This window comes from Bicyclus anynana, chromosome 16 (genome assembly GCF_947172395.1).
Source record: "Bicyclus anynana chromosome 16, ilBicAnyn1.1, whole genome shotgun sequence".
In the NCBI taxonomy this organism is placed as follows: Eukaryota; Metazoa; Arthropoda; class Insecta; order Lepidoptera; family Nymphalidae; genus Bicyclus; species Bicyclus anynana.
The window spans coordinates 3,966,541-4,198,501 of NC_069098.1; the positions used below are offsets into that span (position 1 = coordinate 3,966,541).

At 37.0% G+C, this 231,961-nt stretch overlaps 7 protein-coding genes and 1 long non-coding RNA gene across 16 annotated transcripts; 4 read left to right on the forward strand and 4 right to left on the reverse strand.

Moving 5' to 3' along the window:
• Nucleotides 1-41,312: 41,312 nt before the first annotated feature.
• On the reverse strand, nt 41,313-114,432 carry LOC112056122 (interference hedgehog). Of its 3 annotated transcripts, none has more exons than XM_052885990.1 (16): nt 114,246-114,432; nt 79,338-79,403; nt 63,936-64,171; nt 63,177-63,371; nt 62,708-62,880; nt 60,813-61,017; nt 58,670-58,886; nt 55,934-56,064; nt 55,730-55,814; nt 55,348-55,454; nt 54,134-54,252; nt 52,892-53,048; nt 51,859-52,059; nt 48,081-48,264; nt 43,974-44,068; nt 41,313-43,290 (listed from the first exon to the last, which is right to left on the reverse strand). In XM_052885990.1, exons 2-16 carry the CDS (start codon nt 79,393-79,395, stop codon nt 43,171-43,173), a joined length of 2,283 nt encoding a protein of 760 aa, XP_052741950.1. In that variant the 5' UTR covers nt 79,396-79,403; nt 114,246-114,432; the 3' UTR covers nt 41,313-43,170. The 3 variants fall into 3 exon arrangements, 2 of the variants coding, with proteins under 2 accessions (XP_052741950.1, XP_052741951.1); XR_008251529.1 differs by having other exon boundaries at nt 43,244-43,290; nt 47,953-48,264; XM_052885991.1 differs by lacking the exons at nt 79,338-79,403; nt 114,246-114,432 and having other exon boundaries at nt 63,936-64,229.
• A 5,131-nt stretch (nt 114,433-119,563) lies between these two features.
• On the reverse strand, nt 119,564-129,880 carry LOC112056128 (hypoxia up-regulated protein 1). Its single transcript, XM_024096484.2, has 9 exons — nt 129,706-129,880; nt 129,283-129,599; nt 128,423-128,565; nt 127,078-127,238; nt 126,424-126,578; nt 125,583-125,793; nt 124,819-125,051; nt 123,844-123,955; nt 119,564-122,716 (listed from the first exon to the last, which is right to left on the reverse strand). Exons 1-9 carry the CDS (start codon nt 129,718-129,720, stop codon nt 121,292-121,294), a joined length of 2,772 nt encoding a protein of 923 aa, XP_023952252.2. The 5' UTR covers nt 129,721-129,880; the 3' UTR covers nt 119,564-121,291.
• A 583-nt stretch (nt 129,881-130,463) lies between these two features.
• On the forward strand, nt 130,464-158,758 carry LOC112056130 (forkhead box protein N3-like). 2 transcript variants are annotated; one of them, XM_052885994.1, is made up of 9 exons: nt 130,464-130,618; nt 140,201-140,415; nt 142,864-142,961; nt 145,029-145,093; nt 148,949-149,227; nt 149,809-149,883; nt 150,228-150,425; nt 151,457-151,596; nt 152,640-158,758. In XM_052885994.1, the coding sequence occupies exons 2-8, from the start codon at nt 140,201-140,203 to the stop codon at nt 151,592-151,594; spliced, it is 1,068 nt and encodes a 355-aa protein (XP_052741954.1). In that variant the 5' UTR covers nt 130,464-130,618; the 3' UTR covers nt 151,595-151,596; nt 152,640-158,758. The 2 variants fall into 2 exon arrangements, with proteins under 2 accessions (XP_052741954.1, XP_052741953.1); XM_052885993.1 differs by lacking the exon at nt 130,464-130,618 and adding an exon at nt 130,774-131,141.
• A 1,924-nt stretch (nt 158,759-160,682) lies between these two features.
• LOC112056134 (E3 ubiquitin-protein transferase RMND5B) lies at nt 160,683-167,419 on the reverse strand. Its single transcript, XM_052885992.1, has 8 exons — nt 167,091-167,419; nt 166,077-166,169; nt 165,212-165,372; nt 163,311-163,517; nt 162,733-162,916; nt 161,980-162,164; nt 161,315-161,466; nt 160,683-160,818 (listed from the first exon to the last, which is right to left on the reverse strand). The coding sequence occupies exons 1-8, from the start codon at nt 167,224-167,226 to the stop codon at nt 160,752-160,754; spliced, it is 1,185 nt and encodes a 394-aa protein (XP_052741952.1). The 5' UTR covers nt 167,227-167,419; the 3' UTR covers nt 160,683-160,751.
• Nucleotides 167,420-175,327: 7,908 nt separating this feature from the next.
• On the forward strand, nt 175,328-186,466 carry LOC112050525 (uncharacterized). 3 transcript variants are annotated; one of them, XR_008251531.1, is made up of 7 exons: nt 175,330-176,400; nt 180,062-180,346; nt 180,896-180,980; nt 181,171-181,255; nt 181,787-181,871; nt 183,352-183,481; nt 184,106-186,466. It is a non-coding gene; the product is annotated as an uncharacterized LOC112050525 (long non-coding RNA). The 3 variants fall into 3 exon arrangements; XR_008251532.1 differs by having other exon boundaries at nt 175,335-176,400; nt 180,179-180,346; XR_008251533.1 differs by lacking the exon at nt 181,787-181,871 and having other exon boundaries at nt 175,328-176,400.
• A 2,644-nt stretch (nt 186,467-189,110) lies between these two features.
• Nucleotides 189,111-190,384, forward strand: LOC112056132 (prohibitin-2). The gene has a single exon (XM_024096488.2). The coding sequence runs from the start codon at nt 189,214-189,216 to the stop codon at nt 190,111-190,113; it is 900 nt and encodes a 299-aa protein (XP_023952256.1). The 5' UTR covers nt 189,111-189,213; the 3' UTR covers nt 190,114-190,384.
• An 834-nt stretch (nt 190,385-191,218) lies between these two features.
• Nucleotides 191,219-191,733, reverse strand: LOC112056133 (uncharacterized). The gene has a single exon (XM_024096490.2). It carries the CDS (start codon nt 191,613-191,615, stop codon nt 191,301-191,303), a length of 315 nt encoding a protein of 104 aa, XP_023952258.2. The 5' UTR covers nt 191,616-191,733; the 3' UTR covers nt 191,219-191,300.
• A 1,677-nt stretch (nt 191,734-193,410) lies between these two features.
• Nucleotides 193,411-231,696, forward strand: LOC112044654 (transcriptional regulator ATRX homolog). Of its 4 annotated transcripts, none has more exons than XM_052885988.1 (27): nt 193,411-193,627; nt 197,085-197,278; nt 197,924-198,039; nt 198,363-198,397; nt 198,632-198,832; nt 199,358-199,463; nt 199,854-199,946; nt 200,199-200,339; nt 200,445-200,561; nt 201,802-201,968; nt 202,940-203,103; nt 204,247-204,384; nt 204,460-204,635; nt 205,516-205,637; nt 206,328-206,451; nt 206,652-206,720; nt 207,005-207,140; nt 207,584-207,761; nt 209,084-209,196; nt 209,978-210,086; nt 215,210-215,594; nt 215,733-215,886; nt 216,974-217,107; nt 219,392-219,476; nt 220,508-220,629; nt 221,161-221,361; nt 222,561-231,696. In XM_052885988.1, the coding sequence occupies exons 2-26, from the start codon at nt 197,182-197,184 to the stop codon at nt 221,350-221,352; spliced, it is 3,474 nt and encodes a 1,157-aa protein (XP_052741948.1). In that variant the 5' UTR covers nt 193,411-193,627; nt 197,085-197,181; the 3' UTR covers nt 221,353-221,361; nt 222,561-231,696. The 4 variants fall into 4 exon arrangements, with proteins under 4 accessions (XP_052741948.1, XP_052741949.1, XP_052741947.1 ...); XM_052885989.1 differs by lacking the exon at nt 193,411-193,627 and adding an exon at nt 193,976-194,097; XM_052885987.1 differs by lacking the exon at nt 193,411-193,627 and adding an exon at nt 194,788-195,073 and having other exon boundaries at nt 221,173-221,361.
• Nucleotides 231,697-231,961: the final 265 nt, after the last annotated feature.

Sequence of the window (231,961 nt, forward strand, 5' to 3'; positions counted from 1 at the left end):
CAATCTAAGTAGTCGCATTTGCAAATTCATCCTTAAACTCAAACCTTAAGGTTGAATTTACTCTGGATTTAGGATTTTGGGAAAACCAGGGAGTGGGTACAATTAAGATTCCAAGATTTTCTTAGGTACATACATAGTTACAAGTGATTGGGGAGGCCGTCATATTGGATTTGTAATGACGTTTCTTAGCTAGTCATGTTGTCATCAGAACTCCAGAGCGTGTGCAAAATTTCCTCCTAATCGAAGACCGGGAGTTGGGTCAAATTAAGATTCCAAGATTTTCTTACATACATAGTTACAAGTGAAGCTTAAGCGTGTTAAAAATACATAACGAACGGAGCAAGGTATCAGTAAAGTATTATGGACGTCATAAAAACTAGTGTGTATTTTAGCGTATTAAATTGTAAATGTCAAAGAGAAATCGTTGCCCAAACCACGCATACTCTGAAACTGCAAATGGCCTGTTAATTTTCCATTAATATTATATCTTTGATGTGTCCAGCCTTTGAAGGATAAGCCTGTTATTATTTTGCATATTATAATTGTGCAAAGTAATTATTTTAAAACTGACACCGTATTAAAATAATTTATATAGTAAATGTGCACGGGCTGGCTGTTTTGGTCCTAAGTTTGATTCGAGTGGGTCTTATAAAAAAAAAAAAGAATATTAATATTTTCTTAGTAATGCACAATTAAATATCAAACCAGTATTCGAAATTTGGTATGATATTGTTACGAACGTTCGAGGATTTGGAATTAAACACCTGGTGACTCGTATAAGACTTCAAAATCGTAGTCGAGTTCACTATAGCTCACTTGTATCGCTTGTATCACTTAATGTTCACTTCATTCCGTTTCGAAGTAAACTGCCCCGATCGTCCGCTCTGATGCGTATTTTCATTCTGAAAACGTCCACTCGCTTGTTGTTGATTCCAAGAAATTCGACGTAAACAAGGCAATAAAACTTCTTATCTCAAAACAACCTGAAATGGGCGAGCGATTATATGTACCCAATAGTAGTTGGTCACAATTGAAACGAAAATTACCTAGGTGTAGTCTGCATCATTATTACACTCAAGTCAACTAGCGTACTTTGTCTGCGTAGAACTTAATTCTTAACAACGGCATAATCTTATGAACTACAAAGTGTCCAAATGAATCAATGTGTCATAAACACAACTGATATAACGTAACATATTATTGAATTGATAAACCTTCTCATTTTTTTTTAATATGCTTAACTGACTTTTATTTTGCCAATCATTAAAAAAATCTCAAAAACAATATTTTTCCACCAACATCCGCCGTTGTTATTGCTATTTGTTTTAAAAGCATTTTTCCATAAAGGAATTTCCAGTTCCATTTCCTCTTAACAAACAAAGACAAAATAGAATCAATTAACTCAAAGATGGAATTAATTTAGGAAGTTTAATTAAGGAGGTACGCTAAGGAAAGTATTGGCCATTTTTGTCAAAAGAAAACCAATTAGGTAGATAATATTTATTTATAAACACAATAGCTTCATGGTAATTAGAATAAATTGGATCATAAAACCTACGAAAATAATATATAACTGACGAACGCCCGTGGTTTTATCCACGTGGGATTTCTAGACTAGAACTAGGCAACGGTTGTGTAATGAAATTGAACGATTATTAAGTGTGTAAACCGGGTTGTGTTTTTCAGGAATTTCACTATATTGTTCATCCTTCCCCTTTCTACCACAGAACAGCAAGACGCCGCGAAAGGTAGTGTTCAGCTTCATAGGACGCATGGGAGAAGACGGCCGGGGAGGGCCGGGCGACCATGCTTGGTGCTTGGTGCATGACGTATGCACTCAGCACTCGCATATGTCAGCGCAAGTGCTGAGTGCGTTCGATAGGTCGGCTCGTGTCGTCATAGTACACCGCCACAACCGACTTAGTACGAAATGTTCCTTGAGTTAAGTTGGAAGTAGTGGGGGACCGCTCGGGTGGCCTAGCTCTCTCTTATTGTGACGTTTGATCCATCCACACCTCTTGTTGGATTGGATAGGCGGGAAAAATTACTTAAGTGGAGAAGAGGAGTGTTAACATAGTTTTAAAAGACGTCTTTAACCCTACATCGTTCGGTCACAAGTTCGGGACTTTACGCAAGGTTATTTGAGGGTTTAATGGTAACAATACCCAACAAAAGGTGTGGACGGATCGAACGCCACGACAAGAATGCGCTACAACGCCCGAGTGGCCGCCTACATCGCAAGCACACGTCACTACTCCCCACCTATCTCACGGAAGACTTTGCACTATTTCAGCTCATAACGACACGATCTAACGGATCAAATAACTCACTCGCGCCGATATATATAAATAAAGATTCTTTCTTACAATTACATAGCAGCAATAATCATTTACTAAGATACTCCTTCCTCGATAAAGAATGCCCAATATTATGACAGTCAGAGCGCATCCGGGTATACATATTTAAACCAGAAAGGATTAACAGTACTCCGGAGACTGGGGAGTGTTTTTATTCCGCTCATTGTGTACCGCGTGCCGACCGAGACATCAAATATGTATATGCACGCGTTACATTCGCATGACATACAGACGTACGACTCTACACGGACTCTATATGTAGAGACAACGATATGTTTACTATTAGACATGTTACGTACAATAATTATCATTCTTTTGTTTGCCATTGGTATAAAAAGTAGGAGTAGACCTGTGACTACTTGGGTGACTACGGTTCAAAAAGATTTGAAAGTACTCTATGATAAAGACGCCAACATACCAATGTTCGAAGTGTCGCCGATTTATAGGGAAAGCAGACTCCGCGTTACTGGAATCATCATCATCATATCAGACGATGAACTTCCACTGCAGGACATAGGCCTTTTGTGGGAACTTCCAAACATCACGATACTGAGCGACCTGCATCCAGCGAATCCCTGCGACTCGCGTGATGTCGTCAGTCCACCTGGTGGGGGGTCGACCAACACTGCGCTTACTAGTGCGGGCTCGTCCATTTCAGCACTCTGGGGACCCCAACGTCCATCGATTTTTCGAACTATGTACCCGTCCAATGCCACTTCAGCTTCGCAACTCGTTGAGCTATGTCGATGACTTTGGTTCTTCTGCAGATCTAAAATATGCGAGGTGAAAGAGGAAGAGTTAGTGTCATCAGAAGCGGCGCTTCTTTCACCTCCAACTTTTCAGTTGTGTGCATTTTAAGAAATTAAATATCACGTGTCTCAATCGGTGAAGGAAAACATAGTGAGGAAACCTGCATACCAGAGAATTATCTTAATTCTCTGCGTGTGTGAAGTCTGCCAATCCGCATTGGGCCAGCGTGGTGGAGTATTGGCCTAACCCCTCTCATTCTGAGAGGAGACTCGAGCTCAGCAGTGAGCCGAATATGGGTTGATGACGATGACACCTTTGCCGATAACTAGCCACGCTCGAAACCTACCAGCCAGACCTGGCCAAATTAAGAAATCCTCAATCGGCCCAGCCGGGGATCAAACCCAGGACCTCCGTTATAAATCCACCACGCATACCACTGCACCATGGAGACCGTCAAACTGTCCTGAAACAGTAGCGCATACCTGTTACATACATAGCATACATATTTATTTTTAACTTAAAAGGGATAAACAGTACGTCGGATAATTATTTTTATTTCATTAATTGTGTTTCCTGTACTGAGCGTGCTCTTAATTATATACACGAAAACGTTACATGCGTAGCATGATTAATTTAAATACGGTTTTAAATGTATCTGGGATAAGAGCTGAATTCTTTACAAGCAGATCATCTCTTGAATAGCTCTTGCCTAAATATGCGTGCTCTTTAAAACCAGATAATATCCGGAGATTATGTTTATCCATTAGGTATATAGACGAAATATTCAAATATCATATAGTATGTTCCGAGCCGTGGTAGCCTAGTGGATATAACCTCTGCCTTCGATTCCGGAGGGTGTGGGTTCGAATCCAATCCGGGGCGTGCACCTCCAACTTTTCAGTTGTGTGCATTTTAAGAAATAAAATACCACGTGTCTCAATCGGTGAAGGAAAAACATTGTGAGGGAACCTGCATACCAGAGAATTTCCTTAATTCTCCTCGTGTGTGAAGTCTGCCAATTCGCATTGGGCCAGCGTGGCGGACTATTGGCCTCATTCCGCGAGGAGACTCGAGCTCAACAGTGAGCCGAATATGGGTTGCAAATGATGATGTTTATGTACTACATCCGCGATATAAGGATAACTTGAAATGTTCTAACGTTGGTTCCGTGTGTAGATCTTTAGAAGAATAGCCTCTTCAAACTTCTACTCGTATATACAGCGTGTCCCGTAATTAATGGATAAAACGCAACTGGTAGATACACCTAATTATCTTAAACTTATTTGAATAGTTTTCAAAAAATCCCTAGTCACCACGTTATATTTTTTTTGCATTTTTCAATTTTTTCTATCTTGAATCAGTTTTTCAATACTGTGCGTTTTATCCATTAATTAAGGGACACACTGTATGTACTAGAATTTAATATCTTTTTCACGAAAGCTTTTGCATATATGTTTAATTGAAAATAGTTCAATGTATATTGCGTTCTTTGATACATTTACACAAGTATTTTTTAAAAGAAAAGAACTTCATTCCAATGTAAGAGTTACAGACCTAGCCTACCCACCTTACCCTACCTACCCTAATGACAGCATGCCTATGTGTAAACCTGAAAAAGCAAAAGGGTACAGCTCAGCATCTGTTGTGCATTACTTACAAAGAAATCTTGTCGTCTTCACTCTTCAATCTAGAGTCTAGAGTCTTCGTCTAGAGGTTGGTGTGTAAGATTGAAATTAAATTAAATTAATTTATGCGTGTCTTCTGTCAGGGAATTTAATGAAAGGCCCAGCCGGGGATCGAACCCAGGACCTCCGGCTTGTAAATCCACCGCGCTTAGCACTGCGCCACGGAGGCTGTCAAAAACGTCGATGGCGGACGTGGTACATAAACTTGCTTACTAAGCGTTGTGCGTTAATAATAAAGGCTTGCTACAACATAGCCTTATGAAGCTACACAATCTCCAGCACAGCACCATCGTCGTCATCAACCCATATTCGGCTTACTGCTGAGCTCGAGACTCCTATGAGAGGGATAAGGCCAATAGTCCACCACGCTGGCCCAATGCGGATTGGCAGACTTCACACACGCAGAGAAAAAAGATAATTCTCTGGTATGCAGGTTTCCTCACGATGTTTTCCTTCACCGACTGAGACACGTGATATTTAATTTCTTAAAATGCACACAACTGAAAAGTTGGAGGTGCATGCCCCGGACCGGATTCGAACCCACACCCTCCGGAATCGGAGGCAGAGGTTATATCCACTGGGTTATCATGCCACAGCACCATGACAAACGTTAATCTAAATAAAAGCATGTTACGTAATCAGGTAGGTAACATCAATGTATTCTCAATCTAAGCGAGCAAGTTAGGTTCGGAAGTTACATAGCTTTTAACAGCACATTATTCATAGATTTTAACAGCACATTATTCATAGATAGCAATCAATAGCGTTTAGAACTCAAATTGATGTTGAAGCGATGCATATTCATGAGCCAGTTAGGAACTACTTCGGTCGCCCGACCCCCTCTCGACGTCTGTACCAATAGTAGGTACATTACTGAACACCTAAAGGTGTTTAAGACGTTCGCTGCAGCACTGATTTCTCTGTACTTTCCCCTGATGCGGTACGAGGTTTTTAAATTAACACGTTCGCTGCGGTACGAGGTCAATTGACCTCGTAAGTCTAGCGTCTTCAAGAGACACGAGGTCGATTGACCTCGTATCACACAACGTTTTAGTATGAGGTCAAAAAACCTCGTAAAAGTACAGAAAAATCAGTGCCGCAGCGAACGTGTTAAGGGCCGGTACCCTTAATTTAAAAACCTCGTACCGCATACGATGTCGTGTAGAAAGCGAAAGGGATGTGGATTTTCATCCTCCTCCAAACAAGCTAGCCCACTTCCCAGGGGCGTAACTACCGCGGTATCAGCTGTATCAATGATACGGGGCCTCGGACTACAGGGGCCCTTATGTGTAAAGGAAAATTTTGTAAAATTTAATCTACAATCTCACTTAAATTCCTTGCTAATTAAGTGTGCGCCTAAAAGTTGGAAACATCCTACATCGTAGGTTAAATCATTGATTGGGCCCCCCAACTAATTTTGATACGGGGCCCCTTCAAGGCACACTACGCCGCCACTTCCATTAACATTGCAATAACACTTACCATCAGGTGAGATTGTAGTCAAGGGCTAACTTGTAGAGAAAAAAAAGAAAAAGCACAGTCCACAAGTAACATATCAAAAAGTTATAAGAGGCTATATTTGCATAGTCTTAAAATGCAAACCGAGAGCTCAGGTACAGCTCGTAAGTCACATCTCAGTCGTGACAAAGTGCCTTTACTTGCAAACTAGGGAATGTAACTATAATGTATCACTTAAGTGTTCTATGTTTCACTATTTCGTTTTAGAACTTGGGCCAGTTTAGTATTCGTTACTTTGCCGGAACATTCGCTTTGCATGTCAATTACAATTCAGAATTGCTCGTGATTTTATTCACAGGATATTTTAATCATAATACCTATATATATAGGTATATATAATTACTAGGGAATTTAACACTATAATGTATCACTTATATTATGTGTTATATGTTTTGCTATTTCGTTTTAGAACTTGGGCCAATTTAGTATTGGTTACTTAGCCAGAACATAATTTGCGTTGCACGTCAATTACAATTCAAACTATGGGACGGTTTTATCCGTATGAAATTTTTATCATAATAATCATAATCTAAATAATAAAGAGGAATTGATTGTTTGCATTGAATATTGCTCTGAAAGTACTGAACCGATTTTAAAAATTCTGTTGGCAAGATACGTTCCCCGGTATATAAGTTCTATTTTATCCCCGTATTCCTACGGAGAAGGTTACTTCGCGAGTGAAACCGCGTAGCGACTGGTAGTATATAATAATATCTTTTAACGTTGTCTGACGTTGATCTAGAGGTTAGTGTGGGCTTGGATCACAAGGTCCTGGGTTCGTATCCTGGGACAAACTGTGAAATTCCAAGCTTTCCCTCATAAGAAGTTTTCTTATGCCCGGAATGAGGTTACTGGTGGTATTACACAACCGTGCCTCAAAAAACACAAAGCTATCGATCCCAGTAATAAAGGTTTTCAAAGAATATTTACCATATTTTTAAATATGACCACCATTCCTCACCAGTCAAGAAAACTATAATAGCGGGGCGGGGATTGAACCATAACCCTTCGGTGATGAGTCCGACCGTTCATACCGTTGAGCTATTGAGGCTATTTTCATTGTCATTATCATCTTAATAGTGATCGTAAAATAGCTATCATTGTCATCCTGAGCCCGCCATCTCACATTGGAGCAGCGAGGTGGATCTTATTCATATACTCTTTCGTAAAAAATCTCGTAGAGATTATCATTCGAAAAAATATTCAAATCATTATTTTTATTTAAATTGATTCGATAGTGCTTTTGAAGAGACATCACATTTCTTTTTACATTTCGCAGAGACGCTAAATATTTTTATTTTAATATAATTGTAGAATAGACAAAGTGTTTCGAAAAGTCGTTCAGTGACTTTTCTCTATGACTTTTAAAAATGTCCCGCTTCCATTTGTGCAATTAAAACTATTCTCCGGCTGCGTGCACTAGTTTTATCGTCGCTTAAAAAGTCACCATTGTACTTAGTTAGTCTTCGGGGAGTCCATTATTTACGACGTAATGATTCTAAAAAACTCTTTTATTTTCATCAACTTTGCTTTTAAACTTTCGAAATAAGAACTGAAAGTCTAACTGGAATTGTTAGACTAGCTAATGAAGCTCTGGAAGTTGTTCGTATTGGATGACCTAACTGAATTTTAATCGAATTATTTGTAGTTCTAGTAAAGTCACTGCAAATAGACTCTAACTGGGTGTGGATTCGAAACATTCTGCGAGTGCTGGTTATTTCAACGAAATTGTATTAAGACTAGCTGACGCCGCGCAGTTTTAGTCGCGTGGTTCCCGTTCCCGTAGAAAAACGGGGATCATATATACCTATGGCCTTTCTCGATAAATGGGCTATCTAACACTGAAAGAATTTTTCAACTCGGACCAGTAGTTCCTGAGATTAGTTCAATCAAACAAACAAACTCTTCGGCTTTATATATTAGTGAGTATAGAAGTATATATAAGGCCTAGTATCCACTATGGAACATTAATTGACACGTAACATATTGTACAACATTGTTGTTCACTGCAACAACGCGCAACTATGTTTAGCAATGTTGACTGTCCGCGTACTACCATTGATTTATTTGATCACTTTCAACGTTTCCTTCCCCGTTAGAGACACGTGATATTTAATTTCTTAAAATGCACACAACTGAAAAGTTGGAGGTGCACGCCCCGGACCAGATTCGAACCCACACTCTCCGGGACCGGAGGCAGAGGTCGTATCCACTGGGCTATCACGGCGTAGTACCATACTAAAGTATTTTTCAGATAGCATGGTATGGTGACAGTTGCCAGATGTTCATAATACGTACTATTATCGTGAATGGTGGCAAATTTTCAAGAGTGAAACGAACTGTCACTACCCATGCTATCTGAAAAACAGTTTACGTATGACAGTACGGATATGTTTACTGAAGATCGATTCTTGTTCTTTATACTCGTCGATGTAATATTGGCCTATAACAAGTTACAATACAATTTGAACTTTATCTATATGGGATGCCAAAAATAAAATGTCAATAACAACGACGTTGCCATGGAAACGAGCGATGTCCCATCGTTGTAACTATACAGAATGCAGGGGCAGGTCATGTATCCACTTGTCAACACTTGATGTTTGATGAAAACATGCCGCTTTGTTGGGCGCCAATTCAAATCAAAATTATTCTTTGTTGTGAATACGGGTTATACAAACGTTTCAGCTAGCTAATAAGCCAACTAGCAACGTTGCGGATCTTACGTCAATAGTTGTTACTTAGTGGATCTAACGTCATTTCCTTGAACCAACTGTTTTTTTTCATCACCATCATATCAGCATCATATCAGCCGATGGACGTCCACTGCAGGACATAGGCCTTTTGCAGGGACTTCCAAACATCACGATACTAAGCCACCTGCATCCAGCGAATCCCTGCGACTCGCTTGATGTCGTCAGTCTACCTGGTGGGGGGGTCGGCCAACACTGCGCTTACTAGTGCGGGGTCGCCATTCCAGCACTTTGGGATCCCAACGGCCATTGGCTCTACGTACTATGTGCCCCGCCCATTGCCACTTCAGCTTCGCAACTCGTTGAGCTATGTCGGTGACTTTGGTTCTTCTGCGGATCTCCTCATTTCTGATTCGATCACGCAGAGATACACCTAACATAGCTCGTTCCATCGCCCGCTGTGTGACTCTGAGCCTTCTTATGAGGCACATAGTTAGCGACCGAGTTTGTTGTTGACCAAGTTTATTTTTTACGGTTGCTTAATCAATAGTTATATAACTTAACAGCCACAATGTCCTACAAATATCGTTGCGACGCTCAGATATTTCCTGGTAACTCATGTACCAGAATCGAGAATTTTCGTAAATAAAAAAGTTGATCGTCATCGAGATGAAGCTACTCACGAAAAATTAACTTGTTAGTAATCAGTTGTAAAAATGTTCTACAGATCCCGGACCATTTTATACCTATATATAGTTCGCAAAATAGAAAAATCACTAACACTTGAACTAGTGGCTGTTTGAATTGAAAGTTTGGAATTAGTCTGCGAATCAAGTTAGTATATTCAAATGTTCTAACAGTGGAATTCATAGACGTTGTAGGGGCACCCCCAAGGAATCATTCACACGCAGTGTCAAATTCTCAAACAAATAGAGATTAAATTCAACACTTAGCGGATGAATGATCCCCTGGGGGTGCCCCTACAACGTCTATGAATTCCACTGTAAGTGGGCTTAAGTATGGCGGTAGACTTACGTCAATGGTGGCTTTTTAGTTACTACCCTACCGGCATATACGTACCACTAGTCGATTTATGGTAGGCATCCACTGATCGGCATCGTATCGGATCGGATCATATCGGACGCACCGCATCAAACGGATTTTTATATTTTACGGTAGATAAAATCCGCTTGATGCAATCCATACGATTCGGATCAGTGGACTTCGATGACTTTCCACACAAAAAAATATAAAAACCTGTTTGATGCGATGCCTCCGATGCCTACGATGCGGATTTGCCAATTCGATCCTAGGTATTGACTTCTACAAAAGAATGTGATGGATTAACGTGCCAAATGGAAGGGGGTACTCTAATAAAAGTCTATATTCTTTGTTGAGGATGGCAACCGAGAAGTTGTTAAAAAGAATTTGATATAGACTATTTAAGTAATTCTTCAAATTGAATTTGAAGAACGCGTAAATTGTAGTAAGATTAATAGCTATAATTAAGCCAATAAAGTCACAATGCGGGCCTGAATAAACGCCATGCTTTAAATATTAATCTTAAACTTAAACGTGGCCACGGAATACAAAATGGCCTGAAGTTAATTAATATTTAGTGAGTTTGGTACAAACATCTTGGTATTACAGGGAATTTATTTATGATCATCCTGTTGATGTAAGAAGTTTCTTCATAAGTCCCTTTGTCATTGTTTTGAACAAAAAAATTTATGCACGTCTCTTAAGCTAAGTGTAAAACTTTTGTTTAAAATACCTAGTAAAGTAATTTATACTAATAATATAAATCTGAAGAGTTTGTTTGTTTGGTTTAACGCACTATTCTCAGGAACTGCCGGTCCGATTTAAAAAATTCTTTCAATGTTAGATAGCCCATTTTTCAAGGAAGGTTATAGGTTACATATTATTCCCGTATTCTTACGGGAACGGGAACTACGCGGGTAAAACCACGCGGCGTCGGCGGATTATATAGACGTATATATAAACTAAGCGGTACCACAAAACGTCGGTGTTGGTACATTTTGAAGCATGATTGCCGCACTTTGCCAAATTATATCTATAAAAAGGCTCTTCCTAAATTAATTACCGTCCCATCTTTGCTTTATTGCTTTCCTAATTGATATGAAATGAAATATTTTTCCTTCCACTGGAAAAATGTTTATTTCTTCAAATAGATTATTTAGGACCAATAAAAATTCTATAAGTTTACTAATTATTAAAATATGTCTAGTAAGTAGTATTTAAATAAATATTCATATGGTTAAACTTGAGAAATTATTTAAAACTTTCATTTGAGTTTCGCACCGAAAATGTGATCTTTGTCCTTCTTGAAACTATCTATTTCTAATGCAAAATTTAATAAAGTTACCTACTTAACGATACATTTTCAATTATACCATTAACTCTAATTGTCTAATTAAAATAGTTTGTCCACTTTTGGAATGTGTGTATGCTTTGGATGTGTGTGTGCTTTGAAGTGATTTGACTTTTGTGTGTGCTTTGGATGCAGTGGTAAAGTGTACAGGCAATAATTTATCAATAAACGGTTGACAGAATATATCGCGTGCTTCTTATTAACTTTTTTGTGGTTAAAAAAATTGGATATTCTTAATCATCATCATCATCATCATCTTACCTTAAGTAAAAAAATAATATTAACAAAGATGGTCAATATTACCCACATAATACTATATAAACTTTCGAAAAGCACACGAAAAATCAAAAACACATACAAACACTCATGGGATAGTACCTAACTGTTATTTATGAGCTACAAAACCTGTTCTAAGAAAACTCGGCTATAAAACTTAATATCGCAAGCACGTATTGAATTAACTGTTAACAAGAAATTCCGCGAAAAATCCTCGCAAAAATAAATGGACACTCACACTAAAGCTGCTGTATTTTACATTTTGTATTCTACAAATTACAAAACTTGACATATAAGCCTAGATACATGATGGAGTAACCCTACAAACTGGCGTGGCATTGGAAGTAGCGAGGGAAGTAAGCAGAGACGTTGTGTGGTCACGTTAGGATCCGGTCACACAGACCGACTCAGTAGCGCAAATATAGCGTTTAAAATAGACTATTGGATAGTTAGAATGAGGTTTTTTTCCATCTCGCAATCACTTTCTGTATACAGAGTGCTCGAGAGTATTTCCCATATCTCTAGGGTAATAATCCTTAAGGAAAATTAATAATTATGTCTAAGTCTAAGGAACATATTGTGTTCTAAAATGAATATTTTCGGAGTAAAAAATATTTCTTTTGTAAACAGATCTTAAATTGTGACCCATCGCATCCATATATTATGACCTAGCAAAACTTATCTATACTAATATTATAAAGCTGAAGAGTTTGTTTGTTTGTTTGATTGATTGAACGCGCTGATCTCAAGAACTACTGGTCCGATTTGAAAAATTCTTTCAGTGTTAGATAGCCCATTTATCGAGGAAGGCTATATATTTTCCCCGTATGCCTACGGGAACTAGAACCACGCGGGTGAAACCGCGCGGCGTCAGCTAGTTCATTGATAAATATCATGAAGTAGCTTACTAGTGAGGTGCGGAGCGCCAGTTGCAATATCTCGTCGATATCGACAGACTTACCACTAGTATTACGTATTTTAAAATGCAAGGATAGATAAAGGCGTGTGTTAAGTACATGGATAGTCGAAATTATTTGAATAATTACTTTGTATGAAAACATAAAAAGCTTATTTAATTTAATTAAAAAAAATAGTTATGTAGTTCGGCTCCTATAAGTAGACTTGCAACAGCCTGTATAACAACGGACTATTTGGTTTGACCCTGGTTTAATAAACCCTGGTTCTTTATATCATGACATCAAGTCAATTAACTTAAGTAATAAATAGAATTATCATTGAAGTTGAATATCAACATACGTATTCGTAAAATTATCGAATTATCTCCCTTAGAGAATTGATAATTGTCTGGATAATACTAATACAATAGAGGTGATGTTACTAACTATACATAGCAAATATTGATGGTATAAGTTAGTTCAAAAAATGACACTTTATTTTGACCGCAACTACTAAACCAATTAAACTGAAATTTGGAATGGTTTATTCTTTATTCCTTCTATTAACACTTTTTATCCAGGAAATAACTGTGGTTCGCGAGAACGGTTCTAATAATAAGATTACCTATGGTTAGAAACAGCAGTTTTCTAAATTAAAAAAAAAACAAAATTCATGTATTTCAAGTAGGCCCTAACTACTAGACCGATTTGAAAAAAAGGAAAGATTTGTATTTTTGTATGTAACGAATAAACTAAAAAACTACTAGACCGATTTGAAAAAATCTTTCATCTGTAAACTATAGCTATTTATAGCGAAAGCTACATTATCCCCGTATTCCCAATGGAATGGAAACCACGCGGGTTAAACCACGTGGTTATGCTAGTTATTTGTTTATGTTCACGGCTGTCGTAAAATAATATTCCGTTTTGCGCGTTATGCCTTTGTCATCAAATCACGCCTCAAGAGCAGCCGCTGGCTGGAGTCTGCGAGACTCAGACACCTAATTTACGAGAGAAAACTTTCTTCGTGCGTAAATAACACTACGCAGAGTACAAGTAAGTTATACATGCAGCGAGAAGACATAATAACACAATGCCAACAACCAACTGTCCAAGAGAAAAAATGTTTGATTAACTGAAAAGTTCAAATAATGAAAAATTCATTACGATTTGAAAATATAAGGATTTTTTTTTAAAGAGCTTTAAGGGAAGCTCTTCTGTGTACAGATCTAAAAAGGTATAAAGTCTCTTATATTTGTTTCTACTGACTAACTGAATATTTATTTATCGATGACACAGTGTAAAACCGTTTTGAATGTTTTTCATACAAATAAACATGAGAATTAAATTGATGTATCAAAACTATAGAATAGAAACATAGATGTGTCTCAAAGCGTCTACTGCAATCCGTAATTACAGTATGATGAGTTGACTATTGAATCGTCCAAATATAGTCGTTTGTTTATATGTAGTGCCGTTTGGAAGTCGGTTAATAAAAAAAAGAATTAGTCATTTCAAATGTTTTCATACGAGTTCATTTATAGACCCCGTGGTCTTATACATTTGTACATACACGATTCAAATCATACCGCGCCTCCCCCTCGTAAAGAGATAAGGCTTGCTATTCCCACTGAGTGAATTATTAAATACAGAGCTTTTCTATACGATAAACTCGCTTTGACTTTACTTAATTAAATAAACGCGTCGCCCAATGATTATTATCTGTCGAGTAATCATCTAATTAGGCGAGAGCGTGATTACTTGCGTCAGATTATGGTTATTACGATCTCGTATGATAAACACGTGTTAGTAATTCAAATCTTAATCTGTTTATTCAAAAGGAAACTAATTAATTATTATTAATACTAGCGGACGCCCGCGACTTAATAATATAATATTATAAAGCTGAAGAGTTTGTTTATTTGATTGAACGCGCTAATCTCAGGAACTACTGGTTCGATATGAAAAATTCTTTTTGTGTTTTTATTTTTATTTATTTATTTATTATTCAACAAAAAACACATTTCAATTAAGCCTAACCATAGTGCAACACAAACCACAGTTGGTTTTACTGTGCACTGGTTATTATTACATAATACAATATTTAAGAACAAAAATAATTAACAAACAAAAGTAAAGAAATACCAAGAATAATTATTATAGGGTAGTTAAATAAATAAATAAATAGTTAGATAGCCCATATATCGGGGAAGGCTATATATAATCCCCGTATTTCTACGGGAACGGGAACGGGAAACCGCGCGGCGTCAGCTAGTTGTATATAAATTAATTAATTAGCCTTGCTTGGTTTCTCTGTGTGAGCAATTCAGGAATGAGGAGATCTGCAGACGAACGAAAGTCACTGACGTAGCTCAGCGAGTCGCGAAGCTGAAGTGGCCACATAGTTCGAAGAGCCGATGGACGTTGGGGTCCCAAGGTGCTGGAATGACGACCCCGCACCGGAAAGCGCAATGTTGGTCGACCCCCCACTAGGTGAACCGAGGATATCAAGCGGGTTGCAGGGAGCTGCTGGATGCTTGTACCGTTGTGCTTGGAGGTTCGTGCAAGAGGCCCATGTCCAGCAGTGGACGTCTTTCAGCTAATAAGGTAAGGTAAGGTATATAAATTAAGAGTATGCTATTAGTAAAGCAATTTTCTAAAAGTAACAGCATATCTGCGATGATTCTTTCGGAGCTACTGGGATTTAAAAGGTCATATTGGCGGCATGTCACGGAACCCTGAAAAACGCCCCATACAAAATGGTACGAATTAATGACATCGCTGATCATAATGATTGTTAGATTTGTATGAGCGTTCAAACAAAATGTATGAATTTTCACCTAATTACGATAAAAAATTTTACTAGATTTTTAGAAGATTTTTAGAAATTTTATAATCTTATTTCTTTTGCTAACAATCTTTGTTTTTTTACATATTAATTAGTTAAAATTGACCTTGTTTACCCGAATATCTCATAAAAATCGATATATTTAAACCTAGTCGTCATCCGCACTTATAGATTCTTCCGTGAAGACTCTACTTCTCTACCAATTAGTCGTAAATGTTTTATATAAATTACATTAACCCTAGTGTTGACCAGTGTAACACGTGATTATACCTAACGATTGTGACCACAATACCTACTCCACAGTGAGCATATTGTAATTATGTATTATGCGCAACCGATCCTATTAACATACATATCAGAAACATACAAAACCTCATTACGCTAGTACAATGCTATTACTAAACCATTGCATTAGGCTGATCGCATATCTAAACGCGCTTTTCAAATTATATTGTTGCTGTAGCAGCAGTTATAAAGCTCTGCCAGAGTCTTGGTGTAAGAAGAAAGGCGGGAAACAAATATACTCTCGCGACATCTCCTGTGAAACTACAGGTCAGGTTTTGTAGAAAATACGCATGCTGGATACATTTTACCAACATCAAATAGGCAAACAGTTATAAACCTAATAACCAATAACCATTGCAATAATGTTAGCTGGTTTTCAATTACAAACCTGAAAAAATGATAATGGTATTTTAATATTAGGTATATATGAGATCATTCATATTGGGCCCTTTCTCAAATCTGGCTAACTCCACACATATAAGCAAATTGTATAAATATGTGTTTTTAAAGAGTTCTAAAGTGGGCTTCTAAGGGGCTAATTAGCAAAGCACGCTAATAACGATCATAGGTTTTTCAGAACAATACACAAATGAAAAATGTACTAAAAATCTTGTATATTTTACAAGACTACTCCATAAGAATCTTAGCCAAAATAATATTCGCCAACAGGGAAAATAAGCTAATTTCATTATTCTTACACCGATTGCAGTGTGTTGATTTGTGTAATTTGACGCGTGTAGTGTCTTTACAAACGCAAGCTGTCAATGTCAAAGTCAATCAATGAATGAGATGTCATTGACGAATATCATTAATAATGTAATTTGATTAGATGTGTTAAGTTAGTTTCAAATCATTATTAAACTGTCGCCTGGCAGTTGGAAACAGATAATGAAATAAATTTTATATCAAAAGAATACGAATTATTACCCACCTGTAACAAGTAATTTAACTGCTTAGGCAAAATATAGATTTCTTTGAAAATTGGCCTCATGAGTTCTAATTTATGGCCAATTTTCAGCTCCGTATCATTTGTTTAATTTGGGCCCAAGTTTGTATTAGAGATTGGGTTTCTCCTTGCTAGCTGTATCACGTAACATTATTTGAACCCCGTGTTTATCTGATAATGGAAAAAGAACGAAGTGCGAAATCACTAACTAACAATCACTAAAATATTATCCCGTTTCTCAATCACCTGTTGTCATATGTGCAATCAGCTTTACAGTTAGTTTTATTCTAAGCAAATAATCATAATTTAAATTTGCAAACATTTGGATAATTCATATTTCGATTAAAACTTAATTAGGTACCAGTGCATCATCATTATCAACTCATATTCGGCTTACTGCTGAGCTCGAGTCTCCTCTCCTCTGTTTTTATTTTAAAAAATTTGTTATGCAGTTTGGCTCCTTTATGTGGTCTTGTCAAGACCTCGAAGTAATGGGAAATACTTCGTATCACCCTGTATATAAATACTTATAAGTAAATAAACCACCCTTACTCAGGAAATCACCCAAACTCAACACCCAAATGTTTCCATTTGTGGGAATCGAACCGGATGCAGAAAGCAGGGTAGGCCATCATATGCAATCTAAGATGGAAGCGGACTAACTTCTTAGTAGGAGGATGAAAATCCACGCCTCTTTCATGGCTTGGCGGTACGTCTTTGCCGGTACGATGTTAACTAGCCACGACCGAAGCCTCCCACCAGACAGATCTGGACCAATTAAGAAAACCTCAATCGGCCAACCGGGGATCCAACCCAGGACCTTTATTACTAATAATGATAATTGGCCCTCATAAAAAGGCTCAAAGCGGGCTATGGAACGAGCTAAGCTTGGAGTTTTTCTGCGTGATCAAATCAAAAATGAGGAGATCCGCAGAAGAGCCGATGGACGTTGGGTTTCCAAGATGTTAGAATGGCGACCCCGCACTGGAAAGTACAGTGTTGGTCGGCCCCCCACAAGGTGGACCGAGGACTTCAAGCGAGTGCAGGGAGCCGCTGGATGCTCGCGGCTCAAGACCGTTTTGTTTGGAAGTCCAAGCAAGAGGCCTATGTCCAGCAGTGGAAGTCCATCAAGATAATGACGATGATGTGTGATGTGTATGTATGTAAGTCATTATCATTATCAAGCAATTTAAGAGTCCATTACAAGGCCAATAAGGATTATTATAGGAGAGAGGATAAAGTTTACGACCCGCCATGCTGCTCGAATTTAGACATTCGGGCGGACGTATGAACAAAATAAATATTAATTCAAAACGACCTAAAAGCAAATGTTTACCAGCGTTCGGCGTAATCTTCTCATTTGTTTACCAGTGGCCAGCTCTCTGTAGATTGGAATAAATAAAATTCACGTTTTCACTCGAACGTAGACAAAGGATTGTTTAAAAATTACTTTCCGTATTGGTGTTTTGTATTTTCGTTTTAATTACTCGAGTAATTGGTACGTGTTCTGAGTGCCGGTGTGGCTGTACTGAGGACTCGAACTCGAACTTGCTTAAGTCACACATTTCTTTTTTGAGATTTGTGGTAAATACCTTTTTTTTTAATTCTTTACATGTTAGCCCTTGATGATGGTAAGTGATGATGCAATCTAAGATGGAAGCGGACTAACTTAGGAGGAGGATGAAGATCCACGCTCCTTTCAGTTTCTACACGACATCGTACCGGAACGCTAAATCGCTTGGCGGTACGTCTTTGTCGGTAGGGTGGTAACTAGCCACGGCCAAAGCCTCCCACCAGCCAGACCTGGACCAATTAAGAAAACATTAATCGGCCCAGCCGGGGATCGAACCCAGGACCTCCGTCTTGTAAATCCACTGCGCTTACCACTGCGCCACGGAGGCCGTCATATTGTAAGCGATGATGCAGCCTATGGTGGAACGCGCTTGCCTAGAAGATAATTCACTCTTGACTTGAAGATACCCATATTGTAGGTGGTGGGGAAAACGGAAGCTGGGAGAGCATTCCACATCTTTGCAGTGCGTATATGGAAAGAGGAACTGAACCGCTTAGTACGCGTCCGAGGAATTTCGACGACGCGACGTAGCGATGCAGATCTCTGCGATGTCTAGCAGTCCTGTGGTTAAACGGCAAAGGTGGCACGATCAAATAGTTTATGAGCGCACTCTCTGAAATGTATTCTGTAGAACACCGATAGACAGGCAACCTTTCGGCGATGAAGTATCTAACTGGATAGGTTCAATTGCAGTATCTAACTGGATAGATACTTATTTCTAAATAATACTTATGTAAAATGGCGATCTATACAAGTATTATAGAGGTAATGTTTGTGGTGTTGTAGGGGGGTATTATGTATCTAGATCTACACTGAACCGATTTTGGAAATTCTTTAATCACTAGAAACACGTTATTTGTAAGTATTCTATGCTATGTATTGTCATGGGAGCGGAAACTACGCGAACTAGCCATCAAAATGATAAATCAAAATTCATTTAGGTATTTTTATTAGGCTTAGTTTACAAGGACTTTTGAAACCTCAGGACTATTTGTAGTCACTAGTGCATCTACCACCACTTTGGAAGGCAAGATTTGCTGCTTTTTAAAACAAAACATACATTATTACAGTTTTCAATGTTTAAAATCATCACAATTTCTTTTACTTTCTGTATGAAGGTGGAAGCCGATCCAATAGTCTCCAAACATCTTTGTCATTCCTTCATCAGTGTGTAGTAAGTAAGTAACTCCTCATCATCATCATCATCATCATATCAGCCGATGGACGTCCACTGCAGGACATAGTCCTTTTGTAGGGACTTCCAAACATCGCGATACTGAGCCACCTGCATCCGGCGAATCCCTACGACTCGCTTGATGTTGTCAGTCCACCTGGTGGGGGATCGACCAACACTGCGCTTTCTAGTGCGGGGTTGCCATTCCAGCACCTTGGGACCCCAACATCCATCGGCTCTTCGAACTATGCGCCCCGCCCATTGCCACTTCAGCTTGGCAACTCGTTGAGCTATGTCGGTGACTTTGGTTCTTCTGCGGATCTCCTCATTTCTGTTATAGTAGGTACATAATAATTATCCATCATAGAATAACGTGTGTCAGGTTTCGCTACATGATGAAGTTCTGGCTACATCAGACTCTGGCCTCATTCGCACGAGAGTTAAAAAACGATGCGTTAAAACCCGTTGCGGGCGTAGCGTATAGTGTGAAGGTCTATTTCTAACGCACAAAATTGAAAATGCAACACTGCTCGATAAAAAAGCGTCGTGTTTAAAAAACGTTATCGTGTGAACATAGATTTGCGAATTAATTTGTTGTATTTGAACGCTTTTTTAACGTCCGGCAAAAAAATCTCTTGTGCGATTGAGGACTAACTCTCTGAAATAAAATAAAATCTAAAAAGCATTATTTTCATTAACATCCCTAACTTCCCAGAGATTTTCGATTAAACGTTTTTTAAAAACAAAACTCGTTTTTTGCACTTATCTGTGTTCGTGTTTACGGAAGCACCACAGAGCAACTGTTGGGTAAGCAGCAGAGAGCGCATTATGCTTATTAAAATTTTAATGTGGCAATTGCTCTCAGGATGAATTGTATTTTCAAGTTAATAAGCAGCAATGCCTCTTGAATATTAAATGTTTTAATACCTACTTCACTATATTCGAATTTTAATTAATCCCATCGATCGATGTTTGGACGACCATTAAAATGGAGACAATAGAGTTTCATATTTATCGAAACGTAATGTTATTATTGTTACATGATTTTTATCTCATCATCAAAACATCCTCAGTATTTCATAGCCTGACCCAGGACTTGAATCCAAGATCTCATGATTAGAAGCTACATAGGGTTAAGCGTTAAGTAACGCAATCCTAGATTATAGGTAGTTTGTACGTAACTGTGACATATTCAGTGCCATGCCCCAATGTTATTTATTTCTTAAATTCGTTACTCTGTACCTCCAAACTAATTGACCGGGCCGCCAGAAGAATTCCATTATTCGAAACAACAAGAGCTCCTAATGGAAATTAGTTTCCCTAGCTAATTGCCATGAATACGCTTAGCATAAATCAACGGTGTTTTAAAAAACATGACTTACCAGAAGTGTGGAACATTCTACTGAAACCGCCCGAAGAGAAATACAGCGAGCGTAGGTTAACAATCATACAGTAGTGGGTTTTTTCCTACAAAATGATACCTTTTTGCAATAGGTAAGCAAGCTACAACTGATAGTAAAATGCTTTCTAAAGAAATTACAGCTTTCTTCTTTCTTCTGGGCCGTTGCCGCACTTGGCCATGCGATTGGCCGTTGTACGCTGGATTCACTCCATACAGCCGAGCTCGCTCCAGAAGCTTAGCAGGCCGCCCAGATCGCCGATAGCCTCATGGAGTGTCGCTGAGGAACCAATGTAGGTTGCTCGTTGTTCCGTTACGCCTCTGCAACTGAGCATAACGTGTAGCGGTGTCTCGTTTTCCTTCATGCAGGTTCTGCACAGAGGACTGTCAGTCATACCTAGAAATTACAGCTATTAATACTTTTAAAATAATGTTTTTAACAACGATGATCGAAAAATTATCAACTGACAATTATTGCAAGATTAATTTTATCTATTTGTTAATCATCACAACTATAGTACACCACGCAAAAGATCTAATACATCACTAGCACATACTAGGTCCATTACTCAACTGTATGGTTATTAATCTAGGTAAACTTTATACGCGGTGTAATAAATTTGAATATCATTTACTTATTTAACACAACCTCGTAAACGCTAGCCAAAGTTAAATTACTCACGAATATTAGCTCTCACACTATTTTTCGAGTTTACCGTAATATAAATTACAGTTTGATGGAAAACATCAGGAGCACGTATAAAGGATGACAAACTGACTGACTGTCTGACTTTAGATCAGTAGCGTAGCGTGCTGGACATAAGCCTCTTGCATGGACTACGTTGCGCTTTCCCGTGCGGGGTCGCCATTGCAGCACCTTTGTACTTCAACGTCCATCGGCTCTTCGAACTATGTGGCCTGCCCATAAATAATCTAAATTTATTTATTTCAATTAAGCTTATTTACAAGCACTTTCGAAACGTTAAGTAAGTAATGATGATAATAATTAGTCGAAAACTTAAAATTAAAGTCGAGGGTTACAAACAGGATGTAAAACCACTAATTTTCCAACTCTGGGAAGTACTTGTACAAATAAATTGTACAAGTACTTCCCAGTAAATTACTGTCTCAGACTCTTCTCATAAGAGTTGTGTGATACACCTAACACGCTACGCCAATGCTGGTTTGCGGGCTTAAGATATGGCTAACATAGTAGGTACCGAAACTAGGCAATTTATCATGCCAGAGACTATATTTAAGTTAAGAAGTTAAGTAACATACATAATTCGACTATAACATTATAATATTATGACAATGTGTAAGCAGTTACAAATGGACACATGAGGGAAGCGGTATTACCACACTAATCCGAGATATTCGTGTAGCTTATACCGGTAGCTATGACATATTAGTGCCTAACTTAGTCCGGACTAGACGAACGATAGACAAGAGCAATCCAAATTGAGTATTATGTGTTATGATAGAACTAAGAAGGACTATTAGGTTTTTATGTGCCGGTGAGCTAGACATCACACTAATAATATTAAGGCGAAAGTTTGTGTGTGTAAGTATGTTTGTTCCTCTTTTACGCTGCGAAATTGGAATGGAAATAGATTTTACTCTGGATTTACACATAGGCTACTTTTCATCCCGGAAAAATCCATGGTTCCCGCGGGATTTGTGAAAAATGAATTCCACGCGGATGAAGTAGCGGGCGTCCGTTAGTAATTAATAATTTCATGACATTGAGGGTTTTTCAACATTTTCAATTCTATGTTATTCCAATAGTTCTTAGTTTACAAGCGCATTTGAAATGACAGGTAATTAAATAATAGAGATAATTAGTCGAAAACTTCAAATTAAAGCCACAAGTTCCAAACGTGCCCTGGTCCGTGAAGAGCCCACAACAAACTCAGCCATGGTTTTTTGTGTTGTTTTATAGTGTTGTACGAACACTCAATCAGTCCGTTAACAAGTCAGTCAACTAGTCTTCTACTGATTAGTTGACCGTTTACTCTTCCTCTGCCTCTAATCTCAACTTGTAAGTAGTTGACTTGTAAACTTACTCTGGTTGTGATTAAACAATATTTCACGTAAACGTCCCAGTCACCATATTTAGCGTTGGTAATGGGATCAACAGGAGATTAAGTGCGCCGCCGCAGTGTACCGCGGTTTTATTTGCTAATTAGTTTTTACGAGCGACGCCGCGCGCTCGGCTTATGCCCTTAGGCGGCGGGCGTTTTATTTTATTTTATCATTCGCGCTTGACAATAATGAATTTTCATAATTTTTTATGGTGTGCATGCAAATTTTTTGAGCCCTTGTTAAGTCATATTTTTAATTACTGACATATCTACAGCTCCTGTGTATTATTATCGAAGCTCATGGAAAGGTCAAATCACGAGGTCCTGGGTTCGATTTCTGGGTCAGGCTATGTAATACCTACTGTGATTTTCTATCTTCTATGAAATTTTTAGTAAAATTCTCAGCCCGGACTTGGGAACTTGGTTCCTAATTTTGGAGTTCTGACCACCGGTAGGTTCAACTTTCAAATACTGCCAATCCGCATTGGGCCAATGAGTGGACTATTACCCTAACCCCTCTCATTCTGACAGTAGTGAGTCGAATATGGATTGTTAATGATGACGATGATGATAAAATGAGAGATACTCCTATAAAAAAACGAGTGTAAAAATATCGTATGGTCTATACGATAGACCCCCTTCAACGTTCGTTGGCCTCAACCAGTCTAGATACCGTCTCCTGAACTAAACAGTGACACACCCAATGACGCCAGTTCGCACATAAGTATACGTAGGTAACGTAGGTATAGGCCAACATGCAAACAGATGCAGCTATGAAGACAGACTGTCATAATTTTTTTATATCTGGCAATACGGTCTGACAGTAAGGTTTTTCGGTTATTTGACAGCGAGATACCGTCTGCATATTTTATAAGTCTATGTTCTAAGGCTTAACAAACAATAACAATTCGTTGAAGGTAAACACGACGCTGGCACTGTTGTTGAGTATATCTGAGTCAATAGTGCATGAGAGGTTTATTCGGTAGTTTCCTTTGCGCAATACAGTAAATATTGAATTTCAAAACTTCTCTTTGAAGTCAACGAGCAAACCAACTGAAGTAGCAGTTGATTGATGACAGCGATGCAGCGCACAGGGTTTCATCGGACAGCTATGTACTTCGACATTAGACTAGCTTTTTGCTCGCGTATTTTGGGACACTACATCTCTGTCCGATTCTATTTTTTTTTTTTAATAAATCAACACCTATGACGTAGCTTTACAGAAGTTCATTGTTATCAGCCTCAGATCAGGCCTCCCTCCTTATACGAGAGATAAGGGTAATTTATTTTTCTACTATATAAAAATAAGTCGGGTTTTCCTTCCTGACGCTATAACTACAGAACGCACGAACCAATTTCCACGGTTTTGCATTCGTTGGAAAGGTTTCGGCCTCCGTGAGGTTTATAGCAAAGAAAATTCAGAAAAAGGTAGGGTAGGGTAGGGGTAGGTGTAGGGTAGTGGTAGAGTTGGGTAGGGGTAGTCGGAAGTTTACATCGAGTTTCACGCGGACGCTAGTCCACTATAGTTAATAGGCGTCTTCTGTGGACCTTGTAGGGTGGAGAAATAAGAGTCCTTATGTTCACTTCACCATCGACCCATATTCGCCTCACTGCAGAGCTCGAGTCTCCTTTCAGAATGAGAGGGGATAGGCCAGTAGTCCACCACGCTGGCACAATGCGGATTGGCAGACTTCACACACGCAGAGAATTAAGAAAATTCTCTAGTGTGCAGGTTTCTTCACGATGTTTTCCTTAACCGTTTTAAGACACGTAATATTTAATTTTTTAAAATGCACACAACTGAAAAGTTGGAGGTGCATGCCCCGGACCAGATTCGAACCCACATCCTCTGGAATTGGAAGTAGAGGTCATCCACCCACCTCACCTGTGCCTCACCACCTGTGCCTATGCCATTTTAATTAAAACTACTTTACAAGCACTTTTAATACTAAGTTATGTCATTATCGAATGGTAATAATATTTAATTTAATAATTAAAGTCGAAAATTTAAAATTAAAGTCACATACTTAAAATAATAGCAATAATAATAGTCATAGTAATGAAAGAGAAAAATAATACCTTTAATGTTATCAACTTTCTTAATTAATATTACATTTACATTATAATGAATATTAGAAAAATAATTTTCCATTTCTGCAATTCGTACCTATAGTGCTTACCCCAGTTAATGATTTTGAGCACGCCACTGGTTAAAATCTACACGCGGTTTCTTAACATAGAAGCTTGAGCGTCCAAGTTCCTTGTGTTTAAAGAACAAACGCGATTGCCAAGAAGGTAGCTCGACTCGAACTGCAAGAGCAATATCCTCACATATAGCCAGGCGTCCGGATAAATAAGCCGGACATAGTTAGGTTTTTGATTGCGTGTCCGGCCAAAACAAACGTCGTCCGACTTTTGTTTGGCTTTTTACATTTCTACAACGTAAATTTTTACTAATGACTTTATTTGAAGGATTAATAACTATTAATAGAAAATTACTAAAACTGACTCGTTTTTATTTTAATTTAACATTATCCTACTTAATATTATAAATGCGAAAGTTTGTATGGATGTTTGGATGTTTGTTACTCTTTAACGCCGCTACTACTGAAGCGATTTGGCTGAAATTTGAAATGGAAATAGATTTTATTCTGGATTAACAGATAGGCTAATTTTTATCCCAAAAAATCCATGGTTTCCCGATAACTTTGCGAAACTGATGATTTTGATTATACAAATGTTTCCTCGACGCCTCGACTACTGAACCGAATTAGTTGAAATTTGGTATTAAGATATATTATAGCCTGGATTAACACATAAGCTACTTTTTATTCCGGAAAAATCCATAGTTCCCGAGGGATTTGTGAAAAACTAAATTCCACGCGGACGAAAGGCGTCCGCTAGTTTATAATAATAGTCAAAAACGCTTTAACATACATTTTTTGTCGTACTATACGTACAGAGACTCAAAATCCTCAATAATGTGTCCGTAAGAGTGTCCGGCTTTTTTACCCTAATGTCCGGCCAAACTGACTACTCTGTCCGGCTATTGGGCTTGGCGACCTGGCGACCTTAGTCACATACAACAACAGCAAGAATAGAACCAGTGTTCTTATTATCGCAGTACACGAGTTCTATTCAGTGCGAACTGTTAACTGCGAGAGGAAACTTGTCGACTCGAGCACGGCTATCATGATCTTGTTTGTAAGACTTTAATGGGTAAATCCGGGCGATCTTTTGCCTTTGTTACTTGCTACTAAAAATAATAAAAATAAATAAAAATAGCTTTATTCGATTACAATTACAGACATTTTTTTGATAATTATTATAAAGGTTTACAAGTTTTATAGATTGTTAGTTAGTTGATATTATCTAATTTTTATATTATACTAGCGAACCCGGTCAAGCTTCGCTTTGACTTTTGTGCACTTCTTCACTATCCCTACTCTACACTACTCAGCTAATCTACCCCTAACCTACCGCTTGACTCTTAAACGTTTGTATGGGAAATAGAAAACGGTTGTTTTTATGGTTTTTCCGGCAATTATTTTAATTTTACACGGACACTTCAAGACCAAGATAAGATAAATTCGTTCAGCCGTTCTCGAGTTTTAGTGAGACTAACGAACAGCTATTCATTTTTATATATATAGATTAGTAGTGTTAATTTTCATTCTATTATTCTTTTTTGTAAGGACTGCATATATCAGTGAAAGCCTCCTCCAATTGTAGCCATTGTATTCTGCCTCTGGCTGTTCGTTGCTATATCGTCACTCCACCTTCTTAATGGTCTACCTCGTTTGCGTTTTGAGTCTCGTGGGTACCAGTTTGTAACAATTTGAGACCATCTACCGCCACATACAAAGAACATACAAACATACATACTTGCTACTGGGTGACTGTAACTAGCAAAGATTTTATAGTATAGATATGTCACTAGCACGGTGAAACTGAGGCGGACAAAAGTGGCTAATTGTCTTAATTTCATTTAGTCGCATTGTAAACAACGAAAGTTATTTAAACAAATAATAGTTACTTAAATATTGTCGACAACGTCGAGCTGTATGTGTAAAAAATATACATACACCAATTCATATAATTATAATGTAGGTAAACACAAAATTGTGCATGTTTGTGTGTGTTCGCTCAGTGGAGTAGCTCAATTTGGTTTACACTTTGGTCAAATAATTTTTCATATAAAATCAGTCAAGTTATTTCGGAGCGTATCCGCTACAAATAATAAATATTTCCTCTTTATAATAATAGTGTACCTACATAGATAAAAAAACTATATTCTTATCGCCGCGTAGCAACGACTTACGGTACGGACGGCTTCAGTGTGCTCGTGGCGTTCGAGCCTTCCACATCTCTTGTTGTGTAATTCTTATATTATGGGTTACTTGGGATAGGCGGGGAGAGTAACTTGAGTGGAAAAGGGGAGTGTTAGATATCTGTCAAAGGATCGTTTAACCCTACACACATCGTTCACAAGTGCGTGACTCCACTGAAGGTGATTCTCTGCCATTCTAGGGTCTTATTTTAGTTACAGTTTGATTTGTTCAATAGCCTCATCATAGCCTTTGTTCGAGATTAGTTTTCTTATTTTTGTAATCACTTTTGAGTCTGATAATAATATCGAAAATTAAAGCCGGATTTAAATAATATTTTACGATTAAAATCACATCGCCAATTGTTTCATAAAGGTTTAATCCACTTTTGTATGACATGAAATTATTAATGAAACCACAACAATTCAATACAATAAATAATTGTGGTCAATTAATAGATTAAATTTGATCTGAAAGCGTTAATTATAATATGAAAATTAGTTCCCACAGTTTAATCTATTGGAAGATATTGTAATACAATTGCGAATTGTTTGTGTAATTTTTAACCCTCCGTTAAACAAGGGTTATTATAAGCATATTTACATTCTGAGGCCGCGCGGTTTCACCTACGTAGTTCCCGTTCCCGTAAGAATATTGGATAATATATAGCCTATAGCCTTCCTTGATAAATGGGCTATCTAACACTGAAAGAATTTTTCAAATCGGACTAGTAGTTCCTGAGATTAGCGCGTTCAATCAAACAAACAAACTCTTCAGCTTTATAATATTAGTATAGATAAACATGTTGTATATTCTAAGATCCGTATTAGAAGGGACCTTCACCCATCTGTTTAATAGATTAAAAGTATTTTATATCAAATACAGTACGTTGAAAAATTTGTTGCGAGTAGGTTTCCTTAAAAACTCCTGGCTAAACTATCATTGGTGATAGTTAATTTGACCAGGAAAAAATAGGCAATCTACTCGCAATATATTTTTAACGTACTTATGAAGTCACTGGCATATCTCTCAATAAGTTTTATTAAACGCAATAAACAAATAAATAAATTGTTAACCCGGTGTTGGGTAGATGTGCCTCAGATTGAGGTATTCTCGTAAGTCCACAAACGCAATAACGCTCTATGGTAGGTGTCCACATATCCGCATATAAAGTATGGGGTGCACCGCATCAAACGGATCGTATTTGTATAGAAAGTCATACAAGTGCGTCCACTGACACTGATCGTACGGATCGCACAAATCTACCATAATTTTTTTTTTTATTATCAACTAGCTGACGCCGCGCGGTTTCACCCGCGTGGTTTCCGTTCCCGCAGGAATACAGGGATAATATATAGCCTTCCTCGATAAATGGGTTATCTAACACTGAAAGAATTTTTCAAATCGTACTAGTAGTTCCAGAGATTAGCGCGTTCAATCAAACAAACAAACAAACAAACTCTTCAGCTTTATTATATTAGTATAGATATATTCGATTTATGCGATGCTTCCTATACGCACGATGCGGATATGTGGACGCCTAAAGTTAAAGCTCTATCCGGTCATTCTAATAAAAATAATATGAATTGGAATTTAAATTCTGATTATAATAATAACGCTCAGTCGAATGGTTCTGTCACCGCGCTAGCCGCGAGTCAATTTGCTCGCTAATCCCCGCCACAATGGAATAACCGGTCGTTGTAATTGCAATTATCGACGCAATGCCCAAGTCTAGAGCGTGCTCGGTGCGTGTGTTCTGGATAATGCTCTTCTAATACAGTTATTAACAGACGCCTATGACTTCATCCGCAATAAAATCCGTAAAAAAATCTGCGTAATGTTAAAAAAAGCTCGACGGGCTTATTCTTTTTATAACATAAGTTCTTATGACCGTCTTCGGACCAAATGACCACCTTCATCGTGATGAATTGTCACCAGAAATAAGAAAGGAAGTATACTTTTAGACCACTTGAACGTCAGAAAGTAATATCATTTTAGCTTGATAAATTGGGACAAACATGCTCTATAAGCTGTAAAAAATATGCTTATAGTTTTATAACATTCCACTACAATTGGATTTGCCGAAGGAACAAAAAGCTTTCGTCCATATTTTGGACACAGTAAACGGTTTTTCAATGATATCAATATTGCTTATTATTTACCTTCCTTACTAACTTTTGACTAGTCTATAACAGAGCATGTAAAACAAGCTACTAAAACTGTAAAGTAGGAGCTATAGCTGCCAAAATGTAAACGGAATATGAGCTCTTTTAGTAAGCCGCTAAAATAATTAACATTATTTTTTTTTAATAATCGGGCCTCGAAGTTTAGACCTCACAATCACAACCCCTAGACAACTACAGAGCTGAAGCGGCAACTCATATATCGTAACTTAATTAGAGTTTGAATTGGATCCCCTACATACGGTTTAATCCATCCATAACTCTGCCGTTTTAAGCCAGTAAATCACTTTAACACGCCTATACCTTTTGTGTCCATTATTAATTTATCTTCGCCCATATTCGAATTTCATAACCGGTGAAACGAGGAACGAATGAATGAATAAAGTTACCGCCAAAGATGTTTAAAATATAGTAAGGCTATTAAAAGGGACACAATTTTCATGAAACTGGAATGATTGTACGAGTATATTCAATTTCATCACAGCTGATGGACTTCCACTGCAGTAGATACATATACGTCTTTTGTAGGATCTTCCAAACACTGAGCCGCTGGCATCTAGCAACTCCCTGCAACTCGCTACTACTCTGCTAGTGAACTATGTCAAGTAAATTTCTCTACCAAAATGACCGCGTTAGCATACTGTTACTATTTAATAGTTGTGCGTACCACATCCACCAATCAAAATCAATTATATTTATTTATAAGTATAATATTTATTTATAATTCTATTTTATTCATTCAACATGCTTTAAATTTTCGTACAACTCGTAACAAATAACAAAATATACCTCTGGTTTGAAATGGATCTATGTTAAACTCACACTATGTTTACTTAATCGTGCTCATACATACGATGTTGTGTACATACTCTACTGGAACCGTAGCCACTATACAACTAAGTAATTGAACATAAAAAGTAGCCAAACGCCTCCGCTGCTTTATCCTGTCTATTACATATTTAAAGTTTAAACCTCCTTGTACAGGACCGAACGCGAGCGGTATAAACGTCCGGAAGAACGAATGTGTATCGATAAACGAACGATTGAACGGCAAAATAAACAATCGAGTTCCGTTAGGGATGTGCTCAATATCACGTTGCATTGCAACTTGTTCATTTACTTGCACATTGCACATTATCATATTGCAACTTGTTCATTTACTTGCACTTTGCACATAATCACGTTGCAACTTACTAGTTTACTTAATTATTGCAACTTGTTCATTTACTTGCACATTGCACATAATCACGTTGCAACTTACTAGTTTACTTAATTATTGCAACTTGTTCATTTACTTGCACATTGCACATCATCATATTGCAACTTGTTCATTTACTTGCACATTGCACATAATCACGTTGCAACTTACTAGTTTACTTAATTATTGCAACTTGTTTATTTACTTGCACATTGCACATGATCATATTGCAACTTGTTCATTTACTTGCACATTGCACATGATCATATTGCAACTTGTTCATTTACTTGCACATTGCACATGATCACATTGCACCTTGTTTATTTACATTTAGGTACCTACCTAATGGGTACTGTAAAATAAAAGCCTCACAGAATACAGCTCTGTTTTTCTATTACGATGTTTTAATTATTATTATTATTTTTATTTCTGTTTATCTCTATCATTCTATATTATTTGCTCTACTGTCTTGCTTGCTTGGCGGCAAAATAAATACGACGGTAAGAATTTCCCCAAACGAGGTCCCTTACAAAGATCTCTACTAACTAAAAAAGTACCAGTTATTGAACCATCGAGGCTTCCAAAATTTAAACAATTTTCACTTATTGACGCTTATTTATTAATTCTTGCAGCTATGCTCAAATAGAGCGCCTCTTTAGCACGGTTTTTAACCTATGTGATTTCGGACCATAGGTACTGAGTGTGAGTCCTGGATCGTGATATAAAATACTAGAGTCCAGACCATAGATACTGAGTCCTGGTTCGTGATATAAAATTCTGGAATCTTCTTTTTTCGGTTCAGTACCTATCCGAAATTGGGAAGTTTATGGTGTTACCCTCATCTGGTAGTGAGTTACTAGAGTAAACATTATTATATTAAGCCTTCATTGAAGCAAAGCGGCGATTCCAAGCTTCATATCCGTTTAGGGGAAGGCCTGGTGGTCTATACACTAATTTGTTCTTTATAAACAACCTATTAAAATAAAAACCAAATCAAATGAGAAATATCATCTACGGTACATTGAATAAGTACATAGAGTAGGTAGATAGAGTAGGTACATATAATAGGTACATAGAGTAGGTACATCGAGTAGCTGGTGCGTAGTGTAGGTACATCGTGAGGATTAATTAAAATGATCACACTCACGCCAACTACCCTGCTAGAGTTGGTAATTGAGAGACTATTGATGCAAAGTGATGCTAATTGCAGCTATCTCCGTCCGAACATCCCGGGAGACAATTACATGGGGCGACAAACGACGTTTTTAATTGCCAAGTCGTATCAGTTGTTACAGCCGAAGTGGTTTTTTACCCCACTATACCGTTAAGTATTCAGGCGAATCAAAGACACTGACATAACTCAGGAAGTCGCGAAGCTGAAGTGGCAATGGGCAGGCCACATAGTCCAAAGAGCCGTGGACGTTGGGCACCCAAGGTGTCCCAAGCTGGAATGGCGACCCCCCACTAGGTGGACCGAAGATATCAAGCGGGTTGCAGGGAGCCGCTGGATGCTGGTTGCTCGAGACCGTTTTATTTGAAAGTCCATGGAAGAGGCCTATGTCCAGCATTGGACGTCCGTCGGCTGATAACGTCCAATGATGACGATGATGATGATGATGATACCGTTAAGCCAAATAGGTTGTGATTTTAGCAGTCTGTATTTATGTATGTCCCTTTGTAGCGCCTAAACTATTGATCCGATTTCAATGGATGAGATGTCAATCGATTTGTTGCTATGACTGGACTCTGGGTAATACCTATACCTAGGCTCCATTCAAACCAAATTCTACAAATTATTGGAGGCAGGTCAAGTCTATTTTACACTCGAATAAACCCCGATTTAAACCGATTTTTCCGCAGTCGGGCTACCTACAGCTTTTTAATTTGCTCATTTAACAACAAATTGCCTCATACACTCGTATTCCACCTGAAGTGACGATGCAGCTTAAAGTTTCAGGTTATGTTAAAAGAGGTACCTAAGTACATTATTTTCTTACAAAACACAAAACACCTTGTGTACTTTCTACAAAACATACATTTTCATCTATGCCAATATGGACTTACAAGCTGTTTGATGCTTACCAACCGACTTCAAAAAAGGAGGAGGTTCTCAAGTTTGAGTGTATGTTTTTTTGCCAGCTTAAATTCGGCCTCAACGCATCAGTGTAACCTAGGATAAACTTTAAAACTAATTTCAAGAAAATTGTAAATATTGCAGCGAACTTGCTTACATACCAACAGTAATATTCTCCGTTCCGCATATAGTTTTCCCTGGACAGGAAAAATCAAGCCAGCTGGCGATTTTTTCAGCAAATAATATAAAAAGAACTTTTATGAACATGTGAAATTTTGTAGCAAAACATTTATTTTTTAAATTAACTTTGGTAACCCCGTCGCATAATTTCTTTAAATAGTTTTTAAAACATACTTTTTTAGTTGTGCTAAACTAATACTTAAATACTGGAGACATAATATAAGGAGTTAGAATCACAAGGGGGAATATATTGTTTAAGCGCTAGTAATTAAATTCAAGAAATCAAATATCTCGTGTCTCAAACGGTGAAGGAAAAATATCTTGAGGAATATTTAAGAATTTTCTTAATTCTCTACGTATGTGAAGTCTGCCAATCCGCATTGGACAGCGTGGTGGACTTTTAGCCTGTCATTCTTGAGAGGAGGAGACTTGAGCTCAACAGTGAGCCGATGGGTTGTTAATGATTATAATTTAAATTAAAGTTCAGTCAAGTCCTCAGAAATGTAGACTTGACTGGCGCATTTGGCATTGTTTTATAATTAACAGGTCCTTGAGGTAATAAAACAATTTTTACAGTCGTCTAAAAGGTTTTTTCAACGAATTTTTAAATAAATAAATACAACAATAGTTTTTACAAAGATGATATTATTGTTCTTCAAAATAAAGTTATCATGTTAAAATTAATTGACATGTGATTTGAACTATAATTATTATTAGGACAGTAAATAAAATCTACGATTAATTATTCAATCAATTCAATAATTCATCAATTTTATCTTCAATATTATCCTAAGAATTTCAATTAGTTCTTGTCATGACACTGCAGGTCATTGTAAACTGATCCTAGAATTTGTATCAATTGATCGTATCGATGTCAATATCGTGATGCAAACTTGAAAGTAATTGATTAAGCAATTAATATGATCTCAATGACATTAACAGGACACGGAGTGTTGGTAATTGAGAGCTATTGATGCATCGGGTGTCAATTACCCCTATCCGTTGCCTTGATGGCCTGGATCGACCCCGAACCTATTATCTATACACTCTATGCCTATGTTATGTCGCTTTAGGTAGATATCTATAGGTAGGCTAATCGAGGACAGTAACTTGTATGTTTCTCTACTTTGTACCACGTGTCTTTTGGTGTCTTAAAGCCGATGCCCCGCAGTGTTACCCACGTAGTAGTTCTCGTTCCTGTGAGAATACGGGGATAAATGTAGCCTATGATACTCACATAAAACGTGGCTTTCGAGTGGTAAAATAATGTTCAAAATCGGTTTCGTAGATCCATAGATAACAATAACACAGTATTGTAACTATACCTTGTAACTGTGCCTTTTTAAAATATTCATCATTAGCAACCCATTTTCATGTTGAGCACGAGTCTCATCTCAGAAAGAGAGGGGTTAGGCCAATAGTCCAACACGCTAGCCCAATGCGGATTGGCAGACTTCACATACGTAGAGAATGGTTTCCTTCACCGATTGAGACACGTGATATTTAATTTATTAAAATGGACATCACTGAAAATTTGGAGGTGCATGCCCCGGACCGGGAGATGTCATATCACGGCTTTAAGTAGTTTTAATGTCATATAGATATTTTATGTAATGTTAATAAATAAAGCTATAATAATATAGTATCACTAAGCTCAACAAATCAAATACCTAAAGCAGAAATTATAAATTTAACGTTCGCCATAATATATTGGCTGTCACAGAGAATTCTTCTCCAAAGGATTGGTTTGTCGGCTGGATTAAGGAGTGCGGGCGTCAAGCCAAATTGGCTTTTGTTCAGGTGTCGAAACCTGATGTGGAGGGGAGAAATACTGCTGTATTAGACTCCAATTTGGCTTTTATTTAAACCATCTTTAGATGTTCCACCATATAATGAATAAAAATAACCCATCTGCTTATCCATATATCTATTTTTAATGTAATCATACAGGAATTATATAATCAACATCACCTTCCGCCAGTGGATATAAACTGCTAGAGGTTTTTTTTATTTTTTTTAAAATACAAGAAGTATATTATTTTTTTTAAATATAAACACTTTATTGCACACAATATAAAACAAATAAAAATCAAAAAAGAAAATTTGCCATATCTATCTTTTAAATATGAACAATATTCCCGTTCCTCTCCAACTAGTCGGAAAAGTGTCGTTACGACAATAGCCTAGCAGGCGAGGATACCTACCACCTCTCGGTGATGAGTCCGGTCCCTTTAGCTATTGAGGCTATATTTGTTTTCTTGTAAAGAAAACACCAAACACCACGGTCTTGTACAGCCAGTAAGTCTACTTTAACAAGACAGTAACAGATACTTTGAATAAAATACCAAAAAAAATGGTTTTGGGGCGATTACATGAGCATTATGCAAAAAACTTGCACTTATTTATGTTTGTTCGCACTAATCTCTGGTCTACCTCTAGTAAGTAATCTGTAAAACTACTTTACAGATTTTTATGAGGTTTTCATAGGTAGCTGAAGATACACTCTATCTCTCATATCTTTGAGAAGAAAACAACTTGAATAATAAAGTCACTTTCACCTTTGTTTCCTCGAAATATCGTTACATAGACAAAGATATTACATTACCATTTTGAAGTATACTTACCTACTCGTAAACATTACATCATGACTTTTTCGAATCATATCATCAATCATGAATTTTTAAGTTCGTCACGAGTCAGTCGGATACTAATTGAGATCTGCACATCTGAAGACGGCTTAAATGTGAGCAGGGAGAGTATCTACGGGACACTGTGTATTGAACAATTTATTACCCGAGACAGATGTTCATAATTGATTTAGATATTCCATGTCGCTAATTACAATGTATTAGCATCCTAATGTAATTTTAAATTGAATGTAATAATTACCGGACTATATCGTAGCTTCAATTCATCCAAGCATGAATTATTTTAGGATCCTTTTTTTAATTAGAGTCGGTCTGGTCTGGTTTTAGATTGGTACTCGTAGGTACTCGTAGGCATATTCTGCCTTTACCGGTATGGTACAATAATAATTAGTTGAATAAATTCATTGTATTGTAATGCAATTATTCTCTACAAGTTAGCCCTTGACAACAATCTTGTTTATAAGTGTAAGTGGTAAGTGATGATGCAATCTAAGATAGAAGCGGGCTAACTTGTTAGGAGTAAAATGAAATCCACACCCCTTTCGGTCACACACGACATCGTACCGGAACGCGAAATCGCTTGGCGGTACTTTGTCGTTAGGGTTGTACCACTGCGCTACGGAGGCCGTCAAAAAAGCAAACAACATTTCTCAAAACACCGAAGCCTCATGAAATATAAAAGAAACTAGTAGCGACCGCGAAACAAAAGCAGCGAAGTATACATGATGGGGTCAAAAGCCGAAGCGATACGCTCGCCAGAGAAACTGTTGACCTCTTTACTTGCTCTGAGTTGACGTTTTATGGCACCTATTTTGGCTTTACGACCGCGGTAAGTACATAGTAAAATCTATTCTTTTATAATAACCAGCGCTCGTCATAATTTACTACCGTTTTAGGGCATGAGCTCAAATAGAACCCATGTCCTACTATCCCTCAATTTCAGTCTATCTCATCATTATCAACCCATATTCGGCTCACTGCTGAGCTCGAGTCTCCTCTCAGAATGAGAGGAGTTAGGCCAATAGTAGGTATACCACGCTGGCCCAATGTGCATTGGCAGACTTCACACACGCAGAGAATTAAGAAAATTCTCTGGTATGCAGGTTTCCTCACAATGTTTCCCTTCACCGTTTGAGACACGTGATATTTAAATTCTTAAAATGCACACAACTGAAAAGTTGGAGGTGCATGCTCTGGACTGGATTCGAACCCACACCCTCCGGAATCGAAAGTAGAGGTCGTCTCCACTAGGCTATTACGGCTCTATCTGTAACCATACATATAATAAAACTGTAACAGGTCAAATTCTGTACATTGAAGTCTGAAGATATTTGGAAAATTTTTGTTGGAGGGCATTATACAATCGATACTTTAGCCAAAAATATATTATTTTTATTTTTTGTCTGTCTGTCTGTCCGTAATTATTGACCGTTTTTTTGACGGCCAAGAATTTGACGGCTTCTATGTAGAAATAAGACGAAGGTCGATCCCCGGCTGGGCCGATTGAGGTTTTTTTTAATGGTCCAGATTTAGCTGGTGGCTGTGAAGTGTCGGTGAAATCTACGGCTTCAGCCGTAGCTAGTTACCACCCAAAGACAAGCGTTCTGGTACGATGTCGTGTAGAAACCGAAATGGGTGTGGATTTTCATCATATGCCTAACAAATGAGCCCGCTTCCATCTTAGATTCCATCATCACAACATACAAACTTTCGCATTTATACCATAGATAAATAGATAGATTCGAATTCGATCATCCAAACAAACTTGTCTATAATGTTTGACTTAGTTATAGCCAAGTAATGACGTGGATTGATTTACATTAAGCAATTTGCTTTGAGCAATTTGGCGGAATAGCAGATGTAAATAATTGACAGGATATTACTGGTCTCCATTAGGTACATATCATATGTTAAGCTACTTATGATCGTATAGGTATATTTGTGAATTATTTATTAGATTATATATAATATGAGAAGACGCCCATTACCTAATGACATGTGTTGTTTAGGGGGAAGGCAGTCAAGTTAAATCTCACGCTTGAATAAAACTCCATGAGATTTTTTCCTAGAAAAATCGAAAAAATTGTGTAAAATGAAACTAGGACAGCCTCCGTGGCGCAGTGGAATGTGCGGTGGATATACAAGACGGAGGTCTTAGGTTCGTTCGATTAAGGTTGAGCCACGGCCGAAGCCTTCCACCAACTAGACCTGGACCAATTAAGAAAATCTCAATCTGCCCAGCCGGGGATCGAACCCAGGACCTCCGTTTTGTAAATCCACCGCGCATACCACTGCGCCACGGAGGCCGTCGACTATTTTACCTAACTAATTAGTTAAAAAACTAATCTCTTGCTAATCATTGCATTACTGCATTATTACAAGCAGTTAGTTGTGATTAAAAGAGTTCTGGCGCCGCTCCAAACTGCTTCTTGTTCAGTCGTGGAGCGACGCAGGTGGGTTAGATACCGCTGTAAATTGGTGCAGCACGGTTTTGTGATTACTGCAGTTAACAGGAATATGTTGTAGAGGGTAATATTATACTGTGGTATTACGAGATAAGAACATTTTTATTGTGGACATAAGACACCTAATATATAACCATTATATTAACTTACTTGGTACGAGTATTTTTCTATTCCAAAATAGATTTGGTTATAAGACTTAGAGATGGTTATATAAAGGTATGTAACCATTATATTAAATTACTTGGTACATTGTACAGAGTACTTGGTACAGAGTAGGTTCGAAGCCGATCGGGGCATGGACCTCCAAATTATTATCAGATAAATATGTGCATTTTATGAAATTAAATATCACGTGTCTCTAACGATGAAGGAAAATCGTCCTGAGGAAAACTGCATACCTGGGAATTTTCTTGTGTGTGAAGTCCAATCCGCATTGATGGTGGACTTTTAGCCAAACCCCTAACATTCTGAGAGGAGACTCGTGCTCAAAAGTGAGTTGATAATGATGATAATTAATGCTTATCCAGATGCAAATTTTCCCGGTCTGGTTAAATAAAATATATATATAATTAAATAGAACATAAAGAACTTAAGCTTTGCTTACCCTGGTCAACAACCTTATGCACGCCACTGCGTAGGTATACTATATTGTTAATATGTAGGTATGAGTTGTTAATGATGATTTTATGCTATATATCCTAAAAATTAATTACTGGGAGTTTATCATTTTAATAACAACAGTGCAGTGGTATGCGCGGTGGATTTACAAGACGGAGGTCCTGAGTTCGATCCCCGGTTGGGCAGATTGAGATTTTCTTAATCTGTCCAGGGTCGGGCTGGTGGGAGGCTTCGGCCGTGGCTAGTTACCACCCTACCGGCAAAGACGCACCGCCAAGCGATTTAGCGTTCCGGTACGATGCCGTGTAGAAACCGAAAGGGGTGTGGATTTTCATCCTCCTCCTAACAAGTTAGCCCGATTCCATCTTATATTGCATCATCACTTACCATCAGGTGAGATTGTAGTCAAGGGCTAACTTGTAAAAAATAAAAAAAGCCTTATAAATTTCAGTATCATGATCAATAAAACAATCACATCAAAAAGTCTCAGTTTTATCATTTATAACAGGCCAACAAGAAGTCAACACAATCACATTAACAATAAGAAAAGAAATCGCAGTCAAGTTAATTAACTAACTAACAAGATTACGTATTCTTTTATCAATCAATAAAAGAATACGTAATCTTGTATCTCATCACTTGAAACGCTCATGTATATTCATTAGGTGATGAGTTATGATCAACGCAGACACGCGTCGCCATGTATCAAGTCCCCGAAATGCCTAAATAATGATACAGTCGCAAGCCGAGTGAGCACACGTCCCTAATAAAGTTGCCGACGAGACGTTAAAAGATCGCGTAAGTGATGTGACGCCTTGTCTAAATAATAGATGGACTACGTAGACATAAAACCTTAGATGTACATAGTCTTGGCTGCCTTGTTGATCCAGTTGATTGTCCGTTGCTTCGAAATACGACGTCCTGGGTGAGAGACGATCGGTCTATGAAATACAGCTTTTCTTTTAATAGCCAGCAACCGCCAGACCTTCGTCATTTTATAAAAGCTGAAAGTTTGTCAGCTCATGCTCCTACCATAGATAAGTACCGTAACCAACTATGGAGTTTGGACAGTAGTGACTTTGGGAGATAGCAGGTTTCAAGAATACAGACCCTCAACCGCCCGAGTATGAAGTATAATTTTTTATCGGCGTAATATAAGAAATTATATCCCCATTCGCCAGACACTTGCATTCATGGCAACCCCTCGCTAAACATCTTTGAAGTTTCAAATTAAGTAGTGTTTTTCGAAGGGTTACCGCGTAGCTAAGTGACTAGCGACTGGGGATAATTTCTCATATTATGCCGAGGAAAACATGAAAAAATTACACTTTATACATAGACGGTTGAGGGTCTGGATCCTTAAAACCTGCTACCTCCCAAAGCCACCACGGTAGGTATATACTTACTAAGTGGCTACCGTACTACTTATGGTAGGAGCATGAGCTGACAAACTTACAGCTTTTATAAAATGACGAAAGTCTGGGGTTCACGGGTCTTAGTCTATAAGAAATTTACCGTAAAAATTCCAAGCCCGTATTAGGGAAGTTGCTACGATTCCACATTAAGCCGGTTGTCCTGGTTATTGTCATTAACATCTGTAAAAAATCGTTAAAGAAATTTAACATTATCACACTAAGCCTAGTGGATATGAACGCTCCCTTTGATTAGGCGTAGGTTCGGAGAGGAGAACCGCTGAATCCAACTCGACTGGGCAGCATTCGGGAAACTTCGCGATATTTTCTCGTCTGCGATTCCTCATCCTCAGTGCCTGATGACAAAAGTCTTCGACCAGTGCATGTTGCCAGTGATGACCTATGGGTCCGAGACTTGGTCGCTAACTATGTTCCTCATAAGAGGGCTCAGAGTCACACAGTGGGCGATGGAACGAGCTATGTTAGGAGTATCTCTGCGTGATCGAATCATAAATAAGGAGATCCGCAGAAGAACCAAAGTCACCGACAATCCGACATAGCTCGACGAGTCGTGAAGCTGAAGTGGCAATGGGCGGGGCACATAGTTCGAAGAGCCGATGGACATTGGGGTTTCAAGGTGCTGGAATAGCGACCCCCCACCAGGTGGACTGACGACATTAAGCGAGTCGCTGGATGCTGATGTTTGGAAGTCCCTACAAATGGCCTACGTCCTGCAATGGTCTTCCATCGGCTGATATGATGATGATGAATTTCGAATCTGGTCCAGGGCATACACCTTCAAATTTTTGGTTGTGTGTGCATTTTAAGAAATTAAATATCACGTGTCTCAAACTATTAAGGAAAAATATAGTGATGAAACCTGCATACCTGAGTTTTCTCAATTCTTTACGTGTGTTAAGTCTGTGTGGTGGACTATTACCATAACACCTTTATTTTTGCCTCAATCTATCTCTTTTTAACACTATGCTACAGATAAAAAAGTTAGAATCTTTTTTACAGTTCTGCTGTCTTCCAAAAACGTAACCTATTCTGTTGTAAAACCATTAAATAAAATAAAAAGTAATCGGTAAAAGTAGAGCATAAAATCTTAGTTTTTTTAATCTACTGAAGCCTGAATCGAGCTAAAAGCATAATATACTAGTACTTGTATGCAAGTAAAAAGGAACACTTTCAGATGTTAAATTTTTAATCAGCTTTGTATGTCCGTTTCGGGTTTTATATATCAACGGCTCTGCCCCGCCCGTGGCGTTAATAAATGTTGTACGAGTCAAACCAAATATATCGCAGGAACGAAGGGAAACATTTCAACGTTAAATTAGCACTTTATTTATATTACCTTTACACAAGTTCAGTCTGTCGTTTGCAATACTCTCTGACATCAGTTAATTTTTTTTTTAATTAAAAAAAAACACAAATAAGTATAATCGGATGACATTTACAATCTATATGATGTTCCCGAACTTCGTGCATTAAGCAGCGCAATACAAGATTTTAGGTATCATCGGTTTCGTAGGGGCGCGGCGGCAGGACTTCACCCCCGCATTTTAGCGTAAGGACACCTGCATCATTTCGGCGACGTCATAAAGATTGCATCCGACTATAACTACAAATGTTGTAAAAACAGAAAATAAATAAAAACGTAAACAAGCAACATTGTACTACACACAACGAAAATTTCACTCAAGTACCTAAGCAAATGAAATGATATGTTCAATTTATTTTCGATTCTAATCCATGCCCTCGTGATCAGATCTAAATAATATCGCGTTTGATAGGAGAGATTACGAAAAAAAATCTTTAATACCTTAGTATAAAACAAGTTAGGCACTTTCAATTATTTAAAGTAAGCAAATTACCTAAACTTACTAGTTAAATTGAACCTAAAACAGAAATATGTATTGTATTTAAAAATGATAGTTCTGCTTTAATTAAATTATTCAAGTACAATATCTTATAGTTAAACATAAAGATAATTTTATTAAGTACATTGCCCAATTAATTACATGATATCAAACAAGTTAAATAATACAAAATATTAGTAGTTAAATGTTTTTTTAAATGGCAACATTTTGAGTATAGTGAACAGATCTATTATGTCTTATTTTATTAAATATCGATACTTAAGTATAGCTTAAGTTATTTAAGTTTAATTCACTCATTATTCAACTGGGAATGGAACTTAGAATTAAGTCAAATATTTACATTAAATAAGCGTTAAAAATATAATAAAAAAGTGTCCTGCTTTATTCTATATAACATTACCTACTATCTTATAGTCTTTGCGCCCAAAACGAAATATTTATTCATGACTATCTGCTCAAACTTTGTGTATGTGATATTTGGATTATGTGGAGCGCGCTTACCTAGAATATGCCTACCCACTTTTGCTTTGAAGGTGTTTGAATTGTAAATGTCAGGAAACAAACCCCGGAAGGTCATTCCAAGTTTTTGCGTTAGCTCGAGTTGCCTGGATATCAACAACATAATGATGTACAGAACATATCAGAACAGCAAGACGCCGCGAACTTAGCAACTCTCTTGTTGTTCTGTGATAGGAAGAAGAAAGAGGAACAAGATCTTTTTTCTAAAGAGGATTTTTTTTCTTCTTTCTTTTTCTTTAAAATTGGCAAGTTCCTGCGCGCACTCACCGAAGGCAACAATCCAATTCAATTTATTTATTTGCAAATTGTATGGTAATATTAGCTGGTAGTGACAATAAATGTATGTTTAGTGATAACAAACATTGAAACGGTGTCGTCTTCGAAGCCGTCTCCGAAACTTTGGAGTATCCGACATCACATACATAAAGTTTTATGGTTATGAATAAATATTTTGTTCTTAGGCCCAAGAACTATATGCTTATATCAAAAAATCCTTATTTATATAGATAGATCTTATTTTAAATACGTCTAATAAACGCACATAAATGCATAGTCATTAGTCACCCAACCCACACTCGAACAATATTTCTAAAATATAAATAAATATCCTTTTGTACTCTCAAAAGTCCATGCACTTCGGCCGGTAAAGTTATCACAATTGCATTTTAAAATTTATTTTAATACTACCGTAATGGTAGAAAATTATTCACACTGGCAACACTGAGCTGCATATTTAAAAATGAACTTTATCATCTACGCAATACAGTTCATATTGAGCATCTTTGTTCACACATATTGTCGTGATGGTCCGTTCTTCCTTGAATGTGGTAATGTGTCGTCGCTATTGGCATTGTTTCCACAATTGTTGTTATGAAGGAAGGACATTTCCACACTACTGTCACCGCCCTGTAAAATTACACACACACTTAAAATTACTTTGTAATCTAGTAGGTACAGTAATTCCTAAAAAATACGAACTTTATTCGTTCGGATAACGCCAGTTATTTGGTAGGTAATTGGACTGTCTTCTCTATCTGAATTTTTTGCTAAAATGGATACAAACATTATTGTACGTGGAAAACAATTTAAAAATAAAAGATTTGGAACCCTCGTAACTATTCTTTTAATTTTAAGTTTTCGACCATCACCATTAATGTATTATTAACATAACACGACGTTTCAAAAATGCTTGTAAACTAAGCCTGATTTACTTAAATGTATTTTGACTTTTAAATTTGCCTACATGTTGCTCAATAACCTTTCTCTATCTACCAATGATTTGGTCGACCAGGTGGACTGACGACATCAAGCGAGTAGCAGGGATTCGCTGGATGCAGGCGGCTCAGAATCGGGATGTTTGGAAGTCTCTACAAAAGGCCTATGTCCTGCAGTGGACGTTCTTCGGCTTATATGATGATGATAATATGATGATCTTCTAATGAAAGTCCCAATAAAATTATTTCCAGCCTTCCAGAGATAAGCCCGGACAAACAGACAGACGAAAATTTTTAAAGTTTGTTGAGACAACACAGTAATTTATAAATCACAATGAGACACTTGAATTTTATTTATATGTAGTGATTACGCACCTCTCCATGCATAGGATTCGCCGTGATGGTGATCGGCACTTTAGCGGGCAGGTATCCGTTATTAGTGCCACCTTCCGGTCCGGGCCCTTTCTCTTCTGCATAGGGAAAATAAAAAAAAAACCTTTTAATATTCTCAGACTTTCAGACATAATTTTAGTAACATTTTGTATCAGAGCTTGTCCAGGTAAAATCTTCACACGACTAAGCGGAGTTATCGTGTTTGAATTTAAAGGAAAATTAATAGGCATACTAACAGACCCAGCAAATATTCTGCCATATATTTACAAAAATACTAAAAACACTATCTTCAAAACAAGAGTGAATACTCACCTTCTAGGCAAGCGTGTCCCAACTTAGACTGTATCTACACATACCATCAGGCTAGATCATGGTCAAACGCGAGCCTATTTGCATTTTAAAAAAAAATAAAAAATGGGAGCGGGGATTTAGGAGGCTAAAAATACTCTAGAGTTTAGTTTTAGTTTATTTTTCATATAAACTTGAAATACGAGTAAATTATGACGAACCTTAAACTTTTAACTTTTATAAAGTGTGAATCGACCTTAATAAATAGGTGACATTTGTAAAGCCATACATACCAACGCGCAATGATACGATCAGAAATACCAAAACATGACCGTTTGTCAATTGGCGGTAGTTGACAGTAAAAGTCCGATTCTCAATATCGTGGACGGAGCGGGATTGTTTTTTTATTAGTTATTCGTTCAATCGTTCGTTTATCGGTACACATTCGTTCTTCCGGACGTTTATTGCTTACGATTCCGCCGCCGTTGCTCTTTTTCATTTCAATCAATATTTTTTTACGACTCCAGTTATGGAACTGCGATATGGGTAACCTTACCAATATCGTAGTACCTTACAATTAATAGAGATTCATTCCGAAAAATACGATTGTGTGTTGCATTTACAGGAACATGAAATCGTTTTTTGTTGGAAATTTTGTCGTGGAAAATATTGCTACGAGTAATGTTTTGAAAAGCTTGCCTTCCAGCGTTAGTTCATCGTTGTTTTATTTAACCTCCTCATAGGAGACGGGATATTGAGCTTATACCCACCATGCTGCTCGCTATTGAGCACTTTATTATGTTTTTAACGACCACTTCATTTAATTTTTGGTTGGTAGTTTCGGCCGTGGCTAGTTACCACCCTAACGGCAAAGATGTACCGCCAACGATGTCGTGTAGAAACCGAAAGGGGTGTGGATTTTCATCCGACTCCTAACAAGTTAACCCGCTTCCATCTTAGATTGCATCATTGCTTGCTATCAGGTGAGATTGTAGTTAAGGGCTAAAGTGTAAGGAATAAAAAAAACTATAAAATGTTAATGACCAATAACTGAGAACAATAAGTAGCACCAATAGCTTCCCAACTCAAGTCTGATTCAACCGAAAATTTGTTACGCAAAAGAATATCATAACCCGATCCAGGACTCGAACCTAAAACCTCGTGATCCGACGCTTAACACGCGACAATATTTGTCACAAGTATTTAATGTAGAACAAAATAGCCCTTAACATCATTTACTTTTAATAAACATCTCGGGAGATATCACAATTTTAAAATAACCCCGAAACAAAATGCAAAGAATATACGACAAAGAGACGCTGACATTTTCCGGAAGCATTTTTCCATGCAATGAAGCCAACAGCCTTTCAAAGGTAATTGACACAAAATAAAACGAATGCTTTCCCAAGGATACATTAAACAACAGTTCAATTCTAGTAACGTTCAGAAAACAGGATTGTTTGTCGTACGTTCTATCGTTCATTCATGATACAAACGTTCCGTTCGCTCCAATATTTACTTTAAAACGTTTTTACCGAATTGCACCAGGAAGGAAGTAAATATATTGTTTAGTTCGTTCGTGTGAATTTATAGAAAACTAGCAACCCCACGGTTTCAGCTGTGTAGTTCCCGTTTCTATGAAAATATGGGGATAAAGCCACTCACAAATAACGTGAAACTTTATATCGTTGAAAGAATAAAAATCGTTTTTTTAATTCTTTACAAGTTAGCCTTTGACTACAATCTCATCTGATGGTGAATGATGATGCAGTTTGATATGAAAGCGGGCAAACTTGTTAAGAGGAGGATGAAAATCCACACCTCTTTCGTTTTCTACACGACATCGCACCGGAACGCTAAATCGCTTAGCGGTACGTCTTTCCGGTAGGGTGGTAACTAGCCACGGCCGAAGCCTGCCACCAGCCAGATCGGTTCAGTAGATCCCGAAATTATCCGCTACAACCTCGCAAAATTTACCTCTATAGACCTTTATATTAATAAGGGGATAAAGAGATGTTACTCGATGATACTGCTTTCCATTTGTAAACGAATCGGTTTACGTATGTCCAGTAATTTTGAAGCATATTCTCATACAGAAATGTGAGAAAAAAGAAACCCCATTAACAGAGTTGCTATTTCAAAAAATGTAAATTGAAACAAACGAATTCTCCCGGCAAAAGTTCTCAAAGATTAAAACAAAATATAACGTTAAAGTTTTGCAAAACTTTGGCGGGTCCTTTCTTGCACGCATATACAAGTAGAACTTTGGCGAGCGTCGAAAAAACTTCATACCACGATCAAAGATTTGATACTATTAGATATGTTACTGACACTTCGAAAGTGGGGCGTAAAAAGGTCGCTAATTGCCTTAACTTAATTTAGTCACATAGCAAACAACGAAAGTTATTTAAACAAATATTGCCTAAACATTGTCTAAAATTTCGAGTTGTGTGTTTAGGAAAAAATGTATATTATTCATAAATATGTAACCACAAAATCGTCCGTGTGTGCGCTCAATGGATAAGAGGAGAGGAAGGCCAAAGAAGAGATGGTTGGATTGTGTGAGAGAGGACATGTCTGTAAAAGGAGTGGATGATGAGTTGACGAGTAATAGAGAGAGATTGACATATTTTTCCGATTGATGATGGTATGATTTTTTTTTTTTTAAAAGAGCAACGTTGAGTTCCTTGCCGGTTTCTTCTCAGCAGAACCTGCCTTCCGAACCGGTGGTAGAATCTTTACAAATAGTCAACTGACGAATCAAAAGTGCTTGTAACCTTAGCCTACTTAAAATAAATTGAATTTTGATTTTTTTTTAATTTAAGTGATTTTTTGCCACGTAACATATCTATAGTATAAAATATCATTGACCACGATAATCTTATCTGTAGAAACAATCTCCTGGTACAATAGTATCCAAAACAATAGCCCACTAAAACGACAGCACTTGTGAAAATGTTTTGCAGAATCACAGCGAAACTTTCCAGCGAATATCGCGCTAATGAAAATTTGTTTATCTTAAGGTTCTCTGTATGTTTTCGTTGGGAAATTTTGCATATGCAAAGAGTAGTTGCGGTCGACGATAGTCCAGAGAGCTTTTTATCTAGTCACTTAGTTGGATATGTTTAAACATGCTTTATTAACGTTGGCAACAAGTTACAGTGGCTTTAAGTCCGCAAGGCGTACGATTATGTAATTTAGGTAAGTTAAACTTGCCTCACATTCGTTATTCTGATTAAAAATACTTACTATGTTATTGTAAAAGTAAGACAGTATTTCTCCGAACAGGTCAGGTTAGGTCAGGTTGTCATAAAAAGCCCTAGTACTACTAAAAGACGATGGCTTAGAAGAGCCCCAATCCATTATTTACTTGAAGGTTCTCAAAAACAAAATGCAGGATGAGACTTTCAAGGTCATTCCACACTTCAGTTACTTTTGAATTCGAAACGTCACCTACTAATTGAATTTAATTGAATTGAATTTATAATTGAAGTAAAATAATTATTTTATTAAAAAAAAAACAATTTCGTATCCTCCTAACTTCTAGAAGTAGGTCAAGAGATAAAACAAGTTGATGTCCAAGACAACACAGAAGAAACAAAGGAAGACAGTGCTATAGATGGAAGGACGATGTCAAAAAAATCCCTCTCCTCGTCATCATGTCAGTACTCACTGTCAGCGTGCGGTCTCTTAGCGCGCCGGCACAGCAGGAAGGTGCCGGCCAGTATGAGCAGCAGAGCAGCCGCGCCCGCCGTCACCAGCGTGCCGGCCCGCTCTCCTCGTCATCATCTCAGTACTCACTGTCAGCGTGCGGTCTCTTAGCGCGCCGGCACAGCAGGAAGGTGCCGGCCAGTATGAGCAGCAGAGCAGCCGCGCCCGCCGCGCCGCCCGCCGTCACCAGAGTGCCGGGCGCGCTCTCCTCCTCTTTAGCTGGTGCCTCGGTACTTGTACTTGGAGCGTTCAACGCGCGTTGAGTCTTCGCGATCTAAATGAATCATTTAAAAAACACATAAAAGTATGAAACAAAATATTTCGTAATGATTTTAAACTTATTTCGTGGTTGTTCATTATGAATGTTATTTAAACGGGTACATACCACGATAAAACGACGAGATTTTTATTGTCGATATTTCGACCCAGTTGCATGGATCGTGGTCACGACGGGACTGAAGTTGCGAGATGAGAAGTGAAGTCAGCTGTTAGGGGCAAAATCGATCTACCCTCTTTCTTGTTTTTTTTCTTTTTTCAACGACCTCGCGTTTTTGGCTGTTTAGGCAAACCACACTCACGACATCGCTTTTGTTATTATGCGTGTCGCGGCGCCCTCTTGGTTTGCACAATTCTACCACCGGGTTCCACTCGCTGGCTAGTTTGAAGCCATCTTCCCGATTGAAATTTTTGTATTTTCGAATTTCAATGGCTTCTCGAACTACTCGGGGTATATAGTGGCGGTCCGTGGAAATAATGTGTGGATTATGGATCTCAATCCAATGTTTAGTTCCCGGTTGTAGAATGTGATCAGCTATCGCAGACTTTTGCGGGTCGTTGTTTTTTATCGCTCGTATATGTTCTGTTACACGGGTTGCTATGGGCCTCTTCGTTTGTCCAATATAAGAGCTACCACAGCTGCAGTCGATTTTAAAGCAATTTTTAAGGCAACTCATACGTTCTAATCGTTATGTTCTGGATAAAGTGCAGTGTCAGTTATTACGGTTACATTTGGAATGCAGTGCAGTGTTTGATCGGGATGTTTTCGATGTTATTGATAGAGTAACATATCTTCAAGCTCAACGAACTGCTGAGTTATGTGAATTAAAACACGAACATAAATTGAAGGGTTTATTACAAAAACACAAGCCTACTATCAATATTTCGGACTTCGAAAGCGAACAGAATTTAAATGTAGTGAACCTTTCAAACCAAGTCTTATCTAGCGCTGCTCTAAATGCCCTAGACAAAGGGTTGAATTTTGCCATCTCGCCTTCACGAATTCCTTATGAAAAAATCATCGGTGGTATCGAAGAAGTGATAAGTCGTAATAAAGTGCCTCAGAGAGACGCCGAAATACTAAGACAGGACGTTGCGGTAATGCTCCGGAAATCCAAACCCCCCAGACAGAATATCTCGTCTCAGGAACGGGCGGCCATTTTGACATTACGTCATGATAATGATGTTTTAGTTTTAAAAGCAGACAAGGGGAATGCAACTGTCTTATTGAACGTCTCAGAGTATGAGAAAAAGATAGACGACTTATTAAAGGACACCACAACTTATAAGAAGGTAAATTATAACCCAACTGCGCGAGTGACTAGAAAAACTACCAAGCTGATCAGGGATTATCGTAATGTTATCGGAGATGATGTAAGTAATAACCTTTTGAGACCTCGAAATATACAACCACCTAAACTATACGGCCTGCCAAAAATTCATAAGTGTGATGTTCCTCTTCGCCCTATAGTGAGTCAAATAGATTCACCTACTTATGAATTGGCGAAGCATGTCTCAAGTGTTCTACAACCACTAGTGGGCCACACGTCATCTTACGTCAAAGACTCCCGCCATTTTGTACGTTTATTACAAGACACTAACATTGAAGGGCATGAGTGCATGATAAGCTTTGATGTCGAATCCCTATTTACCAACGTACCAATTCACGACTTTATGGAGGTACTTAAAATAAAGTTACAAGAAAACAACATCCCGGAGGAGTATGTCACCTTAACAGGGCATTGTTTGGAATCTAGCTTTTTCCTTTATAAAGGTGAATACTACCTTCAGATTGATGGGGTGGCAATGGGTAGCCCAGTTGCCCCAGTAGTTGCCAACTTATGGATGGAGTATTTTGAAGAGCTCGCCACCTCATCTATACCCATACAAGTTAGGTTTTGGAAAAGGTACGTGGATGACGTTTTTGCTGTCATGCAGGGCGGTGAAAAAGAGGTGCAACAATATCTGGCACTTTTGAATGGTATTCACCGGAAAATGACCTTCACATACGAAATGGAAAAAGATCGGTCGCTTCCATTCTTGGATGTCCTAGTCAAGGTCCGACTAGATGGTAGTTTTAGTCACACTGTTTACCGGAAGCAGACACACACGGACAGATATTTACATGGCTCTTCGCATCACCATCCACGACACCTTGCGTCAGTGGCTACCACCCTCTTCAATCGCGCTCAGGACCTGTGTGATGATGTTCACATCCAGGCTGAGCTGGAACATATAAGCAAGGTGTTACGTCGAAATGGTCATAAGCCCCTTGTATTAAAAAATAGTTCACATCAACGGAGAGAACGACCTTTGGAAGTCGAAAGAAGAATGGCCTACTTACCTTTTGTTAAAGGGGTAACTGATAAAATTGGATCGTTCCTAAGGAAAAAATACAACATAAAGACTGTGTTTACTCCTTTACAAAAGATCGCCCACATGATGCGTTCTCCAAAGGATCGTTTGCCATACCAGTGTCCGGGTGTGTATAAAATCGACTGCAGCTGTGGTAGCTCTTATATTGGACAAACGAAGAGGCCCATAGCAACCCGTGTAACAGAACATATACGAGCGATAAAAAACAACGACCCGCAAAAGTCTGCGATAGCTGATCACATTCTACAACCGGGAACTAAACATTGGATTGAGATCCATAATCCACACATTATTTCCACGGACCGCCACTATATACCCCGAGTAGTTCGAGAAGCCATTGAAATTCGAAAATACAAAAATTTCAATCGGGAAGATGGCTTCAAACTAGCCAGCGAGTGGAACCCGGTGGTAGAATTGTGCAAACCAAGAGGGCGCCGCGACACGCATAATAACAAAAGCGATGTCGTGAGTGTGGTTTGCCTAAACAGCCAAAAACGCGAGGTCGTTGAAAAAAGAAAAAGAACAAGAAAGAGGGTAGATCGATTTTGCCCCTAACAGCTGACTTCACTTCTCATCTCGCAACTTCAGTCCCGTCGTGACCACGATCCATGCAACTGGGTCGAAATATCGACAATAAAAATCTCGTCGTTTTATCGTGGTATGTACCCGTTTAAATAACATTCATAAAATATTTCGTCTTCTTAATAAAGCTTAAAAACCCAAGCAACCGGTAGATTTCAAAGAGAAAGGAATCTCATTACAATATACTTTTTTGTTTTTTTTTTGTTTTGTTTAGTTAAGTCCATCAGTGATCAGTCAGTCGACTATAAACTGATTTTTTGATAGAAGAGAATGATTTTTTAGGTTGGAGGTCGCTACATTAAGCGCCTCTTCGTGTTATGGTCATACATTGGTTGGTCCACCACACAACTCTTCCACGGTGGATCGCTTTAGCCTTTTCGTCTTACCAGACGTTATTAGCAATTTGGCAAGACTGTTTGTGTGCTCTAGTAGTCTGCTTTTGTGTTTTATGTTATTTCTTCCTTGACTGTCGGCATTTCGAGATATTCATGCATGTCCGCTGTTTTAGTGAACCAAGGAGCATTTAATATTGTGCGGAATACTAGGTTCTGATATCTCTGAAACAATATACTAAATATCTTATTTATCATATCTTAATTACAATATACTAAATAACTTATTTATCAAGACCTACCAGTATGGCGCTGAAGTCCGAGGGCGCCTGCGCAGTGTAGGCCTGTATCTTGAGCTCGTAGGCCGTGTCGGGCGCCAGGTGCGCCATGACCATGCTGCGCTGGTGGCCGGCAGCCGTCACCTTCTCGTAGGCGCCCGCCCACGACACGGCGCGGTAGTACACGTAGAAACCCTCCGCCTCTACGCCGCCGTGGGCCGACCACTGGACATGGTCAAACATTTTACTATCAGAATGTCCTACCGGGTGTACTTCTGCTACTGCAAACATCTTTAAAGTCAGCAGCCCATGAGTTCGCTCTATTACATATTGCTTTCTATCTTTCTATTAAAGCGATATTTATAAGAGAGGCGCATCTTAGGCCTACTGAAGGCACTAAAGTATTCTAGTCGCTCGCTTTTGTAGTCAATTAAAAAGGCACACAACTCCAACTCCGCTCGAAATAGCTTTAGAAACTGAGCCTTGTCGAGTGAGAAAACTGTGGGAACCGCTGCGCTTTAGAAAGAAAGCTTGTCACTGCTAGCCAAAGATTTACCCAATTTGTTCATTCAATAGAACATTCATTCATTCCTTCTAGATCCTACACTACATTGTATCATCTATCTATTCATACCATCGATCTCCTATTAAAAAGTGAATGCACTATCAGCGACCAAAAAACGTCCCCACTCAATGAGTGCCAAACACAACTTCTTGACACTCAATTCAAGTAGTCTTATTTGCAAATTCAACCTTAAAATCAATACGTAAGGTCGAATTTGCTCTGAATTTGGAATTTTATTGAATATTGGACTATATTTAAAGGCATTAAGGTATAATTTTCTTTACCAATAATTCTAAAACTGTCAAAGCAAAATTGGCCATTTTGTAAATGAAATTTTCTACATGATTGTGTCCGTTTGTTGTCAATGATTCATACCGAATACCAACAATAACTAATTAATTTATTAAATTCTTATTTACCCATTCATTCACTCATCCATTCATTCACTTATCCATTCCCTAACTCATCTATTCATTCAAATAAAGTACTTACCGTCCAGTTAAGTTGTATGCTGTGCGGCGACAAAGACGTAGCCTTGTCCAGCGTGGGCGCTCTCGGACTCTGTGTGCCGCCACGTTGCAGGAAGAACTTTCCGCTACTACGTCCCAACTTGTTGTCCTGATTCGAGTACACCGCTGCTATACGAAACCTATTAAAACAAACAAAACAAATAACAATTCGTTTTTGTTTTATAATTCTTCGTAACAAACTGACAAATCCAAGTAACACCTTGGAGGATGGAGGATGCATCAATAAATCTGCCTGGGTCTTGATAGGGACGTTGTGCCTTAGATTCGGTGGTTGTTTGCGTATTTACACGCGTATTGCACAGCAATTCATGCTGAACTGTACACCCTTTGTGTTTAAGGTTACAGATATGCAGATATGCTGTCTCTGGTGTAGGATTTACTTCACGTAGAAACATTTCATCATTATCAACCCATATTCGGCTCACTGATGAGCTTGAGTCTCCTTTCAGAATGAGAGAAAGAAAGAAAGAAAATACGTTTATTCATTTTTTTCAATGTCACAAACAGTACATCCTATCTTAGATATTATATGACTGTCACCAAACAGAAGGCGTTTACAGCTCAGCATTAACCACACTAGCCCAATGCAGATTGGCAGACTTAACTCACTTAGAGAATTAAGAAAATTCTCTGGTAAGCTGGTTTCCTCGCGATATTTTTCCTTCACCGTATGAGACGCATGATATTTAATTTCTAAAACAGTAACACTTCAAAATTCTTTTTCTATCTATTTATCTAGATTATCTAATAAAATTGTGACACATGAATCGTATGCCACAGACCAACAAATCCATTTCTAAAACCACAAACCTAAACAAATATATTTTGTGCTCAAACACCGAATAGTAAACGCATTGCGAGCACTGTTTGCTCTAAATTTATATTAATCAAATTTCCGTTCTGTTATATTACACAAAAATAAATAACGAACGGGGAATTATGAAATAATTGGATTTGGTTCCGGGCACAATCCAATTATACCGTTTTAGTTTCAAATCTCCAATTTAGAGTTTTGAAGTGTATTATTTATGTGTTGAAAGTATGTAGATGGACTTTTTAATTATCCGAAAGTTAAATTACTGAAACTTTTTTTAAAATATATTTAGCGGTTATACGCACTGCTATCAAAACGTGCTACTGCGTCGATGAATCAGTACGTTAGTCAGGACAAGTCATTATCATCAAGTAAAGATCATTCACTTACTTGTAGTACTTGTCGGGGTAGAGTCCGTCTATTTCAAAGGAATGTATATGCGTCGGTATGTCGGTGCTCTCAGTGTGCCACTGGATGTTGGACGAGTTGGTCACTTCCCTGTACTGCACCTACGAATCGAAACGATTAAAAGTTATTAACCGACTTCATAATTCTACAGATTTTGATCGCTGTAGCGTAGTTGTTTAAGTATACTCTTAATTTTGACGGCCTACGTGGCGCAGTGGTATGCGCGGTGGATTTACAAGACGGAGGTCCTGGGTTCGATCCCCGGCTGGGCAGATTGAGATTTTCTTAATTTGTCCAGGTCTGGCTGGTGGGAGGCTTCGGCCGTGGCTAGTTACCACCCTACCACCAAAGACGTACCGCCAAGCGATTTAGCGTTCCGGTACGATGCCATGTAGAAACCGAAAGGGGTGTGGATTTTCATCCTCCTCCTAACAAGTTAGCCCGCTTCCATCTTAGACTGCATCATCACTTACCATCAGGTGAGATTGTAGTCAAGGGCTAACTTGTAAAAAAAAAAATCAGTTTAGGTTTGATCTGATACTTTGGAAGAATTTCAACTGTTTTATTGGTAATGACTAATAAGTGACTCTATTATCCGTGAAAACCCGACGAATAAATGTACGGCGCCACCCAGTGGTGATATCATGTGAGTTGTGACCAAGGAGATAATCTCGTGAAGAGAAATAAATAATTCAACCATCAACCAATGGCGTTGCAAATGAAAATACCGCTATCTCCTTCATTGCGTTAGGACGAAAGTGATGGGACTGGGACAACTCCGCCGCCATTGGACGACATTTTGTCTATTTCTCTTCACTTGGTCGCATGTACGCACCACTGGCCAGACATGAAATGTTCTACGCAAAGAATTTGCATCAGAACTTTGTGGAGTCAACATACTGAGGATGCTCCGGTTTCAGGCTGAGAGGAATTTCTGACGAAATACGAATCTGGGTAGCGTTGTCGCTTGGGTTTGTCGATTTATCGCGGATAATAACAAAATAATTAATTAGATCTCTCGTTTGCTAATGTCATCACGAAATCTCGAAAACCGCTAGAGGTACAAAGTTAAAATTAGGCAGGGAGGTCGTCTAAAGTTAGTAGACGTCCATTAAAAACAGACTGCGAGAGGGCCTGATTAAGGAGGTCTAAAGGACGAAGTTCCGGGAAGTATTTGATAAATTAAGGGCACTTACTTTGAAGAACTGTATCGGCAGGCCGTGGTTGTCATGGGACCACGACACCATCACACTCTTGTCCGACAGTCTCGTCACATTGGGCCGCGACGGTGGTATCAAAACCGCTGCAATTTGTATATAAATAATTATTCTTTATATTGGTAAAATTATAGTAAGAAAGTTCTCCTTTAATTTTTTTTTTAAAGAATACTAACCGTATTTTTTAAATATAACCAAAATTCCCATTTCCTTCCAACTATCGGGAAAGACTTTATTAGAGTGGGTACTACAATACACCAACGGGGCGGGGATCGAACCATCCCTCTCGGTGATGAGTCTGACCGCTCTTACCTTTAAGCTATTGAGGCTTCTTATCTTTCTATCTAATTTTCGTTATTACCTTTATGTTTCCTGGGATTTTTCTTATTGTGCCGTTTGGGAGACTGCGAAGGTATGTGAATCTTCGGCGTTTCCGCGGAATAGTCCTGCGAATGTCAATAAACTTTTAGATTCGGTACATATTATACAGGATGAAGTGTCAACATTTATATATGATTTCTCTTGTACAGATCCGAGTGTAGGTACATATAAATGAATCTCTCACCTGATCAGATATCTGCACCGGCACGACAGTGAGCATGGCGGCGTCGTAGGCGCAGCCGAGCGAGTTGCACGCGAAGCACTGCACCACGCCCGCGTGCCGCTTCTCCACGCGCTCGATGTACATGTCCGAGTCTACACATCATATCATACAATCAGCAACTTCAATCTTCATCAATACAATAACAACCGATGCACGTTCCACTGCCTTTTTAGGGACTTCCTAACCGTCAAATCCGTGAAACCTGGTTAATGACATCGGTCTACCTAGTGGTGGATATACCTTGAGTGATCAATGTCTATGAGATCATAGAAATAGGTCGCGCGCCCATTGCCACTTCAGATTTACGACTCGGTAACCTACATTTATAATTTTAGTTCTTCTGCGGATCTCTTCATTTCTAATTCTATCATTCAGAGATAGATACTTTGAACATAGCTCACTCCATCTCCCGTTGAATCAGATCCGTAAGTCAAAACTGTCAATGACAATAGAAACTTTTTCTGCATAACCTTCATAAGTCTTCGAAGGTTATGCAGATAAAGTTCTTCCAGCAAGGACTTCCTGCGAGGTATTCACGAGCACCTTGAACAATGCAGTTGTATAGATTTTGTCAAACCGTCAAAGCCAAAACTAATTTGACCATGTTTAAAATAAAAATGTATAGGCATCTTCTAGCCAAATGCGTTCCATAGACCTCATCACTTCTTTCATCTGGCAAGTCTAAGCATAGAAGTACGCCAATAATCCAACAAGAAGGCATCGAATTCTAGATCTCTCCGCCCGTGTTAAACATGCCTTTTAATCGTCTAGCTATTGAGGCATAAAATGTTTAGACAAAACGTTTCCACAAAGTTAACTTGACATGCACCACTGTCTATAAAAGTGACGTTATATTCTCACAGAGAACTGAAGAAACTGAGAAACAACAGGCAAGTTGTGAAAACTGTACACCGATCGGAATGGATCGGAACAAGTCGGCAACTCGGATAAATTACGTTCAAACTTATCCGCTATTGCTGAAAAGGGAAAAGAAGGTGTAGTCGCGAGTTTAGTAACAGGTAAGTTATTTATTACAGGGTGATGTTCGAGCCTACTTTATCCTGTGATTTAATTAAATCTATGTTCTATTTTATTGGACAATCTTGAACCACAGATAAGAATAACTTGGGCCGCTCAAAAAAATTACTTACCTGTCTATACGTGGAACTTTCTTGTTCATGTAGCGTGAAATATGTGTACCTAAATACAGAACTACAGAGAATATTTGATGTTTTTTAGCACCTGTCAAACAAAGCCAGAAAGGGCTTGATTCCCTGATTTCAGCTCAGAAACCGGAAACAAATAATTTATAGGGAGCCGCTGGCCGCAGACAACTCGAAACCGTTTCAAACACCACGCAGCTATTTCAGCAGCTATAGCAGTAGACGTCTATTGACAATGTTACCAGAGGTCAGCCCTGGTTGTCGATCTGGCTGGCTACCTCTTTTCACAGAATTTTTGAAAAGTAGTCACAGTATAATGAAACATTCCCGACAAAAAAAAGCGAGATTTTCTAGTGCCTAAAAATTTACAGAGCAAGCCTGGTGATAAGTAGGGAACCTATAAACAAAGCAACAATTCACAAGGCATACAAGGAACGCGTCCTAGAAAGTGCCGTAAACCGTAAAACGACGTCGTTAGAAGGCACAAGTGCTCACACAGGGAACCAAACCCTTTAAACAGAGTCATGTTGCTTAGTGGCAGAAATAACCAGGGTTCCCCAGACGAGCTCTGTTACAAAACTCTACAGCTACTAAAATACATACAGCAATAACCACTACCAAAATTACAACGCTTTTACTCGTACTTAACAATCGATGTAGCCGCCTTTGTCCTAGATAAACCAATACACGACAATAAAGCACTCACGCCTCCCCTTTCCGAAATCAATAGAGCGAATAAGTTTAAAGAAGTAATTTAGTGTACACTAAGAAGAGTTCCCTTTCTACCCGCTCTCCCCGATCGTTTTTTGAAACTTGTTATCCACTTTCGCGTAGTGTATAAAGGAAACTACTAATTAATATAATTTACAGAGACTTTCAAGGAACAATCTTTTTGTACTTAACAAACTTTCAGAGAAAATGTTCTAGATAAAAGCTAAGTAATTATCTACCTGTCATTTACAAAGCTCTTTGCGACAGTGTCTGTTTAAAGCGTCTTCGGCGATGACAAGATGGCCGGATAGTTACATCATTCAGAAGTGGATTCAAACTACGTTCCAGGAGGAATCAAATGAGTCACTAAGCCCAAAAAAACCCTATTGGTCGCAACGTCTCTAAGCTGAAGTCCGAGACTTGTAGAGACGCCTTTGAGAATCAATCTATCCCCTTCTATTACCTATACCACAGATTTTTCTGGTATAAACCACGTGCCAGCGTTCTGCTACAACATCTAATTTATATCTACACAAAATTTCAGTCAAATCAGCTCACCGGATCAGTCATGAAAAAGTAACAGACAGACTTACTTACGTACTTATAATATAAACTAGCGAACACCCGCGACTTCGTCCACCCTTAGACCTCCGGTCCTCTCGCAAAATCCGTTCTTAACGGACCTCTACCATTTATAATTTACCTCCCTGCCAAATTTCATCTTTGTACGTCAAGCGGTTTTCGAAATTTCGTAATGAGTGACCTTACGCATTTATATGTATATTAAGATAGTCGGAGAACATAAACTTTAATAATTTCTAACCTGTAGCCTTTATGCCCTTTCCAGTTTTGACCAGTTCAGCATTAAACATCCAATGCACCACCGGCGCTGGTTGTCCATGTGGCACGCCGCAGGAGATGCGGGCGCTCAGGCCTTCGCTGGCGTTGACGCTGTTGGCCGAGCCTTCCCAGTGCGGAGGCTGCAGCGCTACAACCTTCCACGATCGACGCAGAGCGTTGGCCGAGCAGGAGTATACGCCCTGAGAAAGGTTAGATTGGTTAAGCTTCGCTTTGACTCATTCCCTACCCCTTCTTCTTCTTCTTCTTGATGTCGCGGCTCTGCAGGTCTTCTTGAAGTCCCTGTATCACGTTGACCGTTACCTATCTATTGTGATCGCCACTGACTAGATTTCCCCTCCAATACTGGTTGCTGCCAGGTATAGCAGCAGTTTTCCCTACCCCTATCCTATTTTACTCCCACCCTACACCTGTACTCTACCGTACTTTACTCCCAACCCTACCCATACCCTAATGTATCAGGACTATAATAGTTAGGCATATGCTGTCGCGACACTTTTTGCAAATATGTGGTCTGCAAAGTTGTAGTTCATTATTTTATAACTACAAATGGTCTTATAGCGAAAAGCTTCGACCAACACAGACTTAAACAACTATCGGAACAATAATAGTTGACTCAACATTTTCTATACTTATTTTAAAGAATATTATACTCGTTGGTACCTATTCTTAAGAAAACCTCTGCAAGTAATTTCATCCGTTTTCACATGGCAATTTGTGAAAATTGTACCTACACAAAATACGCCTGTCGGCAATCTTAATAGATCGTAACTTACGATTTAGTTAGAAATGGAGACATCATAACTTCCACTATTTCCGTATGTATGTAGAAAGCTCTCTCTGTCGTACGAAAAGCCATAACTAAAATTTAAATGATTTAAACTAGAACCGAGAACGCGTTTCAGTTGCAGTTCATTCTGAGACTTATTTTAAAACTAGTTAACAAACAGATATTAAATCCAAAAAGTCCTAAATAAAGAAAATACTGAGTTCAATTTTAAATGGCACACAAGACATGGATTTTAGTATAAGAAGCTTAGACCCGTATTGAAGGCTTATAATATAACATACCTACTGAGGGAAAATCACATCCACAACATACCTACTGAGGGAACCAAGAACGGTTCAAACGAGTATGTAAAAGTTTCTTATAAATATTTGTTTATTTTGTTTACTTGTTTAAGCGGCCTAATCTCTGTAACCAGTTAGATTGTAAAAAAAGTAGCATCTGATGGCCAGGCTGATGAATATTAACTTTGTTTGACAACATGTTCTATAAAACTCGTATGGTAAGGATTAAGGGCGTCGTCTAGTGAATATTGTTTCGTTTATAAAATACTAGTCGACGCCCTGCGGTTCCACCCGCGTAGTTCACGTTCCCGTGAGAATATGGGGATAAAATATAGTCTATGACAAATAATGTGACTTTCAAGTTGTAAAAGAATTTTCAAAACCGGTATAGTAGATCCAGAGATTACTTACTATTACTCCCTAGTCCCTACAATACACAAACTTTAGCTCTTTGTAATATTAGTATAGTATATGCATCATTGATCCCGTGGTTAGCTGGTTTAGCTACGGACAATTAGGTCCAGGGTTCGAAGCTCGGCTCAGGGCAAAAACAAAAAGTTAAATTGGGATTTTTCTTACAAAAAAAATCTTAATAGCAGCCTGGAGTTGGGAAGTTGGCGGTGTTGGTACGGAGAGCACGTAAAGACGTCGGTCTTGCGCCTGATCTTTCAACGGTCGTGTCAGTCTGCCGTCCCATCGGTCTATGAGAGTGAGGGAAAAGAGAGTGCACCTGTGCTTGCGCACACACTTGTGCACTATAAACATGGCTAATCTCACCATGAGATTGGCGGTCGTGGCCGAAAACAGAAAAACATTTAAATCAGGTGCATATTATTAAAGGCTATAGACAATCTCAATTAAATATCACGTTTCTCAAACGGTGAAAAAAAACATCGTGAGGATACCTGCATACCTGGAATTTTTAATTCTCTACGTGTGTGAAGTCTGCCAATCCACATTGAGCCAGCGTGATGATAACCTAAGCCTAACCGCTCTCATTCTTAGAGAGATATGGGTTGTTAACGATGATAGATTACCTCATGTTCTCCAGTAAAGTTCTCTATAACCAGGCTGTTGGTGTGACCAGGTAGATTGGTGTCCGTGCCTTTGCTCCACACGACTCTTGGCTGAGGAGTGCCCACCGCGCCGCACCAGAGCCTCAAAGAGTTGTCCGGCATTACAGGCATAGTCAATACTCGATCTTTGTCAATTGTTCCCACGTAATCTTCCGTTTCCAAGAATCTGTTGAAAGGATGTTTTATTAAAATTGTTGTTTTTACCTATTATAGATTTAATTAATGAGCAAAAATGAGCCCTTCTGTCAAAAGTCGTGGCAATTAACCGCAGTGAAATAATTCGGAATTTTTTTTGTTACAGTAACTTCACGGCAAAAGAACAAATATGTAACATTCAGTAAGAGAGGCATACTTGTGCCACATACCGGTTTAAGCTTTTTCTGCTACGGCTCCTGGTTTATATCTGTCTCCCTAATACGACACGGAGCCAACGCAAGTAACGTCCCACATTAGGGATCCATCAGGTCTCTTTGCATTATTCCGACTTAGGTATTACTAAGTAGGTATCCCTAGATTTTGATATCAGTTTGAATTACAATTTGGTGAACCGTGTTAGCCCAGTGGATATGACCTCTGCCTCCGATTCCGGAGGGTGTGGGTTCTGGCGCATGCACCTCCAATTTTTCAGTGGTGTGCATTTTAAGAAATTAAATATCACGTGTCTCAATCGGTGAAGGAAATCATCGTGAGGAAACCTGCATACCAGAGAATTTTCTTAATTATCTGCGTGTGTGAAGTCTGCCAATCCGCGTTAGGCCAGCGTGATGGACTATTGGCCTAACCCCTCTCATTCTGACTCGAGCTCAGTAGTGAGAAGAATATGGGTTGATAACGAACGAAGAAGTACACATGACGCTCAAAATTTGACCGGATCGCAAATATTGTAGCGTATCATGCTGTCATATATTTTAAAATACAACGATTCCATAAGGCATTAAAAGTTATGTACTATTTTAAAAATTACATATTTAAATATCAAACAAGCTTCGAGTAATCCAAAGAGCCGTTAGTTCTTTTTAAAAGCGCACTTAAATTTTAAATTACTATTCGGTATTCATAGATGATGGATAACCTATAACCTTCATTTACATTTTTTGAAAGTCACGGCAATTTGTAAATGTTAAAATTTTGTAGTTAATTGTTGCATCGTAAAGTTGACTGATGATAATGGACTGAAGGTACGTAGTTTTATAGAACCAGTTATATAAAGGGCCATCTATGATAGACATAACCTAAAAACTCATTCCGTCTTACTAAAACTTGATTTGATGCTCTTGTACATACTTCTGACTGGTACTTTGGCGGCATCTTAACGGAACGCTAAATCGTTTACCGATATTTTATTTTCTTCGTTACCCAGCCTTTAACTTTATGATAGACCTGAATTGTAGCATTGTAGAAAGAGAGATGCAAAGGAAGAAGACACATGTTGGGGTTTTTCTTCTAAATTATGGAAAACACCCAGAGTCATGAGGTACTGACTGGGGAAAGAGAAAGAGACAGACCCGAATCTCCCCATGTTGCACCTTCAAGTAAGTCCTCTCTTCCAAGTCTGCGGTCTAGTCCCTCAAGACATTGATCAGTTATTGAGTTATATTCCCCTTAAATTCTACTGTCTTCCATTGTCACGTTGTTATTGACGAGGATTACATTTTTTTTTATTCAATGCCAAGTCCCTTGACTGATGCTAAATGACGATGCAGTCTAAAATGGAAGCGGACTTACTTGGAAGAGCTACAATATTATTCTACCCATACCACAGACGGTTTCTACGCTACATCGTACCAGAACGCTAAATCAAATGGCGGTACCTTCAGAACAAACTTAATAAATAAACTTCGACTTTGATTACACACCTGAACCCTCCGTGTCCCTCATGCTGCACCTTCAAGTAAGTCCTCTCAGGCAAGTCAGCGGTCTGCTCGCTGATGTCATTGATGGCGGTGCAGCCGTAAGTTCCGCTGTCTTCTACTGTCGCGTTGTTAATGACGAGGACTCCGTGAGATGTGTCGAGCTGTTTTCTTGAACCCTGTAGTTTGTCAAAATGCAATTCTAATCTACTTTGTTATGTCGAGTGACTAGTGGACCGATGGCATAACCGGTAACAGGGAATCGCCGGAAGCATACGGCCAGGGACTGTTTGGAAGTCTTTACAGGAGGTATATGTCCAGCAGTGTACCACAACTCCGACTTCGTCAAAGAGTTTTTTGAACCGATATAAAGATTCTTTTACTGTCAGAAGGCTCGCTCTTGACTATAATCATGCCTGATGGTAAGCAATGTGGACGCTTTTGCCAAGAATCTACCAGTAGTAAAGTATCATACCTTTGTTGTTTCCTTCCACCAGCTCAGTTTCGCAGGCGGTTCTGACCTCGGCTCTTTACAGTGTAGGACCACAGAGTTATGCAGAGGCGCTAAGATGACCCGCCTCTCCGGGGAGTTCCTGCTGAGATCGATCTTGGCGATGGTGAGGCGCGCCGGGATCGATACAAGAATTATCGAGCCATACCAAGCCATACACTGTGGACAAAGTCATTTTCTATATTAATATCTATACAAATATTATAAAGCTGAAGAGTTTGTGTGTTTGTTTGAACGCGCTTATCTCAGGAACTACTGGTTTGATTTGAAAAATTTAAAATAATTATTTTTATTTTATGAACTCATAGTCAATATAACCAAGTATAATAATAATTGAAAAACACATTTATTTTAAGGCATAAGGCCTAAGCCTAAAACATATAATCGACAGGTGATACATTTAACTGATCACAACTTTTACTGATAAAGGTGAATGCGACAATATCTTAACCTAAAAAATGGAGACCATGAAACCTCAATAACTCCACGGAAAAGTAACTGGTCTAATCACCGAGAGCTCTCGATTCGATCCCCGCCCGCCGGTTTATTGTCTTACCCACTTCTAACAGCCATTAACTAAACTAACATGGACTCCGCGCCACAAAAGAAGTCCCACGAAAAACCTGAACTAAAACTGACAGCGCCTTACACAAATGACAAAGAGCGCTATTAAGACTTTAGCACCGCGTCTACGAGACTTGTTTCGTTTAGTCAATATCTCACCTGATACAAAGAAGTGGGAGTGTTCTCTCTCACTTGCACCACCAGCCGCGTGGTAACGCCGTCCTTGTCATTGATGCCGTCCACATTGTTCCAGTCCCTCCACTCTTGGTCATCATCAGCCCGCCAGCGCCACGTAAGCCTCTCCCCCGGAACTCGGACCGCACACTCGAAGGTCACCTCGTCTCCGACCGGCGCTGTCACTGACTCGGGATACTTGGTGAACTCCATTTCGATTTCTGTAATCATCATCATCATCATCATCATCATCATCACCATCATCATCATCATCATCATCATCATCATCATCATCATCATCATCATCATCACCATCATCATCATCATCATCACCATCATCATCATCACCATCATCATTATCAACCCATATTCGGCTCACTGATGAGCTCGAGTCTCTTCTCAGAATGAGAGGGGTTAGGCCAATGATCCACCAAGAAAATACCAAGAGAATTAAGAAAATTCTCTGGTTCCTCACGATGTTTTTCCTTCACCGTTTGAGACACGTGATATTTAATTTCTTAAAATGCACACAACTGAAAAATTGGAGGTGCATGCCCCGGACCGGATTCGAACTTACACTCTCCGAATCGAAGGCAGAGGTCATATCCACTGGTCTAACACAGCTCATATTACCTCTTTGAAAAATCATCGCTCCGTGAAAATAACCAGTTAGGTCACTGTTTTAAAAGTCGCTTCAAAGAAGTGGAACGAACGTAGAGGTTTTGTCGGATGTTGTCGCTTGGATTTGTCGGTATTTCGTAGAGAATATAAAATATTATAAAGAGGTAAAGTTTGTGGTATTGTAGGGGGTAATTTTTATTTTTAAATCTCTCTTACGCTGCGTCTATTCGCGATAAACTCGAAACTACTGAATGTATTTTCATGCGGTTATCACCAATAGAATAGATGAGAAAGATTTAATTAACTGGGTGTATAATTTGACCGATACTGGATATATAGAGAACCATGATAGCCGGACGTCTGGTAGTTCACAATACTTTTTTTTAATTTACAAAGAAAACTCGACTTATGCTAGCTCACCATCCGATAAGCCCACGTGCTTGCAGCGCTAGCGGTTAGACGTCCGACAAAACTGATCGTGTTGAGGCATGTAGGCTTATTTGATCATCAGTGGCTGACTTTACTCTTCACTACACTCGTACTTCCAGTTGAGTAGATTCAAGTACATTTTTCAAGCTTTTTGGAAAGTCACGATTCATTATTACATCGACGCTTGACCAACGCTATCAAAAGTCAACAGTAAGCAGTCCAGCGTCTATTGAAACCCAAAATGAAGTCAGTTAAGTTTTTTATTTTCATTCTTCGTCTCGTGATACATAAGTAACGAATGAGAGAAACCTCAACTCGACGTCCTTGGAATATTGTTAACTACATAAACCGAGAGCCTGCCGTAGCCAGACCTTCTTCATTTTATAAAAGCTTAAAAATTATTTATGCCCTTACCATAAGTACCTACTAAGGGCAATTATAGAGTTCACTCCGTGGTCGCTTTGGGAGATAGCAAGTTTGAAAGGTCCAGATTCACAACCATCTACTGTAGACTCAGCCTAATTATTTATAGGGATTAGCATCGCACCCAAATTCACGCACAAAATTGTCTGTAAGGAAAACGAGCTTAGATTAGGTTTATTATACTAAACTAGAAGTTCTTGATCGTTTTTTACACTATTCAACTACACAAAAAGATATTTTTACGGATCTCTTTAATCGACGAACACGATTACAACTATGAAACATCGATTCTATAGACAGTTTTTATAATCGCATTTGATCGTTGATCAAATTCTTTGACATAAAAGTAGGCCGATCCTTATGTTATTAGTCTGAGACTGAAGAAAATACAAAGAAATCACGTTTTACACTTGGACACATGAGCTTATGACCTATACCCTTGAAACCTTCTATCTCCCAAAGCCACCACGGTCGATACTCTATAGTTGCCTATAGTACTTACCTTTGACTTACAGCTTTCATAACATGAGGAAGGTCTAGCCACCGCAATATTAGTTTAACGCATTTTGATCTTGAAACGTGAATGACTCATCCAATCTCGTGATTAATATTTTATTGCACATCTCAAAGCAAATTGTGCCCTATTTTAAATATATTTAGATGAATAATCGTTCGTTATTTACATTTGACATGGGACCTATCGGTTTGAGCGAGGCGAAATTATCAGATTCTTCTTACGAAGCAATGACCGCTTCAAGAATTTAAAACAACTTTATCTGCATGTTGAATCATGACATTGAGATACATTCGTCTGATGTTTTTTTTTTTATTAAACGACAAGTTAGCCCTCTCTGTGATATCAACTGATGCAAAGTGACAATGCAGTCTAACAGTGAAATTTATAGACGTTGTAGGGGCTCCCCCAAGGGATCATTCAGCCATTGAGTGTTGAATTTAACCTCTATTTGTTTGAAAATTTGAAACTCAGTGAGTGAATGATATCTAGGAGTGCCTCTAAAACGTCTATGAATTCCACTATAAGATAGTAGGTACTGAACTAAGTTAGAAGAGATTGCTTACGACTGAGTCAGGAGATCAGAGACTTAGACCCACCACGCTGTTCCGATGCGAGTTGACGGGTAATATTATACACTTTAACGATCACTATTAAATTTCCTATTAATGATCGAGACCGACGACTTAACGTGCTTTCTTAGGTGTAACACTACAAATTCCCGATTTCGGGTTGAGAATTATTACTGAAGATTTTTAACAAAACCCAGGATTCGAACCAAGGATCTCGTGATCCTAAGCCACATTGGCTAACTACTAGACCAACAAAGCTGAAAGGGTAAAGTCATCTATACAAAGTATAAGAAACGTTGCTCTTTTGTTGATGTTGGTTTTCCACCTAACACCAATCTGCCAGTGTTCATCCATTTAATTGTAGCAACTAGCCGACGCACCGCGGTTTCACCCGAGTGGTTCCCTTTCCTGTGAGAATACGGGGGTAAAATATAGCCTAAACACACACATAAAGTGACTTTATACAGGTAAACAAATTTTCTAAATCGGTTCAGTACATTCAGAGATTACCCTTATAACACCACAAATTTTACCTGTTTATAATATTAGTACAGTAAAAGCTCCTTATTCACGCTTCCTTTATTCACGTTTTCACTATTCGCGGATTAAAATTCCTATATTAGCGGCTAAATATTTCGTTTTTCGCGGATCTGATTGACGAAACTGACGTAAAATCTGCAAATTTCAACTTTAACTTGCCTACCATTTTACATTTAAAATTCTTCAAACCATTGTCTAAGACTGAAGATAATAGTTAATCAATAACTACAATTAATTGTTTTTTCTTTATATATTTGTTTTTTATTTTGTCACCCAAGAACGTATCCCTTTTAATCCCATATAAAATACCATTCCATATTCACGGTTTCTGTATTCGGGACACATTTAGAAAACGTATCCACCGCGAATAATGAGCTTTTACTGTATAGATGGATAGAAAACCATCAACTATTACAATAAAAAAAATGCAACAAAATTTTACAGTATGCCCCAGAGAACCACATTCCGTAACTAGTAGATGAAACTCATAGTTTTAATTACACTCTTTTCCTTTTAATCGCTATATTAAAACGGAACCGACTGGAGCATTATTAGAAAGAATTTCCATTCCACATTTACTATTCATCCATAGAGATCTAAAGATGTTAGATAGGCCATTTGTAATAAGCTTTATGCAAAGTGAAAATTAAAGCATTACCCGTGAATCCTAATTTGAAAATCACGATACGCCAATTTGAACAATGACTTATTTATAAGAAAACAATAATAACTTTTTGCTTTTTTAAAGTAGGTAATTGAAAAACATCAAAAAATCAAAACAAACGAACGCGTCACAATTAAGTAAATCATTTTTATAAAATGCGTACAAAGCATATTAATTAATCATTTATAAGAAAACTAGATCAGGTTCAATAATATACAAATCAATTTATTAGTACGAACTTTGTAAGAAAAAAAAAATTTTCTTGCTTCGCAACTTTTGCAGCTTTGTCCTACCTATCCTACATAAACATTTTAATATCTCAGTACTTACCCAATTAAGCTACATGGATGTTCGTTTTTCAATTTGGAAATAATACGACGCAATAACATTAAATGGATTGAATTGTAATTGAAAAAAAATCGAGCACTTAGCCGTACGCCATTTGCAATAAAACAGACGTTAAAGAAAACAGAAGGCGCTCATCCACTTTAAAGCTTTGTTTATTTTGTGTAATATTTTTTATTGCGTGTTTTACATTCAATATCCTAAATGGTGTCTCTATAGTATGGGTTTAGTGTACTACTATAACCTACTGTAGTCAGCGCGGTATCAAGTTTATTACATCGCGAAGTCATAAATGTCAATATAATAAGCCTGAATAAAAGCGTTATGTATATTATTTTTGTATAAACATGCGTGTCGAAAACTATAGTCATATTCACCTTAATATGCTCTAGCACTTCGAGAAAGGATGGAAAGCAGCACAGTCATTTCGATCTCAACAAACTTTTGGCAAAAGAACAATCAGCAAATATCAGTGTAGGGAGTGAAATAAAAAAAATAGTGATACCTTCTGTTACCAATCAGGGCAGCTAGCCGCGACTGGTGACAGAAAGTCTGAGTCATTCAAAGGATCAGCCTGGCTGTCCAGCGCGGAAATGCAGCCAGTATTCTTGCTACCATTCCACGTGGGCATGATTTGTATAACGATTGAGAAAGAATACAATAAGGAACAGGAAAAGTTCCTTATTGTATTCTTTCTCAATAAAAAAAATAATAAATAAATAGGATTTAAAACTATTTTGATGACTTGGTGGCCGATATCAAACCGTGGATCGCTTCTAAGAATCGTGTCATATTCGCTCGTGGGATGTCTGCAAACAAATTCAAAGCAGTAGGTAATTGAAGTAGACGGTGACTACGTACCCGATTTGTCAATTATTCTTATCAATTTTATTTGTTCGTGCATCAACTGCAGTTGTAGCGTGGTGCGGGCGACAGTTCGTTTCACTCTTGAATGTTATCCACGATTCACGATAATGGTACTTGAACGTCATATAAGTAATTGCTTACAAAGCACCATGCTAGAGTGCAGGAACTGTAGTCCTAAGATGCTGGGACTACAGTTCCAGATAATGGCACCACGCATCGGAAAGCGCAGTGTTGGTCGACCCCCCACTAGATGGACTGAGATGTCCTCAGTCCATCTAGTGGGGGGTCGAGCGAGTCAAGCGAGTTACAGGGAGCCGCTGGATTAGAACGGCTCGAGACCGTATTGTTTGGAAGTCCAATCCAGCTGTGGACGTCCATCGGCTGTTAATGATATATAACCATAACTTTGACTTGCTACTTATCATCATCATTATCAACCCATATTCGGCTCACTGCTGAGCTCGAGTCTCCTCTCAGAATGAGAGGGGTTAGGCCAATAGTCCACCACGCTGGCCCAATGCGGATTGGCAGACTTCACACACTCAGATAATTAAGAAAATTATCTGATGTGCAGGTTTCCTCACGATGTTTTCCTTTACCGTTTGAGAAACGTGATATTTAATTTCTTAAAATGCACACAACTGAAAAGTAGGAGGTGCATGCCCCGGGCCGGATTCGAACCTACGCCCTCCGGAGTCGGAGGCAGATGTCATATCCACTGGGCTATCACGTCTCTCGGCTACTTATACTTATTGTTAAATGGTGATAAACTAAAAAAGAGAAAACCTGACTGAATTTGTTGTGGGCACTTCTCGGACCAATTCGGAACCCTTTAGTTTTAAGTTTTCGACTAATTACTATCACCATTATCTTATAATACCTGACGTTTCAAAATTGCTTTTAAACTAAGCTTAATTGAATATTGACACTAACCTATACCGGCTATGCTTAGCGTGTCTCGCTCTCATAAACGTTACGCTCGTATGCGAAATGAAATAGCATGCTTTTTCGCCACGCAATATCATCCTACTAATTAATCTGGCGTTAACTCAGCACAACATCAAACACCATAAACGAACTTCTTAAACCGTTTATGGTGTTTTCGAAGTCGGCAGTTACCATATTAATGACGTAACTCTAATAGAAGAGACAACATTGTGAGTGGTTACCGTGAAATTGCTGAGTACACACACACATACATTAGTAGAAGGGCCCCGGCTGCATTGACCGGTTTTTTTCGAGTTCCGTAAGTAGCTTAGCAGATAATGACCTTATGGTGTAATGGGCGGTATACAATATTTTGGGATAATAATGACGTATTCTACAAAATGACTTCCTGTAACACGATTGAGAGCTTGTGATACCCAGACCTTCGTGATAAAGCTTGTAAGTTTGTAAGCCATTTCAGCCGTGGCTAGTTACCACCCTACCGGCAAAAGACGTACCGCCAAGCGATTTTGCGTTCCGGTACGATGCCGTGTGTAGAAACCGAAAGGGGTTGGATTTTCATCCTCCTCCTAACAAGTTAGCCCGCTTCTATCTTAGACTGCATCATCACTTACCATCAGGTGAGATTGTAGTCAAGGGCTAACTTGTAAAGAATATTAAAAAAAAAAAGCCATTGGTAAGTACAGTAGGGAAGTACGGCGTTTGTCGCCATTTTCCTACCGTAAATGCTTGGAAATAAAATGCATTATGACTGGCTACTTATTCGTACATATTGTTAAATGCTTTAAGAAAATTTAGTATTTTACGGAATAAACCTTAAGAAATGTTGGCAACCCAATATCTGGGTTATGTAATAAATCAGTTACCTAATATCAAAAACCTACCTGTAGCGCTATTCTGTATTCAAACCTGTGTTAATCTCGAGTTTATCTAACTTAATCTCTCTCTATCTAACACGATACTAAAGACAGAGAGATATAGACGAATTTGTATTTTACATTGTCGAATTATTAAAACATCGTTACAGAAAAACACGTCACTACCTACTGCTACATAAAGCCGTGAATTGTAACAATGGTTATTTCGATTTATCATGTTTTCGAGGAAAATAGCAATACAAATTTGTCATTCTCCGTACATTACGGGTGGAAACTAACCCTTCCGGTGAAAAGTTACCGACGACGATACCTGGCCTTCCGGTACGTCGCTTTTGAGTTCATTAGGGGATGCCGTGTACAGCGCCGGAAGTGAAGCGATCCACAAGTGCATAATACCTATACCTATACACCATAGGTTCCCAACCTTTTGGCCCACTTTACCTTCAATATACCTTCAAAGGTGGGCAAAAGGCCTATTTATGGACGTTGGGATCCCATGCTGAAATTGCGACCCCGCACTAGAAAGTGCAGTGTTAGTCGACCCCTCACCAGGTGTACTGACGGCATGAAGCATGACGAGTCGCAGGGATCCGCTGGATGCAGGCAACTCAGGTTCTTGTTGTTTGGAAGTCGCTACAAAAGGTATATGTCCTGTCTTAAATAGACGTTGGGGTCCCAAAGTGCTGGAATGGCGACCCCGCACTAGTAAGCGCAGTGTTGGTCGACCCCCCGCCAGGTGGACTGACGACATCAAGCGAGTCGCAGGGATTCGCTGTATCGTGATGTTTGGAAGTCCTTACTGTGATGTACTGTTCTAATAAAAGTGTACGTATTGACGTCAGCTCCCCACTCCCGCCCGGACACTTCGCATCTGTCAGCGGTGGCGTGCGGTGGTCACCGTCGATGCGTGCACAGTAACTGCTTACTGATTTGTTTATATTAAAGCCCTGTTCCCTACAAAGTAGTGGACATCACATTGGCGACGAGCAAAAGCGCAGTAAGTAAAATCAAACATTGTTGCAATTGTTGTATTTAAATACCTATTTACCTATGTGGTCAGCATAAAGAAAAGGAAGAGATAAGATAGGTATAGTGAATTCAAAAAACAAATATTGTCTTAACCCTATCAAGCGATAGGGTTACATACGATACAATTAATTTTAGTGTTATCAAATATCTAAACTACGGGTTCTCTTGATCGAATCGAGACTTGGCCACGATTATCCACCTACCTTCTATTGCAGATTATTCTTTGATATGTTTAAAATAAATTGTAAACAAGCAAACTTAGCAAAAATACGTATTGCTAAGTTAGTAGAAGATATTCCTTTAACACTTAATTGTATTAAGTCGATCTAAGTAAAGTAAAAGAAAAACAACGATTGTTAGAAGTACCTACCTATACGATATTGTTGATCACATCTATATATCAAATAAAACGAAGCAACTACAACAATTTACAATTGAAATTTCTAGCGAACTTATCACTTAGTAACTGATTTAACAAAATACCCACATGTTAAACATATTTCAATATGTGCCATTGTTAAATCCAACTAAAAGCTGTTGGCGATAGTGTCAACTTACTCGATTTGCCAACGAAGTGATCGTTAATTACCCGTTATAACAAACAAGCATCTCATAAAATAGTTTTTACTTATTTGTAGAATGTGCTATGGCATGACGCATTTGTTATAACTAAAGAAGAAACCTGAGTCGTCTATCATTAATTAATTTAAAAACAATAAAAAAGGAGTTCCTCCGTGCACCCAATTTACGCGATAAACATTATTGTTTGGGGTTATGCGCAATGATGTTAAATACTGTTAGAAGTGTTACTAGGTAATGGAAAATGAGGCGCTCAAAAGAAGAAATTTCCACATCTCAATGTTAGTTGTGGTCCACAACGAACGTTATTTAAACAAATAATATCTAAATATCGTCTACATTGTAGACGATACATGTGTGTTCCGGAGGTGTAAAAACTAAATAAACATAAATATATTATGGAATTAAAGACAAAATTGTGCTTGTGTGAGCCCAGTTTTGTAGCCTATTATTAGGATCACATTTTGCAATGATTTTGTAGGAACGTAACCGATCTATACCATAAAATTATCATTGGTTATGCTTCAATAACTGTCTCGTAGATTTTCAAACGCCGTGGCACCACTGATTCATTTTAATGATCGTTGTGCGAGTAAATTAATACTAACAGTTATACCACAATACAATATGTATCATTTTAATATAATTACCACTTGAAAAAAATTAAAGTTAAAAAAAAAAATAATAATTACTAGGTATATATTTAAAATATACCCATATAAATTCATTTTGATTATATTTCATGTATTTGTTCATTATAGAATAAATATTTTCCTTTTCGAGACGTTATAAAATCATTTTGACTGTGAATTTGCTGATCGTTCAATATTCACAAGTCCTAATAATAGAATCCTTCTACTGTGAAGGTGACCCTACTTCTAGAAGTTCCCGTTGGCAAAAATGGAAACGGGCCCTAGAAATTCAAACCACTAACATTTCCGAACAAAATAAAAAACGTTCTAGGTTATTACATTCGGAGGTATAGCAATGTAATTATATATTTCAATATACCAGTAGCACATGTTACTGATTTTAACTGACGTTTATAACGTTGCTATTAAAAAATAAGATGTATACCTTTTCCCAAAACAAAGTCACTTATTTAAATGACATATTTTTGTGCAAAATGTAAATTTTCTAATGAAGATGAAAATCGCATTGACCAACAAATTGGAAAATGCCATTCAAATAAATTAAGGAGGAATATTTTGTTATTGGGTGACACGGCAACCGTTGAAATAATTATTGTAGAATTCCATTATAGTTTCCAATTCTTTGGTATTGCTATAAACAATTCCATGATAGACAAAGCAAAAATCTTAGTACCAGCATTAATAAAATTGATGCTAAAACTGTAAAAAAGTTTACTAGTAAAAGAGAGGTTGATTCCTGCAGCCGATGTGGCAGCAAAATCCACAAACCTGACAGTAGTTCCTGCCCTGCAATCAACGCTTCTTGTGTGAAGTGCGGCTTCAGAGGCCTTTTCCAAAAGCATTGCAAAACAAGGGCCAATAAAAGAAAAAGTACTAACCTCATCTCAAAGCAGAAACCACAATAAAAAAAAATAAAGAGCCTACGTCTTTGGGCTACATTTTCTACATTGATGATGCCTCAACGATTGATTGTCAGGTGTTATTATTAAAATGCTCCTCGATTATGGCAGTATTTCTAATATTAGCGATAAAACGTGTTTGAAAATGAAATAATCAAAAGTTCACAACCAACAAATTAATACAAATAAAACGTTCCTAGCATATGGTGCTATACATCCATTAAAATATTAGGCTCATTTGATGCTAATATAAAAGTTTGAATCAATACGTTATGCACAGAATTTTGTCATAGAAGATGGGTCAAGTGAAAGTCTTTTCAGTAAAAACTGCCATTTCGCTTGAGGTTTTAAAATTGGGCATCAATGTGATATTTCCAAAAGAAGGAAAATTCCTTAAGTTCAAAGACGTTCAACTAGATATCGTTATTGATAATACGGTTCCTCCAGTATAGTCAACTATACAGGCGAGTCCCAATTCCTCTGGAATCAAAGATAGATAAGAAAGTAAATGAACTGGTAAAAATGGATATAATCGAACCAGTAAATAAACCGTCTTCTTGGAATTCTCCAATGGTACTGATTCCTAAACCTACCGATAATATTCATATTTGTCTAGATATACGTGCCCCTAGTAAAACTATCATTTAAGAAAATCATCCGCTGCCTACTATGGAGCAACTTATTCCAAGATTCAGAAAAGCAAAGTATTTTTCTAAATTGGATATAAATCTTACAAGCGATGTCGTTGTCTTTGCACGAGATGAAAAAGAACATGACTCTAGGCTGCAACAACTATTTGTTATCAGTACTCAAAGAAATAACGTGTTATTAAGCACAAATAAATTTTCTGGGTCATGAACTTACTCCATCAGGCATTAAACCGCCTGATGAATATATCAAATCAATTAATACACTTAGGGTACCGGAGACCATTGAAGAAATTCAAAAGTTCTTAGAGCTTATTAATTTTGTAGGAAAATGGGCTCCTAACTTATCTACTTAAACATAATACATTTGAAAGTTACTCAGACAAAAACTACTCAAAAATACCACGTGATGTATATCACGTAATGTTGGCAAAAAGATCGAGCTACTGCTTTCAATTATTTAAAACACTGTCTGGGTAACATTCCGGCTCTTGGATACTACGATCCAAAATATCGCACCCAAGTTATCACTGACGCAAGCCCTGTGGGGTTAGGAGCCGAATTAATTCAATGCAATAATAGATAATACGAGGACCCCGTATTATTTCTTTGTTTTGTGTGTTAAAGTTTGAGCTCGTTACCGACCATTAGGTTCTTAGATTGCAAGCAAATTATCATAAGGTTATTTATACGCCCGGTAAAACAAATATAGCAGACCCATTGTCCCGTTGTGCATATGTGACAACACACAACTAACTCCTTTCAAGTACAAGCATCATGTTAACCAGAGAGTTCAATATGCTACACCTGCAGCATTATGCCTGCTATTAAATGTATTAAAGCACTAGTTAATGATGATGAATTTAAATTAATCAAAAACGTATTGATAAAAAGTAATTAGGATCCCTCAATATAAACTACAAATTATTTCGACGATATATGAACTCTGGTTACATGATGGTGATTTATTAAGGGGAAACAAAATTGTTATTTCCATTAGCTTAAAGAAAACCTATCAAACCCTAGTAGCAGTCCATGAAGGACATTCTGGTGTAGTCCATATGAAGACTCCCAAGATGTGATGGACCTGCCAATGCATAGCTTTAAGCAATATGTTGAAGGACATTTACTTGTCGAAGTTACTACACCATTGATGAGTTCTTTAATGATAAAGGTACTTGAAGGCCATTGAATCAGCTTCCGCCTTCACCCAAGAGTAAAACTATAACAACAAACAAGAGTATAACTAAGTAAAACTATTAGAAATTTTAATGTTGTCATCAATTGTAAATTATAATACTGTATGATTAAAAAAAAAAAGAGCAACTGTTGAGTTTTTAGGCGGTTTCTTCTCAGCAGAACCTTCCTTCCAAACCGGTGGTAGAATCTTTACAAATGGTCAACTGACGTATCAAAAGTGCTTGTAAACTGAGCTTACTTGAAATAAATGAATTTTGATATTGATTTTGAAGGCTATGCTCAAAGGTCTGGTGGCCAAAAATAGATAAAGACGCCGAACAAACTGAAAAAGTTGCAGAGGATGTACTTTAGTCTTGGCTCCTGATCCACCAGTACCAATGAAAAGACGTGAACTCCCTTCTAAACCTTGGGTTGTCAAAGCTATTGTTTTTTGGGTCCCTCACCAAGTGGAGATTACCTTCTCGTAATTATAGATTATTACAGTAGGTATAAATACATTCAAATTATTAAAATTATAACTACAGAAAAAAAAGGTATTAAAAAATATTCATTTGGAAATCCAGCCAACGTAACAGCTGTTAATGCAAAACAATTCTTAAGTCTAGAATTCAAAACGTTTTGTAGCAAAATGGTATAACTCTGTTCTATACGATCCTCTATTGGCCTCAACAAAACGGTGAAATCGAGTGACAAAATAAGGATATTTTAAATCGACTTAGTCAATGCGAAAGTCAGATTGGAAAGAGGATTTGCTAAAGTATTATTGATTATGTATAGCAGTACGCCTCATCAATCCACAGGAAAATTCAAAATGAGCTGTTCTATCGGAGAAAGTTCAGAGATAAGACTACCTTTTTTAGCAGACATCGAAAACAACTATTATGACGATTCAAAAGTAAGAGATTGAGATACAGAAAAAAAAACAAATTAAATGAAGATAGAACGTGAAGAGCAAAACATAATAAACTAGAAGTTGGAGAGAAAATGTGCATAATGATGAAACTGGGCAAGTGTATAGACGAAACAATGTCCATTTAAAAAAGTAGAAAGACAGTGGAAAGTTATAGATGATGAAGAAACGGAAGATAACCTAAATAGTAATAGTTAGCTTGGGTTTCATTAAATCATTATAACTTTAATATTGTAATTTAAATATCATAAGAATTGTATAGAAGCAGTAGATCAGTTTTAGTTCTGGGTATTATTATAATATTTGATTATTATGGACGTGTAATTAAAATATTAAATTATATTGAAAAGGAAGAGAATGTGATGTACTGTTCTAATAAAAGTGTACGTATTGACGTCAGCTCCCCACTCCCGCCCGGACACTCCGCATCTGTCAGCGGTGGCGTGCGGTGGTCACCGTCGATGCGTGCACAGTAACTGCTTACTGATTTGTTTATATTAAAGCCCTGTTCCCTACAAAGTAGTGGACATCACACTTACAAAAGGCCTATGTCCTGCAGTGGACGTCTATCGGCTGATATGATGATGATAATGATGAATTCGAAGCGCACAATTTCTTATACTAACCTAACCTAACCTAACCATTAGGTTTTTGAACTACTCAAGTTCCGGTTCTCTGGAATATGTTGCGGTTCACAATATTTCGACAGTTCACAATCTCGCGAGATAGATTATAATCTAACAGTATTTAAAATTTAACGGCGTCACTATTATCTGAATTATTTTGAAAATAATTGCCGAGTCGATCGAAAACAAACTCGCCCATTCTGGCTTGCGCAATTTGAGATGTTCTAACTACTTGCCCATGGTACCATTAGCGACGGCGACGAAATTATGCATAATATTATTAAGTACTTACTTAAAATGTGGGTAACACATAAAATATGTAATATCAGTAAAAAACTACAAAATAAATAAATGCCGACGACCGACAAAGTTAACATTATTTCTTAGTGTACAGTTTGCTTGGACATCATAACTACCGGTTAGGAAACTCAAACGAGTTTTTATTATTAGAACCGCACAGTAAGACATATCACCTCATATTTATCTACGGAACCCGCTTCTGGATTAGTGTTTTTTTTAACTCGGCGTCAATACACGAACTGTCAATGTGTGAGTAGCTACCTGCCGCATCCGCCGGGACTCGGGAGCGACACGGACCAATTCAAAAGAGAAAAAAAACACAAAGTACACGAGACTTGCCACTTTCGAGCCAAACATCGATGGTTTTCTTACTAACAAGCTGGAATGCAGCTTACACACGCGACAATGGACTGCGTATAATTTAAAAGTCACGCCTCTCAAAGATATTTATCTGGATGGGTAAACGGGCCGCCTCGAACGAAACAGACGGGCTCCATCAATTTGTTCTGGATTAAAAACGTAGATAATTGCGCTGGCAATTAATTTTAATTAGTAAACAAATAGAGTTGCCGCTATATTGCAGGTGAAGCGTTTTTTTGACGTGAAAATCTCTTTAAAATTGCTCCCAAGGCATACGAATAGCGTATTTAATTATATATCATCATCATTATTAGTCTATTCACTTAATTGATCCATTAATTAAATTGCTTACGGTATAACACTACTAAAGTCCCAACTCCGGGCTGCTAGTGGATTGGATGGAATTTCTAGGAAGAAATAAAAGCTTAATAGTTTATAGCCTGCCCCAGGAATATAACTTAGTCTTACCATTGGACCTACAGTCTAAGAGACAATAAAGCTGCATGATGACAAAAATAAACATACTTACTTTCACCATGTTTATTTTTGTCAGCATATTATGTTTTCTAGTACAGTTTCTAAGAAAGCCCTTAAAACAAGCCCATAGAACTCTAACTAAACTAAATCTATACCTTAATAGGATATTTAAACAAAATGTATGTAAAAATAATATAATATAATTAAAAATCGTATCGTCTCGGAACTCGAAGAATGTAATCCAAAGATTAATAAGCTGAGAGAACTAATTACAACGCCTTTGTTACGAATTCCAAACAGAACGGAAAATTTCGAATGATTACAAGCTTCGGTCCTTTGCTCCCCGCTGAATATAATTGAGCTGAAATTACATGTTCACGAATAAATCAGTTGGTGGTGCCCCTAGCAGACTTATTTAAAATTGTACTGGAGTAGTACCGAATCAATGGCAAATTATAGACCAAATAGTCTCCTTTCTTGCATATACAAAGTATTTACTAGCATTCTCGTAAATAGAATAGGACCTAAAATTGATAAGTTTCAACAACTCAAACAAGCTGAATTCCGTGTCGGCTTTAGCGTAATGAACCACACATATTAAATCATCGAAAAATACAAAGATTATAGTAGAACCCTGTATATTGCATTTACTGAATACACTAAAGCATTCGATAATATATTTCATGATTTCCTTCCATTTCCTTCTGGAAAGCACCAATGAAATATCAACAAAGCATACATAAAAATTCTCAGGTATATCTATAACTTAAAAATAGGGGAGATATTATAAACATAGTTAGAGGAGTCAGTCAGGGAGATCATCTATCTCCAAAACTGTTTATCGCAGTACTCGAAAGTATTTTTAAGAAATTGATTTGAAATACTTAAAGCAAACGAAGTACTCACCGGCTATAACGGGGACGGAGACGCCAAGTATCACATATAGAAGCGACGGCAACGCCATCGTGGTGCCTGAAACAAGAAAATGAACATTATTTTCGTAAAATGAGTAGGCATAATAATGAAAATTAACATAACCCAATTGCATACAGTTGCAAGCGCGGTTTTAATTTTAAAATCAACATTTTTTCAATGGAATTATAACCAAACACTCAGGTTAGTAAGGATTGTCATGACACACCCAAATATGTTGAAACATTTAGAAGTGTTTTTGTAAAATTGTGGAATATTGCTGGTAAAATGACAATACCATTTTTGGACAATCGTGTACAAACCATACATTATCAATATTGCCAACATATCGACGGATTACAAATAGACATTTTATTGAAATATTATTACTATTCGTCATAATTACTAGATACATTAGCAATATATAAAAGTAATAACCCTATTCTATTATGCAAATGGCCGGCTAATACAAACAAAGCCATCATTGTAAGCGTATCAACATAAACAAGTGAAGACTAACGTTTTGATATTCCGATTATCGTTAAGCTGATTTTCGATGCTAATTCGTTATTAACATCCCACTAGGCAAGTATAGTTTTGCTAGTTTCCCGGTATTTATGGCCACTAAGCTGGTTTCCATTTTAAATTTTAACCTACCTTTCTACGTTAATTGATTCCGAGAGTAAAGAGGTCGAATGTGCCTAATAAATTAGTTATTTATGTTGCTCTCTAAGGTTGGTTGGCTTTAACGTTATTGGAATTTCACGTATGTTTAAATTATTTTTAACTAGCAACACATTCAACAGTTGGATACTTTGTGCTTTGTTTATTGTTTTATGAATGAACACAATATGCTACTCTGTACTCTAATAATCTAATCTATATATTTCTTTTATTATTTGCCAAATTAGCCCTTGACAGCGATCACACTTGATGTTAAGTGATGATGCAGTCTAACAGTGCAATTCATAGACGTTGTGGGGGTGCTCCCAGGGGATCGTTCATCCGCTGAGTGTCGAATTTAAACTCAGTGCGTTTGAGATTTCGACACTCAGTGGGTGAATGGACCCCTGGGGGACCCCCACAACGTCTATGAATTGCACTGCAAGATGTAAGCGGGCTTACTTGGTAGAGGTACAAGTTTATTCTATCCATACCTCCGACGCTTTCTACGCGACATCGTACCGGAACGCGAAATCATTTGGCGGTACGTGTTTGCCGATGGTAGCTAGCCATGGCCTAATAACTACCACCATAACAGATTTGACCAGAAATTAGAAAATCCTAAACTGGCCTATGCTGGGAATCGAACTGAGGACCTCTCCGTTGAGAAAACTAAATAAGCCTGCGTAGCCGAACTTATTTTATGAAAGCTCAAAGTTAGTTAATTTTCTAACCAAGTAAGTTAGGCAGCCAATTATAAGTTTTAACCAAGATGGCCTTTGAAAGTACATAGATAGATAGATATTCTTTATTTGCACACCACAAAGACAAATACGAGTGAAATAAAAACATATTAAGAAGAGATTAGCATACAAAAGGCGGCCCTATCGCTAAGTAGCGATTTCTTCCAGGCAACCTTCGGTTTAGGAAAACTTAAGGACATCAGCAGGTGGCTTAAAAAGAAATAACCATAGTATTAGTAATACACATACATACAAATAATTTACATCCTAAGGTAGGTAGTAGGTTTCAAGGGAGAGCCGTGATAGCCCATTGGATATGACCTCTGCCTCCGATTCTGAAGGGCGTAGGATGGAATCCGGTCTGGGGCATGCGCCTCCATCATTTCAGTTGTGTGCATTTTAAGAAATTAAATTTCACGAGTCTCAAACGAAAGAAAAATATTGTGAGGATAACTGCATACCTGAGAATTTTCTTAATTCTCTATTATGTTCACCGCCGAGCATAAGTCTCCTCTCAAAATGAGAGAGGTTAGGCCAATTAGTCCACCACACTGGCCCAATGCGGATCGCCAGGCTTCACACACGTAGAGAATTAAGAAAATTCACAGGTATGCAGGTTTCCTCATGATGTTTTTCCTTCACCGTGAGACACGTGATATTTAATTTCTTAAAATACACATAACTGAAAAGTTTTAGGTGCATGCCCCGAACCGGATACGAACCTACGCCCTCTAGAATCAGGGTCAAAGGTCATATCCACTGGGCTATCTTGGCTCTCCATAAACTTTCAACTTACTTGCCACAAAAACTCTAACTTATATCCTGCTTAACCCAGGGTTTGAACCCTTTATTCATAACCCACAATCAAAGCAGCTTTTGGTACAAATATTACTCGTGATATTATGTTCCTCGTTTAATGCAAATAAAATACGAATTAATTATGTGTTCAAATATAATTCCGCGTTATTAAACAACATACGTTGTTGATACAAGGTAGCTATCTATTTGATCCTACGCAAATCTATACTTGAATTAGTAATGTAATGTATGTTCATTATTTTAGTATTTCTAAAGGGCAACGCAAAAAATATTTTGAGTTAGCCGATGAATTATTCTAAAGATTGTAAAACTTTTTCTCTTAAAGTATTTTCTCTTTTTTACCGGATATAGAATCCGGTAAAAAATCAATAAATCTATACTAATATTATAAATCTGAAAAGTTTTTTTTATTGAACGCGCTAATCTCAGAAACTACGGGTCCGATTTGAAAGATTCTTTCAGTGTTAGATAGCCCATTTATCGAGGAAGGCTATAGTCTATATATTATCCCCGTAGGAGTACGGAGATAATATATAGCCTATAGCCTTACGGGAACGGGAACCGCGCGGGTGAAACCACGCGGCGTTAGCAGTCTATAATATATTAAGATAACACTTGTTTCGAGCCAGACAATAAATAGCCTATTTTTGGGGTTTAAACTACACAACTGAGAAAGACAACTGATCCAACGCACATTATTTTGTCGTACTCGTAATATGACCAATTAGTTTCTAGCTCGGAGTTCTTAATCGTGAAATTAACGATAAAGCTCACGCGGTGTAAATCACAACTTCACAATATTATGTGAAATTAAAGCCAGGCAATATTACAGTAATAAGTACCAGTATTTTAGTAGATATACCTAATAATCACAAAGGTGCTGGAATCCCAAGGTGCTAGATTGGCGACCCAGTCTTGGAAAGCGCAGTCTTGGTCAATCGCCCACTATATGGACCGAGGAGGTTCATCGTTGAGTCGAGGATCAAGAGGGTTACAGGGAGCCGCTGGATGCTGGCGGCTTGAGACCATGATGTTTGGAAGTCTATTTAAGTGGCATATGTCCAGCAGTGGACGTCCATAGGCTGATAATGATGACTAATCAAAAAATAAACGGCATCATACGTATATTCCGACACGTCAGTTAACCTGTTTAACTATTTAACATTCACGTGAGGTGCAATTCTAAAATAGTCTCATATTTTATTTACACTATTGGCGGCTGATTCAAATCACCGGTCTGCGCTGGGCCTAAGCTGAATATCGGCATGCTAAACAACAACAGATTCCCCGTTTCTAATTTGGCTAATCATAATCACGTCATTATCACATTCATATTAATTGTATGAATAATTTATACTCACTGTTAAATCATAATTCATAACGCATTTCTCTTTGAATTCTCGTTTATTATTCACATGTTCATTTAATTACAGATATATTTATAACCGCTACTACTCATGGATTTATAAAAAAAAACATACCATTAGATTGATGAGATGTTCCCTGATTCTTACATCTAGGTATAATACTAATATTATAAGGAGGTAAAGTTTGTGGTATTGTATTGTTGTCTTTGGATCTACTGAACCGATTTTGAAAATTCTTTTACCATTAGAAAGCCACGTTATCTGTGAGTGGTATAGGCTATATTTTATGCCCGTATTCTTACGGGAACGGGAACTGCGCAGGTGAAACTGCGGGACGTCGGCTCTTACTCTAACTTTACCTCTTTATAATATTAGTATAGATCTCAACTTTGCATGTTGTTGCATACGCCAAGCACAACTGTGGACATACATAGCACAAAAACAATAGAACACTAAAATACTCGTAATTCTTAGCTCTCAAACTGTCATCTCCAAAATCCGTTCATAAGAACAAGTGTGAAGCCAAACTAAGTTTTCTAAAGCTAATAGTTATGTTTTATCTCTAACGTTTCGCATCTGCGCCCCGGAACAAGCTGTCGGTATGTGGATAAAGCTAACATACGATGCTACATTGAACAAATTGCCGGTTATTTACTGCTAATGGTGCATTTATAACGCGGTTTCACCCGCATGGTTCCCGTTCCCGAAGGAATATGGAGATAATATATAGCCTATAGCCTTCCTTGATAAATGGGCTATCTAACACTGAAAGAATTTTTCAAATCGTACCAGTAGTTCCTGAGATTAGCGCGTTCAATCAAACAAACTCTTTAGCTTTGTAATATTAGTATAGATTATCTTCACCGATACTTGAAATGCTCCGTTAAAATAATTTATGAAACTTTTGATGACTATTGATGGTATCGACGACCTCCGTGGCGCAGTGGTATGCGCGGTGGATTTACAAGACGGAGGTTCTGGATTCGATCCCCAGCTGGGCCAGTTAAGGTTTTCTTTAATTGGTCCAGGTCTGGCTGGTGGGAGGCTTTGGCCGTGGCTAGTTACCACCCTACCGACAAAGACGTACCGCCAAGCGATTTAGCGTTCCGGTACGATGTCGTGTAGAAACCTAAAGGGGTGTGGATTTTTATCCTACTCCTAACAAATTATCCCGCCTCCATCTTAGATAACTACATCACTTACCAGCAGGTGAGATTGTAGTCAAGGACTAACTTGTAAAGAATAAAAAAAAATCGACAAGGTTTTATTTAACTGAAGGACAAGAAAAGTCCTGGATTCGCACCCAATACATCAGACTATTGGTGTACCGTCTTCTAGCAGTCTTTTTGTTGACTGGAAGAGGTTTCTTGACAGGTTTTTTTTTAAATTAAAAAATCTGAGAAAATAAAACTAATTGTGTTTCGACGTGGACGCACTTCAATTGCGATAGTCTATACTAATATTTTAATCGACTTAGTTTGCGGAATTTATAGGGGGTAATCTCTAGATATACTGAACCAATTTTGAGAATTATTTTAGCACTAGAAAGCCACGTCATATTGTGAGTGTCTTGGGCTATATTTTATTCTTTTATTATCATGGGAACGGGAACTACGCGGGTGAAACCACGGGGCGTTGTCTACTAATAAATAAGTATTCGATTCAATAATTCACGGTTAGTTGAGTAATATTAAGCGCTTTAATCAGAACATCGTTATTTTACAGAAAAATTGCAAAAATTTTGTAGACAATTTTATGAGGAACAATTATTAACCTCCGAGCTCATAGGTTCGCGACATATTTGCAATAAACTGATTTTCGTGACCTTTTGACGTTTGTAACTTTTTTTGCCGGCACGATATCATTGTCGACTTTTCAAACCTTCCGTAATAAAGGTGTATACAAAAATTCAGCTAAGTAGGAGTTTTTCCTTTTTAGATTGGAGTTTAAAATGCCTAAATTACTGGACGGGAAATCGGCATTACCCAACAAAATATTATCAAACAAAACAAATTGCGCACATTGCACACACGTATTGAAGTTCACCGAAAAACCATCTAAAAATCCAGATACATTTTTATAAAGTCCACTTCGTTATTACGCTCTAATAACCGCATGCAATGCTGGATTTTCTGACCGAAAACGAACGCAACCAATAGCCATTTTCAACGAAGCAAACTGCAAAAATACATTTATGAATTTCAAATGTCTATATGACTAATAAGTGATTTTTATTAGACTATCTTGATATATTATAGATTTCTTTTCATTTCATTGTATACTACTTCTGTGGATTCTTTACATATCTTAGCAATCCATGGATTCACCGTGCGGGTGGTGGTTCCATGTGGGTAAGGAATTCCTTGACAATCGATTAACACTCTCAATGATTTTATGTAAATTAGGAGTACGCTTCTAGTAAAGCAATTTTATAAAAGTAACTGGGTATCTGCGATCATTACTTTCGGAGCTACAGGGATTTAAAGGGTCAGATTTGCGGCGCTGCCACGTTTCCCGGAAAAATGCCCCATACAAAATGGTACGATTTTGTTACGTTAAAACAAAATGACTAATATCTTTGATATTTGTGCGTTTATATCTTACATTAAATGTCACATTTAATGTAAGGAAGCTAAAACTGTATGAATTTTCATCTAATTACGACAAAAGATATTAATAGATTTTGAAATTATATAATCTTATTTATTTTGCAAATACCCAGTCAATCTTTGCTTTTTATGTATAAACTACCCCCCCCCCCCTTCGCTCCCCTCTTCTGCTCGTGTCAACAATGATTTAATGTAAAAACATTGTATGTCAAAGTGCTTTTTATAAATTGCAGGTGAGCGAAGTAGCGGGCAATTGCTGGTATGACAAACAAAGGGGCTATTGGCAATTTTTAAAAAATACACGATCAGAAGCAACGTCGATGGGCTGCATTTAAAATTCCACGCGAAGTTTGTATCTAGACAAAGGAAGGAAAAAGTGAATTCAAGCAACGGTTTAGAATATTTTACATACTTAGACATGCTGCCTGCGAGTTTTTACTCTGGATGATGTTTTCTAAAAGCGTCTTGAATGTTACGTGGTTCTTTCGTTACATGTAACGCGCCGAATATGCATGAATTTTTAAAGGTAACCCGGCGGGAATCGACTTGCTTGAACTCTTCGCCGCTGGTAGGTAGTCAACCTAACGTTTGCATATATTATACTATATTATACTTTCGCTTCGCTCGCTTGCATATGTTTTCTGTGGCCTGGTATGGACTTTGTTAACCAGGCCAGTGAAAATTTAAAAAAAACGTTATTTAATCACATTCTGGGGTGTTTTTAGGCAACCCATATTGAATTTGAATTTAAAAAAATCTATAAAATTAAAGTAAACAGATGGGTGTCGGTCCTCTTATATTGGGATCCTCTACTCTACTACCATATATAAGTATGGTAGCTTGTAAAATATATGGAGTTTGAACTATGGTACTAAGGTAGCAGGTTTTAGAGTCAATCTGTGTATAAGAACCATAACCTGGTATTAAGTGAACTTTACCAAGAAGCGTAGTAATAAACAACCAAAACCGATACAGTAGGAATTAAAATTACCAACGGACAAAACGTCTTACACCAAACATGCAAAAACATCATGTTTCCGCTAAGAATCATTAAAATTCATCACACAATTACACACCAGGCGCACGTCCAGTTAATTGTATACCTAATGATGTACCACTCGGGGCCTGTTGACGTGCGACCATAAAAAAAGGAATCCTACAGTTTTTTAAACGGGACCTCATTGCTTATTATTCAACATTCATCACCGAGTGATAATCAAGCAATTTGATATGCCCGCCACGAATGAGACGCTAGCGTTATCCGCACATTATGACGTCATTGTTATCATCTCATCATCATCATCATCATTTCATCAACGATCGACGTTGTTGGACATCAATCTTGATATCCAGCAACGTAGGTTGAAATAGTTCTTCTGAAACTCTTGTTCAAACACAACTTAGTCCATTCAATTTACAATTTATTTAATACTAGCTGACGCCGCGCGTTTTCACACGCATGGTTCCCGTTCCCGTAGAAATACGGGGATAATATATAGCCTATAGCCTTCCTCGATAAATGGGCTATCTATCACTGAAAGAATTTTTCAAATCGGACCAGTAGTTCCTGAGATTAGCGCGTTCAATCAATCAAACAAACAAACAAACTCTTCAGATTTATAATATTAGTATAAATAGAGCCGTGACAGCCCAGTGGATATGTCCTCTACCTAAGATCCCAGAGGGCGTAGGTTCGAAACCGGTCCGGGGCATGCACCTCAAACTTATTTTTCAGTTAAGTGCATTTTAAGAAATTAAATATCACATGTGGTGAAGGAAAAACATCGTGATGAAACCTATATAATATATTTAAATTTTCTCCACGTGTGTGAAGTCTACCAATTCGCATCGAGCCAGCGTTGTGGACTATTGACATTACCCCTCTCATTCTAAGAGGAGACTCGTACTCAGCAGTGAACCGAATATGAGTTAATGATGATAATGAGGATGATTATTTAACCTTTGGGACATTTTTAAACTTGGGAGCAAAGAAAAGTCATGCCTGCGTTTTTTATGTCGATATTATATTTTAAGTAGATAATAAACAAAATAACCTGTTTTTAGACGGTCGTAGAGTTTTACGTTGGTCCCAAGGCACCTTATCAAGGTAAGGTAAAGTACCTACCTAAACAATTAGTTCCCTGGAACTCTACCTTACCACCAAACCAATTTCCATTTCCAAACTTATCGAAAACTGGACTTTAATTTTCCTAAAGTTTCCACAATCGTCTATACTTGAGATAATTTGTTTAACCAAAGTAAGGCCAAGCCACTATAGTAATAAAGAATACCTTAAATGTTAACATTTTATCAATGTATGCGTATGTTTTTGGTATAGGCACGGTTGAGGGGAATCAAAACCTAGCAGTCTGGGGTTCAAACCCGCCAGTTTTGACCGGAAAGAACGTAGCCACATTTAAAAACTCTAACCTAGAAAAATGTTTTGCTAATAAGTGGCATGTTACCAATTTCGTTATCAACCCATATTCGGCTCTCTACTGAGCTCGAGTCTCCTCTCAGAATGAGAGGGGTTAGGCCAATAGTCCACGCTGGCCCAATGCGGATTGGCAGACTTCCTACACGCAGATTCTCTGGTATGCAGGTTTCCTCACGATGTTTTCCTTCACCTTTTGAGACACGTGATAAAATGCACACAACTGAAAAGTTGGAGGTGCATGCCGCGAACTGAATTCGAACCTACACCCCCCGGAATCGGAAACAGGGGTCATATCCACAGGGCTATTACGGCTCTTGTTACAAATTTAACTGTTGTTAAATAAGCTAGAAACCCAATCCATAGTCAGTTATTAATAAATATTTCATAATATTTTACACCTATCATTTGTCTAGGCATTGTATAGAATACCTGAATTATACATTCAGCATAAACACCAGATCATCACGGATTCACGGCTCAACACTTTAAGGCATGGCTTAATTTAATACATCCTTGACTGACTCAACGAACGTCGGATGTGTACTATATACGGCGAAACACGGACCGCGGTCGAATGTTTTTATTGGGTGACAGCGACGATATTTTACTTACTAGTATGGATACGTTACTTTTAGTTCAGTTCAGCAAGGTTATTATGTAACTCGGTGTACCATCCAAGTAATCAGTCACTACGCCGTTTTTCATCGTATTTTCATTTTTGCAATCAACTAATATTGTGTTTTCAACTAAATAACCTTAACTGCATAATTTTACAACGTTTTTTTGTTTCTATAATCATCTAAAACGATTATTTCAACGAAATTACGTAAATACCAGTTTTTTTTAAATAATGATACTACCTGCTGCTACGACTAGTACTATAATAATGTTACTTTACGTAAAATTACGATAATTGTGTAATTTCGTTGAAAACACAATGTTAGATGAATTGCAAAAACGAAAATACGTTTTTTCGTCACAATTCGTCACAACTCTACAAGCTGAAAAAGGCGCTGAAGAATGTTCACGGCTTGTGACTATGGTGATTTTTAAAACAGGCTTTTCTAGAGACGAAATATCTTAACATTCCATCGTGCGGGTGCAGGGTCTATCGTGTGGCAGAGTAAAACCTTGAGCAGTTCCCCGAACTTGTGACCGATGGTGTAGGGTTAAGGACGTCCTTGACACTTTATTCTTACGAGTAATTTTATATTCCGAAAAAAAAAAACCTTTTTAACAAGTCCGTTTGAAATTGTAACGCCGTTTTTAGCTATTCTCAATTTTTATAGGAATATTTATATTGTGTGTGGTTAGTAAATCCGTCTATAAAGCTAGATTTTAGAATTGTTATAGGAGGTACGAATACGCCATTTAACAACAACAAAACAAACAAAATATAATTAACATAATATTTGAGTATGCATTAAACATTACTCCAATATACACGCATTAATACCTGCATTATGAAACAATGGCAAACGCATGCAAATAAATCATGCAGATGGCCAACAATGCTGCCACTGGCATAGCAATCGTGTTATATTGGCTTTGGATTAATCATTCTACTGCAACAGTACTGTAGGACCAGTGGTTAGCTGGATCAAGAGAACATAGATTCGATTTGAAGGAAAATTAAATTCAAATGTAAAAGTTACAGACAGTCAGTACCCTATCCTTATGACAGCATGTTTGTCTGTAACCCTTAAAAAGAAAGGGTGTAGAACTCAGCATATGTCGAGCACTACATACAAGCATAATACTGATACACGGCGCTGATTTTCAGCTGATTTCTAGCTCGATTTTACAAATGAACCATAGACGTAATAATAAATCCAGACACCTTTTCCTGAACTAAAGTGACGCACCCCAATTCTGCCAGATCGCATATATAAGTACACGGCTTCAAACACACAGATACACATATGAAGACAATACACTTGACACTCACATGAACTCGTAGATGCTCAGCACTATGTGACGACTCTAAGTCTTACATACTATATAGATATAATACAAATTATGCATACTTATTAACTTAATAGGTGCTTAGAAAAAAAAAAAAAAAAAAAAAATAGATTTTCATCAAAATAAGCTCAGTACATGAGATTAACGATAAATCACTGGAAAAAATATTATTTGGAAATCTTTCATTTTTCATTGGCAGATGACGCCGGGAGCATGTTTACTACTTTACTGGGAGCATGCGGGCTGACGCCTGTGACGCTTTCAGTATGAATAGCTAGAGCAGCTGGCTGAATGCTTGATGTATTCTACTCGTGCTTTTCCATCGTATGATGGAAGCATAGTACGAAGTCGGTTGTTTGGGCGACCAGTAGGGACTTTTATGGAAAATGATGATGAAGGAGTGTCTTCTCATGAGGGGAACTCCTTGATGCTTAAGAGCATATATGTGAACCTTTACATAGTTATTGAGTTCTAATGGCATATTATTTATACACAGGGCCGAGCGGCCTATGGTGTGAAATTTGACTTATGAGTCAAAATGATAATGCAGCCAGGAGTGTCTTCGCATGAAGGAACTCCTTAATGCTTAAGAGCATATATATATGAAACTTTACATACTAATGACCTTCTGATGGCTTATTAATTATACACAGGGCCGAGCGGCCTATGGTGTGAAATCTTTTAGATTTCTTTCGAACGCATTACACTCTCTTGAGAGTAATGGATACTCTGAAAGTTAAGACTACCAGCTAGAGGCTAGGCCTGTTACACTAGTTATACAGTGATGCTTTGTTCTGCTTGATATAAAGATGATAGTGGAAGCTAGGCCTGTATTTATACGGTGTTTACAGTGTGCTTTGCTCTACTAGTCGTCTGACAATCAGTTATCAATCCACTATGTGGAACTCACCCATATACACTTATGTACCAAAACCGATAACCCTCACGAAAAGGTGGAGGGTTCTGGTTCTTAAATAAATCTAATCTCACCAAATTCAGGGAGAGGACCACCGTCGTTGTGCGGGAGTTGGAGCCAATGACCATCTTTTATTAAAAAGATGCCAACCTAATCTCACTCGCTCACCCAGTCTCACTCGCTCACCCAAAGCACCATTACCTTCTGTGAGTTTGTTAGAACTACAGAACCAGCAATGAGAAGTAATACTGACGTTCAGGGTAAACCTGAATGTTGTGTTGCCACTCGCTGTCAATGTGGTCTTATATGATTCACGAAGGCGTAACTATTAAAACGACCTTATCAACGTACTCAGCGTTCGTGTTTTGATAAACCACGAAGAGTTCGTGTATCGATTATACCACGAAGAGTTCGTGTATTGATATACCACGAAGAGTTCGTGTATCAATTATATTTTAGGGAATCCGTGATACGAGAACTGTTACCTCTGAGACTTTAAAAGTATTTGTGTTATTATGGACATAATGTTGATTACTGGGTTCTAATCAATAGACGATCACATGCCAATTAAAATATTTTAACCTTTGGAAGATTAACACTTGATAAAGTGTATGTTTTATGCTCTTATATTTATATGAGGCATTTTGAAACAGTTACAACTATCATAGTGCTTCAGTCGTTTGGCAGCGAGATACCGTCTGCCTATTTTATAAGTCTATGTATTGATCATTCAAGTCAACATCACCTGGATTATTATGATTATGATACAGTTTTGACAAATTTTTTATAGTGTCTTGATGAATGGTGGAATGCAAGATGTTCCGCGAAGCGTCTAGTGATATATAAATGTAAGATTTTCGTTAGTTTGTTAGTTTGTTTTTTTTGTTAAGAATAGGCTCCGGAACTATCATAATAAAAGCATTATCAGCGAGAAACATAGTTCCCACTGCCGTGGTCAATAACTATGAAAGTGAAAATTAATTATAATTTAAGTGTGACTATTTAAAATGACTCTACCACCGGTTCGGAATGCTGATTATCTTACCAAGACGGAAAGAAACTCAGCAGTTTTTTTTTTTTTAATAAGTCCCAGTAATTGTCATTTACAAGTTATTCTTACTTCCTGTGTGAAGATGAAAAGCGGATCCGTTTTACTGCCTCTAAGTATTAACAAATTATCACCATTAAACTTGTGATAAGGTTTTCAGTATTCGAAGTTATATTGAATATATTACTTACTAGCGGACGCGTGCGACTTCTTGCGTTCTTCTAATTGCTTTTAAATTTAAATTTAAAAAAAATAGGCCTAAGCAGACTAAACAGATTAACAATACGATATCTCTTCATAAAACTCGGATTTTATACCAAAAATAAATAAAAACATAACGGCCGCATTCAAATTTAGAAATGAAACCGTAAAATTCGAACGACTCCATTGTCGTCGCCACAATCGTTATTTTTTAACTGCACTTTTTTAACTTCATAACCTCGTGAATCTCCGTGTGCGATATAAACCATAAAAAAATATAAAGACGTCTGGTTTAAGTGGATTAAGCCTCGTTCACACGAGAAAAAAATGCTGCACTATTTTGAGCTAGGCGCTAACTCTGTTGCTTTAAAAAACAAAATTATGCCCAATACATGACTCTTCTGAGCTGAGCTCTGCAGCTGTCAATTCCGTACTAATTTGATTCATAATGGTTATCTGCAGAAGATATACTATGACGATATTTTTTGTATCACTCAATGAAGTTAAAGTCATTTAAAAACTTCCAGTGATTAGCTAAGTGACTTGGGATCACGAGGTCCAGGATTTGAATCATGCAAAATTATGAAATTTATTGCATCAAAGCCCTATTCAGCACGATAAGTCGTCGGTCTTAATCGCTATCATCCTAAAATTTAAAAGTTAATTCATAAACCGTTATAACCCCCTTTATACTTCTTTCAACTCCTTAAAAAGAGGATTAATAATTACTCTACTTTATACTTCCACTCATGGCTCTATAAATCTTCTTTCAAGTCTCCATAAAAAGGTCATAATCATACTCGACTCTTTAAAAGGCTTCTACAATTTCCGTTTTAATTCTCTACAAATAACTCTACTTAAATCTTCTTTCCACTCCTAACTATCACAAAAAGATGTTTAACTTTTTATTTAACTCTACAAATAGCTCCATAAATCTTCTTTGTATCCAACGCTCTAGTAAGAACACAAGTGTAACCGCAAGCGAAAAGCAAGTGTGGCCGGGACTTCATTAAACCCGATTCTTTTATTCGCACTAAACAATTATTCTATGTGCCCGCATCGGACGTTAAAACTACGAGTATTATGTGGGCTTTACTTTTTTACCATTATACGAGTAGTTGGCATAAAATAGTATTGAAATTTAAAGCGGGTCATTAAAAAGATGTTGTTCATAGTTTAATTGTTTATGAGATAAATGCCACCACACACCGAGTCTTTAGTCGTTTTTCTCGATAGAGCTTTTTTCTCTTATTTAATTAATACTGAGCTGTGATAGCCCAGTGGATATGACCTCTGCTATGATTCTGGAGGGTGTGGGTTCGAATCCGGTCCAGGGCATGCACCTTCAACTTTTCATTGTGTGCATTTTAAGAAATTAAATATCACGTGTCTCAAACGGTGAAGGAAAACATCTTGAGGATGTTTTCCTTTACCGTTTATTGTACCGGACGGGACTGTATATAATACACACTGTAGATAATAATCATTATGAACAACCAAGAAATAAGTTTAAAATCATAATGTCAGCCACTGACGATCGAGTAAACTCACATGCCTGCAGCTCCAACGGCTTAACAGCCGATAAAACTGATTGTGTGTTTGTTGCGATGTGCATGACATCATACCAATCGCGACTAACACACGATCATTATCAGTCGCTAAGCCGTAGCGCTGCAGGCATGTTCACTTGATCGTCAGTGGCTAGCATAACGGATCCAGTTCACGGATTCTGTTCTAGATCGTCTATGTAATTGTAAGTAGTATAGTACTAATCGTGCATTTGCAAGAAAGGCACCTGAACTAGTGGCCGATTTGCATGAAAGCCTTTCGCAACCTTTTAAGCTCAAGAAAGCCGACATTGTTTATGAGTGCTTTCTTGTTGACATCCTGTGTGGGAAACAGTTCGCTTTTTGAGAACAACGCTTGGTTTTGTATGCCAACCTCTTACGGGTGACTACGATTTTGTTTTATTTTACCATAATAGAATTTCACTAGAGGTCCTATTTATTTATATACCAGCGGACGCCCGCGACTTCGTCCGCGTGAAAATCAATGTAAACTTTCAACCCCTATTTCACCCCTTTCTTATTTTATTTTCGCAAAAAAAAGCCTTATCCTATAACCTTCTCCGTATTATGGTCTTAAACCGTGCCAAGTTTATTTGAATTCATTCAATAGTTTCAGTGTGATGCCCGAATAATAAAAAAACACGGCCATTGGATAGAAACAGGCGTTACTTTGCGGAAGTTCGTCATGATTATATAATAATTTATTTATTTTGCTATCATCCGCGAAAAGTCGACGAACCCATGCGAAACGTCACCCAGGTCCGACAAAATACTCTCTACGTACGTTTCACTCCAAACGGTGAAGGAAAAACATCATGAGGAAACCGGCATGCATGAGAATTTTCTTAATTCTCTACGTGTGTGGAGTCTGCCAATCCGCATTGGACCAGCGTGGTGGACTATTAGCCTAACCCCTCTCATTCTGAGAGGAGACTCGTGAGACAGTGAGTTGAATATGGTTGGTGAAATGATGATAAATTTCATTTACTTAAATAAATTAATCTATGTCAAGTTTTGGAGACAATTGGTACGTTCATTGAAAGTTCCTTTAAAAAATCACTACAAAATTTTTAAAGTAAAAAGAGAACGATTTTGAGAGCCTGTCAAAGTTTGATCTTCGTGATAATAAAATCTGAAAGTTTTTCAGCCCATGCTCATACTGGTAAGCCTACCCTAGTTAAAATCCCTTACCACGCTACTGTAGATCGTTCAATATACTGTGCAATTGAAAATTAACTGTTCAATTGATCATTATCCTTCCCTTCGCTTTAGACGAGTAAAACCACACGTTTAATAAAGAATATTGAACGCGGTTTGTTTATTCCCAGACAATTGAAACGATTCAATTTGTTCTCAATCACATGCAATGCATTTAGCAATCACTTGCAATGTAATCTCGTTTCATCCTTTGAGTATCATTGTCAATTTATAAAGGAGCCAATCTTAGCAAAGTATTTATGTAATATGAGCATACGCCCGCAGTTTTATCCGTAGGTCCGGGGAATACGGGGATAAAACATAGCCTATGACACTCACAAATAATGTGGCTTTGTGTAAAAGAAGTGAAGAAAGTGAAGAAGAAGAAGAAAGTGGTAAAAGAGTATTCAAAATCACTGCAGTAGATCCAGAGATACCTCTTTATGATATTAGTATAGACTAGTTGATGACCGCGATTTCGTCCGCGTGAATTTCGGATAAATCCGCGGTAAATAAATAAATACTACACTTTGGGAATTAATTTTGGAAAATTCTGTCTTAAAGTGTTTTTCAGATAGCATGGGTACGGTGATAGTCTTTTGTATGACCTTCATAATACGTACTATTATCGTGAATAGCGGCAAACAAGAGTGAAACGAACTGTCACCCGCACCATCCTACTATGAAACGAATTGTAGTTGTTTGGCTGGTGGGATGCTTCGGCTGTGGCTAACATCACCCTACCGGCAAAGACGTACCGCCAAGCACTTTAGTGTTCCGGTACAATATCGTGTAGAAACCGAAATGGATTTTTATCACTTACCATCAGGTGAGATTGTAGTCAACTAGACAGTCTAATTTGTAAAGTATAAAAAAAATATAGTTTGATAGCATAGTTTCACAAATTTGAACTTTGAAAAAGTTTGTCTGTGTTTAAGTATAGTGTAAATAATCCAGTTATTTAGTAATTACAGTTATTTAGTACTTACAGACAGACATTTTTTAGTATTCATTCGTTATCAACCCATATTCGGCTCATTGCTGAGCTCGAGTTTCCTCTTAGAATGAGAGGGGTTAGGTCAATAGTCCACCACGCTGGCCCAATGCAGATTGGCAGACTTCACACACGCAGAGCATTAGGACAATTCTCTGGTATGCAGGTTTCCTCAGGGTAGTATTTACCCGTTTAAATAATATTCATAATTAGAGAGCTTTATTAAAACCAACATAAGGAAGAAAATCTATACGAATATTATAAAGAGGTAATCTTTGGATCTGTAATACTGAACCGATTTTCAAAATTATTCTAGCAGTAGAATGCCACGTTATTTGTGAGTGCCATGGGCTATATTTTACCCCCGTATTCTCACGGGTACGGGGACAATGCGGGTGGAACCGCAGAGCGTCGACTAGTATAATATAAGTACCTATAGTTAAAGTTTGTGAAAAGCTAATCTAGAAATTCACAATCTAAATGGCTAACGCTAAACAAGCAGCAGTTCTTGGTAAAGCGGGCCTTACAAGTGTTTACTTTGCAAGTAAATACCATTGTTCAGATCAGATTGTTATAGAACGAGAGCCTGTGACAGCCAGACCATCCTTTTTTTTATTCTTGTCAAATGTTAAATACCCATCACTACAATCTCACCCGACATTAAGTGATGATGCAATCTTAGATGGAAGCGGGCTAACTTGTTATAGCTTGCCAAATTCGTTTGTACACACTCCCGATGGACCGCGCGGGCCGGGAAAATAAAAAAAAAACAGTAAATAATTTTCAAGTCCACGTTAACTCACAGCATGCGCTTGTTACGTACTAAAGATAAGATGTGCGTGCACGTCTTTTGATTATGACATAAAATTTTGCGTTCTTTAATACGGAGAGGCCCATCTAACGATTTATCGATGACATCCTACAATTTCACAAACTTTTCCTCTTTATAATATTAGTATAGACGCGGATGGTCTAGCCAACACAGCTCTAGTCCACAACATTGTACGCGCGAACGTGCTTTGTGCGACGTTTTGTGTAACGTTCGGGGACTTTGAGGCAATATACCGTTCACACACGAGCTTACGGGATTGAAATATGAAATTACTAGTTTGTATCCCTCCTGTTTTGACTGGCTACATTGTTTGTGGTTCGCTACACAATGTACAGTGGCATAAAGCAATCCACTGTGGACGTAACGGATACATTTTGATGAATTACACAACTCAACATTTCTTTTGTTGTAATTAGACATGATCATATATTTTTTTATGATAAGTTAGCCCTTGAATCTCACTGTTAATTGACGCAATGTTAATTGATAATGTGCGTGTAAGATGGGGCTTACTGGGAAGAGGTAAGTTTATTCTACTCATACCTCTGCCGATTTTTACGCGGCATCGTCGCTAAGCCGCTTGCCGGTACGACTTATCCCTGAGTGGTAACCAGCCACGAGCGAAGCTTAAGCGGGAATCGAACCCAGGACCTCTTTTGCCATATCAGTTGATGGACATCCACTGCAGGTTTTTGTAGAGACTTAATATTTTAAAGCAGAAAAGATTCTCTGTCTTTGTTTAATCTCTGAAAGTGATAGAGCCGTGATAGCCTAGTGGATATGACCTCTGCCTCTGATTCCGGAGGATGTAGGTCCGAATCCGGTCCGGGGCGTGATCCCGCGCCCTCCGGAACCGGAGGCAGAGGTCATATGCACTGGGCTATCACGGCTCTCGGTTGGTCATTGCCTGTGTCATTTGTAAAGTATATTCTACGGCCTACGGCTAAATCAGACCTGAGCCAAAGCTTCATCTGACACCTTTAGAAGTTTATAGCTCTCACGAGGCTCTTAGACCGTTATTAGTTTTGTTAAAGTGAACCCAAAAGGTAACATACGAAGCTGAAGATACAAAAGTGTATGTAGTGAGGTACTCGTTTAGGAAGCATCGATCAGTAACTCGACCACCCGGAACTGTGCGATCCAGTGACACGTGTGACGTCACACGATCGATGACACGACCGAGGGACGCCTTTCAAAATACGAGTACGTACACTAAAATTGTAAAAAGCTTACCAGGGGCCTAATTCACTATTTTGGTCTTTAGTGGATAACAAAGTGTCATCTACATATTATAAGATATACACCGTAAGCACCGGATGACATTTTGTCAATTAATTTGTTTTTTATTTTGATAGATTGATAATAAAAACCATAATAGGAAATAGACCAGCTAGTGTTACGAGGTATTGAGTGTACTTACATAATTCGAGGACCGCATTTTTTAACATTAAGAAGTGTCATTTACATTAGCAGCACATAAAAGTTTTGGGTTCGATTCCCAGAAATCACAAAATCATAAAGTGACGTAAATTGGCTCAGGTCAGGCTGGTAGGCCATGTTAGTGAATAGTTACTAGAAAATATGGTCAATAAACGAAATAAAGTATGTATCTAATGAAGAATTCCAAAAACTTGGAACTAATAATAGCTATCTTGGGGAGCATTTGCGATCTTTAGCTAACGAGGCTGTGCTAAATCAATAACGGGTGCTCAAGGCGAATTTATTTCCAAACGTGACCCACATAATATTATGAATGAATGAATGAAGGGACAAATGAATGGATGAATACAACTATTATAGTAGTATTTGCTCCTTCGTTTTGAGGTATATTAAATAAATAATAAATAAATGGAAAGTGTCCAATTGCCCGCGACTTCGTTTGTTTTTTTAATTCGTCATTTCTTAACCAATTTAAAAAAATATATTTTTTGTTGGAAAGATTATATACTTCCAGATTGGTCCCATTTAATTTACATGAAAATCGGTTCAGTAATTTTGTGTAAAATGAAAATAGCGAAATTGCCCGTACTTTGGCGCTTCCGTTCACTAATGAAAGCGCCACAGTATGGGCCATTACTGCGTGAACCGATTTTTATGAAAATTAAATGCTAGGACACACTAAAAACACAAAAATAAAATCTTTTTAACAATAAAATTGGACCGACTTCAAAATCACAAAAATAAACTAAAAAGCGAAAAATTATCGTATGTGCTACCTTCTGATCACTATGAAGGTGCCAACACAGTGATGCATTAACTAAAGCCGATTAAATCATAAACTCTTAGGATTTAAAGATAATTCTTTCCCGTGGTTCTTTCCGAAACAGCTTAAATTATACGTCACTGGCTTGGCACCGCGTTTAACGTGATCAGAAGGTAGCACATATACGATGTTAATTTTCGCTTTTTAGTTTATTTTTCTGATTTTAAAGTCTGTTAAATTTTTGTTCAACAGATTTTATAATTGTACATAAGTGTTGCAAGTTTCGATTATCTGTCTGCGTATCTGTTTCTGTGTAAACAAAATATAAAGAACAGATCACAGATAAATCAATGCGACTAAGATCATGTTAACTCGGACAACTGATTAGGTACCAGCGGCGACGGTTCCTAACAACCCGATTGCTATCGAACAAAAACGAAGCCTTTTAAAACAAGATTTACGGGCGTTAATAATAATTTAACGTAGTTTAAGTATCAAAATATTTGGAACGTGCTCACGAGATTACCGCCATTTGGAATGTTGAGTAAACTATTATTGTTCCGATAGTTGTTTCAGTCAATGGTCTTATAGCGAAAAGCTTCGACCAACTCCTTAAGAAGCTTTCACTTAACAGTTGGATCAAGAGTCGGATACAGAAGGCAGTGATTCTTGAGACGGCGCACATTGTATGAAGGTTCCTCACTCTGGAGCCCTAACCGCCGGTTGCTTGGGCACTCAAATGTCCCGCAGTGAGAGGGTTGATTTTTTTTTATAAATTATTAATTTGTATTATATTTGTAAATTAACATTGTTAAAATATTTAATATAGGACAAATAAAATAGTAAAATTTTACGTACTCAGCCAAAAACACATAAACGGGTTACCTTCTAGAAAATTTCAGTCTTCGCTACTGTTAGGTACACAATTAGTTTTTATTTTATCATAAGTTACAGTAAAAAACCATTGCGCTAATTTAAAAGGATATTTAAAAAAAAAGTCTGTTTTGAGTATGTCAATATTTAACACTCCGGTTAAAATCGTTTAGAAATTACCATGTGCAAAGTGACAATAATTACATTTGCATAGCAATCATAACTTTTGTGCGCGTTTCCATTTGCCCACTTTATACGTACGATACGAGTATCGATCCAATATTTAATATTAATTTTATTGTAAGTGCATGGAAAGTAGCTGTAGTAACTGAAATGCGCTCGTAAGAATATGCTGAGAGAAAAGAAAGAAAAGGACTAAAATAAAAACTGAGGACCTAGTGGCAGTTTCATACTGTTAATATCACGTTAACGTAAACGCGAATTTCTAAAGAATTGAAACAGCGTCATCTAGTAAATAAAATATAGCCTATGATACTCACAAATAACAAGGCTTTCTAAGGGTAAAAGAATTATTAAATTGGGTCCAGTAGATCCGGAGATTACCCCCTACAACACCACAAATACTTCTTTACTTCTTTATAATATTAGTATAGGTATAGAAGTATAGATATCGGACGTCAAAAATATGATCTGGTCGTATCTGTGTAATGGAGAACGTGCAACTTAACGTTCGAAAACCGTAAAACGCTTTATGTAAAGCTCTTAAAACATAATATTTGCATTTCCAATTGAATAAAGTAATTTACATTTCTAAGCTTTGACAAATTCTTGTTTAAACCTTTTAATAATTGTAAACTATATTTAATATATTGTCAATTTTCCCTTAGAGTTAGAGTTTGACGGCCTCCGTGGGCAGTGGTGTGCGCGGTTTATTTCAAAACGGAGGTCCTGGGTTCGACCCCGAATTCGGCCGATTGAGATTTTTTTAATTGGTCTAGGTCTGGCTGATGGGAGGCTTCGGCCGTGGCTAGTTACCAGCCTACCGGCAAAGAGAACCGCCAAGCGAATTAGCCAATTTTAAAAATATGAAATACCAAACTGACTCTTGGGTATAGAACCCAGGTAGACCTCACTGTTGAACCCCAGCACAACAAACTGCACCAGAGAGGTCGTTAATACAAATTATTACAGGCAAAGATTTTATACATTTAGATATGTCACTAGAGCGTCGAAACTGAGGCGAACAAAGGCTAATTGTCTTCATTTCATTTAGTTGCATAGCTAACAACAAAAGTTATTTAAACAAATATCCAATTATTGTCTACAAAGTCGAGTTGTGTGCTCAGGAAGTTTAAAAACTATCTATACATAATATAATGTAAGTAAAGACAAAACGACACTAACAGACTGTCAATCGCTGCACACTTGTGGAAAGTAAAAATAAAAATGTATTTTTTGCGTCAAGTCGAGCCGTCATGCACGCAGCAACCAACACACGATCAGTTATAGCTGTGGGTGCTGCAGAAACGTGGGAATAATTGATCATCAATGGCTAGCAAAATTGTGCATGTGTGCGCTCATTGGAGTAGCTTTGGATCACTTTTTGTCGTGATTTTGTAGGCACGTAACATATCTAATAGTACATAATCGTTGATTACAGGTCCTCAATCTAACGTACTAGTAGGTACCTTACTAATTGAGTAGGTAATCGAAGCGTAGGTACACGAGACAGTTCATGAATTATTTCGTAGTAATATTTCGTCGGCAGTCGGCAGTCGGTACTCAATGAGGGTTTGCTCGGCTGTGCTTAATTTAGCGGAACATCAACATCAGCCTCCGGAGAAGGGCTTTTTGGAATATTTAGGAAACTTTTTGGGCTAATGTCTCGGCTGCTTAACTAGTGGAGCACGCAGCTCTACTCGCGTTGATTTTTTCTGTTACCACGGAACTTATAGTCCCAACCAACCCATGACGTGCATCTGTCATGGGTTTTTCATTCATCGCTACAAGCCCCCGCCCCGCGCACAACATTTGAGGGCCTAGTGGCAGTTTGGTAGTGTTACTATCGCGTTAACGTAAACGCGAATTTCTAAGGAAATGAAACAGAGCTATCTAGAGGCATTACTGCACAACTGTTTCAATTCCATATAAATTCGCGTTTACGTCAACGCGATAGTAACAGTATTAAAATATTGAAAACTCCCACTAGGCACACAATAGTGTTACGAACGAAATTGCCAAGCTATAGATATATCAATAGCTCTACGGTTTTGGGTCCTACTCTAATTTAAATTTTGTAGGATTAGATCCCCGCTTGTTGGACAAATGTCTTCCTAGCGAAAGCTTTCAAAAGTCAAAAATTAAAAGCTCATTTATTTCAAGTTGTAATACTAATATTAGCTTAAAAGAACTTTTGAATCTTCAAGTTTGATTATTTATACAGATCCTACCGCTGGTTCGATAGGCAAGTTACGGTAAGAAGAGCTGACAAGAATATGAAACAAAAGCCAATGCTTCAAGCTAGGCTAAATAAATAAATAAATAAAAATATTATGTTTATGTCAGACGAATGAAAGACAGACAGATGAAAAAATTAATAAGCATTTTTGTCTATTTTTTATCACCTTTCAACTATTGCTATAATAAAATTCAATGTACAGACACTCAGTTTCTCTTTTATGTTATATATAGAAGTACGGTTTAAACGCTTCTGTAATGTCTCCTTTGTGCTATATTTTAATCCAGTTGCCTACATATTTAATGTAGCAAAAAATTAAAGGAGATAAGTAGGGAACGTAACATGATGGCATCGTTACGTATAATGCTATTTGGTACTTTAATGACACAGAAAAGGCTCAACATTTAACGTTCTTTCGAAATACCTTATTTGTATCACGGATCTCTAATTTGCTAGCTGGGCCTGAAGCAGCCAGACTTTCGTCATCGTATTATAAAGTGGTAAGTTGTGATTTTTTGTTTATTTGTTACGATTTAACTCAAATAACCCCGTGATATCTTACAAGGTAAGTTCGAACTTTGGACCATGGTCCAAAGAAGTTAGACGAGACGAGTGTATGTACTTTCATATTTTCTTTGTATTCTGTATTCTGAGGATATAATTTATGACAAACCAAGACCGTCAGTCACAGATTTACGTGTGCGAGTATGACAATTCTTTGAAAAACCACAGTTTAATATTAAAATTTAAGGATTACTTAACAAGGGTTCGTCATATTATTCCAAAAAGGATAGGTATAAAAATAATTATATTTAGAAATTGAATCTATAGCTTGGCAACTTCGTTCGTAACACTCCCGAATGTCCACGCGGGCCGGGAGGCGTGTAGGGATGAATGAAAAACACACGACTGATGCACCTCACTTCCCCGCACGCACGATTTCACACCCGCGCAGTCTTTCCCCCAGTCGCCCTCATATCATGGGAGTGTCACCAACGAACTTGCCAGGCTATAATAGTTAGGTACCTACTCAGTTACTAACACAGTTGAAAATAATAATAACCAACGTTCCCAGTTAAGTTTTCATTTCAAAAAGTAATTTTTTTACATTAAACAACTCACAGCGGACGCGGAAAAATAAGTCCGGTCCAGGGAAAATGTGGAGTGAAATTTTCCGTAACCTACTTTATATTTTTAGTTCCTTTATAAGAATCTGACCGGTCAATACGAAGTTTACAAGGAATTTTTCGTCTGTTATATTCTGCATTTGAAAAGACCGGTTGTAAGCAGAAGCACGCCGTTAAATTTAAAATACGTGAGTGTAGGGACTCCATCCATCTCCATCGCTGTGGAGATGCGAAGTGCCAAAAACTTGGTATACGTTAAACATGACAGTACATCCTCCTCCTTCAGTCGTGTTCCTCATATATGAGGGTGACCATCTCCACCCATGACTCTCAATTTTATTGTGTCACGCCATTGTGTTCTATCTTAGGCGGAGGTGTGACAGGATTGTTAACTAGGGTATGCTCTATAGATACAAAATGGAAATACAGGTTCGTAACGAGTTCTCAGGGTACAGGCATTTTTGCATCTATGGTGTGCACGCCACTGATCTTAGACCACCCAGAGGGTATTGTAGACCCTGGAGTCGAGTGTGCGGCGGACCTGATCAGACCAATGCATCGGGCTGCGGCCCCTGCAGCCTCTTTCCTTCCACTTTGCCAGTGGACCATCAGTATCTCGAGATTATCTCCATCTTTCCCCGGGAAAGTTTCCCGGCAGTGTGTCCGAAGTAACCAAGGATTCGCTTTAGGCAGACGATAGAGAGCCTTGGTCTGACTCTGAGTTGGGTAAGTATAAATGCGTTGGTCCGAAATGCAGTCCATGGTATCCGGAGCATTTTCCTCCAGCACCACATTTCGAACGCGTCAATGCGTTTGCCAAGTCTCAGCCCCATGAATAATGGTAAAAACCTTGCCATCACCACGACGACGACGATCATTCTGCTAAAAGAGTAACGACGAAGAACAGACTCCATTAATCTGAGATTTCATGGATATTGACTCTTTTACCCCGTGTGACTGCAACGCCTTAGGCTATACGAAATTTGTAACCCACAACTTAAACACTTTAACAACACATTATCAGCCTACTTTAATAGGCCATTACAGCTTGAGTTTCTCTCCTTGGGAGTATGAAGCTTAATCCACCACGTTTCTCAATGCGGATTAGTGAATTTAGGATGATGGTTGACTCTGGACCGATCAGTAGGCATGGGATAATTGACTATAATGACCGGGACTAATGGCGTAACACATTATACAAACAACTTTCAAACTCCGGGCTGAAAATTTCTACTGAGATTTATTAGGGGCAAGAATAGCTCAAAATTTCATCGTCCAGGCAGAAATCGTACCCAGAACCAGAACCTAAGAACCTATTCCTAAGAAACATTGAATGCATAAATATGGCCGAGGCTTTATCGAGGTATCGTGAATTGCAACATTCATGGCGACCCTACACATAGAGCGGTATTGTTACAGGGGTCCGTGGTATTTTCGAGCTCCTGCAAAATTAGCACGAGTTTTACTTGGAAATAGTTGCTTTGCGAGCTCAGAGCTACACCCTCCGCGTACAAATTGTTCGGACAAAAAACATTACGTTTCGTTTAAGCTATTTATTAAAACGATCGAGTTGTTTTATTCATCGATTATTATAAGAACAAGCGAGGTGCGATACGAGACTGACGGCACTGCAAAAAATGGCTAAGGGTTCATTTACACGAGCAGCACGTTGCCAACGGCAGCTGGCAACTGCTACCGACGGCAGTCAACGGCAGTCGACTGCAGTCTGCAGTCAGCGACCACCGACGACTGCAGTCGACTGCCAATGACTGCCGTTGACTGCCGTTGACGTTAGTCGGCGACTGCCGCCGAAACGTCGCCGGCTGCAGTCGTCAGTAGCAGTTGCTGCTCGTGTAAATGAACCCTAAGAGCTGGAAGTTCTAACTGAAATAAAATGCAGGACTGGTATGGGGAATCAACCGTCAGGACATGTAAGACACATCACACACCTATCGGATCTTTCAGTGTTTACGCCTTAAATACGCCTTGATAAATACGCCTTAATACGCATCGTAGGCGTATCAAGGCGTATTTTGCCTAGGAGTAAGCACTAAAATCGAACCCTAGATGTCTCAGATAGAGTCCACCCCTAAGATTTTATGCTATTAGATATACTACTCGAAACTGAAGCCAACAAAAGTGTGTTCAGGATGTGTAAAAACTATGTCATAAATATATAAGTAACGTAGGTAAACACAAAATTGTGCATGTGTAGTAGGCTTAGAAGACTAGCAAAATTCGGATCATTTAGCGGTGATTTTGTAGACATGTGCTTAACATATCTATAGTATTTAAAATCGTTGTCTCATTCCCATTTCCGTGGTGCTCTTGAGGCTTAGATTACACCAGTAACAAAACTCTTAGTACTTAAACACATCAAAAAGCATAACAAAGAGACACGAGTCACGACAAAACATTAATATTGACCTTTATAAACCCGGAAGGCTATCTCAGGACCCGATCAACTCATTACTCTGAATAGGTACTAAAGAGTCAAAAAAATTATATCTCTGTCATTTATCGACCACCCACATGCTTTTTAAGATACATTAATCCTGCATTATAAGTATATCTTATCTATATTTGGTCTGAAGGGTAGGTTGGTAATTGTGGGCATCATCATCATTATCAACCCATACTCGACTCACCGTTGAGCACGGGTCTCCTGTCACAATGAGAGGGGTTAGACCATCAGTCTACCACGCTGACCCAATGCGGATTGGCAGACTTCACACACAAAGAGAATTAAGAAAACTCTTAGGTGTGCAGGTTTCCTCACGATGTTTTCCTTCACCGTTTGGGACATGTGATATTTAATTTCTTAAAAGCCATGATAGCCCAGTGGATGACGTCTGCCTTAGATTCGGAGGGCGCAGATTCTAATAAACATAATAATAAACCACGGCGGCTAATCTCATGTTGAGATTAACCATATACGCAGGTGATATTATAGTGCACAAGAGTGTGTGCAAACACAGGTGCACTCTCTATTCCCTCACTCTCATTGTCCGATGGGACGGCTGACGAACATGCCCGATGAGATCAGGCGCAGAAGTGACAATTTTACGTGCTCTCCGAAGCACGGGGGTGTAACACCACCAACCAAAACATACAAGGAAAAATTTATGTTCACTCCCAGGGTGAATGAAATACACAAAATATTGGATTACCGTGGTGTTGTCTAGCTAAACGTACCTAAGTCTATATATTTTTTTATTTTTCACAAGTTAGCCCTTGATTGCAATCTCACCTGGTGGTAAGTGATGATGCAATCTATATAATCAATGGAAGCTGGCTAACGTGTTAGGAGGAGGATGAAAATCCGAGAAAATTTCGGTTTATACACAACATCATATCATATCATAAATCGCTTGGCGGTACTGTCTTTACCGGTAGGGTGGTAACTAGCCACGGCCAAAGCCCACCAGCCAGACCTGGACCAATTAAGAAAACCTCAATCGGCCGGGGATCGAACCCAGGACCTCCGTCTTGTAAATCAACCGCGCATACCACTGCCAACTATCAGTGAGTTCACTGTGCGTATACCGACACTTAGTACTTCAGTGTCTAGAACTGAGAACAACGTATACTTAAGCACGTGCTCCCAAGAGAAAAAAAACTTCACTAATATTAGAAAGCGGAAAACCATTACAATTTTCAACCCTATAGCAGATAGATAAGTGCCAAAGGGCTTTCGACACATCCTGTTACACGGTGGTCTTTTTAACCCGGAAAAATGATGGCGGCGTATATTTTTAAACAGTTTTAAAAAAACTTCGCTTGTTTGTGCTAATTATGGGTCTGTGATCGTCACACCTTCATTATTTTGTGATGCTCGTACCGTAAGCATAATAGGGATCTATGGAGATTGGGTCATAAAGTAAAACTTCATCATCATTATTAACCCACATTCGGCTCACAGAATGAGAGGGGTTAGGCCCATAGTCCACTACGCTGGCCCAATGCGGATTGGCAGACTTCACACACGCAGAGAATCAAGAAAAGTCTCTGGTATGCAGGTTTCCTCACGATGTTTTTCCTTCACCGTATGAGACACGTGATGTTTAATTTCTTAAAATGCACACAACTGAAATGTTGGAGGTGCCTGGACCGGATTCATATCAGAGGTCATATCCACTGGGCTATCAAGGATCTAATAAAACTTAAACCATCCCAAAAACTAAAATTGTTTTATATATATTTTCTTTGGGACAATATGAGAAAAATAGACACCGTGAGAGTGTTTGACAATGACATATACAAACATACAAGTACCTACTACATAAAACTTACTTAGAATACTGCTCGGATAAATAACCTTCATTGTGAAAGTCGGTTAAAATGGTACTTTATAGTTAGTTGTTTCGGTTCAGGCATCAACTATAACTCCGCATAACTATGACATAAATCATTTTCCGCGTAACAAAAAGCTCCCAAGTAATAAAGTATCGAAACTGGTTTGTCTAAAACTAGATCTGAACGAGGCGGAATAGCCGCATGAATATTTATTGGAAACTGCAGCGATTAATATTCTAAATTTATTTTATTGACTTATAGCTAAAAGGCTAACCTTTTGCATAGCATAAAAATGAAATTTATCTTATCTTTTTATGTAATATATTCATATATCTATACTTATATTACAAACGCGCAAGTCTGACTGTCTGTCTGTTAGCTTTATACAATATTTAAACCGCTGAACCGATTTAGATGAAATTTGGTATTGATATAAATTGGTCCTTGGTGTAGAACAGAGTAAAATAAATAAAAAATAAAAAAATAGGCTACTTTTTCTATAAAACAGAAATTTATTTGAATAGTGTCGCGGGCGTCCGCTAGTTTTCTGATTTTTAACATTTACTAGGCTGCTCCGCGATTATACCCGCGTAGTTCCCGTTCCCGTGTGAATAAGGGGATAAAATACAGCCTATGACACTCACAAACAACGTGGCTTTCTAGTGATAAAAGAAAATTCAAAATCGGATCAGTAGATCCAGAGATTACCCCTACAATACCACAAACATTACCTCTTTATAATATTGGTCCTGACAACAATCATAAATAACGTGCCATAAAAAAAAATCACAATCGGTATAGTAGACCCAGGGATTACCCCGTACAATACTACTTTTACCTCTTTATAATATTAGTATAGACAAACCGATAATCACACAGTATGGCGGTATTCACCAACTACGAGTCATCATCATCATCATATCAGCCGATAGACGTCCACTGCAGGACATAGGCCTTTTGTAGAGACTTAGAAACATCATGATACTGAGCCACCTGCATCCAGCGAACCCCTGCGACTCGCTTGTTGTCGTCAGTCGACCAACACTGCGCTTACTAGTGCGGGGTCGCCATTCCAGCGCTTTGGGACCCCAACGTCCATCGTCTCTTCGAACTATGTGCCCCGCCCATACTACGAGTACATCAATGCAAATAAATAATTGAGAGAAAAAAAAATAACCCTTGAAATGTTATCCAATATGCGTTATCGCTCGATATATTTCAATTAATTGGTAATAACTGGGGAATGGGCGATAAATTGAGGGCGGTAATCCGTGGTGGCTGTTCGTATTGCACCTGCGGTAGACGGTGGCACAACTAACTTTGGAATTCCAAAACAGATTAGAACACAATATAGATTAATGTTTAAGAGCCGTGATAGCCCAGTGGACATGACCTCTGCCTTCGATAGGTATCCGGTTAGGGAAACGCACCTCCAATTTTTCAGTTATGTGCATTTCAAGAAATTAAATATCACGTGTCTCAAACGGAGGAAAAACATCGTAAGGAAAACTGCATACCTGAGAATTTTCTTAATTCTCTAAGTGTCTGAAGTGTGTGTGTGTGCTTTTTTTTATTCTTTACAAGTTAGCCCTTGACTACAATCTCAGATGGAAGCGGGCTCACTTGTTACATCGTACCGGAACGCATAATCGCATGGCTATACGTCTTTGACGGTAGGGTGGTATCTAGCCACGGCCTCAAGCCTCCGACCAGCCAGACCTGGACCAATTAAGAAAACCTCAATCGGCCCAACCGGGGATCGATCCCAGGACCTCCGTCAAATAAATCCACCGCGGTTACCACTGCACCACGGAGGCCGTCAAAAAGCTTTCACAGATTAACTCGCAAACGAAGCCGCGGGCGTTCACTAGTACAATATAAATAGATATATAATTAGTCGATGCACACAAGTGATGAATCATCTGATATTTTTTCGCACAGATGCCTATGTCCCACAAATCACGTACGCATCTCCTTATCACCGTTAATATGTAATAAATAATAATCTTTAACCATACATTACGAACTTAAGTGCCTGTTACACAATATATTGTAATACCTAATTAATAAAATAATGGCTACCTACTTTTTAACGATATAAAATATCGTCACAATAAGGTTAAGTTATGTGCAATTTAAGAAATTACATATCACGTGTCTCAAATAGTGAAGAAAAAACATCGTGAGGAAACCTGGATACCTGAGAATTTTCTTAATTTTCTGCGTGTGTGGAGTCTGCCAATCCGCATAGGGCCAGCGTGGTGGACTTTTAGCCTAAGCCCTCTTATTCTGAGAGAAGACTCGAGCTCAGCAGTAAGCCTAATATGGGTTGATAATGAAGGTAAAGTTGCAATTCCTACAGCTCCTCTTCAAATTGTGATTTCACCTAATCTTAAGTGACAATGCAGTCTAAAATAGAAAAAGGCTTACGCTAATTACATGTTAAGTAACTGACCATTTCTAAGGAGCATCGTACCGGAACGCTAAATCGCTTGTTTGTTCGTCTTTGTCGGTTACTTTGTCATTGTAGACTTGTAGAGTACAGACGCCTCCGCAGTTTTATCCGCGTGGTTCCTGTTTCTATGGGAATACGGGGATAAAATATACCCTATGTTACTCGGTGATAATGTTGCTTTCCATTAATGGAAGAATTTTTTAAATCGGTTTAGAGTTTTGGAACCTCCCTACAAATAAACAAATCTTTCCTCTTTACTAATATTACAGAGTTTTTCAGATAACATGGGTACGTATGTATGATGTTTTTAATACGTACTATTATCGTGAATCAAGGCAAGCTTTCAAGAGTAAAACGAACTGTCACCCGCAAGTCACCCGCACCATCCTACATGAAACGAACTGTAGTGTCGAGAAATCTCTCAAAACCTTGATTCTGAACATTTATAGAGTCATACGACAGTAAGTAATGATAATTTTCATATAAAAATTTCGTCGACATAGCAAGTGTACGTAGGACTGTATTTGCAAAACAAATATTTTGATCAATCGTTCAAAATCAATTCACGCAACAGCCGGTAGCGTGTTTACTAAACAAACATCTGTGACTACAGTAACGGTGAAGAATCGGCGTTACCGATTTGTTTTTGCTCCTGTTTTAGAAATATTAAGTTCACTTGTACGGTATTTTTTTTTAAAGAATATTTGCCATATCTTTTATAATATGACCAATATTCCTATTCCCCTCCAACTAATCCGGAAAGACTGCTAGGAGTGCGTACGACAATAGATCAACTGGGCGAGAATCGAACCACCACCCCTCGGTGATGAGTCCAACCGCTCTTACTGTTGAGCTATTGAGGCTTAACTTAACTTAGCTTAGGTATTATACAGGTACTATATCTGAAAATTCCCAACACATTTTGAAGTCATAACTCTTCCCGTTCCGTCTCTTGATCTACTGAACGGATTTTGAAAATTCTTTTACCAATAGAAAGTCACGTTATTTTTGAGTATCAGTTACTATATTTTATCCCCGCGAAAACAGAAACCATGCGGGTAAAACCGCGCGGCGTCAGCTAGTCGTCAGAATATATAGTTGGACAAAGAATTTTCCAATTTTTATTTATAGTACATAACTACCCCAGTTAAAAACGTTATACACGCCTCTGTATGCACCTTTTGCTAGGTAACAGGTTTCAGGAAGATTCCAGACCCCTCAACCGTCCAAGTATAAAATATTCTTTTAAATATTTTCATAATATCAGAAAAGAGTTTCCCAGCCGCCAGTCACTAATGCTAGCCAGAAACGGTCAATTATTCTCACGTTTCTGTAGCACCCACGAATGACTTGTATAGTATGACGCGTTGGTACTGCCGTTTGCTTTTCAGAAACGTAAGAATAATTGACCGTTTTAAACCGAGACCGAGACCGAGATAAAAGCGGATTTACATTTGTCTGACGTGTCGAGTTGTGACGCATCAGATCGGTATCATACATTTTGTACGGCAACTTTGACACTTACGTGTTGTGACATGTCGTGATGGCGGTGATAGGAGGGGTAGGGTAGGGGTAGTTGAAAGTTTACGTCGAGTTTCACGCGGACGAAGTTGCGGGCGTCGGCTAGTGAACAATGATTTAAGACCCTTTAAAAAAGTGTCCCGGAGATAAAATCAAAAAAAAAATGCGTGCGTGCAAAGTACACATGGCAGAAGTGAAACTTCTTTGGCGAACTAATTTATAAATCTTGTTTATATTTATAACTAAAAACTAGATTTCCGAGACTAAGAGAAAGGGAAAAAGGAAGATAGGTTAGGAATTTAATTGTCATTAAATATAAAAAGTGTTGACGGTCTCGATCGATCTCTCTCTCTTTTTCGACACTTCCATTGCATACCGGCGTGACGATACATCTGTAATAATTTTACCCTCATGCGCCTAAAGAAGTTTCACTTCAAAAATAGTTTTATACATGGATTAAATTCAAAGTTCACAATAGAATAGCGTAGCTACTTCAACCTTCACAAAATGTAATAAGTCTGGCTCTCGCATGCCCGCATTCTATAAAGAGATTCCCCATTGTGTCAACAGTCGCGTTTAGACGCATCGTTATCTTCTGCGACTGACCTACAAGTTATAACGCATCGTACGTCAGCGTCCAGCAGATTCTGTATTCGTAATCAGGGCACGATCTCTTGAGCGCGTTATCAACTGAGTAATCGACCTAATACTTCCCTATTGTTTACCTGTAAACTGAATCTATGATGGCCACATGGCGCAGTGGATATTGACTCTCCTTTTCGCATCTACTGAAGAATAAGTTTATTGCTGTTTTACGTCATGGTGGAAACATTTCTGACCTCTATTTCAGAAATTTATTTCATCATAGACAGAAAACATCATAATAGGTAGGTACAAAATGCAATATCTACCCTGAAGAGTTATTAAGAGAAGATTTTTTTTCATTTTGTACCAATATGTGCCTACCTAGTACCTACCCTAGTTTAAAGACTTTGTGCACGCCACTATCTTGTTACACATTAAGGTGCTGATAGACTTGAGCATTCACTTGTAACAGAACATCGAGCATTTGCCGTTTTTATATTTGTCGAACTAAACAACGACTTGTACATATGTTTTCTGTGGACAAGCATAGAGCCAAATATTGCTACGAACATCTTGAGAATAGGGTAGTTGACTTATCAAAATTAATATAAACAATATTAATTTCATGTAGTACATGGAATAAGGATCCGAAATATATAGATATCAATAAATAAAAGATAAGGATTCTTAAAAATCTTTATTTATTTATCACGTATTTTTTCAAATTTTCCAAACGTCTAAAACGCTGTCGTCCATTTTGTGACGTCACTAACACACTTGATGTACTTCAAACTAAATTGATGTTTAATATTTTTGTCAAACGCTCCGTTTGTAAGGGATTTATTATAGTGACGTCATGAAACAGTTGAAATATAGACCGTCATGGCCGATGAGCGTTTTGGCTCCTATTGTCAAAAACATTAATTAAAAACTAAAATTTTCTTGTAATCACGTCTCAAAAAATATTATTTTTTTTTTTCAATTTTAATTTAGTAGAACGATAATAATCAATTTAAGTAAGACCATTTAAAAAAATGTCAACTAGCATAATCTAGCGAACGCTCATTTGTTTGAGCTGCTCGATAAAATGTTCGCCAGAACGCTCGATGGAATGGTCGCAAAACTGTTTTCGTATTTTTCTGTGATGTAACATTCGCACGAATGCTGCAAGTGCAATGCTCAAGTCTATGACCACCTTTACGTACATCTGTGTAACTAAACTCAGCTGACTAACATCCCCACATAGTGCAATATAGATGAGTAGCAGGGGCGATGGTTCCTAACAACCCGATTCCTATCGAGTTACATTTTAAAAATCCACTAGATTTACGAACGTTAATAATTTAACCAAAAACACATGTATACTAAAAACAAATGAACGGGTTACCTCTTAGAAAATTTCAGTCTTCGCTACTGGTACAATTGATAATGTCTTGGGAAGTCCCAGGTTCGATTTCCAGCTATGGTAAAGTAATGGATTTTATATTTTCGCTTTCGTAAGACTGGTGTGATGCCGCTTTGAATTAAGACAAGAGCATAGTTGAAATAAAAAAAAGTTTTCAGATTCATAGGTTAGTGCAGTTGCAGTTATAATAAGTAGTTATAATACCTATAAGAGATCAGATTCGCAGTTAATAGCTTTAAAACTACATCAAGCCTAGATTTCTATAAACTAAACTAATTTGGATAAAACTTAACTGCAATTATAGATAGCGGTACTTTACTTTTTACTATAACTTGTACGTTAATTTAGAAGGTTTATTTCCAAAAAGTTTTATCCAGAATGTATTATTGAAGTAACATGTAGGTCCAAACTAAATAATGTTTCAATTTATAATGCACTCTGTTACTGTTAGCAAGATATCCAAGCAGATAGATTATAGAATACAATACGTATCGAAGTTTTAAACAATCGATTAATTGTCCCACACGGATGTATTGAAGTAGTTTTGGTACCAAACCGGGCAAGGTGCGTTGCGCTCGACTCGGATACACCAAACACGGTGCACTGCATTCCTACAAGAGGGAGGCAGATTGGGTTGCATTCTTAAAACTACTCCTTACCGGTTCAAACGAACATCCACTAAAACATATGACACACTTCAATAATCCACATACATTTATCAATCCGTCTATCCATACACACGCGCAAATTGAAATGTTTCTCACAAATTTTTACATCACTACCGAAAAAAAGGTGCAACACAAAAACACACAACCGATTTGGCCGGCGTATTAAAAGCAAACTGGTTACTACTTTAGTTACAAGTACATTCGGCCGGTCGGACGCGGAATGCTATTGTTTTGTCTCATTCATTTGTATGGGCAGCGTGTTGTCTGTCTCGTTCGCTCGGAGAAAGGCGCCAATGCGCGGGCGCCGGCCGCCGACTTCTTCCTCCGGGATGGCATTCTATTCAAGTCTTGAGAAACAAAAGCTCTTTTGAAACAAGTTAGGTTCAAGCTTCGCCTCAGGTTGTTAACAAACCATGAGTATTGTCGAGTGCCTAATAAATGAGTGTAAGTACAATTTGCATGTTAATTAGACAGTTTTCCGTACTTACATCTTTTGTTTTGAATGTCAATGCCATTAAATAGCCTGGATGTAGTCTTAAAATCCGGGTTTAGTTTCGAATTGAGTCAAATAGACTCTTTTAATGCAGATAAGATTACCAAATCCCGATCGGATAAAATAAGATAAATAATGTAAGATCCGTAAGATCCGAGTCCGGAGGGGGTAGGTTTGAATCCGGTCCGCGGCATCTTCAAACTTTTCAGTTACACATAACTTTTGAGAAATTAAATATCACGTCATGTTTCAAACAGTGAAGGAAAAACATCGTGAGGAAAACTGCTTATCAGAGAATTTTCTTTAATTAGCCAGCATGGTGGACTAATGGTCTAAGCCCTCTAGTTCTGAGAGGTAAAAAAGCTGTTTATCATGTAAAAAAGAATATTTGCCATAACTTTTAAATATGATCAATATTACTATTCCCCTGCAACTAGTTGAAAAATACTGTGTTAGAAATGGGTAGGTACGTCAACAGTCCAACGGACGGGGAGCGAACCACCACCATCGGTGATGAGTCCGGCCTTTTTACCACTAAGCTATTGAGGCTTAAATCATTATTTGCATATTTAAATACCCACTACAGGCCAGGCGTCCCTCTTTTTTATTCTTTACAAGCGAACCCTTGACTGCAATCACAGATGATGGTAAGTGATGATACAATCTAAGATGGAACCAGGCTAACTTGTTAGGCGTAGGATTAAATTGACATCCATTTCGGTTTCTACACAACAATATACCGGATTGCTAAATCTGTTGGCGGTCCGTTTAGGTGTGATAACTAGCCAGACCTGGACCAATTAAGAAAACCTCAATCGGCCCAGCCGGGGATCGAACTTCCTGAGTGCCTCCTTCTTGTAAATCCACCGCCCATTCCACTGCACCTCGAACCTCGAAGGACGTTCTTAATCCACTAATATACAACTCCGTGCTGAGATGTTTACTGAATATTTTATAGAAGTATAAAAAGCTCAGTAGGTATTCCATGGGACCAGGAATCTAACCCGTGACCTCGTGATGCGAAACACAGTCTAACTACTAGACCAACGAGGCAGTTTGTTCTTATATAAAAATCATATAATTTTAATCAATTCCACCAAGCTTTTCATGACAACAATGTCAAAGAGTAAATTGGTTAATGATTAAGTACGTTTTGATATTACAGACAGACATGGCAAAACTATATATAAAACTTTGTTGACTACCAACATTTCAATTTTTGACTACGGAACCCTAAACAAATGCAGCATTAAGGCTAAGTATAAGAAACAATATTTTACATGTCCATAATTAAGTGGATAGCAGTGGCGATGGTTCCTAACAACCCGATTCCTATCGGGTTACTTTTTAAAAATCCACAAGTTGGACGAACGTAAATAATATAACGTACTCAGAGAAAAACATATTCAGATTAAAAAAAACATGAACGGGTGATGACTGGAAATGAACGGGTTACCTATCATAATGACGGGGACACGGTTACCTACAATGATAATTTTATACTATAGATCGGTTACGTCCCTACAAAATCACCGCAAAAAGTGATCCAAATAATAGGCTACAACACTGAGCGCACGTATACACAATTTTGTCTTTGATTCCATTAATATTTATGTTTATAAAGTTTTTACACTTCCTGAACACACAATTCGACATTGTAGACGATATTTAGGTATAATTTGTTTAAATAACATTCGTTGTTGACCACAACTAACATTGAGTTGTTTTTAAATTTCCTCTTTTGAGCGCCTCATTTTCCAACATCACAACTAACTAACATCTAACAGTATTTATTATCATTGGTTACCTACGAGATTTCAGTCTTCGCTACTGGTGGGTAGGTACTTAATGTTTGACATACTTACGGGCGCATATGCACGTCGTTTTTATACTACGTGATGATACCCATTAAGGTCGCATGACCATAATGCAGTGCTTTTTACAACGGTTCCAACCAGTAGCTGATTACATTATTGCTATGCCTTCGGGGAAATGTTGCGAATTATATGCGAGAATTTAGGCCTCTTTGATAATACGAAATATAGGTAGCCAATAGCTTCATGTTACATTCATTGTCAACCCATATTCGGCTCACTGCTGAGCTACAAGTCTCCTCTCAGAATGAAAGGGGTTAGGCCAATAGTCCACCACGCAGGCCCACTGCGGATTGGCAGATTTCACACCGTTGAGAATTAAGAAAATTCATGTTAGGTACATAGGTTAGGTTTCTAATGGGTTAAATATTTGTTTCAAATAAAAAAAGTCGTTTATTTGAAAATGTAGGTTTAGTTTACAACACAGAACATAGGTAGTAAACGCTAAAGCTAACGGTTTACATTTACAAGCACATTTGAACCGTCAACTTTGACTATATTAAAAGACTGTCAAGTGTATTGTATTCTGTAAAGTTACAGCGATGTAACATCGCTCATTTCCATGGCAATTTCGTTAGTGCCACATCGACTTAGACCATTTAAATAACATCGACGAGTAACATAGCGGAAACACACTCTAGATAGTGACTGGGATCAACAACTTAACGTACTGAGGGGTGTAAAACCATCAACTATCAAACTTGACGTTGATGGTAATTGGTGAGTTTGTAAAGCCTACCTACTTATTTGAAAAAACGAATTAAAACTTGAACTCGATTTTATGTACGTGATGTGCCGTGATGTTTAGGTAGGTACTAGCCCCGCGGATTCACCCGCGTATCTTATTCCCGTTTCCGTGGGAATACGGGAATAAAATCAAATCAACCTGTGTAACATTGATGAGTTCCTTAATGATAAAAATGCTTGGAGGCCGTTGGATCAGCTTCCACCTTCACACAGGAAGTAAAACTATAACAAATGTAAACAGTAATTGTTATCAATTGTAAATTATAATACTGTATGACTTTTTCAAAAGAGCAACTGTTGAGTTTCTTGCCGGTATCTTCTCAGCAGGACCTGCCTTCCGAACCGGTGGTAGAATCTTTACAAATAGTCAACTGACGTGTCAAAAGTGCTTGTAAACTGAGCCTACTTGAAATAAATGATTTTTGATTTTGAAATATAGCTTAAGAGACTTACAAATAGGTAAAGCTCTAAAATATTAGTATAGATTATTTCACACGGTGTTGTATAACTTCGTTGCTTTAATAGTAAGAAGTCATAATTTATATCACCGCCTGGGAGTATCCTGTATAATAAATTAAATTCGCGAACAAAAACTAGACCACATCAGATGTTATCGTGAATTTACTGAGATGCAATTATTTTCATTCACGTCCTGTGAATTTTTTACTCGTACAATGTGTCGCATTCCAGCATCCTACCACTGATATAATAAGAGATGAATTGTATCTAATATCTGTCATCTCGAAGTAATTCCAATGAAGAGCCCGTTATAACCAGACCTACCACATTTATTTTACATTTTAGGAAGACTGGAAGTTTGTCAGTCTATGGGTCAGTCCCGGGGGTACCATTTTCCTTGATGTAAAGTAGCCTGTGTTAATTTAGAGTAAAATCTATTTTGCATTCCAAATTTCGGCCAGTTCAGTAGTTGCAACATTAAAGAGTAGAGAGTTTTTGCGTAACAAACCAGGCTCGAAAAACTATACTATTCTGACAATATACCAATATAATAATTAATGATAAAAAAAGTATGTAAAGAGCGGCAAATATATCTTTGCCCGGAGCGGCAAAATTGCTGGATCGGCTCCTGGGAGCTTGGGCCATGGGCTGACAAATTTTCAGCCTTCCTAGAATGTGGTATATCTGGCTGCCGCGGCTCTCGGTCCAGAACGTGAACGGAAAGACGCAGTTTAACGACCTTATACATGAAGCTGTATGTAGAAAAAAATAAGTCTACTTGGAATCTGATACTACAAAGTGTTTGGTACAGAATTATACTATTTATCTAAATTACTTAGCAAGTACAGGTAAGATACAGGTAGATAGATGATATTTTATATTAAAATATTCGACCATTTTTCGACCAAAGGTCATCTACTCCCTCTCACACAACATTGTTGGAAGTTTTTTATTCACACTGCGCGCCACATCGTGTAGTCTTGGTTGCTTGAAATTAAAATGGCCTAAGATTTCCTCTTACTCGGACAACAAAGCCGCGGAATTGAAATGAATATTCGAAGTTCGAAATCTGCATACTACATTATGAGTATCTAAGAGTCTTTTCATATCATTGGTCTGAGTTTTTACCTTGGTTAAAAGTTGTTTGTATTGGTGCGAGGCTTCGGCCGTGGCTAGTTACCAGTAAAGATGTACCGCCAAGCGAATTAGCGTTCCGGTACGATGTCGTGTAGAAACCGAAAGCGGTGTGGATTTTCATCCTCCTCCTAACAAGTTAGCTCGCTTCCATCTTAGATTGCATCACCCATCAGGTGAGATTGTAACCAAGGGCTAACTTGTAAGAATAAAAAAGTTTAATGTATCATTTACTTTTTAGGTAAACCATAGATTCAAGAGTCGGTACAGATGAGGTAAACTCATACACGAGATAATTCTCCAAACAAGGCACAATTCCCTAGATATTCATAAAAAACTAGCGGACGCCCGCGACTTCGTCTGCGTGAAAGTCGATATAAACTTTCAACTACCCCTACCCTACCCCTATCCTATCCATAGCCTACCCCTTCCCTACCCTACCTTACCCCATGCTACCCCTAATTATCTTTGCTATAAACCTCACGGAGCCAGAGACCTTTCCAACGAATGCAAAACCGTGGAAATCGGTTCGTACGTTCTGGAGTTATAGCGTCAGGAAGGAAAATCCGACTTATTTTTATATAAAAAATAAAACCACGATATTAATTTTAATTTAATAATTTATTTTTTTCATCGTTTGCGACTGGGTATTGACGTCTCACTTACATATTCACATTGGCTCCAGACAGACCGTCTCTCTGACACAACTACATAAACGATGTTTAATAATACTAATAAATTCAATACAGGTTATGTATTTTTAATCAATAATTAAAATCACTGTAGCACCGTTTAGCAATCATACAGTTTGATAACATACTCGTAACTACTACATATCATGACTACTATTTATAGAAAAAGTAGGCCGTCAATACGTACTTTTATGTTTAATACGTCCCGTAAGTGATGCATGTATATAAATATAATCAATACAGAACGATCAAACAGTCCTACAAAATCACTTTTTGTCTAAGGATAGAATCCGACAATACATTTAAATGATACATGACGAAGTAACAAAAAAAAATAACAGTTGCCAATTTCAACAATAATTATATAAGATTACTTAAAGATTAAATTGCACGTCATAAGTTTAGGTATTCACTAGAACAAGTTGTTTTTTTCGTGCCACCACTGTATGAAATTACACTGATATTATGATGATAACATTTTTATGTGATTACATACTATGGTATGTCTAACATATGCTTGCATGCTTTTCATGCCGCATCTCTGATATACTTTGTCATAGATGCATTAAAATTGAGATTTTAAACGACACAATACACAAGTTAACTGTATAATAGCTAAACCGCGGCCACAGTCAGTATCAGAGAAACATAATAACATCCACTTTTCAAAACTACAGTTTAACATATTAAATTATCACATACAAATTTTACAACAATAAATATTTATACCGTAATCTCGCGAGTTCATCGTTTACAGAGGTCACTGTAAAATTATTCAAAATCAGGGGCCGCTGTAGTAAACAATACAAATTCATATAACAATATTTAATAAAAAAAAAAAAAATCTTCCCAGCACCTTTTAAGTATGGAAATCCTACCAATTTTCTATTTTAGGATTGTGACTGAAGGTAAAGTTAGTTTTTCGTAACTGATTTATCTTAGTGGTGAATTACAGATAAATTAACTTTTATTATTTTAATTCATAAAATTCATAATAATAATTTTGCATTAATAAAAATCCAGTATGTTGAATTTCGTGCTAAAATTGGTAGATTTAGGTAAGAGCGACCCGTTCGTGAGTTTTAAAGACTTAAGACGCGTTCGCTTTTTGCACTAATTCATCACAATAGCCTAAGTATAAACTAACTATAGTATATTTAAAGTGAGAGCACATGAAATTCTAAATAAGTATGTATGCTGTTAGGACAACATCTTTTGGACAATGAAGCAATGCTAAATGAATGAAGCAGAACAAAAACAAATAATAAAAAAAAATTAAACTAAGAATTTGTTTAATTTTTTTTTTATTATTTTAATAATATCGAACTTTTGTTGCATACTTCTTCGAGAATCGATAGGATTGCTGTCCTAACAGAATAAATATAGATACACACAAATACAAACTTACACTGTAGATAATAAAACTTATTATGTAATTAAGTTAAGCCTCAACACATAGCTTCAGTATAAGAAGTCACTAATCAATAAATGGTAGATACAACATGTGAAGGAACCACCGTATTACGTTGTGCTTTAGTTAAATTCAGTACAAAAAGAGAACACACCACTCCCCTACAGTAGAAGTATCAGAGTAAAAAAACAAATTAGACTAAATAAATTAACTTATACACATTACCATTATAACTCGGAATGTTCACCTTCATTGTTCCCGTCGCCTATTTGTGGGATTTCTGTTTCCTCCCCTCCTGTATCTTTTTCCGCTGTCTCTTCTCCTATAACTTTTTCCGCCTCAGCTTCGACTACCGGTTTCTCTTGAGCGTCCGGTTTTTCTTCTTGATTTTCAGTTTTCTCAGGTTCAATAACCGTCTCCGTTTTGTTATCGCTTTCCGTTTTAACTGGTTTCTTTGGTTTCCATATTTTCATCTTATTCAACAAGTACTTTACTTCTCTATCTAAAGACGATATTTTCTCTCTAAGGCTGTCGATGGTAAGTTTGACGTCTTCGTTTTTCTTTAAAGCATTCTGCTCCTTGAGTGCCTCTTCCAACCATATTTTAGTTTCCTCGATCTTGACATCGAGCATGGTTATCTCAATTTCAGTGAAAACATCTTTATCTGAATTTGCTTCTTTAGTAAAGTTTTTGGCCATTTTAAGAAACTCTTGTGAACTATTCAAAAGCTTCTGTATAGCGGCAACTGCATCTGGCCTCTCTCTGTGTTCCCAGTGTTTGTAAAATATCGAATTGGTCTTCTCTTTCAACATGTTTAGTTTTTCTTCAAACTTTTCAGTTGGAGCATCGTATCCATCATCGTAGAGCCATTCAGATGTCTCAGAACATATCTTTTTAATTTCCTCTATTAATTCAGGAGTACCACATTCGGCGTATTCCTCCATATCTACTTTCATTTGAACATCAACGACAAACGCTTCCAAATTATTCAAAGCCGTTTCTCTCTCAATGCGTTTTTTGTCTATATTATTCAACTTTGTAATCTTCGCTTTAGACGTCTTGAATTCTTCTGGTGATAATGGTTGCACATTCAAAATAATTTCGTCTGTTTTGATAGGCTCTTTCAAAACAACTACTTTTGGTTTAGGTTTGCTTTCTGAATCTGTGGCATTTTTATCGGATGCTGTTTCATTGGATTTTACAGTATCATTCTTCAGTGGCGCTTGAGGCTTTTCCTCTGGTTCTTCTCCAAGTTTCTCCGGAGTCTCTGCATCGGATCCAAACAACTTGCTAATAGTGCTTCCTATTTTAGACAATGTACTATCATCAGCACCCTCTTCGTCCGTTACAGTTTTTTCGGCGACAAATTCGACATTAGCCAAGTTAAGTATACCAGAATCATCTAAGTTAAAGTGTGCCTTAATGCCTTTATGTTCTATGTTATCGCCAGTATTCTTTGCTAAGGTGTCACTCACGCCGCTTAGAGAAACTTGTGTTAAATTCAATGTGCCGATATTCTTCAATTCATTTGATGGTATGTGGTCTAACTCCGCATAGTTGACTGCGAAAGTGAAATCTTCTGTGTGTTTGTTGAAAGTGATAACCTTTTTCTGTGGGTAGGGGTTCATGGGTCCAAAAAGTGTTCGCTTAATCTGTAACAATGGTTGAGACAACAATTAAACAAGCAGAATATAAAATCTTTTTAACAAAGAAATTGAACCCACTTCAAAGTAAACTAAAAAGCGAAAAATAACATCACAACACTTTGAAGGCGGTGCCAACACTGTGACATATGAATTAAAGTCGTTACTGAAAGAACCACGGGAAAGAACTGTCTTTGAATCTTAAAAGCTTATGATGTAATCGGCTTTAGTGCTGTGGCGCTTTCGTTCAGTGAACGAATACGGGCCATTTCGTTATTTTTATTTTAACACAATTACTGAACCGACTTTCGCTGAAAATTAAATGGGACCAATCACTCTTTAAAACAAAAACAAGAATTATTAAAATTGGTTAAGAAATGACAAAGTTATGCAACAACAAACAAACATTATAAAACATTAAAAAAAGCGTCGAATTGAGAACCTCCTCCTTTTTTAAAAATCGGTTAAAAATTATGTAAAACACGCGCAAAAAATCCACTCTTGTAATTTATAAGTTAAAAATAATAAAGCAGATAAAAATGTTTTAGATCAAAAAAAACCTTACCCATTCCTGAAAATAATAAAGATAACTTTTAATAATATTCGAATTATTGTTATTAAAATTTGATGACGTAATTTAGTTTTACTACAATAATGTTAATAAGTTTGGTCTTAATAACTTTTTTAACTGAATCCTAAAATATAACCACATTGATTTAGTAAACAGTTAATTTTTAAGTGTGGTAATCTTTTTTTAAATATCCTAGACCTACTCAAAACTTAAGGTATGTATATGCTAATGAAGAATCTATTATAGTAACTAGCGGACCCGGTCAAGCTTCGTTTTGACATAAGTGCACTTATTCTCTATCCCTACTCTACCCTTCTATACCTCTACCCGTACCCTCCCTACCCTACCCCTACCGCTTGACTCTTAAACGTTTGTATGGGAAATAGAAAAGGGCAGTTTTCAGGGTTTTCCCGGAAATTATTTGATTTTTTCTCATCTTTTAAACCTTCCCTATACCTCCACGAACATTTCAAGACCAAGATAAGATAAATCCGTTAAGCCGTTCTCGAGTTTTAGCGAGACTAACGAACAGCAATTCATTTTTATATATATAGATAATACTAACCAGTCTGTCGTTGCCGTCGACGTGCCGAGTGAATACAACTTGAATGGGCAAGACGACTGCGTCGCGAACGTTCAGTGCTGCCACCTTGTAGCCAGTCGCGAGAGACGCCGCCCTACAAATATAGGTTTGTGTTACAACACTAAATAACCTAGGTATCGGAACTGATATAAACAAGCTAACATCATATGTGAATGGGGATGATGACTAGGTTTGAATATATTGATTTTTATGATACATTCGGGTAAATAGGGTCAATGTTAACTAATTTATACGTAAAAAGCAAAGATTGTTTGGATATTTGCAAAATAAATGAGATTATAAAATTTCAAAATCTATTAAAAATCTTTTATCGTAATTAGATGAAAATTCATACAGTTTTAGCTTCGTTACATTAAATGTGACATTTTTTAATATACGAACTATAAACATAAACGCACAAATAACAAAGATATTAGCAATTTTGTTTGAACGCTCATACAAATGTAACGATCATTACATTGCCTACGACGACGTAATGATCGCAGATACCTTGTTCCTTTTACAAAATTGCTTTACTGTTAGCATACTCTTGATTTATATACAATTTAAAAAACTGTCATCATCCCTATTATTAAAGTAACCCTCAGAAACACAGTGTTAAGTGTTCCTGGAGTACGGGTGGTTGTTGCAACAGTGATGGTATAAATAAGAGGGTATTTGATGACTTGAGTACATTTTTTTGTTAGGCAGCGTGAACACCGTCACGCTGCTAGTCGCGTTAGTGATTTTGGGCAATAATGTTATGTGTTGTTATTATTACGTACAATAGCGGAATTTAGTTTTTCACAAATCCCTCATCAGCATTGATAGACCTGGAGAGCTCAAGCCCGGCGGCCGAACTCAAGACCTCCTGTATTGCTGGTACACAGGAGACGCCACCGGCCACTATAAGTCGAGCTCCGGTACCTAATGAAGATCTAGACTCTATATGCTCACCTATACACAGCACCAAGAGTAGCCGCCTCATCAGCGTTGATAGACCTGGAGAGCTCAAGCCCGGCGGCCGAGCGCAAGGCCTCCTGTACCGCTGGTACGCGGGAGGCGCCGCCGGCCACTATAAGTCGAGCTCCGGTACCGGAGCCGGACGCCGCGGCTATGGCGCGTTGGATGACGCCCGAGACACGTGGCCAGAGATCAGCACATAGAGCTTCCAGCTCTACTCGGCTGACCTGTGTGATTGATATACAAATGTCAAGAGAAAACGATATACAACTTTCACTCTAAAATCGTTTTAAGTCTCCCTTGTTTAGCTCTTGTATTTAATGACAATAGGGTAGTTGAAGGTAGATAATTAATATCAAATTTAATATAAACAATATTAATTTCGTGTAGTACATTGAATAAGGGTCCAAAATATATTGATATCAAGTAATAAAAGTTAAATAAAAATTATGTATTTAGTAAATTTTTCTAAACGTCGCTTTCGTCCATTTTGTGACGTCACGATGTTACCCAAAGGAATAAACGTCAAACTGATTTACGTAAAGGTAAAGGATTTGTTAACGTGACGTCATGAAATAGTTAAAATATAGACCATGGCCAAAAGCGTTTTGGCTGGTATTGTCAAAAAAATACTTAAAAATTAAAATTTTCATGTAATCATGTGTCATAATTTTTTTTTACGATCTAGTTGAACGATAATGAAAAATTTAAGACTGGGGAGATTATATATAAATAATAATACTACGAGTAATAATTACCAAATGTTTGAAATCCTTATCATCAAGCAAGCTCTCAATCTGTGCGTAATGTTCAGTGTTAGCGGACAGAACTATCTTCAACCGTTCGGCCTCCCGCAACAGTTTCTCCATAGCGCGGGGCGAAGCCCTGACGTCCCCGCCGCCGTTCGCTTCCCACGCTTTTATGAGGTGTTCCCGCAAACGTAATGTCATTTCCAAACCGCCAAGTGTCCTGCAGAAATATAAATCTATATCAATATTATAAAGAGGTAAAGTTTTTGAGGTTGTACCGGGGTAATATAAAAAAACACACTTAACTTCAAACCAGACACGAAATACGAGTATACCGCATACTATTTTCACACAGCTTAACCAGTAAGACAAACTTTTTACAAAAACAGATCGCATTGCATCCCAGAAAAGAACTATATTCTGTCTAATTTCATATTTACAGGATAAAAACATTTAATCTCAGGATCTACAGAATCGATTTTCGAAAAATTAATTTATCAATAGACATCCAAATTTTTTTTGAGTGTCACAGACTATATTTTATACCCAAAATCTAACACAAAATCTTTATGATCTAATTGAATTGGTGATTGGATGGATTTGTGAATTGATCAAAATAACAACTCTGTTATAAAATAAGGTATTACCAGCTACAGTGTTTTTCAGATAGCATGGGTACAGCGACAGTTACCTTATGACCTTCACAATACATACAATTATCGCGAAACGCGAACAACTTTCATGAGCGAAATAAACTGTCACCCTCACCATGTAATCTGAAAAACACTTTACACCAGAGATGTCAAAATAAAGTTAGATTTTTACTAAAAATGCAAACTGAAATATTTACCTGTCATAACCAACTCCAATAACCTGCAACTGCGGCACAGTCTCAACATAGCCCTTCTCCTTTATCTTGACAGTCTTGTACTCAACCAGAGCTGCCTTAGTGGAGACTGCACCCATATCAAAGAATAGAGCATACCAGGCTGTTTCATTTATTTCCTGTAAAAAAGGACAAATTAAACCATTATTAATCATCATCAGCTTATACAGAGCAAGACCAGATGAATGATAGTTTATCATTATCATCATATTGGCCGAGGGACGTTCACTCAGGACAAAGGCTTTTTATAGGGACTTCCAAACTACACAATACTGAGCCGCCTGCATCCAGCAAATCCCTGCAACTCACTTGATATCGTCAGTTCACCTGGTGGGGGGTTGACCAACACTGCGCTGTGCACCAGCACATTGGGATGTTGGGGTCCCAAGTGTCATAGGCTATATTTTATCGCTATATCCCCAAAGGACCAAGAATCATATGAGTGAAAAAAAATTCTAAATTCTTTTATTTCAATTAGGTTTAGTTTACAAGCTCCTTTGAAACGTCAAGTTATGTCATGATTTAATTTAATGGTGGTAAGTAAAGTCGAAAACTTAAAATTAAAGTTATGAGTTCTGAGGGTACTTTATAATAAAGAATTCAAGATGTATACTGTACCTTCCTCCTAAATATCCCATAGTTGATAGCAATGGCTGTGTAATCATTGATCAGCTGCAGCACATTAAGCCCAGCGAGAGAGGCCGCCTCCTTCATAGCGCGGCGCTCTGCTTGGTTGAAGTAGCCAGGTATGGTGATCACACATTCTGTTATTGGTTGACCTATAACATGAGGTGTGGGATAAGAAAAATAAGAAATAAGCTCAACTTCAAAGAATTTATTTTAAAAAAAATAAGAAAAATAATTTATATAAAATATCATAAATATTTTTTAAGCTATTTCAGACCAAGAGGCTAATTCACTAACTTTGACATGTTAGTGAATGAGATTCTATGATCATACAATCTCAAATTAGTTTATTTACTTTCCTACCATGATAGCAACTGACAGAACACAAGTGCAAATTAGAGTGACTGAAAACCGTCCTGAATCATCATCAAATTATTATCGATGTTAATTTTATAAATATGAAAGTCAGTATGTCTGTTACCTTTTCATGGCTAAACTGCTGACCCAATTTTTATTAATTTTAGAGATAAATTGAGCAAAAGCAAAAACTTAGAATAGACGCGTTCAAGATGTGGTGCTGGAGGCGCATGTTAAGAATATCTTGGACAGGCATGTGCACAAATGTGTCTATTCTATAGTAGCTCAGAATCAAGGTTAAGCTTTCCTCCTTATGTTACTGCACCTTGGAGAAATTAATAATAACAGGCAACGCTGACGGGAAAAGACCGAGGGGCAGCTCACCAACACGATGGGCTGACCAGCTGAAGGAGGATAAAGGGACGAAGTTCTACACTATATCATTGATGGCCACTAACAAATGCCGATGGAAAGCGTGGACCCGCAGGAGGCTGGGATCTTACCAGGACCACGATCTTCAGTAATGAAGGAACGACTATAGAAAGAGAGAGATAAATTGGACCTTATTTATTTATTTATTTATTTAATACTCTTTATTTGTACACCACAAAAATAAAAGAAAACAAGCAAAACAGAAACATAAGAAAAAGTAGAATACAAAAGGCGGCCTTATCGCTTAGTAGCGATCTCTTCCAGGCAACCTTAGGCTTAGGAACTTATTAGGACAACTGTAGGTGGTGTGTACGTAATAATAATGTACATTATACATACATACAAATAACTACACACTAATACATAAACCATAATACACAAATTACCTATATAATAATTATAAATATCATAAAATAAACTAGAGCAGAGCATTTGCTACTTTTTATCCAGGAAACCCTGTGACTCGCTGGATTTATGAAATACAAAAATTCATATGAACAGAATTACAAGCATCAGCTAGTTTGCAATAAATGTCATTGCATCTCACCATGGCTGATTTCAGCGAAGTCCTTCGCCTTAGCCAGCAGTTGCCCCACCAGTTCCTCAGGTGTGTACCTAGTTTCGTCATCATGGACAAACTCAGGTGTGCCTCTGTCCGTTGGCACAATCTCATAGTAGGGGAATATGTCTCTGCAAGAACGAGGTATGATATTATACAAGTACTAATTAGATTTACAAAAAAGTTTATAATATAAGTTGTAGTTAATAAATATCTGAAACTGAATTGTGAATTGGTTTTCTATTTTAATAAAAAGTTAAGTTACCAAAATATAGTTAACAAATTTACTAAAGAGTAAATAAATATGTATAGCCATTCTTCTTTTAATTAGGACCAATATTCCCGTTATATCTCTAATCTATTTTGAAGACAGCACTGGTATGAGTTTGATATATTCCAACAGGTCTATGACCTCTCAGATTTTAAGTCGGACCACATAACAGTAGGTCAGTAACTATGGGCCTCATCCAAAGACTCAAGAGCCATAGATGTCCAGCAGTGGATGATTTGACATTGATGATAATGACATAACAGTAGATCCATTGAGACTATTGTATTTTAATATGATTCAATAATAAGTAAACATATGTTAGCTAACAAATATGTTAATTACTCTTTCCTAGATCACAAAACCGAAACATATATTCAACAATTTGCAAGTGGCAACTACTATATATTACTTTTTTAATCCAAATCCATCACCAAATTTGCAAATGTCACATAACCTATCATCCTAATAAATTCTGCTACAAATATATAATTGATTGGTAGGTACTTAATTAAAAAAGTTAGCTTTTTATTCTATTAAGTATTTTGTCCATAATAGAAAAAGAAAATTAGCAACTAACTTATAAGATTGCACAAGTGGATGATCATATGGCTTTCCCAGAAGATCCAACAGATATTTGTATGAATTCTTCGGGAACCTCACTCCAACTGTGACGGCGTCCTCCCCGAACGTTCTCACGTCATCTCTGAACGCTACCACCGCCGGGGTTTTTCGTTTTGACTCCTTATTGAGGACGATCTCCATAGGTACCCCGGGAGACACTATGCCGATCTTCATCCATTCTGAGCCGAGATCAATAGATATCACTGCTGCGGCATCAACATTGTGACTTACAAGTAACGGTAACAACACCAGACACACAGCACTCAACATTTTCTGTAATAAACGAAACATTTTTGTGAATAAACTAAACGCCGAAAATACCGTAGCGGTGAAAGGACTGTCAAAGCATTGCATGTTTTGGTAAAATGTATGCACTTACAATAACCAGGGCCATGTTCTTTCACAAATTTACATCCAGTATCGATTTCTCGTGTATTTCTTCTTTTTAAATGGTTAAATATTTAGAACGTCTAGTACATTTTTATTTAGCAAAAGTGAGCCAGCTACTTTAGTCCACGTCAAGTTTAACGTGTTTTATTCTTTTTGGTCACGAACAATGTTGCCAGAACTAATTAAATTGATTTAACCAAAGACTAACAACTGTTATTTGCAAATGTTATTAATGTTATTATGACTGATGTGATACAAATTTTGTATCACATCGATCACATCAGTCATCAACTCGCCCAAACGCTCCATAATCCATTCAACTTGAGTTTATTAGTGGCAATGTTCGCAAATAATTATTGAAAAGGGAAAAATCTGTGGTCGTGAGCGTGATCGTTGTGATTGCTTAGTAGAACGTAGCACTAATCTATCATGGCCACATCATGGTCAAAGCTAATTTACGGCTAGTAACTACTCCTGATATTGGCCAAAAATAGACACAGTGCACTGCAAAAGAAACAAATTATGCAAAGTAGAATATTTTATTAGGTAGCCAAATAGGTCTCCACGACCAAAACAAAATTGATTTATTATCTCGGAGGAATTGTTGACACTGTAATAATACGTAGACAGAGAAATGATAAGTGTTTTGCATGTTGGTTGTCATTTCCGACCCCACAATTGTCTATGGCCATGACAATGACAATTTTATTGACAAGTATACATTACGCATAGATGATAGATCATATGTTTATTTATGTAGGTTACTCTTTAGTTTATGGCTTGATTGGGTGTTGAGGTGTTTGCGAGTGTTGATTTATTATTTTCAAGTAAGGAGACAGCGGAATGCTGTTTATTGTTATTAATATCTAATTTGTGCGATAAACAAACATCACATCTAAAAGGTGAGTCCTTTTCTTGATCAAGTATTGCAAAGTAGATTTTTGTTTGGGATGCTTCTAATAAAACTGAGAAAAATAATTAAAAAAACGCGACGCATTTTAACTTTATGCGCATTTTGGAGTTTGTTCTCCGATTTCGCAAGCGTTTCGTGTTGATATCGCGTGAAATTGGTTTGTTTAATGTGGCATGGTGCGGTGTCGTTTACATGCGGTTCTAAAAATGTGACGCGAGAGTACTCGACATAGTGATACACTGGCGCTTCTATCTAAAATTGGAACCAGTGGTAATCTCATCGCATCTGCGCCCTGCGTTTTCCTCTGTGTCGCATAGGCATTAGGCAGGCGTCGCTCCTGCAGTTATGTAATGGCCCTGCGTGTTAGCACGTGCAGCTCTGCACACGGCGGCATGCACGCGTGGATACACGTCGGAGCCCCGCGCGCACGCGGCACCGGAACGTCCGGAACCCAGTTTCCTAGCAACACGCTGTTGACGCGACTGCTGACCCAATGAATACAAAAACACATGGTAATTTATTGTTACATCACATCTACCACGCGTCACTATTTTCGCGTGATACAAACTGTTAGGTATTTTTATCGAACTGTAAACGTTACGATTAATTTTGTTAGTGTATACATACTCTATTTTTATTTGTGCACTTGTGGACTCTTTTAATTTAATCCTTGTAAGTATGACTGATAAATGAACAAATAGGATGTTTTCGTCACATTCATTTTGTTATTCCACTTTTTTCATCAACCCATTACAGAGTTAGTATTCAGAACATGTATTTCTAAGTAACTTTATTTACTACATAACACAAACATCAGAACAAGTATGGAATAAAACAATACTGTGACCTTGAAGTAAATATCTGATGCATTTTTAATGTTGCTGTTTGTATTTACCAAGACTGAAATATTTATAATCACACTAATGCAAAAGTCAATATACACAGAGAATTAAAATGTTTTCCTAAACATATAATAATTTTTTTATGACCTAATTCCTACTTTGTGCATCAAAGAGGAAACCTAAAAATAATTATCACCCGGAAACAATTAACATTGCTCTATTTCAGGGTAGGTGATATAATGGACAGTGGCATGCATTGAGAAGCATAATTATTTATATTGTATTTTGCTTTTTTATGATAGCAATATCATTAATACTATCATTGTATCTAATGAATTATGATAACTGATATAGATATGTGCAAAAGATTACATATTTGCTTTAAAGATGTTTTTTGGACTTTAACAGCCTGGTGACAGACTCAAATGTGTTATTTGAATACTTATGGGGACATTGCTAATTTTCTAATTAAAATATAATTCTTTAAATATTAGAAGTAAAAGTACTGTTAGTCTTAGTAGAAGAATTTATGTTTATGTAATAAATGATTGGTTGAAATATTTTTCAGTAATTTTCAAATTGACAAATTAAAAGATTCATGGTTCTACTATAAATATTTTAATTTGCCAATAATTAAAAATATCTATGACAAGTAAAATGTTAATTCATATACACTATTTGAATTTTATTAATTAATGATATTTATAATTAACTCTGACATGATTTCTTCACATTTGATTTCACTTCTAGTGTAAACAAATGTATTACAAAATGTTATTATTATAATTATAAAAATGTAGAGTAGTTTATGTATGATTCTAATAAATAATAATTACTGCAAAATGCAATTAATATGTAAACAGGAAACACTGTATTATGCAATACATTTAATCATTAATTCCTAGTAATAAATTGAGACTACATCACTAAAGCACAATTTTTTAAATTCTTCTCTAAATTATTTGCATTATTAATAAAAGTAGGTGTAAGAGGATTATCACCATAATCTATTATCTTAAAGCCTCACTATTACTATAGTATGCGCGTTATCATCTGAGTCGTCCGGTCATAAAAGTCAAAAAAGATAGGAATGTGCAGCGCGCCTACCTGCGCACCCTAATTATCGATAAACGGCTACCTGCGCACGTGCTAATGATGAGTCAATAATGATTTGGACGATTCTGATTGGTCGGTTTCTAATGTAATTGCATTGCGTATTTTTTTTTGCTATAAATGTGTTTACTGCAATTAAATAAATACATTCATGTGTTACTCGTTGCGCACTATGGATACTTTATTTTCTAACGTTGATCTGAAGAAATTACATGGCGATATTAGCCCTCAAGCTCGAACACTGATTCACAACGTATTCCTGTTTCTCAATGAATTGAAAAGTGATCCGAATAAAGTGGCTTCTCTAAATTTCAACAAACCACGTGAAATGGCCGCATTTGTTTGTGGTGTGAGCAGAGCGACAGTGGACCGAATCAAGACGGAAGTATCACAATCAGGCAGTACCTGTATACCAAGAACAAATTTTAAGAAACCACAAACCGTCACTAATATTGACGATTTTGATAAAAGTGTGTTGAAGCGAACTGTAGCTTCATTTTATGAGAATGGAGAGTATCCATCCGTGGCGAAAATTTTAGAAAAATTCCGTGAACAATTACCCGATTTTAAATGCGGCAACACTTCAATGAGAATACTACTGAAGGAGGTTGGGTTCCAGTATAAGAAAAATAGCGAAGGACGTAAATATTTAATGGAAAGAACTGATATTGTTTGTGCTAGAATGGACTTTTTAAGGAAATTGGATTTACTTAGAAGAACTAACGATCAGCGACCACGTTTCTATCTAGACGAAACATGGATTAATCAAAACCATGCAAGAAAGAGGATGTGGCTTGGAAGCAACGATGAAGGAGGTTTCAAGAATCAGCCTGTGGGAAAAGGCCAAAGATTAATAGTTTGCCATGCGGGTTCTGCAAGGACTGGCTTCGTTCCAGATGCGAAGCTAATATTTAAAGCGGTGAAATCAAAGGATGCTGATTACCACACAGAAATGGATGGCGAAACATATATGGCATGGTTTTCCGAATTCCTGAATCTACTTGAAGAGCCCTCAGTTATAATTGTCGATAACGCAAGCTATCATTCGATACAGTTGGAAAAGATACCCACAAGAAACACGAGGAAAGCTGAAATTCAAGAATGGTTGACAAAGAAAAAGATTCCATATTCCAGCAACGAAATTATTGAAGAATTAATAAGAAAAGTAAAAGCCAGTAACCCGCAGAAGGTCTACGCTTTAGACCATCTGGCAAATGAACGAGGTCATGAAGTAATAAGGCTCCCTCCATATCACTGTCAATATAACCCAATAGAATTAATTTGGGCACAAGTAAAGGGAGAAGTTGCGAAGAATAATAATACCTTCAAGATAGCAGATGTCGAAAATCACCTCCACCGAGCCATAGAAAATGTCACACGAGAAGACTGGGCCAAATGTGTTAGGCATGCCGAAGAACTTCAAAACAAAGATTTACAAAAAGCTCTAATTAGAGATCACGCGCCGCTTATAATAAATTTGGCAGAAGACGAAGATTCTGATGATGAAGACTCAGATGAAGATTAATTTTATTTAGTTAATAATTATATAATATGAAATATGTATTATATTAAATCAAATATTGTTAATTTTTTTAATTTTGTGAACAAGATACGATAATAAACTTTACTTATCGATAATATGTCTTTCATTGTTACACCCTTCACTAGACGGCTCCATAAGACCCATAAGTGCAAGCGAGATAGATATAGAGAAATGATTTATGGCCCTAAGACTCAGTTGTTAACGCGCGTACTATAATACAAGTATGTTAGAACAATTATTCAAAGCTGTTCTAGTAGTATTACTAAATTTGGCTGAGCAGGGAAAACAACACAAGCAGAGAAGTGTTGCCATAAGGGAACTCTTTAACTCTACACCTACTCCACAAGTCTCAGGCACTCAGCATTTTTTTCTCTCCCACGTGATTGACTCAGCACCTGCACAGAGAATCCACATAATGCTATATTTACATCTAGTATGTGCATACAGCAGCATTGTGTACAAAAACATCCTAGAAGAACTATGAAACTATTTCAGAGCAGAGCAATTTAGTATGGGGTATACTACTAAAACATTCTCTAAAAAAATTACATTTACATAATAAAAGCTTCGATGAATAGTTTTTGAGCAAACTGCATATTTCAATGTAAAGTATATCTTTATGCTGCAAATACTGTATAGTTATTATCAGTTTAAAAACCATGGGTCCATTTACAACAAAGTACTGTCAACTGTACCTACAAGTTTACTGTACACTTAAGTTACTAATAATAGGGGAGCCGAATGGGAGATTTTTGCAGTTACTTGAGCACGGCAGATGAACATAAGAGAGTATACCTTGCACGTTGTACAGTACCTCCACCAAGCATGAGCCCTTAATATTGGTGGGTACTTTTAGAAGAACCGAAAAAAAAACTAACTTCTGAAATACTTAACCAAGATGTCAGATTAAGATAAAGTAGATGAGTTGATAGCTAAACAGTGTGCATTTCGAAGATCAACGATTTGAGCGTAACATATTTCTGTTATATCTAATTTTGAACGAACTAATCTCCTGAATAATCGCTCATGTTTTCTGATGAGTTCAGTAAGTAATAAAAATTGTCTTTAAAGTCTGTAGTTTTTTTCCCCACCACTTAAAGCAAAACAAGTATGTAACAATTTATTCTTTCTGTCATCTAATCTACCAAATTTTATCGATTCCAATGACGCTTTAGTAACTGCAAATTTAGCATCCCGGGCTCCCCTAATATAATAATTTTGGGCTCAAAAGTGCTAGAACCCAGTAATAAGAAACGTTCCTATCAAAAGTAACTGTTTATCATGGATTACAAATATGATACAGGATTAAAATTACCTACTGAACTGACGTGGTTACTACTCGTATGAAAACTATTTACTTATTACCTTCTTGCTACTAGCAGCTTGCATAATGCATGATTTTTGTTTAAAGTGACGTAATCTCCCTACCTAAAGGTATTTTAATGCTATGACGTAGCACCTTAAGCGATGTAGCCGGATCGAAGCTGGACACGTAAATGTCGCGTAACATATTCAGTTAGAGTTAATTGACTAATTAAATACGCAACTTGAAAGTTGAATCAACTGGCTAGTTGATCTAGTAACTCAGATACGAAATATGTGATCCTCAACTGTTTAAAACGAATGTCCTGGGTTTGTTGTTATTTTTAAGTTTTCGATTTTATTTACCACCATTAAATTAATTCATGACATTAACGTGACGTTTTAAAAGTTCTTGTAAACTAAGCCTAATTGAAATAATTGAATTTCGAATTTGATTTTTACGATTTTATTCGCTAGTTAAAAAGGAACTTTTTACGTAGAATATTTCAATAACAAATGCGCTTGTTATTGTTTACGTCCCACTTGAAGGACTGCATGTTTACGCGCGACGATTAAACAATAAACAAGCTAATAATATTCTATACCTGTACCTAATAACTCCAAAAGTGTCCTGTCTGTGATTTTAAAATGAATGCCGAAACAAATATTTATTCTATACCTAATCATAGTCGTAAATTAACCTATTTTTTTGTTATTTTGACGGCCTCCGTGGCGCAGTGGTATGCATGGTGAATTTACAAGATGGAGGTCCTAGGTTCGAACCCGACTGGGCCAATTGAGTTTTCTTAATTGGTCCAGGTCTCAGATGGGAGGCTTTGGCCGTGGTTAGTTACCACCCTGCCGGCAAAGACGTACCGCCAAGCGATTTCGTGATCCGGTACGATGTTGGGTAGAAACCGACAGGGATGTGGGTCTTCATCCTCCTTCTAACAATTTACCTGCTTCCATCTTTGACTGCATCGTCACTTACCATCTGGTGAGATCACAATCAAAGGCTCACTTGTCATTGAAAAAGAAATAAACAAACAAACGTACGAACGCATATGATGTAAGGGTTTGTGTTTGTAAAGATAATTATTGCTTCAAGCGAACATAGCTTACAATCAATTTTGTTATCATTTTCCTGAGGAATTTACGATAATTATTATAAGTACTCATACCTAGTATGCTGCTTATGATATAGCCACGGTACGGAAGGGATATTTTAGCGCCTTGTTTATTTTGAGTCACTTGACCTTATGACAACCTTTTACCAGACATTTTTATGGACATTAACTTTAAGAGCATCTAAGGAAGGGTCGCCATTTAGCTGGGCTTCTTAAAAAGTCATAGCTTTTATAAAATTACGAAAGTGTGGGCATCACATGCTTATAGTTATGAGAAATCCACAACAAAATAGAATTGTCGTGCCGCTTCGTAATGCCATTAACGATCAAGTATAACCACGTTTTTGCAACGCTGCCCGCAGCGAAGACGTTTCATACTGTTTCGTACTAGCCATTGACGATCAACTATACCCACGTTATTGCAGCGCTGCTTGCAGCGAAGACGTTTCACGTATGCGTCAAGTCGAGCCGTCATGCCGACCAACACACGATCAGTTATAGCCGTGGGTGCTGCAGAAACGTGGGAATACTTGATCGTCACTGGCTAGCTTAAGGTGTGCGTCTCGGGACGCTAGAAGTGATAGCTTAAACCTGCCGCCGTAGGTGTGAAAGAAATGGAAGCCAGACAGAGTTCAGCCAGAGAGAGATTTTCATCAAACATTGTATAAGTATTAAATTGAAATCGGTTCATCCGTTCGGGAGTTATGGTGCCACAGACAGACAGACATATCAAATTTATAACACCCCTCTTTTTGTGTCAGGTTTAAAACCCGAAATTCACGCGGACGAAGTCGCAGGATTCCGATAGTTAGTCCGAAGATATTAGTATGATAGTAGAAATCGTCTCCACCGATGAACGTCTTTTCAAAGAATGTAATAATAAATGGCGCCATGATAAGTGTGTAATCAACGAATTCGTGGCATATCTATAGATAACAGTGGTCGTGTGTATGTTTGTTTCGAGTGATGTAAGTGTGCGGTGTTTCAGTACTTAGAGGTTATTGTTTTTAACTTGTGTAACTTAATCGGCCTTATTTATAAATATGGATTAGGATTTAAACCTCAGAGGGGAATGCCCAGCGGCTAATACAACGTCGGGATCCCAGGTATATCCCCGTATAGAAGTGCGATGTTTAAATTAGGATCTGGTTAAATTACTGACTTTATAAATGTAAAAAGTATGTTTGTTTTTCGTCACTTTATCAAAAATAGTGTTTTTTTATATAGTCTATATTTTTTTTAATTATTTATTTGTTATTACAATTATCAAGAATTTTTAGCTATAAGTAAATTGCCGGCTAGGGATGGACAATCCCTTTTCTGCAAAGTAAAGTGAACTTTAAACAGCCCTGTCTTAGAAAATTGTGATTCAAATCCTAATCCATGTTTATGAGTAAGGAAGGGAATATGCTCATGCTACGAGTAGTCTTAATTAATAAAGTAATCACGAAACCATTTTCGGTTTACACGAATTGGAATACTGTTACGTCAGAGTAAAGTGAACCTTAATTCTTTCATCTTAGAACTTAAAATTCCCTATATGCTCAATCACGTACGTGGTACTGACCCGCCTTGAGTTGTACGTACGTAATTTATCAGCAAGTATCAATACACTTATCTATTGCATAACTCTGAAATTATCTCAGTAGTTGTTTCTCGCAATTTTTTTTTATCAGAAGCCGTGGCTTGTATGCGCCACAATATGTGCCAACAAATAGGAATGTCAGTTAGTCGGTCAGTGCGCCTTAAATATAGACGCGTTGAGATAAAAATAATGTATGTAGAGTAAAATTAGAATGCAAATAGACTATTGGGTTGATACTTTCCTTTTTTGTAATTTTAGAGCGTAAGCCAGCCTCTAGCCATGTTACATATCGACTTTTTCTACAGTCGCTTACGTTTCGACTGTAGAAATGTTTGATTGATAGGTTGATCATGAGACCTATCGACAACGAATGACATTCTCATGACTGCATGACTATAGCAGCAAAAGATCCTTAAACGATGTTTTTCAAATGATTGCCACGAAGGTAAATGTCTAGCGTCTAAGGATGTGATTTCTTATAACCCGAAGAAAATATAACACAACTTACTCTACTGTTTTTTTTTTTAATTTAAATCTTTACAAGTTAGCTAATAATAATGGTAAGTGATGATGCAATCTAAGATGGAAGTAGGCTAACTTGTTAGCAGGAGGATAAAAAACCACACCCGTTTCGGTTTCTACACGACATCATACCGGAACGCTAAATCGCTTGACGGTACGTCTTTGTCGGTAGGGTGGTAACTGCCGAAGCCTCCCACCAGCCAGACCAGGACCAATTAAGAAAAATTGTACTCCTACTTAAACAATTGAGGGTTTGGAAGTTTGGAACCGTGGTCACCTAAAGCACCTAGGCCCTACTCGATGCGTACCTACTGTTTACCAACATATTATAAATGAGGGTATAAATGGCTAGTCATTTCACACTGTGAGTTAGTTTAGAATAAATAAGTTATGAAATGAAATTTTCTACCTTCATTTCTAATTTGTTTGTTAATAAACAGTACTCATGGACTAGGGCTGCAGAGGTATTGTCGGTCCATGTACTGTATAACTTTCATCTTAATAAAATGCAATAAAAGTCTAAAAAGCCTGATATCACAGACTAAATTCAAGTGAAGTCAATTGAGTCTATCGATTTCTATTATATCTATATTATTTTTACCTTTCACCTGAAACTCATTTCTATTTATCTGCTAACTATTCTGTAAGGTCATTAATTCCGATTTCGTAATTGAACCTCGACAAGGTCGATTTCTTATTGCAACATTATGCCTTTTAATACCATGGCTCTTGGTTTTTACCATTTTCAGCCCTAATTAATAAACGTAGTAATATAATTTAACACTATCTATCCATTATTTCGAATAATATTTTTTTGTTTATTCTACTTTTCCTTGTTATTGTCCAATTCATGGCTGGCAACCTTCAGGAATTTATCCTTCCTATATTTCACAGACCCCCTAAATCCTCGTGCCATCCGTAGGTAATTCGTAGATCAATTTGTCACTTAAAACAATAAAAATATCGCAACATGTTATATGAGAGCAGAAATAATTTTAATTTGTTTAATGTGTGGAGGTCATCTCTTGTGATTTCTTCCAGCCCCTTTCGCGGCTGGGGCATCTTGGCCTTGAGTTGATTTTGTTTCTTCAGTGTGATTAGTGCACCTGCGCGGACTGCGATTCCTCGCTATCCAGAGCTGGGACGGTGTCTAGTCCAGTTCTTCGCCCCGCGCAAACTGCGATCGTATCGCTGTCCTGCAGCGGGGCGATGCTACACACCCCGATATCTAACGTCACCCGGACGTGGGTTTTCTAACTCACGATCTCGGGGGCGTCTGGACTGATTCACTCAGGTCACGGTTACACCCTCCCGAATGGCCCTCTAAGCCGAGGTCCGAGTCTCATAGAAGACGCCTTTAGAGAGTCGTTCCGTCCTCTATCTTTATTTCAGCCTTCGGGTCTCATCAGGCGATGCTTCTACGCTCGCCCAAACCCCCCGGTGACGGTTCCACATGGAGTCATCGGCACTTACTCAACACGAAAAAAAAACACACAATATTTAAGTATTAATTTCATATTTTTTTTTATTGACATAGATGGCGCCAATGCGTGGCGAACGCGGGGGATCTCCTGCGAGGGGCGCGCGCGCTTCCCTGCCGCTCCCCCGCCGCCTCATCCGGCAGATCGCGCGACACGTCGCCTCCAGCGGTCGCTCGTTGCGGCGACTTGAGGTCTCCGGCCGCGTCATCGACAACTTCGACGATATTGACGACGCGTCCGACGAATCTGACATGGAAACGTCTCAACCTGCGTACGTTTACAACTATGTTTTTTATACATCACTTCAATAACTTAGATAACACATACAGGGTGTCTCGTAAATATTACGACATACTCTACAGGGTGATAGCTGACATCAAAGCCTACTAAAATAACGCAATATATGTTAGTATTTGCACAAAAATCAACATAACTTAAAAACCGTAAAATTTCGGCTAACATATATTTCTTTTTTAGTAAGCCTTGATGTCAGCTATCACCTTGTAAAGTATGTCGTACTAATAAATGAAGTAATATGTGCGTACTGATAATATTGTCCGTTGTAAGTATAAACGTATAAAATCAATAAGTACTCGTAACCTGATTTTGCAAAAAGCAACAACACCCAATATAATTTAGTTGCTCACTAATGGATTTGTACTAGCGACAAGTACTTGACTTGTATAAACTATGCGCCATATGTATGTAAGACATGTGATTTAGCTCATTATTAGACCGTGGCTCAATTACCATAGCATTGTAGGCTAGTGTCATCTCTATGAATTATAGTTGGTATGTATTCCTTCGATTGTAGGTCGATTAAACACGTAGTTAGAGGCACATGGTTTGAAAAGCTGATGTATGTTGGGGTCCCAAAGTGCTGGAATGGCGATTTCGCACCAGAAAGCGCAGTAGCAGTGTAGACCTACTTGAAGACACAATTAAATAAACCTACGTAATAATTTGCCAGTCCGCATTGGGCCAGCGTGGTGAAATATTGGCCTAACCCCTCTCATTCTGAGAGGAGACTCGAGCTCAGCAGTGAGCCGAATATGGGTTGATAGTTGATAATGATGATGACATAATAATTTTAGATTACAATTTACAACCTAAAACTATCACTATATAGGAATGTTTTAAACACATTATGCAATGCCGTAAATTCGCCTATCATCCATCAATGATAAATGTTCAAACTGTGATAAGAGCACATTATGGGTTACCGGGTAAGAAGGACCTTGATAAAACTTATAGCACTTTGATTGATGTTTAAAGACTTGGCCACACAGATTTTGAAAGAAAAACCAATAAATTAAAACTTGCAATAAATTAAATAACTATACTTTTTCGCGAATATCGTCGCGTAAATTTGACCAGGTTCCAGCGCATTGGCAATTTGCGGAAAATATATGAAGATTGTAGCTATAAATCTGAGTTGCCCAGCTGACCTATTCACTATTTTGGTCTTTATTATCAACCTATTAAAATAAACAACATGTTATAATGACAAAATGTTATAATGCCAAAATGCCCTTCCTTTTGGCTTCGCCGTAGTCGGGTAAAAAATGTACAAAATGGGAACTTCCCGCGCCAATACTGGTTCCTCAGGTAAGGCAGTACATTTTTGCATCAATGAAATGTACTCCACATAGTAGATACGATAGGCATTATACAAAAGGAATATATAGGAATCGAACAAAATGTAATATTCCTTCTCCAATAAATACTTTGATTGTGACTCTTATTTATTTGTAATCACAATGTTCACATAAATTAAATTAATACTAACAATTAAAAGAATAATAAAATTTAAATTTTAAATAAACAAAGTAATTATTACAAATACACACCATCTAATTGTTATTTGATTATTATAGTCAAGCGCAAACCTATCTAGCATTTAATAAAGTTGTGATAAGATCAGTATGTGTGAAGCTAAAAAGATATTTTGTTAAAGCATTTTTTTAGGTCTATGGTACAGTGTAACCCATATTTTTTATCACTAAATGTCAAGATTACAACTGTGAAGACAAGTTATGGTTTAAATGAAAATTGAATAGTCTTTACTGAAACATGAAGATACTTACTAGTAGTGTTACATTATTATAGTTATACAAATAAATTAAAAGAAAATAAAAGCCTTTATTGCTGACATTATTTTTATAGTTAAATAATAATCGAAATTTTGGCATACAAATAAACTCGTGAGTTTATTATCTCTTGTATAAGTTAAATCGAACATTTCAAGTGTGATTATAATTTGTTTTCAATTTTTCGTCTATAAATAGTAAGTGTAGTGGAAAATTCTTAAGAGTGGTTTCATCCCGTATAACTTGATTCAAGGTGCAAATTAATTTTTATTTTATTTCAATTTAGCTTTTACGTGCATTCTCTTATTTATGTTAAGGCCAATCTAAAAGGGTTATGGGCTAACTTGGAAGAGATATACTTTAATTAAGTATTTAAATTTATTAAAAACTTATGAATAGAAGGCGTTATTTTGCGGCAGTTCGTTATTATGAACAGTTTATCTATATTATGTTTATACATATATTCTTTTCTCCGCAAAAAATGGTTATACTACAGGATATCTTTTATATCTTTACCGTTTACGGCACTCGCCACGCCCGATAATGATGATGATGAATGATGATGATGATGATGATGATGATGATGATGATGATGATGATGATGATGAAATGATATATATTTGTGACAGTGTGGCGTGCGGTGGCAACGCCGGGAACCTGCCCCCAGCCGAACACGACGACGACCTCACGAGTCTCAGTTGGTTGCAGGACAGGAACTTGTTGCGAGGTAAGACTATTCGTCATAAGCCTCAGAGTCACAGAACGGGCGATGAAGGGAGAGGAGAGTGTGATTGAATCAAAAACGAGGAGATGCATCGCACTCAAATTCACGAACAAAATTGTCTGTCGGGACCTTAGAGATTAGATAGAACGATTTTCTTCTACATTATTTAATAGGTCCCGACTGTTTTCTAATTGCTTTCTACACTTCTGGACTGAGCTTGTTTTTTTTCTTTTCAGTTTTTTTTATACTTTATGCAGTCGGGTTTTTTTATTTGTTTAATTAATTTATTTATTAGGGAGCTCTTTACACGACGAAAACGATTACAACAATGAACCATCGATTCTATAGCAACAGTTTTTAAAAACGCGTTAGATCATAGATTTTTGATCTTTGCCAGAGGGATAACGGTTAGCGAGGCAGGTCCTGTTATTTAAATGGTCTAAGACCACAGAAGTACTGAAGAAACCAACACAACTCAGCGAGTCGCGATGATGAAGTGGTAATACACAGGGCTCAGTTCGCAGAGGTTTACTTAGTGGCTAGTTACCAACCTACCATCAAAGACGTAACGCCAAGCGATTTAGTGTTCCGGTACCTTGTCATGTAGAAACCGAAAGAGGTGTGGATTTTCATTCTCATCCAAAAAAGTGAGCCCGCTTCCATCTGCATCATCACTTACCATCAGGTGAGATTGTAGTCAAAGGCTAACTTGTAAGGAATAAAAGAAAAAAGAAGATACCTAAATATTCCATTCCAATATTGAAGAGTTACATTATAGGTATAAAACCTTACTAAATGGCTCGAGGAATATTGATTATGTCTAAGCCGGGCTGAGTACTGACTTAGCAACGACCCTACACCAAAGCAAAGATATAATAATCCCTAATAGTGCCAGGCGCGGACGGACCTAAATCTTCAGCCGAACGTAAGCCTGCCATATCACATAGTTACGTAGACGTGTCTAATAAATTTTGGATGATGTTTTATTCTATTACGTTACTATATTACAGCCTTTCTTCATAAGTACAGTTTACCAAAGAAAGTAGAAATGAAGGTAGAAAACACATGTCATTTCATAACTTATTTATTTTAAATTATGTACAATTTGTTTATAAAATGTTATATAAAATATATTAACCATGTCTAATTGTTCTTAGCTTATTAGTCAAATTTATTTTCATTAATTTAAGAACAAGTTAATTATAATTATTATTTGGTGTGAAATGACCAGTGATTTATACCCTCATTATAAATTAGTTTGTTGGTAAACAGTCAATCAATCAATCAATTTATTTATTTATTTATTTATTTGCAAATACATGCATTATATATAACAGTACTCATCAAGAAAGGCTGTAGTATAGTTTTACTGCCTATTTTTTTATATTCTTTAGCCCTTGACTACAATCTCACCAGATGGTAAGTGATGATGCAATTTTAGATGGAAGCAGGCTAACTTGTTAGGACGGCGATGAAAATCCACACTCCCTTCGGCTTCTACACGACATATTACCGGAAGTCCAGAACGCTAAATCGTTTGACGGTACGTCTTTGTCGGTAGGGTGGTAACTAGCCACGGCCGAAGCCTCCCACCAGCCACACCTGGACCAATTAAGATGGTGAGGTATGATGTGCGTAGAAACCGCAAGCGACAACATACAGTTCATTACGCTTAAGCAGTTGGATTTTTGTTTTTATTATAATAATGTTTTTTTATTTATTGTAAAGAAAAATCTGCAGCGTTACGTAAACATAAAATTATACAAATATTTCCTTACAGTACAGCTATTTACAGATTTTTAACCGACTTCAAAAAAGAAGGAGGTTCTCAGTTCGAGTCTATTTTTTTTTTATAGTTTGAATTCCCTTAAAGTACTGCTACTACTAGTATATTCTAAGAGTTGTTTTCTTAATGCTTACTAAATGAAGATTTTCCCAGTTTGGTTAATTTTTCTTACTAGTGCATACCTTGATTGACAACCTTATGCACGCCACGGCCTTAACCGTGGGACTTTACATTCAAACTTATATGTTACCTCTTAATAAAGTATTTTTTTTTTCTTATTTCAGGTATCAATCTGACAAAAAGCGACATGGAAGATAGTAAAATGATAACCAGTCAAGTTGTAGTAAAAGTAAGTGATGAAACTGAAACAATCCTCCTATGTTTATTATAGTAATATAATTTTTTGTAGGCAATTACTCAAAAAAAAAAAAAAATTTTTAGGGTTCAGAACGTACGTAGTACAAAAACGGAACCCTTATAATTTCACTCGCGCACATTTTAATGTCTGTCTGTTTCTCCGAATGTACTGGACAAATCCAGTTGAAATTTGCTACACATATCAATTCTTGTGACTCAAATACAGGGACGTGAATAGGTAAAAATTTGAATATGGGAAGCGCATGGGGGTAAGATGGAAAGTTGAAAAAAAAATCTTTTACAAACTTCATCGTGTGATACATCAAATGGAAGGTCTTGATAAGAGGATTTTAAAAATATTTTTTTTGGAATTAAAAATAAAATATCTTTTTTTAATTACTTTGGTATATGGATTCCATAAAAATGAAATAAATACATAAATACCTTGTTTGTTGGAACTTGCTCGGTTAGTTTTGAATCCATGTGGGGTCCTAAATCATGAGCTTGTAAATTCACGTGTTACATTATAATGAAAAGTTCGATTACGTTTACGAATTGCAAATAAAGTTATGTCAATATAGAAAATTACGTATCCAATTCAATTCAATACAATTTCACCATATCCAGTGCTCACATGAGTTTCAAACTATTTGTACAGTTGCTTTGTTAAATCAATATGAAACATCGTGAACTTATATTACATAAAACGACCAATATGTAGTTGAGAGTGTTAGGTAGTAAAGAATGAAAATCTATACCAGTTTCGACCATATTCGGCTCACTGCTGAGCTGGAGTCTCCTCTCAGAATGAGAGAGTTAGGCCAATAACCCACCCCGCTGGCCCAATGCGGATTGGCAGACTTCACACTCGTAGAGAAATACTGAAAAGTTGGAAATGCGTGCCCCGGACCGGATTCGAACCCACACCTTCCGGAATCGGAGGCAAAGGTCATATCCACTGGGTTTTCACGGTTCAACCAGTTTTGCTTGTCATTAATTTTTTTATTACACTTACGTATGTATGTAATCACTTATCTGCATTGACGTATTATAAATCCCCATGCTTATTTTGTATCTTTTTTATTCTGTTTTAAATTAGCCCTTGTCTTCTTAATCTCGCCTGATGGTAAGTGATGATGCAATCTAGGATGGAAGCGGGCTAACTTATTAGGAGTAGGATGTAAATCCATACACCTTGCGGTTTCTACACGATATCGCACCGGGACGCTAAATCGCTTGGCGGTACGTCTGCTGGTATGGTGGTAACTAGTCACGGCCGAAGCCTCCCACCAACCAGACCTGGACCAATTGAGAAAATAGATTAAAGACGCAGTTTTCAACTTGAGATTGAATTAGTATTTTAATATTTCTTACATAAATTGGTATATTTCATTACCTACTATACGAAATTATTATTGTTTACATTCATTTTGATATGAATCAACTAGCCTATTATGCCAATCTCACCATTAATTTCAGCATCTTGACGCTACAATGTAGGCTATCAGTTACCAAGTATGCCAAAATATTTGCCGAAACAATTTCCTTCAGCGTATTTACTTTTCTTACGTAAAAAGTTACGCCGTTTCGCTTCTGCCTTCGTTTGACCTCCTTTAAAATTGGCTGGCCACACTTATCTGTGAAATGTTTGTTCGACGCAGTTTCCAACCATTGAGTTACTATGTACTACGTAATAGAGAAGCTGTTCCAAGCAAAAATCATCTATACTTCTATACTAATATTACTAAGAGGTAACGTTTGTGGTGTTGTAAGGGGTAATCTCTGGATCTACTTTACCCATTTTGAAAATTCTTTAACACGAGATAGCCACATTATTTGTGAGTGTCATAGGCTATATTTTATCCTCGTATTCTCACGGGAAAAGGAACTACGCGGATGAAACCGCTAGTCCTCGGCAAGTGTAACATAAAAAACGGGGGGAGGGCAGCGCAGGAATGATGATTGGAGTATTTGCTGCAGCGCTAAAACATAAGTTATGTCGTCCCATACTAAATATGCCGCGCTAGATCACTTAAAGAGAATATTATTTTCTTGCAACCAAACTGCCGTTTACGCAAATAAAAATTAATAATTAATAATTATTAAAACAATTAAGCTTTGTGCTAAATGACACTTTTCTCTCAACACAGTAAGCTAGCAAGAAACTAATGTAGAGTGCGGCGATATTGCCGCAGTTGAACGAAACGTAGTAGTGATGTGTGGTGTCTTCTCTATTACGTAATACATAGTATCTCAATGGTCCCTTCGCGTTTACGGTAATTTATCTTATTCTTTATCTCATTATCTTTAGGCATTTTGAACGTATCGCAATCGAAAAGGTTATTATTACGTTACCTTGTCAACTTAACAGATTATTTTATTGTACATTTTTATATAATAAATATTGATAGTTGTTTTCTTTTGTTTTAACATTGTATTTTTAGTAGTTGTTATCTTTTGAACCGAAAACAAAACGTACATTCGAATAATTATTAAATAAACATCAGTACTTTGGGTGTGGCTTAACCTATCACTCACTTAGAGACAGGCCTTATAGGAGAGGGGACTTACTCCAGTGATAATAGGGGGATAAAATATAGCCTAAGACACACATATATCGTGGCTTTCTAGTGGTAAAATAATTTTCAAAATCGGTTTAGTAGATTATTATCCCCTAAAACAAAACAAACTTTACCTCTAAATATTAGTAACTAATAACTATACATTCGCTATCTTTGTACCCATAACCCATATGACCAATATCTTTTTAATATAACCAATAATCCCATTCCTCTCCAACTAGTCGGGAAAGACTGTATTAAGAGTAGGTACGACAACAGACCAACGGGGCGGGGATCGAACCACCACCCCTCGGTGATGAGTCCGACCGCTCTTACCGTTGAGCTATTGAGGCTATATGCTTACTTTGGGTCGAAGTTGTCATTTGTGCATTGTGTAAGGGCTCCCGCACACGGGCCACAACCACAAAACGCCGCTACCGGCATATTTCCTTTTCACACATTTTATATGGACTCGCCGCACACGATTGACGCCGGTGGCCGCCACACGCTACAATCGTCTCTGCTGGCTTCTTGAGGCCCGCACTGGCCACTAAACGCCGAAAAACGCCACCACACGGCACTCGCGCGATTACTGCATGTATGGGTTAAAAAGTAGCAGCCACTGACCACAGGTGTCGACCACCGACCACAAGTGGCTGTCGCGCGCTTCTGCTACTTTTGTGGCTACTTATTGCTTCTTGTAGCGGCGTTTGTGGCTGTCGCGTGTAGCCCGAGTGCGGCGACACTAAGTCTTTTTCTTCTTCATCTTCTGTCAGAACAGTGTCCGATGTGATCAGCCCATTGTCACTTTATTGTTAGTGCGTGTTTCAGTGCAACCGTGACCTTCGTTTTCTGTCTGATATTCTCTCTTCGTATTTTATTTATTTTCTTATCCGTAATATTCTTCTTACAATTATTGTAAAAAGAATACAAATTAAATTTATTATAAACAATTTATATTTCGTATACATGGAATAAGGGTCCGAAATATATCGATATCACTTGATTAAAGTTAATTCATTTTCAAATTTCCCAAACGTCATAAACGCTGTTATCCGTATTGTGACGTCACAATGTTACTTGATGTAATAATCGTCATACTATTATTAACTGATATTTTGGTCAAACGCTCCGCTTCCGTATTAGTTAATGTGAAGTCATGAAAAAGTTACAAAAAATAATAAATCTAGTAAACGATAATGTTCAATTTGAGACCATTTAAAAGAAAGGTCTCAACTAGCCTATTGCTTTATGCATTGTGTAAGTATACTTTTTTCATCAAACAGACAGAGCCGAGGACGCCGCCGCCGACGTGCCGCGTGCCCTCCCCACCCCGCACGCCGTGCAAGGCTCCCCCCTCCCCCCCGGTGAACGCGCACACCAAGCCCCCCTACTCGTTCTCGTGCCTCATCTTCATGGCGATAGAGGCGGCGCCGGCGCGCGCGCTGCCCGTGAAGGAGATCTACGCGTGGATCATTCGCCACTTTCCGTACTTCAAGCACGCGCCGCAGGGATGGAAGAACAGCGTGCGCCACAATCTGTCGTTGAACAAGTGCTTTCATAAGGTTAGTTCTATTCGCTTTTACCTAGCATCATTAGCAACCCATTTTCAGGTCACTTTGAATACGAATCTCCTCTCAGAATGAGAGGGATTAGGCATTGACCTCTTATAATAAAAGGATGCACAATCATTTAGAAAATTTCACTTAAAAACAACACCAAAGTGAAGTGAAGTCAAAATTAGTTTACAGCTTTTTATCTCTTATTACGAGTTGAAAACCATAATCCAGTCAAATCTATGTTATCCACGAAATCGAGCAAATGTATCTGATTTAAAATGTAAAAAAAAAATCAATATTTATATGATAACTTCACTTAAGATATTGTTAGGTTAATTACGTAATAACTTGAGACAGAAGGAATAATTACGAACTGAATCAAGTAAGCAACTTGGTAAAAAATTACATGGATCTCACAACTTTTAAGTAAAACAACTGATTTGCGAGAATTGGTGTATTTTACAAGTTTTTGTAAAGTTTGCATTATAAAGTTGTTTTTAACCAAATTTAAAAAGGAGGAGGTTCTCAAGTTGACTGGTATTTTTTTTTTGTTTTTTTTTTCATGGAGGTATTTATTTTGTTTTTAGGTGGCAGCGGCGCCCGGATTAGGCAAAGGATCTCTTTGGACGGTAGATCCTCAACATCGGTCAACGTTACTGCAGGTTGGTGCTTATTTATACGCGAAAAAACTTCGAGATTTGAATGGACTGTATTAAAAAAAACACAGGAAACTCATTGGTTTTCCAAAGTCAACATGCACACCATATTCTTTAAATGGTGTTGGCGGATCAGTGTCCAAAACACTGATATAACACAAAAGGCGACACAATTTACAACATCACATAAACATAGTTCACATGGTTTAATAAGTAATTATTATTTTTACAATGGCTATTTATATTTTCTTTTTTAGCGTATGTGACAAGCTGTTTTTTCTTCTTATTCAAATGACTTTGACGATCTTATCTAACAACCTAATCACGATAATCCTAAATTAAAATTTCAGGCTTTCGGTCGTCAACCAGTGCCGCCAGTGGAGGTGGAGTCAGAGCCCACTGAGACGGGCAAGAACACGCCCGACCCGCAGCTGTTCCCGTACCTGGCGCGGCGCCTCGCCGACACGCGCGCGCCGCCCGGCGCCGACGAGTACCTCGCCGCCGCCACCGTGCTCGCCATGAAGTACGGGCCCGCCGTGCTCGATCAGGTGAGTGCCGAGCACGCTGAGTCTGCGTCTGGCAATCCTCAGTTCGGTTCTTTATAGCCCAATAACTACTCTCCCTTTACCAGGTTCAAGTCAGAATTTGTATACAAGAAGAAGAAAGAAAATACACTTTATTGTACACCACAAAGAAACATACAATACAATAAATTTACTAAAAATGCACAATAGGCGACCTGATCTCATCTAGGCAAATTAAAGAAACTAATGATAAAAATTATAAAGGTTAAGGTGTACAGAAGTAATATAAGAGGAAATAAAATTCACGTGTTATGCGTGAATTTTATTTCCTCTAAGAAAATAGTCAAATATGTTCAAAATGTATGTATGTAAGGAGCACTGAAGTCGCCTCTGGGATGGCTCAGCTAAATATCAGCTAGAAAAGTTAGTGCTAGACTCGATGTATCGCCGTTAATATGTCATTGGTATTGAACCGTTGATACAAACGAAATTGCAGACTTTGCAACACTATCGCAATGTCTGTCGGTATTATACCAGATATAGGTAAGTGTGCGCAGGAAATTCACGACCTTGTTCCTCTTGTCGCTTTCTACCACAGAACAGCAAGACGCCGCGAACGGTGGCATCCTTAGGCTCTGTCTAGAAAGGGCGAATTCGCCGCGATTCTCTCACGCGTATTACGCGCGACCGTTGCGTCTACAAGGCGCGTACCAACGCGCGAGCATTGGGGGAGGAATTCAGTACGAAAGATGGTGTTGAACGTGCACTCGCTCTGGAGTTCGCGCATTAACTGGACGCAACAAGGCGTCCCTAGCATCTCTACTCGCGCGCAATACGCGCGTATCACGCGCGAGTCGTGAGTCTAGCGTGCACGCGATTTATTTTGAATTTTGAATTCGCGCGATGCTTGTGGACGCGATGTATTGATGTCTAGTACTTCGACAACGCACGTATGAATTCGCGCGATACGATTCGCGACGAATTCGCCCCTTCTGGACAAGGTCTTACGTTGTGGATATCCCGGCAACACGTACTAAAGTTGTGTGTGTCCGCAGCTCCCCCCGGAAGCGCACCTGGTGATATCGCGGTGCGCGCGCGACGAGCACTCGTACAGCGGCGGCGAGGAGCGGCGCACGGCCGAGGCGCTGCTCAACCTGGCCGGGGTCACGCCCGCGCACCCGCCGCACAGCTAGCGGTGAGTGACAACACATCGTCCGCAGCTCCCCCCAGCAGCAGGTGATATTCCTTTACAAAAAAGCCCATGGCCAGTAATGAACGGTCATGTCATGTTTGGCACAACCTTCAAAATTATACCAGCTCAGTGCTCTGCTAAAGCATTACACTAAAACGGTCAGCGCATGTCCTTCGCAAGATTGCAATGTGTATTATTTTTGAAAGGGTGCAGTTTTTCGAGCAATTGACATTGAAATTTGAAATTTGTTTTTACACTTCGTTTTACGACGCCAATGCTTCAGAAAGGATGCAGTCTTATCGATTAAATCTGCTCTCTATTGCGAGCAGATTATTATTATAGCTTGACAAGTTCGTTGATGACACTCCCATGATATGCGGACGATGGGGGGGAAGAATTGCGCGGATAGAAATCGTGCACGCGGGGTATCGCTACCCCCCTTCCGGCCCGCTCGGACCATCGGGAGTGTTACAAACGAATTTACCAAGGTATAGAGTATTTCTGCACGCTTCTCTTTTCTCTATAACTGGAATGAGTTTTATGTCAAATCCAGGCCTTCCATTACGCATTGGAAGTATTCCGCAACTTAAATGTAATACATGGAAAGTCCCCAACTGACCTTCAAGGGCTGCGATGGCGAATACTTCAGAGAATTAAGGAGAACTTAATGTTCCCCCATTATGTGCCTCAATAGCTCAACGGTACGAGTGGTCGGCCTCATCACCGAGGGGGGTAGTTCGGTCCCCGCCCCGTTGGTCTATTGTCGTACCCACTTCTACTACAGTCTTTCCCGACTAGTTGGAGGGGAATATTGGTCATATTTAAAAGATATCGCAAATTTTCTTTAAAAAAAAATCAAAAATTTTTACACTTTTCAAATTAAGAAAAAATCATTAGAATCTGTTTAGATTTTATAGTTTTATTTTTAAAATCATAAACATCCTCCTCTGTTAAAATGAATCTTTTTTTTATTTATTACCAAAAACGGATATTTATTTACTAAATAAATAAATTTGATGATTAAACAACGGGTTTTCATGTTCCAGGTAATCCTGGGTGGTTTGTGGAACATTGCGCTTTGCCCAGCTGTGGGACTGAGCGCGCAAGAGCGGGGACGGTAACATCAAATGTAAGTCTTCCTAAGGAACTCCACGCTTTTTAATACAAACGTTTATTTTGTCACACACTAAGTGGACTGTATTATTATGTGTTTATTTATACTTTTTAAAATTTTATTTCGTAATTCGTATTTGTACTACCCTCGAAATATAAAAAAGGTTATTACATTGGTGAATACGCCGTAATCAAATATGAGATCAGTTATCAAAAAGGTTTTCCATTTTGATTAGTCTATGTAAAGGAGATGGTCCAAAATTGTATGGAGCCCAGGATTAGTCATTGTACCCTGGCGGAAACAAAAGAAAATATTTTTTAATGACATTTTTAATGCAGCAGTCGATTTGACGTTTGCTGTCAATTGTCATGTCATAGTTGCTTTAAGGGCGCCATCTTGATATAACTCACAAACTTGGGTTTTAATTTTATTTAGTTCGAATTCACTTATTTAGATTTTAATAAAATCCTTGTATTTTTTAAATTTTAATGATACGGAATACAAAAGTGGACCTGAAATGGACCATTTCCTTTGAAGCGAGCAATTTAAATATAAATTTATTGGGACAAATATCACCAACTTAGCGTGCATCCACTACTTATTATCACAAAAATAAAACGCTTCTATCAAATTCATAAATGCAAAGCTTTTTACAGATAAAAGCTTGACTCTTAGCTTTGTTAATCGCGTTCCCGTATTTACCAATGTAATGTTCTAAACATAAGTCTCAGACCAATTATAGAAGGACCCGTATCGCTCGCAAATTCACGAACAAAATTGTCTATCATTTTCCGAGGAATACCAGCTAGGTTTGGTATTATTATATCTTATGCTAAACTAGGAAGTTTTTTCCCGTTTTTTATACCATCCAACTATACAAAAAGGTATTTTTACGAAGCTCTTAAACCGACGAACACGAATGCAACTATGAAACATCGATATTATAGAGACAGGTTTTTATAATCGCATTAGATCATTGATCATATACTTTGACAGAAAAGCTAGCGAGGCGGGTCCTATACAATAATTGGTCTGAGCTATAAGTACATACTATATGTATCTGATGACATCACTATATATATTTCTGATAATTCTTCTCAAATCTGATAGTGGTAGAATTAGAAACTGGTTTTCTACTAGCGTGCGTACATTTTATGATTTATTTCTGTTTGTACTGCTCAAATGTTTTTATTTAGTAATGCCTTAATTCTAAGTTAAAATATTATGTAATAATAAATATTTCGTAGCGTAAATCTGTACGATGTATGGGGCAAAGCCCCGCGCAAAGTGATTGTTGACATATAAGTTCTAAGAACAAGAAAGTATGGTTCGATATCTTTAAATGTTGCTCGGCAAAATGTCACTTGTCTATGATCACCTCTATACGTTTAGACAAAAGTTTACCAATCTCTAGTCCAATAAAGACAATTCAATAGATTATTATTAAAAAAAAAAGTCTTGAACTTTTAGTAATATTCATACAGATAATTACTGATATATTATATTTAAATTAAATTATTCAATTCATATGAATATCATGATATATTATTATTATTACTTATATAGTGTAAGGCTTTTTCTTTGGCTAACACCTGACTTTCCATTCTATTTTTATACTTCAAAAACATCACTTTTTGTTTCCATATTAACGTGTTTTTTTCGTCTCGACCTTTTACCGCATTTGAAACTTCTTCAATAAAATCGGCTATCCAAATGTACTCTGGATCTATAAAATAGTTCGATTAAAAATATAAGTAGAAGATTAATAAGGATAGATGTGATACATATTTTATTAAATAATTGTTATTATTGAAAGGAATGGATAAATAGCTTAGTAGTTTCTCCTGCATTTAGGTTCCCCCTTTTTAAATATAGTTGAACATTCAAAATAATAATATATTTAATAAGAAAACTATTGTAGTACCTAAGGGAAAAGTGTTTACATATTCGTCGATTTTCAATCATTGCAGATTATTGCCAGTTTTATAGTTCTGTTTTAATTTTGTGAGCTGATAATTAAGTTTTGTATCTTATTATTACATGGACTAACTTTTTATTTAATGGGAATTTATAAACAATTTATTTGTATGAAGTTAACAGGGGTGTAGCCAGTTGTATTCAAAGGTGGGTAATATAATTAGGGGAGATTTCTAGTTCTACATATACAAAAAAGTTTGCAATGATTTGCTAACTGTATAATTATCTTACTTGGCACGTTTATATAAACCAAAATTAATTAATTTAAATTAGAAGTCATTATATGCTTTGATTTTTAACTTTATACAAACCAAGATAATATGGATGATACAGACTTACCATAATTAAAGCGAACCATTGCTGCAATATAGTAAAATCGACGGAGATGTTTAACACTACATAAATAGATTTAAGTTTTAAAAAAGTAATTTATTTAGCTTAGTCCGTTTTCGTGCAACATTATAAATATGAATTATGTGAAATCATATTCTAAACTGAGCATGAGCAATTTAGATGTATCGCAATATTATAAACTATTTACATTATTATACCTATGTGATCTGAATGTAATAATTATAATATTGTATATTATATTATACTATTTATAATATTGTATATTACAGGGCATTTGAAAATGATATAGTACGATCAAATATTGTTGTATTTATATAATACAACGCGAATATACACGAATATTTCGCGGAATTTACAGTAACTAAACTCAAATAAATTTAATACAATTCTAGGAGGTGTATTATTTAAATATAATTGAAAATTCATTAAGAAAATGGTACCATTAAAATTATAATAGTAAATTATCATCCAGAAGCGTAGCCTGAGCTCGATTCCGGGGCGGACTATGCTACTAAACCTAAATTTTATTTTCAAATTTTTAGATTTTTTTTAAGGCAATGAAAATGATTTACAATAAGCTACTGTCTCTTGTACTTTAAAGTGATATAATCTTAATCGACACATAATATGAATAAAGATATAATATTTATAGGTATTAGGTATAAGCTGTATTTTGTGTTCATTACTATGTGATCTACTTACTATCGCTTACAACTTTCTAATTAGTAAATATTTCAGTAATGTCTTGCATATTTATTGTATTTTACGTGAATTTCAAAGGGGCCATCGGCTGGGGGAAAAATGTCTCTTGACAAAAGAGTTTGGATGCCATTTGGAAACAAAATATGCTTTTATTTATTTAAATTGAATAAAATATTGAATTATTTAAATAAAATATTTAAGGGGATCTTTTTAGTAATTCTTCAGTGTTTTAATTAGTAATTAAATTATTCTAAAATTTCTAAGTTTATGTATATTGTGTTGCCACTTTTTTAAGATTTAATATTCCTTATAATGAAAACAAAGTAATTATCAAATATTTAAAACAATGCTTGGTAAGAATCTGAACGTACGTACGTACAAAAGCGGATGCGGAAACCTTATTTATATAAAATCTACTTTTTTTCCAAAGTGCACATGCAACGATGCACTTACTACATTTAAAATATATTTATTTACTTTATATCCCGAGCTTTGGATGTTGTCTTAATATAATTATAATTAAACTAGACTGATCCACGACTGATTTGAAAAGCAATATTATTATTTAGTGAATAAAATTTGCTTTCATTACGAATGCAATTTAGAAAATTACCACACAACAATTTGAAGAGGATAATTAAAGTACGCAATTGCAGCAAAAAGACAAATTAATATGAAAGAATAGATAGATAGCTATTCTTTCTTTAATTATATAAAAACGTTAAAAACGTAGCGTTGTCGTAAATATAAACTAAACTGTAAACTTTATCACGTGTTGTGAAGTTTGATTGCAAAGGTGATAATTGCAATTGCGTTGCGCGATTGATCCTCTGTTCCGTTTAAAAAATACAATCTATTCAATTGCAAGGCATTATTACAATTTGCGGATTATGATAATTAAAATATTGTATCACTGTAATTTATGATATGCTGTGTGCCAAATTGATAAAATAAAAATTACACGTAACCTATGCGATACTAATATGACCATTTAGAAATATCCATCGAATATGAGTAAATACTTAAAACAAAAGAGAATATTAATTACTCTACCTGATATTGGATATAATTATAACTAGTAATTAAATCATTAGAGAAACAGAAATGTAGTATAAATTAAAGCAGGTATATTTACATATATGGTCATTTCTAAATGGTCATAAGTTAAAAAAAACAATCCAAATGATTAAATAGGTACCAGAAATTAAGTGTATTTATATACGAAGGAAAAAGAATATATAACACATACTTAGATTAGATGATAAGTGATATTATAGTTATGTAATTAATTACCTAATGCTAAATTAAATACATACATTTTTGCTGTATTTAGAAGCGTCTTCCATCTTTAACTCATTGATCTATTAGATTATATCTAGTCGCGGAAGGAAACATCATTATAAAAAAATTAACGCTGAAACACATGATGAGTTTTAAAGAATTATATTAAATTTATAGTTTTCGGTTATAAACCTGATTAAGCTAACCTTGAGGGTTTTCTCCATCAACCCGCGGCATTGGATAAGAACGCCGGGTCACTATCTAGTACCTACTGCGCCACTCGACTGTCAAACATTGGTTGCCTTTTGAGGTCAACACCATGTACAAATGACACCACTTGTACTTTAAATAATTGAGCGTGTATAGAAGGCGTTATATTTTATATTGTTCATAAAACATTTGCTAACAATTGTATCTTTACGGCTTTGGTACATATTTTTTTCCGCGGCTGCACGGTAAGTAGCCTTTCTTTTGGTGGTATAAATGTAATATTATGTAGATGAAATTTTACAGCAATAATTAGTACCTAACATTCGCTAGTAGATGCTATATTGTGTACATTAAGGTGATTTCGAAAATATATAGTTCTATTGTATGATGTGCGTAACATCTTGACCGTGGCTTTGGTATATGGGAATAATGTCAGACTTTAAGTGACACTTTACAAAAAAAAACCCTTTGTGGTAACTCCTTTTGTCTTAGTCGCGGCCAATCGGTTGTTCGCAATAACATCTTGTTTATTTAATAAACAACCATTTGCGATTGAAATTTTATTTGGGAATATATGTTTTTCTCTTACGTTCAAATCGCAAGTTTATCTTGCAAAACGTCAAGTTTGCAAAAGAAATTGTGCTACGATTTGAATGTCAGCGTAAAATCACCATTTTTTAGGTACACGTACTTCAAAATTAGATACGAAGTAGGAATATAACACATGTAGCATCCATCTAAGAAGCAGATGTTTGTGTAATCAAAATTACATGACATGGTTATATCAACAGGATATTAAAATTGTTGCGGCTCATACTTTATAAAAAAAGAAAGTAATATATAATTTATTGATTAATTTATTTAAATTAGTTTGTAATGTTGTTATTGATTTTTATAACAATTGGATTGTTTGAAATTATCGTTTTTATGACACTTTATTGGGGGTGGTACCTTGATAAAAATGCGTCAAACATTAGTATTGCATTCAAAATAGTTTCATTACCAAGAAGAGAATTTTTCATAAACTGTTGAAAAAAATTCCAACCAAGGGGTAATAATGCGTGTCAAACACTTCTGACTAGAAGGGCGTAACCCACCCGCCTGCACCCGCAAATTACGTCTCTGAACAATAATAATTTATTTTGCTAGTAATAAAATTACAATGTACGTAATACGAGTAGAGTCGTTTCGTAATACGAGTGTATTACGAAATTTCTAATTTTATTTTTCCATTCCATTGGTAAAAATAAAATAAAATGAAAAAAATAGAATGCTAAGACTTTCGTCTCTCATATTACTTCGCTAATGTACCGCCAATAATTTGGAATAAATACGATATGCGTTTATATGTCGGAAAAATAATTTATTTAAGCTGTGAAATCATTGTTGTTGTTAATTTTTTGTCCGGCTTGTGAGCGAACAGCACTATTATTACAATTGTTGAGAGTTATTGCCAAATTTTTATTTGTCCTAAAAATCGTTTTGTCTGTGTACATATCCATTAAATAAATTATGTACTAAAGGTCATTATTTGTTTTATTTATTTTACGCAATTTTAAATAATTGAACCTAACTCTCCTAGTCCATAACAAGAAAATCGAAATAAAGAGAGTATGTTTGTAATGTAAGTAACATTAAAAAATCGTATGACGAAGCTCATACTGATACCAAAATGTAATAAGTACAGTATATTCTGAGTATACTATAACGTAACTTCGAGCAGCTTCGAGTCCGCTCTTTTTTATTCTTTACGTTAGCCCATGACTACAATCTCACCTGATGGTAAGTGATGATGGAATCGAACCCAGGAACTCCTGTCTTGTAAATCCACTGCGCCACAGGCCTCTGAACACGAGGTCTGTGGCTGCGCAGTATACGAAAACATCTTAAAGCGGTACCCAGTTCAGCGTGATCCAACGTCATAGCTAGAAGTTCGACGCATTAAAAATGAAACAAAGTAGGTAAAACTGAAATTATTTTTATTAAACAAACAATATTCACAAAAAACATCTCCAGACTCCAGTATAAGGCAGGTGATACGCAATTTCCAATTTCAATGTTTCGAATTTTACAAATAATTCAGAAATAAATTTTTAGGGAAAATTATGAAAAAAGTTTGTAGATAGCAACATTATGCGGATGTCTAGGAAACGCGCGCGAGACGTTTGCATTGTTTACTATGTTTACGAGTTTCACCGGCTTTACGTAGACATCCTGGATCATTTTATTCTGTGGTGTTAGATATTGGTTAGATATGACTAATTTTGTAATCTAATTACAATTTGTATTAACATTAGCTTATAATTGGGAGATGCGATTGAATTGGTTTTATAAAATTATTATAAGTATTTCTTTCATACTTATCTATAGCAAGTAGTCCGTAGTAGTCCATTAGCGGAATAATAAGAATTACAATAATGTCTAGGTATAAATAACTATATTTCTGTTGTGGAACCAAACAATAATAAACAAAGTATAAATTTTGGCAATATGTATCTATTTATTTTATACAAACTAGAAAAACAATAAATTCGTATACAGTAACATATATCTATTCTGTGCCTATTTTGCGATCAAATTAGGTGTTGCCACTCTTCAGTTAATATAATTGGTCAATCAGTTTTTTCTGAGTAGAACTTCTCGAAAATTAAAGCAACAAGTTATTTATGTAGGCTTACATCATCCAATAAACTGTAGATTAATTAATTATGCACTGCCCTTGAGGATTCATTAGAAATCAGTATTAAAGGAGAAGTTTTGTATTTTGTACAATTTGTACAGATAGTTCCTACCCATTGTTTATTGGATACCTTAGAAGACACTTCTACATATACCACGGCACTGATTCCTCGGCCGCGTGGTACTGGCATGCAACTTTTTGGACTTTTACTAACGCAAACACGGAGAGACATTTAACTAGATACCGCTTTAACATTTAATATAACCACGTTGCAAATAGAAAAAAAATATTCTTATAATAGTATGAAATACATTATAACGAACCCCCCTCCCCCCTTCTCCGCTCATTGCGTATGTGATTTCGGATCACGAGATCCTGGGTTAGGCAAAGAGATACCAAGTCTTCTGATGAATAGGAAAATGATGAGATAATTCTCAGCCCGGAGTAAGTTAGTGGTGCCTCTTGCGGGTCCAACCCGGTTTCCACCACCACCATCACCACCAAGATCACAGTCTGTCATGAGATCTTGACTTTGGCACATACATTGTGAACCTCATTTGTTTGGGGACCTACATTTGTGAGATCAGTTCTGACGCCCCTGTGACCGTAGTTAGAATCTACGTCCAGGTGACGTAAGAAATATGGGTTCTCGTCTACTTCGGTGATGGCGTTATATGCGGGTAGCCTTGAATAAGACGGTTTGCGGTATCTAGCCAAGTCAAACTCCGTGAGTCAAATGATTGTCTCAAATACGTCATTAAAAACGCTACATTCAATTTTAAATTTATATTGTATGTTAAACTTAATTATAATATTCCATAAATCTGTCGAACGTTGTGTTTACGAGAAGTATATCTGGCGAGCTTCTGACGGAGACTGCTCCATGGGGCAGTAGGGGCACTTCAATCTGAAACAATAGCACAATATGTACACGAGCGATTCTTGTATGTATACAACTTACGTTTGGAGGCAGGTTGGGATTGAAGAATGCAAACGAGAAAGATTTAATGCTTATTAATAAGGAATTTTGCATAACTTTAATTTCTAGGGGGGCGGGGGGTTGTCATCAGTCGTATGTTTTCTGTCATCGCTATATTCTTATTTCTCTGTTAAAAACAATATTATTAGCTAATATAAATAAATTAATAAATATATTTGGAAAATACTATCATCTAGCCCCGAAGTAAGCATCATGTGTTATGGGTACTAAGATAGCGGATTTCATGATTTACATTTATTACATTTAAATAAATTCAAGTCAATCTCATCTAAATAAATTTTATTTATTGTAATAAATCTGGTAATTGTCCAAATTTGCACTATTATTTTAATAATCTGATAAAACTATCAGATGGGGCACGCGACGCCGAGCGGCACCCCCTCCTGTTGGTGTATCAACTCACTTGAGCCCCGCGGCGAGCTTGTTGAGCGCGTCCCGCGAGATGACGTGCCCGCAGAGCAGGCGCATGGGCGGGTTGTGGTCCGACGCCTGCTGGCGCAGGATGGGGCACGCGAACACGGAGTGGTAGCCGCCCCCCTCCTCGCCCAACTCCACCTGTTCATTCAAATGGGTTTTAATGTATAATAAAGGTAAATAAAATATCCAAACCGAGGTCTTGGTAGATGTAGAATCATCATAAAGTTTAAATATGTGCTTTAGACCACACAACTCAAGTAAAACTTCTTTCAAAAATAAAAATAACGTCATCTATGAGCCTCAGGCGTAACTGTAATGCAAAAGGTTCTTGAAGTGTACAAAAAGGTATTGTTTCAAAGTTCTCCAAAAACGCCATATACTGGTACTTTAAAATAACAAACACTGTTCATTATGCTTGTAGATGGCAGCTCGCATCTTAAAAGCTCCGCCCAATGACACTTTTCGTAAAGCATTCACCAACTTACTCCCCAAATCGAACTTGCGTAAAGAAGTATGTAATTTTTTTTTTTTTGTTTATTGGATAGTTCTCATTATGTTTCGAGTCTAAAGCCTAGAGTCTGTCAGTAGTCTAGAGTTAGAAGAGTTGACAATTGGTTTGTATTGGTCTGGAGCGTACGCAGCAGTACTCACCTCCAGCGGCAGCTCGTCGTCGGCCCAGGCGGCGAGCACGTGCGGGTGCGACATCTTGGCGCGGATGTCGTGCAGCGCCGGCAGCACGCGCGCGCCCGCCAGCACGGCGCCCGCCAGCGGCGAGTGCGGCGCCAGCCGCAGCAGCGAGCACGCCTCGCGCAGGAACTGCTCGCCCGCCTCCGCGCCTGTACAGTAGCAGTACGGTTACTGGCGGCCTCGTGCGGCACGCATGGGGCGCGCACACTCACCCAGCGCCCTGAGGTCGAGCAGGTGCGTGTAGTCGGGCGGCGGCGGCGCGGGCGGCGCGGCGCGCGTGCACCACACCAGCACGCCATGAGGCGCGCACACTCACCCAGCGCCCTGAGGTCGAGCAGGTGCGCGTAGTCGGGCGGCGGCGGCGCGGGCGGCGCGGCGCGCGTGCCCCACACCAGCACGCCATGAGGCGCGCACACTCACCCAGCGCCCTGAGGTCGAGCAGGTGCGCGTAGTCGGGCGGCGGCGGCGCGGGCGGCGCGGCGCGCGTGCACCACACCAGCACGCCATGAGGCGCGCACACTCACCCAGCGCCCTGAGGTCGAGCAGGTGCGCGTAGTCGGGCGGCGCGGCGCGCGAGCACCACACCAGCACGCCATGAGGCGCGCACACTCACCCAGCGCCCTGAGGTCGAGCAGGTGCGCGTAGTCGGGCGGCGGCGGCGCGGGCGGCGCGGCGCGCGAGCACCACACCAGCACGCCATGAGGCGCGCACACTCACCCAGCGCCCTGAGGTCGAGCAGGTGCGCGTAGTCGGGCGGCGGCGGCGCGGGCGGCGCGGCGCGCGTGCACCACACCAGCACGCCCATGCAGGCCCGCAGCGCGCGCTCGTGCCGCGCCACGTGCGGCGCCAGGTGCGCGCGCGCGTACGCGATGGCGGCCGATATGCCCTCCTCGCGCGCCAACTTAATTTAATATGTACAAGATAAATTTTAATATTATGCATACTATGCATAAGTTTATAATTTGTTACTGTCTTTCATCTAACACACTTTAAATTGTTAAATTTTTTGAAAATGTGTTACCCACAGCAAGCATACATTTGCCTCATCCAATACGAAAGAAACCAAAAGTCAATTGGAGAATGCAGTTGAATTTATACATTAAACTAAGTCTTACAAACAAGTAGCAAAGGCCCCTGTACTAGATGGAAAACTCGTATTAGTGAGTGCCCTGCTTTCACTACACAGAATAACCGTAGTTAACAAATAACAGAATTATAATATTTAATGTGTGTTTATGTGTGAATGTGTGTTTTATATGAAATAAATTTGAAGGTATATTATATAACGTATATACCTTCATCATCTGCATGCGGTGCAGCGTGAAGAGCAGCGGCGAGTGCGCGAGGTCGTGGGCGCGCGCGGCGGCCCAGGCCAGCGCGGGCGCGGGGTCGGCCAGCGCCAGCGCGGCGGCGCAGCGCTGCAGCTGCGCGAACGTGCTGCCGCGCTCCGACACACCCACGCGCGCCTCGCCCACCAGCGAGTCGCCCACGTCCTCCAGATCCTGATGTACACAGAGTAACCAGAGTCAGTCTTTACAAGCAACGTACTGAACCCAATGAAAGTCATTAAAAAAAACAAACGTCACGCGTCTCCTTGACAACCGCATATACAAACTTTTTTTCAAAATTTGTATTTCAAAAATTGAACACAAACAACAATAATTACGTAAATTAATAATATAATAATCAATAATTATGAATAAAAAAATACTCCATTCTATTTCTTTAGGTTTTGTGAACAGTTTTTAAAATATTTAAAAACATAAGACGCCATTTGTCTTGAATAATATTGAAAACTACTGATGTGTCATACTGACTCAAGAATGTATTACTTTTTGAATTTTGTATTTGGAGCAGCTACGACACCGTCATATTCCATGTGCTCCATTTGTATATTATTGATTAATCTGTGCTAATATACAACAACTGACAGTCAGGTATTTTCCAAACTCCAAATAATAAAATTCAAGCCCAAATCCTGCTGCTCCAAATAATAAATAAATGTCAAATCAACTATTTAAGGTTGACTTAACTATCAAACAGATTTGATGATGTTACGCAATTGCCCCCTAGTCTGGCAAGTTCGTTGATAACACTCCCATGATATGCGGGCGACGAGGGCAAAGACTGCGCGGGTGTGAAATCGTGCGTGCCGGGAAGTGAGGTGCATCAGCCATAGGTTTTCATTCATCGCTACACGCCCCCCGGCCCGCGTGAATTCATTCGGAACACCGTGAGTGTTACGAATGTAGTTGCCAAGCTATAATATGTGAAACTTCTTAGTGTTTGGTACACTACATTACAACAAAACACAGCAGCAAAAAGCAGATATCCATGATAGCCCAGTGGATATGATTACTGCCTTCAATAGGGATGATGACAGTTTTTTAAATTGTATATAAATTAAGAGTACGCTAATAGTAAAGCAATTTTGTACAAGTAACAGGGTATCTGCGATCATTACTTTCGGAGCTACAGGGATTTAAAGAGTCAGATTTGCGGCGCTGCCGCGGATCCCTGAAAAACGCCCCATACAAAATGGTACGCACTTATGACGTCGTAGGCAATTGATGATCGTTAGATTTGTATGGGCGTTTAAACAAAATTACTAATATCTTTGTTATTTCTGCGTTTAGGTTTATAGTTCATATATTAAAAAATATCACATTTAATGTAAGGAAGCTAAAACTGTATGAATTTTCATCTAACTACGATAAAATATTTTTAGTAGATTTTGAAATTTTATAATCTTATTTATTTTGCAAATATCCAGTCAATCTTTGCTTTTTATGTGTAAATTAGTTAACATTGACCTTATTTACCCGAATGTATCATAAAAATCAATATATTAAAACCTAGTCATCATCCCCATTCAAAAGATGTAGGTTCGAATCCATCCAATCCAAGCCCACTGCATGTATGAGTGTCCTAATTTTCAGTTAAGTGCCTTTTAAGATATTAAATATCATGTATTTCAAACAGTGTAGGACAAAACATTGTGAGGAAACCTGTATACCTGAGAATTTTATTAATTCTCTGTGTGTGTAGATTCTGTCAATATTTATATAAAGCATGGACCATTTATAAAAGCCATTGGGCCAGCGTGGTGGTCTATTGGCCTAACCCCTCACATTCTGAGAGGAGACTCGAGCTCAGCAGTGAGCTGAACATGGGTTGGTAATGATGATGATGATACCTGTCTATACAGATGTTGTGCTATAGCCTGCTCCATGATGGGTCTGTTGGTATCAGAACAGAAGGACTCAGCCTTGGGAGCCACGGCTGCATAGTCAGCTATGAAGTGCCTGTCGATTGACTTGCCCACTCGGGATACTGTGGCATGTAACTCACGATGATCTGGGAAGAAAAAATATAAGTTTAACAATTTAAATGTTATTCAAAATATTTTAACTATGTCTAATTTATTTTCATTAATTTAAAAACAAATTGTTTATTAGGTGTGATATATATGATAGGTACCAATAATTAATACCCTCATTTTTAATTTCTTTCTTGGTAAATATGGTAAATGGCTTTAGTATAGACTACTAAAATTAATACCCTCATTTTTAATTTCTTTCTTGGTAAATATGGTAAATGGCTTTAGTATAGACTACTAAAGCCAAACTCAATGTGAAATATTTATTATTTTTTATTTAATCCCTTACTAGTAGTATCAATGAAAAAATGGAGTAACTTCTCCCATTTTCCCAACATTTCCCTTCACTGCTCTGCTTCTATTGATTGTAAAGTAATGAAAAGTATATTATAACCTGCCCAGGAGTATGAAGAATAATTGCACCAAGTTTCATTAAAATCCGTCAAGTACTTTTTGTTTCTGTAACAAACATACAGACAGGCAGACACAAAAATTTTACTGATTGCATTTTTGGCATCACTATTGATCATTAATCACCCCCTGATAGATATATTGGAAATATATTTCATGTACAGAATTGACCTCTCTACAGATTAGTTAAAAGTATATATGCAAACTCCCTGCACAGTGCACATTGAGTACGACTTAAGTATAGATCATTGATATTTTGGTGACTGTTTACCTGTAGAAAGTTGAAACACTGATTGTTTGACTGATGATGCCAGATCATTTACAACTTTTGTTTGACTCTGTGATAAAGGAGTGTTGGGAGGTTCTGAAATAAATGAGAATATAATAGTTAATAGTTTTATGGAACTCAAGCAATTTTTATACCTATTATAGTTGAGAATTGAAACAACAAATTATTTTAACACTACCCAACTCCCTGTGGTTACACCTGTGTAGTTCTATAGGTGAGGATTTTAAATTGATCAGTCAGCTTGTGTCGTCATGAGTCTAGATAGTACGAAGCTAGGTGGGGGAGTAGTGGGAGACCGTTAGACCGAGAGGATATAAGAGACTGCTTGGGTGGATTAGCTCATTCTTGTTGAGGTGTTCGATGCATTCTTTTTTTTAAATTAAATATGACCAATATTCCCATTCCTCTCCAACTAGTTGGGAAAGACTGTATTAAGAGTAGGTACAACAACAGACCAACGGGGCGAGGATCAAACTACCACCCCTTTGTGATGAGTCCGACCGCTCTTACCGTTGAGCTATTGAGGCTTCACATTTTCACAGCTTTGTTAGATAATAATCTTGGGTTGTTATGGGATAGGCAGGGAGAGTAACTTGAGTGGAAAAGAGGAGTGTTTGTTAACAGTCAAAGGCGCCTTTTACCCTCATCGTTCACAAGTGCATGACTCCACTCAAGGTCATTCTCTGCCACTCTGGGTTTATTGGTAACAAAATTCTTAGTGGGAATTGTTAGACCTGACAGACTTTCATTCAATAATTGTGTTTTACAGACAGACGTTTCTATGTCAAACCCGTTTTCTCCGACATATTAATGAATAGCTAATAATAAAGGAAAAGAAGTTTGCGAATTTTGTTTCGTTGCTGCGTGAATCATATTTATAAATTATGAAACATTCATAATTTATAAACAGATTAGAATGGAATGGGAGAAAGTTATTGTTACAAGAATTGCCAAATCATTGTAGTTATATGAACGTTTTATTGACGTTTTACTTACGCTGAGATATTTCTTTTCTTAGTTCTTCAACCTGATTGATTACTTCTTCTAAAATTTTGTTTGTATGTTCATTGAGAGCAGTGAATTTTGACGTAGCTTTGTCCAAATCTTGTTCGACACCAAGACATGAATCCATTGTTTAGGTCACCAAAATTTAAATAAATTGCATTAAGCAATGTATGTCAAATTGCCAAGCTTTATGTTTATTGCTAAGTCGTAAAGATTTATTTGGTTTGGATTTTATTTTTTATTTTTAACGAAAAATACTGCTTCGTTCCGTAAGTTTAGCTTTGTCCAATCCACAAACGGCTAAAAAGATACAGACAGCTTACTTCATAGAAACTGCTTAGCACATTTGAGAAATTTGAATTTCATTCATAATTTTAAAATCATATAACCACAAATTTCATTCATAAATTTATCCTTTATCTCTCTCATACAAGGCAAATCTTCATTAAAAATCCCTTTGCCCTCTCTTTCTATTCTATGTATATGTAGAATGTGCCTACACGGCGGAAACGGAAATGCTTGTAGTAATTTGAAAATGGTTGGAAGGGGTCGTAGGTTTATTCCGTAGTTAAATTGATTTGTGAAAGTAGGTTATGCCGTACTATTTGTGGTTATCCCATATAACCGCAAAATGTTACCGGTCTTCTGATATGCCGGTTTCGTTTATCTCGATTATTTATATTGTTACTAGACTTTTTCTTTTGTATGATAAAAAAAAGGCAAAATCTTTTATTTATTTCTTTAATAAAAATGTAAACATTTCCATGCAGTAAAATACCAAATTGTACAGTTACAAAATTATATGACTACTTCACAAAATATATGACAGATGTCGCGTAATTAATGGATATAACGCATTTAAACTGGATGGAATGTGGTCACTGCTCTTTAGTAAAAAAAAGTTCTGTCTCCTATAAAAATGCTTGAACCCCTTTTTCATTTTTAGTGAATTATTTATAACTTTTGCAATTTTAGTGAGCGGGCCTTCAAATTTTTCAAAAACTATGTATATTCAATTCCGAATCGAATGACACCTCAACCATTTTTATAGGAGACTAGCGGACGCCCGCGACTTCGTCCGCGTAAATTTCGATGTCAACTTTACTGCTACCCCTACCCTACCCCTACCCTACCACTACCCCAACCCTACCAACCACTACATCTACCCTACCCTACCCCTACCCTACCCCAAAGCTACTACTACCCTACCCCTACCTTATCTACACCCTACCCCCATCCTACCCCTACCCTCCCCGTACCCTATCCCTTTCCTACCCCTATCCCACCCGTACCCCTATCTCACGCCTATCCTACCCTACCACTTCCCTATCCTACCCGTACCTCTACCCTACCACTACCCTACCTCTACTCCTACCCCACCACTACCCTAAACCCGGCCCTAACCCTACCCTACCCCTACACTACCCCTACGCTTCCCTACCCGTACCCTACCCTACCCTGTAACTTCTCTATCTTACTCCTACCCTTAGCAAAATCGGTCCAGTCCTTCGAGAGTGGTGGTATGATCAAGAGAAGTAGAGACTTCTATGCTAATAATATAAAGAGGTAAAGTTCGTGTGGTTGTAGGAGGTAATCTCTGGATCTACTGGACCGATTTGGAAAATTGTTTTACCAATAGAAAGCTACGTTATTTGCGAGTGTCATAGGCTATGTTTCATCCCCATATTCACACGGGAACGGGAACTACGTAAATGAAAGCGCCGGGCGTCATATAGCGGAATTTCTGCGTCTTTTAGAAATTTTGTATTATCTCCGAAACTATTTAACTAATTAACATACTATACAGGGCAAATCTTATCTCCATAATATCCTTGTGATTATTAAATAATTTATTTTAATAAGGATTAAAGTTTAGTTGTATAAATAATGACGTAAACCTAAGTATATAAAATTAATAATTTTTAAAACACAAAAGGTACTATATCTGCTAATATATAGAAGATAGATATATGGTGTCGCGGACTTTTTTGTAGAACTTTTAAAGATACATAAAGTCTCTATACATTAATTAAAATTTTACACAATAGTTAAGGCAGCGCATGCGAATAAGTCTGTTTAAGAGGATTTTCAGTCCGACCTGTATGACAAAAACTGTGATAACTCGGCTAATATATATGATACCAATATAAAATATAGCCTATAGCACTCCCCGATAATGTAGCATTCTATTGGTGAAAGAATTTTTAAAATCGGACCAGTAGTTCCGAAGATTACCCCATTTAAAAAATGTGACAAACTTACAAACTATACCTCTTTATAATATTAGTATAGATGGAGAACTTTTTTTATACTAAAGAGCACATGTAGATCAGACTAATATGATAGATACACCACCTTATTATCTATAACTAATTTGACTATTTTTTGTGTAATAATTATTTTTCTTTCATTAGGACCCGATTTAAAACACATTGTCCGGTAAAAAATGATGAAATCTAATTTTGAATCGAAAAAACAATTATTTTAAAAACTTGTACACTTATAGAGGGTAGTAAATTAGTATAAAACGTAGAATTGTAGAATTAGGTGGCGTATCTACCATTTGCGTTTTATCCATTATTTACGGGACGTGGCCTTGTCCGGGACAAGTTAACATGTACTCTGAGGCACAGGGTGTAACACCACTAAATTCCCAACTAAGGACTGAGAATTATAAGTCAAAATTTCTTAGATGAAAAGCTCAGTATCTTATATAACCCCGGACCTCGTGACCACATAGGGTAACCACTGAACCAGAGAGGCTTATGTTATAAGTATGTAAGAGAGTTATGTTAACATAATTGTGGAACACTATAACTAAGATCTTCGTATGACTTCATTTTCCCAAGTAAAAGGCAGTGTACAGTGTACCTCTGTAACTGAAGACGTCCGAAGCATAATAATTGACCTGTAAGGTAAAATTAAGTAAATTAGTATTATGTATATAAGTATAAAGTATTTCTCCTGGAAATAGTTTACAACTGTTAAAATTATTTAAAATCCTACAGAATTTATATACATAACTAGCTGACGCCCCCCGGTTTCACCCGCGTAGTTCCCGTTTTGGTGAGAATAGGAGGATAAAAATATGCCTATGAAACTCACAAATAACATGGTAAAAGAATTTGGAAGTCAATCAGTAGATCCAGAGGTTATTTAGTTCAATAAATATTAAGCCAGACTTCTAAAGGTTATAGTTTTTGTTAGCAATTTTCCTCTTCTTTTTGAATCTTTTGGCAAATAGGAAATATCTTAAATAGTTTTTGATATTAAAAAAACAAACCCCTTATATTTTAGTTAATTGTTTATAACTTTTGCAATTTTTGCAAGCAGCCCTTTAATTTTTTCAAAAGCTTTTCAAATGTGTTTCCGAAAAAATGACACCTCAATCATAGTTCTAGGAGAAGGAGAAAAAGTTTCAATCTAAATGGCGTTTGTGAACTAGAACTAATGGGGTGTAATGCCACCAACTTTCCAACTCACGGCTGATAATTATAACTAAAAATTTCTTAAAAGAAGGAAAAACTCAGTATCTCATTTAGCTCTACCCAGGATTTGAACCCAGGACCTTGTGAACACATAGACTAACCACTGGACCACAGAGGCAGTCATGTTGACATATGGAACACTATAACGAAGTTCTTTATAATATGACTTCATTTTCCAAAGTAAGGCAGTGTACACCTCTAAAACTGAAGACATCTGAAGCATATTTGACCTGTAAAGTAAAATTTATTATCATGATTTTTTGATTTACCTTCGTCAAATTCGTAAACAATTTTTACCAAAATTATATTAAACTAGCGGATGCCCGCGACTTCGTCCACGTGGTAAGTTCAGTTTTTCACAAATCCCGCGGGAACCATAGATTTTCCGGGATATTCCTAAATTAATCCAGGGTAATATCTATCTTCGTTATAAATTTCAGCCAAATCGGTTCAGTAGTTGCGGCGTTAAAGAGTAACAGCTACCCTACCATACTCCCACCCAACACCTACTCTACCATACTCTACTGAACTCTACCTCTACCATAAGTATCCTATGTTCTTCTCCTAGATCTAAGCTCCTCTCCACCAATTTTTAGCCTAATCGGTCCAGCTGTTCTTGAGGTATAAGTGTTGTAACAAACCTGACTTTCTTTTATATTTATAGATTTCTCAGACATGTTAGTTACAAAAATTATACTATTATATACCACTCATAATATTCCCACCCCACAAATGACAAAATTAGTCAAAAGGATTATCAGAGCGAATCTTCTAGTGTAGCCTTATTTAAATATTTGACATCCGTATCTATCTCCTGTATGGAGACAAGTCTGGTGCTGTAGTGGGCTGTTAGTTAATTAGTTAAATCAATACGTAATCTTAACCTACCTTCATCTTAAGTAATTTTTTATGTTCTCGGACACCCTCCTCCTAAACCAACAGTAGCATATTCTTAACATTGATGGAAGCATATTGAGCACGCAGATGCCCAGTGATCCAGGTATTCTGAAAAATATTAGATAAGCATTTTAACAAAATATGGAACACCATATGATATTATGATATACTAACAGACGCTTGCTACTCAACACAAATCCCACTGTGTTTTTCTTTGCAATAAAAGTAGCCGTGTTAATACAGAGTAAACTGTTCCAAATTTCAGTCAAATCGGTATGCAAGCCGCAGCGTAAAGGAGGTACAAACATACTTACAGAGACACACACATTCGTGTGATGATATGGCTTGTTCTTGTTAATTAATAAAGCCTTACGTGATTCTTCCCTCGCTTTAAGATCACCAGATTATTGGACCAAAATATTTGCGCCAGTAATCCCTCCTGTACTCTCGTCTGTTTGTCGACTCCGTTTCCCACTGGGATTTCTCCTAGTCTTCCACAAAGTTGCTTGAAGTAACGGGGTCCACCGCATGAAAGTGAGAGTGGAGTTGAGGTGCAGAGGCTAGAGAGTTACACTTCATTTGTAACTCTTATATTGCGCTTGTCACCCCCATAAACCCCGAAAAATGGTATGGAGTTATAATCTACAGTTCATATTAATTCTCAGTCTGGAGTAGGGAAGCTGAAGTTGTTACACTCCCTTCCCTCAGAAAGCATTTCCTAATATAATGTAATGCATAATTACCTTCATCTTATCGTAGGAACTTGGGTTTATATGTTTATCGTTTAAATCTATGGTTCTGGCACGTCCTCCTGCACCATCAGTAGCATAAGCACGTTCAATGAAAGCCCATTGAGCATGCTGATTTCCAATGATTAAGTCCTTCTTCTGAAAATTATTACGAAAGCATTTTAACAAATGAGGAACATCATGAATATGATATACCTTGTTGTTATTAATCATATAATAAAATATATTTTCAGCATCTTCATTACTATTATGAAGGCATTCTCTGTGTGTATCAGTTATTAATGAATTTATTGCAGCTACATTTGCAGAACCTTAATCACAAATCGTAGCTCTTAAAATAAATCCAGATTTAAATATTGCCTCAATTATTTCTCTAAGAATTCTTTATAAATTTAAAGTCTTTATTCCATCACAGAGAAAATAATAAGCTAAAGGTATTTTCCAAGATGGAAATAAGCCACGTAACATAAAAACTAAAACTTTATCTGCAACATTATTTGCTCGTTCACCACCTATGTTCCTAGGTCTTCAAAACCCTCAATAACTCCAGAATGAATATTAAAAAATAAATTTTTGTTGACAGCCATTTCATCAAACAACAATATACACTGCAAACCCATAGTCTGTGTGTCCTTAGCACAATCAGCCAAATGCTGGAAAATAAATTCATTAATACCTGGTCTCACAGGTATTTTAGTTAATAGAGAGTTTGTAGTTGATTTGGATAGGAATATTAAATATTTCTGTAAGAATTTGTAAAAATTAAGGCTCAACTTAAATAATGTAAGTGCAAAGATTTTCTCATCATTAGTGTATCTAGGAGATTTGACTTTAGAATCAGATAATCTTAACTGTGAATCCACTAATAATTTCCCAAACTGAGTTAACAAAGGATAATTTGAAATAAAATATTGTCCTTACTAGCACAAAGTTTTGACTATAATTGTTAGCATTTGTAAGTCTCATTGCGCAACATTAGTTTTAATGTTCTAATATTCTGACGTAACTTTTGCTTCCTAGGAGTTTCAAACTTAGCTGATCGAACTCTAGGAATTATGTCAGACTTTCTATGAGGCTTGTGTCTAAAATGAGGCCTAACATGCACAAAGGGATTCTGTGAAGCAGAAGGCAGGGGATCAGGTAAAATTGAACTCTGTAAATATTCGGACTGGGATTGTGAGCCTAGGCAGACACTATTTGTAGAAATATAATTGATTGTTCGTTAATATTGACATTTAATGCGTTAGTCTGCATTTCAGGCTATTTGTTTGTTTGTGAAGTAGTAGTTACATGGTCAACTATCGTTTATTCGTATTTATTAGGCCCGATGAAAGATACCTCTAGGAACTTGGAATTTGTAGGTGCTAGAACAGCGTTTTGGTTTAAATCACTAATTTCCAAATTCAAAGTAAGTATCGCAGACTTAGTTAACCTTAACCTATGATTAATAACATAGCAAGGTAAACAGGAATATTTACGCAAAAACAGGCAATTGATCAACCATACCTTCCATCTAGTAACATCAGTATATGGTACAGCACGTAAATTAATAGCTGTTTTACACTTAGGCACGCAACAGCGCTTCATTTTGAACGAAAAACAAAAACACTTTTGCAGTTTTACTATCGAACACTGAAATTAACCGAGCACAAATCAAACTATAACTCTTTATTAACAATACTATACAATAATATACAGAAAATAAATAAATAGAAATAAAATCCTTGATAAATTGATTTGTAGTTTTCTGTAGTTCCACTGGTTTCACAGTTTCACTCAAGGAACATATTTACATTTCACTACAATTGCAGCCATGTTTTTTTACAAGGCAAAAATAAAACTTTAATAAAAAGGTTCAGCCAATCACAACAGAGCATAGACTGGCTTCGGTTCCGAAAATGATCGGATAATTAAAAAGGGATGGAAAAGGCATTTTCCATAAACACCACAATGTGTGCGTAAAGGATGGAGAATCCGTTAAATTGACGAATCTTTTGGCCGAAGGCACACTGGCGTGGTCAGGCCGGGTCAACTCTCGAACAAAGTTTGGTTATACCTACGGGGGCTAGACCTGTGGTGTCATCATCCATACGGTTCTACCGTCTGGTTGTTGTAGCAATATTATTATCGTTAGTAGCTCACGCCTGACATAATATTGTGATAAATCTAATACATTTTTAGATTTAAATATGACTTTAATAACTGAATAAATACTTTTCTTCTACAAAAATATAGAGAGACACTCTCGTTGAATATTGTTTTAGTAACGTATGGGTAAGATTTTCTAAACGAAGTGTGGCAACCCCAATTTCTTAATAAAAAATAAAAATGTTATAAAATGAAAATGGCGTCATTTCACCAAATATTTTAAAACACAAATTCACAAATAATAAAATAAATGTTTGCCACGGCCTGTTAATATTTATGAAGACCTCTTAATGGATTGGATTTAAGCAACCTACTGTGTAATATCCTCGCCATTCTTGATGTTGAGAAGATCTATAAGTCTTTTACGTTTCATCTGAGTGTTGTGGTTTTTCATTATGTTAAAAATAAGACTTTGTTAGTTCAAGTGTCTCTATAACTATGAAGAAGAACAAAAGAAAATGCTTTGAGTGTGGTTCTTCGCCTGCCGATGATCCAGAGAAGACCCTACAGAGATTACCGAAACTTGATTCTACAAATTAGTCTCCGGTATGTACCTACTTTAGTTTTAGCTAATAATAAAATACTTTAATAATAGCTATTGATCATATAATGATTACATTAGTTAGGTTTCTTAGTAGTCTTCTAAAGATATGGGAATTATTAAAATCCTACTAATTCTTATGAAACTCGTGCTCAACTATACAATTATGCTGGGTTTACACATTATGGTGATGTTTGTAGATGCAATGCACCCCAAATAACTGTCTGACCTGCAGCTGTCTGAATGTTTACTTCTCTGGATCTACTGAACAGATTTTCATTTGGTTATCACAGGTAGCTTAATCTGGAGCAACATAAGGTTAATTATGAAATGGTAATGAAAATAAACATACTTAATTACCAGAAGTAAATTTTTTACTATACCACTGTTCAATATTAAACCACAGGTATATGTACTAAAGGCAGGTAGAGTAAAGTTTGAGTTTTATTTTTGAATCTATAATAAGTAGTTTATAATAATGTAATGATGAACCAGAACAATTTGTTAATTTGAAACTACAATTACAAGTTTTTATAATTATGTTAGGCATTAGGCAGACTAATGAAGAGTATGTTACTTTACTTTGTACGAAAATCTGTTCTTTGACATGATTATAGAATAAGATGATAAGTGATGATGCAATCTAAGATGGAAGCGAGATAACTAGTTAGGCAAAGGATGAAAATCCACACGCATTTCTGTTTCTACATAGTATCTCACCGGAACACTAAATCGCTTGCCAGTAGGGTATTAACTAGCCAGCCAGACATAGACCAGAAAGAAAACCTCAATCGGCCCAGCCGGGGATACCCTGGACTTTTGCGTAGTTAATCCACTGTGCTATGGAGGCCATTTCGGCAATATTTTTCTTGCCTTGATCTATAAAAGCTTTTGCCAATAATAAGCTACATTTTTCATTGAAGGTTGTTTGAAAGAAATAGCTTTTAGCTATAAGACCTAAGCTTTGCACATTTTACTTTTTTTTTTCTTTTTGACAATGTAGCTTCTGTGAACAGTTGAGGAATTCCCTCATCTGTGTTTCTGTTCTATCATCAGATTGCCTCCGGACATTTTAGTTATATTTCTCACTTGGTTCTTGTCAAGGTTTTGTAATAAATAATAAGGGAGAACAACACAAGTAGGGGAGTTTAATCAATTGTCAAGGAATTCCTTAACCCTACATCCTGTAGCCACAACTCCAGGACTCTGCTCGGAGTATTTCTCTCTACCAGGCGATGGACCTGGCACCTGCACGGAATGCTAAGATATTCATCTGTCTCTTCATGCGTAGTATGTTTATGTATTTTTAATTAAATTTACTCACTCTCTTTATTTCAGTAATGTCCAGATAATCAATGATTAGACCATTGGACTTTTAGAATAAATTTTACATTGAACTATGAATGGTTTGTCATCTACATTTTTAAAAAAGACGAGATGTTTTGCCTGTGAGAAGAAGAGAGAGAGAGAATAAGAAGGTAAGTTAAACAACTACTGTAAAATGCTCACTGCTCCAATGTGGGTTGATAGGCTTGGGGTAATAAAGTTAAAATATAAAAGGATCACTATCAGGTGTTAATGATAATGACTTATATCCCAGTCATTATCATTAATACTTGATAGTGATCCTTTTATATTTTAACTTTATTACCCCAAGCCTATCAACATAGCATATCATACTCTCTGAGATATAGGGATATAACACCAGCAACAGCTCTCCAGTGACGCAATAGATAGCAACATTGCTCTTTGCATCTACACGCCACAGCCAGTTGTGGCAATTGAACTCATCATATTAGTGTGATGTATTTCAGTGTCTATGTGGTTGTGAGTGTATGCCCATGTTAAATAACAAGTAATGGCCAAAATAATAAGTAGCCTATATGTTGCTCAATAATCTTTTCTATCTTCCAGTAAAAGTCCCATTAAAATGACCCTGCTGTTCCAGAGATTAGCTCAAACAAACAGACAGATGAAAATTTTAAAGAAGTATGACTGTATGTCAGTATTGTATATAGGCACTTGAGAAAACACAGTTATTTTTAAATCACAGACATACACTTAAATTTTATTGATATGTATTGGTGCTGTTCATAGCATCAGCTGAAACAAACTAGGCATAGTTAAGTTACATTTTATACAGGGTGCTCGGGACTATTTCTCATAAAGGTGTTGACAAGTCCACTTATAGGAGCTACCTTAGCTATTAGTTTATATTGAGGAGAACTTTCCACCTAGATGGGTTGTGACTATATTAGGGGTCTGGTGATGAAGACGAAGGACAGTTAAGAGAACTCCTCAACGGTTCACAGTAGCTACCATGTGTTGATAAATTTGTATTGATGAGAACTTTCCACCTAGATGGGTTGTGACTGTATTAGGGGTCTGGTGATGAAGAAGGACGGTTAAAGGAACTCCTCGATGGTTCACAGTAGTAATTAGTTTGAATCTAAGTCAGACGCAATCAAATACAATGTTTTATCACGGCTCATAGCAACATACCTTTGGCGCTAGATCAATATCTAGGATGATTTCACTAAAATGGAAAAATAAGAAATTCTAATTAAAGAAATTCAACCAACTTCAAAAACACAAAACATACTGGCTAAACTAAAAAGCGAAAAATAATATTATACTAAGTTCATATCATATTATGTTCTAACTGATGATCAGTTTCAAGGCTGTGCTAAACCGGTGTTGTTTTAATTTAAGCTGTTACTGAAAGAACTACATGAAAGAACACTGTCTGAAAAACCTAAATGTTTATGATATTCTTACATGGCTTGAAATAATACATCATTGGGCTAGCACCACCTTCAAACTGATCATCAGTTAGAACATAATATGATATATAGAACTTAGTATAATGTTGTTTTTCGTTTTTTAGTTTAGTAAGTATGTTTTTGAAGTTGGTTGACTTTTTTTTATTAAAGTTTTTTAATACACATGTTCCTTAGACATTTTAAATTAATTTTCCTTATAGAACTTGGAGCTACCCTAGAGTTATGGGAAATACTCCCGAGCACCCTGTAGATGCTACTTAATCCTATTAATCCTTCATTCATCAGTATCGGTTGGTGGACTTGGAGTTTATAAAGTATATTAAGTATATATAATTTATTTATGAACATTCATCATTCAGTTGAGCTTTTACTACCCATAACACAAGCTAAGCTTACTTTGAGACTAGTTAGTGATGTAATGTGCTAATATAAATATTAACCAACTTTCTGCAGTTTGAGAATACGCGGCTAAAATATAGCCTATGATACTCACAAATAACGTGGCTTTCTAGTGGTAAAAGAATTTTCAAAATTGGTTTAGTAGATCCAGAGTTTACCTGCTAGAACACCACCAACTTTACCTCTTTATAATACATACTAGCGGACGCCCGCGACTTCGTCCGCGTAAAAATCGATGTCAACTTTCAACTCCTATTTCACATTCTATTTTGCAAGTTTTATAACTTATACCTAATAAATAGTCCACTTATCATTTTATATTTACAAATGTACCTAGAAAAATTAAGGACTTTCCGTACAAACTTTCCACCCCTACTTCACCCATTTCTGATTTTGTTTCCGCGAATTTATTTATATCCTTCTACGTATTATGGTCTCAAATCGTCTTAAGTATCATTTGAATTCATTCTGTAGTTTCAGCGTGATGCCCGGTCAACAAAAAAGGCAAACAGACAGACAAAAAATAGAAAATGGGCTTCAGTATCGATCTCCTACCTCTACCCTACTCCTACCCTACCCGTACCCTAACTGTATCCTACCCCTACCTTACCCGTACCCTACCCTACCCGTAATCTTCCCTTTACCTACCTCTAATATAGCCATACACTCCCCTACCCTGCCCTACCCCACCCTACCCCTACCCTACCTTCACCCCTACACTACCTGTACCCTACCCTACCCTACCCTATACCTTCCCTACCTTACCCCTACCCTTAGCAAAATCGGTCCAGCCCTATGAGCGTGGTGCGATGACAAAGGAAAATAGAGACTTCTATGCTAAAATTATAATCTTTGGATCTACTGGACCGATTTGAAAGATTGTTTTACCAATAGAAAGCTACGTTATTTGCGAGTGTCATAGGCTATGTTTGATTCCCATATTCACACCGGAACGGGAACTACGTAATTGAAAGCGCGGGGCGTCATATAGCGGAATTTCTGCGTCTTTTAGAAATTTTGTATTATCTCCGAAACTATTTAACTAATTAACATACTATAAAAGGCAAATCTTATCTCCATAATATCCTTGTGATTATTAAATAATTTATTTTGATAAGGATTTAAGTTAAGTAGCATAAATAATGACGCAAACCTAAGTATATAAAATTAATAATTTTTAAAACACAAAAGGTACTATATCTGCTAATATATAGAAGATAGATATATGGTGTCGCGGACTTTTTTGTAGAACTTTTAAAGATACATAAAGCCTCCATACATTAATTTCAATTTTACACAATGGTTAAGGCAGCTCATGCGAATAAGTCTGCTTAAGAGGATTTTCAGTCCGACCTGTATGACAAAAACTGTGTTAACTCGGCGAATATGTATCATACTAATATAAAATATATAATAATAGCCTATAGCACTCCTCGATAATGTAGCATTCTACTGGTGAAAGAATTTTTGAAATCGGACCAGTAGTTCCAAAGATTACCCCATTTAAAAAATGTGACAAACTTACAAACTTTACCTCTTTATAATATTAGTATAGATTAACAACCCATTTTCGGCTCATTGTTGAGCACGAGTCACTTCTCAGGACGACAGGGGTTAGGCCTTAGTCCTCCATGCTGGCCCAATGCGGATTGGCAGACTTCACACACCTAGACAATTAAGAAAATTCTCAGTTATGCAGGTTTCTTCACAATGTTATGCTTCACCATTTAAGACATTTAATTTCAATATGGGTTGAATACATATTAGTATAGATTTTTATTGTGAGTTTCTTGAAAGAAGGAAATGCTCAATATTTCATAGACCAACCCAGGACTCAAACTCAGAATTTCATGATAGTTACACTGAACCAATAAAGCAGTTAGAGAGAGAGAGAGAGAGAGAGATAAATAAGAGTTTATTATGTATTAAAATTAAAATATATACCTAATGCTTTCAGCAATCCTGCTTCTTCACATGAATTTTACCCGCATGACGACGGTTTTTAATATAAAAAAAAAAATTTACAATGTCTCAAAAAGCAATCAAAGCTTTGAAAAATAAACAATGTTCGCAGAAGTTCAATACCAACAAACTCACAAAAAATGAGCCCAAATTTAGCATTACTTGCAAGCCAGACTAAGAAATTTCAAGAAGATAATTTAAAAGAAGACAATAGAATAAAATAATATTAACACACAATGCTTAGCAAATATAGCATTAACAGATGAAAACCAGGCAATAGGTATGTTAAAATAGGTTATGTTTCATAGAAGCTATTTTAATCCTACACATCCATCATTCATCATTGTCTCCATATAGTAGAGGAGGTATGGAGCTGAGACCCACCACACTGCTCCAATGCTGTTGGTGGGCTTAGGGTGATAATGTTCAATTAATTAATTACCACTATCTGATGCTAATGTTAATAATCGGGATTAAAGGTTTCCCAACTTCAGAATGAGAATTTAACTGAATTTTTTTTACATTTTTCATAATCTATTCTTCACATTTTTCACTTAATAAAATTCTTTTAGTTTTTGTTTGTTTTTAACCTGGTGAAAATATGTGAAATTTTGCTATCGGCTTCCCAACTCCAAGATGAGAATTTAACTGAATTTTTTTCACATTTTTAACCTACTTCAAAAAAAGAAGGAGGTTCTCAATTCGAGTCTATGTTTTTTTTTCATAATCTATTCTTCACATTTTTCACTTAATAAAATTCTTTTAGTTTTTATTTGTTTTTTAACTGGTGAAAATACATAAAATTAATTCTTTATGTTTAATTTTTCAGGTGTAGCAAAATAGAAGATGAAGGTCTAGCTGTGCCAGTGCTGAGCCACGCAGTTGCTACTGGCATGTTTACAAAATAGCACAAGGTAACCTGCTTCATCATCATTATCAGCCTATTTCACTTTTTTAACCGACTCCAAAAAAAGAAGGAGGTTCTCAATTCGAGTCTATGTTTTTTTTTCATAATCTATTCTTCGCTTTTTCCACTTAATAAAATTCTTTGTTTTTTAACTGGTGAAAATACATAAAATTTATTCTTTATGTTTAATTTTTCAGGTGTGGCAAAATAGAAGATGAAGGTCTAGCTGTGCCAGTGCTGAGCCACACAGTTGCTACTGGCATGTTTGCAAAATAGCACAAGGTAACCTGCTTCATCATCATTATCAGCCTATTTCACTTTTTTAACCGACTCCAAAAAAAGAAGGAGGTTCTCAATTCGAGTCTATGTTTTTTTTTCATAATCTATTCTTCACATTTTTCACTTAATAAAATTCTTTTAGTTTTTATTTGACGGCCTCCGTGGCGCAGTGGTATGCGCGGTGGATTTACAAGATGGAGGTCCTGGGTTCTATCCCCGGCTGGGCAGATTGAGATTTTCTTAATTTGTCCAGGTCTGGCTGGTGGGAGGCTTCGGCCGTGGCTAGTTACAACCCTACCGGCAAAGACGTACCGCCAAGCGATTTAGCGTTCCGGTACGATGCCGTGTAGAAACCGTAAGGGGTGTGGATTTTCATCCTCCTCCTAACAAGTTAGCCCGCTTCCATCTTAGACTGCATCATCACTTACCATCAGGTGAGATTGTAGTCAAGGGCTAACTTGTAAAGAATAAAAAAAAAATTGTTTTAAACTGGTGAAAATACATAAAATTTATTCTTTATGTTTAATTTTTCAGGTGTAGCAAAATAGTAGATGAAGGTCTAGCTGTGCCAGTGCTGAGCCACGCAGTTGCTACTGGCATGTTTGCAAAATAGCACAAGGTAACCTGCTTCATCATCATTATCAGCCTATTTTAACGACACTACAGGGCCAGACCTTATAGAAAAGGGGTTATGGAGCTTAGACCCACCACACTGCTACAATAAAGGTTGGTGAGCTAAGGGTGATAAAGTGTAATTCATTGTGGATCACTATCAGATGTTAATGATAATGACCTGGACGAGGCACGGGAGTGTAATACAAACAACTTACCAACTCCAGGCTGAGAATTGTAAATTTCTTGGAAGAAAGAAAAACTCAGTATCTGATAGCCTGACCCAGGATTCGAAGCCACGACCTCGTTATCCAAAACCACATTGGCTAACCAATATTATAATACTAGCGGACGCCCGCGATTTCAACCGTGTGATGTTCAGTTTTTGAACATCCAGCGGGAACCATGTTTCTGGGATAAAAAAGTAGCCTAAATATTGCTCAATAACTTCCTCTATCTTCCAATGAAAGTCCAATTAAAATCGGTTCAGCCGTTCCAAAGATTATCCGAGACAAACACAGACAGACGAAAAATTTAAAAGACCTTGTTTGCATTTTAGTATTGTGTATATAACTATAATCACTTGAAAAAATTATTGATAAATTTCACTAAAATTAACTTTAATTCCTGAAAAAATCAAGGGAGATTTGTGAAAAACTGTATTTCACGCGGTCATTGTTGCTTGCCTCACCCTACTCAACTAAATTATTTTAGTGTACAACATGATTTTTTTTTGAGACGAATATCTTACCAATTCATGGATTCACCATGTGGGTGTCCATCACGTGGCAGAGAGAAAAACGCTGAGCAGAGCTTGGACTTGTGATCAATGGACGTAAGGTTAAAGAATTCCTTGACAATTGATTAACACTCCCCTTCTCTGCTCGTGTTGTTCTCCCTGCGTAGTAAGGTCTGCCAAATTTGGTAAGCCAAATCTGCACTTCTAGAGAGACCAAGGTCTCTAAGCAAATTATAGAGAGATTTTGCTGGTAATCCTCTCGCACCTCTCTACGGCGTACAGACTAACCATATAGCCATTTTAGTTAGTTCATTTGTTAGGCCATAACATTTATTCAGTTTTATACTGTGGTCCTTTGGAATGTTAGTCTCCCGCGGGACAGTAAGCACAAGTACTATGCTAAAGGAAAATGTCTGGTTTAGATCACGAAATAGCAACATCCTCTGGGATTATCCTCTTAACTGGTAACAATAATAATTATGTAAAATGTATACCTTATCAGCCGATAGACGTCCACTGCTGGACATAGGTCTCTTGCATGGATCTTGTTGTGTTGTACTATACATTGCAAGGTAATGCCCAAAAATGACCACGCTGGGCATGCGGGTTGGTCATTCGCAGGCCTAGACTTCTCGCACCGGTATCGCTGCTGCCTGCCCATAAATGTATACTTCTTATTTATTTTTGCAGGTGCAGTGCATGCAATAATAATTATGTAAAATGTATAACTTCTGATTTATTTTTGCAGGTGCTGTAAAATGAAGATATATTGTTAAATATCATGAGATAGAAATAAAAGATGAAGATCTAGCTGTACCCATCCCGAGCCACACTACTGCAGCCACGTTGCTGCTGGCAATTTTGCAAAATAGCACAAGGTAACTTGCTTTATTCATCCGGCTTAGGTTGATATTATTAGATTGATTAATGATCACTATCAGAAATGTTAATGATAAAGACCGGGTTCGACGGCTTAACATGCTCTCTGAGGCACGGGGGTGTGACACCACCAACTTCCCAACTCCAGACTAAGAATTTGTTAGCAGAAGCAAAAACTCAGTATCTCTTAAAGATAGAACCAGGATCTCGTGATCCAAAACACATGGGCTACTACTACTGAACCAACAAGGTAGTTTTGACCTGCTTAATAACAATGAACTACATGTTTCCTAGATACACTTACAGTTTTGTTTTTAAAAACTGAAGTAAACACATTATAATTTCTCTTTAAGTTTGTGTGCAAGTTTGTGAAAAACTGAATTCCACATAGACGAAGTAGCGGGCGTCCGCTTGTAAATAATGTAACAAATTATCCATATTTCTATACTTTTCAAGGTTACAGCTGAGCTTCCTAAAATGATTTTTTGTAAATGGAGCAGAAAATAGACTAAAAATTTGATATGTCCCTGATGAGAATAGGAATTCTTATTATATATAATTATGTAAATATTTATTTTCAGTGCATTTTAAAAAGTCATGTTAAATGAAATTTTCTATTACAGGTCACAACAATTGATGTAACAAATATAATCAATGGACCAGGCACCTGCACCATGATTCTTTGGAATACTAAAATTCGTCTCTTTATGTCTGTACATAATTCTCATAATGAAAAATGTCACGTTTTTATGAAAGAAATAATGGAATCAAATAATAAATAAAACAAGCATATGCTGGAAGTCCTCAGAAACAGCTCCGACTTTGATGTTTTTTTTTAAAGTCATGTAGTTTATGTTATTTAAAATCAGAAATGTTTTGGTGGACGAAATTATTTAAATTGTTAAAAAATATCTATGCTATTTATACATATTTTTTTTAAATACAACCGACTTCAAAAATACAAACTTATGCAGAAAACTAACAAACGAAAGAAAATATTATAATATTCACTTTGAAGATCACTTTGAAGACGGTGCTAATGGTCCAATTAATGGGTCGACAATTAGTTATCTATTGTTTTCCTAGCTATAGGGTTCGAATTGCTTTTTCATATCTTTAAAAGACTATCTTCGGAATGAACCCTTTATAATAAAAAAGTATTATCAAAATCGGACCACTCAATAAAAAGTTATACTTGGTTGTATACTAAAATTAATGGTTAAACAATCAATTATCCCCTGTTTTCGTAATGTAAAACCAAGCATAACTGTTAACACGAGTAGTTCGATTTTGATAATTGTTTTGATTGATCATTCTTGATTGTTTTAGTTTAAAACCAAGCATGTCTTCGAATTCCGATTTGAATAACTTTGTTTTAAATAGAAAGGGTATATTCCGACAATGGTCCCAAATCATTATAAATTTAAAAAAACGAAGATGACTGGTTATTTTCCCATTAATTGTATTGTAAAACTATGCGTAACTTATTACGAAGTGGTCCGATTTCGTAAATTCTTTATAGATTGTAAAGGTATTTTGATTGTAAAGCTCCCATATAAATTCTAAAAAACAATTCCAATCCTAAATGTGCGATTGATTGTTTTCTCATTCATTTTAATGTAAAACCAAGCATAACTTTTTATTGGGTGGTTCGATTTTGATTATTCATTTTTTGATAGAAAGGGTATATTCCTAAAAGTCTCATAAAATGTTGGAAAACAATTTCAAACCTAATAGTAGGAAAATAGAAGATGATTAATTGTTTTCCCATTTATTGTAATGTTAAACTTAACTTTTTACTGAGTGGACCGATTTTGAAAATTCTTTACTTTTTGTAAAGGGTTTATTTCGAAGTAGGTCCCATATAAATTTCGGAAAACAATTCGAATCCTTAAGATGGAAAAAAACGGTACGATTGATTGCCTACCCATTAATTGTACAATTGGCACCGGCTTCAAAGTAATCAGTAGATAGAAAATATTATAATGTTTTCTTCAGCTTATTAGTTTACTGCATAACTTTGTGTTTTTGAAGTCGGTAGTGTTTGTTTTTTAATTATTATATAAATAGCATAACTATTGTTAAATAGTATAAATCGTTCCATCCTCAGTCCAAAAGGTTTCTGATTTCAAATAATATAAAGAAACAAACTGAACAAAAATAATCATCAAAATCAGAGCTGTTTCTGAGGAGGTAGAGGGTAAATGCTCTATTGATTCGCCTAAAAGTAATATTATGTTATCGCATTAGGTTGTAAAGTTTAGCTAATGAAAGTAGAGATTGATATTGCCCGCCAAATTTAAAAATCATATAAATAAATTAAAAAAACATGCGTTTTCATAATTTATTTAAATTAGTTTTTCTTTGTGAATACATTATTACCTTTACTATAAGTGTTAAGCTCAGTTATTCCAATATTTGCACTATAATTTTGAGAATTTACTCCGATTTTTTAAAATTTGGCGGGTGATTTCAGTTTCTACTTTCATTAGCCAAATTCTAATAATTTTATTGTTTATGAAATTTATACTAATTAGAAAGAGGAAGAATTTGATTATTTGTTTGTTTGCATTGAATAGGCTCTGAAACTACTTTGCTGATTAAAAAATTTCTTACAGCATTATAATCATGGATTAGGCCATAATTGTTATCTCTGTATTCCCACGGGAACGAGAACTACATTGTTGAAACTGCGTGACGTTTGCATAGTTTATCATATGTACAAATATCTCGACAATCTATATTTTTATGTATGAATTGGTTAAGTTATAATTGACTTGATTTTCCCAAATATCTCAGTGAAGTCACCCAATTGATGCATAGATATATTTTTATTTTGGTTTTCATTTTACTTTAAAGATAAAATTTAGTTTTAGAAGCAAAATGAATATATGTAGATTATATTTTAGGTGCTGATGTTTACTTAGTTATTGATTAAGTGCATAAGATTTTTTATTTGACAATAAAGACATTTCAACTTGAAACTGTTATTCTTTCTATTGTTTAATTTATTATATACAATTACTTGTTACTAAAATATTGTGCTATTATATTGTTTTTAATATTTTCACAGTTCAGCTTTTGGGGACGGAGTGGTTTTAAAATAAATATTTTTAAAAATCTGTTTAAATTAATTAATTAATCGACAGAGTTTATAAATATCTGTTTAAATTAATTAATTAATCGAAATGGTTTTTAAAAATATTTATTTTAAAGCTATTCCGTCTACAAAAGCTGAACTGTGAAAATTTAAAAACAATATATTAGCTTTGAATTTCCCGCGTTGGCAAATTGTTTCAATGGGGGCATTCCACAGATGGCGGTAATTTTAGTGCCACTTTTTTTGTATGAGGTTGGTATTCTTCTCCTGAGTAAATATGTTCCTTGGGCGTGGTCCAATCCACAGACAGAATTTTTTTTTTTTTCATTTTATCACAGAGAGTAATATATTCTTTGATCACAGACCACACAGACGTAGGACATATTATCTATGGTATCTATGCGTCTGACACAGATAGTAAAAAAGAAATTTTAAAAACTTTATCCCAACTTAAATACGTAAAAAGGAGTCTAAAAAGAACGAAACAAGAAAATACGATTGAAAAAGAGAAATGCTTAAACAAAAATGGTCACGGACCGTGACGTATAGTGTGTTTTTTCTCTACAGAGACAAAAATGACGTTTCATGTGTTGCCTGATTTTTATATGATGTAAATAGGGACGTCACAAAATCGATATTCAGGAATTAAATGATTGCATAATATCGATTTGTCAGATATGGACCAAAAAATTTAATAAAATAATTTTCATTTAATTGAAATAATTATTATCGACGAAAATATTTAACTAATTCACGATTTTATCAATGTATTCAACAAAATGTATTTGTAATTTAAATACAATGAAAAGTTTTAATTTCTTTTAGTGTCATTTAAGTTAAGTTTAAATTTTTATAAATAAAATGGTATTAAAATTTTAATGTTATATTTATTCAGTCTGAACTTTCATTGTATGAACTGGTATCAGAGTCATTACCAACTTCAATTAAAAATCTTTCTTCCACTTCTTCTATTATAGAGCCCAGACGGTACATCTTATTTTCCATTTTGATAACGTGTGATATACAGCTAATCCATCGCTGCGGAGTTACCAGCCTAAGTGCTTCTTCAAATAGTTTTTTGACATCATTAATTTTTCAAGTTTTTTCCTTGGAGAAAGAACTTCTTCACGGCGCCTATGCGAAGAAGTAGATGTTTGATCATCAGCCATCTTATTGAGTATTAAATAATAAAAACAGGAAAAAACTAAACTCAACTAACAACAATAAAAATAAACGTAACAGAAACTTAACGTAACAAATCACAAAAACAACACTTTAAAAAAACGTCCGTACGCAGAACACATCCGATCACGAGAACACAAACGTATCGAAAGCCAACAGACACAAAATGACATCATGTCATTAGCTATCATAATGTGACAGAACTGTCATTATTTTAAGAAAGAATAATTTAATCTCTTTGGTAAATTTTGTCTTTTTTTAATTTTTAATAACGTTAATAAAATACAAAATATATAATTATTAATAATGTACAAAAAGAATATTATTATATTATATGATTTATGCAACTTTTGATATCATAATTACACATTTAAAAAAAATATTTTACTTCTTATGTATCATTGTACATTTTTTATCGATTTTAATCGAATCAGAATCGTTAGGACAACCTTATTCTTTATATGCTGGTCACATTATTTTTATGTTTGACGTTTCTAATTGTCATTTCAGTCTCTGCTTTAAAAAAATAGACTTTAGAGCCGTAGTCTCGTGTATATCTAAAATAATTTTAGACAAATCCTATACTAAGAATTATTGGTTTGCTTTCGGTAAAAAATAGTGCAATTAATCCAAATTAATGTAATATTTACTTTCATCTAAAAATAACTAAAATTCGTATCCTCTTAGCTAACTGTATTGTAATGTTGCTAGCTATAAAATTATTCCCCATCATTCGTTCTTTATTCTAGATTGTTTTTGTTTTTGTCGTGTCAAAGCTTAGACCATTAAATAACAGGACCTGCCTCGCTAACTGTTACCCCTCTGGCAAAGATCAAAAATCTATGATCTAACGAGTAAATAAAAACTGTTGCTATAGAATCATGTTTCAATGTTGTAATGGTTTTCGATGTATAAAAAGCTCCCTAAACACTAAAAATGGAAAGAAAAAAAAAATGCCGGTTTGTGTAGTTAAATGGCATAAAAGACGGCCAAAAACTTGTAGTACCGTTTCATTTGAAAGTATATAGACAAAAATTACGCGTGTGTGTATTGCGAATCAAATTTATAGTTGTGTGTAGTGTATGGACATGGAATATTTTTAATGGTGTTAAATATTTTCGATGTGTGAGTTTACCTCGTCCCTTTCAAAAAACGACAGACAATTTTGTTTGTGAATTTGAGTGCGATGCATCTCCATTTTCTAATTCCTCTATGTGTCAAAGTGGTGTCAAACTTCAAATCAAAGACCAAAGAGTCGTCCATAGTGATTTACTCTTTGGAGTCGTCGTTATTCGTTCAGCGTTCTTGTCACAGAACACTAATATTGCTCATTGCTCATTCAGTTCATTTCATTCACTCTGGTTGCACAACTTTGTGGTTCACTTGCTAGGTTATTTTTTGTTAGAGGCTTTTTAACGTAAAAAATCTGTCTGGAAACAATTAATAACGATGGCGCAAAGTAAGTTAAACGATATGGCAGGAAAGTTTGCCAAGGGTGGCCCTCCCGGTCTCGGTATCGGTTTAAAAGTTGTTGCCGTGGTTGGAGCAGCGGCCTATGGAATTTCCCAATCGCTATTTACAGTCGAAGGTGGGCATCGTGCTATCATGTTTAACAGAATCGGTGGAATACAACAGCATGTCATGACTGAAGGGTTGCACTTTCGTCTCCCTTGGTTCCAGTATCCCATCATATATGACATAAGATCGAGACCTCGCAAGATTTCCTCTCCTACCGGTTCCAAGGATTTACAAATGGTAAATATTTCGTTAAGAGTTTTATCACGCCCCGATTCAAATAGCCTGCCTACTATGTACAGACAACTGGGTATTGATTATGATGAAAAAGTTTTGCCATCTATTTGTAACGAAGTGTTGAAGTCTGTAGTTGCTAAGTTCAATGCATCTCAGCTTATAACTCAGCGACAGCAAGTGTCCCTCCTGATTAGACGGGAGTTGGTGGAGAGAGCGGCAGACTTTAATATCATTCTGGATGATGTGTCTCTGACAGAATTGAGTTTTGGAAAAGAGTACACAGCAGCCGTAGAAGCCAAACAAGTTGCACAGCAAGAAGCACAGCGGGCTGCTTTTGTTGTTGAAAGGGCAAAGCAGGAGAGGCAACAGAAGATTGTGCAGGCAGAGGGAGAAGCGGAAGCTGCCGAGATGTTAGGTAAAGCCATGGGAATGAGCCCTGGCTATCTAAAATTAAGAAAAATCAGAGCAGCTCAAAGTATCTCGAGAATGATAGCACAGTCACAAAATAGAGTATTCCTCCCTGGCAACAGCTTGATGATCAACCTCCAGGACCCATCCTTTGATGACTTATCTGAGAAACTCACAAAGAAGAAGTAACATGAGGCCAAGAAAGAGTATGCAATGAGCCTGGAGCCTGCGACTACTCTTTCTGTTGAAGAAACTGCAGTTATAATCAGTGGCGCTTCTTCAGTTGCTGTTTAGCATTTGATTTGCTCTAGCATTTTATAAAGTGTATAAAAGTAATGTTTAATACTGTATGTACTTGTACTTCTTACTATTAATAATGAATGTTGCATTTTGAGGTTACTTAGTTGTAGGTTTAGTTTGTATGGAAAATGGTTGATGCAATAAAAGTAAAAAACAACAATATTTTTATTTCAATCACAATGTTATGAAGTATGATTATGATATGTGATTATGTTTATCCTTCATTAGTGTTGCACTGTTTTTATATTTTAAAATTATGTATATCAAATCCCAGTTGTAATAGACATCTTTTTAGAATGAAGTGGCTTACAGTAGAATGCAATTGTAACAAAGCTGCAGCTCCAAAAGTACTAAGGCAGCAGAAGTAATGAAGAATTTAAATGTTATATAATTAGAAATATTGTTGTGTAAACAATACTGTAAAAGTTCTATTAGTGGGGTATACATTCTATAAATGGATACCAATACAGAAAAAAATTAAAATTACATTTTGGGCAATATTGATTACTTATTTACTGAGGTTGGTGTTTCTGCAGGGTTTAGTTTTGGGGCTTGTGTTGTTTACCTTATGCAGATCTTCCAAAGGTGAAAGGGATTACAATTTACAACTGCTGCATTTGCTCACAACACTGCTGTTATAGCTAGTGACAAAGACCCTGCAGTGGCTTCATGATCACTATAAAAAGGCTAAGATCACTTTTCACACACTAGACAATATGTAAATGGCAAACGCACAAAATAAATGTCAGCACATATAAGTCTGTGCAAGTAACTTTTACTCAATTTTGAATATTATTTGTGATCTTGGTCCACAAATTCTGAGATTCATGATCACCTAAAGATAAAATCTGTTAATGTGTAATGTAATAAATTATTTATATATAGTTACCAAAAAGCTAGTAGTACTAGTTGTACTAGTAGGTCAATAAAAATAACCAAAAATGATTAGTAGCACACATACTACTGTACACATATACAAGAGTAAATAAAACAATTGTTAAGGATTATAATAATTTATTAAACAATTTGATAACTATATGTATTAATTCTAAATAAACAACCATTTTTTTAGTCTACTACTTGAGTGAAGAGGGCTGTGGCAGCCTAAACTTTGACATTTCAATTTCAGCTTCGAAATAGCTCATGTTGTCGTAACAGAAATACTCGGGCACTTTGTACGGCCCCGACTTCTGAAGGTCTACTCCAGGGCCCAATGGCTCAGATGCTGGATGTATTACAGCACTGCTAAGACCTGGTACGTTAGCGTTCACTTTTGCAGATGCTGGTGGCGGCGAGGTAGAAGACATTCCCTGGTTTTGTCCAGTACCCTCGCTGTATAATCTAACTAGAGTTTTTATACCATTCTTCCGTAACGCAGATCTTGATAGCATTTTTGTGTTTTATTGATTTTTTTCTAGGTATGTTTAATATTTATTACACAACAAATTGAGTGACAATTCACAAATCACAATCACATTCACAGTTTGTCTTTGTCAATTTCGTTTGACTTTTTTTTGTTTTGAGTTTCCAGTTTTGACTTTGACAGTTGATGAAGTTGATGCGATTTTTTACGTAGACAGAGAATCTTTTTGTCTATGATCCACAAAGAAGCTTTCAATCAATAAGCTGTGACGAACTTCGAAATTCGTTTTTTTATTTTAATAATCAAATAATAATAGGCTACTCGCCTGCTGTATAAAACTAAGAAGATTTTTTGCATATAGGCAGTTTAGATGCCTAGAAACTCTAATCACAATTTTATTTGTGAAAATAATCTAGTAATTGTAATATATTTAAAAAACAAAATTGTATTTTTGTCACGTCATAAACTGATACGTCATTCGCTACAAGGCATCGGTTTGTGATTGGCGCTTGTGGTGTCGTATTTCGTAATAAGTAAGTCGTCTGTTGTCTCTATGAATGACGTCACTTGCTAATGTGTTGTGTTTCGGCGGCAAAAATTTTACGTAGATATTTTTTCATTTATATCAAATTTTTCACTGGTTATGACGGGACAAAATAAAATATAGCTTATAATACTTCCATAATTCAGTTTAAACACTGTTTACAAAAGAGGCAAGTAGCCTATTACAAATGTTATAGTTAAGCCAGTGATGTTTTAATTAAACCCGCTTTAATTAAAACACGACACTGGATTGGCACCGCCTTCAAACTGATCAGATGGTAGCACATATATAAGATGTTATTTTTTGCTTTTTAGTTTAAGTTAATTTTTGAGTTGGAAGTCGTTTGAATTTTTTTTTTTAATTTTTATTTTTATTGTTAGAGTACCTACTCCGTGTGAAAAAAATTAATAAGCAATTAGCTAAAACGTTATTTTCTTATGATAAGTACCTAAGTCCTACAATCTCAATCTTTCAATACTCATATACAAAATTTCACTCCCCCTTTATCCACACGTAGCATATCCACAAAAACGTGAAAGGTATCATAACCAATAAGGAATTGTCTTAACTGTCCTTTGTCTTCATCACCAGACTCCTTATGCAGTCACAACCCATGTAGGTGGAAAGTTCTTATCAATACAAATTAATCAAGCCCAAACAATAGGTAACTGTCGTAAATCGTTGACGAGTTCCATAGTCTGTGTTTCGGCTCCATCATCAGACCTTCATAAAATGGTAGTGGTTTAAAATATCTCATGGAAACACTAACAAACGCACTAGCCGTCTCTACAATTTTCGAAAGTTCCCCTCAATTTCTTCAGGATACCATCATCAGAACCTGACATGAAAAAAATGGGACCACCCTGGAATCAAACCCTTAAAAAATTCTTCATAAAAATTTCAAAATCAGTACTTAAATGACGGAATTATCGCTGGACATACATAAAAAAAAACATACATACAGTCGAACGTTGAACCTCCTCTTTTTTGGAATTCGGTTAAAAAGAGGCATGTAGCCTATTACAAATATTTCATTAAATGCTCCTCAATAAAGTAAGAAATAAAGTTCTTACATGAAAACCTAAAAATGTTTTTGTTTAGTTGTATTAAATGTCCTATGATCATTTTGTGGTGAAATAATTAGCATGTTTAAATCGAACATTTTCATTTTATTATTATTTTAGATTAATGAAAATCTCTTTGGAAATCGCTTGTCTGCCTTCTCTGTCTATTCTATTACATTCTCGGTTTTTCACAGTGTGTGTATCTCTTTCATCTAGCATCTACATCTAGTTGTCTATGGGCCTTTTTCACGACTGTTTTGGATAGTTTACCTACCTTGCTTTTTCGCCGAATTTTCGGAATAGGAGTGGAAAATGTGTATGATTTAAGGTTCATTCGGTACTTTTAAGTACAATAATGTGTTCTGATTATAGTTAAGTGTTATCTATTGGAAACTAAACCATATAACGCTAGATCAGCCATTTACATGAAAGGTAAGTACAAAAAATAGGTACCTCCAATATTTTTTGTTTTGGTGTAAAGGTACAGTTTCACCCTTCTAACAAAGATATCTGCATGGTTTACTTTAAAATTGATTTAATATTGTCGAAGGTTTATGTTAGTAGAAAATTGCAAGAAATTATGCACGTCTCGTGCTATATATTATTATTCCTATGTATATCATTGCCGCTATTTTGCGATATATTTGTATAGCTATTCCTATAACCCAACCGAGTTTAGGAGGTATTTGTTAGAGGACGTTCCGATCTATGCAACGCACATTCCCAAACAGTTAGTTTTCCACAAGATTTAGCAATGTTACAGCACTTTACCTCAGTTTCGAGACTGTATTATTAATGTGCACCGAAGATCGATACTGCGTAGTTTAATTTAGCACTTCTATTACAAATCCTAATTAGAAAATATCGCAACTGTGAATGTGAAGTCTCGGTAAATGAAACAGGTGGTGTCATTATCCTACCTTATTAAAAATACATTTTTTACTCTATGGTTTTATTCTATAATTTTTTTGTGAAGCTATGTATTGTATTGATGCCGCGAATTTTTTTCGTTCAAAAAATTCAACAAATTATATTGTCAATATGTGATGTGAACTTTCAGTTATGATTTTATATGTTAATTTAGTTATTTTCACCAAATCTGCGTGTTTAAATACATTGTGTCTTATGAAATGGCGGACGCGATATGTGTTGAATGCATATCAATATTCGAATTGATATTTTAAAAGTTCATTTTCGCATAGGTTGACTGAATAACTAATCTAAATATGAAGTCATGAAACAATCCAATTCCAATAAGCCGCAAGTTCTTCATTCAATAAGTTCATTGAAAATGTTGAAAGTGGGTTGATATGAAATTTCACTTCTGTAAAAATCTTTTACCATAGATATGCCAATTTCCATGCAATATTACATTTACATATTTCCATTGTCAAATGTATTTTTAGGAATATATAAATTTATCATGCAAAATGAATAAACTAGATGAGAATATCTTTGACTAAGTCAAGTGAAATAGATCATTTCTACAAGCCTTACTGACAACAGACTAAAAAAGAAGTAAATGAAGAAATAACTAACTAAATATATTGATTCATTTATATAGAGACAATTTCTCAGAAATTCCAAAGTGACCAAATGGAAGAATATACCATGTGACCTCCCTCAACTCGAACAGGGAACAGCATCAATGAACCTATGCACAATGGTCAACATTGTGGCCAAAAGTGTGTGTGTATGTGTGAGAGTGTGTGTTGTGTGTGGACCAGAAATGAAGAGAAGAAGAACCTGAATCAATGGAATGCTAAGACATGCCTTTCTTGTCACTTTGTGTGTGTGAAAGTAACAAATTATTATTCCAACAAGACTGTCACAGCCCTACTCGTTGTGTGCTGTTTACCAACAAACAAATTAAGAAATGTGGGTATAAATCACTAGTCAATTTACAACTTTATGTACAACTAGCAGACGTGAGTGACTTATGTGTGTCTGAGTATACTATAACCTGCCCAGGAGTAGGAAGAATAGTTGTACCAAGTTTTGCTAAAATAGTTAACCGTCGAGTAGCTTTTTTGTTCTATAATGACCATACAGACAGACAAAAAATTTATTAGGATTTTGGAGCAGAACTTTTTATCACAAAAAATCCATGGTTTCCACAAGGTTTTTTTTAAAAAAAAATCATGGTTCCTTCGAGTTTTGTTAAAGAAATATTTGGTTCTCACAGGATTTGTAAAAATAAATCACAGGAACAGAGTGGAGGCCATCGGCTGTAAAATATAAGTACATGAGAAATTGCTATTTCTGATATTACAGAAATTATTGATTTTTGCTGGTATGGTTTGCTTTGAATAAAAAATGTGTGGTTTGCTTAGATGTTTATTCCCAACTAACTGCAGCATAATATAGGTACTATATCATAACTTATTGAGTGCATTCATGCGCTGTTTTAAATGAATAACTTGTGTAATAAGACTCAACAAACAATGACTTTTGAATTGAAAACTAAAATGTCACCAACTTATATATGCCAAAAGTATTTTAATAATAAAATACTATGACGAAATAGAGAGTCTAAGGCATGACAAACAAAAGGAGCTAAAACAATCCAAGAATTGTAATATAAGTGTAATACAACAAGAATTGTCATTATTCTCTACCCACTTAGGAGAATTACTCTAAATTAAGTTAAATGAAAATAAATGATAGCTTTTTCTTTTAGTAATGCAGATAAGTAGAATTCAATCTGAGTTTTAGTTTATTTATATATATTATTTATATATTATTGAGTGAGGTCAGGTATCTCTTATCCTGTGATTTATAAAACACTAAATATTTCAAAACTCTATGATTACTGGAACTCTGCTGGCTTAGTAGCTGGAGGGGGTGGTGCAGAGAGTGATTTTGAGTAATAATAACAACAAATAAATAAGTAAACTACCATGTGAAAACTGTAAATCCAATATAATGTATGGAACAAAACTGTTCCTAAAAAGCTAAGCTAGCTAAGTAAATTTGTAAAGAATGATATATAGAATGATTTATGTTTTGTTGAAGATAAATTATGTAAGACAAACTTATAATTTAATTTTGTGTGTTCTGTAGTTTCCAATATATTTGTATAACAAACCATAGTTTCAAAATATTGTTGATAGTTAGAAATATACTTTTATAACTAGAACTGCGTAATTTTACCATATTACCTCATTTTTCTAGTGCCAATTAATATATTACAGTAATAAGTATTACTCTAAAGTCATTACAGTCATAATAGAAAAAAGTACATAAATCTACTTGTATATTTGGGTATGCTATGCCCACCTCACAGTTGTTGTAACAATTTTTTATGTTGAAGGAAAAACATTGTGTGGAAACCTATCATATCTTTTTTTTTTCTTTGGGTTTATCTGCAATCAGTAACATAACTGTAAGCAGATGTGTTCTGTGATAACTTTGCTTTTCGAGTATATTCCCCAGTAAGAATATCCCCTCATTGTTTTTATAGGTTAATAGGTTTAAATAATGTGCTTTCTTTTAAGCCTGCTCTGATATGTTCATTTGGATGACTTCTTAGTCATGTTTTGTATTTTTGTGTGACCTCTTCATTGACAGTTTTCACCTTTAGTTGCTCGTGAATTTTGTCATTCTTTATGAACCACGGTACACCACAGATCCTTCTCAAAATTAAGTTTTGGGTCCTTTGCAGGATGGATATGTTAGAGTTGCTGGACTTCCCCATTGCTCTATGCCATACTAACATATCTGAGAATTTTATTATTTCTCTCTATGTGTGAGAAACCAATCCTCATAGAACCAACTTGGTGAACTATTAGCCTAATGCCTCTCATTCTGAGAGGAGTCTCGTGCTCAACAGTGCGCTGAATATGGGTTGTCGATAATGATGTATCAGGTATAACACTGTCTGTTGCAGGCTAAAAATCTTAACAAACGCTCAACAAGAAGCCCCGGCGGCGGCGCACCACGTCATCCGACCGCACTCGACGCAAATCCCGATCAATAGAAGTAAAATGCCCAAGGTGCCGCAGATCAGTGAGGAGGGCTTCTTGAAGGCTGATGACAGTTCCGATGAGCCAGCCTCTTTAGCAGACAGTGATGTTGGGGAAGGTAGGAATGCAGGTTTTGTGAGGACACTAGGACTATTTTAAAGCTGAGGACAGTTTCAAAGAGGAAGAAAGACTGTTTAGCAGACTGGCAATAATGGGGAAGGCACATGCACGTTTTGTGTGGACAGTACAGCTATTTGAAAATTCTCAAATTATTTGAAAGGACAGTTTCAAATAGTTTTAGTAGCCCAATATTTTGTCAGCCTCCGTGGCGCAGTGGTATGCGCAGTGGTAATTTATAAGACGGATAGCCGGTGATAGAGGTTTTCTTAGTTTATCCAGGTCTGGCTGGTGGGAGGCTTCAACCATGGCTAGTTACAACACTACAGCAGCAGCAGAGACGTACCCTTAAGCAATTTAGTGTTCTGGTACAAAGTCTGGTAGAGACAGAAAGGGGCGTGGATTTTCATCCTCCTACAAAGTTAGCTCTCTTCCATCTTAGATTGCATCATCACTTACCAATAAGTGAGATTGTAATCAAGGGCTAACTTGTAATTAATAAAAAAAGAGTGCAATGTTTATTGTGGGACTGTGTAATTACTTAAAAGGTTGATGACACTCATTGAGGGAACCTCTTTAGAAGCCAGTGATGTTGGGGAAGGTAGGAGTTAGTAACTAAACAATGTGCGATTGCTTTTTATTACAGAAGTGGAGCTGCCAGCAGTTCCAGACCTGAATGGCGATGATGGTTACGATCATATTGGCAATGACTTACTGGTTGAAAGCGACTCCTCCAGCTCAAGAGAGAATAAGAATTCACAGGTATTCTAATAATTCTGAAATAAATGTTTATTTGTTTGGATGTTTGTTAATATACAGTTGTAGTTTCCAATGGTTGACCTAATAATCTATATTTATAAAAATGAATCCATACCCCTTGGTCACGCAATCACACGTGAACTGCTGACCCGATTTTACAATTTTTTTTGATGTGTTTGTTATTGTCAGGAGAAGATTCATATGACAGAATATAATTAAATAATTGAAGGGGAAGGGGTAGGGTAGGGGTAGTAGGTACAATTTCTTAGTAATTAATAGCTACATAGTACTCTGACTTTAAAAATAAACAATAGTTTTTTTTTCAGGATGTCAAAGACGACGCATACAGTGATGAAGAAACGTAAGTTCTGTTGCGTAGCATACCTACAAAGTTTTCCTATCATGCTTTCTGATATATTTTGCATTTATAATTTTTACACTACTTACACTGTGTTTACTAATCTGTCACTTAGATTAAATTGTATACCTATTCATTTTTTATATTGCTTCCTACAGGAGCCTATTGGATGCCATTTGATGAGTTATATTTTCATGTGAAGTGTATGTTTAATTACGTTTTTTTATTGGATGTTAGCGTCAAATCGCGACGTCGCAAAGGTCACGCGACAATATCGTCGGACTCCGAAGCGGGCGGCTCTCGCAAAAAGGCCGCGAATGTCAAGTTCAGCGACTTCGACGATTCGGAGAACGAGAGCTCGGAAGCCGGCAAGAGGACGAAGAGAAAGAAAAAGAACAGTGACAGCGACGCGTCCGCGCGCTCTTCGAGTAATGAAGGGTAAGTGATTACTGTAGCATCGTCGGATGATACCAAGGACGTGTATCATCAAGTAGGCACTTGTCTGAAGACGCATAAAATGAGAGCTCTGAAATCGGCAAGAGGACGAAGAGAAGGAAAAATATCAGTGACAGCGACGCGTCCGCGCGCTGTTCGAGTAATGAAGGGTGAGTGATTACTGTAGCATCGTCGGACTCCGATACTAAGGGGAATACTGAGGGTATAAATCGCTAGTCATTTCACACCTAATATTAATTATAATTAAATATATATAATTCTTAAATTTACGAAAATAAATTTGATTAATAAGCTTAAAACAATTAGTTATAGTTAATATAGTTTGAATGATATTTTATAAAACAACAATACATAATTTAAAATAAATAAGTTATGAAATGGCATGCGTTTCTACCCTCATTTCTAATTTGTTTGTTAGTAAACAGTACTTCTCGAGTATGGCTTCAGTATAGTCAAAATATTTACACTATATTTACATAAACTAACTTCTAAATTAATTGTTTATAGTAAAAAGAAGCGACGTCGTATAAAGAATATCGACGATAGCGAAGGCTCCGGTTCGGAAACTGAAAACGAAGGCAGAAACAAACATGGCAGGAAGAATATACGAAAGGTATGAAGGTTTTATATTTTCATAAATGTGTACTAGTAGACGCCCGTGTAATATTTTTTTTGCACAAATTCCGTGGGAACCATTGATTTTTCCACAAATCCCGCGGGAACCATTGATTTTTCCACAAATCCCGCGGAAAGCATTGATTTTTCCTGAATAAAAATGTTGCTCAATAACCCTCTATCTTCCAGTAAAAGTCCCATTAAAATTTGTCCTAAGATAAACCCAGACAAACAGACAGACAGATAAACAATAATAATATTAATAGAAAGCTTGTTTGTGTATCGTATTATTTTAAAATCACAGACGTCCATTGGCTGTGAATGGTTGTTAATGATTTTTTTATGGAGAAAAAAGTATGTTGTTTTATTATTTTATTAATTGTTTTAGGTAATGAGTAAAAACCAATTGGAAGAAGCGACAAAGAAAGCAGCGCGCCAAGAGAAGGAAAGAATAGCTCGGATAGCTGAACGACAAAAATTGGTAAAGTCAATGATTATTTTATAATTATGTTGATTCATTTCTATTGTATATATTTGTTTGTATTCAAAGTTAACGGATACTTAAAACTTAACATGACGACAACGATTGATGACGAACATGATTCTATAGAAACACTTTTTATAAACATGTTTGGTTGTTCGTTGATCATATACTTTGAGAGAACGGTAACATCTTGCAAGCCAGGTCTCAATCTAATTGGCCTGAGAATTCATTGAATTCTTTTGATTTCAGTACAATAACTTGCAATTCGACGAGTCGGGTAAACCAGATGAAGTAGTACTGGACAAAGTAATTCTGGATTTTGATCCCGACACCAAGGAGCCACTCATCGAGGTTGACAAAGGACTTGTTAAAAAGTTAAAACCGCATCAGGTAATATTTGAAATGTAAAATTTTGTAGTAATACTTGTGTGTTTTCTTTGACGTATAATTTTGTTTGTATGTCTGTCTGGCTCTCACAATGTTGTAATGCTCCAGGCGAACGGTATAAAGTTCATGTGGGACGCGTGCTTCGAGAGCGTGAAGCGCATAAAGAAGGACAAGGGCTCCGGGTGCATCCTCGCGCACTGCATGGGGCTCGGGAAGACCTTACAGGTATGTTCTTCTCTTCTTCTTTCTTGGGCCTTTTCCGCACTTGGCCACCAGGGGCTGGCCGTTGTACGTAGGTCCATTTGGTGCTGATCCCCGCTGGAGTCACTCCAGCCAACCGAGCTTGCTCCAGAAGCTTACCTGGCCGACCTTACAGGTATGTTGTAATACCAAAATGATTCCTTGCCTTTTTGATAATGAATAATCATTCTTATTTTTTTGTTTTTGTTCAAATTTAATCTGCAATCAATTTTGCAACTTTAACCAGATGTGAGGCTGTTGGTAGTTGGCAGCAAACCATCTACTCCCTAATTTCTTTTTTCTTCTTTTTTTACATATATATTTTTTTTAACCTCTTATATTGTTTTAAGTGCTACAGCTAGATCATTAGGGTGCTTCTCTATTCTCTCCTGATATCTCCTGGTATCAACCTTTAAGTGATGGTGTATTTCATTATTAGTGACAAACTACGGAACACCACTTATAAGCTTCTTATCTTTAATGATAAGAAGCCTATTATCTACACTTAATTTACTATTGCGTTCGTTCTTATTAATATTATTCTTGTGGCCATAATGTGCATTTTTAACCGACTTTATTAAAAGAGAGAGGGTTCTCAAAATTTTACACCTGTTTTTGCAAATCCGTTTTTTGTTATTGGTCCTATTTAATTTTCACGAAAATTGGTTTGGTGTCGAAAAAATAAACGCTTTAAACGCCTGTTTGGCATAGCACCCTCTTCAAATTGATCAATAGAAAGAATATGTCCTTTCTATTGATCAATTATTATTAGGTAGGATATTATTTTTCTCTTTTTAGCGTAATATCTTTGAAATCGGTTAAATTATTCTGTTTAAAAGATTTTATATTGATGAAAATCAAAAAACGATAAAGGATTCTTTTCAAAGAGTACTTGATATCCTGCAGTGGGGTCAATATAAGATTATATTCACTATCTTTGTCTTTAGCTAGTTGGCATATTTTACGCAACTGAGATTCTATGTAACTAATATTATTGGATATCTTACAGTAGGCAGATGACATTTTGTTATCTGTCAAAGTTGATAATAAAGGCCGAAATAGTGAATAAGCCAACTGGACTGTTCTGGAGGCATTGGTTGTGGTTAGTTATTAGTTACAAAAAAGACATATGTATAATATACATTTTGATGTTTTTTATCAGCAATTATTAAATTATTTAATAGTTGTAACAATATCAATGTCAATAAAATTTATTATATTTCAGGTGGTGTCACTAACTCACACCCTGCTGATCCACAGTGACTTAACGCGTGTGAACAGGGTGTTGGTTGTGTGCCCTTTGTCAACTGTGCTCAACTGGGTCAACGAGTTCAAGATCTGGCTCAAACATGCCATCTCAGACTTCGAAGTTGACATCTACGAGCTGTCCAGGTGAGTTAGCCTCTACAGGTCTATAGTAGTATATGCAATGGATTGTTGTTTTTTTATCAACAGCTCAACTGGATCAATGAGTTCTTTTAGAGTTGGTTCTTCTATCTCAAAATCAAAGTGAGACTTCCACACAAAAATGTTTGGTTATCCTTGTCATTTGTTCTCAACAATACAAGTGTGAGATATCACAATAAAATTTTTATATCTATGGACAGTTTAAATCAGTTTATAAACATCTTCCAATCAAATAAAATAACCCTGTAATAAGAATGGGGATGATGACTAGGTTTGAATATATTGATTTTTATGATACATTCAGGGTCAATGTTAACTAATTTATACATAAAAAGCAAAGATTGTCTGAATATTTGCAAAATAAATGAGATTATAAAATTTCAAAATCTATTAAAAATCTTTTATTGTGATGAAAATTCATACAGTTTTAGCTTCCTTACATTAAATGTGTAATTTGTTTAAGAAATGAACCATAAACATAAACGCACAAATAACAAAGATATTAGTAATTTTGTTTGAACGCCCATACAAATCTAACGATCATTACATTACCTACGACGTCATTAGTTCGTACCATTTTGTATAGGGCGTTTTCAGGGATGCGCGGCAGTGCCGCAAATCTGACCCTTTAAATCCCTGTAGCTCCGAAAGTAATGATCGCAGATACCCTCTTCCTTTTACAAAATTGCTTTACTATCTCTATATAAAAAACACAACTGTGTAGAAAATAAGCGGTATAAAGTTTAAAAAAAAATCATCCTTTTCCGACAATCTGGTCAAAATGTGAAAACTGGCAAATAAACACAATCTCGAGATGTTGATGAACTCAATGAACATCTATTTGAAAAAGTAGTTTTTTTTTTCATTTTAAATTAATTAAACTTTAACAAAACATTTGCTTAGATATCTGATTTTTTTTTTGCAATAATACAAGTACTCGTATTTCTTTTTCGCAGGTATAAACAGAACTCTGAGCGCGCCTGGCAACTGCAGCAGTGGTTTAGCAACGGCGGCGTGTGCGTGCTGGGGTACGAGATGTTTCGCAACCTGTCGGCCGACAACGTCAAGAAATTTAAGAAGAAGATGTTGAAAAGTTTCCAGGAGAGCCTCGTGGATCCAGGTACAGTCAGCAACTCCTTATTATCTGATGCTAGCTAGGTTACGAGATGTTTCGCAGCCTGTCGGCCGATAACGTCAAGAAGTTCAAAAACAAGATGCTGAAAAGCTTTCAGGAGAGTCTTGTGGACCCAGGTACAGTCAGCAACACTTTATTATCTGATGCTTGCTAGGTTACGAGATGTTTCGCAGCCTGTCGGCCGACAACGTCAAGAAGTTCAAGAAGAAGATGCTGAAGAGCTTCCAGGAGAGCCTTGTGGACCCAGGTACAGTCAGCAACACCTTATCACCTGATGCTTGCTAGGTTACGAGATGTTTCGCAACCTGTCGGCCGACAACGTCAAGAAGTTTAAAAAGAAGATGTTGAAAGTTTCCAGGAGAGCCTCGTGGACCCAGGTACAGTCAGCAACACCTTATTATCTGATGCTTGCTAGGTTATGATGAGAGATGTTTCGCGACCACCGCTGACCAAATCTTGTTGGAGTGGCATTGGGTACAGTTATCATCTATTCTATAGGACATGCTTAAATCTACACATACCACTGCTTCCAATGCCGTACGCAAGCGTAGGATAATGATTTTCAATTTTGTAATGATCATCTATACTTACAATAAAAAAGTAGTTAAAATTCTGAATTTTTCATTGAAGATACTTTGAAAATTTGTGTTAGAAGTCATTATATAATTGATACTGAAGCCAAAACTATTTTTTTTTCGATTTTTTTGTCTGTCTGTCTGTCCGTCCGTGATTTTCTTAGTCAAGCATCACGCTGAAACTACTGAATGAATTCAAATGAAACTTGGCACGGTCTAAAACTATAATACGGAAAGGGTTATAGGATACTTTTTAATGCGAAAATAAAATAAAAAGGGGGTGAAGTAGAGGTTGAAAGTTTGTATAGAAAGTCCTTCATTTTTAGAGAATAGTTTTAAAAGTTTGTTCATAAATTGAATCGAATCAAATAAAAAAAATACAAAATATAATGTGATTCAAAATTTTTTTAAATTCCACCACTAAAGTGGTGAAATAGGGCTTGAAAGTTTACATTGACCCCTCGGACGAAGCTGAGGGCGTCCGCTAGTCATCAAATGTTAGTGATGATTAATGGGGGTGTGATGTAATGACGATTGAGTATTCGTATTGCAGGCCCCGACTTGGTGGTGTGCGACGAGGGCCACCTGCTGAAGAACGAGAAGACCAGCCTGTCGCAGGCCATGAACAGAGTGAAGACTCTGCGCCGCATCGTGCTCACCGGCACGCCGCTGCAGAACAACCTCAAGGAGTGTAAGACATTTGTTGGTGTACAGTACACAGCTAGTGATCTTCTACTGACTAATACAAACTGTTTCTCCTCTGTAGATTACTGCATGGTGCAGTTCGTGAAGCCGAACCTGCTGGGCAAATACAACGAGTACCTGAACCGCTTCGTGAACCCCATCACCAACGGACAGTACACTGACTCCACGGAGCACGACATTCGCATCATGAAGAGGCGCTCCCACGTGTTGCATAAAATGCTCGACGGCTCTGTGCAGGTCAGTCATCATTCATCATCATATTTTCTGTGGATAGATGTTCAATGCTGTCACATGACCATTCCAGCACAATGGGACCCCAAAGTCCATTGACTCTTCGAGCTATGTGCCTAACCCATTGACACTTCAGTTTTACAATTTGTTGAGCTATATTGCTTGAGCAGAATGGATATGACCTCTGCCTTCGATTCAGAGGGATTTCAACTACTCCTCGCCTGCTGTATAAAACTAAGAAAAGAGAATAAGAGATTCATAACATTTTTATTTGTGAAAATCTCCTAATTGTAATATTTTTATAAAACAAAATTGTAGTTTTATCACGTCACCGCAAACGCCAATCATAAGCTGTGACGTCATTCGCTACTAGGCATCGGTTTGTGATTGGCGTTTGCGGTGACGTGATATATCACATCACTGCAAACGCTTATCACGTTGTTATCTCTATGTATGACGTCACTTGCTAATGTGATGTGTTTCGGCGGCAAAAATTTTACGTAGATATTTTTTCATTTATATTCTTTTTTTACTGGTTATTATTGACGGGACAAAATAAAATATAGCTTAAAATACTTCCATAATTCAGTTTAAACGCTGTTTACAAAAGAGGCAAGTAGCCTATTGCGCCAAAATCTTTATAAGTCTAAAAACAATTTAAGAAACAACATCGTTAGGAAGCCTACATACCTGAGAATTTTCTTGATTCTTTGTTTGTGTGAAGTCTGCTAATCCACATTGGTCCAATGTGGTGGACTATTAACCTTATCCCTTTTATTCTGAAAGGAGAATCATACTCACCAATGAGCCAATATGGGTTGGGATTTATGATGCTAACTATAAACTATTAAAAAAATTATTTATATTATGTATTAATTTTATACAGAGGCGGGACTACGGGGTGCTGGCGCCCTTCCTGCCTCCGAAACTGGAGTTCGTCCTCTTCATCACCCTCACAGAAGTGCAGATCAAACTATACCAACACTACTTGGATAACTATTCTAGAAGGTTCGTATTGATCATTTTAAGTCAGTTGACCTAACATGCGGCCCAAGACATATCGTGCGATGACAAATCAAACAATAGGGTAGTTGACTCGTATCAAATTTAATATAAACAATAATAATTTCGTATAGTACATGGAATAAGGGTATGAAATATATTGATATTAATTAATAAAAGTTAAAGATAAGTTAAGATAAATGTTTTTATGTCTCAAATAATATATATTTTTTTCAATTTAGTAGAAACGCTAATGAACAATTTAAGACCCTCTTAAAAAGTGTAACTAGCCTATTGCGGCTGAACCGGACATATCTCTTTTTTTCATCCCAACGCAACGAAAGAGAAAGCGATGTTCATAGCTATTGGTCGATTTGTCTACACTTTTACTTTCATCTTACATCATAGTCAGAAATATATTGAAAATGTAAAAATATATGTTGGGGGAAGCAGATAAAATACTACTTCTGATAATGGAGAATCCGTAGCCTCAAAGCAGGTTCTAAGCTTTACATGTAAATAATTAAAACCCAATTAATTACACGAAAACCTGATTCGAATATTATCATAATAATTATCGCAGACTTTGCCAACCGAACAAATAATCTACATTCTCATATATATTATATTTTTTTATATTACATTTACTTTTTACATTATACATTCTCTATTAAACATCATATTATTATTCAACAGGCCGCTGGCTGGCAAATCGTCCGGATTCCTTTTCCCAGACTTCCAGTCATTACAGAGGATATGGACACATCCGCTTGTTCTCAAATACAACTCTGAGAGATACGAGATCATGCAACAGAAAAAGGTAAATAAAGTTCACACCTTAAAAAAAATGACAAATCTGTTTTATTTTTTGAATATTTTTTTTAAAATAACCATTTGGGGGGTGTGATTTGATACCCATCATATTCTTTCATTAGATACCCATATTATAGGGTTTCTGGGCAAAACATTTTTGTCAGATTGGTTTTAATTTGCTTCAATGTCAATGTTTAATTTTTTCAGAGAGAAAGAGAAGAGGAGGATTCAGAGGGCTCATTGGCTGATTTCATTGACGATGATTCCACACCTGATGTAAGTGTAAACGAAGTTAACCTAAGCTCCGAAATGACGACACTTAATTATGTATATATGTTGCATATATATTCATATACTAGCGGACGCCCGCGACTTCGTTCGCGTGGATTTCAGTTTTTCACAAATCCCGCGGAAACCTTGGATATTTCCGAAATTAAAAAAGCCTATATGTTAATCCAGAGTAAAATCTATTTCCATCCAAACATACACACTTACACACAAACTTTTGCCTATATAATATTAGTGTGATTATGCCCAATTTTTTTATCCAATGTCCTCAGGAATCTTCAACGGAGGAGTCATCAGATAGTTTATCAGACATGAGTGACGACAGTCGGAAGAAGAGCAAGAAAAAGAAAGCATCCAAAAAGAATAAAAATAAATCATCAACACGACGGGGGACTCGAGCTAACCCCGGTAACACTTTAATGTTACTCTCAATACATATTTTGTTTTACCTCTCAATATCCATGAAATTTTAAGAAATTAAATATCATGTGTCTCAAACGGTGAAGGAAAACATTGTGAGGAAACCTGCATACCAGATAATTTTCTTAATTCTCTGCGTGTGTGAAATCTGCCAATCCGCAATGGGTCAGCTTGGTGGACTATTAACCCCTGAGACTGAGAGGAGACTCGAACTCAGTGAGTCGAATATGGGTCGATAATGGTATACTCGTACTTCAAATAATTAAGTTTAACACTATTTAAAAAGGAGGCAAGTACCCTATTAATTTACATGGTGTTATTGAAGTAATCATCCACGTGGGCATGATTTGTATAGTTATTAGGATGAGTTTTCTTGAGTTCCATATTGTATTCTTGCTCAATTAAAAAAAAAAGGATTATTTATGTTTTAGTTGAAGCAGAAGAAGACGTGATGGCGGTAGAGAACGACGGTCAACCCAAGGTGGAGAACCCGACTGAATGGTGGATGTCGCTCGTCAGTGAGGACGAGTTGGACGACTTGCGACATTCGCACAAACTGGTGCTGCTGTTCGACATACTGCGCCAGTGCGAAGCTATTGGCGATAAACTGTGAGTATCCACAACGGTGACTTATATCAACCGAATGTAACCACAAAGGAGAAGTCTGTAATTGGGCACCCCTCTTCAGAACGATACAGAAATGAAAAATGTACTAAAAAATCTTGTGTTTTTTGCTAGATTAATCCATATAAATCTTAGACGAAATAATATTGGCCAACAGCGAAAGTAAATAATTTCATTATTTTCATACTGATACAAATGCATATTTCACTGATTGGTATTGGTTGTCAGCTGTCTTCACATGACTTTGAATTTAAACGTCAATGTTATGGATACGTTTGAGAGCTAATTCTTCTTCTTCAATTCAATTCAATTTTTGATTTTATTGCTTGCTGCTGTGCTCTTCTTCTTTAATTTAATGGCTTTTGGTTATGCCAAGACAGCACAATTTACTTTGCCAATGTCGGATAGTTAATTCATTCTATGCATTATATTTGTCAAACTGACAGTTTTTCTAGAGATTTTGACAAAATGTTGATACATTTTGTACATTAATGTCAAACAGATCTGATCCAGTTATTGACCTTTGCATAACACCATCTAACGAGTAGTTTTTTTAGTCACCTAACAAGTAGTTAATTTAGCCGACATGGACTTTTTATGATCTCCTATGATCAATGGTATGGTAAAAAATGGCCAAAATTGGCCTCATGAGATTTCCTTATGTGCTAATTTATGGCCGTTTTCAGCTTTGTATCGTTTGAATTGTGTGGGCCCGAGTTTGTATGGAGATAAGGTTTCTCTTCTTTGAGAGTACTCTAATCTGTCTGATCTGTTGGCAAACTGGTTTATTCACTTGAATTTGTTCACATTTTTTTTTATGTTAGCTGTGGCGTCACACGGGTCTCAGCTGAAATCAACGCCGTGTATTATGCTTGTATATAGTACATGGCATATGCTGAGCTGTACACCCTTTCTTTTTAAGGGTTATAGACAGACATGCTGTCTTTAGGGTAGGATACTGTTTGTAACTTTTAAATCTGAATAAATTTATTTTCTTTCTTTCTTTCTTAGTGCAGAAAAACTGAGCGGATATAGCGTGCGATATGGGCTATACAACTGATGCCTTTGCTCGTATCTTCACGACTAGTTGACCTATACGATTATTAAATTGTTCGACATTAAATCTCCACACTAATATAGTATTAGAATGTGTATTGTTCTCACTGCTTTTATATGGTTTTCAGTTTTATTGCGTTAACGGTTAAGTATTGCTGAATTTGTGCCCCTTTAAAAGTTCTGAAAGAAAGTCCGCAAAAGTATGTCTATCATACTTAAGAAAAGGCATAATTTTTAAATTTTCATTACAGGTTGGTGTTCTCACAGTCCCTATACTCATTAGATTTAATAGAACATTTCCTGGGCAAAGTGGACGAAGCGACACAGGAGGGGCGAGTCGACGAGAAGTTAAATCGACATGTTGGTGCGTAGAACACTTTGAGTGCACCAAGAAAATCTAATTAATAACTTAAAACACTTTTCAATCTCCTTCACTTGTGCACCTTTACAGAAATTGAATAAAATGCATTCTACTTTATGCAATAAAACTTAGCAAATTGGTGAAAATACAACGAGAGGTATTGTGATGTGACTATAAGCTAGGTTGTTAAATGTTAATGATTCATCGTAAGATGGTTCAAATCACTCTCAGGCTCAGCCTACACATTTAATTATTGTATGCTAGTTTTTAATGAACGGCCCAGGCGGCCAATTAGCTGGCCAATTCGACCTGCTGGCTGCAAGAGATACATTGGTTTGTGTCTCTCTCTAATCGGTCCCTCATGACTGAGGATCGTTACCTTGGAGAGTCATCTTTCGATACACAATCATTTAGACAGCACTGTAAAAGGTTCGGGCTCCTGTTTCCTGGAGAAGATACGACTATCAGATTGAAGATCTACCTCGTGGCCATTTCTTACCACAATATTTTTTGGAACCAAATATGCCTTGTCCATGCACTTATTTTTCAGATCTTCCTTCATTTTGTAGGGATGTTGATTATTCATGCCAGAAAGACAGGCCAAACGCACAAATGTCTTCTCTCACAGCTTTAATTTAAAACAAGTATCTCAACCATAACATACCGTCCTCAGTTATTTCGGACACTTGGAAAGAAATATTAGTTTGTTTGGGTATATATGCTGTGAAGATAAAATGATAAACTTCATAAAATCTTGTTAATTACAATTTATTGTTTCCATTAGGTTCATGGTCACCAGGAGTGGACTACTTCAGATTGGACGGTTCAACATCATGTGAAAACAGATCCATTTGGTGCAAAAATTTTAATAGAGAAGATAATCCTCGGGCTAGGTTTGTTGACTTTTTTTTTAATAAATAACATTCCTTACAATCAGCAGCTAAAAAGCGAAAACTAACATTGCACCTACAAGGCACGTCCAGAAAGTAAGTGTACTGGTACTCTCACAGCTGAAGGGAATACTCTTTTGACGTATTAGCAACACTTCCGCGTAGCCTGACCCCTCCCCTTCAAAACGAGACCGATCCGTGAATCTCGCGAAAAATGTCGATCGTATCTCCCGTCAAGTAAAATTCGCGTCGTCATTCGCTACCTCGCTCCGGTTGAAATTTATAGTGAGGTAAAAACTGTTTACGGTAATACAGCTATGAATCGTACGAGTGTGTACAAGTGGTGTCACGAGTTTAAAAATAGCCGTACTTCCGTGCATGACGATCAGAGAAGCGGAAGACCTTCAATTGTGATGAACTTGTCGATCGAGATTGCGGTCTGTGACGATCGCAGATTGACGTTAGATGAACTTTCTGCGATGTTTCCGCAAATCTCCAGATCCCTGATACACGAAACATTCACAGAAACTCGGATATCGGAAATTGTCTGCGAGGTGGGTCCCAAAACAGCTGACAGAACAGTACAAGTTGAATCGAGTGCAGAGCACCAAAGAGTTTTTGGAACGTTATTTAAACGGGTACATACCACGATAAAACGACGAGATTTTTATTGTCGATATTTCGACCCAGTTGCATGGATCGTGGTCACGACGGGACTGAAGTTGCGAGATGAGAAGTGAAGTCAGCTGTTAGGGGCAAAATCGATCTACCCTCTTTCTTGTTCTTTTTCTTTTTTCAACGACCTCGCGTTTTTGGCTGTTTAGGCAAACCACACTCACGACATCGCTTTTGTTATTATGCGTGTCGCGGCGCCCTCTTGGTTTGCACAATTCTACCACCGGGTTCCACTCGCTGGCTAGTTTGAAGCCATCTTCCCGATTGAAATTTTTGTATTTTCGAATTTCAATGGCTTCTCGAACTACTCGGGGTATATAGTGGCGGTCCGTGGAAATAATGTGTGGATTATGGATCTCAATCCAATGTTTAGTTCCCGGTTGTAGAATGTGATCAGCTATCGCAGACTTTTGCGGGTCGTTGTTTTTTATCGCTCGTATATGTTCTGTTACACGGGTTGCTATGGGCCTCTTCGTTTGTCCAATATAAGAGCTACCACAGCTGCAGTCGATTTTATACACACCCGGACACTGGTATGGCAAACGATCCTTTGGAGAACGCATCATGTGGGCGATCTTTTGTAAAGGAGTAAACACAGTCTTTATGTTGTATTTTTTCCTTAGGAACGATCCAATTTTATCAGTTACCCCTTTAACAAAAGGTAAGTAGGCCATTCTTCTTTCGACTTCCAAAGGTCGTTCTCTCCGTTGATGTGAACTATTTTTTAATACAAGGGGCTTATGACCATTTCGACGTAACACCTTGCTTATATGTTCCAGCTCAGCCTGGATGTGAACGTCATCACACAGGTCCTGAGCGCGATTGAAGAGGGTGGTAGCCACTGACGCAAGGTGTCGTGGATGGTGATGCGAAGAGCCATGTAAATATCTGTCCGTGTGTGTCTGCTTCCGGTAAACAGTGTGACTAAAACTACCATCTAGTCGGACCTTGACTAGGACATCCAAGAATGGAAGCGACCGATCTTTTTCCATTTCGTATGTGAAGGTCATTTTCCGGTGAATACCATTCAAAAGTGCCAGATATTGTTGTTGTTGTTGTTGTTCAAACTAGCCAGCGAGTGGAACCCGGTGGTAGAATTGTGCAAACCAAGAGGGCGCCGCGACACGCATAATAACAAAAGCGATGTCGTGAGTGTGGTTTGCCTAAACAGCCAAAAACGCGAGGTCGTTGAAAAAAGAAAAAGAACAAGAAAGAGGGTAGATCGATTTTGCCCCTAACAGCTGACTTCACTTCTCATCTCGCAACTTCAGTCCCGTCGTGACCACGATCCATGCAACTGGGTCGAAATATCGACAATAAAAATCTCGTCGTTTTATCGTGGTATGTACCCGTTTAAATAACATTCATAATGAACAACCACGAAATAAGTTTAAAATCATTAGTTTATAATCGGTACGGGCCGGAATATGTAAACAAATTACGTCATCTTGAACGCGCTCGGAGGAAGTGTGTTGTTGTGCGAGCTGCTATTGTTTTCTTAACTAAGTGCCGGGACTTAAATGTTATACCGACTTGTGTAAAAATAACACCGCGTAAAGACATATTTAACTCCGACCGAATTCTACGCACTGCGAGTGAAAAGTTGTTAAGGCAACTCATACGTTCTAATCGTTATGTTCTGGATAAAGTGCAGTGTCAGTTATTACGGTTACATTTGGAATGCAGTGCAGTGTTTGATCGGGATGTTTTCGATGTTATTGATAGAGTAACATATCTTCAAGCTCAACGAACTGCTGAGTTATGTGAATTAAAACACGAACATAAATTGAAGGGTTTATTACAAAAACACAAGCCTACTATCAATATTTCGGACTTCGAAAGCGAACAGAATTTAAATGTAGTGAACCTTTCAAACCAAGTCTTATCTAGCGCTGCTCTAAATGCCCTAGACAAAGGGTTGAATTTTGCCATCTCGCCTTCACGAATTCCTTATGAAAAAATCATCGGTGGTATCGAAGAAGTGATAAGTCGTAATAAAGTGCCTCAGAGAGACGCCGAAATACTAAGACAGGACGTTGCGGTAATGCTCCGGAAATCCAAACCCCCCAGGCAGAATATCTCGTCTCAGGAACGGGCGGCCATTTTGACATTACGTCATGATAATGATGTTTTAGTTTTAAAAGCAGACAAGGGGAATGCAACTGTCTTATTAAACGTCTCAGACTATGAGAAAAAGATAGACGACTTATTAAAGGACACCACAACTTATAAGAAGGTAAATTATAACCCAACTGCGCGAGTGACTAGAAAAACTACCAAGCTGATCAGGGATTATCGTAATGTTATCGGAGATGATGTAAGTAATAACCTTTTGAGACCTCGAAATATACAACCACCTAAATTATACGGCCTGCCAAAAATTCATAAGTGTGATGTTCCTCTTCGCCCTATAGTGAGTCAAATAGATTCACCTACTTATGAATTGGCGAAGCATGTCTCAAGTGTTCTACAACCACTAGTGGGCCACACGTCATCTTACGTCAAAGACTCCCGCCATTTTGTACGTTTATTACAAGACACTAACATTGAAGGGCATGAGTGCATGATAAGCTTTGATGTCGAATCCCTATTTACCAACGTACCAATTCACGACTTTATGGAGGTACTTAAAATAAAGTTACAAGAAAACAACATCCCGGAGGAGTATGTCACCTTAACAGGGCATTGTTTGGAATCTAGCTTTTTCCTTTATAAAGGTGAATACTACCTTCAGATTGATGGGGTGGCAATGGGTAGCCCAGTTGCCCCAGTAGTTGCCAACTTATGGATGGAGTATTTTGAAGAGCTCGCCACCTCATCTATACCCATACAAGTTAGGTTTTGGAAAAGGTACGTGGATGACGTTTTTGCTGTCATGCAGGGCGGTGAAAAAGAGGTGCAACAATATCTGGCACTTTTGAATGGTATTCACCGGAAAATGACCTTCACATACGAAATGGAAAAAGATCGGTCGCTTCCATTCTTGGATGTCCTAGTCAAGGTCCGACTAGATGGTAGTTTTAGTCACACTGTTTACCGGAAGCAGACACACACGGACAGATATTTACATGGCTCTTCGCATCACCATCCACGACACCTTGCGTCAGTGGCTACCACCCTCTTCAATCGCGCTCAGGACCTGTGTGATGACGTTCACATCCAGGCTGAGCTGGAACATATAAGCAAGGTGTTACGTCGAAATGGTCATAAGCCCCTTGTATTAAAAAATAGTTCACATCAACGGAGAGAACGACCTTTGGAAGTCGAAAGAAGAATGGCCTACTTACCTTTTGTTAAAGGGGTAACTGATAAAATTGGATCGTTCCTAAGGAAAAAATACAACATAAAGACTGTGTTTACTCCTTTACAAAAGATCGCCCACATGATGCGTTCTCCAAAGGATCGTTTGCCATACCAGTGTCCGGGTGTGTATAAAATCGACTGCAGCTGTGGTAGCTCTTATATTGGACAAACGAAGAGGCCCATAGCAACCCGTGTAACAGAACATATACGAGCGATAAAAAACAACGACCCGCAAAAGTCTGCGATAGCTGATCACATTCTACAACCGGGAACTAAACATTGGATTGAGATCCATAATCCACACATTATTTCCACGGACCGCCACTATATACCCCGAGTAGTTCGAGAAGCCATTGAAATTCGAAAATACAAAAATTTCAATCGGGAAGATGGCTTCAAACTAGCCAGCGAGTGGAACCCGGTGGTAGAATTGTGCAAACCAAGAGGGCGCCGCGACACGCATAATAACAAAAGCGATGTCGTGAGTGTGGTTTGCCTAAACAGCCAAAAACGCGAGGTCGTTGAAAAAAGAAAAAGAACAAGAAAGAGGGTAGATCGATTTTGCCCCTAACAGCTGACTTCACTTCTCATCTCGCAACTTCAGTCCCGTCGTGACCACGATCCATGCAACTGGGTCGAAATATCGACAATAAAAATCTCGTCGTTTTATCGTGGTATGTACCCGTTTAAATAACATTCATAATGAACAACCACGAAATAAGTTTAAAATCATTAGTTTTTGGAACGTTCGAATTCGAAGGCGTTGATTTTATTACTCTATTATTACTGGAGACGAAACTTGGGTTGTCTTTACTTCCCTTAAAACCTTGTTCCCACTCATGTGCACCTTGCACATGAGTGGGAACAAGGTTTTAAACGGGCGAGGAGTTAGGGAGAGGTGGCGAAGTGGGCGAAAGAGTTGGCGGGATACTTTTTCGAGGCAGATATCAAAAAATTGATTCCACGGCTCACCACTTGAATCGAGAGGGATGTCGAAAATGTCGAAAAATAACTTACATATGTACAAGTGTAACTAAGTATTTTTACACTCACTTTCTGGACGTGCCTCGTATGTCCTACCTACTGAGTGGTTTGAAGGATATGATAGTAATTAAATTATGTGATGATTTGTATATGTTTGTGTTCAGATTATTCCTAATATCGACTCGCGCGGGCGGGCTGGGCATCAACCTGGTGGCGGCCAACCGCGTGATCATCTTCGACGTGTCGTGGAACCCGTCGCACGACGTGCAGAGCATCTTCCGCGTGTACCGGTTCGGCCAGAAGAAGCCGTGCTACATCTACAGGTTCCTGGCGATGGGGACGATGGAAGAGAAGATCTACGAGCGCCAAGTGACGAAGCAGGCCATATCGAAGCGCGTGATCGACGAGCAGCAAATAGACCGGCACTACGCCGAGAACGACCTCGCCGAGCTGTACAAGTTCGAGCCGCAGCCGCCCACGCCGCGCGAGCTGCCGCCCCTGCCCAAGGACAGGCTGTTCGCCGAGATGCTGAAGGAGTACGAGGCGCAGGTGAGTGGTGAGTGGTGAGTGGTGAGCGCACACGAGTGCATGAGTAGGCGCGCTACACTCCACACTGTAACTGTTCTGTCGCAGATGTGCAAGCCTGCCCAGGCGCTACGCTCCACACTGTACCATGTTCTGTCGCAGATCTACAAGTACCACGAGCACGACTCGCTGCTGGAGAACAAGGAGGAGGAGACGCTGACGGAGGAGGAGCGCAAGGCCGCGTGGGAGGACTTCGAGAACGAGAAGACGCGCCCGCCGCCCGTGCCCTTCAACGCCTACATGCACAACGGCATGAGTATGTTTCATTTATACATATACAGAGCGATACTTTTTGTAGTGCGCAAATTTCTCTTAGTATTTCTGTATCGTTAACAGAATATATTTTCAGTAACGTTTGTACTTATGAAATGTATTTTTTTTTTTTTTTTTTTGAGTCAAAAAATTTAAAATAATGGACACATTTTTTTCAAACGCCACTGACACAAACACACGGCCGCAACACGCTCGGCGACCGTTGACCTTATAGCTGTACATGTCACCCTAAATTGACATTTAGGGTGCTAAGCAATATTTTTAGTATTTTTGAGTAAAAAATACGTTAAATTTCATTAATGTACAAAGTATAAAAATTTGTGCACTCCAAAAAACTTCTTCCTGTATATTACGGGGAAGATAGATAGATAGTTCAATATCTACTTTGTCTATTGATTTTCTTTTTGTACTTAGTAGCTATTAGAATTTCTGTGATCGATGTAACAAAACTGAAATGAGTAATAGGCTAGTTGACACTTTTTATGGGGTCTAAAATTGTTTATTTTTGTTCTACTAGATTGAAATAAAATTATCACATTTTTAAGACATAAACACTAAGGTACTTAATTAATTCATTTAATTTTTAATTTTTTTTTTAATACGAGCTAAAACACAATTTTTACTGTTTCATGACGTCGCGTAAACACTAAACCTTAAATAATAATGCTAATATATAGAAGATAGATATATGGTGTCACGGACTTTTTTGTAGAACTTTTAAAGATACATAAAGCCTCCATACATTATTTTCAATTTTACACAATGGTTAAGGCAGCGCATGCGAATAAGTCTGCTTCAGAGGATTTTCGGTTAAAATTTCGGTTGTATGACAAAAACTGTGTTAACTCAGCGAATACATATCATACTAATATAAAATATAGCAGTCCCCGATAATGTAGCTTTCTACTGGTGAAAGAATTTTTGAAATCGGACCAGTAGTTCCGAAGATTACCCCATTTAAAAAATGTGACAAACTTACAAACTTTACCTCTTTATAATATTAGTATAGATTAATATGAGTCAACTACCCTATTGAACAGTCCTATAATATGCTAATCCTTTGTCCATAGTGCCGGGTCTCCTAGCACAGCAGCAACAACTAGCGTACGCGGCGCTAGCAGCCATGCTACGCAAAGACATGCCCAACATCAACGACGATCAAATCCGAAGCATGCTGCCGTTGATTTACCAATCAAATCCAGCGGTAAGTTGCGCAAAGAAGTTTCCTAATAGGCTAGTTGACACTTTTTTTAAAAAGGGTTTTTCAATTGTTCATTATCGTTTGAAAAAAAAAATCATATTTTTTGTCAATACCAGCCAAAACGCTATCAGCTGTGATGGTCTATATTTTATATGTGTCATGACGTCACGTAAACCCGTAAACACTAAACTGCCCTCTCTGGGAATGACAGATCGTGATCACGTGACCTGTCGATAGCAAATGTCATTCCCATACTTCTTTCTAGTTATCGAAGCGTTAGCGATCGTAGAAAGAGAATCGACCTGCCACTTGGCTAGGGCGGCTGTATAATAACAAGACTGACAGATGCTAAAAATAGAATTTTCCGAATTACCAAACGGTATTCGTTGAAGATTATACATGTTTACGCGCCGACCTCGACTCAGACAGACGAGGAGGTAGAGTTATTGTATGAGGATATATCAAAAGCCATACATACCTCGCACTCCTACTACAATATTGTGATGGGGGATTTCAATGCAAAGCTGGGTGTGAGGAGCGGTTCAGAATTAAGAGTGGGACAATTTGGTTATGGGCAACGGAACCAGACGGGCCAAATGTTGTCTGACTTCATGGAGAAGGAGGGTCTCTTTATGATGAACTCCTTCTTTAAATAGCCACCATTAATTAATTAGACATGTCTAATTTTTCCTTGCCCAATGCCTTTATTAAAATAAAGGCTTTGGTTGTAAAATACTTCCAGTGAAATAAATCTTTTTTAAAGTAATCACTTTATGCTGGAATGTGTTGTCGCTCATTTAAGAGTCCTTTAAGTGTTGTTACTGTACCTTGTATAATTTTTACATAAAAGTTAATGTATTTGGCACTTGTAATCATATTGTTTGTAATTATGTTCAGTGAAACGGTACCCTTAGTCTTCGAAGACAACTGAATTAGACGATGCCATTAAAAAACGTACATTTTTAATTCCAAATAGTTATACAGGGTACTGGGGAGTATTTTCCATAACTTCAGGGTGTTGACGAGTCGACTTATAGAAACCGAACTGCATAATTAATATTTTTTTAACTAAAAAAAAAACTTTCATGGTTTCATACAAAGTAAATTAAAATAATTTCGACTATCCATGTAACAAGCCTTAATCTATCCTTGCATTTTAAAAATTTAAAATTTGATTACGTCATAATTATAAGGATGCTTTTAAGAGACACAGAATTAAGATCTGATTACAAAAGAATTATTATTTACTCCGAAAATATTCATTTTAGAAAACATGTTATATGCAAATTTTTAATTTACTTTAAAAAATATAACCCCAGTAGTCACAAGTTCAGGACTTTGCTCGGAGTTTTTCTCTCTACCACGCGATGGACCCGGCACCTGCACGATGAATCCATGGAATGCTAAGATATTCGTCTCTCTCTATGGGAAATAATCCCCAGCATCCTGTATAAAGTAATTGCTGCATTTATGTATTGAATAAATAAGGGGCATTTGGTTGTCTGTTTTTTTAAATGGTTACTAAAGTTATGAAATTTATCTGTCCAGATGTTCGGTGGATATGACTATGGCGTAAGTTTTGTCGACTTTATTAGATTAGATCCCTTTTTGTTTCATTAATTATGTTTTTTTAATTGTTTACGCCATTACTGTTCTTTGTTAACTCCTTAATAGCATGTCTGTACCTACAATGATTCCTGATACATCGAAGTAACATTAGGTCTTTTTTTTAATAATTATAATGCTGCACTAAATGCTTTTTAAACATAGTTTGATTCTAAGAAAAGCACGTTAAAAGCAAAACTATCATTGTCTGGTATGGCAGTAAAAAAAGCAGGTTGTGTTATTTTTTTTTAATTTTCGTCTTTATCTTTTTTTAATATTTAGGTATTTTTGTCATTAATTCTGTATTGTTAGGAATGTCTCTAAATATCGTAGCCTAATAGGCCGTACAGACTACTTCAGTATTTTAGTCGAGTACGAACAATTTTAAGATTTACCGCCCAAAAATCGTTCGTACTCGACTAAAATACTAAAGTAGTGCGAACTAGGCATAAGGGTCATTGCACATGTCAACTCAGAGAGGCATTGTCACCTAGTCTCGAGGCGATGACACGTTTCGATTAGTGTTGTTGCAAAGATTACTGTATTATTCCAGTTGATATGGCGGTGACGATCTCTTTCTGGGCTGATATGTATACCCTTAGAAATGTAATTACAACATATAATTGAAGATTAATTCTAAGGTCATTCGTTTATTAAACTGTGCTTTATCTCTTTTCTACAGTTAATGCAGAAGATGAGTGAAATCTACAAGTACGCGCAACCTGGGTTAATGAATCCAGCGATGATGAATCCAGTTCTAAATCCAGGTATGATTTCTTAAGTGATGTTTTATTTATTAAAGGCTGATGATTCAGACTAAATACCTATGGACTAGTATCTCAACCAAATTCACCAACAAAATTGTTTGTTGTTTTTTGAGGGGAAATAGCGAAACTCACACATCGAAAATATTTCATTCAAACATGTCTACATGTAACGATGTTTTAGTCGAATAATATAACGATGTTTTAGTCATGTAATTTTTACATGACTAAAACATCGTTATATTATACATGACAAAAAAATCGTTAAATCTCAATACACAGAATATTCGATTATTATTATTGATCGATGTTTAGGTGTTCGAATGAAGAATTGATTTATTTTTAGATATCGTTTTTATTACAAATTTGAAATAAATAAGTTTAGAAATACTTACAAATGAAACGTAATCTTATGGGAAACTAAAAGTTTCCTAAAAGATGGAGTGGAGAATTTTAGAAAAATAGAAGTTTCCTAAACTGCACAAAACAGAATTTTTAGGGAGCAGTTTATGTTCGTTGATTAGACAGATTATCTAATTGATCTTATACTTCAACAGAGGGGTAACATCAACGAGTCAGGTCCTGATCTTAATCGTCCGAGGCTAATGATAATAACAGTAAGATATGAATGAAGGTTAAGGTAACTATGTTAGGAGTATCTCTGCGTGATCGAATCAGAAATGAGGAGATCCGTAGAAGAACCAAAGTCACTGACATAGCTCAACGAGTTGCGAAGCTGAAGTGGCAATGGGCGGGGCACATAGTTCGAAGAGCCGATGGACGTTGGGGTCCCAAAGTGCTGGAATGGTGACCCCGCACTAGTAAGCGCAGTGTTGGCCGACCCCCAACCAGGTGGACTGACGACATCAAGCGAGTCGCAGGGATTCGCTGAATGCAGGTGGCTCAGTATCGTGATGTTTGGAAGTCCCTACAAAAGGCCTATGTCCTGCAGCGGACGTCCATCGGCTGATATGATGATGATGATGATGATGATGATGAATGAAGGTAAAAGGTGGTTATTTTGTGGGCGGCAGGCGGCGGGGGCGGCAACATGGCGCTGGGCGGCAGCAGCGGGCTGCAGTACGAGCCGCCGTGGCAGCGGCAGCAGCAGCAGCAGCACCAGATGCAGCTGCAGCGGCTCATGCAGCAGCAAAATGTGAGCGCACCATCATACTACTGCAATATAAACATGTCTATCTGCTTGCCTCAGGCCTATACACTAACTTTGAGCACCTTTAGCTGATGTAATGTAAGTACTAGCAGAACCTCGCGGTTTCACCCGCGTAAATTGCGTTCCCGTTGATAGCACCCCAAGATAGTGTAGCTTCAACTCGGTAGTTTCAGAGCCTATTCAATACAAATCTTATACTATCTTATATCTATACAATCAAATCTTTCCTCTTTATAATATTTGTATGGATAATACGAAAAGAGGCCGACCATTCTAGGTCAAGCACATTATGAAAAATCTTTACAGCATACATAAGTATGCTGTAAACTTTTCAATTAACTTAGACAAATAAAGCAACATTACTGGTGCAACTTACGATGTTTAGTTAGTTATGTAAATTGTTAATGTATTTGTATAACGAACTGACAGCTATCAGACTCACATTCATTATATAATAAATATATTAGCGTAGCCATGATCGTATAGAGATGCAAATGAACATTTTTATAACCAAAGATGGGTGCCAAGTACTACTCAGGCGGGCTGGGCAGCCGGGACCCCGTGGCGATGGCGCTGCAGCAACAGCGCGCGCGCGAGATGATGCTCGGCGAGCGCGGGCGACCGCGCGGCCGGCCGCCGGGCAGCACCGCGCCGCGCCCGCGCGCCCCGCCCGCCACCGGCGACGTCGTCAACCTCGACTCCGACTGAGGGCCACGGGTGAGTGTCAGTGTGCGCACGATCCCCCGCCCGCCTCGCCCCCACAGCACCGCGCCGCGCCCGCGCGCCCCGCCCGCCACCGGCGACGTCGTCAACCTCGACTCCGACTGAGGGCCACGGGTGAGTGTCAGTGTGCGCACGATCCCCCGCCCGCCTCGCCCCCACAGCACCGCGCCGCGCCCGCGCGCCCCGCCCGCCACCGGCGACGTCGTCAACCTCGACTCCGACTGAGGGCCACGGGTGAGTGTCAGTGTGCGCACGATCCCCCGCCCGCCTCGCCCCACAGCACCGCGCCGCGCCCGCGCGCCCCGCCCGCCACCGGCGACGTCGTCAACCTCGACTCCGACTGAGGGCCACGGGTGAGTGTCAGTGTGCGCACGATCCCCGGCCCGCCTCGCCCCCACAGCATCGCGCCGCGCCCGCGCGCCCCGCCCGCTACCGGCGACGTCGTCAACCTCGACTCCGACTGAGGGCCACGGGTGAGTGTCAGTGTGCGCACGATCCCCGGCCCGCCTCGCCCCCACAGCATCGCGCCGCGCCCGCGCGCCCCGCCCGCCACCGGCGACGTCGTCAACCTCGACTCCGACTGAGGGCCACGGGTGAGTGTCAGTGTGCGCACGATATTTAATTTTCTAGCTAGTTTTCTAGCTATTTTTATCTGATTTTCTCTTTGCCAGATGGACCCGGTACGCACCGTCAATATATGGAATGTTGTTAGTTTTAGACCTGCACTTTAAAGTTCAAGACCTCACTTTAAATGTAAACACACATTACATCATTTATTTAAGACTAACGGGCGCCCGTGACTTCGTCCGCCCTTAGACCTCTTTAATCCAGCCCTTACAGTAATATCGCTATAAAAATGGAGTAACTTCTCCCGTTTCCCCAACTTTTCCCTTCACTGCTCTGCTCCTATTGATCGTAACGTGATGTAACGAAAAGTATACTATAACCTGCCCAGGAGTATGACGAATATTTACCAAGTGTCTTTAATATCCGTCTAGTAGTTTTTTTTTCTATAACGAACATACAGACAGACAGGCAAAAATTTTACTAATTGCATTTTTGGCAATAGCATCGATCACTAATCACCACAATGTTAGTTATTTTGGAAATATAAATTTCATGTACATTGTTGACCTCTCTACAAATTTAATATAAGTATAGATTTACCCATATGTAAAATATTTCTTTTACAGATGTGTGTAATAAACAAATGTGTACAGTGAAATATTCGGTGCTACATTTTGAGCGAGGCGCGCTTGACTCGGGTGGCGTCGAGTTGGCAGGACCGATCTTATTATACCACTCTAGGGTTAAACATATATTTAATCAGTTTACGAACTATGTTGAGTGTCGCATACAGAGATAGCAACTGCGACAATGCCCTGCTTGTGTGAGACGCCATTATTCTTACTATATATTTTTTTAATTTAGAATAATATTGTCTTAGCGCCGCTTTGATAATAGTCTAAGATACGGCATAAGAAATATATACCATCATCTGTATTTTATTGGGATAAGAAACAAATTATAGAAAATATTCACATTGACAAATAGGTTGCCTTGTTTAATTGCGGCCAAACACATTTTTCATACGAAATCTAGGAAACCATGAAGTAGATCAAAATCAACTTAATATAGTAAAATAAAGCATAAAATAAGCGTTCATAATATTTAACGATATATTAAACGACTAAATAACTGATGAGGGCGTTTGTATAACATGAATTAACTGTTTATGTTTTCAATTCTGTTGGGTATATTTTTAACTAGTGTACGATTTTTATTAATTAAGCAAATATCCCGGGAAGTAGATTAACTAAATTTAATAAAATATTTATGGGCGCAATTTCACGAGGCAACATGAATGAAATGAAATGAAAATATACTTTATTGTACACCACACAGAAACATACGATACAGAAAAATAATGGAAAGAAAGAAAAATGCACAATAGGCGGCCTTATCGCTAAAAAGCGATCTCTTCCAGGCAACCTAACGAAGAAACTAATAATAAAAATTATAAAGATATAGGCTAGGGTGTACAGAGGTAATATATAAAAGAAAATAACGCATAAAAAAGAAAATAGTTAAATACTTATGTAACAAAATACTAAGAAATATCAACATATATAATATACAATACGATACATATACCATATAATACAAATTGTATATTTACAATATTTATACATACGTATACGAGTATATATATAAATATAGATATATAATAAATATAAATGTATAAAAATGTAAAAAAATATATATATAAACATGTCATAAACACAACAAACCATGACGATAATTATTAAAAAAAAAAAAAAAAAATACAAAATTTAAGGTGGAAAGTAATGTTTACCAATGAGCCCCTTGAATATCGGTAAAGATTTCGCACGTCTGATATCAGGAGGGAGAGAGTTCCACAGCCTTACGGATTCGACAGCAAAGGATCTAGAGAAAAAAGAAGTACTATGAGTGGGAATTTTTAAGATAAGGTTATCGTCAGAACGGAGTGAACGACAGTGAGTATCACTAAGAAACTCAAACCGTTCTTTCAGATAAAAAGGAGTATAGTGATGGAAAAGAACAGAGTATAAAAGAGACAGAATATGAGTATTCCTGCGAAGACGAATCGGAAGCCACTTGAGCTTAGTCCGAAATTCAGAAATGTGGTCATATTTTCGAAGTCCAAATATGAACCGAATGCAGAGATTTTGAATACGCTCAAGTTTATTAAATTGCTCAATAGTTAAATCTAGATAGCAAGTATCAGCATAATCAAGAATTGGTAAAAGGAGAGATTGAGCCAACGTAATTTTAGTAGGTATAGGCAGGAAGTTACTGAGACGTCGCAAAGAATGTACTGCTGCAAACATCTTCCTGCTCACTTCGCTAACCTGAGGGACCCAAGAGAGATATTTATCAAATACAACACCTAGATTTCGTACTGTATCGCTAAATGGTAGTTGAACTCCATCAAAAACAACACAAGGAAGTGTTGTCCAGTTAATACGGGCAACATATTTGTAATATGTCAAAATGTTTCAAAATTCGACGGCCTCCGTGGACGGAGGTCCTGGGTTCAATCCCCAGCTGGGCCGATTGAGGTTTTCTTAATTGGTCCAGGTCTGGCTGATGGGAGGCTTTGGCCGTGGCTAGTTACCACCCTACCGACAAAGACGTATCGCCAAGCGATTTAGCGTTCCGGTACGATATCGTGTAGAAACCGAAAGGGGTGTGGATTTTCATTCTCCTCCTAACAAGTTAGCCCGCTTCCATTTAGATTGCATCACTTACCATCAGGTAAGATTGTAAGTAAACAGGGGCTAACTTGTAAAGAATAAAAAAAAATGTGAATATTTTCTATCATTTATTTCTTATCACAAATAAATAACAGATGAGATGATGAGAGATGTATATATTTCGTATGCTGGATCTCGTACTATAAGTGTCGAATAGTCTAACCGTAAGTTTTGTCATTATTTTACTTGATGACAATTGACAAAGACAAAGTTTTGAATCAGACACCTATTATAAGGTGGCGATATCGGCCCTAAGCCATCATTCGCACGAGAGTTTTTTAACGAGAAAAGTGTTCAAATTTAAAAAGTTAAATGAAGGTCTACTTCCAACGCGCAAAATTGAAAATGCAGTGTTGCAAAAAAGCGTCGTGTTTTAAAAACGCTGTATAATTGGGAATGCATTTATCGTATTTCAACGCTCTCGTGCGAATGAGGGCCTAATCTTTCCATTTCCTAATAGAAAATAGCGAACAAATATGCAATTCTTATGTTTTCTTAAATATTATTAATTATATTATTATTTATATTTGTTGAATTTATATCAAGGAATTCTGAAAGAATTTTCTTGGAAATACCACTGATTTGAATTCTTTCAGAATTCCTATGCCACAATAATTTGATTTATTTTTTTGATTAGAAACACAACTTTATTAAATAAAATTATTACTGGACTGATTAATTGATTGAATATATATTTTTTGAATTATCAAAAGTAAACTAATAAAAATATTGTGCGTGAATTTTGCTGTGTTTTGTTTTATATATGTTATATTTTTTTTAAAAATTGTTTTGTTAGAAAATTCGATTAGAGATATAATTTTGGATATTATTTTGCAATAATTGTCGCGGTGTCTATCCTTGTGTCTATAGCTTGGCAAGTTCGTTAATGACACTCCCATGATATGCGGGCGACGGGGCGGGGAGGAACGCGCGGGTGTGAAGTAGTGCGCGCGGGGGCATTGCTGCTCCCTTCCGGCCTGCGCGGACCATCGGTGGTGTTACGAACGAACTTGCCATGCTATAGCTGTCCCAAGTTGATAAGCAATGTTTGTTGCCTTCAGGCTTGCAGTAACACCACATATCACGAATCTCATTTTCATTTCTTCCTCACACTTCTGATAAATTATGAACTAATAAAAATATATAAAAATGGTGGTCGCAGTCACATATCATATGAATCTCTTAAACAATGCAGCCTAAGGTACGACCCGATTTTACTCGCACAAGCGTCATATATTTTAATATTTAATGAGTATTCGAATGTATGCTCAAAGATTAATAGTCTTTGGCCACTTGAACAAAATATTTATTAATTACTTTTACCTAGCAAACATTGTGTATGCAATATTCATGGCAAGTTGGACAAAATTCCGAATTTAACGAACCATGATAGGCGTTTTCTTTCCAACCTTAGTTTTTGTAGGCTTTGAAATTTCAAATCAATTCATAAACATGGATTAAAATTTAAACCTCAATTTTCTTCAAAGTAAAGTAGACTTAATCACTACTTTTTAAAGTCCACTTTGCTTTGAAGATAATTGATGTTTAAATCCTTACCCATGTTTATAAATATGGCTGTTAGAATCTATTTATTATTACAGTTAGAACCGATTATTTCTAAAAAGTTCTATGTTCGGCTATATGTATGTTTTTGCCGAATATGTAAAGAAATATACTTAACAATAAGTAGTACATTGTGGGACAATTTTCAGGAACTTTTTCAACGATTTTCACGAGTTTTCCAAATGACTGAAGTCTGGAAAATGGCTTGGCAGGAAAACGCCCCACTATCATAGTTCGCGACGTTTATAATTTGTAATTGAATGAATTATGAATATCATATGGATAGACAAAGTTTGAGCTGTTTGATTATTAATAAATATTTTGTTCTTGGGCCCAAGGAACATAAAGCTAATAGCACATATATCAACCGGAAAGGAATCATCACTGTATCGCCTCGCTTTATGAGTTTGTCCCGAGGCGAGGCGATAATTTTACGATTCCGATTAGTGTGCATTGTAGTGGAGTTTCATATTGTTGATATGGTGACGATCCCTTTCCGAATGTATTGTGTGCTCTTACCCTTATGTGTCTCTGTAAAACGTAACTCTACTCGGAGAGTTACAATATTTAGTGGAAATAAATAATACATAGTAATTTAGATGAATATTAGGCAGTTTTATGTGGATAACATTTTAGATTCGAGCAACAAACAAAAAATTCATATTATTATTACAGTTACATAATAGTGATTGATGTAAATATGTATTGTATAAAAGACATGTTTTTATTTTCATTATCAAAATTTCTGTCTGTAAAGCTATTGTATTATTATAGATGTATGATTTAGTGTTATTTGCATAAAACGTAAGTTTAAAGCATCTCACTGACATAGAGATTGGAACAACATTTTTGAAGTTATACTTCTTTGGATCTGTAAAACTTAAATCACACTAAGTTTGTGTGCATTTCTGTTACATTTAGTTCCAGAAAAATATAATATGTGGTTCCTGAGAAATTTTGTTCACGAATGAACTCAAGATGCATGTTCATTTACTTTCCAGAGTGAGTCGCTTCTTTTGCTTCATACACTACTCAGTATCAGTATCAGTATCAGTATCAGTATTGTCGAAGTATGCCAGACTAGTTCGTAGTAGACTCGTATCAATATGAGGCCCTTAATCATAAGATTGATCATGCAATGGTGCAAACTGGCGCCTCTTCGCTGCAGTACATTTTGTGAGAAGGCTGGGGAATTGTTTAATCACTTTGGGTATAAAATAACAACCACCACCTTTAAAAAACGTTTATTACAATTTTATGGTCTAGAGTTGCAAACATTCATTGGGTTAAAAATAACAGCCACCACTTTTAAAACATCATTTATTACAATTTTATGGTCCAAAGTTGCAAACATTCATAATGCAACAATATAAAAGTATAACTTCAAAAACTATTACACGTAATATGGTGTCCATGGGAGGCTTTAAAAATGGTCGCTTGACGATTTTAAATATATCTCTCAGTACAGGAAATTAGTGTTAAGCTATATTGTATGTATCTATTTAATAAAAAGTATGTTGTTTTTTCATACAGTCCTAGATATTGCACGATAAGTATCACAATCATGAATGCTTTGTTGTTACAGCAGTAATATATAAATTGTTGCTGCAACAACATAATTTCGAAAAATATTAGGACTACATGAAATAGGTCTAAAAATATGTATCACAAGAATGTACATGTATTTTTTTTTAAATCTTTAGTTGCATTTACAATACAGTTTAAATTTCCACATAAAATTAGTGTAGGTATTTAATTTTTATTTCAAAATCATGTTAATTTTTATTTCAAAATCATGTTAATTTTTATTTCAAAATCATGTTAATTAACAAATTAATGTATTTAATTTGTTTTTTGGTGTTATATTTACGTGATTTTTGTCTATAAGTACGTATAGTCTGTGCCCATAGCCAAGTTACACTTTATTTCTCATACTAACAACGCTTCAAAAACAAAAAAAAATATGGGAATTTATGTGATCCATAGACCAATTATTGTACTTTTATCGTACACAAATTTATCAACAAAATTGTCGTTTTTTGAGGGGGGTTACCTCACCCATCGAAAATATTTAACATCAATAAATATAACACTGCACACAACTATAAATTTTAAACCGTTATGTAAGTTTAACAATTTAAAATTTATAATTGTGCAGTAGTATAAGGATACACGACATTATATTTATTGGGTATATTTATAGTGTGATTTTAACACAGTGAAAAATTTCTATAGACACAGTTTGTTGATCATAATCAAATACTTTTGACAGAGAGGTAACCTCTAGCAAGGCAGGTTAAAGATCACATATTGATAATGAATGGCATCCCCATTATTTTTAGTCTATCAAGCGTTTAGCATTCATAGACATGACTAGAAATATAAAAAGCCTGAATTTAGCTTCCTTTTCGCAACATGGTGCAGTTTTTTATTTTTCTGGCCATGCTATACCGTGGTCCAAATATTTTTGTTAATTTTGGATCAATATTTTATTATTACATTTTAGAAGTTTATTTTATATGACAATTTCATGTGTATTAAGTTTTATTTTAATTGTTTTATTGAGTACTTAGAAACATTGAAGCTCTCTTTTTTTTTTGGCTGATTCCACTTTAATCCCATTACTTGATACCCGGTATATGAAACTTTTAGTATTTGTTTGGTTGTTTCTTTTTAGCTAACTATTTCGAAACCAATAATTGACAACAATATCTATTACATGAAAAGATCATAAATTTATTGATTATAAAAAAACACACACTAATTGAAAAATAAGTTTTAAGATTCAGCTTGACGATATGCTTTTATATAAAGTCAAAGAGAAATATAGTGTGTATAGATAAACATAAAAATTAAAAACTACAAATGTTTTGCAACAAAGATGTATCTATTTATTGTAAGAATGTCAGGATTATGTTGTTTTTCATAAAGTGGTCTATATAAAGTTATAAACACTTAATGGAATGGGGTTACAATGGAATAGCCCTCATTTAATTATTTAATTACAATTTTCGTTCCTCATTTTAAATGACGATTATAATTAATAACATTGAGCCTTAAATGAATAGGCGCCCATTAGGCACTGGCCTTTGCAAACTATATTTATCAAACAGGTGATCAAAGGCTAAGAGATAAAAAGACAAGTTAGTCTACATTTAGCTCTCATATGTCCCATTGCAACGAAATAGCATAAATATTGTCCATCTTATAGAAAGATAAAAATTATTTTCTGCTCCATTGCAATGCAAGAGATTTATATGTAGAAAATTATCTCTTGGTGTGCAACCTGGGCCTGTTCGAGGTAGTGTTTAGGTAAACATTTATGAATGTTTATGATTTTTTTCAATTCATAATTATCAGCCCATTTTAATGACCCACTCATGGACAAGGCCAGGCCTCCCTCTTTATAGGAGAGGGGATATGGAGCTTAGACCCACCACACTGCTCCAATGTGGGTTAGTGGGTTTTAAATTGATTTTTATTATTAAAAAATAGAAAATGTGCAAAAGTGCATAGTTAAAATTATGATTATAATTAAGAAAAAGAAAACAATTATTTATTATATCATATTAATTTCTGTTCAAAATTACTACTTTAATTATGATTAATTGCAAATATGAAAATGATTAATACTCACAACTACTAAAGAGCATATTGGTAATTCTGTGTTAAAAATGTGAAAACACAAGTGTCATTCCAAAATGATATTTATTAATATATTATGTACATTAATGTTTATCATTGCAATTTTTTTTATCCATTTCATAAGTACACATCAGAAACTATACAATGTGAATTAATGACATTTACTTAAGTATTGAAGTTTTTAAGATTAGTGAAATGAAAAAGAAAATGTATAAGGACCAAGTGTTTTTATTGAATAAACAACAATGTTAATAATTGGGCTATACACCATATTATTATAGTCAAGAAATTCTTCCTTCAGCCTTATTGCTTTGTCTTGCATTGTAATGTATGATTTAATTGCAAAATATTAGAGTTCAAAGTTATGTTCACGGTCTTTTTCACAACTTCTTTCATAGTAATTAATCTTTTCTTTCACAGTTCAGTAATTTCAATAATTCAACTTTTCATTTCAATAATTCACTTGTTTCTCAATTACTAATTATTACATAGTACAAAATGGATTTACTTCAGCTGTGTTCGCTTAGATCTTCTAAAGTATCTAATGGATTTAAATGCAGTTTTCAGCAATAGTGATTCAAGAATACAATACATACATATTATATGTATAACATAAATCTTCCTTTTTCAGTCTCTCTGCCACACATTGGACCCGGCACTAGCATGGTGAATCCATGGAATGCTAAGTTATTTGTTCTATGTTTTAAAGTAATTTAATCTTTAAATTTTCCAGTTCAAGACCATACATTTAATTAACTATTTGATTATAAATATGCTACATCACATAACTTTTAAAAGGTGAAAGTTTTTGTAACAAAATTATGTTGCTAATACTAATTCGCCTTCCGAACCAGTGGTAGAATCTTTACAAATAGTCAACTGACATATTGTATACTGAGCCTACTTGAAATAAATGAATTTTTGATTATGATTTAATTGAATGTAGCCCGATAACAATGTTGTCTTGCACATGAGTAGCACTTGGTCAATGGTAAATGGATATATTTTTTCAAAACAAATCTTCAGTTCAAAGATTTTTTTCATCATTTAACTAATCTTATGAAACAATTTATTCATCTCTCTGATGTCATTGCATACTTTATTTATTAACCTGGGCAGCAGGTGTTTTAGTTGTGATATTGCCTATAGTCTACATGTGGAATGTATTGAAAATTGGTTAGTTACATGTTATATTGTTTGTGTATCAGTCATACTTTAGCTAGTGGACTCTTTCACATTGGTATATGGGCAACTGACCAAGTTATCTTTAATTCACACATGAAGAGTTTAATCTTAAAGTTTTGTATACGTTTACTTTTAATGAGTCACGGATGTGACTTTAATATTAGTATCAGCAAATATAATAATAATTAAGTAGGTAGTTATTTTTTAACATTTTTTAATTATTATACCAGTGTATCAATTGAAGGTAGATTATTTTTAATTATTAAAATATTGTTATAAGATTTTTTAGGAGTGAGACATTTAAAATGTTGTTTTTTTTATTAAACCTATTTCTTAGAATTTATGCTTAATATAGTTTAGTTTTACAGAAATTATAATGAATGAACAGTATTTCATGTAGATTTAAGGTAATTTTATATCTAAAATAATAATTGACATATTTTTTTTTATAATCTGTAAGAAATGGCAAAAATATATTGCTTTATGTGGGTGAATTAATGTGAATTATGAACCCCTGTGCAAGGACTGTTGTAACAGTTTAATTAATTATTTATGTAACATAATTATTGTAACTGTAGAAAACTTCCTATTATTTTGTAGTACAATTGAGTATAATAAATGATTCGGAAATGTGTAATTTATTGTTTGAATTCTTATCTACCACTAATAGGAATAAGATAAAATTATTTAAAAGTATTGGTTTATGAGCTAACATCAATTATAATTTTAAAACAAGATAAATCATATTAGTTTTTGTTAATTGAATGTTTAAAAAAATTAACATTAACATTATGACCAATATTCCATTTTTCCTTAAAATTAAGAGCCTGCAAGGAGTTGAGTGAGCAGTCCAAACCTTATCAAGCCTTTAACAAGGTTCTTGTTGTAAAGACTAGATGAAA

Excerpts from the sequence above, each read along its gene's own strand:
- LOC112056122 (XM_052885990.1), bottom strand. The coding sequence starts at position 79,395 with ATGGCGTTGCCGTCGCTTCTATATGTGATACTTGGCGTCTCCGTCCCC. Across the intron at positions 63,372-63,935 it reads CTCCCACTTCTTTGTATCAG|TGTATGGCTTGGTATGGCTC; the intron begins GTGAGATATTGA and ends CTTTGTCCACAG. Across the intron at positions 56,065-58,669 it reads AAAGGGCATAAAGGCTACAG|ACTCGGACATGTACATCGAG; the intron begins GTTAGAAATTAT and ends TATGATGTGTAG.
- LOC112056128 (XM_024096484.2), bottom strand. Across the intron at positions 128,566-129,282 it reads CCACTTGTGCAATCTTATAA|AGACATATTCCCCTACTATG; the intron begins GTTAGTTGCTAA and ends TCGTTCTTGCAG. Across the intron at positions 127,239-128,422 it reads CTTCGCTGAAATCAGCCATG|GTCAACCAATAACAGAATGT; the intron begins GTGAGATGCAAT and ends CTCATGTTATAG.
- LOC112056130 (XM_052885993.1), top strand. Across the intron at positions 145,094-148,948 it reads CCAGTCAAGTTGTAGTAAAA|ACAGAGCCGAGGACGCCGCC; the intron begins GTAAGTGATGAA and ends TTCATCAAACAG. Across the intron at positions 149,228-149,808 it reads TGAACAAGTGCTTTCATAAG|GTGGCAGCGGCGCCCGGATT; the intron begins GTTAGTTCTATT and ends TTTTGTTTTTAG.
- LOC112056134 (XM_052885992.1), bottom strand. The coding sequence starts at position 167,226 with ATGGATTCATGTCTTGGTGTCGAACAAGATTTGGACAAAGCTACGTCA. Across the intron at positions 166,170-167,090 it reads AAGAAAAGAAATATCTCAGC|AACCTCCCAACACTCCTTTA; the intron begins GTAAGTAAAACG and ends CATTTATTTCAG. Across the intron at positions 163,518-165,211 it reads CACAACATCTGTATAGACAG|GATCTGGAGGACGTGGGCGA; the intron begins GTATCATCATCA and ends TGTGTACATCAG.
- LOC112056132 (XM_024096488.2), top strand. The coding sequence starts at position 189,214 with ATGGCGCAAAGTAAGTTAAACGATATGGCAGGAAAGTTTGCCAAGGGT.
- LOC112056133 (XM_024096490.2), bottom strand. The coding sequence starts at position 191,615 with ATGCTATCAAGATCTGCGTTACGGAAGAATGGTATAAAAACTCTAGTT.
- LOC112044654 (XM_052885986.1), top strand. Across the intron at positions 199,464-199,853 it reads GCAGGAAGAATATACGAAAG|GTAATGAGTAAAAACCAATT; the intron begins GTATGAAGGTTT and ends TAATTGTTTTAG. Across the intron at positions 204,385-204,459 it reads GCAGAACAACCTCAAGGAGT|ATTACTGCATGGTGCAGTTC; the intron begins GTAAGACATTTG and ends TCTCCTCTGTAG.